General features: G+C 45.8%; 3 protein-coding genes across 7 annotated transcripts in view; 1 reads left to right on the top strand and 2 right to left on the bottom strand.

Moving 5' to 3' along the window:
• The first annotated feature begins 7,567 nt into the window (after positions 1-7,567).
• LOC144609696 (GRB10-interacting GYF protein 2-like) lies at positions 7,568-142,368 on the top strand. Its single transcript, XM_078428199.1, is given in 34 exon segments — positions 7,568-7,688; positions 12,735-12,812; positions 13,153-13,316; positions 37,078-37,215; positions 55,685-55,747; positions 56,925-57,054; positions 58,747-58,842; positions 65,333-65,444; positions 67,038-67,146; positions 70,724-70,764; positions 71,173-71,337; positions 76,739-76,956; positions 77,663-77,798; positions 81,641-81,835; positions 84,947-85,104; positions 87,159-87,324; positions 90,813-90,979; positions 94,287-94,384; positions 96,552-96,659; positions 101,932-102,032; positions 102,653-102,741; positions 105,042-105,176; positions 106,504-106,647; positions 111,362-111,562; positions 115,350-115,442; positions 117,757-117,918; positions 122,246-122,442; positions 123,914-124,071; positions 127,313-127,395; positions 127,397-127,444; positions 127,447-127,482; positions 134,115-134,174; positions 136,425-136,563; positions 138,170-142,368. Coding segments are annotated over 30 exon segments (3,654 nt in total). The 5' UTR covers positions 7,568-7,688; positions 12,735-12,812; positions 13,153-13,316; positions 37,078-37,215; positions 55,685-55,706; the 3' UTR covers positions 138,238-142,368.
• A 27,466-nt stretch (positions 142,369-169,834) lies between these two features.
• On the bottom strand, positions 169,835-177,802 carry pop7 (POP7 homolog, ribonuclease P/MRP subunit). 5 transcript variants are annotated; one of them, XM_078427804.1, is made up of 3 exons: positions 177,531-177,802; positions 172,333-172,752; positions 169,835-170,842 (listed from the first exon to the last, which is right to left on the bottom strand). In XM_078427804.1, the coding sequence occupies exons 2-3, from the start codon at positions 172,745-172,747 to the stop codon at positions 170,757-170,759; spliced, it is 501 nt and encodes a 166-aa protein (XP_078283930.1). In that variant the 5' UTR covers positions 172,748-172,752; positions 177,531-177,802; the 3' UTR covers positions 169,835-170,756. The 5 variants fall into 5 exon arrangements, 4 of the variants coding, with proteins under 4 accessions (XP_078283930.1, XP_078283933.1, XP_078283931.1 ...); XM_078427807.1 differs by having other exon boundaries at positions 177,543-177,802; XM_078427805.1 differs by having other exon boundaries at positions 169,836-170,842; positions 172,333-172,749.
• A 15,113-nt stretch (positions 177,803-192,915) lies between these two features.
• The window catches only part of epoa (erythropoietin a), a 65,073-nt gene continuing 44,647 nt past the window's right edge, over positions 192,916-213,341 (bottom strand). Inside the window, exons 4-5 of the mRNA XM_078427803.1 lie at positions 209,049-209,210; positions 192,916-193,664 (exon numbers count right to left, since the gene is read on the bottom strand). Of these exons, the coding sequence (XP_078283929.1) occupies positions 193,515-193,664; positions 209,049-209,210 (312 nt within the window). The 3' untranslated portion in view covers positions 192,916-193,514. The remainder of the gene's footprint in view (positions 193,665-209,048; positions 209,211-213,341) is intronic.

Genomic DNA, 213,341 nt, shown 5'->3' with positions numbered 1-213,341 from the left:
TCTCTCTCATCCTCCCCCCCCTTCTCTACCCCTGTCCCTTCACCCTCTCTCTCCTTCCATTACCCTCTCCCCTTCACTCTCCTCTCTCCCTCCCTTCATCTCTCCCTCTCTATCTCCTTCTCTCCCCCTCCCTCTCCCTTCATTACTGTCTCTTTCCTTCCCTCTCCCTCTCTCTCCCTCCATCCCTCTCCCTCCTCTCTTTCTCTTTCCTTCTCTCCCTCTCCCCCCTATCCCTTCACTCTCCTCTCTCCCCTCCCTCTCTCCCTCTCCCCTTCCATCCCTCTCTCCCTCTCTATAATCTCTCCCTCATCTCTCTCTCGCTCTCATTACTCTTTCTCTTTCTTCTTCTTCTCTCCTTTCTCCCCAATCTCTCCCTCATCTTTCCCCTCCCTCCCTCCCTCCATCCCTCTCTCCCTTCATTACTCTTTCCTTTTCCTCTCTCTCCCTTCATTCCTCTCCTCTCTCCCCCTCTCTATAATCTCTCCCCTATCTCTCCATCTTTTCCCTCATCTCTCCCCTCCCCTCTCTCTCCCTCTCCTTTCATCCCTCTCCCCTCATTCCTCTCCCCCTCCCTCCCTCCCTCTCCCTTCATTACTCTCTTTATCTTTCCTTCTCCCCTCCCTTCATTCCTCTCCATCATCTCTAACTCTCTCTCTAACTCCCCCTTCTCCCTCCTTTCATTACTCTCTTTCTCTTCTTCACTCTCTCCTCTCTCCCCCTCTCTCTCTCCCTTCACCCCCTCTCCCTTCTTTCATTACTCTTTCTCTTCACTTCACTCTCTCCCTTCCTTCACTCCCTCATCTCTCTCCTTTCATCCCTCTCTATAATCTCTCCTTCTCTCCCCCCCTCCCTCCTTTCATTACTCTCTTTCTCTTCCTCCACTCTCCTCCCTTCATCCCTCCCTCTCTATCTCCTTCTATCCCTTCACTCTCCTCCCTATCCCTTCCACTTCTCTCCCCTCTCCTCCCTCTCTCTCTCCTTTCATCCCTCTCTATAATCTCTCCCCCTCTCCCCCCACTCTTGCACTCCTTTCATTACTCTTTCTCTTCCTCTTCACTCTCTCATCTCTCCCTCCTTTCATTACTCTCTTTCTCTTCCTCTCCACCTTCCCTGCTTTCCCTTCACTCTCCTCACTCATTTCCCCCTCCTCTCTCCCTCTCCTTCATCCCTCTCCCTCCTCTTTCTCTTTCCTTTCTTTCTTTCTCTTCTCTTTCTCTTCCCCTTCACTCTCCTCTTCACTCCCTCCTTTCATTACTCTCTTTCTCTTCCTCTTCACTCTCCTCCCTTCATCCTCTCTATCTCCTTCTCTCTCCCTATCCATTCTCTCCCTCCTTCTCTCCCCCATCTCTCCCTCATCTATCCCTCCCCCTTCACTTTCCCCTTCACTCTCCCGCTCTCTCTCTCCCTCCTTCTTCTCTCCCCCATCTCTCCCTCAGCTTTCCCCCCATCTCTCCCTCAGCTTTCCCCCTCTCTTCCCCCATCTTCCTCTCTCCTCTCCCCCCCTCCCCTTCCTGGCTTTCCCTTCACTCTCCTCACTCATCTTTCCCCTCCTCTCTTTCTTTCCTTCTCTCTTTTCTTTCTCTTTCCTTCTCTTCTCTTTCTCTTCCCTTCACTCCCTCATCTCTCCCTCCTTTCATTACTCTCTTTCTCTTCACTCTCTCCCTCCTTTCATTACTCTTTCTCTTCACTCTCCTCTCTCTTTTCCCTCATCTCTCTCTCATCTTTTCCCTCATCTCCCTCCCTTCATTCTCACTCTCTCTCTCACTCTCTCCCTCCTTTCATTACTCTCTTTCTCTCCCTCTCATTTCATTACTCTCCTTCTCCTCTCTTTCGCTTCCCCTTCACTCTCCCTTCACTCCCCCCATCTCTCCCTCCTCTTTCCCCTTCACTCTCCCTCTCTCCCTTCATTACTCTCTTTATCTTTCTCTTCACTCTCCTCTCTCTCTCCCTCATCTCTCTCATCTTTTCCCTTCACTCTCCCTCTCCCTCCATTCTCTCCCTCCTTTCATTACTCTGTTTCTCTTCACTCTCCTCTCTCTCTCTCCCTCATCTCTCCCTCATCTTTTCCATCGTCTCTCCCTCATCTATTCCCTCATCTCTCCCTCCCTTCATTCTCACTCTCTCTCTCTCTCTCTCCTCCTTTCATTACTCCTCTCTTCCTCTCCACTCTCCCTCTTCACTCTCCCTTCATTCCCCCCATCTCTCCCTCATCTATCCCTCCCCTTTCCCCTTCACTCTCCCTCTCTCCCTCCTTTCATTACTCTCTTTCTCTTCACTCTCCCTTCTCTCCCTCCTTCTTCTCTCCCTTCACCCTCTCCCTCCCCTCCCCTGCTTTCCCTTCACTCTCCTCACTCATCTTTCCACTCATCTTTCCCCTCTCCCTCCTCTCTCCCTCTTTCCTTCTCTCTTTTCTTTCTTTCCTTCTCTTCTCTTTCTCTTCCCCTTCACTCTCCTCTTCACTCCCTCATCTTTTCCCTCATCTCTTCCCTCATCTCTCCCTCCCTTCATTCTCACACTCTCTCCCTTATTTCATTACTCGTTCTCTTCACTCTCCTCTTCACTCCCTCATCTCTCCCTCTCTCCCTCCCCCTCTCCCTTCATTACTCTCTTTATCTTTCTCTTCACTCTCCTCATCTCTCCCTCATCCCTCTCCCTCCTCTTTCCTTCTCTCTTTTCTTTCTCTTTCCTCTTCTCTTTCTCTTCCCCTCCACTCTCCTCTTCACCCTCATCTCTCCCTCCCTTCACTCTCACCTCTCTCTCCACTCTCCCTTCATTCCCCCATCTCTCCCTCTCTCCCTCCCTCTCTCTTTCCTTCTCCTCTTCCTCTCTCTCCCTATCTCTCCTCTCCCTCATCTCACTCCCCCTCTCCCCTCTCCCTCCTCTCTTTTCTTTCTTTCCTTCTCTTCTCTTTCTCTTCCCCTTCACTCTCCTCTCTCCCTCCCTCATCTATCCCTCATCTATTCCCTCATCTTTCCCCTCATCTCTTCCCCCTTCACTCTCACCTCTCTCCCTATCCCTTCTCTCCCTCATCTCTCCCTCATCTATTCCCTCATCTCTCCCTCCCTTCATTCTCACTCTCCCTTCACTCTCTTCCCTCCTTTCATTACTCCTCTCTTCTTCTCCACTCTCCCTCTTCACTCCCCCCATCTCTCCCTCATCTATCCCTCCTCTTCCCCCCCTCTCCTTCATCCCTCTCCCTCCCTCTTTCCTTCTCCTCTTCCTCTCTTCCTCTCTTCCTATCTCCCTATCTCTCCTCTCCCTCTCTCATCTCACTCCCCTCTCCTCTCCCTCTCCTTCATCCCTCTCCCTCCTCTTTCCTTCTCTCTTTTCTTTCTCTTTCCTTCTCTTCTTTCTCTTCCCCTTCACTCTCCTCTTCACTCCCTTCACTCCCTCCTTTCATTACTCTCTTTCTCTTCCTCGCCACTCCCTCCTCCTTTCATTACTCTCTTTCTTTTCACTCTCCTCTCTCCCCCCCCTCATCTCTCCCTCATCTTTCCCCTCATCTCTCCCTCCCTCCCTTCACTCTCACTCTCTCTCACTCTCCCTCCTCTCTTTCTCTTTCCTTCTCTTCTCTCCCCCTTCACTCTCCTCTCTCTCACCCTCATCTCTCCCTCATCTCTTCCGCCCTTCATTCTCACTCTCTCTCTCTCTCTCCCTCCTTTCATTACTCCCTCTTCCTCTCCACTCTCCCTCTTCACTCTCCCTCCCCCCCCCCCCTCTCTCTTTCCTTCTCCTCTTCCTCCCTTCCTATCTCCCTATCTCTCCTCTCCTCTCCTCTCTCATCACACCCTCCCTCCCCTCCCTCTCCCCTCTCCTTCATCCCTCTCCCTCCTCTTTCCTTCTCTTTCTTCTCTTTCTCTTCCCCTTCACTCTCCTCTTCACTCCCTCATCTCTCCCCTCCTTTCATCGCCCTCTTTCTCTCACTCTCCCTTCTCTCCTCCTTCTTCTCTCCCTCATCTATCCCTCCTCTTTCCCCTTCACTCTCCCTCACCCTTCATTACTCTCTTATCTTTCTCTCCCTCCTCTCTAACTCTCTCTCCCCCTCTCTCATCTCACCCCCCTCATCCTTCTCCCCTCATCCCTCCCTCTCCCTCCCCCTCCCTCTCCTTCATCCCTCTCCCTCCACTCTTTCCTTCTCTTCTCTTTCCTTCTCTCTCTTTCTCTTCCCCTTCACTCTCCTCTCTCTCCCCCTCATCTCTCCCTCATCTATTCCTCATCTCTTCCCCTTCACTCTCACTCTCCCCTCTCTCCCTATCCATTCTCTCCCTCATCTCTCCCTCTCCCCCTCCCCCTCATCCCTCTCCCCATCCTCTCTTCGCTTTCCTTCTCTCTTTTCTTTCTCTTTCCTTCTCTTCCCCTTCACTCTCCTCTTCACTCCCCTCCTTTCATTACTCTCTTTATCTTTCTCTCCCCCTCATCTTTCCCTCCTCTTTCCGCTTACTCTCCCTCTCTCCCTTCATTACTCTCTTATCTTTATCTTCCTCTCCCTCCTCTCTCTAACCTCTCTCCCCCTCATCTCACTCCCCTCCTTCTCCCCTCATCCCTCCCTCTCCCTCATCCCTCTCCCCTCCTCTCTTTCTCTTCCCTTCTCTCTTTTCTTTCTCTTTCCTTCTCTTCTCTTTCCCTTCCCATTCACTCTCCTCTTCACTCCCCCATCTCTCCCTCCTCTTTCCCCTTCACTCTCCCTCTCTCCCTCTATTACCTCTTTATCTTTATCTTCCTCTCCCCTCCTCTCTCTAACTCTCTCTCCCCCCTCTCATCTCACTCCCCTCCTTCTCCCATCATCCCTCCCTCTCCCCCCCTCTCCTTCATCCCTCTCCCTCTTCTCTTTCTCTTTCCTTCTCTTTTCTTTCTCTTTCCTTCTCTTCTCTTTCTCTTCCCCTTCACTCTCCTCTTCACTCCCCATCTCTCCCTCCTCTTTCCCCATCACTCTCCCTCTCCTTCATCCCTCTCCCTCCTCTCTTTCTCTTCCCTTCTCTCTTTTCTTTCTTTCTCTTTTCTCTTTCTCTTCCCTTCACTCTCCTCTTCACTCCCTCATCTCTCCCCTCCTTTCATTACTCTTTCTCTTCCTCGCCACTCTCCCTCCTTTCATTACTCTTTCTTTTCACTCTCCTCTCTCTCCCCGCCTCATCTCTCCCTCCCTTCTCTCACACTCTCTCTCACTCTCCCTCTCCTCCCTCCCTCTCCCTCTCCTTCTCCCTCCCTCTCCCTCCCCCCCTCCCTCTCCCTCCTCTCTTTCCTTCTCTTCCCCTTCACTCTCCTCTCTCTTCCCCTCATCTATCCCTCATCTATTCCATCATCTTTCCCCTCATCTCTTCCCCCTTCACTCTCACCTCTCCACTCTCCCTTCACTCCCCCCATCTCTCCCTCTCCCTCCTCTTTCCCCCATCTCTCCTCCATCTCTCCCTCATCTCTCCCTCATCTATCCCTCCTCTTCCCCTTCACTGTCCTCTTCACTCCCTCATCTTTCCCCTCATCTCTCCATCCCTTCACTCTCTCCCTCCTTTCATTACTCTCTCTCTTCACCCTCCTCTCTCTCTCATGTTTTCCCTCATCTATCCCTCCTCTTTCCCCTTCACTCTCCCTCTCTCCCTCCCTCTCTCTTTCCTTCTCCTCTTCCTCTCTTCCTATCCCCCTATCTCTCCTCTCCCTCTCATCTCACTCTCCCTCCCTCCTCTCTTTCTCTTTCCTTCTCTCTTTTCTTTCTCACTCCTCTTCACTCCCTCATATCTCTCTCTCTCTCTCTCTCCCTCCTCTCTCTCTCTTTCCTTCTCTCTTTTCTCTTCCCCTTCACCCTCCTCTTCACTCCCTCATATCTCTCTCTCTCTCTCTCTCTCCCTCCTCTCTTTCTCTTTCCTTCTCTCTTTTCTCTTTCTCTTCCCCTTCACTCTCTTCTTCACTCCCTCATATCTCTCTCTCTCTCCCTCCTCTCTCTTTCTCTTTCCTTCTCTCTTTTCTTTCTCTTCCCCTTCACTCTCTTCTTCACTCCCTCATATCTCTCTCTCTCTCTCTCTCTCTCTCCCTCCTCTCTCTCTTTCCTTCTCTCTTTTCTCTTTCTCTTCCCCTTCACTCTCCTCTTCACTCCCTCATATCTCTCTCTCTCTCTCTCTCTCCCTCCTCTCTCTCTCTCTTTCCTTCTCTCTTTTTTCTTTCTCTTCCCCTTCACTCTCCTCTTCACTCCCTCATATCTCTCGCTCTCTCTCTCTCTCCTCTCTCTCTTTCCTTCTCTCTTTTCTCTTTCTCTTCCCCTTCACTCTCCTCTTCACTCCCTCATATCTCTCTCTCTCTCTCTCTCTCTCTCCCTCCTCTCTTTCTCTTTCCTTCTCTCTTTTCTTTCTCACTCCTCTTCACTCCCTCATATATCTCTCTCTCTCTCTCCCTCCTCTCTCTCTCTCTCTTTCCTTCTCTCTTTTCTTTCTCTTCCCCTTCACTCTCCTCTTCACTCCCTCATATCTCTCTCTCTCCCTCCTCTCTCTCTCTTTCCTTCTCTCTTTTCTTTCTCACTCCTCTTCACTCCCTCATATCTCTCTCTCTCTCTCTCTCCCTCCTCTCTCTCTCTCTTTCCTTCTCTCTTTTCTTTCTCTTCCCCTTCACTCTCCTCTTCACTCCCTCATATCTCTCTCTCTCTCTCTCTCTCCCTCCTCTCTTTCTCTTTCCTTCTCTCTTTTCTCTTTCTCTTCCCCTTCACTCTCTTCTTCACTCCCTCATATCTCTCTCTCTCTCTCCCTCCTCTCTCTTTCTCTTTCCTTCTCTCTTTTCTCTTTCTCTTCCCCTTCACTCTCCTCTTCACTCCCTCATATCTCTCTCTCTCTCTCTCTCCCTCCTCTCTTTCTCTTTCCTTCTCTCTTTTCTTTCTCACTCCTCTTCACTCCCTCATATCTCTCTCTCTCTCCCTCCTCTCTCTCTCTCCCCCTCCTCTCTCTCTCTCTTTCCTTCTCTCTTTTCTTTCTCTTCCCCTTCACTCCCCTCTTCACTCCCTCATATCTCTCTCTCTCTCTCTCTCTCTCCCTCCTCTCTCCCTCCTCTCTCTCTCTTTCCTCTTTCTCTTCCCCTTCACTCTCCTCTTCACTCCCTCATATCTCTCTCTCTCTCTCTCCCTCCTCTTTCTTTCCTTCTCTCTTTTCTTTCTCACTCCTCTTCACTCCCTCATATCTCTCTCTCTCTCTCTCTCTCTCTCTCTCTCTCTCTCTCTCTCTCTCTCTCCCTCTCTCTTTCCTTCTCTCTTTTCTCTTTCTCTTCCCCTTCACTCTCCTCTTCACCCCCTCATATCTATCTCTCTCTCTCCCTCCTCTCTTTCTCTTTCCTTCTCTCTTTTCTTTCTCACATCCTCTTCACTCTCCTCTTCACTCCCTCATATCTCTCTCTCTCTCTCTCTCTCCCCCTCACCCTTCATTACTCTCTCACCTTCCCGCCCGGCACGTGGCCGCTGTGGGCCGCCACCATCCGGGTGTGTGCGCGTGTGCGCGTGCGGGCGCGGGAGCGGGAGGGAGGGCGGGCTGGCGGACGGCGGCGGTCGGCCGGGCGGCGGGTCACGTGAGCGGGTAGCGCGGCGGCCATCTTAGAATCGGAGAGAATCCGCAGAGAAGCGGCGACGGTGAGAGGGACGGACGGACGGAGAGAGAGAGGCCTGGGCCCCGCACCCGGACCAGCTCCAGCTCCAGCTCCCGTTCCACTCTGCTTTGTCCCAGGTAAACACCACCCTCCCCACACCTCTCCCTGTCAACCGTGTACTCGCTTCTCCCCCCCCTCCCCTCCCCTCCCCCTCTCTCACCTCAACACCCCCCCCCTCCTTTGCCCGCTAGGCCCCGGCTCACCCCCCCCCTCCTCCCTCCCACGACTGCCCCTCTTGTCCTCCACCACAGCCAGCCGGCGGCCTGGCGTAGACACCACCAACAACAACTGGTTGACAACCTCCTAGAGGGGGGGGGGGGGGGGGAAGGAGGAATGAGAGAGGGGGTGACAAACAAACAAACAAACAAACATACAAACAAACAAACCAGGGAAGGCCCCAGGCCTTCAAAACCAACCCCTTCCCTGATCAATCCCTTTTAACGTTATATTTTGATTAAAATTTTTTTTTTTAAACACAAACAAGATCTGGACGGCGGGGGAAGGAAAACAGACGTGGCAGCGCAGTGGTTTGGGAGTGAGAACCCCCTTGGAGTGTTAAATGCCAGGCTTTTATATTTAATATATTTCATTCATAATCCACACAAACAATCTCCCCCCACCCCCTCCCCTCCTTTATTTGACAAAAACAACACCCCCCTCTCCCACCTGTGAATAAGATGGCAGTGTGTGTTACTTCGAAAGTTTTGAATGGACGTTTAAATGCCAAGCCCCCCCCCCCCTGTGTTTGTGAAAGGATGATTTTCACTCATAATTCATAAACAAAACCCCCCTCATCCGAAAAAAAACACTCCCCGCTCCTGCATGTAAATAGGTAGCAGTGTGTTACTTCGAAAGTTTTGAATGGACGTTTAAATGCCAAGGATTCCCCCCTGTGTTTGTGAAAGGATGATTTTCATTCATAATTCATAAACAAACCCCTCTCATCCGAAAAAAACCCACTCACCTCTCCTGCATGTAAATAGGTAGCAGTGTGTGTTACTTCGAAAGTTTTGAATGGACGTTTAAATGCCAAGGATCCCCCGTGTTTGTGAAAGGATGATTTTCATTCATAATTCATAAACAAACCCCTCTCATCCGAAAAAAAACACTCCCCCCTCCTGCATGTAAATAGGTGGCAGTTTGTGTTACTTTGTGTTAGTTTTGAATGGACGTTTAAATAACAAGGATCCATGTGCTTTCGAAAGGATAATTTGCACTATTATGTAAACACAAGTGGAATTTGAATTTTGCTGCCTTCAGACACTTTTTCTGCTGTGACCTTTGTCCCTTGCATTTGACATGGTGCCCATCATCAGTTTAAAGTGTGAGTTTTAACAACAGTGATGCGATCTTCACATCTAGGTGACAGCCCTTGATCTGGGTGACCTTTGTTGATATCCTTGGGAGGGGGAGGAAATAAAGTGGAAATTATCTTAAAGGTTTCTGTGATTTCGATTTTGTGCACATGGAAGGTGGCGATGGAATGTTTTGAAGAATTGAGACTGTCCATAGTAGGGCTTGTCACAGACTTTGCAGCTCAAAATGATCAAAAATGTCTTCCTTGTATCCGGTTGTTATTGTCATGTGGGTCATGGTGGATTTAAAATTTAAAAACAGCATTAGCTTAACTTTAATGTCCTTTATACAGGTAATAGTAGTCAATAAACTAGTCTGAAAAAGGGTTCTGACCCGAAACACGCCGTATTCTTTCTCTCCAGAGATGCTACCTAACTCACTGAATTACTCCAACATTTTATGTCTATTTACTGTTTACAATAGTTGATTAAAATTGAGAGTTGTGCTTTGCAGTTAATATTGTTTTGGTCATTGGGCATGAGCAAGTAAATTTGGGAAATGTTATGTTATTGAGTGAATTTAGTTTTTTTGTGGGTGTGCAATGATTTTGTGATTTCAAAAGTGACATGGCAGAATGGCTATCTGAGCTAAATGGTATATTTGCATAAATGATGGTCTACCAAGATTTATTTTGCAAATACATTTGCAACGTTGTCTTGTAGTTTCGAAATTGTGGCACTCACTCGCTTTAACCAGAAGAATTAGTTGCTATTCATGTGTATCAGTTGTCTAAATTGAAATATAAACACAATGCTGGAAATATTCTGCAGATCTCGTTCTGATTAAAGATCACGAAACACTAACTTGGAAGTTAGTAATGTGAAATAGTAACTTTGTTTATTGCTTCAAAAATGCTGCCTGTCCTAAGAAGAATTTTTTGCAATTTCAGAATTTTATTTTAAGATTTCCAGCTGTTACAATTTTAAAATGTCCATGATTTGTTTACTGATGCCCGCTCTCTCTGAAATTAGAAGCCAGAATATCACACTTAAGTTAATGCCTGATTTTGTACATGCATGTATGTACAACGTCACCTATTCATTTTCTCCAGAGATGCTGTCTGGCCCGTTGAGTTACTCCAGCATTTTGTGTGTATCTTGTATGTCCACCAAGTTGGTTTAGAGAAGCAGTTAATCTACCTAGTCCATGCCTACAATGATATCGATGGAGAATTGTAGAAACCACAATCTCCTACCTTACTATGTTCCTTTTGTCTTTTTTTCAAGTGTTTCGGATCCCTCCACTTTCTGGCATTCCCTCCCTCTCTCCTGCTTCCCGGCATTCCCTTCTGCTCTCTCCGTTCCTCTTACATATCGTACCATTCCCGCCCTCTCCATTCTCCTTCCCTATCGCATTACTATATTTTCTCTTTCTCTGCCTGTTTTTACTTTTACATTTTCTTTTACTTTTACATTTTCTGACTATCATTGTATTTCAGTTTTCAATTTATTCAGTTTTCAATTCAACGCCGCAGCGAGACTCCTGACGGGTACCCGTAAAAGGGACCACATCACCCCGATTCTGGCCCCTCTCCACTGGCTCCCAGTACGGTACAGAATCAATTTCAAGCTCCTCCTATTCATATACAAAGCCCTAAATGGGCTTGCCCCCCCCCCCCTTCTAACCCACCACTCTATCTCCAGGTCCCTCAGGTCGGCCGATTTGGGGCTACTGACTATCCCGCGGTCTAGTCTTAAGCTCAGGGGTGACTGCGCTTTTGCGGTTGCAGCTCCTAGACTGTGGAACAGCATCCCTCTCCCCATCAGAACTGCCCCCTCCATCGACTCCTTTAAGTCCAGGCTCAAAACCTATTTCTACTCCCTAGCGTTTGAGGCCCTCTGAGGGGGTGCTGTGAACAGTTTACGTATGTGCTGTTATGTTTGTGTGCCATTGTATGTTCGTTTCTTAGTACCTGAACTGATGGACAGCAATTTGGTCAACGTGGGTTGTTTTTAAATGTGCTATACAAATAAAATTGACTTGACTTAGAACAGATTGATTGACAGATTCTTGATTAGTAAGTGTGTTAGGGGTTATGGGGAGAAGGCAGGAGAATGGGGTTGAGAGGGAACGATAGATCAGCCACGATTGAATGGTGGAGTAGACTTGATGGGGCGAACGGCCTAATTCTGCTCCTTGAACATGAACAATTAAGACAAATTAAACTTGTAGAATCCTAACGTTTGGATGCATGATGTATCATGCAGTTACAAAACATGTCTCTATGGTCCCATGTGACTGCTAGGCATGAGTTGTTACAGATTTGAAGCATCAAACTCCTTTGCAGGTGTCACTGAGAAACGATTTTATAAGAATCTTGGTTGTCTTTATTGGAGTCAAGGCGTTTAGCAGCGTTGGTAATACCATCATTTGTATAACACCTTTCTCAAATACTTTACCTTTGGAGATTGGTATTTATACAGCACAACAACTTTCAGTTGCTAAGCAGGGAGATATCAGGGTAGATGATGAAAAGCTTGCGTATAATGCTAGAGTTTAAAGAGCAATTTCCCTTCGTCAAGCCTTTAGCACCCACAAGTTTTTGTGGGATTGAGTTCGGAGGACTGTAATCTGACGAAAGGTATCTTGAAAAGTGATGTGGTTGGAGGATTTCTGATAAAGTTGAGCCTAAAGAGGGCAGATGGGAATTTGGAAATAGGGATGAGAATTGTAAAAAGGTTTTCCTGTTATGCATTTACGTCTACTTCAGCAAGTAAAGGGCTGTGATGGGTGAGCATGATTTGGTGTATTTTAAGACACACAGCATAGTTTTGCAGTTGTTGGCAAGCCCTGATATCAGTGTTGTTGAACTCCTATTGACTTGGAGTAATTGAATCAATCAGGTCCACGAGCATGGATTCTATCAGCAACTTTCCCTCCTGTTGTGTAGCAAAGAACTGCAGATGTTGGTTATTACTAAAGATATCCACAAAGTGCTTGACTAAGTGGGTCAGGCAGCTTTTTTGGAGAAAAAGGATGGGTGATGTTTTGGGTCGGAACCCTCCTTCGGACCAAAAATAGTGTGGCTGGGGAAGAGGTGATAACAAAAGGATACAGGGATGTGAACATTGGAACTAGTAGGATAATTAGGGTGGCAGAGAGGGAATGCATGGTTACTTGAAATGAGAGAAATCAATGTTCATACCGCTGATTTCCCTCCTGTTGTCGGAGTCCTACTGATGTAGTTATTTTAAAAAATCTGGTGCCATTGCCAATTCCTCGTGGGGTACAGTTGTACATGTGCTTGCAATTGTGCAATATTTTTGCCTGAGTTTTCTATCTTGTTAGCATGGGCTGTATTATAGTGTAAAGCCCCATAGTAGTTGGCTTATCCGTTCAAGTTAGAATGGCCATGAGTCTGATTGCTGATCAGTACTACATTAATCAATTTCAGATCAACCTCAATTTTTGTTGGTCGTCCTGGTTGCCATGGAGTGACAACACCCTAACTACCAGCTTGACTTTGATAGTCTGCTCTGATTTAATTTAAATTCACCAATTAGATTTTTAATCGAAGGATGGGGAGATGTCTGTGTTGTCTGTTCTCTGAGGTGGTTTGGTGCTTTCAGGAGAGGAAAAATCTTCTAGATGGGATCTTGTTATGATCATGCCCAATGCATAGTAGGAGTGTCGCAGAACTGTATGCAAAAAATAATTTCACAGTACTTGGGTGTACGTGACAAAGTGCCATTGAATGATTGTCTTAATTGCAAATATTTTGGTTTATCAATAGGAATAATTCTAACTTTTACTGTTTTTTTTAATAGATTTATTTCTTTTAGGTGGTGGTGAGACATCAAGTCATCAGAATAATACTCTGCAAACCTATTCCTGGCTTTAATGCAGTAAGTCTTACATTTTAAATTTGGTGTGTATTGCAGTGGCAAAAGTTTAAGTTCGGTATGATCAGTGGGATTTTAGTAATGAGCAATGGGAGTTTCTGAAATATTCATGTTCTGTCCATTTAAATTGAAAGCATTCAGTGCATTTATTGTCTTTACAAGTTTGGGTTGTCGTAGCAGCAAATGCTTTATCACACTGCACGAGACAGCTTAAGGGTTTTAATTCCTCATATTACCAATACACTATGTGGTCTCAATGCATTATGTTCATGTATTTTAACGTGTGGAAGTATAGCTTTGTGTTCAAGCACATCTCACACATTCTGTACCTTTCCTTTTGAAGGTTTCATTGACACTTGGAATACTGTATGAACACAAACCAAAAGAGGTGCTGAGTTGACATCCACAGCCTTCTGATGCACTAGTCTCTATGGCTGCCAGCGCTAGACTTCGTGTCAGACGCTGTCCCCACCAATATCTGAATTGAAAAGCTAACTACAGAAACACGTAAGTAAATATCATGGCTGAATTTTGCGGGAAAATCAGTGCAGGCACAGACCAAGTTCCACATTTGTAGTGCGGGTGTCAGGGGTTATGTGGAGAAGGCAGGAGAATGGGGTTGAGAGGGAAAGATGGATCAGCCATGATTGAATGGTGGAGTAGACTTAATGAGCCGAATGGCCTAATTCTGCTCCTATAACTTGTGAACTTATGAATTTATTTTGTGTTTTATTGTCAAATAGCCTACTGTGTTATTTCTGGATTTGAGACCTCCTTTACCATTTGTTAAAATTGCTGCTGTGGATTGAGAGACCTTTTGTTCCGCATTTCTTTATGAAATTATAAGTGGCTGAGTTGTGCGGGCAGCGTACATGCCAGGTTAATCTTTTAGCCGAGTGGTGATTGGACAAGTGTGTAAAAGAGAATGATGTGCTGCCATCTACAAATAAAGAAATGAAACGGCCTTCTCTCAGATAGACAGGACTTTTTTTTAATCCTTTGTAGTCTAATTTTAAAATTTTATCCCACCTTAAAACCAAACTCTGAAGATGCACGGTAGCGCAGCGGTAGAGTTGCTGCTTTACAGCGAATGCAGCGCCGGAGACGCAGGTTCGATCCTGACTACGGGTGCTGCACTGTAAGGAGTTTGTACGTTCTCCCCGTGACCTGCGTGGGTTTACTCCGAGATCTTCGGTTTCCTCCCACACTCCAAAGACGTACAGGTATGTAGGTTAATTGGCTGGGTAAATGTAAAAATTGTCCCTAGTGGGTGTAGGATAGTGTTAATGTACGGGGATTACTGGGCGGCACGGACTTGGAGGGCCGAAAAGGCCTGTTTCCGGCTGTATGTATATGATGATGATGATATGATGATGCGAACACAAGTAACAATAGACAATAGGTGCAGGAGGAGGCCATTCGGCCCTTCGAGCCAGCACCGCTGATCATTCAACAATGCATCCTACTAGCCCTGTGGATCTACAGTTTGCATCTGAGCTGCCTGTGTGACCGCGCTGTGAGTACAGAGAGTAATTTTGGGTGCCACATCGCAGAGGATATGTTAGCCTTTCAGTGCAGCGAGTATTTACCAGAATGATACTTGGATTAAAATACAAAGACCAATCACGTAAACCCAGGAATTTAGAAGATTAAGATGTAAATTCCCGATTTATCAAGGAAAATTGTTTCCCCAGGTTGGGAGATTAGGACGAGACGCGGAGTTGAGAAATTAAGAGCCAGGCCTTTTTGTCGTAAAATTAGAGAATGTTCTATTTGCAGAGGGTGATGTAAACTTCATGACACATCTGCTAATAGCATTTGTCATAGAATCATAGAATTATACACCATGGAAAAAGGCTCTTTATCCTAACACATCCATGCCATCCAAAGTGCCTTCCTGAGCTAGTCCCATTTGCTAACACTTGTTCCATCTCCCTCTAAATCTATCCAATCTATGTATCTGTCCAAATGTCTTTTAAATATTATAATTGTACTCCCCTCTGCCACTTCCTCTGGCATCTCATTCCATCTACTTCTCTGTGGAAAAACCACCTGTCCCTCAAGTCTTTAAATCTCTCTCCTCACCTTAAACCTATTCCCTCTCAGCTGTGATCATCCATATCATCTATGCCCCTCATAATTTTTAAACTTTTATAACTTCTCCTCTCAGTCTCCTGTGGAAAGTTTTCAGCATGTCCAGTCTTTTATAACTCAAGTTCTCCAGTCCTGGCAACATTCTTTTGTATCTTCTCTGCACCCTTGGTGCCCCCAGCTCTGTTCTAAATACCCTGGCAGATGAAGGAAGGTATACCATATACCTTCACCACCTGTGTCATTATATTATGTACTATGTAACAAACTCCCCAGGACCCTGCAGTTCACTGTGTATATCCTGCCCTTGTTTAAATTCCCAAAATGCGTTGCTTGTTAAGTGCCATCTGCTGTTCCTTTACCCCCTTCCCAGTTGATCGGAATCCTGTCGTAACCTTAGACAGCCTTCTTTCCTGTCCATCACACCACCATTTTGGGGATCACCCTTAAACTTGCTAATGATACCACTGATATTCTCATCCAAATCATTAATATAGATGACAAAGAATGGGGACCCAGCACTGATCCGTACAGTATACCATTGGTCAAAGGATTTTATTCTGCAAAACATTGGAGTCCTCTAACCAGTACCACCCTCTGACCCCTTCCACCAAGGCATTTTTTTATCCTATGGGCTAGCTCGCCCTGGATCCCATGTGATCTAATCTCTCGAACAGCGTACTATGCGGGATCTTATCCAAAGCCATGCTAAAATCCAGGCAAACAACGTCTACTGCCCTGCCTTCGTCAGTCCTCTTAATCACCTCTTCAAAAAGCCCAGTCAAATTCATGAGAACTGATTTCCCAGGCATGAAGCCATGTTGATTATCCTTAAAAGACACACAGTCCTGGAGTAACTTAGTGGGTCAGGCAGCATCTCTGGAGAACATGGATAGGTGACGTTTGGAGTCGGGACTCCTTAATCACCCCCTGCCATTCCAAATACAGATAGGTCACATCTCTCAGAATGCCTTCCAAAAACCTTTCCACCACTAATGTTAGGCTAAATAAGTACTGGAGTAATTAGCTGGTCAGGCAGCATCCCCGGAGAACAAGGCTAGGTGATGTTTCATGTCGGAACCCTTCTTCAGACTCATTTCTAAGAGTCTGAAGAAGTGTCCAGACCCAAAACTTCACCAATTCATGTTCTCCAGAGATGTTGCCTGACGCGCTTAGTTACTCCAGCACTTTGTGCCTTTATTTTGTAAACCAGCATCTGTAGTTCCTTGTTTCTACTAGTGTTACGCTCACTAGTTTGTCTGAATCTATGTTGGGTCAGTCATAAATTTGAAATCTGAAAAATTGATAATAAACCACACTCTCAATGAGAGGTCGAGAGAAAACATAAGTATGTGAGGTTAATCCAAACATTAGCTGCGATCTCATTGGCATAGGCAGACTCATTAACTTGGATTGCCAGAAGGAAAAAAAGATTCAGGATGTCATAAAACTTCTTTACGCTTTAGACTTTAGAGATACAGCACATAAACAGGCCCTTCGGCCCACCGAGTCTGCGCTGACCAGCGATCACCCTTTACACGAGCACTATCTTACACACCCCACGGACAATTTTTCAACTTACCGAAGCCAATTAACCTACAAACCTGTATGTCTTTGAAGTGTGGGAGGAAAGCGGGGCACCCAGAGGAAACCCATACGGTCACAGCGAGAATGTACAAACTCTGTATAGACAGCACCCATAATCAGGATCGAACCCGGGTCTCTGGCACTGCAAGGCAGCAACTCTACTGTTGTGCCACTGTGCTGCCCTTTTGAAGAAATGCAACACCCCTCTGAGCCTTGGAAACCTCTGGTCGATGACTGCTAAAAAATAGAGAAGGGGATTTGGGATTGTACCATGAACCATGAAGGTGTGAAATGGTGGCAGTCAGAAGCTCTTGAGTAAGCAGCAGAAAGAGCACAACATTACACAAACTACCTACACTCCTGTCCCTGAAAGAGTCTGTGGTTCCATCTCTAGCCTTTATCGGCACTTCAAAACCAGAGTGGAAGTAACCTTGCTGTCATAGGACTGTCTAAAGAGTGGCAGAGCGGATGGGAGAATCTAAAGAGCCAACTTCGATTTGTATTTTCCAAAGCTAGATCCAAGATGTGCCAAAGGGATGTAAAAGTTGCCTAGAATTCAGCCCCAATTGTTATTAGTTGCTTTTGTTTTCTTTGCCTATTAAACTGGTATTGAGTAAATACATGATGAGGTTCTGACTTTTGGAGTATCATTCAGAAAATTGACGATAAATGGGCACCATGTACCAGAGAGTGGTTGATGTGGCACTATTCACTGGCTTATTAGCAAACGTGCTTTTCTTGAAGGCGCTGTGTGAAATGAGGCAACTGGGAGGTACTGTGGAAATCAGGGCAGAAAATTATGGTATTTTCCATAGTTTTGCATGAAATTCTCTTGCCCAGAGTAGGTGAATTGAGGACATAGGTTTAAGGTGAAGGGGAAAAGATTTTGTCAGAATCTGAGGGGAAACATTTTCACGCAAAAGGGTGGTAGGTGTATGGAACAAGCTGCCAGAAGAAGTAGTTGAGGCTGGGACCATCCCAATGTTTAAGAAACTGTTAGAGAGGTTGATGGATAGGACAAGTTTGGAGGGATATGGACCAAATGCAGGCAGGTGGGACTAGTGTAACTGGGACATGTTGGCCCGTGTGGGTGAGTTGGGCCGAAGGGCCTGTTTCCACACTGTATCACTTTATGACTATGACTAATTGATCCCTTTCTTAATCCTGGTTTCTGTAGAATATTAGATTATTTTCAGGTTATAAAGCTCAGCCACTGAAAATGTTAGGTGGTTATCATGAATTTTGGCTTGAATAAATACTGCAAATGAGATTTTTTAATTTACCGAAGAAGAATCTCGACCTGAAAGGTCACCTATTCCTTGTCTCCAGAGATGCTGCCTGGCCCTCCGTGTTACTCCAGCCTTTTGTGTCTTTCTTATTTACAACTTGTTATTGCTCAGTCGTGTTTTGGGTTATTATTTTCAGTGATTGAAATCCGATATATTTTCAAAATCGAACCAATTCAAAGATGTGTGTTGGAGTAACTCAGTGGGTCATGCAACAGCTCTGGAGAACATGGATAGGTGACATTTCGGGTTGGGACCCTTTATCAGGGCGGCACAGTGGCACAGCGGTAGAGTTGCTGCCTTACAGCGAATGCAGCGCCGGAGACTCAGGTTCGATCCTGACTACGGGCGCCGTCTGTACGGAGTTTGTACGTTCTCCCCGTGACCTGCGTGGGTTTTGTCCGAGATCTTCGGTTTCTTCCCACACTCCAAAGACGTACAGGTATGTAGGTTAATTGGCTGGGCAAATGTTTTTTAAAAAAATGTCCCCAGTGGGTGTAGGATAGTGTTAATGTGCGGGGATCGCTGGGCGGCGCGGACCCGGTGGGCCGAAGGGCCTGTTTCAGCGCTGTATCTAAAAATCTAAATCAGGCACTTAGTCTTTTTTTTTGTAAACCTGCACCTGCAGTTCCTTGCCTAAAAGATGAATCTGCATGCATCAAAATAAGGCAGACGAACCAATGGGGCACTGTCACAATCTGAGGTCTTTTTTAAGCTGATTTGTTCTCGTGTGCAGAGTTCACAGCCTATCCTATCAATTTCTTATACTGCGCTTGAGCCTCTTCTCATGTTTCCTCATCATCAACATATCTCCTTTCCCTGCGATTTAAATGTACCCATTCTGCACAATTGCTTCTGTCATGGTGGTACACTCTGGATAAAGAAACTTCTGAGTCTGCTTTTCAATTTTCCTGGGACTCAATGCTGTTGACCATTGATATATATTTTTCTCTCTCAAAGCGAAAGCGCTCTCTGAATGTCCATAATAAGCTCTCCAAGATCAAATCGCAGCCCCAGGGTGACCAGAAATTTGTCTTTTTCTCGAGTCATTTTAGGAGGCCAAGCAGTAATCAATGCCATGGGCGGCACAGTGGCACAGCGGTAGAGTTGCTGCCTTACAGCGAATGCAGCGCCGGAGACTCTGGTTCGATCCTGACTACGGGCGCCGTCTGTACGGAGTTTGTACGTTTTCCCCGTGACCTGCGGGGGTTTTCTCCGAGATCTTCGGTTTCCTCCCACACTCCAAAGACGTAGGTTAATTGGCTGGGTAAATGTAAAAATTGTCCCTGGTGTGTGTAGGATAGTGTTAATGTGCGGGGATCGCTGGGCGACGCGGACTCGGTGGGCCGAAGGGCCTGTTTCCGCGCTGTATCTCTAAATCTAAAAAATAAATAATTAAAAATCTAAAAAATTATGGCGAGGACACTTCCGTTTTTATGGGAAAGATATCTGGTAACTGCAAGAACTATGTTCCTGGGGGAAAAAGATTGGAGAGATGTAATCGCACTGTAGGTAGACCTGCTCAGTGCTACGTGGAAAGGAGTTGACTCTGTGCTTCCGGGACCCACAATTACAGGAAAATCAAATAGCAGGCAGATTTTAAACAAGTGCCTAGCTATTATCAATTTTTGGAAGTGTCACCTGAGAATGAATTGATTCACCAAATGCTGGAGTAACTCAGCAGGTCAGGCAGCATCTCAGGAGAGAAGGAATGGGTGACGTTTTGGGTCGAGACCCTCCTTCAGACTCGTGTAAGAAAATAACTGCAGATGCTGGTACAAATCGAAGGTATTTATTCACAAAATGCTGGAGTAATTCAGCGGGTCAGGCAGCATCTCAGGAGAGGAGGAATGGGTGATGTTTCGGGTCGAGACCCTTCTTCAGAATGAATTTCAGAGAATGAAGCTAGGCAATGTATGCAGCAAAATGTGACTTGGCCAAAATAGTTACACCAAAAACAATTTAGTCAGTCCCCTAAAGACTTCATCTGTTTTTAGTGTGCTTTTGGTCTTGGAATTCTCTTGGTCTCCTCTCTCTTAAACTGGTTAGAGAAAGCTCATTCCTTTTAGACCAGTGGTTTTAGACCAGTGGGTCATGTTGTTGACACACCTGTGCTACACGTTGTAGCTAAATGTTGGACTGTGGAGACTCAAGATTCTCAGACCGCAGTCAACACTTCTATCCTCATAAAATGTAAGGAAGGCAAAAAGTTACAGATGCTGGAAATCTAAACTTAGAAAATATGGGAATGTTCAGCAGGTCGGTCAGTGCCCTTGGAAGGCAGGGGTTAGATTTTTGGATTTGTGACATTTTGTCAGAGCCTAAACTTGGAATAACTTGAGTTATGGAGAGAAACTAGAAAAAAATGAAACGCATGCTAATTGTTAATTACATAAATCAAATTGGGCTTATTTTTGCCACCCGGACTCTTCAGGTTAGAAACGATTAGTGCAGGCGTAGCAACAGTACATAAATAATTGACTTGGAAAATTGGAGGGTGGTTTTACAACCAATTTCTCAGCTAAATAGTATTAGAAATATACTATTTCTAAGCATCTATCTATATACTAAATCCTTGTTTGTTATCTTGTTTGTGACTGAACTTCAGCCAAAACGGTACACGATAGCGTGACAATTTTAGGCCCACCTTACTCACCATTATCACTTTAGTGATAATGCAAGTAGTTTTATTGAAAGCGGTGTTATATTTTTAAAGTTATTCACATTTTAAAGTTTAAAAGGAGGGGAGGGGAGGAGGAAGGGGGAAGGAGGGAGAGAGGAGGGGGGTGGGGGTTGAGGGGAGGACAGGGTGCTGCACCAATGCAGGTGAGGTTTGGGCCCAACGGGTCCACTTTGTCTAATATTTTCTAAACTTAGATTTCCAGCATCTGCACCTTTTTGCCTTCCTTACATTTCCCTGCACCTATTGTCTATTTTATGAGATAGAAGTGTTAGCTATAGTCTGAGAATGTTTGGTTATGAGAGTGCAACTTCCTGTTTTGTATCATCAGCTACAATTGTAAGAAAATAACTGCAGATGCTGGTACAAATCGAAGGTATTTATTTCACAAAATGCTGAAGTAACTCAGCAGGTTAGGCAGCATCTCAGGAAAGAAGGAATGGGTGACGTTTCGGGTCAAGACCCTTCTACAATTGTAGATGCTCTGGAACTTAAGCACTGAGACCTTTAATAAACTTATGGCCATTGATGTGATAAATTTATGTTGGTTGCTTGTGTTTGAAGACCTTGTATTTAGATAGAGCTCTGCTGCAAAGTGCCACTTTTTTTTCCTTCCAAGTCTTCGAACTGGAGCTTCGTTTCAGTTTATAGACACAATATGCTGGAGTAACTCAGCGGGACAGGCAGCATCTCTGGATAGAAGTAGTTTAGTTTAGAACTACAGTGTGGAAACAGATCCTTTGGCCCACCAAGTCCGTGCCGACCAGTAATCAAGAATCAAGAGTGTTTTATTGTCATATGTCACAGATAGAACAATTAAATTCATACATGCAGCAGCCCAACGGAATATGTAAATACTGTAAACAATATATAATAATATAGCATAATCACCCATGCACTAGTTCTATCCTACACTCTAGGGACAATTTACAGAAGCCAATTAACCTACAAACCTGCATGTCTTCGGAAGTATGAGCACCCGGAAAAAACCCACGCTGCCACAGGGAGAACGTACAAACTTTGTACAAACAGCATTGATGGTCAGGATTGAACCAGGGTCTCTAGCACTGTAAGGCAGCAACTCTACTGCTGTGCCTGTCTTCCTGGCTTTGACAGACTTTTACGAACTGAAGCTCAGTTCCTATTCTCTCTCGATATTAATTTTCACGCTATCGTACTGCACACCTGCGCTCGGTCCGCATTAACCCAACTGATCTCCCGGTGGCCCAGCACTTTAACTCCCCCTCCCATTCCCAGTCTGACCTCTCTGTCATGGGCCTCCTCCAGTGCCATAGTGAGGCCCGCCGGAAATTGGAGGAGCAGCACTTTATATTTCGCCTGGGCAGTTTGCGGCCCGGTGGTATGAACGTCGACTTCTCCAACTTCAGATAGCTCCTCTGTCCCTCCCTTCCCCTCCTCCTTCCCAGATCTCCCTCTATCTTCCTGTCTCCACCTATATCCTTCCTTTGTCCCATCCCCGACATCAGTCTGAAGAAGGGTCTCGACCCGAAACGTCACCCATTCCTTCTCTCCCGAGATGCTGCCTGACCTGCTGAGTTACTCCAGCATTTTGTGAATAAATCGATTTGTACCAGCATCTGCAGTTATTTTCTTGTACTGCACAGTTGATCTGGGATCTTGCGTAGGTTCATTTGTGTAGTGTGAAGTTGTGATTTTAAGAGATGTAATAGTGGTCTGTTAAGGAATTTATTTTCTCGAAGAGATTACAGCACAGTCCATTTGGTTGCCACGATATCTTCATGGAAATGTTTTGTGGGTGTAATTTTTAAAAGTGATTTGGAGATGAGAACTTTAACCAGCTAATGTGGAGTTGGAATCTGATGTGAATAAAAAGACTTGCAACTATAGAAGGCCTTTTGAAGCCTCCATATCTTAAAACATCAGGAATACGAGCAAGCAAAAGGTATTCTGCCTTCTCAGCTTCCTGCACCATTCATTGTGACATAAACTTGATATTCTACCTGATCTTCAGCTTTACATAGTAACCACTTAAAATTTGTAAACATTGACTGGGGCAGAGAGAACTTCCTTCCTTCAAAGTAGTGAATATTGACACAGGATCAGACACAAAGTGCTGGAGTAACTCAGTGGGATCAGGTAGCATCTCTGGAGACTATAGATAGCTGATATTTTGGGCCGGGACCGTTCTTCAGACTCTCTTGTTTCTACATTGACACAGGGTCAATGGCTTCCTGAGAACAGAAGCACTAATGTTTCATCCAAAAGTGTCAATCTAGATTTTTGTGCTTGAGTTTCTCAGGTGAGACTCAAACAACCAACAACTTCCAAATTGGAGGGACTAAAGATCCCTGTACATTAAGCCGTGGGTGACACAGATGTCCAGATGCACTCTTGAAGTTCAGTCGTTGATGTTACATAGCAGTTAATTTGTATAACAAACAGTAATTTGGATTATAACCAGTTAACGACCTGTGGTCAAAACGGTGTAGAGATGATGGGGGATGTTTATCTGTAGTATACTGATCAACTTGTAACCTCTTTGAGTAAAATTTGGGAGTTGTCACAGTCAGTGTTATTTGTGTGGAGTTCGTCCAGATTGTTAATTGTTTTCTGGGACTCTTTAGTGTAACTATCATGCAGATATATACTTTAGTTGAAGTAAAATGTGTATTCACTTGTGATATTTTATGTTTCCTTTTTATTTGTGCTATTTTTATTTTATATTTATTCTTTGTTAGCCCTGTATGGAAGCTGCAGCTGAAATTTGATCCATGGTACTTTCAAGCTGATGCTGCTAGTGCTAACTGGCTTGGTAAATCTGACTTGGCTCTGCTGACTGGGGCTTTGAATGGTTTGGACATCTGGACTGTGTTCTGTTTATGGGCATGAAAAATTGTGTGGGGGGGGGGGGTGGCGGTTTTCCTCTCATTTCTCGTACCTTGATTTACCAAGATGATGCTTCCCTCCCTCAGTTGTTTCCAAAATGACTACGGTTTCCACATTTGCATTTTTTTAATTGGTTCATTCGATAGAAAATTGTCGGGTAGGCCAGGATTTTTTGCTCGTCCTTAAGTAGTTAGTTGCTGGTGGGCCACCTATCTTCATGACTGGCTGTTGCCATTTGAGTCCTTGGACTTTGATCCAATGAGGAGGATTGGCAGTATTTCCAAGTCGGGGTGGGTGCTTTTTACCGAAAAGAGACAAAAAGTGCTGGAATAACTCAGTGGGTCAGGCAGCATCTCTGGAGATAAAGAATGGGTGACGTTTCTGGTCTGAATCCTTCTTCAGACTGGATGGTTTATGGTTTGTATTTGACGATGCATTTTCTGGATGCTGTGCAGCTGCCTCGTTCTGCCTTAAATGAAAAAAGGAATGCTTGATGTGCTGGGTGGAGTAACAATCATAGGGATTGCTTTCAGTAGGATTGAGTTGAGTTCATCCACACAATTGGAGAGCTCAACTAAAGTTTAATTTGGAAATCCACTCCTGATTTGTTACAGTGTAGGAAGGGACTGCAGATCCTGGTTAAAACTGAAAATAGACATCAAATGCTGGAGTAACTAGCGGGTCAGACAGCATCTCTGGAGAAAAAGAATAGGTGACATTTTGGATCTGAACCCTTAAGACTGAAAATAGTGGTGGGGGAGGGGGAATAAACTGGAGACGAGAATAGGCCAGAACAAATCGGGGCCGGCAATAGATGACAACGGGAAGGGTGGAGCCCTGAAGGGCCCATGTTTGGCCGGGAAAGGTGTGATAACAAGAGGGGTACAAGGATGTGGATAGTGGAACTGGTAGGACGACAAGGGAGGGGAGGGAAATCAATGTTCGTACTGCTGGGTTCAATAGACAATAGGTGCTGGAGGAGGCCATTCGGCCCTTCGAGCCAGCACCGCCATTCAATGTGATCATATCATATATCATATCATATATATACAGCCGGAAACAGGCCTTTTTGGCCCACCAAGTCTGTGCCGCCCAGCGATCCCCGCACATTAACACTATCCTACACCCACTAGGGACAATTTTTACCTTTACCCAGCCAATTAACCTACATACCTGTACGTCTTTGGAGTGTGGGAGGAAACCGAAGATCTCGGAGAAAACCCATGGCTGATCTTTCTCAATCAGTACCCCGTTCCTGCCTTCTCCCCATACCCCCTGACTCCGCTATCCTTAAGAGCTCTATCTAGCTCTCTCTTGAATGCATTCAGAGAATTGGCCTCCACTGCCTTCTGAGGCAGAGAATTCCTTGCAATGGTGCAGATGTTTTGGGGAATCATGAGGTGAGTTGCTCACGATAGAATCCAAAAACGCAATTTGAACACTGGCTTCTACAAGCAGCGGGATAAAATCGGATGATTTGTTTTGTTGATATTGATCAGTAAGTACACTCCGTAAAAACAAAAGTACTTTGCCCGAAATGCCATGCTTTAGATAAACTATGTGAAGTCTATGCCCTCTTTTATGGCTCTGCATAGAATAGTCCATGGCACTATTTGATTTTTTGATTAACAGCATTTGAGATACAGCATGGAAACAGGCCCTTCAGCCCACCGAGTCCGCGCCGTCCAGCGATCCCCGCACATTAATACTATCCTACACACACTAGGGACAATTTTTATATTTACCCAGTCAATTAACCTACATACCTGTACGTCTTTGGAGTGTGGGAGGAAACTGAAGATCTCGGAGAAAACCCACACAGGTCACGGGGAGAACGTACAAACTCCGTACAGACGGCGCCCGTAGTCAGGATCGAACCTGAGTCTCCGGCGCTGCATTCGCTGTAATGGCAGCAACTCTACCGCTACGCCACTGTGCCGCCCTTGCTGGGGAAGATGTGCAGGGGAAATATTTTCACATACTTCACATTCTAACCTCAGCCAGCATATCAGATTATTTACTTGATCGTTGACTTAATTGCATTTCTTGGACCTTGGAGTGTTTGAATTGGCTAAACCACTTTCCTGACTGTCTTTGCAGCCAATTGCCAGATTCTAATGAAGTACAGTCTGGACCTAACTCTCAAAGAATCCAGAAATACTACTAAAGAGATGGTGACTAGGTAGTGGTCAGAAAGGTTAGGTTAGAGATACAGTGTGGAAAAAGGCACTTTGGCCCACCAAGTCCACACCGGCAAACAATCACCTGTACACTAGTTCTATCTGACACACTAGGGACAATTTACAGAAGCCAATTAATCTACAAACCTGCAAATCTTTGGAGTGCGGAAGAAACTGAAGCATCTGGCGAAAATCCATGCGCTCACAGGGAAAACATACAAACTCCGTACAGACAGCATCAGTAGGTAGGAAATTGAACCCGGGTCTCTGGCGCAGTAAGGCAGCAACTCTACTGCTGTGCCACCGTGCTGCCCGTTTACTAGAACCAAGTAAACTTCAAAAGCTTGAACAAAGCTGGAAGCAAGGTAGGCTAGTAAATGTAAGCCATATATTTCTCTGCACCTGCAGTGAAGACAACCAGGGTCTGAAAGATGAAAAAAAAATGGTTACCCTACTTTACGGGCTATGTCTGCTTAGTATGGTCAACAACATGTTTGCAATGATCCTGATGAAAATGCTGAATTCTTGTTGAGAAAAGTTAGCCTGAGTGCCAGTGTGAATTCAGAGCAGGTCTGACAAGTTCTTCATTTTTCACTTGTTACAAGAAAATGGATAGATAATTGGTTGGCAGACAGGAAACAAAGAGTGGGTATAAACAGGTCCCTGTAAGAATGGCAGGCAGTGACGAGTGGAGTACTGCAAGGCTCGGTGCTGGGCCCGCAACCATTTACAATATATATTAATGATTTAGATGATGGAATTAAAAGTAACACTAGCAAATTTGCAGATGACACATAGCTGGGTGGCAGTGTGAACTGCAAAGAGGATGCTTGGAGGTTGCAGGGTGACTTGGACAGGTTGAGTGAGTGGGCAGATGCAGTAAAATGTAGACAAATGTGAGGTTATCCACTTTGGCGGCAAGAATAAGGAGGCAGATTATTATTTCAATGGTATCAGATTAGGAAAAAGGGAAGTGCAACAAGACCTGGGTGTCCTTGTACACCAGTCACTGAAAGTAAACATGTAGGTACAGCAGATAGCGAAGAAAGCTAATGGCATGTTGGCCTTCATAACGTGAGGATTTGAGTATAGGAGTAAAGAGGTCCCTCTGCAGTTGTACAGGGCCCTGTTGAGACCACATCTGGAGTATTGTGTGCAGTTTTGGTCTCCTAATTTGAGGAAGGACATCCTTGCTATTGAGGGAGTGCAGCGTAGGTTCACGAGGTTAATCCCCGGGATGGCGAGACTGTCATATGAGGAAAGAATGAAAAGACTGAGCTTATATTCACTGGAATTTAGAAGGATTGGAGGGGGACTGGACAAGCTAGATGCAGGAAAAATGTTCCCAATGTTGGGAGAGTCCAGAACCAGGGGCCACAGTCTAAGAACAAAGTGGAGGCCATTTAAAACTGAGGTGAGAAAAAACGTTTTCACCCAGTGAGTGGTGAATTTGTGGAATTCTCTGCCACAGAAGGCAGTGAAGGCCAATTCACTGGATGAATTAAAAAGAGAGTTAGATAGAGCTTTTGGGGCTAGCGGAATCAAGGGGTATGGGGAGAAGGCAGGCATGGGTTACTGATTGGATGATCAGCCATGATCACAATGAATCGCGGTGCTGGCTCGAAGGGGCAAATGGCCGCCTCCTGCACCTATTTTCCATGTTTCTATGTTTCTAAAACAAATCTGAGTTATGGACAGCTCACTGTGTCGCATTTGTTGGCTGGAAAAGGTGATTGACGTGAACAGGAATGTCATCTAAAAGATCTCGTTGAATATTTCTGTTCAATAAAAGATATTCTCCCTACTCCAGGAGTTCTGCATGAGATGAATGAAAATGAAATATTTCTACTAGTATGAAGCAAGTATGCATTTTGGTGCCGATTATCTTTGGCATCTTTAATCTGTGATTTTCAAAGGTATCATTGCATACTAATTGAATGAATTTGGGCAGCACTTGTTCAGCAGGAGGCAGTTTCAGAGTAAACTGTCATTTGGCTTTCAACTTGGGATCCATTTACAGATGCCACATTTGTCTAACTTGCTTGATAAATTGCACATTTTTATAACCAAGTTTTCTGGATGCACTAATTTGGCATCGACATTTAGGCCAATCCTCCTGCCATCGGGAAGATGGTATTGGAGCCTGAAAACTGTTAATGTACAGGTTCAGGAGCAGCTTCTTCCCACCACCATCAGGCTCCCAAATTAGACCGAACTACATAGACTTGGGCATTGTTTGTGCCTTTGCAATATTATTGTTTTTTAAAATATAAATGTAACTATTTTATTTGTTTATTATGGTGTTTACAGAGTACAGGACCACCGATTTTCCGGCAACTGGTGGTCCTACAAGTTGCCGAACTCATGATAACATTATTTCAGAATTCAATTTGAGCCTTTTTTGAGATTTGCAAAGATGCAAGATCCTGTGCAAGAAAAAACACTTTCCATTTTAAATGGATAACTTATTCTGCCTCTTTTTCTCTCGTGATTTTGTTGAAACAAGATTCTATCTAATTTTCTAATTTTTTGGTCATTTTGCATTTGGTCAAGAACGAGATGCTGAATTTTCTTGGTCCACTGATGGGAGTAAAAATTGCATGACTTTGGTTAGGCTGTGTTTGGCATATTGCCCTATTACAAGAAAGATGTGGAGGCTTTGGAAAGAGTACAGAAGAGGTTTACCAGAATGCTGCCTGGTTTAGGGGGTATTAGGGCGAGAATAAGCTTGGATTATTTTCTCTGGAACGTCAGAGGTTGCGGTGAGACCTGATAAAGTTATGCAAAATTATAATAGATAGTAGGGTAGACAGCCAGAACTTTTTTCTCAGGATGAAAAAATCAAATACTATTGGGTATAGCTTTAAGGTGAGAGAGGCAAATTTTAAAGGACATGTGTCGAGGAACTTTTTTTTACGTGGAGGGAGTTGGGTGAATGAAACCTGCTGAGGGTGGTGGTTGTGGCAGATAGGATAGTGGCATTCAGACATTTGGATAGGCATATGGATATGCCAGGAGTGGAGGGATCCAGGTTATGGGCAGGTAGATAAGAGATAGTTTTGGCGTCATGTTCGGCACAGACATTGTGGGCCAAAAGGCCTGTTATTGTGCTGTACTGTTCTATGTTTTAAAGAGAAAAAAACTGACCACACAGACGAACAAACTCGGGACTTCAGACCACCAGAATTTGATTCATTGGTCGTATAGAGAAGCGGCTCGTTGGGGCCGCTAGTAGTACTTAATAGCACCAGAGGCCAGAGTTCCATCTCAACCTCTGGGAGGAGATGATGAGAATGAGCGGAGAAAAAAATATTGGTTTCATTTTAATGGGTGTCTTAGGGCTGGTATGAATTTGCTGTTGGATGTGCAAGCAGATAAGTTGGTCTTGGCATCATGTCTGGCACAGACATTGTGGGCTGAAGGGCCTATTATTGCACTGCACTGTGTTCTACGTTCTAACGTTGTCAAATGTTGAGTTCCAAGAGTGCTTCGTGTAACATTTTTGCCCTGAACCTTGCGAAAGAGATAAGCTTAAAAACCTAAGTAAAATGCATGCCTTTCAAGCATATGCTTTTAATGTCAATATTGTTTTGAAGATAACAGAGTGGGTTTGTTGCCAGATGGTTAACCATTAGTTATCTGACTATGTGTCTGGTAAAACATGTACTCGGAATGAAAAGTAATCTGGCATTTTGGTGCCTTTTCTTCCCCAAATAATTTGCATACTTTGATCAAAATATTTTGAATTGTTTTCATGACTCGTGGAACAGTTTTATAAGTGGTAGCAAGTTAGCCATAAGTTTATGAGTGGTTGTTCTATGGAAAAGTACAAGAGAGTTTTGGAAATACTTTTGCTCGTGGTTCAGTGAAACCTAGGAGACCTTGCTCCTGAACACTGGACGTTAATGCAGGCAGACCATTTTCTAGGATCGTAATATCGTCTTCATGCTGGGTTTTCCCATATGAAGTTCAGCACAGTTTAGTAAGGAAAACAAAATGTTAGCTTTTCTTCCAAGACGATTCTTGAATAGTAGAGGTGTCAGAGGTTATGGGGGAGAAGGGTTAGGAAATAGATCAGCCATGATTGAATGGCGGAGTGGACTTGATGGGCCGAATGGCTTAATTCGGCCTTTCTACAAAGGAAGGATAAACGTGATAGAGGGGATACTGCTAGATACACCAGATTCCTCCCTCTCTCCTGACTCTCAGACTGAAGAAGGATCTCGACCCGAAATGTCACCCACTCTTTTTCTCCAGAGATGCTGCCTAACCTGCTGAGTTACTCCAGCATTTTGTGTCCATCTTTAGTGTAAACCAGCATCTGCAGCTTTTCCTACACCTTCATTTTGTTATGGGTTTGTGTTGCAATTAAACCCATTCTGTGCTTAAGCACTAGTTGTTCCATGACGATTGGGGTCTCTTAAATGTCCTAAATTGTGGTGCTCAGGAAAGTCAATACTGGATTAGCTTGAGTTATCAGGGAAGATTCTGTTGCGAACTGCACATATTGTAATGTTCAGAACAGTGAACACTTGGAAGTGGTGGCTTTGGAGTAATTAAGGGATTTCTGTGACAGCAAAAATAGTATGCAGATTTTGATGTGCAGCAACAATACAAAGACAATTATAATATATTCATTGTTTAATTACCATGTATACTATGTGAATGTTGAACTGCACGGATAGATTAAAGTTGACCTGCAGACATTGAGTTTAGAATGGGAAGTGATCTCACTGAGATATTATTGTAAGAGGAGTTGTGATACTACTGGCTGCTTCATAAGGTTGGCTATAGGCCATTGATACACAGGAATGGCTATGGTTCAGTGGTGGAGCAGACATGGATAGGGAGGGGGTGGGGGAGGGATGTTGCTGCTTAATGCCATAAGGCTTACTTAAAATTATGTTTTTACTGCTAAATTAGGGGCAAGAGGAGGTTTATCTCAAATCTATCCACCAGTAAAGGAATCATGGGTTGGGAGAGATTCTTACTCAAGATTAATGGTTATCAAATCGGGAAATAACAGTACATGTGTATTTTTATCATCTGTCCAGCAGCAATTGTGGTTGGTTAGGCCAGCGGTGAAACTGGATGCCCTCTACTGGAGTCCATTTTAGACAGGTGGCAGCAAGCTATTTTCTTGCAGCTTTTTATTAACCACTTAACAACTCCTTTTTGCTTTGCAATTCCACAAGTGTGGATTGCATTGCATTTCTACATCTGAGTGACAGTCTCCATGGGTGAGAGTTATTAGATACCTCGGTTGGATCCTCAGTTGGCATACCATTGGGTAGCTGTGAGCTGACTGATAATTTTTTACATTTAGCTTTCTTATCTGCAAGAACTATTTGTTCACCTAATGCAGTTTACTTACCACTGTTTCCCAGATATTTTTACCTGTCTTGCTGTTTCTGTTAGAGAATTACAATTGCAGCTTTTAAAAGAAAATCAGTTTGGTTCCAAACTATTCACTACTGGGAATTAATTGACATTGGTTCTGATAAAGTGTCAATTTTGAGCGCCCATATCTAGCTTTCTTTGAGGTGAAGTTCTTTAAGATTTTGTTCCATCATTGGTATTGGCCGAAGTAAACTTCTTTGGCCTAATGGTGTTGTCAGGATCCCTTTGAAGTAATGGCAGAGTCAGTTTTCCAGTATGATTTCTGCTGTTTTACCCCAAAGAACACTCTAAAACAGAGTGTTGCAATTTTGACAATCCTTTTGTATTTTCAATTTTTGAAGTTCCCAGAGAATATGCTACTTCAAATTTTAAAATTGTTATTATTTCCTTGTTCTATTGACTTATCTTATCCAAAATGTTTACATTGGGTGCAGCTGAATTAGTCATCTCTCATAGAGAGTCACAGAGTGATACAGCGGGGAGGTAGGTCCTTCGGTCCAACTCTTTTCCCCTCTCCCATCAGACAAGAGATACAGAAGTGTGAAAACGCGTACCTCCAGGTTAGATACAGTTTATTCCCAGCTGTTTTCAGGCAACAGAAGCATCCTATCACCAACTAGAGAGCGGTCTTGATCTGCATCATTGGAGACCGTCATACTATCTTTAATCAGACTTTACTGGACGTTATCTTGCACTAAACGTTATTCCCCTTATTCTGCATCTGTAAACTGTGGATGGCTTGATTATAATCATGTATAGTCTTTCCGCTGACTGGATAGCACGCAACTAAAATGCTTTTCAGTGTACTTCAGTACATGTGACAATAAACTAAATTAGACTAATTAAATTATTGGGGGTACCCAGTGCTGAGTAAGTTACTACTCGGATTCCTTTGGAAGCTTTCAGTGTGCCCTTTAAAGCTGCAAGCATTCTTCATACTGAAGCTTTATACATCTGTGTGACCGTGACGTGTTTGAGAGATCATCTTTGAACAGAACGTGCATTTGATAATATTGACAAACATGAAAATTCAATTTTCTGAAGAAAGCATCACCCTCACGATTTGGGAGAAGTTGAGAATTTTCTTTCTCCCTGTGCTTGATGAGGTTCCTTAAAATTACTTGTGTGTCATAATCGGCAAGACTAAGGACCAAGAGCTGGAAATTGAATTTACGAGAAAACCACCACCTTGCAGGCTCCCCTCCCAAACTCTCGATCATTCTGACATGGAAATTTATCGTTGCTGGAACTCTAGGAACACCTTGTGGGTATATCTTTCCTAGTGGAGTTTGAGTGATTCAAGAAGGCTCCTTGCCCCTTGGAGACACCTCACCTTGGGGCAGCCCGGTGGCATTGCGGTAGAATTACTGCCTCACAGCGCTGGAGACCTGGGTTCGATCCTGACTGTGGGTGCCGTTTGTACGTTTTCCCATGACCGCGTGGGTTTCCCCGGGTGCTCTGGCTTCCTACCACATTCCAAAAATGTACAGGTTTATAGGTTAATTGGCTTCAGTAAAAATTATAAGTTGTCCTAGTCGTAGGATAGTGTTAGTGTACGGGGATCACTGGTCGGCGTGGATTCGGTGGTCCGAAGGACCTGTTTCAGCACTGTATCTAAACTAAACTTAAGGAATGGTAACAAATGATGGTTTTGCCAGCGCCGCTCAATGACAAGTTTTAAAAAAAATGGCCAGGATTATTTTTGTTTTGGCATCAGACCTGCGGTGAATGGGCTCCTCTGGATAATTCACTTTCAAAAATCACTGATTTACAGGAGAGTGGATTTTGGGAGAAAAGTTGACCAAAGGGATGCAAGTAGAATGCCTGTGTGCTTGAAGACAGAACTTTCCATAGTGCTTGAGATTCAGACTTATGAAGCAATAGGATGTTGAAGGGTCATTGGTATTTGAAAGTTTGAAAAGGCTTTTGTGTAAAAGAACAGACGTTTTGGACTGGAAAGCTTATTCTTAGAGTTGCAAGTGGCATGCACGTGATCGGTTGCAAATTAGGCTTTTTTTGTTGTAAACCAGCATCTGGAGTTCCTTGTGTCTGCAAATCAGCATTCCGTTTGAGGTAGAAGGTGTTGAAGTCTAATGATCAATAATTTTAATAGCAGCCTGTTGTTGATACCTTGAACGTTTTGCAGGGGCAGGAGCAAAGCAGCCTGCTTTGGAATTGGGAATAAACGACTATTGACTATTGACATAGGAGCAGAATTAGGCCATTCAGTCCATTGAGTCAGCTCTGACATTTGATCATGGCTGATCTATTTTTCCCTCTCCTGCCTTCTCTTCCTAACCTTAGACACCTTTACTACACAAGAACTATCAATCTCCTCTTCAAAAATGACTTGGCCTGCACAGGCGTCTGGCAATGAATTCCACATATTCACCACCCTCTGGCCAAAGAAATTCCTCCTCATCTCCATTCTAAAGGTTTGTCCTTTTATTCTCAGGCTGTGCCCTCTAGTCCTAAACTCTCCTACTACTGGAAACATCTCCTCCACATCTACTCAATCTAGGCCTTTTATTATTCTGTAGGTTTAATGAGCTTCAGCTTTGGTTGCAATGCTTTCATATTCTGGTGTTATGCTGGCACAATGCCACAACTAAAGTGTAGCAACCCCCAGGGCTGTATAGGGTTCCTGAAATGTGTTGTGTGATGTGTACATCTTTTTGTTAATCCTCATCAATAAAGGGATTGAGGCAACTCCCTTGTTACAAGCTTTCGAGTAACTGAAATTTGTGTTGCAGATTTCACACATCTCCCTAAAATTTTGAGGTACTGAATAAAATTCACTCTTGCACAATTTGTGTGGAGGAAGAAAGATAACTAAATACAATTTTATTTTCAAATTTTATTACAATAAAATTTCTTGATGCATGCATGGATGATTCGACATTGTATAACGGAAAATAACAACGCACCATTTTCTAAGAACGCAATCTTCCCCCATATCGTAGTCAGAGTAATCTTTTCAAAGATTTAATCTCAAGAAGTGTTTATTACCAGTTAAAATATTGTAGGTGGGCAGCTCCTCAACCATCTTGTTCTTGTTGCAAAATCCCAATGGATTTGGTGTTTCAAATCCTTTAGGATTCCAATGAGTGAATGGAGACTGCCTCCAACCCACAGCCATCCACGTTGGTTCAAATAGTGTAAGAAAATAACTGCAGATGCTGGTACAAATCGAAGGTATTTATTCACAAAATGCTGGAGTAACTCAGCAGGTCAGGCAGCATCTCAGGAGAGAAGGAATGGGCGACGTTTCGGGTCGAGACCCTTCTTCAGACTGAAGAAAGGTCTCGACCCGAAACATCGCCCATTCCTTCTCTCCTGGGATGCTGTCTGACCTGCTGAGTTACTCCAGCATTTTGTGAATAAATATCTCCACGTTGGTTCAAAACCGTTTACTAGATTGGCGGTCAATGGGAGCCAAGTGACACTTGAGACTGACTTCAATCTTCACCTGGTATTTATTCACGAAATGCTGGAGTAACTCAGCAGGTCAGGCAGCATCTCAGGAGAGAAGGAATGGGTGACGTTTCTCTTTTAGATTTAGAGATACAGCGCGGAAACAGGCCCTTCGGCCCACCGAGTCCACGCCGCCCAGCGATCCTCGCACATTAACTATCCTACGCACACTAGGGACAATTTTTACATTTACCCAGTCAATTAACCTACATACCTGTACGTCTTTGGAGTGTGGGAGGAAATCGAAGATCTCGGAGAAAACCCACGCAGGTCACGGGGAGAACGTACAAACTCCGTACAGACGGCGCCCATAGTCAGGATCGAACCTGAGTCTCCGGCGCTGCATTCGCTGTGAGGCAGCAACTCTACCGCTGCACCACCGGTTCTTCACCTGTGTGTGTTTGTTACAAACCTCTGGTTCCAAAAGTGAATTTAGAACGTTGACTTGACCTCTCGCCATTCATTCCGTTTCAATGCAAATATAATGACAGTTATAATGGGATTCTGTTGATCTAGCCGAAGCTAATGGTAATCAACTTGACACAAGCCCTTTCCCCTGTGCATTTTGGCGCAGCCAGAGCGAGGATGTAGTGCGTTTCTGTCTGCTCAGATGTGCAAGTACAACATTTACATTTTTTTTCTTCTTCCTCTTGGTCCGAACTGTTTTGATTCTTTACCACTTGTTGCCATGTTGGTGTGGGAAACTCCTTGCATGTTAGAAGGTGGTTTCACTTGGAGAGAAATGTTTTTAAGTGCGAGTGAGATGCCTCAGATTCTCTTTCCTCTTTCTTTCCCAATACGACCTCAACAAATTACCTCAAGGCAGTAATTTTATTTTCTGGTTTGCTCCTCTCTGCCTCCTTTTGCTGCTCACATTAAGGTGAACAAACTCAGCCGAGAAGGTATTTTAGATGAAGGAACTTTAGCTGCTATGAACTGGTCCTGCTGAGCCGGATGATCACAACGCACAGTGATCCGGCACAGATCTACTTGCACTTTATTCTGTCTTAAAACTGTTACAATTTGTTTGTTGGGTTGTTGTTGTTTAAATTAATACTGACTAGCTAATTAAATTATTGCATCGTATGGGAGGCGCATTCCCAATCTCGTTGTACCCCTGTACAATGACAATAAAGATTTATTGTATTGTATTGTATTGTGCCTGCATGGCCAAGGATCTGCTACCTACTGGTTAAACACTGGATGAGGAGGTGACGTGGGAGGTGGTGGCATGTGCTATTTTTAAACTTCCTCTCTGGCTGATGCTTCTAGCTTGACAGGATGGCTAATGGTGGTATAATATGGGTGAACTGTGGGTGTGTCTGAATGACCAAAACATCAGTCTTCTGTGAAAAGGAGTTGCTGACTCTTGTTTCATTTCCACACAGTCAGTAATCTGTCTACGATGGAAAGTTGTATGTACCGTACTAAGTTATTAGCCAGTTGTGTCCTTTGCTTGTGCTCTTATTAAATGAGGCAAACAAAAGTCTGTGGCTTTCTGCCAGGCTTGAATAAATTCACACAGCAACAGATTGCAGAATATTTGCTGATGTCATCTCACGTTCTAATGCTTGCTATTTTAGTGAGGGCTTTTGGGGTTTTTCTAACCTTTAATCCTGTGATGCGGAATTGCATAATTTTGCCCTGGATTTGCCACTGCTACGTGTAAAATCCTGACTGGTGCTTGACTCTTACTTTTGACAAATTGAAACCCCTTGGATTGTTGTTTAGTGGAACCTGTGGTACTAGGAAGTAGTCCATGCATAATCTTGGATCCTTCCAATTCTGTGCAGATCAGGCAGCATCTCTGAAGAAAAAGGTTGGGTGATGCGTTGCTTCTTCAGTCTGAAGAAGGGTCCTAACCTGAAACACCACCCATCCTTTTTCTCCCGAGATGCTGCCTGACCCACTGAGTTACTCCAGTACTTTCTTTGGTATGTACCAACCATCATCTGCTGTTCCTTTCAATACATTTGAAGAATTTAGTTTGCTGAAAGATAAGATACTATTTGTACTTATTGCATTGATTATAAAGTGCTTTTAAAGTGCAGCCACTTAAACTATTGGACTGAAATGACAGTCATGGCAAAATATATCTCAGATATAGTTCTGATTTTGCATCGGGCATTTATATAATATTCAGTGTGGGTTGATTTTAATTCCTGAATTTTTGTTCACTCCTGGACTCTTGAACTGTTGCTTCATTGAACGTCTTTAATTGGCAATTCTGTATAACATGACTCTAAGCTAGTCCATTGCTTCCTCTTCAAACACTTTATGCCATGCTGACGAAGGGTCTCGACCCGAAATATCACCCATTCCCTCTCTCCAGAGATGCTGCCTGTCCCGCTGAGTTACTCCAGCTTTTTGTGTCTATCTTATGCTGCTAATAGACAGGCTCAGTACGTTTTCACTTGCATTGGATTTAAATGATTTTTTTCTACCTGTCACATTCTTCTGACAAAATTGATTTCCCACTTCCTCTGCAATGGATTCTCCAGTGGTACTGTACAACCCATCGTTTGAGTGTTGACATTTACAGATATTGATGCCTACAGTTCCATCCTTGGAGCATTTTGCTTGAGGCAGGGGATGGTTCTCATTGATTTTTATTTGCCAGTGTTCGGTCCAAAAATAAATGTTCAGTGATGCAAGGTGAGATGGGTCATGTTTCTAATTGAGAACTTTGTCTATTTTTTCAGTGAAGCAAACAAGAGTTTTTTTTGAACCACTCAAGTGATAATCATCAGACCAATTCATCTGTTGTTGACTACTCAGAACGGCACATCTTGGGAGTCTCCAACGGAGGTTGTAGGTTGGGGGCCTGACCTCGGGTCAAGGTACGTGACACTTTACCATTACATTGTGTTATGGACTTTGTGTAGATGTACCAGCCTTGTCCAGCTCATTCGTACAGAAAGCCGTTTCATAAGTGATTATTTTTCTTATTTCCCTAACCTTTTCCTATTCTTCTGCAAATACTTGTTGAGCTTTTTGTAGTTAATGTTGATGTGTAAGTTTGATATAGAATGTGTATTTTGTATAGTTAGCATCTAAACATGGGGCACAGTAACATGGTAGTTATGTTACTGAACTGGAAACCAAAAACCTGGATCTCTGATGTAGAAATGTGTTTAAAACTCAACATAAATGTGGAACATAAATTTGGTGACTTAATCTAAAATGAAAAGTTCTTGTAGTGGTGACCATAAAAATAAATACATCGGTGATTAACATCCTACTAGATAACACTAATTATCTTTACTTCTATGAGTCTTGTCATGCTTTAAGTTATATTTTGTATGATATCACATTGTGCTACACTTTTATTTTACTCGTCATATCCTTAATACATATCTGGTTTCAGAATTCCCCAGTAACGGATCTCCTGTGTCATCTTCATTGTCTGGTTAATTTAACTTGTTTATGGAAATTTACTATGTTTCGTCCAGAACTTGCTATGTGTTGACCAGATAACTTTCTGCTGTTTGTTCCGAAACATTGGACTTACATTTACTGCTTTGTCTAAAAAAGAGTGATTTCACCTGAATAAGTTAAAACCACCTGACTTTAAAATGTAAATATTCAGCAAATCTAAAATGGAAATACTCAGCACATCAGGCTATGTTTTGTAATGGAGTTATGTTTTGGATTGATGGCCACTTTGTTAAACGTTTGTGGACGCTGTTGTCAAGTGTGAACCGAAGAGATCACATTTAATTTCATGTGGCCTCCCTTGGTAAAAGTGGCAGTTTTGTTCTTTAGACAATAATGGGGAGGTTACTGAAAACTCCACCCACGCCCCACCCAGACTGCTTTCTTTTGCTTGACAACTTCCAAAGTAACTTTCATGTGGTTTTCTAGTTCCTGATCGAAATTGCATTATTAACATTATTAGCTAATTGACCCGCATAATACAAATAGTTTCTTAATTTATCAATCAAGTTAAATCCTGTTCACCTTATGAAAACATGTTTTATGACAAAGCTGGTTATATTTCCAGCATCCTCTTTTAATTTTAGTTTTCCAGTATTGATGGTTCTTTGCATTTGGTGCCTTGTCATGTATGACAAAGAATCCTTTTGTTTTTCTCATCTATCTGTCCTGTCGGCTCCAGCTGCAACCCAACCCCTCGCCTCTTTCTACTGGCTATTTTCCCTTTGCGAGCAATCATGATGCAATGTCAACTGTCGTTTTGCCTCCTCAGATGCTGACTAACCAGCTGAATCGTTTTCTTGTACCTGTCCAATTATTTTTAAATGTTTTTTATCGTACCAGCTTCTATAGCTTACTCTAGCAGCTTGTTCCATATATCCTCCAACTGTTGTGAGAAAAGTTTGCTTCTTGGGTCCCCTTTAAATCTTTCAACTCTCACCATAAGTCTCTCACCTCTAATTTTAGACACCCCTACATGGGGGGATAAAGTCTGTGACCATCCCTCTTATCTATGCCCCTCATGACTTTATATATCAGGGGGAAGGGAAAGTACCAGTCTCTGTTTATTATTCGAGCCCTCCAGTCTTGGTAACATCTTTGTGAATCCTTTCTATTCCCTTTCCAGCTTCATGACAATCACGGCTGATCTATTTTTCTCACCCAACTGATCTATTTTTCTCCTGCCTTCTTCTGGAAGAATTGATGGAAATGTGGAAAGAATAGATTCGGCGAAAATAGCTTACAGCTTTGGTATAGCTAGGAAACCAGAGCTGTACCGTAATTTTCTGTGTGGTATCAACCTTCCCATCTACTAACCAGAGAGTGATCCTGATCTTCCATCTACCCCTCTGGAGACCTTCAAACTATCTTTTATGGGACTTTACTGGACTTTATCTTGCACTCAATGTTATAATAATAATAATAATAATAATGCATTACATTTATATAGCGCTTTTCATATACTCAAAGACGCTTTACAGGGATTTAGAGAACATAGGGAAGTGAATAAATAGATAAATAAGTAAACGAACAGAGAAAGGAGACAGAAGGTGAGGTGACCTTCAGTGGTTGAAGGCAGTACTGAACAGGTGAGACTTCAGTGATGTTTTGAATGTGGTGAGTGTGGAGGAGTCTCTGACGGTTTGGGGTAGTGAGTTCCATAGGGTGGGAGCAGCGATGGAGAAAGCCCTGTCCCCCCAGGATCTGAGTTTGGTCCGGATGTGGGGGGATAGGAGATTGGCAGCAGCAGAGCGGAGGGTGCAGGTGGGAGTGTGCCTGTGGAGGAGGTCGGTCAGGTAGGATGGGGCCAGGTTATGGAGGGCTTTGTAGGTCATGAGGAGGATTTTGTACTGGATTCTCTGGGGGATGTTATACCCATTATCCTGTATCTGTACACTGCGGGCGGCTTGATTGTAATCATGTATAGTCTTCACTGACTGGATATCACGTAACAAAAAGCTGTTTCACTGTACTCAGTACACCTGACAATAATAAAACTAAATTACAGTTCCAACATGATACCCCAATTCCTGTACTCAATGCTCAGACTGATGAAGGCAAGTTGCCAAATACCACCTTTACCATTCTGTCTACCTCTGTCACACATACAGGGAATTATGTAATGGACTCCTAATGCATTAGTTCTACAATACTCTCTAGGGCCCTGCCATTTACTGTGTAAGTCCTACCCTGGTTTAGACAATAGACAATAGGTGCAGGAGTAGGCCCTTCAGCCCTTCGAGCCAGAACCACCATTCAATGTGATCATGGCTGATCATTCTCAATCAGTCTCCGTTCCTGGCTCTCTCTTGAATTCATTCAGAGAATTGGCCTCCACTGACTTCTGAGGCAGTGAATTCCACAGATTTACAACTCTCTGACTGAAAAAGTTTTTCCTCATCTCCGCTCTAAATGGCCTACCCCTTATTCTTAAACTGTGGCCCCTGGTTCTGGACTCCCCCAACATTGGGAACATGTTTCCTGCCTCTAACGTGTCCAACCCCTTAATAATCTTATATGTTTCGATAAGATCCGCTCTCATCCGTCTAAATTCCAGTGTATACAAGCCTAACCGCTCCAGTCTTTCAACATATGACAGTCCCGCCATTCCGGGAATTAACCTAGTAAACCTATCAATAGCAAGAGTGTCCTTCCTCAAATTTGGAGACCAAAACTGCACACAGCACTCCAGGTGCGGTCTCACTAGGGCCCTGTACAACTGCAGAAGGACCTCTTTGCTCCTATACTCAACTCCTCTTGTTATGAAGGCCAACATTCCATTGGCTTTCTTCACTACCTGCTGTACCTGAATGCTTCCTTTCAGTGACTGATGCACTAGGACACCCAGATCTCGTTGTACGTCCCCTTTTCCTAACTTGACATAATTCAGATAATAATCTGCCTTCTTATTCTTACCACCAAAGTGGATAACCTCACAAGGTGTTTAGCTTATCAAAATGCAACACATTGCATTGAACTAAATTCCATCTGCTATCCTTGGTCCACTTCCCCAGTTCATCCAGATCCTCTTGCAATTTTTTTTTCACTGCCCACTACACCACAAATTCTGGTGTCATCTGTAAAGTTACTAACCATGTTAAAATTATCATCCAAGTAATTGATATTGTTGACAAACAACGGTTGACCCCAGTGATCAAGTCTCCACAAGTTTGTTGAATAGTAAAATCAAATGTTCACCACTCTCTGGGTGAAGAAGTTTCCTCTTCTGTTTTTCCTGAATAGGTTAACTGCTTGCTCTGAGACTGACTTGATTCTGGATGCCCAGCTATGGGAAACATCAATTCCGCATGTGTTAGAATTTTGTACATTTCAATGATATATTTCATGGGCCTAATCTATCGTACAACAAACCTGCCGATTTGCTGCACTCCCTGTGGAGAGAAAGATATGATTGTGCGTTTGTCAGACTTGCTACTCTGGACAGAGTCAGAAGTTAATCAACTGTCAAAGCCAGTGCTGGAAATGTTTGTTGTTCCAGACAAATACTGAACGAAATCTTGGCACAATTGGTAACACTTTACTCACGGAGAGGTCAACGTTTTAATTTAATTCTCAATTGTGAGCACCTAGCCTGTGTAGTAGCTCTACAGCACTGAAGGAGTGCTTTCTTAACCTCATCTTTTAGAGCCTGAAGCTTTTTGGGTTGGCATGAAAAATTCTATATTGCTACTGTAAACATTCCTGGGCAACACTCCATCGATCAAAGTGTCTGAAAGTCGGCTTCTTGTTAATCTTTTTGCTGCATTTTGGGAGCGTTTGTCCAAATAACACTCATTTCGGAGAAATGTATTTGAAAAAAAATAGTTATTCCAAAGAGAATTCTGATACAAAATATATATTTTAAAGTTGGCTTAAAATGCACTAAAACAAATCATTTTTGTGACATGAGGTTCTTTGTTCCATGTGGACTGGTATTTTACATATTTGTGCTTTATATAGGTCACAATGTTTCCTTCCATTCTCAACTAAAACTGTGAAATTCATATTGAGGAAACATGAGGTGTAAATACTTCATTAAAATTTTGTTGCTTTGCATTCAAAAATCATTGTTCAGTTGAGTGTTAAAGATCCTCTGGGGGAACGCACTCTGTTTTACATGCCCTCAAATGCACTAAAACAAATCATTGTTGTGACACAAGGTTCTTTGTTCCATGTGGACTGGTATTTTAAATATTTGTGGTGTGTATATGTCACAATTTGTCCTTCCATTCCCAACTAAAACAGTGAAATTCATATTGAGGACACATGAGGTGAAAATACTTCATTAAAATTTTGTTGCTTTGCATTCAAAAATCATTGTTCAGTTGAGTGTTAAAGATCCTCTGGGGGAATGCACTCTGTTTCACATGCCTAATTTGTGTTTGGAATCGAGGGATCTTTTAAAACAAATCCTCAGAGGTCTTCTTGCTGCAAATTAGTTTTAAAGAAAGCATTCCTACTAGATTTGTTGGATAGGTTCAGAATTTTCCCATGTTCTGGTGATGCCTGTGACATTTGCACCTTTTACTTCTTTGTTCATGGGATGTGGATCTTTGTTACTTTAGTTTAATTTAGAGATGCAGCACGGAAACTGGCCCGTCGGCCAACCGAGTCTGCACCGACCAGCGATCCCCGTATACTAACACTATCCTACACTCACGAGGGACAATTTACAATTATACCAAACCTATTAACCTACAAACCAGTACGTCTTTGGAGTGTGGGAGGAAACCGAAGATCTCCGAGAAAACCCACGGGGAGAACGTACAAACTCCATACAGACAGCGCTGTAAGGCAGCAGCTCTACCGCTGTGCCACTGTGCTGCCCCACTTATTATTCATCCCTAACCTATTTTTCATCCCTAAATACTCACTGAATGGAGCCTTTTCAGAGAGTTGTTTAGAATCAGCCACATTCAATGTTGCAAGTAGACCTGATTCAAGTGAGACAGGCAGGTTTCCTTTTCTGCGGAAAGTTCCTATATGACGACCGGCAGAATTGTCAGTTTGCAGAAGAGTATACTGCTCTGGACCCAGATTTTGGGAGAGATGTCTAAAGGTGTGCAATTGGATTTTTTTATTGAAGGTGACGTTGTTTATATTTTGGCATTACCATGAGAGTAAATATCAAATTGCAGCAAATATATTTTATGCCTAGTTAACTATGGAGCTGGAGCATCTGTGCACTGGGGCAATAACATTGCCAATTGTACTCTCCTGAAAACTTGGATCATAAATCAAAAGCCGATTTTAAAATACCTGTGAAGTCTGTTATTCCTTTAAAAGAAATGTTAGGTTGTACCACTTTTTGGGGCGATTTTTGCAATATATCCCATTTCTACCATTGAAGAAACTAGAAACATGTCTAACATTTATTTTAATTAAAATGGATGCAAATGAAAATCTGGTGTTCCTATTACAGTATTGTAAACATTGATGGGTACCTTAGTTTGACTATTGCTGTATCAAATAAATATTCCATTCACTTTTTTTTTTAAAAGCACCAGCCAAATTTCCTCACTCCAACCTTGAGTTTTTTCATGGATACAGAAATAGTCAAACCAAGAAATGTCAAACCAAATCTTGTCTGGAATGAGAAAGGAAGAAAGCATAATCATAATTTAGACAATAGATAATAGGTGCAGGAGGACCTATAGACAATAGGTGCAGGAGGAGGCCATTCGGCCCTTCGAGCCAGCACCACCATTCAATGTGATCATGGCTGATCATTCTCAATCAGTACCCCGTTCCTGCCTTCTCCCCATACCCCCACTTAACGTAATTTATTAGCCAAGTATATTTTGCAACATGCGAGAAATTTGATTTGCCATACAGTCAGACCAAAAAAGCAACAAGAGACACAACTACATAAAAAATGGACATAAACATCCACCACGGTGGCTCCTCCCCATTCCCCACTGTGATGGAAAGCAATGAAGTCTTACCTTCTTTCCTCCCGCGGACGGGGGAGTCGAACCATCCACAGTCGGGGCTTTTGAAGCTTCTGCGTCGGGACGATTGAACCTCCCGCGTCAGGGCGATCAAAGCTCCCTTGATCGGGGCAGTCGAAGCTCCTGCGGCTTGGAGCTCCCGAAGCCAGTCCTAACCAGGAAACGCGAGCTCCACGATGTTAAAGTCCGCAGGCTTAATCCCTGGCAAAGGGATCGCAAGCTCCACAATGGTAAGTCCACCGGTTCCGCGGTTGGAGCTCCGGAGATTTATAGATTTAGAGATACAGCGCAGAAATAGGCCCATCGGCCCACCGGGTCCGCGCCGCCCAGCGATCCCCGCACACACTAACACTATCCTACACTCACTAGGGACAATTTTTTACATTTGCCCAGCCAATTAACCTACATACCTGTACATCTTTGGAGTGTGGGAGGAAACCGAAGATCTCGGAGAAAACCCACGCAGGTCACGGGGAGAACGTACAAACTCCGTACAGACGGCGCCCGTAGTCAGGATCGAACCTGAGTCTCTGGCGCTGCATTCGCTGTAAGGCAGCAACTCTACCGCTGCGCCACCGTGCCGCACAGCAAGAGGCTCACCCAGCAAGAGACCCAGCAAGAGGCTCCACGATGTTAGGTCGCACTGCAGTTGGAGATATGACACGGAAAAAGTCGCATGTCCGTCGAGGAAAGAGATTTTTTTAAAGTTTCCCCCACCACCCCCCACATAAAACTAGAGATAAACTAAATCATACATTTTACAACAAACTAAAAACACAAAGAAGGAAAAAGACGAGACAGACTGTTGGCGAGACAGCCATCGTACGGTGCCCCCTGGTGGTATGGTTTGTATGTACAGAATTGTATTCTAAACCCACCTGCAACATATATTTTAGACTTGGGGAGCTCTAGTGGGATAACGCAGCATTGGGCTGGAATTTTACATGTATAAAATAATTGAATGCCAGTTTCAAATACTTTATTGCTTCGACAAAAAATATTTGCGTTGATATTTCAAGCCTGGAGCTGTCTCCCTGAAATATTTTGTGCTGAGGGTTTTTTGGAATCTTCAATGTTGAACTTAATAAACTAAAAGTTAATTAATTAGAATGTTGGTAGCAAATGGTGTTGTGGTACCTACCTGCCATGGTGTGAGTGAATGGAAGAGAAAGCTATAAGGGCTACAACATTTCTGTTCCTTAATCCTCGCCGCCAGTTCCTCCCCAAATCCTTTTTTCTTTATTTCTAACAATCAAGTCTAGATCCAAATAAAAGGCAGAAGTAAGCTTTCATATGTAGGTAGGAACTGCAGGTGCTAGTTTACACAAAAGAAAGACACAAAGTGCCCGAGTAACTCAGCGGGTCAGGCAGCATTTCTGGCGAAAAGGAATATGTGACTCTAAGAAAGGTTTTGACCCGAAACGTCACCTATACCTTTTCACCAGAGATGCTGACCCGCTGAGTTACTCCAATATTTTGTGTCAAAACTTTCCTAAACCTGTTCGAAATATGATATTACTTGATATTTTCAAGGAAGTGTCCCTTTGGTTGGCTTGAACTACAATATAGTACACAAACCTAATTTTGATATGGTTTTGGTTTATCCGGTTTGTTTGGACGTGTTTATTTTCACTAGTACCCTCAGCTTTTCTGGGACTTCAGTTAAAAGGGAAAAGCGAGTGCTCTGGATTGTATATGGGTGAAGTAGGTTGACTGAAAGAGATTTAGGTTGGCACAACAGCTTATTCGAGGTCCATAGATAACATTAGATGTTGAGTGAGCTCCAGGTTAGAGGAAGAAGCAGGTTCCTGAACAGCTTCTTCCCAGCAACCATCAGGCTCTTAAACACTATACACTAACCTCAGCAACTATAATTTATTCACAAAATGCTGGAGTAACTCAGTAGGTCAGGCAGCATCTCAGGAGTGAAGGAATGGGTGACCTTTCGGGTCGAGGCCCTTCTTCAGTCTGAAGAAGGGTCTCGACCCGAAACGTCACCCATTCCTTCTCTCCTGAGATGCTGCCTGACCTGCTGAGTTACTCCAGCATTTTGTGAATAAATACCTTCGATTTGTACCAGCATCTGAAGTTATTTTCTTATATATTCAGCAACTATAATCTTCTGTAGACTGTCTTTGATTGGACTATTATGGTTACCATGTATTGTGTTAATTAATTTATTGTATTATGATTACATATTTATCTCATTGTATTTATGGCCCTGTTAAGCTGCAGCAAGAAAGAATTTCATTGTTCTGTTGCCAGTACATAGGACAATTAAACATTCTGTACTCTCTTCAGACTTCAAAGTAAAAGCAAGGGTGGGGCAGCTAAGGCAGACGGGGTGAGGGTGCATTGCAAATCTATTAGATCAGTGCCAATGTACAAATAACTTGTGTCAAGAAGTGGCAATCGTAAGTACTTGAAGATCCTGTAACGTACAGTCTGAAGGATGATGCAGGGGTGCCAGTACACTGTAGGTGAATTAGAATGACATTGATCATTCATCAAGGGAATAGTATCTCTGAGTGCGATAAAGTGGCGGCACGGTGGCACAGCGGTAGAGTTGCTGCCTTACAACGAATGCAGCGCCGGAGACTCGGGTTCGATCCTGTACGGGTGCTGTACTGTACGGAGTTTGTACGTTCTCCCCGTGACCTGCGTGGGTTTTCTCCGAGATCTTCGGTTTCCTCCCACACTCCAAAGACGTGCAGGTTTGTAGGTTCATTGGCTGGGCAAATGTAAAAATTGTCCCTAGTGGGTGTAGGATTGTTTTAATGTGTGGGGATCGCTGGGCGGCGCGGACCCGGTGGGCCGAAGGGCCTGTTTCTGCGCTGTATCTCTAAATCTAAAAAAGTATTTTAATGTTTTCCTGTGCATCATAGAGCATAGCATATTTGTTCTTTCAAAATAAACACAAACTCCGTTGGTGTCCCTGCCCAACAGCAATTTAGATAATGCAATTTACTTTCTTGCCTTCCATGTTTGTGTAGGTGGAGGGTGAAAATCAAGGAAGGCAATTAATTCTAAATGATTATTTGACAGCTTTTCCCATTTTTAATTGACCTTCAAATCATGTCTGCTCCACTGAATCTCTCACTCGCATGGCAGAGAGTATTTTTTTAATCTCTAACCTTGTGATGTTTGTACCTGTGTCCTCTAGTCACTGTCCAAGTTAAATAGGTTGTTGATCTTGATCACCACTCTATATTTTTCCTCCTTTTAACTGCTGCTAGTAACCCTCTGCTGGGTTACTGACGTTTGTACAGTTTTTAACGGTCAGAATGACGCAGCACAAGGTGCAGTTAGAAAGCTGTGTTTGCGTGTGCATTTATGGTTGGTATTTAAATGGAAAAGGGCCAGCTTCTGGGAGGGATAGTTGAGAATTTGTACAAGTTTCTTGTGATAGCAAATTGATTAATTTAAGTTATCTCTTTTCCCCATTCTATTGTAGAAATACATTTGCTAACAGTAAACCTTTTCATTAAAAAACTTTAGTTCACATGTATAAGTTTATAAATGTGATTTATAACACTCGTGCAGCAGTTGAAATGTACTTGGTACTGATTCCACCAAGTCATGCCCTTCCTCCTCTTTAAACCAGGCTACCCCTGATTCCCACCCAGACACTACTTCTCATGTCACCTCCCCCTAAACACGCGTCATCCCCCTGCAGTACCTCGCCTAAATCTCTGTCCACTCCCCTGACCCTTCTTACCCCAACCCTCACCCTTGTTGTGTTACCCCCCCCAATCTCTCCCTTAAAATACCATAATCTGAAGAAGGGTTCTGACCCGAAACGTCAATCACCCATCGTTTGTTTCTCCAGAGATGCTGCCTGACCCGCTGTTTTACTCCAGTACTTAGTGTCTATCTTCAAAATATACTGAAGGATATTTTAAACGTTTATTGTATCAGAAGGCAAAAAAGTAATTAAGAATGCAGGCGGCACGGTGGCGCAGCGATAGAGTTGCTGCCTTACAGTGAATGCAGCGCCGGAGACTCGGGTTCGATCCCGACTACGGGCGCCGTCTGTACGGAGTTTGTACGTTCTCCCCGTGACCTGCGTGGGTTTGCTCCGAGATCTTCGGTTTCCTCCCACACTCCAAAGACGTGCAGGTATGTAGGTTAATTGACTGGGTAAATGTGTGTGTAGGATAGTGTTAATGTGCGGGGATCGCTGGGCGGCGCGGACTCGGTGCGCCGAAGGGCCTGTTTCCGTGCTGTATCTCTAAATCTAAAAAAGGTCAAGGTGGATAAAAGTGCACTTGTCTGCAGAACTTGGTATGAGTTGGCTTCATATATTTATGTTCGGGAAGAAATGGTCCCTTGCTCCTCATCTTCCCACAGCCCAGGTTATGAAAGTACGAATTATGTATTGTAGTTAAAATGTGCACTTTGATTAGGTGCCATGATCTCCAGCTGGTCAGCTATGTTAATTCAATGGTGCTTGCTGGTTTCTGGAGGCTGTTTTAAACGTTCTCCCTGGAGAACTTGTCAAATCTTGCAAAAGATGTGTTTTGCAGTTATAGACAATAGACAATAGACAATAGGTGCAGGAGTAGGCCATTCAGCCCTTCGAGCCAGCACCGCCATTCAATGCGATCATGGCTGATCACTCTCAATCAGTACCCCGTTCCTGCCTTCTCCCCATACCCCCTCACTCCGCTATCCTTAAGAGCTCTATCCAGCTCTCTCTTGAAAGCATCCAACGAACTGGCCTCCACTGCCTTCTGAGGCAGAGAATTCCACACCTTCACCACCCTCTGACTGAAAAAGTTCTTCCTCATCTCCGTTCTAAATGGCCTACCCCTTATTCTCAAACTGTGGCCCCTTGTTCTGGACTCCCCCAACATTGGGAACATGTTATCTGCCTCTAATGTGTCCAATCCCCTAATTATCTTATATGTTTCAATAAGATCCCCCCTCATCCTTCTAAATTCCAGTGTATACAAGCCCAATCGCTCCAGCCTTTCAACATACGACAGTCCCGCCATTCCGGGAATTAACCTAGTGAACCTACGCTGCACGCCCTCCATAGCAAGAATATCCTTCCTCAAATTTGGAGACCAAAACTGCACACAGTACTCCAGGTGCGGTCTCACCAGGGCCCGGTACAACTGTAGAAGGACCTCTTTGCTCCTATACTCAACTCCTCTTGTTACGAAGGCCAACATTCCATTGGCTTTCTTCACTGCCTGCTGAACCTGCATGCTTCCTTTCATTGACTGATGCACTAGGACACCCAGATCTCGTTGAACTCCCCCTCCTCCTAACTTGACACCATTCAGATAATAATCTGCCTTTCTATTCTTACTTCCAAAGTGAATAACCTCACACTTATCTACATTAAACTGCATCTGCCATGTATCCGCCCACTCACACAACCTGTCCAAGTCACCCTGCAGCCTTATTGCATCTTCCTCACAATTCACACTACCCCCCAACTTAGTATCATCTGCAAATTTGCTAATGGTACTTTTAATCCCTTCGTCTAAGTCATTAATGTATATCGTGAATAGCTGGGGTCCCAGCACCGAACCTTGCGGTACCCCACTGGTCACTGCCTGCCATTCCGAAAGGGACCCATTTATCCCCACTCTTTGCTTTCTGTCTGTCAACCAATTTTCTATCCCATTGCCGCCTAGCATCTTATGTCTTCTGAGGCTCGCTTTAAGTCGCCCATCAAGAAAGCAGGAAATTATCAAATGCTTCATTTGCAATCCCAAGTACCGCAGGCGGTTTGTTTAGAAATACTTTCAAAAAGGAAGTATTAAATTAGACTGATGCAGTGGGACTCTAAGTAGGACTGCAGACTGTACAGAGTGCACTGATCTCAGCCGAGATGTAGCCCTGAGTGCAGCAGTGGTTGTATTAGAATCTAGATACTATCTATTGATTGCAGCTATTGTCCTGTCGTGTGAAAGTTGACCGGGGTCACAGTAGACATGTCTTGGAGTTGCAGAGCACCGAAACAGACTTTTTGGTCTGCCATGTTTTGCACTACCCCTCCAGATTCCAACATACGGCATTCAGCCTAGGTAAATTCATGATGAGACCATTTGGAAAATTACTGGAAGGATTGAATTCCTTTGCCCCAAATGTGCAAATGCTTAAAGACAGCTTATTGGAGTCATTCGGTGTGGAAACGGCCCTTCGGCCCAACTTGCCCACGCCGACCAACATGCCCCATCTAAACTAGCCCCACCTGCCTGCTTTTGGCCCATATCCCTCTAAACCTACTCTATCCATGTACCTGTCTAAATGTTTCTTAAATGTTGCTATAGTACCTGCCTCAACTACCTCCTCTAGCAGCTTGTTCCATACACCTACTACCCTTTCTGTTTAACAAAAAGGTTACCCCTCAGGTTTCCTTTAAATCTTTCCCTCCTCACCTTAAACATATGTCCTCTGGTTCTCGATTTCCCCTACGCTGGGCAAAAGACTGTGGTTATCCAATCTATTCCTCTCAAGATTTTTACACCTGTATTAGATCATCCCTCATCCTCCTGCGCTCCAAGGAATAAAACCCTAGCCTGCTCAACCTCTCCCCATAGCTCAGTCCCTTGAGTCCTGGCAACATCCTCGTAAATCTTCTCTGAACCCGTTCAAGCTTGGCAACATCTTTCCTACAATTTGGTGCCCAAAACAGAACACATTACTCTAAATGTGGCTTCACCAATGTATAGTATAACTGCAACATGATCTCCCAACTTCTATAAGAAAATAACTGCAGATGCTGGTACAAATCGAAGGTATTTATTCACAAAATGCTGGAGTAACTCAGCAGGTCAGGCAGCATCTCAGGAGAGAAGGAATGGGCGACGTTTCGGGTCGAGACCCTTCTTCAGACTTCTATACTCAATACTCTGACGGATGAACTCCAAGGTGCCTAAAGTCTTCTATCTACCTGTGGCACCACTTTCAAGGAGCTATGCACCTGCACTCCTAATTTGCTCTGCTCCACAACACTCTCCAGAGCCCTTGCGTTTTGGTAAGACTAACATGGGCAGGACCTATGTTAGGTCCTGCCCATGTTAGTCTTACCAAAATGTAACACCTCACATTTCTTCGTATTAAATTCCATCAACCATTCCTCAGTCCAACCAATCAAGATCCTGCTGTAATATTTGACCACTATCTACAACACCACCCACTTTAGTGGCATCTGCAAATTTGCTAAACATCGTCAAGTGCAAATCTGCTAATCATCGAAATGAAGTAACCATTTGTAAATAATCCAAAATGAATGACTAAAGAAAATCACAATGTGGCTGCAGATTTTGATGCATATTGCATAATTCCCTGGCTAATTCACTTACCAGTTGTCAAGTTAGCACTAGTGGGATGCATTAATCTGCTGGAATTTGGCTGGTGTGAGTGATGTGGAGAATGATGGCACTGAATGGTAGTTAATAAAGAATGCAGAAATAGAGCAAATAAGTGCTAGCACTTTTTCATAGCAACATAATCAAGCTAATTCCACACCGCCAGGCTGTTGTAACGGGCAAGTCTGCTATAATTGCCTCCTCCTGGCTGCAGTTAGAAAATTGCTACTGTTGAATTCAAATTTATTTTAATGTGCGTTGATGCAATTATGGTAGCATTATGATACTTGTAACAACTGAAACAAACTAATGTTTAAAACAGCAATGTGGCTGAAGGTTCAGGGTTCCCCTTTTGTAAATGTGATTTTAAAAAGTCCCATGTCAGGAATTGGAGAAGCAAATGATTCCAGCATCAGGACCAATACCTGTTCTAAAACATCACCAAAAGTCTTGTAATTGTTTACCGCCACTGTTTTGCCCCAAACAAATTTGTTTTTGCATTTTCCTACAAAGCACTGACTTGCTGTTCAGAATTGATTCACTGCACATTAGCGCAGGGTGTGAAATGTGCAATATAAATACAGTTCCCTTGGGATTTAAATTTGGTCTATGTAAGTCCCATTAGAGTTACCTGGTGAAGTAGAAGTACATTTTGTGGCTGCAACTGATATTCTGCAGGGAAAACATTAGTACACCTCATTTGTACTTCAGTTTCATCATCAGGTTTTGACTGTTCCTGGCATCTGAGATCTACTGCTTTTGACAGCCAGCGTAGTCGTTCTTTGCATACAAGCTTCCGACTGATTTTATTTGACCACACGACATTGCAGCAATTCCTCAGCGTATTTGTAGAGGTATTACTTGAGCCCAAGTTGTTGATGCTGTATTTGTTAAGTAAATGAATTGTTACTTCAAGTGTAGTGCCCAGAATTGAGGCCTCAAGGACTTGGTCTGAGAAGTTGCATCACTAAATATCACTGGTAAATGGAGGTCTCCAATGTAGCTTGTTTAAATTTAAGATCTCAGGGTATGTTATGGAGGGCAGGACATTTACCTGATTGGCGTTCCTGTGTGACATTCCTCTCAAAATCCATCACTATCCACACTGCACATACCCATTGACTAATCATTTGGGCGGCATGGAGAAGTAGCGGTAGAGTTGCTGCCGTACAGCATTAGAGACCCGGGTTAGATCCTGACTATGGGTGCTGTCTGTACGCAATTTATATTTTCTCCCTGTGACCTGAGTAGGAGATCTCCGGTTTCCTCCCACACTCCAAAGATGTACAGGTTTGCAGGTTAATTGCCTCGGTATAATTGTAAATTGTCCCTTAGTGTGTGTAGGATAGTGCTAGTGTACGGGAATTGCTGGTTGGCACGGACTCGGTGGGCCAAAGGGCCTGTTTTCTCGCTGTATCTAAAAACGAAACTGAAAATATGAATATAATTGCTGTTTCTCTCAAATTTATGTAAATAAGTTGTGTTTGGCTACATCAATAATACATGGGCAAACTAAATTAGGCTGGTTATATTTTAAGTGGTTGTACTTGATATTTCACTGTGCTGCATATTGGCTGTATCTCACAGGGTTTCTGGTGCATCAGTACAAATTGTCTTCCCTGAGAAGTTGCATGTAGTTGTACTTCAGTAGTTCAGATTTCTGTTTTTTTTATGTATTAATTTTAAGCAACGGGCCACATCATTGTTGCTGAAGCTCCAAGTAAATAAGGCCCATTCTTAGTCACGTTTGTGACCAAAAATGTGAAAAATTGTGGAATACATCTCTTCGAATTCTGAAAGCATTACAGGTATATTGTTTTGTACTGTATATATGACTTGTATGTCGAGGTTTATTAAAGTGAAATTTTTATATGTCATGCTGACAATGTATAGGGTCAGAAGTCAAACGCGACTGGTCACGTGTGTGACCTCACATGGCCACACACGTGACCTCACACGGTCACACACGTGACCAGGCCTATTTGGCCTCTAACCCTAAACAAGCATTGTCAGCAAAACATAAAAATTTCACTTGATAAACTTCGGCATATATAAGTCACATATACAGTACAAAACAATATACCTATAATGCTTTCAGAATTAGAAGAGATGTATTCCACAATTTTTCGCATTTTTGGCCACACACGTGACTAAGAATGGCCCATTAGTTGATGCATTAATACCATGATCACATTGAATGGTGGTGCTGGCTCGAAGAGCTGAATGGCCTATTCCTGCACCTATTGTTTATTGTCTATTATCATTATGCATGAGGGGTGCCACAGTGGTGGAGTTGCTGCCTTATAGCGTCAGAGAATCGGGTTCGATCCTGACCACGGGTGCTGTCTGTACTGAGTTTATGGGTCGAAGGGCTTGTTTTGGCGCTGTCTCTAAAGTCATTCAAATATTAGTTCTGACAGATTTGCAGAAGTATTTTGATTGAAAATAAATTAACTTGTTTGCAATTAAAGCGAGAAGTGCATGGGCATTCAAGAGTCGCATTCGAACTGAAAGTATTTATTAAGCTTCTAATAGTGTCACAAGGTAGTAAACATAAAGCAGCTCTTGCACGGCTCTGATTCCACAGGGTAGGTTCTGCCTCTTTTTAGTTCAAGCCGCCAATTGGTGGTTCAAGCCTGATCCCATAGCGTAGTTTTCATTGAGCAGTTTGACTGTGGGATGTGTTGCAACACAGGAAAGTGAGCCATGGAATCGGTGTAATATTGAATAGTCAGGTTGAAGTAGAAATGTACCGGACCAGTTGCAAGATAGACACGAGTTAAGATGACATGAGGGTCAAAATGTTTTCACGGGCATTAGAATTCCCAAACCTGGAGGTGATGCAGACACTGGCAAATATCATCAGCGAAGGGTGAGAAGTTGGCCACCTACATTGTAGCTTGAAAACTCTGGAGGTGAGCACAAGCTCACGTTAAAAACACAACAGTTGGTTCAGCTGCAGAGTTGCATGTATTTTCCAATGATGTAATTAATTAGTCAACTTGTACATCTGCCTTGCTTGAAGCTCTTCCTTCGTATGATTGCAGATCAAGTTGCACTCCTGACACAAACCTGCAGGCTCATGTGGCAGTGAAAGTACTATGTAGTCGTAAGTGTGTCAGCATGCAAATCAAATGTTAAACTGTGCCCTGATTTATCTTAAGTATAATAGAGATTCCTGTTCAGAAAGAAGAGATGTTCCCTTTGGTACTTTGTCAAGTGTTGTTCCTGAATCAGTACAATTAAAGCAGATCAGTGGTCGCTTTTGAGAGTTTACTGTGGGGAAAAATAGCTGCTACGTTTTCATACCATGGTGACTGGTTCGTTCAGTTGACCGTTTACTCATCTGGTGTATGGGGTTTTTCGCGGCAGTAATCCCAATATGTGCAAGCTGGTTGTATTGCAGAGTATGGTTTCAGAGAGCATTTCAAGGTAGATAGCTCTGGTAATTAATCATAGCCTATGTTAAAATACTTTGCCATCAAATGTCCTCGTGCAGGCTACGTTGGAAACCCATATGATGAATAGGAGCCAAAGTTTCCCACCCTCTTTCAATAAGCATTATGTTCATAAGTGATGGGAGCAGAATTAGGCCATTCGCCCCAACAAGCCTACACCGCCATTCAATCATGGCTGATCTATCTCTCCCTCCTAACCCCATTCGCCTGCCTTCTCCCCACCTCTGGCACCTGTACTAATCAAGAATCCTCTTGGAAGAAAAGCTAACATTTTGTCAATCTATCTGCCTTAAAAATATCTATTGACTTGGCCTCCACGGCCTTCTATGGCATTATCCAAGTATTTCTGCTTAATTTTGAATAACCATGTATGATCTGTGTATATTATTGCAGTCACCAGGTGCATAAAAATAGTATAAGAATCTAGATAGCAAAATGAATTGTTACTCACAATCTCAATGTTTTTTTCAAAAGAAACGATTCACACTGTTGGTGACCTTTGGGGTGTTTCACAATGTAGCTGTTTTCTCATTGTTGTATTCTTGTTGTATTCCTTGAGATTTTCCTTAGCAATGTTCCCAGTCCATCATCATCCCTTTTCAGAGGACAATTATTACAGGTTGAGATTTGTTTTGTGTAGATGGTGGCTGGCATCTGGAGTGTAAATTTTCGACCTTTCGACCCCACAATTTCCACCTCTGACGAGGATCCTGCTTAGAGCCAATATGGTAATGCTGCTAGAAACAAGGAACTACAGATGCTGGCTTACTGAGAAGGGCCCTGACCCGAAACGTCACCTACCCATGTTCTTCAGTGATGCTGTCAGTGATTCAGTGACGACGTTGAATTACTTCAGCATTTTGTCTTTCCATGACAGTGGTGTGAGCGGGTGTTTTAATTCACGACTCAAAGTACCATCTGTGGCATTTTCCCATGTAGATCCTGTGGGTATATCTGAAATGATGTTGCCCCGGGCGACACTTGAGAATTTTGTCGATGCTGCTTTTTAGAGTAGTTTTCAAACCGGGTATTTAAGCGATACCAGTATCCTGCTAAAAGTAAGAAATGCACTATCCTCATAAATAAAATTTGCCTAATTTCTTAATCGAAATATATTTTTTGTTTTTAATCTTCCAGAGCTGTTGTCAAAGACAAGGAGATGGCAGCAGAGACTCAGACACTCAACTTTGGACCAGAATGGTAAGATTTTTTGTTTTAGATTTAGAGATACAGCGCAGAAACAGGCCTTTTGGCCCACCGGGTCTGCGCCGCCCAGCGATCCCCGCACATTAACACTATCCTACACCCACTAGGGACAATTTTTACATTTGCCCAGCCAATGAACCTACACACCTGTACGTCTTTGGCGTGTGGGAGGAAACCGAAGATCTCGGAGAAAACCCACGCAGGTCACGGGGAGAACGTACAAACTCCGTACAGTACAGCACCCGTAGTTAGGATCGAACCTGAGTCTCCAGCGCTGCATTCGCTGTAAGGCAGCAACTCCACCGCTGCGCCACCGTGCCGCTGAAAGATGATCTTTTCAGTAATACAGTTAAGAATGCAAATAGGGCTAAAAGCTAATTCAGAATATGTAAACATTTGTGTGTCAGACATGTTTTGCTTTGGGTCTCTTGTGCACATTAGTTATGGATTTTGGCTTCATTTGGTGAAGAATAATGAATTTCATTGAATAAAACTTAATTGTAAAAGAATAGTACTGAATACGCTACACTTCCCCCATGTAAATGGGGTGTCTTACTGGATTAAATTGTCATCTAGTTTTCTTTTGTGCAACCTAACCGGGGCTTAAAATGCTTGCCCTCACTTTTTCTTAACTATTTAATAAACACACTGGTACAGCAGACTTCTTTAAGTCGGCATTCATATTCTTGTGCCAGAGCTACCCAAAAATGAGCTATGGAGTGCGAAATGTGAACTGACCAGTAAGACCAGCCACAATTGACTATTGGGAAGTAGTTTCTAAACTTGGTATTCTAGTCACTTTGGAGCTATTTTTTCCTCCAACCTTTGAATATGTATTACGTTTTAAAAATTGTTTACATGTTAAATTGCCCCCACCCCCCTCCCCCCCCAATCATTCTGTGGAATAAATCTAGCAGCCCTAAGATAAGTCTTCCCAGCTCCCTTACTGACTGAAGCATTCGTATTTGCGTTACTTTTCATTTCTGTGCTTTGAGCCGAAGATGTGCTAGTAAGGTGAAGTGAAACTTAGTGGATGGAAAATGAGTTTTGCATCTCCGCTATTGTTTCCGCTATTCCGCTAATGCATCTCCGCTATTGTTTCTATGCTCTGGGTTTCAAGGGAGTGCTGTTACATAGAAATCCTTTTGTATTTCTTTCCTTCCTGCTGTAGGCTTCGTGCGTTGTCCAGCGGTGGAAGTATCTCGTCCCCACCTCCTTCACCTGCATTGCCAAAATACAAATTAGCAGATTATCGATACGGAAGAGAAGAAATGCTAGCACTTTATATGAAAGATAATAAGGTATGTGCAATATTAGAGTCGGACAACATTGAAACAGTAACGCTACAGTCTGCACTCTGCTTATCTCATTTTCTATTGCCAGTTGTACTCGTGTATGGTTTAATTGTACTTGAATGGTATGATTTGCTTGATAGCATGCAAACAGTTTTTTCACTATCTCGGTATACCAACATGAGGCTAAGAATACTAAAACTAAAATGAATGGCGTGAATTATAGTTGAAAATGACACTTGGGTGATGTTTGCAATCTCCTTAATGCGATGACACTATTGCAGAAGGAAATCCGATGCATGGCGTGAAGATCCGAGGATGTAATCTGTTTAATGCAAATGTCCTTGAAATGGTATTGCAGCAAGTTCTGACCTTGAGGTGACAGAAAGAGTAAAGATTATTAAATGTGTTGTGTTTTATCAAAGTATTTAGAATATTGTGTTCAGCTCTGGGCACCATGTTATAGGAAAGACTTTGTAAAGTTGGAAAGGGTACAGAGAAGATTTTTTTTAGATTTAGAGATACAGCTCGGAAACAGGCCCTTCGGCCCACCAGGTCTGCGCCGCCCAGCGATCCCCGCACATTAACACTATCCTACACATACTAGGGACAATTTTGTTTTTAATATTTGCCCAGCCAATTAACCTACATACCTGTACGTCTTTGGAGTGTGGGAGGAAACCGAAGATCTCAGAGAAAACCCACGCAGGTCACGGGGAAAACGTACAAACTCCGTACAGACGGCACCCGTAGTCAGGATCGAACCCGAGTCTCCGGCGCTGCATTCGCTGTAAGGCAGCAACTCTACCGCTGCGCCACCGTGCCGCCCGATTTACGAGGATGTTGCCAGGACTAGAACGTCTGAGCTATAGGGAGAGGTTGAGTAGGCCGGGACTCTATCCCTTGGAGCTCAGAAGGATGAGGGGTGATCTTATTGGGTGTCAGGAGTTATGGGGAGAAGGCAGGAGAATGGGGTTAGGATGGAGAGATAGATCAGCAATGATTGAATGGTGGAATGGCCTAATTCTGCTCCTATCACTTATGACCTTAAAGGTGTATAAAATCATGGGAAGAATAGATCGCGTAGATGCACGAGTCTGTTGCCCAGAGTAGGTGAGTGAAGGATTAGAGGACATAGGTTTAAGGTGAAAGGGAAAAGATTTAATAGGAATCTGAGGGGTAACTTTTTCACACAGAGGGTGGTGGATGTGTGGAACAAGCTGCCGGAGGAGGAAGTTGAGGCAGGGACTATCGCAATGTTTAAGAAACAGTTGGACAGGTACATGGATAGGACAGGTTTGGAGGGATATGGACCAAACGCAGGCAGGTGGGACTAGTGTAGCTGGGACATGTTGGCTGGTATTGGCAAGTTGGGCCGAAGGGACCATTTTAACGCTGTATCACTCTATGACTCCATAATTTTAATTTAAAATTTACAGTAAATCCAAATTTACTTTGCCGTTCTTAGTTTTCCCTCTTGCTGATTCTCCTTCCTTCATCACAATTTGTCTCACAGCTGCACAACAAATTAACAAGCCATCTTTTGGCATACTCCTTTCGCCTCCCCGAAGGCCCGTGGCATGAGGTCACACTGCAATCTGTAATACACAAAACACGTGGATCAGGATCTCCAAAGCAAATGAAGCCAGAAGTTACACTAGTGCACATACTAATAACCACTTCCTCATTTTACTTTGCCAGGTTCCTGAAGAGTTGGTGGATAAAGAATTCCTGGCTATTTTACAGAATGAACCACTTCTGCCCTTGGCACTTGTACCTCTTACAGAGGAAGAGCAGGTGGGTGGAAATGTTTGTTTATAGGCTGCAGGTATTACTTGACAAGGTGCTTGAGTACAATTATTTTTTTCCCCGAGTGATGGATCTAATTGTGTGCCAGCTAGACTTGCTGAAGGCCCCCCGGTGTACTTAAACTGGGGCGATGTAGAGAAAATATCAGCTACTGAGACTGAAATGGCTTGTTTAGTTTTTGCAGTTATTTCACCCTCCGCCACTCCCCGTTTATTGGGAAAGTAGACCCTTTGGTAATTAATTGCAGTAATATCTAGATCTCCATGCAATTAAAAACTTGTTTTCTCTATTGTCATTGCCTAGATTTGTGACATTTGTTGGTTTAATTGAGTAGATTGTGCACTCAGGCTAGACATTTCCAGGCCATGGCTGTGATTGCTGTGGGCAAATGCATATGAAATTTCTTACCTACTTTCAATGCCCTTTGGGAGGGATTTAAATTGCCTAATGTTAATTATTTTTGAATTTCTGCTCAAATTCAAAGTGCCTGCAGGGTGCAATATATAAAACATACTGTGGGTAAGAAGATAAGATCAAGCTAAAACTAAGACTTCATTGGGTAGACACAAAATGCTAGAGTATCAGCAGACCAGGTAGTATCCCTGAAGAAAAAGAATAGGTGACGTTTCGGGTCGGAACCCTTCCTCAGATTGAAAGTAGAAGTGGGGTGGGGGGGGGGGGGGGCAGAATAAACTGGAGACGAGTAAAGTCCAGAACAAATCAGGGGCTAGCAACAGATGACATCAGGAAGGGTGGAGCCCATAAGGGCACATTGTTGGCTGGGGAAGGTGTGATAAGTCAAAGGAGCAGAATTAGGCCATTCGGCCCATCAAGTCTTCTCTGCCATCAAGGGATATGGGGAGAAAGCAGGAACGGGGTACTGAGTTTGGATGATCAGCCATGATCATATTGAATGGCGGAGCTGGCTCAAAAGACCGAATGGCCTACTCCACCCATTTTCTATCTATCTATGTAATCATGGCTGATAACGAGGGATACAAGATGCAAACAGTGGAACTAATAGGACAACTAGAGTGGGAGAAGAGGGGGATAAAGTACAGTAGTTACTTGAAATTAGAAAAATCAATGTTCATTTGAAATTTGAAAGGTTTCGTTAATCTTTTCAGATGGTGCAGCAATACTATTCTCTAATTGATGAACAGGAGGGTGGAGATGGGATAGGCTTGAGAATACACAGATTCTAACCTACCCATAGCGTCCTTTTTAATACAAATACAGATTTAATTAGACATTCCCGATCATTGCTGACCTTGGAATGTACAAATTGACTGGTGCATTCGCCCTCGAGGCACAAATAGTGAATTCATGGGACATCCTGAAGAGTGGAAATGGATGGTAATGTTTAAAGGAGAAATCAATAATTGATATAAATATCCTGTATGGTCATAATTCAAGCTGGATGAAATATAAGCTGAAATAAAGTCTCTCAATTGAGGGAATGCCATGTTAGAGGCAGGAAACATGTTCCCGAGGTTGGGGGAGTCCAGAATCAGGGGCAACAGTTTAAGAATAAGGGGAAGGCCATTTAGAATGGAGATGAGGAAAAACTTTTTCAGTCGGAGAGTTGTAAATCTGTGGAATTCTCTGCCTCAGAAGGCAGTGGAGGCCAATTCTCTGAATGCAGTCAAGAGAGAGCTAGATAGAGCTCTTAAGGATAGCGGAGTCAGGGGCTATGGGGAGAGGGCAGGAACGGGGTACTGATTGAGAATGGCGTTGAATGGTGGTGCTGGCTTGAAGGGCTGAATGGCCTCCTCCTACACCTATAGTCTATTGTCTAATTATAACTAAGTAGACCAAGTGGACCCGTTGGGCCCAAACCTCTCCTGCATTGGTGCAGCACCCTCTCCTCCCCCCTCTCCTCCCCTCCCCCTCCCCTCCCCCTCCCCTCCCCTCCCCCTGCCCTACCCTCCCCCTGCCCTATCCTCCCCCCTGCCCTACCCTCCCCCCTGCCCTACCCTCCCCCCTGCCCTACCCTCCCCCCTGCCCTACCCTCCCCCCTGCCCTACCCTCCCCCCTGCCCTACCCTCCCCCTGCCCTACCCTCCCCCTGCCCTACCCTCCCCCCTGCCCTACCCTCCCCCCTGCCCTACCCTCCCCCCTGCCCTACCCTCCCCCCTGCCCTACCCTCCCCCCTGCCCTACCCTCCCCCCTGCCCTACCCTCCCCCCTGCCCTACCCTCCCCCCTGCCCTACCCTCCCCCTGCCCTACCCTCCCCCTGCCCTACCCTCCCCCTGCCCTACCCTCCCCCTGCCCAACCCTCCCCCCTGCCCAACCCTCCCCCCTGCCCAACCCTCCCCCCTGCCCAACCCTCCCCCTGCCCTACCCTCCCCACTGCCCTACCCTCCGCCCTGCCCTACCCTCCGCCCTGCCCTACCCTCCGCCCTGCCCTACCCTCCGCCCTGCCCTACCCTCCGCCCTGCCTACCCTCCGCCCTGCCCTACCCTCCGCCCTGCCCTACCCTCCGCCCTGCCCTACCCTCCGCCCTGCCCTACCCTCCGCCCCCCACCCTACCCACCCCCCTACCCTAACTCCCCCAACCTCCCCCTAACCTTTCCCCTCCCCTACCCTCCCCTCCCCCTACCCTCCCCTACCCTACCCTCCCCTACCCTACCCTCCCTTACCCTACCCTCCCCTACCCTACCCTACCCTCCCCCTACCCTCCCCTCCCCCTACCCTACCCTACCCTCCCCCTACCCTACCCTCCGCCTACCTACCCTCCCCCTACCCTCCCCTACCCTATCCTCCCCTACCCTATCCTCCCCTACCCTACCCTCCCCCTACCCTACCTTCCCCCCTACCCTACCCTCCCCTCTACCCTCCCCTACCCTCCCCTCTACCCTACCCCTACCCTACCCTACCCCTACCCTACCCTACCCCTACCCTACCCTCCCCCCTACCCTACCCTACCCCTCCCTCCCCCCTACCCTACCTTACCCTCCCCCCTGCCCTCCCCTCCCCCCTACCGTCCTCTCCCCCTACTCAACCCTCCCCCCTACCCAACCCTCCCCCCTACCCCCCTACCATACACTCCCACCCTACCCCCCACCCTCCCCTTCCCCCTAACCTCCCCCCTCCCCTATACCCTCCCCTATACCCTCCCCCTCCCCTACCCTTCCCCCTACCTTCCTCCCCTACCCTCCCCCTACCCTTCGCTCCCCCTACCCTTCCCTCCCCCTACCCTCCCCTCCCCCTCCCCTCCCCTCCCCCCTACCCTCCACTCCCCCTACCCTCCACTCCCCCTACCCTCCCCCCTACCCCTACCCTCTCCTCCCCCCTACCCTCCCCTCCCCCCTCCCCTCCCCTCCCTCCTACCCTCCACTCCCCCTACCCTACCCTCCCCTCCACCCTCCCCTCCCCTCCCCCCAACCCTCCCCTCTGTTTTGGCTGTAGTTCAGGAACAAACAGACAAACAAGAATTATAGTAAATAGATATTTCAAGGATTGCATGTCATTTCCCTTTTAATTTTATTTTTATCCTTGCAGCTGCTGATGCATGCTGAAGAGTAAGGTTTTTTTTTTAAGAGCCTGCGGTGCTGTTTTATTTAAATGATAATTTGTAAGTCTAGATTGTGTGTCGTCAGATTATTTACCTGCAGGGAATTAGGTGGGTGAAGTGCTGGGGTTTTGAGGAAAGGAGAATTGCAATATTGGATTCTGTGTTTTCCACTTTCAGTGGCTTACATGCATACCTTGGGAGGAAATGGCTGGATCGCAGTTAGAAAAACAAAGATCTTGCATTTATAGGAAAGTCTTGCATGTCACTGTTAGGAAAAAAAAGGCACAAAGTGCTGGAGTAACTCAGCAGGTCAGGCAGCATCTCTGGAGAACGTGAATAGGTGACGTTTTGGGTCTGACCCTTCAAGGATCCCAACCCAAGACATCACCTCTCCATGTTTCCCAGAGATGCTGTCTGTCACGCTGAGTTACTCCAGCACTTTGTGTCTCTTTTTTTTGGAAAACCAGCATCAGCAGTTCCTGCTTCATTTTTAGAGAATCTTGGGGTCAATTAAATACTTTCTAAGGGGGTAGAAAGGATGGTCACATTGGCTTTCATCAGTCAGAGTATTGAGTCTAGAAATTGGGAGGTCATGTTGCAGTTATAAGATGTTGGTGAGGCCACATTTGGAGTACTGTGTCAGTTCTGGGCACCACATTATAGGAAAGATGTTGTCAAGCTGGAAAGGGTACAGAGAAGATTTACAAGGATGTTGCCAGGATTCTACGGTCTGAGCTATAGGGAGAGGTTGAGCAGGCCAGGACTCTATTCCTTGGACCTCAGGAGGATGAGGGGTGATCTTATAGAGGTGTATAAAATCATGAGTGGAATACACAGACTTGCTTGCCCAGAATCGAGGACCAGAGGGCATAGGTTTAAGGTGAAGGAGAAAAGATTTAATAGGAATTTGAGGGGTAACATTTTCACACAAAGGGTGGTGGGTGTATGGAACGAGCTACCAAAGGAGGTAGTTGAGGCTGAGAATATCCCAACGTTTAACCAATTAGACGGGTACATGGATAGGATAGGTTTAGAGGAATATGGCCCAAACCAGGCATTAGGGACTAGTATAGTCGGTGTGGGCAAGTTGGGCCGAGGGGCCTGTTTCCACTCTATATGACTAAGTGCAGCAACTGTTTCAATACACTAATCAATTTGTGTTGGCCTCTAATGCGATACTGATCATACCGCTCATTCATACTGAATGAGGTATATGCATTGTTCGGGGCACTGGTTAAACCCACGACCTGCTGAGTTTCTCCAACTGATTGTTGTTCGGTTTAAATTCTCTGCTGTTCTTTGGAATACAGACAGGAACTTTGTCATCTTCAGATGTGAGGTGTGTGTGTTGATATCTGACAGTGCAAATGCGAGCCACATTGTTAATCATCCCCTCACACCGTGATTATTATTGACCGTTTAGCTCAACAGAAACCAAAATCCTTTGTAATTTTAATGGGGAAGTCACATACTGTTTGCTTTCTTTAATTAAGATCTAATACCATTACTGTAGATGCAAATTTAATGAGCTGTGTCAATTATGAGGTGCTATCTTGTTAAATGAAGCCCAGAATGTTCTTGATTCCACTGTGCATTGCTTGCTTTGCCATTTCTTCATTGCAGCTGTTCTTGGAACTTAAAAATTGCTGATTTAGAGTTGGTTTACAATATGCAGAGCAATTAGTCTATGGTGGAGATCAGTGTGGATTCAGTACCGCTTAAATGAGTTAAATGTGGAATTCACTTGCAAGATAGTCATTAAGACGAACATAACAGGGAAATGCTTTTTCTGTTTTCTCATGGATCTGAGAGTCACTGTCAGCATTGGTATTTAAGGCACATCTGTGATAATCTAGTGATAAGCCCCATTTTTCAGCTATTGCTGTGCTGGTTTTGGTATTTGCACCCAACAATGTGCTTGTTTCATCGTGCAGATGGAGCGCGCTAGGATGTAAGCCAGTGATGGAGGATCAGACCATTTAGAGTGCCAGTGAGGTGGACTGTTTTTGTCCCTTGCCTTTGAAGCTTGTTGTAGAGTTGCAACGAGCTAGTTGCATAAGTTCTAGGAGCAGAATTAGGTCTAAATAGGCCATTAAATCTACTCCGCCATTCAATCATGGCTGATCTATCTTTCCCTCTCAACCCCATTCTCCTGCCTTCTCCCCATAACCCCTGACACCCTTACTAATCAAGAATCTGTCAATCTCTGTCGTTAAAATGTACATTGACGGCCACCACAGCCACCTGTGTCAATTAATTCCACAGATTCACCACCCTCTAGTAAAAGAAATTCCTCCTCGTCTCCTTTCTAAAGGTACGTCCTTTTATTCTGAGGTTATGGCCTCTGGTCCTAGACTCTCCCATTATATCCTCTCCACATTCACTCTATCCAGGCCTTTCACTAATCAGTAAGTTTCAATGTCTCCCCCCCCCCCCTCCCATCCTTCTAAACACCAGCGAGTACAGGCCCAGTGCCTTCAAACGCTCATCACATGTCAACCCAATCATTCCTGGGATCATTCTGGCTGTGGTGAAACTCTTCAGTCATAACCAAAAAGATTCGGGAGGTTGGCTGTGAACAGCCCAGACTCTGACCTGCTCCAAAGCCACAGCATTCATATTGTTGCTGCCGTTAAGTTTCCATTCATTGGTGGTCAGGATATTCATTGAAGGGGATTCAGCAATAGTGATGCTATCGAATGCCTGTCAAATGTGTTGATTTTTCTTTCTATGGTGATCACTGTCTGGTATTTGGGAGTTGAATGTTATTTGTCATGTGGCAGCCCATTTTCAGTATTGGCTAGATCATGGGGTAAATGGAAAATATTTGGACAAAATGTCTTTGCACTCTTAAGTGAAGAATGTCCCACCGTGATACTTGCAAGATAGAGCTTATCATTCGAAGTACTTATAACATTTTGTTTTAACTGAGACTTTTTTAAAATTTTTAATTTCTGTGCAGAGGAACTTTTCAATGTCTGTGAACAGCTCGGCAGTGATGCGGTTGATGGGGCGGGGAGGAACCGCCCCTCCGGCAGGGGTAGTCAGAGGCCGAGGGGGTGCCAGGGGCCGAGGTAAGTCACTAAATACACAGTTTCTACAAACTATAAACTCTTGAAGAATGAAGCAAATTAGAAAACTTAGTACCTAAGTTCAGGAATGGTCCACAACACCCATCATTCAATAGGTGTATCCGTACAATGCCTGTTGTGACAAAAAAAAGGTATGATATCTAAATGCGAGAGATTGTAGAATCTGAGATGGAGAAGTTTGGGTGCCCAGCGCATAATTTGCCAAAGGCTTGTTAACAGATTCTACAAGCGATTGGGGAAAAGCCGGTAATGTTATTGCTCGAGGAATTGAATACAAAAATAGGTTGAGTATCCTTAGTCATATTGGACATGGATGAAACTACATCTAGTGTGCGCTGTACAACATTGGTCTTGTTATTTAAGAAAGATATAAATGCACGGGAAGCAGTTCAGTGTGGTTTTATTGGGCTGATGTCTCAATTGAGCAGGTGGTCTTATGAGGAAATGTTGGTCAGATTAGGCTTGTTTCTACTAGAATCAAAAAGCGCAATGCAGGATGCTGAAGGGTTTGACAGGGTACATGTGAGGAGGATGTTTTCTCTTGGGGAAGACTAAAAGTAGAGCTCACTGCTTAAAAATAAATAATTTAAGGTAAGGCAAAATATTTGCTGAGAATTGAGTCTTTGGAACTTATTTCGAAGGGCAGTGAAAGCAATATTTTTAAGGCAAAAATAAAGAATTCAGGATGAAAGGCCAACAGTAGAGTTGAGCTTGCAATCAAAACAGCCATGATCTTAATGGCAGTGCAGGCTTAAAGTGTTGAAAGACCTACTTCTAAATCGTCTATTTATATACATATCTGTGTTTTCCCAAAGCAATTTTTAGTTTTCCACAAGCTGTAATTACTGGAAGGACCAATTAGCTTTAAATCAGAGATTCAGATTGTTAGCCAAAGATACAGTGTAAAATAATGGTATATCCAGTTTCAAATTATTCAGTTGTTTTGTTTTAATTGGCTTTAATAATTGCTTTTAAATAATAATAAACTAAACTTCAAACTATTATTAACTTAAATAATAATAAACGAAACTAACATGGGGGTCGGAAATTTGTTTGGTTTATCATTTGCTCGATTGAGAAGCAGAATGTCTTTTTGTTGCTCTGCTGGAGCAAGAGTCGTGTAGAGGCATAACATGACACCATGTGGTCACGGTGGCGCAGCGGTAGAGTGGTTGCCTTGCAGCGAATGCAGCGCCGGGGACCCAGGTTCGATCCCGACTACAGGTGCTATCCGTACGGAGTTTCTACGTTCTCCCCGTGACCTGCGTGGGTTTTCTCCGAGATCTTCGATTTCCTCCCACACTCCAAAGACGTACAGGTTTGTAGGTTAATTGGCTTGGTAAATGTAAAAATTGTCCCTAGTGGGTTAATGTTCGGGGATCGCTGGTCGGCACGGACTCGGTGGGCCGAAAGGGCCTGTTTCCACGCTGTATCTCTAAACTAAAACTAAATCAAAAGACCTGTTGGAGACTCCTACTCAAGATAGTAAAGTATCTTTATTCATTTGTGAATGAATGTGGACACATGGTGCTCGATGTCTCAGCATTTCCCACCTTGCATATGCTCCTTATACAGGCCGAGGAAGAGGAGAGAGCGGTTATTACCAAAAAAGTTTTGAGGATGGAGAAGGGGGGTTTGGCCGTGGAGCACGTGAAATGCTGAGAAGCCAGAGCTGGGAGGAGAGGTGAGTTTCCAGGCTACTATGTCCAGTTTGAGGATCCGTGCTTTTATCACTAGTCACTGGGTGAGATCCTATTCTGTATATCCTTCGCTGGCTTGAAGAAGATAAGGAAAATTGTGTTTGGTCTTTAACATATGCACTTGAGTGAAAACCTCCCCCTTTTCAGTTTTTGGTATCTGCGCGTTGCTGGTAGATCAGCATTTATTGCCTCTCCCTCCATGCCTTTGATCATGTGGTGGGTCACTGGGCTTGTATACACTGGAATTTAGAAGGATGAGAGGGGATCTTATCGAAACAAATAAGATTATTAAGGGGTTGGACACGTTAGAGGCAGGAAACATGTTCCCAATGTTGGGGGAGTCCAGAACCAGGGGCCACAGTTTAAGAATAAGGGGTAGGCCATTTAGAACAGAGATGAGGAAAAACTTTTTCAGTCAGAGAGTTGTGAATCTGTGGAATTCTCTGCCTCAGAAGGCAGTGGAGGCCAATTCTCTGAATGCATTCAAGAGAGAGCTAGATAGAGCTCTTAAGGATAGCGGAGTCAGGGGGTATGGGGAGAAGGCAGGAACGGGGTACTGATTGAGAATGATCAGCCATGATCACATTGAATGGCGGTGCTGGCTCGAAGGGCCGAATGGCCTCCTCCTGCACCTATTGTCTATTGTCACTGTCCTGACCTGCGGTTGCCCTCCTGACTAATCAGAATCTTTCCTGCATCCCCAGCTTGTCACAGGAGGGAAGTACAAGGAAATGCCTTTAGAATAAAGACGAGGAGGAATTTCTTTAGCCTGAGGGTGGTGAATCTGTAGAATTCATTGCCACAGATGGCGGTAGGGGTCAAGTCATTGGGTATTTTTATAGCGGAGATTAATAGGTTCTTGATTAGTTGAGTGGACACGGAGAGGATGTTTCCTCTTGAGGAATTCTAGAACTAGAGAGCACATCAGAATGTGGCACGGTGGCGCAGCGGTAGAGTTGCTGCCTTACAGTGAATGCAGCGCCGGAGACTCGGGTTTGATCCTGACTACGGGCGCCGTCTGTACGGAGTTTGTACGTTCTCCCCGTGACCTGCGTGGGTTTTCTCCAAGATCTTCGGTTTCCTCCCACACTCCAAAGACGTACAGGTATGTAGGTTAATTGGCTGGGCAAATGTAAAAATTGTCCCCAGTGGGTGTTGGATAGTGTTAATGTGCGGGGATCGCTGGGTGGCGCGGACTCGTTGGGCCGAAGGGCCTGTTTCCGCGCTGTATCTCTCAATCTAAATTTTTTTTTTTTTTAAATAACAGGACAAAACTTTAGAATGGAGATGAGGAGGAATTTATTTAGCCACAGGGTGGTGAATAGGTGGTATTCATTGCCACAGGTGCCTGTGGAGGCCGTCATTGGGTATTTTTATAGTGGAGATTAATGGGTTCTTGATTAGTTGAGTGGGCATGGGGAGAGGATGTTTTCAACAGTGGAGAAATCTAGGGCTAGACAGCACAGCCTCAGAATAACAGGACAAAACTTTAGAATGGAGATGAGGAGGAATTTATTTAGCCACAGGGTGGTGAATATGTGGTATTCATTGCCACAGGTGCCTGTGGAGGCCGGCAATGTGCACTTTTAAAGCAGAGATTAATAGATTCTTGATGATTAGTAAGGGCGTCAGAGGCCACGGGGTGAATGGAGTTCAGAGGGAAAGCATAGACCAGCCATGATGGAATGACGGAGCAGCCTCAATGGGCGGTTCGGCCTAATTCTGCTCCTATGCCCTATCAATTTATGCAAGTGGTGTGAAATGAGAAATAGTGACCAAATGAAGGGGATGCATCCTTGAACTTTGGAATATAAATGTGTGATGGTATACTCTCCTGTTCTTAATAGTTTCTATCTTAAATGTGTTCATGCCGCGACAATGATTTTAACAAGGCTGCATCCATGGTTACCATAAGATGATTGTGGGTCTTTCATGTGCAGCCTTGATGGTGTTGATTTCCTAGTGGTGTTAGGTTTTCAGACCAGCTGTGAAGATGGAATGAAAGATATTCCTGCCATGATTAGGAGGGGGTCATTAATTGCACACGATGGGGAAGTCATAATTATGAATAGAGGTTGGCAATGTATTGTATTGGTGTATTGTATTGGCGATGTAACCAAAGTAACCTTGGTGCTATGCTTCAGTCGTCTTATACATCTGTGCATTCTACCTATTGCGTCTGGTAGTGCAGAAATCAAGCCTGTCTTTGGGTGTGCGCCACATCACACTTCTGGCTTCAACTTTATAGCTGAAGATTTGAACAGTTTAGAAGTAAACTGCAGTGGTGCCTTGCTACTATACCTGTGGTGTTGACATGGCTACAGCATTTCACCTTATGGTCCATAGTGGTTCCGTAGATGTGGATGCCAGTGGCTTGACACAAATGGTTTCATTGAAGGCCACCATGAACTGCTGGCTGTTTTGTCCAGGATAATCTTAATGTGGTGTGAAGTTGTCAGCCTGAACCTGAATCGTATGCAAGTCCCATGTTACAGAACATGCGAAGATTGCAGATGAGCGAAGAGTGTTGCTCGAATTGTCCGTTTGACCTACTGAGGATGCTATATTTGAATGAAGTACTGAAATGCTCCCTGGGAAAAAAAACCACTCCTTCCTTATCCTGCGTAGTTTCTTTGACTTTTGGAGGTAGCACGATTAATCGAAGGACTGCATAGTAGCAGGACGAAGATTTTCAGATGAAATTTTTGGTTGTTCAATATAACATAATAGATCATAGAAGGAACAGGCTCAGTAGCGAGGTGGTAGAGTTGCTATCTTGCAGTGCCAGAGATCCGGGTTTGATTTTGACTACTGGTGATGTCTGTATGGAGTTATATAATACAAGATAATAACTGCAGATGCTGGTACAAATCAAAGGTATTTATTCACAAAATGCTGGAGTAACTCAGCAGGTCAGGCAGCATCTCAGGAGATACATACTCCCTTCAACTGCGTGGGTTTTCTCCGGGTGCTCCAGTTTTCTCCCACATTCTAAAGACGTGCAGGCTAGTAAGTTAATTGGCTTCTGCAAATTGTCCCAAATGTGATGGGGAGAAGAAGTGTACGGATGATCGTTGGTCGATGTGGACTCAGTGAGCCAACGGGCTTTTTCCACGCTGTATCTCTGAGCAAAAATGCACTAAATACATCTCTAGTCAAGGGATGAAAAGTTAAAACAATTTAAATGAGAGCAAAGGTATAGGGTGCAACGCAATAAAACTAGCATTACATGGTATAAATAAAACTCTAGAAGTCAGTTATTTGGGTTCAGTATATCATGTTCATTGTTTGGAGTCCTATTTCAAGGATGGTTGCATTGCTGTGGGCACGGTGCAGAAATTCTCTGGCAAGATACGAGGGCTAGGCGGGTTTATTTCGAGGAGAGCCTAAAAACTGGAGATGATCCTTTCTTGAAGCTTGGTAGCCAATCAAAAAAAACTTTTTATTTTATGCATTCACAGAAGGTGAATACCTTTGCTAACTTTCATAGTTAATCCCCAAAATGGCCTCCACTTTCTCCTGTTTTTAGTACGTTTTCTAACCTGTGGCTCCTTCTTGCAGGGGCGACAGAAGATTTGAGAAGCCTGGCCGTAGAGAAGGAGGTATGATTCGAAGTTTTAGGAAAGATTATGGACAAATTTTTAAATGCTGTTGCAGTAATACATCGGTGATTAGACGCTAATGCTAACTTTTGCTCATCTGTTTTCAGTTTTCTAATGGCTGTTGTAGTAATACAGTGGTGATTAGAAGTTAATGCTAACTTTTGCTCATTTGTTTTCAGTTTTCTAATGGCTGTTGTAATACAGTGGTGATTAGAAGTTAATGCTAACTTTTGCTCATTTGTTTTTCGGGAAAACATAGTATGAGCGTAATGTACATACTCGATTTGAGTGAGCTAATAAGGCAACTAATTCCCTTGGACAGAATGCAAAACCTGACGATATTTCTCTTGTTCTCCACCTTCTCTCTCTTCTGTTCTTCCTTCCTTTTCTCCTCTTTTCCTTAAGTAGTGTTTGAGGAGGTGGCTCTAACATCGCGCAAGCAGGATTTTGCTCGTTCCGACAGTGAGAACTGGCGAGCCATCCGCGAGGAGCAGAACGGCGAGGATGAGGATGGAGGCTGGAGAACAGCTGGCGTAAGAAGAGAAGGTGACCGGTGGCGACCCCCAAGCCCAGGTAACTCAGCAAAAATTTTATGTCAACTTATGCAATGAGCTAAAAAAACATAATTGGCCCATTGAAGGGGCATTAAAGGTGGTGGGGTGCGGGAGGCTCGGTTTTGTAATGGTCATAACTTTGAGTGAAAATAAAGTGCTGGAAATTGTGAAAGTCTGAAATAAAAATGGATAGGACAGGTTTGGAGGGATATGGACCAAACGCAGGCGGGTGGGACTCGTGTAGCTAGACATGTTGGCCGGTGTGGGCAAGTTGGGCCGAAAGGCCTGTTTCCACACTGGATCACTCTATGACTAAAAGAAAAATGCTCAATGCACCTGGAAGAAGGGGGAGGAGAACATTTAATATTTCAAGACAAAGCTTTGCGTTATTTTCTAGTTCTAATGCACAGAAAGAAAGGTGGCGGAGAACAAGGCAGAGGCAGGAGAGATTAATGGGAAGCAGGATGATGCAAGATGCGAGGTTACCTTAAGAGATGAAAGCTGAACAATGGCAAGTTCTTCATCTGGAATTGTTGAAAGCAAATGGCCACATCTTGGTGACTTGTCTTTCTCTGACCCACCCCCTGCACTGTTGTCTACCGTGTCCAGATGTAGACCACTTTGTAAATCTTTTCGTCTAGTGGTATATGAGCAGGGTCAGGTCCTTGGAAAGCACTTGAATGTTTAAAAACAAGTAGAATTGAACAGTTGTAACATTTTTTAAACGGTTAATTAACATTAAAAAGTGTTGAATTATTTTGTTGCGACATATTTAAAACATTTTGGTTTATTATTTTTTATTTGAGTAATTTATCTTCCATTGCAGATGGATGAACAATTTTCTTTTCTCAGAATTGTGAGTCTTAAGAATTTCTTAAGCTGAAAGCTGTAGAGGCTGAATCCTTGGTTGAATTCTAAATTGTGTTCATTTTTTAATTAGGAAGGGAATCGAAGGTTATGGGCCTATTGCAAGGAAGTTGAATCAGCTATGTTCCTACTGAATAGGCTTCAGGTGCCAAATGTCTTATTTCAGTCCCTATTTCTTATTTTCTTGCCCTTTGGCATTTTAAAGCTTTGCCTGTAATCAGTTGGATCTCCATCCTGGTCCTGAACTGACTTGGACTCTCACATTTCACGGCAGATATGCAAAGGTTTATGGCTTGGATTTCAGTTTGTGCATGTGGGTAGTATTGATCGGGTGTGCCAGCAATTTAAAAATAAAACCAGCCCAACAAGTCTGGAAGAATGCAATGTGACCAGTTAAGGAATGAAAAAGAGTAAAGGCAATCAGCTATTAAACTTTGGGAAAATTCATGCTCACAGGCTGAGAGGTGAGTGGTTGGGGATAGGTTAGAAAAATGAGGAATGGAAGTGGTATTAGCATGTCTAGCTAGGAATTTCAGTAAAGTAAGCGTAGTTAGTACAAAGGCCACTGGATAATTTAAAGTTGATGCAAACGAATAATAAGGAAATACGCAAAGAATCTTGCAGAATGCAGAAGTGTTAAATTTAAAAATACTTGGAATGCTAAGACAAATGAGAAAAGTATACACTTAAAGGTAAAAGGCAAGAATTTAAAATAACTTGAGATACAGCATGGCAACAGGCCCTTCAGCCCACCGAGTCCCTGCCGACCACCTGTTCACACAGGTTCAGTTATCCCACTTTTGCATCTAAACACTAGAGGCAATTTACAGAGGCCGATTAGCCTGTAAACCCGCATGTGATTGGGACGTGGGAGGATACCCACGTGGTCACAGAGAAACTCCACGTGCAAACTCCACACTCTCAGCAGCCGAGGTCAGGATGGAACCCGGGTCCCTCGAGCTGTGAGACAGCAGCTCTACCAGCTGTGTCACTGTGTCTCCCTCTCCGCCTTCTACAAAGGAGATGAGATGAGTGAAGGTGTGGAAATAGCTAATAGCGAAATTAAATTACTCGTACACTTACGAACATGGCCTGTGACAGAGCAAATCCAGGAAGACTCAGCATATAAAACTGGCAATTATTAGTGTAGGAGGCTTGGTGATTAAATGAGGCGGAATTGAATGGCAGCGTGGGTGGAATTGGATTTATCTGCAGGTTGGGGAGACGCAGTGAGTGTTCTTGGCCTTGGAGGTGGTGGATGCGGTGAGGGGAATGCATGTTGCATTCGAATGGCAAGTGAGCTTTTATGGAAACGATTCCACAAAGTTGTGTTATTGGCTCATGAAATACTTGAATTGAGGGGCAAGTTGTCCAGCATGGATTCATAAAACTAATACCAGATTATGGAGGAACTTTAGATAGTTCCTCTGTCCCTCTCTTCCCCTCCCCCTTCCCAGATCTCCCACTGTCTTCCTGTCTCCACCTATATCTTTCCTTTGTCCCGCCCCCCTGACATTACTCTGAAGAAGGGTCTCGACCCGAAACGTCGCCCATTCCTTCTCTCCTGAGATGCTGCCTGACCTGCTGAGTTACTCCAGCATTTTGTGAATAAATACCTTCGATTTGTACCAGCATCTGCAGTTATTTTCTTACACATGGAGGATGTTAATATTCTTAACGAGTAACAAGTAGAATGGATAAGGGAGAGCCAGTGGATGTGGTGTGTCTGGACTTTCAAAAGGCCTTTGACAAGGTCCCACACAAGAGATTAGTGTGCAAAATTAGAGTACGTGGTATTGGGGGTAGGGTATTGACGTGGATAGAGAACTGATTGGCAGACAAGAAGCAAAGAGTAGGAATTAACGGGCCCTTTACAGAATGGCATGCAGTGACTAGTGGGGTGCTGCAAGGCTCAGTGCTGGGGGCCCAGTTATTTACAATATATATAACGATTTACACAAGGGAATTAAAAGTAACATTACTAAATTTGCAGATGACACAAAGCTGGGTGGCAGTGTGAACTGCGCGGAGGATGCTATGAGGCTGGAGGGTGACTTGGATAGGTTGGGTGAGTAGGCAGATGTTGTATAATGTGGATAAATGTTATGTTATCCAATTTGGTGGCAAGAACAGGAAGGCAGATCATTATCTCAATGGTATTATTCACAAAATGCTGGAGTAACTCAGCAGGTCGGGCAGCATCTCGGGAGAGAAGGAATGGGTGACGTTTCGGGTCGAGACCCTTCTTCAGACTGAAGATTTTTAGCAACGTTTAGCAACATTATCTCAATGGTGTCAGATTAGGAAAAGGGGAGGTGCAACGAGACTTGGGTGTCCTTGTACATCAGTCATTGAAAGTAAGCATGCAGGTAGAGCAGGCAGTGGAGAAAGCTAATGGCATGTTGGCCTTATTTGCGAGAGGATTTGAGTTTAGGAGCAAGGAGGTCCTACTGCAGTTGTACAAGGCCCTGGTGAGACCACACCTGGGGCATTGTGTGCCAATTTGGTCATTTGAGGAAGGACATTATTGCTATTGAGGGAGTGCAGTGTAGGTTCACCAGGTTAATTCCCAGGATGGCGAGACTGACATGAAAGAACAGGTCGACTGGGTTTGTACTCACTGGAATTTAGAAGGATGAGAGGGGATATTCTAGAAACATAGAAAATTCTTAAGGGTTTGGACAAGCTAGATGCAGGAAAAATGTTCCCCATGTAGGGAGAGACCAAAACCAGGTTTAAGAATACAAGGGGTAGGCCATTTAGGCCTGAGATGAGGAAAAACTTTTTCACCCAGAGAGTTGTGAATCTATGAAATTCGCTGCCACAGAAGGAGGTGGAGGCCAATTCACTGCATGTTTCCAGGAGAGGGTCAGATTTAACTCTTGGGGCTAAAGGAATCAAGGGGTACGGGGTGGAAAAGCAAGAACGGGGTGCTGATTTTGTGTGATCAGCCATGATCATATTGAATGGTGGTGCTGCTCGAAGAGCCGAATGGCCTACTCCTTCACCTATTTTCTATGTTTCTTAAAGACATTCATGGAATGTATACTTGGTTGACTGATTATTTTTGATAAGATGCCTCATAGAAACATATGGAGGAGAAAATCACGACGTACTTTTCTATCAACATGCAGAAATAAAACATGATTAATTGATGGGAAGCAGGGTCCCTTAAGATACATATATGAGTTAAAAGTAGGTTAAAGTCCTTTTTGCCATTTATTTATGGCTCTAGGTGAAATTAGTTCAGGTAGCTTCTTTCCAGTATTTGATAGACTTGGACCAGTACCAGCATAACTTAACCCGTTTGGTCTGAAATCATGTCTTGAGATTATGTGCAGGTATAAAATGTGGGCAAAATTCTCCATAATAATGTGCTTGCTGGTTGACTTGAACATTACACTGGAACACAAATAAAAACGCAGGTAGGCTTGTGATCCCTTTAGCCTGATCTGTCATTCAGCAAGCTCAAGGTCCATCCTATGCCTGAAGCACATTTCACTGAGTCCTGATTCTGAAATCACTTGGTGTCTCGGCGTCAACTAATATGCTCAGCATCTGAACATCCATTGACCTTGCACTGGAGAAGAGGCAGCTATAGCCCCCATCTAGCTCACTCTGTTCTTGCCTTGATGGTGGTGACAGGAGGTTTAGTCTGTCTCTGTATTTGTCTGATTTTGAGCACTGCATTTATTTCCATGCTTTCACTTGATAAGCTGCTCTTGCCACGGACATGGAATTTTCTCCCTGATCCCCTCTGCTATTTATTTTAAGATTCTCCTCAAAATCCAACTCGTTGATCAAGTTTTAGTCATTTCAAATTTCTTTAGGTGACTGTCAGAATGATCCCATGAGCCTTGGAATTTTTCACCATGTTGATGGTCTGATAATAAATGTAAAGTGTCTTGTACGTGCTGTTCCTACTCTGGGAATCTTTTATCAGGCAGTACAGAAAGTAGTTATTTGGCATCATACCTGCTGTTTCTGTCATTCGAGTACTTGAAGCTGACACACCGTAACTAAATTTGGTGAGACCTTGGCCCTTGTGGCTAAAGGGATCAGGGGGTATGGAGAGAAGGCAGGTACGGGATACTGAGTTGGATGATCAGCCATGATCATATTGAATGGCGGTGCAGGCTCGAAGGGCCGAATGGCCTACTCCTGCACCTATTTTCTATGTTTCTATGAGACACTCCATGTTACTCCAGTCAAACGTAGTTAAAAAAAAAAAAAGCAATATTGCCATTCTGAGCAATTTGTATCTTTGTTTGATTGACACTAAATTCTGAGTAACTCGGGGTCAGGCAGCATCCCTGGAAAAAATGGACAAAGGTGAAAAAAGGTGGTGTTTTGGGTTGGAGCCCTTCGACAGATTATTGTGTCTAGTTTGCTGGGCTTACATGGTGGAGGCAGTTAAAGAGGCACACGAGTCCAGTTTAGTTTTTGTCAGCTCTAGCAGGGACAAGAATTTAATCTTCCTCGTGGTTCTGGTTGTGAAGTGTTTGCTGTCTCCTGTGTGATTTGATAGTTGTAACTCCCGTCTGTTATTGCAGATGGTCCTCGCTCCGCAGGCTGGAGGGACCATGTGGATCAACAGCGCCGGCGGCGGTTTGACTTTGACTTTCGAGATGAGGATCGTTCGTACAGGAGGGGCAGGACGGGCAGTGGCAGCTATGAAGACGAGAAGGATAATTTGCCCGAATGGTGCCTGGAAGATGCAGAAGAGGATTTGGGAACGTTTGATTCATCTGGGGCTTTTATGTCATTGAAGGTGAGGAGTGATTGTTCTGAAATAAGATGGGCTACAGAATAGAAGTAAGATGGGCTACAGAATAGAAGTAAGATGGGCTACAGAATAGAAGTAAGATGGGCTACAGAATAGAAGTAAGATGGGCTACAGAATAGAAGTAAGATGGGCTACAGAATAGAAGTAAGATGGGCTACAGAATAGAAGAGTAACGCTGATGTAGTTTTGCGTTGAACCATTGAAACTGCAGAAAATAAAATTCACATAAAAGTTCACAAAATAAAGACAAGTGCTGTGGTAATTAGTGGGTCAAGCAGTATCTCTAGAGAACATGGATAGGTGATCTTTCGGGTCAGAACCCTTCTGAAGAAGGGTCCCAACCCGAAAGGTCACCCTGAGTAAGTTAAAGGTAATGCTGAGTTAGTTCAACGCTTTGTCCTTTTAATCATTTTGTGTATGTGATGTAGTAATAGATATTTCTAAACACAATCTTGATTTTCCAATAATGACTGAACCTACCTATCTGGAGATGCATGGACATGTGGTCTATGCAATCAATGTAACGAAATACTTAGACACGCAATGCTTGAGTAACTCAGCGGGACAGGCAGCGTCACTGGAGAGAAGGAATGGGTGACGTTTCGGGTCTTCAGAAACTTACTCATGATCGTTCTTCTCTTCAGTCCTGGCTTTTTTTTTTACCCTAACATTCATTAAATGGTTTAAGCAGAAAGGTTCCAAGGAGCCGATTCCCGAAGAGCAGGAGCTGGAGTTCAGAGGAGTGGATGAGCTGGACGAGCGGCCTGAAAACGAATACGATATGGAATTTTATAAGGAATCTGATAGGACGGAAAATGGTGAAGCAGGTAACTTTTTTTTTAAACCTCATTTAATCTCCATGCCATTCATGTGTTCGAGCACTGCCAACATGTTCGGTGGGGATGCGTTAGTTTTGCATTTATCATACAAACATTAACAAATCTTATTTGGGGATAAAAATCTTAGGGGGGGATCTTATAGAAACATGTAAAATTCTTAAGGGGTTGGAGAGGCTAGATGCGGGAAGATTGTTCCCGATGTTGGGGAAGTCCAGAACCAGGGGTCACAGCGTAAGGATAAGGGGGAAGTCTTTTAGGACCGTGATGAGAAAACATTTCTTCACACAGAGAGTGGTGAGTCTGTGGAATTCTCTGCCATAGAAGGTAGTTGAGGCCAGTTCATTGGCTATTATTTAAGAGGGAGTTAGATGTGGCCCTTGTGGCTAAAGGGATCAGGGGGTATGGAGAGAAGGCAGGTACAGGATACCGAGCTGGATGATCGAATGGCCTACTCGGGCACCTATTTTCTATGTTTCTAAATGATTTGAAAATGTTTAAAAATTGAGTTATTGGAAATATAAAATTATTTAGATTTTTTTTTTTAGAGAAACAGGCCCTTCGGCCCACCGGGTCCGCGCCACCCAGCGATCCCTGCACACTAACACTATCCTACACCCACTAAGGACACTTTTTACATTTGCCCAGCCAATTAACCTACACACCTGTACGTCTTTGGAGTTATGATCTAAAATGCCAGAGATACTGGGGGCAGACCGCGTCTGTGGACCGGTGCTTTAACCACCTGTTTCCACAATTATGGCTCGAATGTTTCCAATGTTTTCCGCTTCTATTTTTCAATGTTCTGACTCTTAAGATGGTGAATCTCCTCCTGGTGCATGAGTACACAGAAATGCATCCTTGGGAGATGGGGGGGTGGGGAGGAGAATTGCAAATGTGTAGTGTCACGTCACCCAGTCATAGTCATACAGCATGGAAACGGGACCTGTGGCCCAACTTGCCGATGCCGAGCAAAGTGCCCCATCCACACTCGTCTCACCTGCCTGTGTTTGGCCCTGCTCCTCCAAACCTTTCCTACCCATGTCCTTGTCCAAATGCCTTTTAAATGTTATAAACATTTGAGGGTGGATCTCATGCCCCCAAGTGAAAGTAAGATAGGGAATAGAAAATGGGACTCCAATCGGAAAATAGATATGCTAGTGCTGGTTACCAGAGATTTCTTGACACGCGTGAACAATTTGTAATATACTCAATGATAATTAGCTGGATTTTCACGATATAAATAGCTCTGAGGCTATATGTTGGCAGTACAAGGTTTCCTCCTGCACCTGATTGCTGATCATGCCTTTAAGTGCATCCCCATTCCTTGGATATTTTTAATTCTGTTACTGACCACCCCATTTATAGTATAAGAAAATAACTGCAGATGCTGGTACAAATCAAAGGTATTTATTCACAAAATGCTGGAGTAACTCAGCAGGTCAGACAGCATCTCAGGAGAGAAGGAATGGGTGACGTTTCGGGTCGAGACCCTTCTTCAGACTGATGTCAGGGGGGCGGGACAAAGGAAGGATATAGGTGGAGTCAGGAAGATAGAGGGAGATCTGGGAAGGGGGAGGGGAAGAGAGGGACAGAGGAACTGTCTAAAGTTGGAGAAGTCGATGTTCATACCGCTGGGCTGCAAGCTGCCCAAGCGAAATATGAGGTGCTGTTCCTCCAATTTCCGGTGGGCCTCACTATGGCACTGGAGGAGGCCCATGACAGAAAGGTCAGAATGGGAGGGGGAGTTGAAGTGCTCGGCCACCGGGCGATCAGTTTGGCCAACGCGGACCGAGCGCAGGTGTTGAGCGAAGCGATCGCCGAGCCTGCGCTTGGTTTCGCCGATGTAAATAAGTTGACGTCTAGAGCAGCGGATGCAATAGATGAGGTGCAGGAGGTGCAGGTGAACCTCTGCCTCACCTGGAAAGACTATTTGGGTCCTTGGGTGGAGTTGAGGGGGGAGGTAAAGGGACAGGTGTTGCATCTCGTGCGGTTGCAGGGGAAAGTGCCCGGGGATGGGGTGGTTTGGGTAGGAAGGGACGAGTGGACCAGGGAGTTACGGAGGGAACGGTCTCTGCGGAACGCAGAAAGGGGAGGGGATGGGAAGATGTGGCCAGTGGTGGGGTCCCGTTGTAGGTGACGGAAATGTTGGCGGATGATTTGTTGGATCCGCTGGCTGGTGGGGTGGAAGGTGAGAACGAGGGGGATTCTGTCCTTGTTGCGAGTGGGGGGGGAGGGGGAGCAGGAGCGGAGCTGCGGGATGTGGAAGATTTATAGTCTGCAGTTCCAGGAGGACAGTAAAAAAAAGTGTGGATTTGTAGGTTCCTTACCCAAAAGTCTAAATCATCAGTCTGAAGATGGTTCCTGACTCTAAACGTATTTTATCCACGTTCCCCTGAGATGCTGCCTGACTTGCTGAGTTAGTCCAGCACTTGTCTCATCAGTCAAGTAGAGAACATACAAACTCCATACAGACAGCACCCCCCCCCCCGGGTCAGTGTCGAACCTGGGTCACTGACGCTGTGATGCAGCAACTCACCGTGCCGCCTTAACAATCACGAGCTGCCCGTGGTCACTTATAAATTAAATGTTTGAAAGTACCATTAGCAAATTTGCAGATGATACAAAGCTGGGTGGTAGTGTGAGCTGTGAGGAAGATGCTATGAGGTTGCAGGGTGACTTGGACAGGTTGTGTGAGTGGGCGGACGCATGGCAGATGCAGTTTAATGTGGATAAGTGTGAGGTTATCCACTTTGGTGGTAAGAATAAGAAAGCAGATTATTATCTGAATGGTGTCAAGTTAAGAAAAGGGGACGTACAACGAGATCTGGGTGTCCTAGTGCATCAGTCACTGAAAGGAAGCATGCAGGTACAGCAGGCAGTGAAGAAAGCCAATGGAATGTTGGCCTTCATAACAAGAGGAGTTGAGTATAGGAGCAAAGAGGTCCTTCTGCAGTTGTACAGGGCCCTAGTGAGATCGCACCTGGAGCACTGTGTGCAGATTTGGTCTCCAAATTTGAGGAAGGATATTCTTGCTATTGAGGGCGTGCAGAGTAGGTTTACTAGGTTAATTCCCGGAATGGCGGGACTGTCGTATGTTGAAAGACTGGAGCGACTAGGCTTGTATACACTGGAATTTAGAAGGATGAGGAGATCTTATCGAAACATATAAGATTATTAAGGGATTTATTCACAAAATGCTGGAGTAACTCAGCAGGTCAGGCAGCATCTCAGGAGAGAAGGAATGGGTGACGTTTCGGGTCGAGACCCTTCTTCAGTCTGAAGAAGGGTCTCGACCCGAAATGTCACCCATTCCTTCTCTCCCGAGATGCTGCCTGACCTGCTGAGTTACTCCAGCATTTTGTGAATAAATCGATTTGTACCAGCATCTGCAGTTATTTTCTTATACAGATTATTAAGGGGTTGGTCACGTCAGAGGCAGGAAACATGTTCCCAATGTTGGGGAAGTCCAGAACCAGGGGCCACAGTTTAAGAATAAGGGGTAGGCCATTTAGAACTGAGATGAGGAAAAATGTTTTCAGTCAGAGTTGTGAATCTGTGGAATCCTCTGCCTCAGAAGGCAGTGGAGGCCAATTCTCTGAATACATTCAAGGGAGAGTTAGATGGAGCTCTTAAGGATAGCGGAGTCAGGGGGTATGGGGAGAAGGCAGGAACGGGGTACTGATTGAGAATGATCAGCCATGATCACATTGAATGGCGGTGCTGGTTCGAAGGGCTGAATGGCCTACTCCTGCACCAAAAAAAAAGGAGGTAGTAGTTTTGAGTTGTTTCTTTAGTGTTTTGCACCTGAATAACCTTGCTGTCCGACATAGATAGAACAGATCTGCTAACCGAAGCATACAACGGCAAGACCTCCCCATCGTGTTCGTCATCCTCTCCGTCGGAGTCCCAGCCACAGGAGGTGTTCCTTCCGGTACCTGAAGAATGTGAGGCTGTGCTACATCGAGCTGAGGCAGAGCTGACAGATCTCGTGTCGGATGCCCAAGGACACAACAAACCTGTAGATGGTACGGTAATCTCATAATTGTCTCCTCTTAATCATTCATATGAACTATTGTGGAAATCTGAGGAACTATGCAATTATAATCAGAACCCATCCCTGTGAGTCTCAGTATTTACAATGCCGTATTTTAAACCGTTAACCTCTGTCCTGATTTTAATAAATACAACAATTGAAATAATTTTAAAAACTGCTAACCAATTCAAAGGGAAAAAATCTATTAAATGCTTCAACCCGGTAAATACTGTAAATAAAAATGCTAACAAATTCAAAGGGGAAAAACTACAAAATGCTTCATCCCAGAACATTGTAAAAAGAAATGAGTGCACCCACGCATTTAAAATGGGAACCGATGTTAAACTTTACCTCGCCCCTAAGGCTAGAGTATTGACTCTTCTACTTGGATATTCCAAATGCCTCTAATATTCCAGGGAGTGTTTATATAAAGCAATGCCTTTCAGTCCTATGAAGCAACTCGATTCACCTGCCCAGATTTGGATCTTTGGGGTTCATCCTTGGAGTTGGAGAGGTGTGGCTAGACAGCTGTATTTTCATTGAGCTTTGATCCCTGGACAATAGACAATAGACAATAGGTGCAGGAGTAGGCCATTCGGCCCTTCGAGCCAGCACCGCCATTCAATGTGATCATGGCTGATCATTCTCAATCAGTACCCCATTCATGCCCTCTACCCGTACCCCCTGACTCCGCTATCCTTAAGAGCTCTAGCTCTCTCTTGAATGCATTCAGAGAATTGGCCTCCAATGCCTTCTGAGGCAGAGAATTCCACAGATTCACAACTCTCTGACTGAAAAAGTTTTTCCTCGTCTCCGTTCTAAATGGCCTACCCCTTATTCTTAAACTGTGTGGCCCCTGGTTCTGGACTCCCCCAACATTGGGAACATGTTTCCTGCCTCTAACGAGTCCAACCCTACCACTGCAGTGTGGGAAAGCCAACTGCTCTGTTTCTTACATTGCTATAATTAATAATTGGTGGAATACAAGGTGCTTTGAAACATTGAGAGATCACGGACATCGTCCTTTTTAAGCATAAGACTGCTCCTCCCTGGCATGGACAGAAGGCACTTTCCTAGGCTATAAAATAAGGCAGGGCTCCCAGAACCATTTAATTCAGAAGCTGAATTTGGCAATTTTGCAAGCATTTTGGGTCTATCGTAGATTTTTAACCGGCATTTGCAGTTTTTTTCCCCCTACATTGCAATAGTAACAGTGCTTCTCAAAGATTGAATGGCCTATTTAATCTTTGAGAAGCACATTTGCTATTGCAACGTAGGAAAAAAAACTGCAGATGCTGGTTAAAAATCTAAGGTAGACACAAAATGCCAGAGTAACACAACGGGTCAGGCAGCATCTCTGGAGAGAAGGAATGGGTGACTGAAGAAGGGTCTCGACCCGAAACATCACCCATTCCTTCTCTCCAGAGATGCTGCCTGACCCGCTGAGTTACTCCAGCATTTGGTGTCTGCCTACTAATGCAATGTACTTGGGTTCTGGAGTGATGCTCTAATCCAGAATGTTCTGACTAAGAAACAAGACCTCATAGCGGATCTGCAGCCTGCAGAGTTTTAATGGTTTTGTTTTAAATTTCTCAACAACAACAAAAAAAACATTTTAATTTTAGAATGTCTAAATAATTATTTAAAATAGATTTTCTTGCATGCTGCATTGGATGATTACTAGAGAGGATTTGCTTATGTGGAAGCAGTAAGAAATATTTTAGAATCATATTGATTTAAGAGACATTTTAAGCAACGTTTAAGAAACATTTAAATAGGTACATGGTAGAACAAGTTTAGAGGGATTTTGACCAAACAATAGACAATAGGTGCAGGAGGAGGCCATTCGGCCCTTCGAGCCAGCACCGCCATTCAATGTGATCATGGCTGATCATTCTCAATCTGTACCCCGTTCCTGCCTTCTCCCCATACCCCCTGACTCCGCTATCCTTAAGAGCTCTATCTAATTCTCTCTTGAATGCATTCAGAGAATTGGCCTCCACTGCCTTCTGAGGCAGAGAATTCCACAGATTCACAACTCTCTGACTGAAAAAGTTTTTCCTTATCTCAGTTCTAAATGGCCTACCCCTTATTCTTAAACTGTGGCCCCTGGTTCTGGACTCCCCCAACATTGGGAACATGTTTCCTGTCTCTAACGTGTCCAACCCCTTAATAATCTTATACGTTTCGATAAGATCTCCTCTCATCCTTCTAAATTCCAGTGTAATCATGCCTAGCCGCTCCAGTCTTTCAACATATGACAGTCCCGCCATTCCGGGAATTAACCTAGTAAACCTACGCTGCACGCCCTCAATAGCAAGAATATCCTTCCTCGCAGGCAAGTGGGGCGAGTGTAGTTAGGACATGTTGGCCGGTGTGGGCAAGTTTGGCCAAAGGGCCTGTTACCACGCTGTAAGACTCAATGACTATTCTGTAGTGCAGGAGAAACCCACTGGATCATTATTTTTGTGCCGACATTTTCCTTGGAACGGACTAGATAGTCCCTTGCTCCGTACTTCATAGAAAGATGCTTGCACATGCGATTGCTGACATTGGCCTTGCTGGTTAGCCCACTACTTTTGTTTTAGATTGGGAGAGAGAGAACAAACCACAAATCGTAAGTAAAAGAAGGGCGTAAGGTAATGTGCAACCGGACTAGTTCAGTAGCTAAAAGCATTCGGGTGTGGACTGTTTGTTAAGTCTAGTCTAATGAAGTATCCAAGCCAGAAATGTAAGAAAATAACTGCAGATGCTGGTACAAATCGAAGGTATTTATTCACAAAATGCTGGAGTAACTCAGCAGGTCAGGCAGAAATGTGCTGAGTTTCTCTCAGATATTGTGTTGTTCCAAGATTTGTTTAAACTTTGGTCTCTGATTCACTTTTCCTTCAATTGGGATACTGCCCCCTATTTGGGGAAACGGAGACTGAAATGCTGATTGTTAAGAGTGAATTGTGTGGTAAATCAGCCCAGTGCCACTCTTGTGGTGTGTTACTGAGGCAATGCTTGATGTTCTTGGTGTAATGGGCTGTATTTGGAGAGTTTATTAGGTTAGGGTGATTGTTGCAACTCTTGACTCTTAATTCCTTTTACTTCCATGCAGAAGCTGTGAATTTGGGCCAGCCTGCTCAGCTGAGTCCAGCCACTGTCTCGACCTTATCATCCACTTCACCTTCCTCCTCTCCTCCATATCCTGGTACTGTTGCTGAATTCATCCCAGCAGATAACGACGACGATGAAGGAATGAAACGCTTTGAGCAGGTAGCAATGACCGACCGCACGCACTTGTACCCTGTGGGGAAAATTCCTTGTATAAACGTTTCAAACAAATTTTGCTGCACTTTGGGAAGTCAAATTTAAAGGGAAAATGGAAGGTTAATGACACAGAGGGTTTTTGGGGCCAAGTCCATAGCTCCCTGAAAATGGTTTTGCAGGTTGACAGGGTGGTAAAGAAAGCGTATGGAATGATTGCCTTCATTGGTTTGGACATTGAGTATAAGAGTCGGGTAAACGCAGGGGGGAAAGATTTAATGGGAATCTGAGGGGTAACTTTGTTACACAAAGGATAGTCGGTGTGTGGAACAAGCTGCCGGAGGAGGTAGTTGAGGCAGGTACTTTTGAAACATTTAGACAAATGCATGGATAGGGTAGGTTTAGAGGGATTTGGGCCTAAAGCAGGTAGGTGGGACTAGTTTAGATGGGGCATGTTAGTCAGCAAGGGCAAGTTGGGTCGAAGAGCCTGTTTCTACACTGTATGACTCCATGATTCTCTAAGTCCTGAAAATCATGATGCTGCTCTATAAGACTTTGGCTAGGCTGCACTTGGAATATTGCGTGCAGTTCTGGTCACCCTATTACAGAAATGATGTGGGGCTGCTGCAGAAGAGATTTATCAGAATGCTGCCTGATTAGGGGCTATTAGCTGGAAGGAGACTTTGGGCAAACTTGGATTGTTTTTTTTCTGGAATGCGGGAGGTTGAGGGGAGATCTGATATAAATGTATCAAATTGTGAGAAGATAGATAGGTAGACTATCAGAACCCTTTTCCAAGGGTGGAAATGTCAAAGACTGGAGGGCCGCCAGGGGTAGTGGTGGAGACAGATACAATAGTGGCATAGTGGAAGCTTTTCGACAGGCATCTGTGCACACAGGCAATGGTGGAATATGGATCGTCTGTAAGCAGATGAGATTAGTTTACATCATGTTTGGCACGGACATTGTGGGCCGAAGGACCTGTTCCACTGCTATACTGTTCGCTGTTCTAAAACGATGAAAATCCATGAGCCCCTAACTCCAGTTATGCAAAGCAGTTTCCACACCATGAGAGCTTGAAATGTGGCCATTTTGCTTCAAAGTTGTGCCGTTCTGTGGTTTATTGCTACCTGCTGTCGACATCATTTTAGACATTGCTGGAAGATTTCTTAACTGGTTTCTACTCATTCTTAAGCTTGTTTTTGGAAGTGTGCACGCCTGCATATCTTGAATATTGTGTCTGAATTTTTAATTAAATGCCCAGCCCACAAGTAACAGCACCCTATTCTTAAAATCATTTAAATTTGTGGCACAGAAAGTCGTGAATGGCTCAGATTCAATGCCAACCCATGAAAAGCTGTCCAACTTAATCCCCCTTTCCAGCTCTTGGTTTATAGTCGTGCAGGTAGTGCCATGCCAAAATTGGCGCTGATTTTGGCATAATTCGGGCAACACAGTGGTGCAGCTGGTAGAGCTGCCGCCTCACAGCGCCAGAGACCCAGGTGTGATTCTGACCTCTGGTGCTGTCTGTGTTATTTGCACTTTTTCCTTCAGGCTTGGGTTTCTACCAAGTGGGTTTTAGGTTAATTTGCCTCTGTAAATTGCCCCTTGTGTGTAATGCGTGGATGCGAAACTGCGGTAACATCGATCTAGTGTGAGACAATAGGTGCAGGAGTAGGCCATTCGGCCCTTCGAGCCAGCACCGCCATTCAATGTGATCATGGCAGATCATTCTCAATCAGTACCCCGTTCCTGCCCTCTCCCCATACCCCCTGACTCCGCTATCCTTAAGAGCTCTATCTAGCTCCCTCTTGAATGCATTCAGAGAATTGGCCTCCACTGCCTTCTGAGGCAGAGAATTCCACAGATTCACAACTCTCTGACTGAAAAAGTTTTTTCTCATCTCCATTCTAAATGGCCTTACCCCTTAAACTTAAACTGTGGCCCCTGGTTCTGGACTCCCCCAACATTGGGTGGTTGGTGGTTGACGTGGACTCCGTGGGCCCAGCTGTGTCTGTCAATGATTTGTATTATTTTTCTCCGTTGCTCTCCCTCTTCTGCAGGAAGCTGAGAAAATGGTGGCATCTCTGCACGACAACTCGCTGGACGATGAGCGGTTTGTAGAGATGATGCAAGACCAGAGGAGTCGAGCTGCTGCTGCTGCCTTGCCACTCTCGCACGAGGCAGCTATGAAGTGGTTCTACAAAGATCCACAAGCAGAGATTCAGGGTAAGCTGCGTCCGCAGTCAGGAATCTGGTTGCATAAGTTAGAATTGGAGTGACTTAAATGGAAGCAAAGATTTAACCAGGTCTGCAAAGTCACAAGGAGCAATTATAGAAATAAAGGCAGTCTTTTCTGGAATTTGGAAACGAGGAACTGCAGATGCTGGTTTACAAAAGAAGACGTGAGGTACTTGAGTAACTCAGCGGGTCAGGTAGCACCCCGAGAGAACATGCTCACCTGTGTTAGAATTGGATGGACTTAATTGGAAGCAACGATTTAACCAGGTCTGCAAAGTCACAAGGAGCAACTATAGAAATAAAGGCAGTCGTTTCTGGAATTTGGAAACGTGGGGAACTGCAGATGCTGTTTTCCCAAAATGACACAAAGTGCTGAAGTAACTCGGTGGACCAGACGATCCCCGGAGAACAAGTAATGTCCCGACCCGAAACGTCGCCTGTCCATGTTCTCCGGGGATGTTGCCTGACCCGCTGAGTTACTCCAGCACTTTGCGTCTTTTGCTGGAATTTAGGTGGGTGGGCGACACGGTGGCGCAGCGGTAGAGTTGCTGCCTTAAAGCAAATGTAGTGCCGGAGTGCTGTCTGTACGGAGTTTGTACGTTCTCCCCGTGACCTGCGCGGGTTTTCTCCGAGATCTTTGGTTTCCTCCCACACTCCAAAGACGTACAGGTTTGTACGTTAATTGGCTTGGTAGAAATGTAAAAATTGTCCGTAGCGGGTATAGGATAGTGTGAATGTACGGGAATCGCTGGTCTGGAAGGACCTGTTTCTGTGCTGTATGTCTAAACTAAACCAAATCATTTGGTTTTATATACGGTGAATATGACACAACTATTTTCACGAGTTGACATGATCTAAAAAATTAGCAGTGCTTTTAGTTAGTCAGTTGTAAATTGTGGTGGTGATTTTGAATTATTTTCCACAAATATCATTTTGATAGAAAATCAATCAATTTTAAATGTTAATGCTGATTTTTGTTTACCAAAGCTATTAAGGGAGATGGCTGAAAATGGGTAAAGGGAGTTTGATTGCAGATCAGCCATGATGTGCCAAGTTTGATGGACTTGATGGTTTGTCTCCTGGTCTTGACACCTTCCTATGATTTTAGATTTAGAGATACAGCGCAGAAACAGGCCCACCGGGTCCACGCCGCCCAGCGATCCCCGCACACTAACACTATCCTACACCCACTAGGGACAATTTTTACATTTGCCCAGCCAACTAACCTACATACCTGTACGTCTTTGGAGTGTGGGAGGAAACCAAAGATCTCGGAGAAAACCCACGCAGGTCACAGGGAGAACGTACAAACTCCGTACAGACGGTGCCCGTAGTCAGGATCGAACCTGAGTCTCCGGCGCTGCATTCGCTGTAAGGCAGCAACTCTACCGCTGCACCACCGTGCCGCCATGACTACCTATGATTTTTAGGTAGTTGGCTGTCTCTGATTCTTACACATGACATGCAGAGCAGATCGTCTCCAATGCAATTTCAAGGCTTTGCTGAATGAGATGATATTGCCCAAAACAGTTCTAACTTTATTACATTGGCGTCTGGGTGCTGACAAAAGCGAATGGTTGAATAACTCGAGTCTTCCATTTGGGACCGAAAATGAAATGAAAATCTGCAATATTCACTCCATCCCATTCCTAAACTCTGGAGATAGACACAAAAAAGCTGAAGTCACTCAGCAGGTCAGACAGCATCTCTGGAGAAAAGGAATCGGTGACGTTTTAACTCGAGACCCTTCAGAAATATCTCAGCCCGAAAACGTCACCTATTCCTTTTGTCCAGAGATGATGTCTGACCCGCTGAGTTACTCCAGCTTTTTGTATCTATCTTTGGTTTAAACCAGCATCTGCAGTTCCTTCCTACCTAAACTCTGGATGCTGAGTGTTAAGTGGAAATACTCTGTTTTATTTCGGACAATGCTGGGTGGTTGCTAACTTTTTTCTACCCATTCATCAGCTTGTTTTTGAAAACATGCCTGCACATCTTGAATGTTGTGTCTGAATTTTTAATTAAATGCCCAGCTTACAAAATAACAGGACCCCATTCTTAAAACTATTTCAATTCATGGCACAAAGTAGTCAATGGCTCAGATTCCATGCCAACTCGTGAAAAGCTAGGAAAACAACAGCAGATGCTGGTCTAAATACTGGAGTAACTCAGCGGGTCAGGCAGCATCTCGGAATGGGTGACGTTTCGGGTCGAAACCCTTCTTCAGACTAATGTCAGGGAAGGGGGCGGGACAAAGATAGAATGTAGTTGGAGACAGGAAGACGAGTGGGAGAACTGGGAAGGAGGAGGGGATAGAGAGGGAAAGCAGGGAATATCTGAAGTTGGAGAAGTCAATGTTCATACCGCTGGGGTGTAAACTACCCAGGCGAAATATGAGGTGCTGTTCCTCCCATTTGCGCAGGGCCTCACTCTGACAATGGAGGAGGCCCAGGACAGAAAGGTCAGATTGGGAATAGGAGGGGGAGTTGAAGTGCTGAGCCACAGGGAGATCAGGTAAGTTAAAACAGACTGAACGGAGGTGTTCAGCGAAACAATCGCCGAGCCTGTGCTTGGTCTCGCTGATGTCGAGAAGTTGATACCTGGAACGGTATCCAACTTAATTCCACTATCCAGCTCTTGATTTATAGTTGTGTAGGTCATGCCAATCCAAAATTGGCACAGGTCATGGCATAATTAGGGCAACACAGTGGCGCAGATGGTAGAGCTGCTGCCTCACGGTGCCAGAGACCTGGGTTTGATTCTGACCTCGGGTGCTGCCTGTGTGTAGTTTGCACTTTCTCCCTTTGACTGGTTAGATGCAGGGCCGTCTTAACGCATGGGCCTGATGGGCACTTGCCCGGGGCCCCACGAGCATAGGGGCCCCATGCTGATCTGTGTATGTTAAGTGACTTGCAATAAATAAATACTACTTTAAAAATGTAGGTTCAATAAGTGCTTTTTTCGCAACATTTTCGGTCCCTAAGTGCTTCTCACAGCGATCTGTTTCGCAACAATTAGCTCCCTAAGTGCTTTGCTTTTCCATCCCTAAGTGCTTCTCACAGCGATCTGTAAGTGCAATGTAGCACCCTAAGTCCATCGCTAAGTGCTTTTCGGTAAGTGCTTTTCGCCGGCGGGGGGGGGGGGGGCTGGTAGGGAAAGGGGGGTGGGGGAGAGTAACGGTAGGGGCCCCAGTACACTGCTTTGCCCGGGGGCCCATAATGCTGTAAAAACGGCCCTGGTTAGATGAGGACATTTTTGTTAGCAGGTACACCTGGAATAGGCATGCATATGAGACACAGGATAACCATGAGGTCTGTATATGATTTAATTGGCTCGGGTCTAGTGATGGGAGGGAGGTATGGAAGGAGAATAAGGGTTGCTTGTGTGTTTTTGTTTTTTTTAAACTTTTTTTTGCTGATTGTTTGCATTTTACCACAGACTCAGAACTGAAAACTATTTATTGATTGCTTTTCAAGGCCCATTCACGACGCAAGAAATGGCTGACTGGTTCCAAGCTGGATACTTTCCCATGTCCCTGCTGGTCAAACGGGGCTGTGATGAGGGTTTCCAGCCTCTGGGCGATGTGATAAAAATGTGGGGAAGAGTGCCTTTTGCTCCTGGACCCTCCCCACCACCATTGCTGGTAAGCAACATTGTCATTATCTTCTGGGTTTAGTCATTCTTGGATGGGACTGTTTTGCAGGTCAGACTATTCAGGTGCTTTGTTGTAGATCCTTTTTCGTTTTGCTGTGCTTGTTGCTTTTCTTGCATGATGCATCCCATCCCACATCTGAACATACAGTCGGGATATAGCCTTCAGATGTAGTCTGGATACACGAGGCACATCAGTTAACAAGTCTGTAAGAAAATAAATGCAGATGCTGGTACAAATCGACGGTATTTATTCACAAAATGCTGGCGTAACTCAGCAGGTCAAGCAGCATCTCAGGAGAGAAGGAATCAGTTAACAAGTCTTGTGCCTTCTGCGTGCTAAGCTGCTCTTTATCTTTAACTATGGAAAAGTGGATACACATGAAATGTTTTTTGGCTTGGTTAGTGCCAGTGAGTCCTGAACAACAAGCCTTTTTATGCATTTTGTAGTTATCGTGCAATGTTTATTTCCAGTAAAGCAGGAGCATGGGTTAGCCCAACAGCACACCTGTGCTAAGATTGTGCTAAGGGAGCACAAGATGGTGCTGAGGAGAACTTGCTGTTAATCTGATCATGCTTTTCTTTGAAGTGCTGGAGTAACTCAGCGGGACAGGCAGCATTTCCGGATGAAAGGAATGGGTGACGTTTCGGATCGAGACTCCAGCATTTTGTGCCTATCTTTGGTGTAAACCAGCATCTGCAGTTCCTTCCAAAACATGCTTTTGTTTGGATGGGTTGGGGATGAAGATTGCTCTTTCGTCACCATATTTCATGTTATCAAAAAAACATAATTTATCTTTTACATCCCATCCAGACTTCAGAGGTGACGTGATAAATGTTTAAAAGAGGTTCCTACTTATTCCTGCTTATTTTCTGCCCACTTCCCCTGCTGGGTGTATCCAAAGTTCAGCTCAGCCAGAGGTTCCTTGACCTCTGCATTGATTCTTGTGGAGGCACTTGTATAGTGAGCTGTCTTCCCATGTGTGAATAAGTGGTCGGCACGTTCCGTAGAAGATTGCCTAGTTCTTTCTCCATATCTATAGTGTACTATAGCACCCGATTACCACATAATAATAGTCGCATACAAAATGTGTAGGAAGGAACTGCAGATGCTGGTTTATACCAAAGATAAAAATGCTGGTGTAATTCAGAATTCAGAATCAGAATTACCTTTATTTGTCATCCAAAAAACAAGTCTTTTAGACGAGATTTCGTCACCCACAGTCCAACAATAAGAGCAGCAAAATAAGCAATTACACAACCACAACCAACACACAAAAAAAAAAAAAGAAACATCCATCACAGTGAGTCTCCTCCAGTCGCCTCCTCACTGTGATGGAAGGCCAGAATGTCTTTTCTCTTCCCCTGCCGTCTTCTCCCGCGGTCAGGCTGTTGCAGTTGCCACGTTCCAGGCCGCGCCGGACGGTGAAAGGTCCGCGGCGGGCAGACCCAAGCCCCGCGATCCGGGGCGGGCGGGTCAGGCAGCATCTCTGGAGAAAAGGAATAGATGACCCAAAATGTCCTCTGTTCCTTTTCTGCAATGACGCCTGTCCCACTGCGTTACACCAGCATTTTGTGTCTATCTTAATTATAATTGCAACTTGATTAATGTATTTTTCCACCATTAGGAATTTAGTTAAGGATAAATTGTTTTAGAATCCACATCTTTAGGTTTTTAGTTTAGGGATAGGGTGTGGAACCAAGCCCTTTGGCCCACCAAGACTGTGCCGACCACTGATCATCACCTGTACATGTTCCCAATGTTGGGGGAGTCCAGAACAAGGGGCCACAGTTTAAGAATAAGGGGTAGGCCATTTAGAACTGAGATGAGGAAAAACTTTCAGTCAGAGAGTTGGGAATCTGTGGAATTCTCTGCCTCAGAAGGCAGTGGAGGCCAATTCTCTGAATGCATTCAAGAGGGAGCTAGATAGAGCTCTTAAGGATAGCGGAGTCAGGGGGTACGGGGAGAAGGCAGGAACGGGGTACTGATTGTGGATGATCAGCCGTGATCACATTGAATGGCGGTGCTGGCTCGAAGGGCCGAATGGCCTCCTCCTGCACCTATTGTCTATTGTACGTTTGTTTTATCCTAAAACCAGGGACAATTTACAGAAGCCAATTCATCTACAAACCGGCACATCTACCCTTTCTTAACAGTCTGTCCCTTATTCTATAAATAACCAAGAGGATGGACATGTAGAATTGTGATCTACACTCAACCCTATTGCAAATGTTACCGTGTCAGCATATTGACGGTAAATTAAAATGTCAGCATTTAAACATGTCGTGTTTCCTCAGGCTAAAATTTAAAATGCCAGGCTTGTCTAATTTTTATTAAAAGATTGATTTTATTCTAATTTTATTCAAAGAATGCGCAAGGAACTGACTCCATAACTGTTGACTGGAATTGCTATTGAGGGGGTGCAGTGTAGGTTTACTAGGTTAATTCCCGGAATGGCGGGACTGTCGTACGTTGAAAGACTGGAGCAGCTAGGCTTGTATACACGGGAATTTAGGAGAATGAGAGGGGATCTTATCGAAACATATAAGATTATTAAGGGGTTGGACACGTTAGAGGCAGGAAACATGTTCCCAATGTTGGGGGAGTCCAGAACCAGGGGCCACAGTTTAAGAATATGGGGTAGGCCATTTAGAACGGAAATGAGGAAAAACTTTTTCAGAGAGTTGTAAATCTGTGGAATTCACTGCCTCAGGAGGCAGTGGAGGCCAAGTCTCTGAATGCATTCAAGAGAGAGCTAGATAGAGCTCTTAAGGATAGCGGAGTCAGGGGGTATGGGGAGAAGGCAGGAACGGGGTACTGATTGAGAATGATCAGCCATGATCACATTGAATGGTGGTGCTGGCTCGAAGGGCCGAATGGCCTCCTCCTGCACCTATTGTCTATTGAATGAGCAGCATATGTCAGTGGGCTTATACCTAGTTAACTTTTAAACTGGTCGCCAAAGGAATTCCAGTCTCGTTCTATTCCACATTAGGTTTCACATTTGCTTGTACAGTGGCTTTCCAATTGCACTCCGGGTGGAATGCCGATTAATTTATAAATTGTTTTTTTTAAGTATAAGTCAGAAATTGTTTGCCACATTTTCATTTGATTTTTCTCCCTATCTGCATTTCGCAGGTGTCTCACCAGATTAACCAGTACAAATATTTGCCCGTGGTTAAAACCTAACGTAAATGTGACCTTGCAGTCTATTTGCAAAATTGGTTTTACAGAGTACGTGTTTATTTGAGAATAGGAGAGGTCGGATTTTCAAATGCAGTTTGTTTGGACTCGACAGGGCGATATGGACCAAGGGAGACTGAAAAAACAGCGAGAGTTGGCAGCTGCTCTGTATCATCAGCTTCAGTACCAGCAGTTTCTACAGCTCATAAACAGGTAAGGAACAAGAACACTCGCACTCTCTGAGCCAGAGGGAACCTGGAGACCTGTAGTGTTTATTACCTACCCCTCTCTTTGCCCCTCCCAGGCAAAAAAATATTGCCTAAACATGTTCCTTCCAATTGCAATCATCTAACTGAGGCAGCTGCTGTCTGAACGTTGTTAGGTGCACAGATGCCTGAGCTGTATAGACCAGATGTTTCTGGGTGAATTGGTCTCCGCAATGTTAAGCGGTTGGACACATTAGAGGGAGGAAACATGTTCCCAATGTTGGGGGAACCAGGGGCCACACAGTTTAAGAATATGGGGTAGGCCATTTAGAACGGAGATGATGAAAAACTTTTTCACTCAGAGAGTTGTGAATCTGTGGAATTCTCTGCCTCAGAAGGCAGTGGAGGCCAATTCTCTGAATGCATTAAAGAGAGAGCTTGATAGAGCTCTTAAGGATAGCAGAGTCAGGGGGTATGGGGAGAAGGCAGGAACGGGATACTGATTGTGAATGATCTGCTATGATCACATTGAATGGTGGTGCTGGCTCGAAGGGCCAAATGGCCTCCTCCTGCACCTATTGTCTATGTTGGGTTTAATTTAAAGATAAGGTGTGGAAACCGACCCTTTGGCCCACTGACTCCGCACCAACCTGCAATCTGCTTGCACTGTCAATGTCACTACACACGAGGGACATTTTACAATTTTTACCGAAGCCAATTAACCTACCAAACAATAGTGTCTTTGGAGTGCAGGAGGAAACCAGAGCTCCCATAGAAACTCCACGCAGTCACAGGGAGAACCTTCAAATTCTGCAGACAGCACCTGTAGTCAGGATTGAACCGGGGTCTTTGGCGCTGTACGGCAGTAAATCCACAGCTGCACCACTGCTGCCCTTCAGACAGAGTCCACCCATCAGACATTATAGTCAATCTCCCTGGTGTACTGTGTGCTTCCCTTGTGTTCCTCCAGCCACTCACTGGTGATATCCCACATAGGACACACTGGATTGATTGTTTTTATTACTTCGCCTTGTTTTGGCTGTCTATTAGGTCCGGCATAAATATTTTCAGATTTCCTCTGCTTGTTTGACTTATCAACCATCCTTTGAAACAGCATCCTATTCTAGGTTATTGTGCACCTCGAATTGTAATAAATTGTGCTCGTTGGCATTTGGGGCTAATTCTCCTTGTGGATAGAGTAGAGAAACTGTTACTCATTAACCAAAAGAGTCATTGCGTGGAAACAGGCCCGTTGGCACAACTTGCCCAAATCGACCAACTATACTAATCCCACCTGGTTGCATTTGGCCCATATCCCTCCAAACCTGTCCTATCCATGTACCTGTCTAATTGTTTCTTAAACATTGCATTAGTCCCTGCCTCAACTACCTCCTCTGGCAGCTCGTTCCAAACACCCACCACCCAGTGTGTGAAAATATTACCCCTCAGATTCCTATTAAATCTTTGCACCTTCACTTTAAACCCATGTCCTCTGGTTCTCGATTCCCCTACTCTGGGCAAGAGGTTCAGTGCGTCTACTGAACTATTCCCACCATGATTTTATACACCTCTATAATATCACTCCTTTTCCTCCTGCGCTCCAAGGAATAGAGTCTCAGCCTGCTCAACCTCTACCTATAGCTCAGGCCCTCGAGTCCTGGCAACATCTGCGTAAATCTTCTCTGTACCCTTTCCAACTTGACACATGCTTGCGGCACGGTGGCGCAGCGGTAGAGTTGCTGCCTTACAGCGAATGCAGCGCCGGAGACTCAGGTTCGATCCTGACTACGGGTGCTGTACTGTACGGAGTTTGTACGTTCTCCCCGTGACCTGCGTGGGTTTTCTCCGAGATCTTCGGTTTCCTCTCACACTCCAAAGACGTGCAGGTTTGTAGGTTAATTGGCTGGGCAAATGTAAAAATTATCCCTAGTGGGTGTAGGATAGTGTTAATGTGCGGGGATCGCTGGGCGGCGAGGACCCGGTGGGCCAAAGGGCCTGTTTCTGTGCTGTATCTCTAAAAAAAAATCTAAACATGTACCCTATCCAAAGTCATATAATTTTTGGTGATCTTAAAAAATGGCAGCAGGCTGCAAGGATTGGAAGAATTGCTTCTTGTGCAGAAAAAATAAATGACAATAGGAGATAAAATTGCAATGTGTCCCTTGTCCTTCCAGTCGGCAACAGCTCTTACAGTGTGCACTGCAGCAGAAAGCAAACATGACGCCCCAACAGCAGCAGCAACTTGTGCTGTTTCTTCAGCAGATCCAGACCCTCAAATCCAGGTAATGAAGTTAACTATTAATGTCCTACATTGAGAAATAAATACGATAGAACTGTCTTTATTTTAATTGCAATGTTGTTAATAAAGTGCATTAATTGTAGCGAAAACAGTAGGCTGTCAGGAATTTGTACTTCAACCAGAGTTGTTCAAAACATTACTTATGCGCTACCCTTAATTCATCAAGGGTAATATGAGCAATTAAGTTGAATGGTTAGCAACCAGGAGATCCAATAATTGTAAGAAAATAACTGCAGATGCTGGTACAAATCGAAGGTATTCACAAAATGCTGGAGTAACTCAGCAGCTCAGGCAGCATCTCAGGAGAGAAGGAATGGGCGACGTTTCGGGTGAGACCCTTCTTCAGACTGTCACCTATCCATGTTCCCCAGAAATGCTACCTAGCCTACTGAATAACTCCACCACTTTATGTCTTCTGTTGTTGATGGCTATTGAAAAGTCATTTAAACTTGTTTTAACTGTTTAAAAACTTGAGCTACTACTTTACTCCTTGGAATTTGGAAAGTTGGGGGTGATCATCAAAGGGAGTCTGAGGTATCTGGGGAAGAAACTCCAAAATGGTTTGAGAAGCTAGGAGTGGAATATGGCCTACATTTGGACCCTGTGCTTCAGAAGTGAAGTTAGGAAACGCTTCTCAACACAGAGGGTAGCACTCTCTTTGATAACTGGTATTTTATGGTAGAAATATTTGTTATTTTTGCTGCTTGACTTGCTGAATACTTCCAGCATTTTCAACCAACGAAGTAAAAAAATATGGGAAAGTGTTGGGTGTATGGAATTGGCTAACAGGCCTTGAACTGTAGTCTGGATCGAACCCGGGTCTGGCGCTGCAAGGCAGCAACTCTACCGCTGCGCCACCGTGCTGCCTTCTTCTGTCTGTTGCATCAATGTACAAAAGAGAACGAGTGGATGTGTAAGTCAACTGACTGTTTCTGCTGGGACAGACGCATAAAGATCAGACTTTGATTTTTCCCGGCCTGTGCCATTAACAACAATTTCTATAAAGTCACCCTGCTCAAATTCCATTTTCCCAATTCTTGAAAAGCGTCTGTCGATAAACAAGAATATTCAAGTAAAAAGCAAACACTGAAATTCGCAAATAAGAACAAATTTAAACGGTCTTTTCTTCAGATCCCAACATTGTGGAGATCGTTTAGAATGATTCATTCATTTGGCGTGTGCGGTAACTGCATCTGTAAACAATTTAATTCGTCATTGTTAAAGTACTTGAAGGTTGATTAATGATAGCTTAGGTTGAAACCAAGAGCAAATGACCATCTGAATATTACTTTGATGTACTGCTCAGACTATTTTAATATTTGGCATCCTTATTTTCATTTAAAGAAAGAGTCCATTAGGCTAATCCAGGCTCTGCCAGCTCACAAAACAATCAAATTCTCCTCTGGGTTTCTCTGTAGTAATAAATTCCCACATTTCCAGACCACCACTACCCTCTTCATCCCCCCCCCCCAATCTACCACTGACACGCACAGTGTATAGTTTGCATTGACCAATTAACTTGCCAACTTACGCGTTGGAGCTAAACCAGATCATCCAGGACAAAGTCACAGGGAGAACGTGCAAACTCCACAACGTGGCACTGCACATCCGGATTAAACCCGGATCGTTGGAACTGTGAGGCAGCAGCTCCACCAGAAGGATAATTTAGAGAAACAGCGCGGAGACGATTCCTTCGACCCACTGAGACCGCAACGACCAGCGATCCCCGTACACCACCACTATCCTACACAATTAGGGACAATTCACGTTTATACCAAGCGAATTAGCCTACAAACCTGGACGTCTTTGGAGCGTGGGAGGAAACCGGGTCTTCCCGGGAAACCCCAGGCAGGTTACAGGGAGAACATGCAAACTCCGTACAGACAGCACCTGCAGTCAGGATCGAACCCGGGTCTCTGCCGCTGTTAAGACAGCAACTCTACTGCTGTGCCAGATGTGGAATTGGCACCACCTGGTAGGTCAATAGACAATAGGTGCAGGAGGAGGCCATTCGGCCCTTCGAGCCAGCACCGCCATTCAATGTGATCATGGCAGATCATTCTCAATCAGTACCCCGTTCCTGCCTTCTCCCCATACCCCCTGACTCCGCTATCCTTAAGAGCTCTATCTAGCTCTCTCTTGAATGCATTCAGAGAATTGGCCTCCACTGCCTTCTGAGGCAGAGAATTCCACAGATTCACAACTCTCTGACTGAAAAAGTTTTTCCTCATCTCCGTTCTAAATGGCCTACCCCTTATTCTTAAACTGTGGCCCCTGGTTCTGGACTCCCCCAACATTGGGAGCATGTTTCCTGCCTCTAACGACCCTTAATAATCTTATATGTTTCGATAAGATCCCCTCTCATCCTTCAAAATTCCAGGGTATACAAGCCTAGTCGCTCCAGTCTTTCAACATATGACAGTCCCGCCATTCAGGGAATTAACCTAGTAAACCAAAGCTGCACGCCCTCAATAGCAAGAACATCCTTCCTCAAATTTGGAGACCAAAACTGCACACAGTACTCCAGGTGCGAAATCACTAGGGCCCTGCACAACTGCAGAAGGACCTCTTTGCTCCTAAACTCAACTCCTCTTGTTATGAAGGCCAACACTCCATTGGCTTTCTTCACTGCAAGTCTACAATTCCTACTACAAAGAGAGCAGTTGTAAAGGGAAGGATGGGAGGCCAAATAGTTAAATGTCAGCTGCATTTTTGGAAGATTTTTTTTTAATGCTCAGTTTGGTTAATGTTGCACCAGCAATGGGGGAGAATATTTATATTGATGATACAGACATTTAAACATTCATATTAATTTATTTGTAATATTTTAAATATTGTGCATGCCCAGGCCTAGTAGAAGAGAATTAGTGGGAAGTTTGCATTTTATTGTCGTGTGTGCTGAGGTATATATATAACATATAACATATAACAACTACAGCATGGAAACAGGCCTGTCCGGCCCTACCAGTCCACGCCGACCATTCTCCCTGACCTAGTCTCATCTACCTGCACTCAGACCATAACCCTCTAATCCCCTCTTATCCATATACCTATCCAATTTACTCTTAAATAATAAAATCGAGCCAGCCTCCACCACTTCCACCGGAAGCCCATTCCATACAGCCACAACCCTCTGAGTAAAGAAGTTCCCCCTCATGTTACCCCTAAACCTTTGTCCCTCAATTCTGAAGCTATGTCCCCTTGTTGGAATCTTCCCCACTCTCAAAGGGAAAAGCCTACCCACGTCAACTCTGTCCGTCCCTCTCAAAATTTTAAAAACCTCTATCAAGTCCCCCCTCAACCTTCTACGCTCCAAAGAATAAAGACCCAACCTGTTCAACCTCTCTCTGTAGCCTAAGTGCTGAAACCCAGGCAACATTCTAGTAAATCTCCTCTGTACCCTCTCCATTTTGTCGACATCCTTCCTATAATTTGGCGACCAGAACTGCACACCATACTCCAGATTCGGCCTCACCAATGCCCTGTACAATTTCAACATTACATCCCAACTTCTATACTCGATGCTCTGATTTATAAAGGCAAGCATACCAAACGCCTTCTTCACCACCCTATCCACATGAGATTCCACCTTCAGGGAACAATGCACAGTTATTCCCAGATCCCTCTGTTCCACTGCATTCCTCAATTCCCTACCATTTACCCTGTACGTCCTATTTTGATTTGTCCTACCAAAATGCAGCACCTCACACTTATCAGCATTAAACTCCATCTGCCATCTTTCAGCCCACCCTTCCAAAAGGCCCAAGTCTCTCTGTAGACTTTGAAAATCTACCTCACTATCAACTACTCCACCTATCTTAGTATCATCTGCATATTTACTAATCCAATTTGCCACACCATCATCCAGATCATTAATGTAAATGACAAACAACAGTGGGCCCAACACAGATCCTTGGGGCACTCCACTAGACACTGGCCTCCAACCTGACATACAATTGTCAACCGTTACCCTCTGGTATCTCCCATTCAGCCATTGTTGAATCCATCTTGCAACCTCACTATTAATACCCAACGATTTAACCTTCTTAATCAACCTTCCATGTGGAACCTTGTCAAATGCCTTACTGAAGTCCATATAGACAACATCCACAGCCTTGCCCTTATCAATTTCCCTGGTAACCTCTTCAAAAAATTCAAGAAGATTAGTCAAACATGACCTTCCAGGCACAAATCCATGTTGACTGTTTCTAATCAGGCCTTGATTATCCAAATAATTATATATATTGTCCCTAAGTATCTTTTCCATTAATTTTCCCACCACAGACGTCAAACTAATAGGTCTATAATTGCTAGGTTTACTTTTAGAACCTTTTTTAAACAAAGGCACAACATGCGCAATGCGCCAATCTTCCGGCACCATCCCTGTTTCTAATGACGTTTGAAATATTTCCGTCATAGCCCCTGCTATTTCTGCACTAACTTCCCTCAATGTCCTAAGGAATATCCTATCAGGACCTGGAGACTTATCCACTTTTATATTCTTCAAAAGTGTCCGTACCTCCTCTTCTTTAATCCTCCTAATTTCCATCACTACTCTACTTGTTTCGCTTACCTCACATAATTCAATATCCTTCTCCTCGGTAAATACCGAAGAAAAGAAATTGTTTAATATCTCCCCCATTTCTTCCGGCTCAGCACATAGCTGTCCACTCTGACTCTCTAATGGACCAATTTTATCCCTCACTATCCTTTTGCTATTGACATATCTGTAGAACCCCTTGGGGGGTTCAGTGGAAAGCTTTTCTTTGTGTGCTAATCAGTCAGTGGAAAGGCAATACATGATTACTATCAGCCATCCACAGAGTACAAATCCATCAGAGTAGAGATTTAAAAGAGTGCAGCGATTGTAATGCGCGATTGCAGATCCACTTCTGTGACTAGCACACAGAGGTTGGGCGCCATCTTGGATCACAGGGATCTATTGTGCAAGTGTTTTAGTCTGCCAAACAGGTTGCCCATTTGCTGATTTGGGTGTCCACCTGAGGGGAATATGATCCCAGATTTTGGTTAATAAAGAAAATTATCGTCTTCAGTTTCTGAAATCATTCGCCCAGATTATTTAGTTTTCAGCTTCAGAACTGTTTTGCAATAAACATTTTTCTACTTGGTTACTGCTTGTTAAGTTTTTTTTATATAGCGATTTTCCCCCCTCCCTCCTCCACCACCCCCTTCCACCCGCCAAGAAAGAAAGTAGAAATCACTGAAGGTCTTCCCCACAACTTTTGTCCCACCAGGTGTGCAGAACAAAATTTGATTCCTCCTATCAACAGATCTGTGTCAGTTCCCGAAACTGGGTCCCTCTGGGACCTTCCATCCTCTGCTTCACAGCCCTCAGGTGAGGACTCGCTCTTGATGCTTAGTGCTTCAGGTAGCAATTGCTCCAGATTGCTGCAACCTCAACTGAAGAGAAGCAACGTAATAAGTGACATGATAGACTGGTGTGGATGTGTGTCAATATAAGTATTATATGTATATTGGATACATGTTGACAGGTTATTGCGGTGATGCTTTGTAAAGTTTAGGCTTTCCCTCGCGCTCTCACTGTGTCTGGCATACAGTCTGTGCATAGGCAACCCCTCCTCCCCCCCCCCCCCCCACCCCCCACCCCCAAGAAAAGGGCTAATGATACAGTGCGTGTCTTTTATTTTTATTTTTGTGTTCAGTTGTAAATTCTATCATCCAAAATGGCTTTGCATTATGGTTTCATTTAGAGGTCGTCGCCATTTATCGAGTGGTCGACCACCGCTGTAAAATGGTCCACAAGTCCCACCGTGTTCACTGCAGTGGCCCCGTTTCACAATGCGTGCCAGTGATGGAACCAGAGAAACGCATTGCCACTGCACGGCAGCCCCCAAAAAAGCTTTTTCCAATGAGTTTTGTATGTGCGTGTGTAACCTTGAACTGAATTCAATTGAAGACTTTCTTCCTCCACATCATGTGCATTTTCTGTTGTAGGCTGTGATGCGAGTAGTTTGTGGGATTCAGCATCTCATGGTCCGCTACTGGAACAAATTCAAAAACTCGAGCGAGAGAAAGCTTCAAAAGTAAGACCTTTGTCTTTTATTGATCACTTTTCATAATGTTTCACAGCAGCATAGCACAATATACTGACGGTACATTTTCCAAGTGGGATTATCATTTCCCGAGGGATTTCGTCGAAGAGGCCCACTGTCTTATTAAGTTCCTCAAACTCTGCTGCTTGTTCCTTTTTGAATAATTTAATCGGATTCCAAAGTTTTAAATGACGATTTTGTTCAGATTGAGCGAAAAGAACGCTGATCTTTCACTGATTTGGAGACACAAGATCCTGACTAATGGAGGAATCCATCAGTCTGTTTTCTGTTCCCTCCGATCTTTCGCTAGTGATTTTTAAATCTGTCGCCTCAGGTTGTTGACCCACTTGCAGTAGAAGCAGCACGGCTGAGGCTTGCTGGAGAGTAAATTGAGGAGTTATCCAACTTCGAAGGGAACTTCTCACATCCTGTTCCCCCCCCCACAGCTCTAATGTTGTGTCTGGAACAGCCGTGTAAGAGACCATGGAAACCAATCAGCCATGATCACATTGAATGGCGGTGCAGGCTCGAAGGGCCGAATGGCCTCCTCCTGCACCTATTGTCTATTGAGTCTCTGCCTGTTGTCATTACAATTCCATTAGTCCCATTCTCCCACTTCCCTGCAACCTTTTCTCTCTCATATCTGTCAGCTTTATCTCAATTATCCAGCCTTCGCTCCCATCTACCTACACCAAGGGCAATTTCCAGTAGCCAGTTGACCAGCCGGTATGTCTTTGGGATGTAGACACAAAATGCTGGACTAACTCAGCGGGACTGGCTGACCAGAACCCCTCCTCTGCATCTCAAAGATCAGTCTGAAGAGGAGTCACGGCCGGAAACGTCACGCATTCCTTCTCTCCGGAGATGTCTGGAGAGAAGGAATGCGTGACGTTTCGGGTCATGACCCTTCTTCAGACTGATCTCTGAGATGCAGAGGAGGGGTTCTGGGGAACCGACCAGTTAGGAGGGGGAAGCCCACACGGTCGCAGGAAGAACATGCATCTCTCTGCAGCGTTCAAGGTCAGGATTGAACCTGGCTTTCTGAAGCTGAGGCAGCAGCACTGCTGCACATTCATGCATGTTTTTGAACACTGAATTTTAGTTTAGAGATACATCATGGCAACAGGCCCTTCAGCCCACTGATTCCATGCCAACCACTGATCATCTATTCACATTCCTTCTCTCCTGAGATGCTGCCTGTCCTGCTGAGTTACTCCAGCATTTTGTGAATAAATCCATTCACATTAGTTCTGTACTATCCCACTAGGCACTAGGGGGGCAATTTAGAGGCCAATTAACCTAAAAACCGGCACATCATTGGGACGTGGGAGGAAACTGGAGCACCCAGAGGAAACCCACGTGGTTACATGGCGAACAAGCAAACTCCACATAGATAGCACCCAAAGTCAGGATCAAATTGGGGTCTCTGGCACTGTGAGGCTGCAGCTATACCAACTGCACCACTGTGCTGTCCTTCATTTTATAGTAACTCGCTTTACTCTATCTCCCTTTCCCTCTAATCAGGCATCATTCAAGGACTTGTCAAAGATCATTGGCACTCTGGTTGTATTATGTTGTGCTGTGGTCTTTACATTCCAAGAGCATGAAACTTGAAATTTAAATCTAATTGTGGTCCCATCTTGGGCAAGCAGACCATGAGGAGCAAAACCTCCCTGCCTACACTAGAAGGATGAGAGGGGATCTTATCGAAACGTTTAAGATTATTAAGGGGTTGGTCACGTTAGAGGCAGGAAGCATGTTCCCAATGTTGGGGGAGTCCAGAACAAGGGGCCACAGTTTAAGAATAAGGGGTAGGCCATTTAGAACTGAGATGAGGAAAAACATTTTCAGTCAGAGAGTTGTGAATCTGTGGAATTCTCTCCCTCAGAAGGCAGTGGAGGCCAATTCTCTGAATGCATTCAAGAGAGAGCTAGATAGAGCTCTTAATGATAGCGGAGTCAGGGGGTATGGGGAGAAGGCAGGAACGGGGTACTGATTGAGAATGATCAGCCATGATCACATTGAATGGCAGTGCTGTCTCGAAGGGCCCCCTCCTGCACCTATTGTCTATTGTCTACCCCACTTTCTCAAGTGCAGGCAGCTGGTTTTTTTTAAATGCAAGTGTGGTGAAAATGCAGTCCTAAAGCTGCATTTGGTGTGTTGTGGCTTCCACTCCCACATCTCTGTGAACCCTTCAAGACAAAGCAGGATGTGTGCTCAGGGAATTGTGTAACGAGCAAAGATGTCCGCCGTGCGGCCTCTGGTGATTGCTTGTTTGTTTGTTCGTTCAGTTAAAGCAGGAGCGAAGAGACGTGGAGCTTAGGAACAAAAGGGAAGAGGATGACAGGAAGCGGCAGGATGAAATCCGGTGGCAAGAAGAGGAGCGCAAGCGTAGAGATGAGGATGAGCTCACCAGGAGGAAACAGGTGAAGTGTCCGTGTAGTTCGTTGTCACCTACTCTGGGTCCCATGAACTTTGCTCACGTTTTTTCACAGTTGTTACGTATAGAGACACAGCGTGGAAACATGCCCACCGAGTCCACACCGGGCATTATAAGAAAATAACTGCAGATGCTGGTACAAATCGAAGGAATTTATTCACAAAATGCTGGAGTAACTCAGGAGGTCATGCAGCATCTCGGGAGAGAAGGAGTGGGTGACGTTTCGGGTCGAGACCCTTCTTCAGACCGGGCATTGATCACCCGGGCAGTAGTTCTATGCTACACACTAGGGGCGATTTACAGAAGCCAATTAACCTAAAAACCCGCACGTCTTTGGGGTGTAGAAACATAGAAAATATGTGCATGAGGAGGCCATTTGGGCCTTCGTGGAAACATAGCAGGAGGTTGAATGACTGCTCCCCCCCCATCATTAGTCCCCTACACCAGCCCTTTTCCTTTTTTTCTCTATCCAATCCTCTATTCCTTGATATCCAGGGTTCTCTTTCCTTGTACATGTACTGTAAAAAGCTCTGGTTCCGTGCTAACCAGTCAACGGAAAGACAATACATGATTCCAATCGAGACGTCTACAGATAAAAGGAATAACGTGAACAACGTTTAGTGCAAGATGAAGCCAGTAATCAGCAAGCTTATTTACATCGGCGAAACCAAGCGCAGGCTCGGCGATCGCTTCGCTGAACACCTGCGCTCGGTCCGCATTAACCAAACTGATCTCCCGGTGGCCGAGCACTTCAACTCCCCCTCCCATTCCCAGTCTGACCTTTCTGTCATGGGCCTCCTCCAGTGCCATAGTGAGGCCCACCGGACATTTGAGGAACAGCACCTCATATTTCGCCTGGGCAGTTTGCAGCCCAGTGGTATGAACATCGACTTCTCTAACTTTAGATAGTTCCTCTGTCCCTCCCTTCCCCTCCTCCTTCCCAGATCTCCCTCTATCTTCCTGTCTCCACCTATATCCTTCCTTTGTCCCGCCCCCCTGACATCAGTCTGAAGAAGGCTCTCGACCCGAAACATCACCCATTCCTTCTCTCCCGAGATGCTGCCTGACCTGCTGAGTTACTCCAGCATTTTGTGAATATAAAGATAGTCCGAGGGTCTCCAATGAGATAGTAGTTGTGGTAGGATGGTTCAGATGATCGATTGGGCCTCGTGTAGACCAGGGCTTTACTGTGCGGCATGTTAATGCACTGCAGCCCTCTGCTAACACCTGGCTGCTGGGTTTCTCGTGTGAAGGTGAAGTTTCCGTGCTGCTCTCACTCCAGCATGAATTAAGATGTCCCTTTTTGCTTCCAGGAAGAGGTGGTCCGATTTCAAAGGGAGCAGCAGGAGGAGGCTGCCCGGCGCCAAAGAGAGGAAGAGGATCGGAGGCAAGAGGAGGTCTTGAGGCGACGTGATGAGGAGGAAAGGCGACAGATGGAGGACCTCCTCCGAAAACAGGTAACTTAATGGTTCATTTTACTCTGCCTTTTACTCTGCATGCGACGCTTGTATCTAAAATAAATTGCATATTGGGTATCACAAACAGTTTGACAGCTGTCAAAGGAATATTTCGTTGCACCTCTTCACGTCTTGTCTGGAGCGTCCTCTATTTTCATGCCCTTTGCGCTCATCCATCTCCTCATCCTCTTGAGTTTCCGACGCCAACTGCAAAATATGTTCCCTTTGTGAAAGCCGATGAAAAGTATTCACTTAGAACCTCATCCGTACATTCTGACTGAGGGGAAAAAAAAGGCCCAACGCAAATTGGAGGGAAAAAGCGAGACCAAGCGCAGGCTTGGCGATCATTTCGCTGAACGCCTCCGCTCAGTCTGTCTTAACTCCCCCTCCCATTCCCAATCTGACCTTTCTGTCCTGGGCCTCCTCCATTGCCAGAGTAAGGCCCAGCGCAAACTTGAGGAATTTCTTACACATATTCCTACACATATTGCCCTATACACATATTTCCTACACATATTGCTCCAGTTGTTCCGAATGGTCCCCACTTTGTACTGGTTATTTTGCTCTTAATATACTTGTAGGCCATTTTTTCCTGACTCCACTCTGCCAGTGATTTCTCACAATCCCTTTCACATACTTGCTGGAATTTAGAAGATTGAGGGGGGAATCTTATAGAAACTTACAAAATTCTTAAGGGGTTGGACAGGCTAGATGCAGGAAGATTGTTCCCAATGTTGGGGAAGTCCAGAACAAGGGGTCACAGTTTAAGGATAAGGGAGAAGTCTTTTAGGACTGAGATGAGAAAGTTTTTTTTCACACAGAGTGGTGAATCTGTGGAATTCACTGCCACAGAGGGTAATTGAGGCCAGTTCATTGGCTATATTTAAGAGGGAGTTATATGTGGCCCTTGTGGCTAAAGGGATCAGGGGGTATGGAGAGAAGGCAGGTACAGGATACTGTGTTGGATGATCAGCCATGATCATATTGAATGGCGGTGCGTACAGGCTCGAAGGGCCGAATGGCCTACTCCTGCACCTATTTTCTATGTTTCTATGTTTACCTAACTTCTTTATTATTATTATTAAAATTTATTAAGCAGACTCATGGTCCATTAGAATACACATACAGTACACAGTATATACATATAAAATTAAATTAAATTAGAAAAGGCAACAATACCAATGTTTCCACATAGGTGACAGGTATCTCACGGCACTGAAACCAGGATTTACCAGCAGCACAATGATGGAATTCTGAGAACCATTCAATCGGCATATAAATTTAAACATGAGATTCCTCAACAGGGCATGAAACGTATTGACTCCTGCACTACAAAACAGTTCACTTGCACTGCACCACCTTGGCTTTCTAAGCAATATGCGCATGCAGTCATTATAGGCAACCTTAAGTTTATGGATGCTTGACTTATTAAACTTTATCCACAAAGGAGCAGTGTAAAGAGGAGTACAGTACGCTCTAAACAGGTTTATCTTGACATTTCCTGAGCACCAGTGGAATTTCCTAACCAACATGTTAGCTTGTGCATACAACATGCGGCGCTGTCTATACATGTCCTCATCATCAGACATTTGATCTGTGATGACATGTCCCAGATACTTAGCTTTACAGCAGACAGATAGAACCTGCCCTGACAGGTAAAATGATGGGAAGACTAGATATTTGTCCCCTTTTACTTTACAAATCATGACAACGCTCTTTTTAGCATTGTATTTCACATCAAATTGGACACCATACTCAGAGCATATATTCAACATCTGCTGAAACCCAGCACTGCTAGGAGAAAAAAACGCCAGATCATCGGCATACATAAGGTGGTTTACCAGGGTGTTACCAATCATACATCCAGTTTTACAGCCTCTAAGCTGTTCAGATAAATCATTCATGTACACATTAAAGAGGGCTGGTGAGAGTAGCCCCCCCTGACGAACCCCATTACCAACACCAAATGTTACAGAGATGTTACACCTCCCCACATTTTTTTAAATTCATGACAGGCCACTTCCATCATTAGTTCCCTACACCTGTCATTTTCCTTTTCTTCTCTATCCAATCCTCTATTCCTTGACATTGAGGGTTCTCTTTCCTTGTTAACCCTGGCTTTTAATCTTAGAGGAACATGTTGGCCATGCACTCTTGTCGTTTATTTTGAATGCTTCCCACTGTGCGGATATAAATGATCCGAACCTACGTTTGCCAAGTCCTCCCTTGACTGCATTGATCCTGGGGTCAAAGTCCACAGGTCCCTGCAAGTGGATGTTAATGAAATTGGCCTAAATCAAATTAAGATGATCATTATTGGTCCACCCTTATCCTTTTCCCGATTCACTTCAAAATATATGGAGTTGTGGTCGATGTCTCCATTGTACTCTCCCACTCACACGGACTGCCTCCACTGATTAAACAATAGGTGCAGGAGTAGGCCATTCGGCCCTTCGAGCCAGCACCACCATTCAATGTGATCATGGCTGATCATTCTCAAATCAGTACCCCGTTCCTGCCTTCTCCCCGTACCCCCTGACTCTGCTATCCTTAAGAGCTCTATCTAGCTCTCTCTTGAATGCATTCAGAGAATTGGCCTCCACTGCCTTCTGAGGCAGAGAATTCCACAGATTTACAACTTGATTAGCAACATTCCCCAATGTAAGGTCCAGTAATGCCCCTTCCCTTGTTTGTCAGTATGCCTTGCTGCATAGTGTCTCCTGGCAAGCTCTCCCAAAAAATCCTCAAAAACCTCAAATTCCTTCCTCTTTAGTGCTAATGCAGTCCCAGAGAATATTTGGGGAAACTGAAATCCCACAGTACAATAAACTTATTTTTGTTGCATCTGTCTGGTACCTGCCCACATCTCGAGTCATATAGCATGGAAACAGACCTTTGGTTCAACTTGCCCATGCCAACCAAGATGTTAGTCCCACGCTAGTCCCACCAGCCCATCTATCTATATACTAAAACTCTTGTTTGTTTGTTCCTGAACTACAGCCAAAAGAGTACACGATAGCGCGACAATTTTAGGCCCACCTTACTCACCGTTGTTCCTTTGGTGCTAATGGAAGATGTTTCATTGAAATCGGTGTTATATTTTTTAAGTTATTCACATTTTAAAGTTTAAATCTATCTCCTAGGGAGGAAGGGGGAAGGGGTGGAGGAAGGAGGATAAGGGTGGTTGAGGGGGATGGAGTGGGGGGGTGGTTGGAGTGGGGGGAGTGTAAGGGAGGGAGGGGGGGGAGGAGAGGGTGCTGCACCAATGCAGGAGCGGTTTGGGCCCAATGGATCCACTTGGTCTAATATTCCCATAAACCTTTCCTCGCCACATACCTGCCCAAATGACGCAGACCTATTTTGTATCTAAATCTGTTCCTGTTTCACCTATTGACTGTGGGGAGGTCTGTAATACACCCCCAGCAAAATGCTAGCACTCTTTTTGTCTCAAATCTCTATCCTTGTGGATTAGTTTGAGGAGCCTCTGAGGATGTCTTCCATACTCGTACTGTTAATTGTTTACATTGTGTTTTTCTTGAGTGTTATGTAAGAGATTGGAGCTGCTCCCACACCTCACAAGTGCCACCCCACATGTCTAAATGATTTATGACTCAGTGCAGTTTGAGCTTCCATTTGCCCCTCGGAAAGGGTTAGTGGTGGGAGGCTGAGAGCTGTTTATCAGAAAAATTGTAGCTAATTTCACCACACTGGTAGAGATCTCAGAGTAAACATTTACTCCAGGCATTTATTTCACAAAATGCTGGAGTAACTCAGCGGGTCAGGCAGCATCTCAGGAGAGAAGGAATGGGTGACGTTTCGGGTCGAGACCCTTCTTCAGACTGATGTCAGGGGGGCGGGACAAAGGAAGGATATCTGAAGAAGGGTCTCGACCCGAAACGTCACCCATTCCTTCTCTTCCGAGATGCTGCCTGACCTGCTGAGTTACTCCAGCATTTTGTGAATAAATCGATTTGTACCAGCATCTGCAGTTATTTTCTTATACTAAAGGAAGGATATAGGTGGAGACAGGAAGATAGAGGGAGAACTGGGAAGGGGGAGGGGAAGAGAGGGACAGAGGAACTATCTAAAGTTGGAAAAGTCAATGTTCCTACCGCTGGGCTGCAAGCTGCCCAGGTGAAATATGAGGTGCTGTTCCTCCAATTTCCGGTGGGCCTCACTATGGCACTGGAGGAGGCCCATGACAGAAAGGTCAGAGTGGGAGGGGGAGTTGAAGTGCTCAGCCACCGGGAGATCAGGTCGGTTAAGGCGGACTGAGCGAAGGTGTTGAGCGAAACGATCGCCGAGCCTGCGTTTTGGAGCATCTTTACTCCAGGCATCAAGTCCCCTTTACAGATGCTCCCCGACGATCGATGCTTCGACTTGCGATGATGATGCAAACGGCAGAGAGCCGCTGCTCGCTCCTGGCCACATGGTCACTTGTATTCAATGCATTTCGACGTACGATATTTTCGGTTTGCGATGGTTTTTCTCGGAACGTAACCGCATCATAAGTTGAGGAGCACCTATAGTGTTTCTCACTAACCTGCTGGCAGCTGCAAAATTACAATTTGCAGCACAAAAACAGTCACTTCAGTCCAGTTGAACTGTGCAGTTCTTTCTGTTTAATTACAAGCTGCTTCGTGCCTGAATGCCACTGTGTTTTTATTCTCCTCGGCTGCATCCAAGTCATTCACCTTCCGCGACTTCATTGCAGGAGAAGGACCGGCGGTGGCTGGAGGAAGAGGAGAGCCGGCGCCAGCTGGAGGAGGAGGCCAGGCGCAGGCTTGCTGAGGAGGAGGACCGGAAACGCAAAGAGATGGACCTGCAACTTCAGCGGCAGCAGGAAATGTTGAGGCATCGGCAGCAGCAGGAGGCACTGAGGCGTTTGCAGCAGCAGCAGCTGGCTCACATTAAGGTATTGCTGTGGCGCGTCGAAAAAGGCCCGAAATAAAGGCGAGGAGCCGAGTTTGATTTTATTACGGTTGTCAGACCGGTCAAGTCTGCCAGAATGCAATCGCGCCCAAAACCTCGTCCTTTATAACTGTAGCAAAGGGCCGTCCATTCCCGTGCCGAGGGGTCGGTAGTGGTATGGCCCGACCCTTGGGAGCCGCCACACTGCTAACATTGAAACAGAAAAATAGGTGCAGGAGTAGGCCATTCGGCCCTTCGAGCCAGCAACGCCATTCAATATGATCAAAGCTGATCATCTAAAATCAGTACCCCGTTCCTGCTTTTTCCCCATATCCCCATGCATTCCAGAGAGAGCTAGATAGAGCTCTTAAGGATAGCGGAGTTGGGGGGTATGGGGAGAAGGCAGGAACGGGGTACTGATTGAGAATGATCAGCCATGATCACATTGAATGGTGGTGCTGGCTCGAAGGGCCGAATGGCCTCCTCCTGCACCTATTGTCTATTGTCCCTTGATTCATTTATCCCTAAGAACTAAGTCTAACTCTCTCTTGAAAATATCACGTCCTCGTCTTGGTTCCTGGCAGCAGCGTGTAACTGAGTGGGGGAAGAAAAAGACGCAAAGTGCTGTAGTAACTCAATGGGTCAAGGAGGATCTCTGGAGAACATAGACAGGCGACGTTTTCGTTGGGACCCTTCTTCAGGCCCAAAACGTCATCTATCCATGTTCTCCAGTGATGCTGCCCGACCCACTGAGTTACTTCAGCACTTTGTCTTTTTTTAAACCAACAACTGATGTTTCTTGTTTCTTTTGTGTAACTGAGTGCTTAGTTTGTCCAATTGAGATTAGTTTCCCTGTTAACTCTTGAATAAAAGAATGTACCTTTAGAAAGAAGAAGAGGTGGAATTTCTTTAGTCAGAGGGTGGTGAATCTGTGGAATTCATTGCCACAGACAGGAGAACAAGACGCTGGGTATTTTTGGCCAGTAAAGATTCTTGATCAGTAAGGATGTCAAGGGTTAAGGGGGGAAGACACACGAATGGGGTAGAGAGGAAAAGATAGAAAATGATTGAATGGCAGAGTCGACTCGATGGACCGAATGGCCTATTTCTGCTCACATGACAGGTAGTATAAGAAAATAACTGCAGATGCTGGTACAAATCGAAGGTATTTATTCACAAAATGCTGGAGTAACTCAGCAGGTCAGGCAGCATCACAGGAGAGAAGGAATGAATGGGCGACGTTTCGGGTCGAGACCCTTCTTCAGACTGATGGCATGTGAACTTGCGAGTATGTTAGCAGAGGTCCCTGGACTGGTGTGTCAAAATGTTGGTTTGACTTGAAAATACCGGTTTGAATCCTAACCACAGCAGCTTTTCAAATTTAGAGAGGCAATTTTGGAATAACTCATGCACCATCCCTAGAGAACTCTTTGACTCATGATAGCCAAGCAAACTGCTCAGCTTAAGATTACTGCAAGATGGACAATAAATGCTGGTCTAGTTAATGAAGCCCACATCCCACGACTAAATAAGAGTTTGTCGCGTCCCAATGCATACAGAACTTTATTGTCATTCGGTACCATAAAGATACCGAACGAAATTACAGCAGTCACAGAACACAACAAAAAAGAAAAGAACACAGGACACACGACCCCAACACAAACATCCATCACAGTGACTCCAAACACCCCCTCACTGTGATGGAAGGCAACAAAACTTCCACTCTCTTCCCCCCACGCCCACGGACAGGCAGCTCGACCCCTACCGAGGCGACCGACACGCACAGCCCCCGCAAGGGGATGGAAGGCCCCGCGGCCGAGCCGCACCGGGCACTGAAACGTCCCGCGGCCGAGCCGCGCCGGCGGTGTTAAGTCCAGAGGCCGAGCCGCGCCGGGTGATGGAATGCCCCGCGGCCGCGCCGGGTGCTGAACCGTTCCGCGGCCGAGCCGATGTAACGGAAATGGACCTTTGCCTTAATGTGCCCCATTGCTGAACTGTTATAAAAATATTGCTGAATACATGCCCCGAGCCTCCATTTGTCGATCTGCTTTTGAAGTTGTGGCTCTTTCTCTTCAATGGACAATAGACAATAGGTGCAGGAGTAGGCCATTCGTCCCTTCGAGCTAGCACCAACATTCAATGTGATCATGGCTGATCATTCTCAATCAGTACCCTGTTCCTGCCCTCTCCCCATACCCCCTGACTCCGCTATCCTTAAGAGCTCTATCTATCTCTCTCTTGACTGCATTCAGGGAATTGGCCTCCACTGCCTTCTGAGGCAGAGAATTCCACAGATTCACAACTCTCTGACTGAAAAAGTTTTTCCTCATCTCCGTTCTAAATGGCCGACCCCTTATTCTTAAACTGTGGCCCCTTGTTCTGGACTCCCCCAACATTGGGAACATGTTTCCTGCCTCTAACGTGTCCAACCCCTTAATAATCTTCAAGAAGGTGGGTGTTCCAATTCACTTAAAACAAGTGAAAGCCGTGCTGTTCAAGTCTTGTTACTAGCTTCTCTCTCCCTTTACCTTCCTCCACACACATCCCCTCCACTGCCACCCCTCCACCTGGCTGCTCTCCTTCCCGCTAACTCTCCTGAGAGTTGCAAAGCTCAGGGATACGAGTCAATAATTGGTGAGAGAGATGGATAAGGACTCAGGTGTTTGACTGGTAGAAGTGACTAGCGATGTCAGCTGGGAATCTTTACCGGAACCTCCACTCTTCACTGTGTATTAATGTTTTGATGACGTTCCAGCTGCTACGGTCAGGCAAACGCCTCCGCTGTCACGCTGTGAAAACAGAGAGGATGAGACGGAATTTCTTCCCACAGGCCATCAGGACTGTTAACTCGTATCACCAGGGACTAATTTAATTTACTGTATTAATTTATTTTTTGTGTTAACATTTTTTTTCTATTCTGTATTGTAGTTTTAGCACAATCCGTAGGCGTTGCCACTTTCATTTCACTGCACGTCTTGTGACAAACAAAGTTGACTTGACTTAAAGTAAATAGCATTGTATCTGAGACCAGGAAAAAGCTTGGACTTAGAGTTAATAGACTATAGGTGCAGGAGGAGGCAATTCAATGTGATCATGGCTGATCATCCACAATCAGTACCCCGTTCCTGCCTTCTCCCCATACCCCCTGACTCCGCTATCCTTAAGAGCTCTATCTATCTCTCTCTTGACTGCATTCAGAGAATTGGCCTCCACTGCCTTCTGAGGCAGAGAATTCCACAGATTCACAACTCTCTGACTGAAAAAGTTTTTCCTCATCTCCGTTCTAAATGGCCGACCCCTTATTCTTAAACTGTGGCCCCTGGTTCTGGACTCCGCCAACATTGGGAACATGTTTCCTGCCCCTAACGTGTCCAACCCCTTAATAATCTTCAAGAAGGTGAGTGTTCCAATTCACTTAAAACAAGTGAAAGCCGTGCTGTTCAAGTCTTGTTACTAGCTTCTCTTTCCCTTTACCTTCCTCCACACACATCCCCTCCACCTGGCTGCTCTCCTTCCCGCTAACTCTCCTGAGAGTTGCAAAGCTCAGGGATACGAGTCAATAATTGGTGAGAGAGATGGATAAGGACTCTGGTGTTTGACTGGCAGAAGTGACTAGCGATGTCAGCTGGGAATCTTTACTGGAACCTCCACTTTTCACTGTGTATTAATGTTTTGATGACGTTAAAGTAAATAGCATTGTATCTGAGACCAGGAAAAAGCTTGGGCTTGAGATGGATGGTTGTGTTTTCTGGAAGTTGCGGATCATTATTAAACTGTTTCTCCTTCACTAGATCCCTTCTTCCACGACATGGGGGCAGCAGTCCAACTCGGTACCACCTCTTCAGAAGCTGGAGGAGGAACGGGAACGACAGCGCAGGGAGGAGGTATGTTGGACAAGAGCATCGTGTTTTATAAAATGGTCAGTGGGCAAGAACAAGATTATTGCCTTGTCGGTACATTCCCACCTTGATATTTCGTCCAGGATGTTGTCTCTTGTGAGCTGAGAAATGTCGGCAGAAAATTCCATGACAATTCTTGTCATTCCTCGACGTATCTTCATGCTTTAACAAAAAAACTTTCTCATGTCGGTCCTAAAAGACTTCCCCCTTATCCTTAAACTGTGACCCCTTGTTCTGGACTTCCCCAACATCGGGAACAATCTTTCTGCATCTAGCCTGTCCAACCCCTTTGTCCAACTTCCGCCTCTATCACCGACTTCCTCCATGTATTTATAAAAATGTATTCATTGTTGGGAGAATTAAATTCAAAGGGCATATTTACATTTGCGGTCGGTGAGATCTATCTGGACTACTCTACTGCATGTGTTTTCTTATTTAAGGAGGGTGATTAATGTGTTTGCTCAGCACAACCTGGAATGGGTTGAGTGTCTTCTGAGGGAAAGGTTAAATATGCTAGGCATGTACCTGTTGTAGTTTGAATGAAAAGCGATGCGTTTGAAATACGAGGTCCTGAGGGGTCTTTTCGGGGTGGATATGAAAAGTTTCCTGTTCTGGGATAATTTAGAACGAGGGGTCACTCGATAAGAATATAGGGTCACCCATTTATGAATGGTGAAGAGACTTTATCATTTGAGGCTAGTTGAGTTTTTTGTAAGCTCTTCCTCGGGGGCCAACAAAGCCAAGTCATTGAACTTTTTCAGGCAGTGGTCGATATATTCTTGAGGTAAAATGTGATAAAAGGTTTACTTTGCGAATGTATGTTTAATGCTAATCAGATCTGCCATCGTAAACGGCAGAGCAGATAGAAACATAGAAACATAGAAAATAGGTGCAGGAGTAGGCCATTCGGCCCTTCGAGCCTGCACCGCCATTCAATATGATCATGGCTGATCATCCAGCTCAGTAGCCTGTACCTGCCTTCTCTCCATACCCCCTGATCCCTTTAGCAAAAAGAGCCACATCTAACTCCCTCTTAAATATAGCCAATGAACTGGCCTCAACTACCTTCTGTGGCAGAGAATTCCACAGACTCACCACTCTCTGTGAGTGAGGGCCAAAGTGGCCGAATTCTCCTAATTTACTTGCTCGTCAGTTGTTGAACCTGTCACATTTAAAAGAAGGGTCTCGACCCGAAAAGTCACCCATTCCATCTCTCCTGAGATGCTGCCTGACCCGCTGAGTTACTCCAGCATTTTGTGTCTACATTTAAAAGCAAGAGACGCCTGACTGAGGCAGGGATCGTCCTTTTCCAAATACTTTACGTGCATTTGCTCTTACCTAGCCGAGGTGCAATTTTAAATGAATTCAAATCTGCATTTAGGCAATAGTGTATATTGCCTTCAGTAAAGTATCATATGATGCATTTCAAGAATCTATTCAGATGCAACATGATACTGAACCACGAAGGGTTGATTGGCGGAGGAGCCACAGGGAGAGGGGTTTCGAGAGAGCGCTGTAAAACCTGGAGCTACCCAGTGGTGTAATGGCAAAATCCAGATGGAATTAAAGGAAGGCAGAACAAAGTTGTGGGCTGAAGGAGACCATCGTGGAGAACGGATCAGTCTGTGGAGAGATTTGAGAACTCGGAAAACAGATTCCATTACAGATCAGAGGAGTTCTGAATCCCAGAGCCACTTTTATTAGCTTCTAGGGGCAGGCAGTCTGGTTTAGCCGTGGGCTCAATGGTATTGAGTAGGTCACAGCGGATTTCCTCTTGCATGGAAGACTTGCTCAATGGAATCACTGCACTCTGGGTATGGGGGATTCATGCTCACAGCTGCTGACAAAACAAAAAAGCAAAAGACTAACTTGGTTCTGCTCTAATCCATCTGGGAATTAGTGCATATTGACAATAGACAATAGGTGCAGGAGGAGGCCATTCGGCTCTTCGAGCCAGCACCGCCATTCAATGTGATCATGGCTGATCATTCTCAATCAGTACCCCGTTCCTGCCTTCTCCCCGTACCCCCTGACTCCGCTATACTTAAGAGCTCTATCCAGCTCTCCCTTGAATGCATTCAGAGAATTGGCCTCCACTGCCTTCTGAGGCAGAGAATTCCACAGATTCACAACTCTGACTGAAAAAGTTTTTCCTCATCTCAGTTCTAAATGGCTTACCCCTTATTCTTAAACTGTGGCCCCTTGTTCTTAAACTGACAGCCATCACGGGTGTACTCGTGTAAGAATGGGTGGCAAAGCATAGTTTTAATTGGGTAAAAGTGAATGTTGTTTGCCCCAGCAGTGTCGTCAGCAGCAGGAGATAATGAAGGCACTCCAGCAGCACCAGCAGAAGTCACCTGGCTGGAACAGCATCCCCAAGCAGTCTATGTCTGTAAAGTCACTACTGGAGGTGCAGCAGGAACTGCAGAAACAGCAGCAGCAAAGGGCGCAGGCACGGGCTGTGAGTATTCTTCCCAGTCAAACTTTAGAGACACGGGCCTTGCGGCCCTCTTGAGTCGGCGCTAACCAGCGAGCGATACGCTGGCACCATCCTACACGCTGCGGGCAATGTACAATTTTACCAAAGTCAATCAACCTACAAACTTGTTCGTCTTTGGAGGGTGGGAGGAAAAAGCTGAGCAACCGGAGACAATCCGCGCGGTCGCAGGGAGGACGTACCAACTCCTTATGACAGCCCCGTTAGTCAGGATCGAACCTGGGTCTCTGGCGCTGAGGCAGCAACTCTACTGCGCCACCATGCCGCCCAAACCACATGGAAACAGGCCCTTCGGCCCAACTCATCAAGACGCCCCATTTATGCTAAACTCATTTAGAAACAGAAACAGAAAAAATGGGTGCAGGAGGAGGCCATTCGGCTCTTGGAGCCAGCACTGCCATTCAATATGATCATGGCTGATCATCCAAAATCAGTACCTGCTTTCTCCCCATATCCCTTGATTCCGTTAGCCCTAAGAGCTATATCTAAATCTCTCTTGAAAACATCCAGTGAATTGACCTCCACTGCCTTTTGTGGCAGAGAAATCCACAGATTCACAACTCCCTGGGTGAATAAGTTTTTCCTCATCTCAGACCTAAATAGGCGACCCCTTATTCTTAAACTGTGACCCCTGCCTTTGGCTGTAACTCTCAAAACCTTTCTTATCCATGTACCTGCTTCTCGTGACTAAAAATAACTCTGAAATAATTTGTTGTAAACCACTTCATTTTAAGTAATTCATGCTCCAGAATTGATTGGAACACTTATTTGGTGATAATATTAGATAAACGAATGAAAATTGAGTGCAGTATGTATCAAAAATTCTTATGCTGGCTGCAAACGATCTGGTGTTTCCAATGCAGATTAGTTGTATTTCATTCATCTGCCAGCAAGTAAACATAAATTTGAAACAACTTGTAAACCACTATTTCATGTAATTCACACCCCTGAATTGATTAGAAACTTTTATTTGTTTGTAAAACATTAGCACGAAGAGTTAGTGCAAGACGTATCATCAAGTTTCCTACTTGCTGCCATTAAATTTAATTTAATTTAAATTTTTTTAAAAATTCATTTTTTCCAATGCAGTGGCTATGTGTAATTTATCTGCCATTAACTAAAAATAAATTAAAAATATCTTTTTGTAAACCATTTCATGTAATTTATGCTCCATTTGGCTTGCCCAAATTTAATTCCACATGACTCCTGCCATATTGACTCTTGCAGTAGGACAGAACCAAGATATTTCAGTAGATAGATTTGTATATCAGTAGTGGCAAGGTGGCGCAACGCTAGAGTTGCTGCCTTACAGCGCCAGAGACCTGGGTTAGATCCTGATTACGGGTGTTGTTTGTATGTTCTCCCCGTGACCTGCGTGGGTTTTCTCCGGGATTTCCATTTTCCTCCCACACTCCAAAGACATACAGGTTGTAGGTTCATTGGCTTGGTATAATTGCAAATTGTCCCTTGTGTGAGTGTGTGGGATAGTGTTAATGTGCAGGGATCGCTGGTAGGCGCGGGCCGAAGGGCATGTTTTCGTGCTGGGAAAGGGGGGATCTTATTGAAACATATAAGATAATTAGGGGATTGGACACATTAGAGGCAGGAAACATGTTCCCAATGTTGGGGGAGTCCAGAACAAGGGGCCACAGTTTAAGAATAAGGGGTAGGCCATTTAGAACGGAGATGAGGAAGAACTTTTTCAGTCAGAGAGTGGTGAAGGTGTGGAATTCTCTGCCTCAGAAGGCAGTGGAGGCCAGTTCGTTGGATGCTTTCAAGAGAGAGCTGGATAGAGCTCTTAAGGATAGCGGAGTGAGGGGGTATGGGGAGAAGGCAGGAACGGGGTACTGATTGAGAGTGATCAGCCATGATCGCATTGAATGGCGGTGCTGGCTCGAAGGGCTGAATGGCCTACTCCTGCACCTATTGTCTATTGTCTATCTCTAAACTAAACTAATCTAAACTTTCCCTTCACACCCACACAAACGATCAGCAGTGGTTTCGGTTTCTAAAGATGTTGAAATGATTTTCCGGCAGAAGTAATTTTTCTTTGGAAACTGCATCTAGCCAAAACCCCTAAAAACATGAAGTCATAAAAAAGGGTTTGTCATAACCTCCCCATGAATCGCTCCCATCCCAGTTATGTCAACTTGACCCAAGTGGCTGAAATTAATTATGGCTGCCATAATGCAGGCAGCTCTTAATCTTTTGTGGGATGTGTACATTATTGGCAATGCTGGTTGGTATACATTGTTGATTGGTGGCGCAGCGGTAGAGTTGCCGCCTTACAGCGAATGCATCGCCGGAGACTCGGGTTCGATCCTGACCACGGGCTCTGTACGGAGTTTGTACGTTCTCCCCGTGACCTGCGTGGGTTTTCTCCGAGATCTTCGGTTTCCTCCCACACTCCAAAGACGTACAGGTATGTAGGTTAATTGGCTGGGCAAATGCAAAAATTGTCCCTAGTGCGTGTAGGATAGTGTTAGTGTGCGGGGATCGCTGGGCGGCGCGGACCCGGTGGGCCGAAGGGCCTGTTTCCGCACTGTATCTCCAAATCTAAAAAATCTAAAAACTGCGCAGGCAGATGATTGCTGTGAAGAACATTAGTGAACCAGATGGGATTTTGCAACAATTCATTCCCATCCCAGAAGGTAGAATTTCATTTTTGTTTCAATTCCTCAGCTGCCACGTTGAGGTTTGAACTATCTGCAACAACTGTTCACCCAATAACCAGTCCAGTATACAATAGACAATAGACAATAGGTGCAGGAGTAGGCCATTCAGCCCTTCGAGCCAGCACCGCCATTCAATGCGATCATGGCTGATCACTATCAATCAGTACCCCGTTCCTGCCTTCTCCCCATACTCCCTCACTCCGCTATCCTTAAGAGCTCTATCCAGCTCTCTCTTGAAAGCATCCAACGAACTGGCCTCCACTGCCTTCTGAGGCAGAGAATTCCACACCTTCACCACCCTCTGACTGAAAAAGTTCTTCCTCATCTCCGTTCTAAATGGCCTACCCCTTATTCTCAAACTGTGGCCCCTTGTTCTGGACTCCCCCAACATTGGGAACATGTTATCTGCCTCTAATGTGTCCAATCCCCTAATTATCTTATATGTTTCAATAAGATCCCCCCTCATCCTTCTAAATTCCAGTGTATACAAGCCCAATCGCTCCAGCCTTTCAACACTTAATACACTTGCATCCCAGTTGTAAGCGAATCTTAACGACTAACGGATATGCATGGACAGCAAGGACTATGCAGAACAAGCACACCACCCCAAATCCTTTTCTTCTTCCTTGTTGCATTCTTGCTGCATGAGAGGAGCAGTGGTGCAGCTGGCAGAGCCACTGCCTCCCAGTGCCAGTATGATTCTGACCTCGGGTGCTGTCTCTGGAGTTTGCATGCTTTCCCTGTGGCCGCTTTGGGTTTCCTCCCACATCCCAAAGGCGCACAGTTTTGTAGGTTAATTGGCTGCTGTAAATTGCCCCGAGTGTGTGGGGAGTGGATGGGGAAAGTGGGACAATGTAGAGCTGGTGTGAACGAGCAGTCGATGGTTGGTGCGGGCCAGGTGGACCGAAGAGCCTCTCTCCACGCTGTGTCTTGTTTTAAAATAAAAACGGAGTAACTTACCCCCCACTCTGCCTCATGGTTGAAATTCTACGTCTGGTCGTCTCAGAATTTCACGCCTACGGAGATGAAATTGCTGTTGCCTACAGGGTTGAGCCAAGGCATTGACCAGATGGTCTCACGATCTTATGAATAACTAGACCAAGTGGACCCGTTAGGCCCAAACCTCTCCCTCTCCCCTGCCCCCGCTGCCTCCTGCCCCCTTCCCCCCCCACTCCCCTCTTCCCCACCACACTCCCCCTTCCCCCCACCCTCTCTTCCCCCTCCCCTCTCCCCCCTCCTCTCTCCCCCCTCCCCTCCCTTTCCCTCTCCCCCCACTCCATCCCCCTCAACCCCCCTTACCCTCCCTCCTCTCCCCCTCCCCCCTCCTTCTCTCCCCCTCCCTCCCTAGGAGATAGATTTAAACTTAAAAATGTGAATAACTTAAAAAATATAACACCGATTTCAATGAAACGTCCATTAGCACCAAAGGGACGACGGTGAGTAAGGTGGGCCTAAAATTGTTGCTCTATCGTGTAGCGTTTTGGCTGTAGTTCAGGAACAAACAAACGAGAGTTTTAGTATATAGATGTAGATAGATGGCTAAGTTATGTTACCTTGTTTTTATATGTCTCTGAAAACTTGCTCTGTTTTTTTCTTCCCTGTCCGCCTGCGGTTAGCATTCCAGTATACCTATCAGCAACTCTTCAGTGTGGGGATTGCCTGGTCAGTGGGGGTCTGATATGAACAACATGTGGAGCGTGCACGAAACGAAGAACTCCAACGTGAGCCTGTGGGGAGATGATGCTGTGAAGAGCACAGGCCCAGTGATCAGGAATGCAGGGTTGAAGTACAGCAGGAGCAGTCCTTCTTTAAGGTTTGTGCCTCTGATCTCCCAGACTCTGCTCGGTTTTCATGTCTGTCTTACGTGCGAGTTGTGATTGTGGTTTAGGTCGGAGGGCGAATAAGAAACTTGAAACGTGTGTTTGCCTGTGAAGCAAACCATTGAAATCTGAAATAAAGACAAGCAATAAAAAGACATAAAATGTTGGAAACACACACTGGTTAAGGCAGCCTGACCTGCTGAGTTACTCCAGCACTTTGTGTTTTTTTTAAATAAACCTCCGTCTTTTGGCACAGCAGCGCAGCGATAGAGTTGCTGCCTTACAGCGCAAGAGACCCGGGTTCGATCCTGATCTCGGGTGCTGGCTGTACAGAGTTTCGGTGTTCTCCCTGAGACTTGCATAGGTTTTCTCCGGGTGCTCCACACTTCAAAGACTGGACTGGGCCTCATCCACTGTCAGAGGCCCAAAGCAAATCGGAGGAACAGCCCCTCATATTTCGCTTGGGCATCTCACAACCCAGTGGTATGAATATCGATTTCTCTAACTTCAATTAACCCTGGTGGGGAGTGCGCGGGGAAGTGATTGTGGTGGAATCCAAACGCAACTTCTCAGAACCATCGCAAAGTGATGGGGCCAGGTAGGGTTGCCAACTATCCCGTATTAGCCAGGACATCCCATACATTAGGCTAAATTGATTTGTCCCATACGGGACCGCCCTTGTCCCACATTAGGCCCAGGGGGCGCTGTCGGCCCGGACACTGTAGGCTCGGGGACCGCTGTAGGTGGAGTGGGAGCACGTGGCTGCTGACTGGGTGAGGTCACGTGGGCCGCGGGGCGGTGACGTCACCTTTTGTCCCTGATTTGGGAGTGAGAAAGTTGGCAACCCCAGGGCCAGGTGACATCATATCATAGAACAGTACAGCACAAGGACAGGCTCTTCGGCCCACTATGTTTGTGCCAAACCTGTTGCCAGGAACCTCTCATCTCCCTGTGCATATTCCATATCCCTCCATTCCCTGCCTATCCTATGGATATCCAAAAGCCTCATATCTGCCTCAAGCACCAACCCTGGCAGCACCTTCCAAGCACTCACCACCCTCTGTTTAAAAAAAAAAGTTGCCCTGAATATCTCCTTGAAACTTTGCCCCTCTCAATTGAAAGCGGTGTCCTCTAGTATTTTATTTTTCCATCCGGGAAACAAGTTTCTATCTATCTATGCCTCTCATAATTTTACATCCTCCCGTATTTTTCTACGATCTGCAGTGTTTTGCTTTTCATTGACGAGCCAGGTAGAGAAGCCATTCCTTGATGCATGGATTACTTTAGGTGCTTCCTGTAAATTGATTTCCCAAAGTAGATTAAGGTGCGAAGAATATTTTTCAAAATTTCAATGGTATGTAACTCAGTTCTCATTGAAAAGTTTACTCGAGAACAGCTTTTATGTTTGTTAATCCACACTATATTCTCAACTTCAAATACTTTTTTGTTTAATCTTTTGTGCAGCGACTCATATGGAATTCCCACCAGACCGAGCAAGAAGAAAACTGAAGATGAGGAGAAGTTACTGAAGCTGTTCCAGGGAATGAACAAAACTCAAGATGGCTTCACACAGTGGTGTGAACAAATGCTGCACGTCCTTAATACAGCCAACAACCTAGATGGTGTGTGTCCATTGGTTGTTTCTTCAGCCTAATCGCGTTTGTGGTGCTTTAGAGCTAAGCCAAGAATTTTGTACATTTTAAGACTTCATTCTTTTGTACATTTTAACACTTCATTCTTTTAAGTTCTTGAGTGTGGGTCCAGGCTGTCTAATCTCTTACTAGACAACCTTCCGCTCCTGGAGATCAGAGTTGCTGCATTCCCTCTAAGGCATTTCTGTCCTTCCTTGGGTTGGGTGACCCGACCTGTACTACATTATTTCAATAGATAATAGACCATAGGTGCAGGAATAGGCCATTCGGCCCTTCGAGCCAGCACCACCATTCAATCTGATCATGGCTGATCATTCTCAATCAGTACCCCCTTCCTGCCTTCTCCCCATACCCCCTGACTCCGCTATCCTTAAGAGCTCTATCTAGCTCTCTCTTGAATGCATTCAGAGAATTGGCCTCCACTGCCTTCTGAGGCAGAGAATTCCACAGATTCATAACTCTCTAACTGAAAAAGTTTTGCCTCATCTCTGTTCTAAATGGCCTACCCCTTATTCTTAAACTGTGTGTGGCCGCTGGTTCTGGACTCCCCCAACATTGGGAACATGTTTCCTGCCTCTAATGTGTCCAACCCCTTAATAATCTTATACGTTTCGATAAGATCCCCTCTCATCCTTCTGAATTCCAGTGTATACAAGCCTAGTCGCTCCAGTCTTTCAACATACGACAGTCCTGCCATTCCGTGAATTAACCTAGTAAACCTACGCTGCACGCCCCCATTTCAGGTGTGATCTCAACAGAGCCCTCTCCATTCTTGTGTTCAAATCCTGCTGCAATATAAGCCACTGTCTTCCTACTTAACTGCTTCACTTTCATAAATTCAAGGAGCAGAATTAGGCCATTCGGCTCATGAAGGCTACTCAGTCATTCAATCATGGCTGAACTATCTTTCTCCCTCAAACCCATTCTCCTGCCTTCGCCCCATAGCCCCTGACACCCGTACTAATCAAGAATCTGTCAATCTCTGCCGTAAAAATATCTACAGCCGTCTGTGGCAATGAATTCCACAGATTCACCACCCTCTGTCTAAAAAAATAGTTCTCATCTCCTAAATGTACCTCCTTTTATTCTGAGACTATGACCTCTGGTCCTAGACTCTCCCACTAGTGGAAATATTCTCTCCACATTGACTCTATCCAGGCCTTTCACTACTTGGTAAGTTTCATTGAGGTTCTCCCTCATCTTTCTAAACTCTAGTGGAAACAGGCCCAGTGCCGTCAAACGCCCAACCACAAATCACATGTTAACCCATTCATTCCTGTGATCATTTTTGTAAGCCTCCTCTGGACCCCCTCCAACATCTGCACATCCTTCCTCGGATATGGGGCCCCAAACATTTGTTAAATGATGTACAGGACTACAAAATATTCTGGTTCATACCACAACCTCTTTGTTCCATATTATGTCAATATTCTTGCCCTTTAACTTAACCAATCCATCTTATGAGGCCCCGCCGCTTACTGTGGTAGTTAAAAATACCATTCAGGTTTGTATCATCAGCAAACTTGGATGTATTGTGTTTGATCTCCTTCTCCAAGTCATTTGATATTGATGTGAACCGCTAGAGTCCCAGCAGTCCCATCAACGCTCAACAAGCCTTAACCTTCCAATTTAAACATAGCCTATTTTTTCCCCCCTGCAGTTGAATTTCCATCTGTTAATATTGGTATTGCACCTAAAATCCCATGTTCTTAATTTTTATTTTTATTTACGACTGCTTATGTTGCACCTTATTTAAGACCTTCTGAAAAACCAAATACTACACACCCACTGGTTTCCCCTTCTCTGACTTTCTGATTGCAGCATAGTGAAACTTTGTCAAATATGATTTCCTTTTCGTACGTACTTGTGCACAATTACAACTTCCTGCAGTGCTGGATTCTGGCAGCACTCCTGCTACTGATATCAGAGTAATAGCCTAATTATATCTCTGAGTTGTTCACTAGTTTTATCTTGTAACCAACTAGAGGTTCTGTCTTGTGCCACGCCGAGTGACCCTGTGTGGCACGAGATGGCATTCCAGCTAATTAATGGGCATGTAACCATAGGTGTGGGGCACAGTGGCGCAGTGGTAGAGTTGCTGCCTTTGCAGCGTCAGAGACCCGGGTTCGATCCTGATTATGAGTTAGTACGTTCTCCCTGTGACCGGGTGGGTTTTCTCCGGGTGCTCCCACACTCCAAAGATGTACAGGTTTGTAGAGTAATTGGCTTCTGTAAAATTGTAAATTGTTCCTAGTGTGTAGGATGGTGTTGGTGTGCAGGGTGACTGCTGGTTGCTGTGTACTCGGTTGGCCAAGGGGCCTATTTCCACGCTGTAGCTCGAAAGTTTAAATCAAAGGATTTTTGATTTTTTTAGATTTAGAGATACAGCGAGGAAACAGGCCCACCGGGTCCGCGCCGCCCAGCGATCCCCGCACATTAACACTATCCTACACACACTGGGGACAATTATTTTTCTCACATTTGCCCAGCCAATTAACCTACATACCTGTACGCCTTTGGAGCGTGGGAGGAAACCGAAGATCTCGGAGAAAACCCACGCAGGTCACGGGGAGAACGTACAAACTGCGTACAGACGGCGCCCGTAGTCAGGATCGAACCCGGGTCTCTGGCGCTGCATTCGCTGTAAGGCGGCAACTCTACCGCTGCGTCAATCCTGCACTCACGGATTGACGATACATTCAGATTTTTTCCTCCCTCAGTTTGAGCTGGTTTTCCTTGTCTTGGTGAATGTTTGTGACTCCCTTCCCCCCCGGCCATCCTGTAAAGCATCGCATTGAAAAGATCAAGATGCACCCTTGTGTTTGAGAGACTGTCAGTCCCTGTATAAACACAAAATCCCAAGCCTTGCAAAACGTTTCAGGTACACTAAGCAACGGTTCATGTATCTCTGCTCCAAATGTCAGCAACCTCTGCTGGATGCTGGGTTTTCTGCTCCTCACCATCTGTTCTGAGTGAGGTGAGCGGAGCTTATGCAATTTTTGTTGCCTTTGGAGAAATTTTTTTCTGCCACTGTCTCATTCCCACGCAGAGGCGGACTCTGAAAGGTTCGTTCTCTCGGGTCGTAGCTTTGCGTCCCAGAGGGGGGAAAGCTTGGTTTTGTGTTTATTTGCTCGGGTCGAACCAGAATCGCTATAACGATGCAAATTGTATTTGGACCCCTGGCTTTTCATAGACGTCTTTCTCGTTGTAGTTCCTACGTTTGTGTCCTTCCTTAAAGAAGTGGACTCGCCATATGAGGTGCACGATTACATTCGTGCGTACTTGGGTGACACCCCCCGAGGCCAAAGAGTTTGCCAAGCAGTTCTTGGAAACGTCGTGCCAAACAGAAAGGCCAACCAGCAAAGACAGCAGCAGCAACAGGTAGAATATGGTTGACTAAAAAAAAAAAAATCAATGTTTAGGCAATAAAAAATATCAGGTCTGCACCCTAGTGCAAGCTAGTAGTACTGCTGCCTGACAATTCCAATGGCCTGGTCTCAACTTGGGTTGCTTGCACCCCAGCAGTATGAACATTGACTTCTCTAACTTTCTCTCTCTCTCTAACTTTCTCTCTCTCTCTAACTTTCTCTCTCTCTCTCTCTCTCTCTCTAACTTTTTCCTCTCTCTCTCTCTCTCTAACTTTATTCTCTCTCTCTCTCTCTCTCTCTCTCTCTCTCTCTCTCTTCTCTCTCTCTCTCTCTCTCTCTCTCTCTCTCTCTCTCTCTCCCTCTTCTCCTCCTCTCCCTCTCTCTCTCTCTCTCCTCTCTCCTCTCTCTCTCTCTCTCTCTCATCTCTCTCTTTTCCCCCTCTCTCTCTCTCTCTCTTCCCCCTCTCTCTCTTCCCCCTTCCTCTCTCTCTCTCTTTCTCTCCCCCTCTTTCTCTCCCCCCTCTTTCTCTCCCCCTCTTTCTCTCCCCCTCTTTCTCTCCCCCTCTCTCCCCTCTCTCTCTCCCCTCTCTCCCCCTTTCTCTCCCCTCCCCTCTCTCCCCTCTTTCTCTCCCCTCTTTCTCTCCCCTCTTCTCTCCCTCTCTCCCCTCTTTCTCTCCCCTCTCTCCCCTCTCTCCCTCCCCTCTCTCCCTCCCCTCTCTCCCCTCTCTCCCCTCTTTCTCTCCCCTCTTTCTCTCCCCTCTTTCTCTCCCCTCTTTCTCTCCCCTCTTTCTCTCCCCTCTTTCTCTCCCCTCTTTCTCTCCCCTCTCTTCTCTTTCTCTCCCCGACGACATTTTATCTCTGTACCGCCCACCTCCCCTCACTTCAGTCTGAAGAAGGGCCTCGAGACCTGAACGTCACCCATTCCTTCTCTCCAGGGATGCTGCCTGTCCCGCTGAGTTACTCCAGCATTTTGTGTCTATCTTCGATTTAAACCAGCATCTGCAGTTCTTTCCTAACATCCAGTGCTGTTTGTGTGGAGTTTGCATGTTCTCCCTGTGATCATGTCTTCTCCAGTTTGTCTGGTTTCCTCCCACATCCCAAAAATATACAGGATGTCAGTTAATTGGCCACCTTAAATTGTCCCCTGGTGTGTTGATAAGTGGTTGATTCTGTGTGAATGTGGGGGGAATAAAATTTATTGCGTTGAATTCGCATTAAGAGTACAAGACATTGGTGAGGCCACATTTGGAGTATTGTGTTCAGTTTTGGTTACCCTGTTATTGGAAAGACGTTCTTAAGCCGGAAAGGGTTGCAGAAAAGATTTACGAGGATGTTGTCAGGACTCGAGGACCTTAGCTAGCGGGTGAGGTTAGCAGGGTAGGATATTATTCCTTGGACCACAGGAAGATGAGGGATGATCTTTCGAGGTGTTCAAGATCATGAGACGAATAGGTCGGGATATTGCGAACCAGTGGACATATTTAGATTTAGATTTAGTTTTAGAGATACAGCGCGGGGGGGGGGAAACAGGCCCCCAGCGATCCCCGCACATTAGTACTATCCTACACACACTAGGGACATTTAAAAAAAAATTACATTTGCCCAGCCAATTAGCCTACATACCTGTACGTCTTTGGAGTGTGGGAGGAAACCGAAGATCTCGGAGAAAACCCACGCAGGTCACGGGAAGAACGTACAAACTCCGTACAGACGGCGCCCGTAGTCAGGATCGAACCTGAGTCTCCGGCGCTGCATTCGCTGTAAGGCAGCAACTCTACCACCGTGCCGCCCAACTTATAGGTTTAAGTTGAGTGGGGAAAGATATAATAGGAATCTGAGGGGCAACCTTTTTACACAAAGGGTGATGGGTATTTGGAAGGAGCTGCTGGAGGAGGTTGTTACTATCACAATGCTGAAGAAATATATAGACAGGTACATGGATAGGATGGGTTTAGAGGGATATGGGCCAAACGCAGGCAGGTGGGACTGGTGTAGATGGGCGTGTGGGCCGAAGGGCCTGTTTCCATGCTGTATGATTCGTGTTTTCTAAAAGGAACAAAGCAAAAGTTTAATGTCAGGATAAACCCGATGGTCTGAAGGGTCTCCATGCTGTTTGTCCGAGTCTGTGGCCCTACAGTCTCAAAGCTACAAGTATGTAAATTCACAGAGTTAACTTTATAGATCAATGCTCTCCTGGTCATATTGAAACAACTTTCCTGTTCCGTGCCTTGACTTTTGATGGTACACCCTTGACCCACCCTTGCTGAAGTGTAATTATTCGTTGAATCGTCATTCAGTGCACATTGCAAGAGGTATAGGCAGTTTTAATGGTTCCCAGCGAAACCTTGGCTTCAGTGGACATGGTCTGAATTATCAATAAGCCTGGATCGTTTGAAATTGTTAATCTCCCCTCGGCTCCATCTGTCACCTTTGGCAGTCGTGGTTGTGCTAAAAGTCTGTCGTACTTCAGAATTTCATACTTCTGTACTTCACGTATAAAATGCACTTGAACCACGTTGATTTAGTGACCATTAAACCGTTATTAGCATGGGTTGACAACATTAACAAGGTATTATACCAGTGCTTATCTGAAACGCATGTTAATGGTAAGAACAGCTGATAATTAGCTGTGAGGCTCTTGACGTTTGCATGCTGTTTGAATAGACAATAGGTGCAGGAGGAGGCCATTCGGCCCTTTGAGCCAGCACCACCATTCAATGTGATCATGGCTGATCATTCTCAATCAGTACCCCGTTCCTGCCTTCTCTCCATACCCCCTGACTCCGCTATCCTTAAGAGCTCTATCTAGCTCTCTCTTGAAAGCATTCAGAGAATTGGCCTCCACTGCCTTCTGAGGCAGAGAATTCCACAGATTTACAACTCTGACTGAAAACGTTTTTCCTCATTTCCGTTCTAAATGGCCTTCCCCTTATTCTTAAACTGTGGCCCCGGTTCTCGATTCCCCCAACATTGGGAACATGTTTCCTGCCTCTAACGTGTCCAATCCCTTAATAATCTTATATGTTTCAATCAGATCCCCTCTCATCCTTCTAAATTCCAGTGTATACAAGCCTAGTCGCTCCAGTCTTTCAACATACGACAGTCCCGCCATTCCGGGAATTAACCTAGTGAACCTATGCTGCACGCCCTCAATAGCAAGAATATCCTTCCTCAAATTTGGAGACCAAAACTGCACACAGTGCTCCAGGTGCGGTCTCACTAGGGCCCTGGACAACTGCAGAAGGACGTCTTTGCTCCTAAACTCAACTCCTCTTGTTATGAAGGCCAACATTCCATTGACTTTCTTCACTGCCTGCTGTACCTGCATGCTTCCTTTCAGTGACTGATGCACTAGGACACCCAGATCTTGTTGTACGTCCCCTTTTCCTAACTTGACACCATTCGTATAATAATCTGCCTTCCTACCACCAAAGGTTATAACCTCACACTTACCCACATTAAACTGCATCTGCCATGCATCCGCCCACTCACACAACCTGTCCAAGTCACCCTGCAACCTCATAGCATCCTCCTCACAGTTCACACTGCCACCCAGCTTTGTGTCATCTGCAAATTTGCTAATGTTACTTTTAATCCCTTCATCCAAGTCATTAATGTATATTGTAAATAGCTGCGGTCCCAGCACCGAGCCTTGCGGTACCCCACTAGTCACTGCCTGCCATTCTGAAAGGGACCCATTTGTCCCCACTCTTTGCTTTCTGTCTGTCAACCAATTTTCTATCCATGTCAGTACCCTACCCCCAATACCATGTGCTCTAATTTTGTCCACTAATCTATGTGGGACCTTGTCAAAGGCTTTCTGAATGTCAAGGTACACCACATCCACCGGCTCTCCCCTGTCCATTTTCCTAGTTACATCCTCGTTGCCGGAGCTGAGGCAAATTAAGCCCGATCCGTCCAAGCCCCAATAACGTGGCCCAGTAACCTTTGTAGATTCATGAGGCAAACGTCAAAAGATTGCCCAGGGTCCCTGAATGAGCGCAGCTGCAGCCATACTGAGCTTGACGTCAGCAAGCGTAAAACGGCCCGTTTAATTGACAACATTTCACAGCGACCTTTCTGTCCTCGGCCTGCTCCACTGTCAGAGTGAGGCCGCATGCAACTTGGAGGAACAGCGCCTCGTATTTTGCTTGGGCAGCTTACACCCCAGTGTTACGAATATTGAATTCTCTCATTTCAAGTAACCCTTGCATTCCCTCTCTCTCTGTCCCTCCCCCACCCTGGTCTTCCTACTGGTTTCACTGTCCTGCTAAGTTTCACTCTTCGCATCTACTCCTATTACCTTTTCCACAGCCGACAATGGACCGTTGTGAGCACCACCTTTCCCTGAAACGTCGCCCATTCCTTCTCTCCCGAGATGCTGCCTGACCTGCAGAGTTACTCCAGCATTTTGTGAATAAATACCTTCGATTTGTACCAGCATCTGCAGTTATTTTCTTATACCACCTTTCCTTGGTCATTGTTGCTGCCTTTGATTTGTTCTTTTCATACCTTCCATTCATTTGTTCCTTGTACCTTTGTAGTTTCCCTCTCCCCAGACTCTGTCTGAAGAAGGGTCTCCATCCGAAATGCCACCGATTCCTTTTCTCCAGAGATGCTGCCTGACCTGCTGAGTTACGTCAGGATTTTGTGTCTCTATCTTTCTTTCATTGACAACCTGGCTGCATGCCACTGACTCATGAGTTACATTGTATTCTACCCAACGATGGCACAGCAGTTTGCCAGGGCTGTTTCACAACCATCTCCCAGCTTGACACAGGCAGCGACTGCACTGAAATAGTGTGCCTTGGGTTCCTTTTAATTCTTTCCCCCTTCACTTTAAACCTAGGTCCTCTGGTCCTCGATTCCCCTATTCTGGGAGAGACTTTGTCTACCTGATCTATTCCCCTCATGATTTTTTACATCGCTATAAGATCATCCCTCATCCTCCTGCACTCCAAAGAATGGATTAACAGCGCGGAAACAGGTCCTTCGGTCCACCGGGCCCGCACCAACCAGCGATCCCCACACACCAACACTATCCTACACCCGCTAGGGACAATTTTTACATTTGCCACGCCAATTAACCTACAACGGTGTCCTCGCCTGCTCAACCTCTCCCTGTAGCTCAGCCCCTCGAGTCCTGGCAACATCCTCGTAAATCTTCTCTGCAGATTGACGACATCTTTCCAGCTTGACGACATCTTTTCTATAACAGGGTGCCCAGAACTGAGCACAATACTCTCAATGCGGCCTCACCAATGTCTTATACGACTGTAACATTGTGTTCGTTGAACACACCTGGCGGCACGGAGGCGCAGTGGTAGGGTTATAGACAATAGACAATAGACAATAGGTGCAGGAGTAGGCCATTCAGCCCTTCGAGCCAGCACCGCCATTCAATGCGATCATGGCTGATCACTCTCAATCAGTACCCCGTTCCTGCCTTCTCCCCATACCCCCTCACTCCGCTATCCTTAAGAGCTCTATCCAGCTCTTACAATTGCTGCCTTACAATGCCAGAGACCTGGGTTCGATCCTGATTGCGGATGTTGTCTGCACAGTGACCTGTGTGGGTTTTCCCTGGGTGCTCCGGTTTCCTTCCACTCTGTAAGACGCACAAGTTTGTAGGTTAATTGGCTTCGGTAAAATTGTAAATTTGTACAGGTTTGCAGGTTAATTGGCTTTGGTAAAATTGTACATTTGTCCCTAGTGTGTATAGGATAGTGTTGGTGTGCGGGGATCGCTGGTCGGCGCGGACTCGGTGGGCCGAAGGGCCTGTTTCCGCGCTGTATCTGTACACATAAAAGCATTGCACTGAAAACGCATTCAAGAGAGAGCTAGATAGAGCTCTTAAGGATTGCGGAGTCAGGGGGTACGGGGAGAAGGCAGGAACGGGGTACTGATTGAGAATGATCAGCCATGATCACATTGAATGGCGGTGCTGGCTTGAGGGGGCGAATGGCCTCCTCCTGCAGCTATTGTCTATAAGTGCTAAGACAGCAGGCTGACTGAGTTTATCTGCCTTTTTAGCGAGAGCCTTGACCGTTCTAAGCTGAAAGTTCCCAATGAATGAATGAATACTTTATTCTCACATGTGACAAGTTACAGGGATTTTTTTTGCTTTCATACCCAAGGTATGCAAGTAGTTGCCCCTAAAGGGCGCTTACTAAGTTACAAAGTACCCCTGCGTCAGATCCCCCTTTGTTCTTCCTACCCCCCTCCCTCCCCCCTTATGATCGCCCCCCCCATGCCGAGTTGGCCATTGCTCTTCCCCTCCCTCCAACCAAAATCCTCAGTTCAAAGAACTGAGCTTGACTAAGTCAGTGCAACTCTCCATAGATAATTAACCACTCACTGAAAGACTTTCGGGTAGCAATTTTATGACCATATGAGGCAATGAAATGTGCAGTTAGTAGATTTGTCATAAATAACCTTGTTCCTGACTGACCAGGGGTTGTGCACTGAAGACGAAAGCTGCAGTGGAACATGGGAAAATAACTCTTCCCCCGTCTCAGTATTTTACACGTTGCTAAAGGTGTAACACAAAGTCCATCTTCCCTCAGTATCTCACCGTGGTGTGATGCATCTTGTGTTTGGGTTCAGATCTTGTAGGTTTATCATGTTTTCCTTTTTCCCCTCCTAGTTAACAAAGGAGCTTTTAGGCCTTACCGGGAGCATCTCTCTGCAGCCTGACAGATTACAGGTTAGTATAGAATTTATCTGGTTTCTCTCGGTACAGTAAACCCTCCCCCCACTGCAATAACAGATCTCAGCGTAGTGGATTTTGGTTACAGCGGACTAAGATTCCCGTTGCACTGCCCCCACCCCTACCCCCGCCACTTCTACCAGTTACCCAGCAAGCTGATGCCACGTGGTGGAAGCTTCCAGTTGCGGGGCCAGAGAGAGCAAGCAGCATGAAGGCGTCGGGGGTACCAGGCCCGTCCCCGGTGTGGGCCCGGGGGCTCTACCACTGTGGCTCCCCCCGGCCTGTGAATTCTCGTTGGTTTAACTCCTCCCCACCAACGCCGCTTTTCTTCCCTCCCGGCCTTGAGTTAAACTTTCCTCCCCCCCCCCCCCACCCCCCCAAAAAACTCGGTTATGCCCGGTGGCGCAGTGGTAGAGTTGCTGCATTACAGCGAATGCAGCGCCAGAGATCCCAACTACGGGTGCCGTCTTTACGGAGTTTGCACGTTCTCCCCGTGACCTGCGTGGGTTTTCTCCACAAGATCTTCGGTTTCTTCCCACACTCCAAAGACGTGCAGGTATGTAGGTTAATTGGCTTGGTAAAGGTAAAAATTGTCCCTAGTGGGTGTAGGATAGTGTTAATGTGCGAGGATCGCTGGGCGGCGCGGACCCGGTGGGCCGAAAGGGCCTGTATCGCTAAACTGACCTAAAAATTCGGCAAAGATGTACACCATAACCCTCCCCCAAACACCCTGCCCTGGTACGTTATAGCGTGGGTTTACTGTACTGCGGTCACAGTGGGATTTGCTCCCGGTTCCTGGAAACAGATTGAATGGGAATTTTTACTCATCCCTCACAACATGTTGACGTGCTAGATTGCGGTGCTAGTGACCCTGAGATGACCTTACGGCATAAGGGGTGTTGTAAAGTCAAGCGGGTTCAGTCTGTCCCTCGTTTCTGTTTGGAGGCATGGTACAGGGGGAGGGAACCCGGAGCATTCTCCATTGGACAAGTAGGCAGTCTTGTTATTCTCCATCACCCTCCTTTACTTGCTTTTATCATTTTCATCCAACTTCAATTTAGTTTAATTTATTATCATGTGTACCGAACTACAGTGAAAAGCTTTTGTTGCGTGCTAATCAGTCAGCATAAAGTCTATACATACATGATTATAATGGAGCCTTCCACAGTGTACAGATACAGGATAAAGGGAATAAATAAGGTTTAGTACAAGATAAAGTCCGATTAAAGATAGTCCGAAGTTCTCTGATGGTAGCTCAGGACTCTGGTTGATAGGATGGTTCTGTTGGCTGATGACAGCTGGGAAGAAATAGTATCAGTGCAACTCAGAAACAAAATGCCCACTCTGTCACCCCATGTCCTTAAAACCATCTGAAGAAGGGTCTCGACCCGAAACGTCACCCATTCCTTCTCTCCCGAGATGCTGCCTGACCCGCTGAGTTACTCCAGCATTTTGTGTCTACCTACAAACCTACACCTTCGTTCCTACACAAACCTATCCATGTGGTGGTTACATTTGAAGTAACTGTTTTATTTTCTTGTATTTTGAGATTAGCTCTGGGATAGCTCTCAACAGCAGTTCGAAATGTATCTGAACCATCCATCCTACCAACACTGGAGAGCTGTCCTGAGCTACAATCTACCTCATTGAAGACCCTCTTTGATCTGACTTTTTCTTGCACTAAACGTTATTCACATTATTCCCTTTATCATGTACCTGCACACTGTGGACGGCTCCATTATAATCATGTGTTGTCTTTCCGCTGACTGGTTAGCACGCAATAAAGAGTTTTCACTGTACCTCGGTACAAGTGGCAATAAACCGAACTCAAACTAAACTCAACTAGTCTTCCTTCTCTGAGCCACGCACAGCCCAAGTACTCCAAAGTTGTATCCCTTCTGTCCAGCTGTTGAGTTAGATTGCCTGTTGTAAGAGATTCTGGTGGCGACAAGTAGACAGAAACAAAGAGCAGTTTTCAGTCAAGCCATTACCAGTGTGGGTCTTCTTTATTTTACAAAGGTACCATGCTCATAGTCACACACACATTCGCTAGACTCATAAGATAATGAATATATCACGTGACACCAAATCGGACCATTCTGGTACTGTACCTTTAACAAAAGCTGGTCACTGTACCTCGGTACGCGTGACAATGAACTAAACTCGACTCAACCGTAATATCTTACAACAGGTATCTGTTTTAAGCATTATGGTGAATTAACTGTGTGCTGGCTTCTCTCGTGCCAGGACTCCATCTGGGCAAACAGCTTACAGTCACTGTTCCAGGCCACTCACAACAGTGCACAGCAGTCATCTTACGAGTGCTCCCAAGCTGGGAAAAAGAAAAAGAAGCAAAAGATGGTGAGGGCTGATCCTAGTATCCTGGGTGAGTTTCACTCCCTGCTAATTGCCTTTATTTTAGAACGTAGAACTGTACAGCACAAGACCAGGGCCTTTAGCCCACGATGTCTGTGCCAGACATGATACCATGTCTTATCTACCTTGCGCATAACCCATATCCATGTCCCTACACAGAAGCCTCTTAAATGACACATATCTGCCACCACCCCCGACAGAGTGCCATCCTCTGTGTAAAAACAGAAGTTACCCTGCACATCTCAGTTTTCCCTGTTCTTTTTCAGTTCACTCTACCTTTTTTTATTTCCAATTCACTCATTTAGGCAGTTCTGGAGAACCTTGTTCCATAAAGCACACCTGTCCTCCCAAAGATTAAAGATTTGTGAATGTTTAAAGCTGGTTTGAGAGGTTAGGCTTTTATGGGGAATGGCATCTTGACGGGAAAATGCTTCACGATGCAGGTACTTTATTATCCCCCGAAATATCATGATAGAGTTTTATTACTTTGTTAAAACGGCACGGTGGCACAGCGGTAGAGTTGCTGCCTTGCAGCACCAGAGACCCGGGTTTGATCCTGACAATGTGTGCGGTCTGCATGGAGCTTGTACGTTCTCCCCGTGACTGCATGGGTTTTCCCCGGGTGCTCCGGTTTCCTTCCACACTCAAGACGTGCAGGTTTCTAGGTTAATCTGGCTTCTGTAAATTGTCCGTAGTGAGTAGGATAATGTTAGTGTACAGGGATCGCTGGTCAGCCCAGACTCGGTGTGCAGAGGGGCCAGTGTCCGCCTTGTAACACTAAACTAAATCCCATCCCATCTCTTTTTGTCTTCCCTTCTTCACCTTCCACTCTCACCACCCCTCACCCCTTCCTTGGTTCCCAAGATGTGCATGTTTCTACAGATGCTGGAATCTTTTGCCCATCTCTAGTTGTCCTGAGAAGGTTGTAGTAAGATGCCATCTCCAACCACTGCAGTCTGCGGTCCAATTATAATTAGTTTGTTGCAACAGATTTTATCAATTAGCTTTGAGAGTTGATCACACTGTTATAATGTTTGCATAGTTATTAACATTAATTTTAAATTTCCAAGCTGACAGCCTTGGATTTGTGCCTGTATTAATATTGAATGACACCATTGTAATTTACTGCACCTTTTCACCCATCTAAGTTGGCTCTTTGGAAGAGCAGTTGTATTCATGGCCACGATTTTATTCATAACACTTAAATTCTTGTTTGGCAAGGCCCTGATCACTGACTTTTGTGTTATTTATGCAATTGGTTTCAGAGCATTCTGACTCCCGTTAGCTCTTTGAAAAAAATCTCATCTTCCCTTTAGATCCTGGATGGTTGATTTGAATCTGCAACATCTATTTATTGACTCGCTCGTCAAAAGGAGTGGTTTACTCCAAGACTTTGTGATCTTGAAAGCCTTCATTTGATGTAGGAAAATACCCTTTTATCATACAGGCATCTGAATTGCATGCCCAATATCATAACTGCTGTTTCCTACTGTGCTTTTAAGTTTAAGCTAGAGGTAAAACGTAACTGTAGCATTGAGAACTTGGGACCAGACTCGTTTCGATTTGAAAAAAAAAAAATCCCTTTTAATTTGTGTACTTTCTTTTAAACGCAACAGGCTTCTCTGTGAATGCATCATCAGAACGACTCAATATGGGAGAAATAGAGACAATGGATGACTTTTAAACAAGGTTTTTTTTTTTAAAAAAAGTTCCTAAAAGCTGCCTTTGACTCCTAATTGACCGTACCTGGAACATGCTTCATGGTAGGCGTCCACAGTGATGAATCCAGGATCTCCACTCTGTGATGGCAAGAAGTGTGAAATTCACTTAAATTTTTTTTGTGTGAACCCTCTGGGTACTTCCGCTCTTCATTGGATGAAGCACCTTAATAACCATGCACTTTATCAGACATTGTACATAGACTGAAACTGGAGGTTTTCTTGAATATAAAGTTCCTTTTTTTTGGAAATATATCTGCAAAACACTGTTACTGTTTTTAAAAATTAAAAAAAAAAAAATGTTTTTTTTTTTTTTGAAAGGACGTGGAACCTGAAGAAATGCACTTAAAAGACTGAATCCAGAACTGGAACCTATCTATGGTGTGCTATAGTTTGGACAATGTGATTTGAGTGTTTAGGCCCCCCTTTTTAAAACAAAAAGAAAGGCAGAGAGAGAAAGGAAGAGAGAGAGAGAGAGAGAGAGAGAGAGAGAGAGGGAGAGAGAGAGAGAGAGAGAGAGAGAGAAGGAAGGGAGAGAGAGAGAGAGAGAAGGAAGGGAGAAAGAGGATCAGGAGGCCACTTGCTCAGTTTTGCTTTGGTAGCACGTAAAGCACCGAGCTACATTGGACTAATCCGAACAGCACTGCGCGAGCGAGAGTGGATTTTCAGCGTTTACGTGGTGCTTTATACAAGGAATGTATAAAAAAAAAAAAAGACAATAAATATGTACTTGGACAGAGTAGTTCAAGTGGACTGCTGCGCTGACAGCTTTTTGTTGGTTTTGTTTCTTAAAAAAAAAAGCTATTCCCCCCCCCCCCCCCACACCTTCCCTGGGTTAAGAAACTCTTAACCTGGGATTCCAAGCTCACCGACAGTAACGAGGAACCCGTGATGTCTTGGCAGTCGCACGGCCTGCAATGCACCCAGAAGCGGGTGGCGGCAGAAGAACCGGGGGAAAGAGAGAGAGCCCGGCCCTCCAGTTATGATTTGTTCTTCAAGATGGCGGAAAGACCCTTATGATCCCCCCCCCCCCACCTCCCCTCGCTTTATTCCACTGAGGTGACTCTTAACAGCACTGCAAGGGCTGTACACTAATTACCACTGTTCGTGTGGGACCATTTCAGTCTTGTGTGTATTTTTTTTTAAAGAAAAGAGGATAGTTGTACTCGGTATAAGTTTGTGTGTGTGTTTTTTTTCCCCTCCCAAATTTAAACTTCTGTTCCCATTTGGAATCGATCCAGAGTGGTAGGACTGAAGTGTACCTCTTTGAAAATTGGCTGCTTTATATTTGGACTCGTGGCGGAATGGCTCCCACTGACGATGCATGTTTTTGTTTTTTGTTTTCCTCGTTTTTCTCTTATCAAAACCACAACTTGTCTTAAAAAAAGCTTTAAGAAATGAGGTGACCCACAGGTTAGTATGCAGAGAGCCTGGGTGGAAAAAGTGTGCTCGCTTCACGAGGAAGATTGGAATGAAGGAGTGAAGTCTAGTTGGCTGGAGAGGGACAGAATAAAGTCAGTAAGTGTAGTTACGCTCTGCCTGAAGAGTCTATTTTAAAAATGGTAGTGAAACCCTTTGGAGGAGAAACGACAGTGATTCAGTTAAGAAAATGCATCACCCGGGGCCCAGACCCCTGCACTGCAGAATTATCCCAGGTTGTCAACTCTGGCGCCTCTCAGCCAAGGCGGCAGTTGGAATTCTTCAGATCACACCAGACCCTTAATCTGCTGACAATATCCGTTCTTGCTCCAGGGACTCCCGATTATACAGCATCCAAGTGGATCTGGAATCGGGTCTGGATAGGGCATTAGTCCGTACGCCGGACCACGCCTGTGTGTTTTCCAAGATTGCACACGACGTTTGAGTCAAGAACCTACCTTTGAGGAGGGGGCAGGAGGGGAAGTGGCGTTGTCCCAGTTGGGACATGGGACCTACGGAGTTTATTGTGCTTGCAGGACAGGGGAAGAGAACCTGGTTTAGGTGCAGTGGTTTGGAAGTGAATGCACATCATTAACTCATTGTGGTAACTATGGTTATAATGTAATTGTGTAAATGTAAAGACCATTTCAGTATTAACTAACCTCAAGTGTACTTTTCCAATTCAAAAGTGAGTGCATCTCCGAATTTGTTGGTGTGAAAAGGATGTTTGCAACTCTCCGGATGCAGTTTCTCAGTTTCCTCCCGTCCACAAATGCATTTGACCATCTGAGTTTTATTACACATGCACTCCAGAGCGCTGTTTAAAATAGGAATTGGGCGTGAAGGGAGTAACTGCAACTGTTTTGCCCGTGAACGTGTGTTTCTCTCGCCCTGCGGTAAAACAGCTCGCCCCCCCCCTGCTGATGTAATTTTGTGCTCATCCCAATCCACCTGCGATCCACCTTTGCATCTGGTTCATTTCTGCAGTGGATGCAAGAAGGCAGAATTAGTTTTTTTTGTTGTTCAAAAAGTGGCTGTATTTTCCCGCCCCCTGATTTGAAAGTGTGTAAAGTGCATCGTGCCTGATTTGAGATTGCTGCTTCTGTTCTGTTTTTTTTGGAAAAACTTTTAACTTGCTTTTTAAAAGCTTGTTAATCTTCATTCAAGCAACCCCACGTTCAATAAATTACCCCAAGCAAGTCAAACGAGGGTAGTTTCCTTTTGAACTTAAATTTGTTCAAACTGGCGGTGCATTAAGTCTAGGTTGCTGTCGTGAGGATGGAGTTTGTAAACAGTGTTTTTAAATGCTGTGTGTGTTTCCTTGGTCACTGGTGCTGGGGAAATATGCACACAAAATTGGGAGCATGATGTACTTGTGTGAGCATTAAGATGCGGCCAGTACAAGCAGTCCTTTTCCAGTGTACTGCTTTTGAATTTACCACATAAACATCTCTTCACTCCCAAAGCCTGTCGTCATTGGAAGAGTTGACCTGCTCGAGTCCTCGCACAGTTTGTCGACTTGCTCGCCCTCCGCCCATCGACTCTCTGGGTCAGGATTCAGATGAGTCCCTTAACAAGCAAGCCTGTGCTGCTTCCAAATTTTAGACAGAACGCACAATTATTTTTTTTCAAATGGGTCGGGCACGGAGAGAGCAAGAATCACCACATGACCTCTAATCTACCTGGAGATATTCTTTTTGCCCATTCCCTCGGCTAGCTTTCCGCGTTACTGTTTGTTTGAAGTTCTCCTAGGTAGACTGGTTGAGTTGTTGAAGGTGGTTTGCCCTGTGGAAGAGTTCGCTGCACCAGAGCCACCAGACTGGATTGCTTCTAGTTGTGATGTGTTATGTTCTGGATTAGTTCCTTCAAATCACTCCCACTGACCATGCAGAGATTTAATTTCTTCCCTATTGTCTATCCCGAGCTTAATCCATCTATCCATCTCCATCCCAGAGTTGAGAGAAAATATATGAATGTACCAGTGGTTGTCTCCCAAAATGTGCACGCTTGGTCTGGCTGTGGTGAGATTCCGTCGTGTAGCCTTTGAATGTTTTACTGTCTCGAGCGTGGTCTTGGTCTCATGCCAACCTGATGGCAGCCCAGATTAAAGGCCGTTGCAGGCGATGGAAAGTTGAGCATAGGACAAATGCATCGGCTGCCGCAAGGGGTGCATTCCAGAGCTTGGCGTCGACTCCAGGCCTTCGTGTGGTTTCACCTAAAACCCCCCTCCCCTTCCCCAGGCCACAGCACTCGGCATGCTCGCCCCAGGGATTAGCTTCACTGCAGGATTTCCTCACCCTGTGTGCCCGTTTTGTGTTCGGCTGCTATTGAAAGGAATGACGATTGTAAAGACTATAAAAGCCATGAGCTAGCTTGTTCAGCCCCGGCGTTATTGTCCCAGATATGAAGCACCACTTATTGCATAAGCTAAATTAATTCTGCACTCTTCTCGGTGTAGATGTGTATATTTTAAACCATGTCGGGTTTTTTTTTTTTGTTGTTGTTTTTTTGCGCAATGCCACATTTGCTTTCTGGAACACGTCCAGGAATGTAGGCAAATGAAGGAGATGTTATTTTGGGCTTGGGAGGAAAGGGAGGGACATTGCGGAGTTAATGCAAGTTGGATGACTTATTTGCACAACTGTTTCATTTGATTTTACAACCAATATCTGTTTGTGTGTGTGTGTGGGGGGGGGGGGAGGGGGGAGGGATTGGGTGGGGTTCGGGACGAGTGTAATGTACTTTAAAAAAAAAAATGTTGTGCATATTCTCCGGAGCTTTGTAGATACTTTGCTTAATTGTATAAATAACTTGTACTTTTCGTTGGTTGGAAGCCTGACTACACAGTAAAGTTTAAGCCTCCCTCTGCTAAACATAAGACATTATTTTCCAGGTTGGGGAAGCTCTGTGAATGCTGCCTTTTCACAAGTCTTTCGAGCTTTGCATTCTTTCTGTGGATGTAATAAAGGGGGGTGGGGGGGGGGGGGTGGGGGAGGGGGGGGGGGAAGAGGTAAAATAAGACAGACAAATGTAAATAGTTTGAGATGTAAACAAAAAAAACAACAGAATAAATTCGTACTGGGTTTCTGAAACTGAAATGACTTTTTTTTGTGGTTGTACATCTGGTATCATTTCACATTTAGCTGCTTTTTCAAGATGACAACGCAGAATATTGCGCACTTGACTCAATTTACTTTCAATTGTTTCCGCTGCCTGCGATCAACTTCCATGCCCCAGTGGTTATGGAGGTCAAAACATCCTCAGAATGCAGCCCACTCTGGAAAATCCAGTTGTTCAATGTCACCAAGTGATACCTCTGTTTAGTTTAGAGATACAGCACGGAACAGGCCCTTCGACCCACTGAGTCCACACCGACCCGCGATCCCCACACACTGACACTTCCCCCCCCTCCCCACACACACACACACACACAAGAGACAATTTTACATTCATACCAAGCCAATTAACCTTCAGACCTGTGTGTCTTTGGAGTGTGGGAGGAAACCGAAGACCTCGGAGAAAACCCACGCAGGTCACGGGGAGAACGTACAAACTCCGTACAGACAAGCACCGTAGTCAGGATCGAACCCGGGTCTCCAGCGCTGTAAAGCAGCAGCTCTACTGCTACGCCATCATGCCGCCCCCAAGGGATGAAACGAGACTGTCCTGGAAATCCTTGAACTGTCAGGTCAGACATTAGGGAGAAACAAGGAACCATAGATGCTGATTTACCAAGGAAAGACAAAATTCAGGGAGTCAGGCAGCATCCCTGGAGAACATGGACTGGTGACGTTTCGGGTCGGAACCCATCTTCAGACATTTGCCGATGTGTGCTCTTGGATGGACATGGGTAAGTAACCCTGTGTAGGAAAATAACTGCAGATGCTGGTACAAATCGAAGGTATCACAAAATGCTGGAGTAACTCAGCGGGTCAGGCAGCATCTCATGAGAGAAGGAATGGGTGACGTTTTGGGTCGAGACCCTGCTTCAGACTGATGGGTAAAACGGTGAGACACTTCAAAGCAGGCCAGGTGAAGTTTCCCTCAACGGAAAAATGTTAGCTAGTTGTTATTTAAAACAAAAATTGTTTTAGAGATACAGCGCAGAAACAGGCCCACCGGGTCCGCGCCGCCCAGCGATCCCCGCACACAAACACTATCCTGCACCCACTAGGGACAATTTTTACATTTGCCCAGCCAATTAACCTACATACCTGTACGTCTTTGGAGTCTTATTACATTAAGTTAGCTGCCACATTTCCTGCATTGCAACAGTGACCACTCTACATTTAATTGCTCGATTGGTCACAAAATGCTGGAGTAACTCAGCAGGTCAGGCAGCATCTCGGGAGAGAAGGAATGGGTCACGTTTCGGGTCGAGACCCTTCTTCAGACTGATGTCAGGGGGGCGGGACAAAGGAAGGATATAGGTGGAGACAGGAAGATAGAGGGAGATCTGGGAAGGGGGAGGGAACGAGGGGGACAGATGAACTATCTAAAGTTGGACATCTTGATTTCAGGAAAGGGTCACAGTAATGTGGGTCTTGTTGAAAGCAACCATTTTTCTTGGTAACAGAGGGAGAATGTCCAGGTTACCTGTGACAGAAATGTGAATGATGGATTCCCCTTTTAAACATGTTTGGTTTTTGGTCCCCCTACTTTAGTTTAAAGCTACAACGTGGAAACAGGTCCTTCGGCCCAACGAGTCCATGCCGTCCAGCGATCACTAGTTCTATCCTACGCGCTAGGGACAATTTACAGAAGCCAAACGTGCGTGTCTTTGGAGTGTGGGAAGAGACCAGAGCACCCGGAGAAAACCCACACGTACACGGGGAGAAATTACAAACTCCCTACGGACAGCGCCTGTAGTCAGGATCGAATCCGGGTCTCTGGCGCCATAAGGCATCAACATTATCACTGCACTACCGTACCATCGCCATGGCAGCAGATTTTTCAAAATGTAATTACTTTCAATGTCTACGTTTCTTGATCACTTGGGTTTGAAAAATGTTAACGAAAAAACAAATGGCAACAAAACAAAATATAATATATTTTGATTTCTACTTAATTGGGTTGAAAAATGTTACCAATTCTACATTCAGCCACAGCGTTGCTCGCAATTGCTGTCGGTTTATAATTTTACAACCACACACCGATGCACAAAACCTTTGTTCAGTTTATTGTCACGTGTACCGAGGTACAGTGAAAAGCTCTTTGTTGCGCGCTAACCAGTCAGCAGAAAGACAATACATGATTACAGTTGATCCGTTTACAGTGTATAGATACATGATAAGGGAATAACGTTGAATGTAAGGTAAAGCCAGCAAAGTCCCATCAAGGATAGTCTGAGGGTCTTCAAAGAGGTAGATAGTAGTTCGATTGTAGTTTATGACTGCTCTGGTTGTGGTAGGACGATTCAGTTACCTGATAACAGCTGGGAAGAAACTCCACAAATCTAGTATAAGAAAATAACTGCAGATGCTGGTACAAATCGAAGGTATTTATTCACAAAATGCTGGAGTAACTCAGCGGGTCAGGCAGCATCTCGGGAGAGAAGGAATGGGCGACGTTTCGGGTCGAGACCCTTCTTCAGACTGATGTCAGGGGGGCGGGACAAAGGAAAGATATAGGTGGAGACGGGAAGGGTGGCAACGACACCAGCCTGACCGCGGGAGAAGACGGCAGGGGAAGGGAAAAGACATTCTGGCCTTCCATCACAGTGAGAAGGGGACTGGAGGAGACTCACTGTGATGGATGTTTCTTTTTTTTGTGTATTGGTTGGGGTTGTGTAATTTGCTTTGGACTGTTATTGTTGGACTGTGGGTGACTAAATTTCGTCCAAAAAACTTGTTTTTTGGATGACAAATAAAGATATCTTGAAGATAGAGGGAGGTCTGGGAAGGGGGAGGGGAAGAGAGGGACAGAGGAACTATCTAAAGTTGGAGAAGTCGATGTTCATACCACTGGGCTGCAAGCTGCCCAGGCGAAATATGAGGTGCTGTTCCTCCAATTTCTGGTGGGCCTCACTATGGCAGTGGAGGAGGCCCATGACAGAAAGGTCAGACTGGGAGTGGGAGGGGGAGTTGAAGTGCTCAGCCACCGGGAGATCAGGTTGGTTAAGGCGGACCGAGCGCAGGTGTTGAGCGAAGCGATCACCGAGCCTGCGTTTGGTTTTGCCGATGTAAATAAGTTGACATCTGGAGCAGCGGATGCAATAGATGAGGTTGGAGGAGGTGCAGGTGAACCTCTGTCTCACCTGGAAAGACTTTGGGTCCTTGGATGGAGTTGAGGGAGGAGGTAAAGGGACAGGTGTTGCATCTCGTGCGGTTGCTGGGGAAAGTGCCCGGGGATGGGGTGGTTTGGGTGGGAAGGGACGAGTGGACCAGGGAGTTACGGAGGGAACGGTCTCTGCGGAACGCAGTGGTGTGCGTTTTGCCTGATGGGAGAGGGGAGAAGAGGGTGTGGCCGGGGTGCGATTATGCTGCTGGCCTTGCCGGGGCAGCGCGAGGTATAAATGGAGTCATTGGAAGGGAGGTTGGTTTGCGCGACGGTCTGGGCTGCGTCCACAATTCGCTGCAATTTCTTGCAGTCTTGGATCGACCTGCTCCCAAACCGTGCTGTGATGCAACCCAATAAAATGATTTCTACGGTACATCTGTAGAAGTTGGTGAGAGTTGTAAGGGACATGCCAAACTTCCCAAGCCTTCTCAGGAAGTAGAGGCATGCATTGTCATGAAGTGCAATGTTTTTACAGGTCAACTTGAGCTTTGTCCCCAGCAATAGATTTTTTTCCAACAAAAGGATTTCTCCGCTGATTAGACGTTGTTGGAGTAGGCAGAAATCTTGAGCAAAACACAATGAGTTGGAGGCCACCAAAGATAGACACAAAATGCTGGAGTAACACAGCGAGACAGACCGTCTCTGGAGAAAAGGAATAGGTGACGCTTTGGGTTGAGAGAACCTTCTTCAGATATAGTGAGTGTTAGGTGTCCTTACATGGGACACTGGAAGGAAGAACTGTTCCCCCATGCTCTCCTGTCTTTCTGAACGCCAGGAGCTGCTCAGCAGGCCATTCAGCATCTGTGGAGGGAATGGGCAGGCATGTTTTGGAAGCTGGAAAATAGAAATTTTGCAGAATACTTAGTATATAAACTTGAAGCTTCCTTCAGATTGCTGAGTTTGTAAGGAAAGTATTCTGACCTGCTGAGGGATGAAGTTAAATGAGGTAACTGGAGTCTTCGGTCTGGTAACAGAGTTACAAGTTGATGGTCTGCTATAATCGGTTCTGAATCAGGTTTTGGTCCAAATCTTACTCTGGTGACTTAAATGCACAGTCCAGGCTGAGGAATTCTTACACCATTAGCAATACCATCTAACAGATGAGATACTGATTTGTGGTTGATGTTCTGATGGACATTATGAAGAGTTTTGTCCCATTTTTATTTCCTAGTTAGGGGTGCCAACTATCTACAGTGTCCGGGCCTACAGCGCACCCCCTGGCCTTATACGGGACAAGGGACAAACCAATTTAGCCCAATATACGGGATATCCCAGCTAATAAGGAACAGTTGACAACCCTATTTCTAGTTGACACTGAAGATCACAAAGTACCCAATATAAATCCAAGTCTGACTGCCTTAGAGTGTAGGTTATCACATCGGCTATCGCTTCGCTCAACACCTGCGCTTGGTCCGCGTTGGCCAAACTGGTCTCCCGGTGGCTGAGCACTTCAACTCCCATTCCCAGTCTGACCTTTCTGCCATGGGCCTCCTCCAGTGCCATAGTGAGGTCCACCGGAAATTGGAGGAACAGCATCTCATATTTCACTTGGACAGTTTGCAACCCAGCGGTATGAACATTGACTTCTCCAACTTTAGATAGTTCCTCTGTCCCTCTCTTCCCCTCCCCTTCCCAGATCTCCCTCTATCTTCCTGTCTCCACCTATATCCTTCCTTTGTCCCGCCCCCCTGACATCAGTCTGAAGAAGGGTCTCGACCCAAAATGTCACCCATTCCTTCTCTCCTGAGATGCTGCCTGACCCGCTGAGTTACTCCAGCATTTTGTGAATAAATACCTTCGATTTGTACCAGCATCTGCAGTTATTTTCTTATACTTCTTAGAGTTGATCATTAACCTTCATTGGAAGCATCCATAAATAGTGCATTTAGAAAGTATTCAGACCCCTTCTCTTTTTCCACATTTTGCTGTTACAGCATTATTTTAAAATGGATTAAAAAAAAATTATCACCAATCTACACACAATACCCCATAATAAAAAAAGTGAAAACAGGTGTGTAGAAATTTTTGCAAAGTAATTAAAAAGAAATAACTGAAATATCACATTTCCATAAGTATTCTGACTCAAAATTGAACTTATGTTCATCCTGTTTCCATTTAGTATCCTTGAGATGTTCCTGCAACTTGATTGGAGTCCACCAGTGGTAAATTAAATTGATTGGACATGATTTGAAAAGACATACACCAGTCTATAGAAGGTCCCACAGTTGACAGTGCATGTCAGAGCACAAACCAAGCCATGAAGACGAAGGAATTGGCCGTAGACCTCCGAGACAGGATTGTGTCAAGACATAGATCTGGGGAAGGGTATAAAACAATTTCTGCAGCATTGCAGGTCCCGAAGAGCACAGTGGCCTACGTCATTCTTAAATGGAAGAACTTTGGAACCACCAGAACTCTTCATAGAGCCTGGCCAAACTGAGCAATGGGGGGGGAGAAGGGCCTTGGTCAGGGAGGTGATCAAGAACCCGATGATCACTGACAGCTCCAGAGTTCCTCTGTGAAGATGGGATAAACTTCAAGAAGGACAACTATATCTCCAGCACTCCATCAATCAGGCCTTTATGGTAGAGTGGCCAGACAGAAGCCACTCCTCAGTCAAAGGCACATGACAGCCCGCTTGGAGTTTGCCAAAAGGCACCTAAAGGACTCTCAGACCATGAGAAGCAAGATTCTCTGGTCTGATGATACCAAGATTGAACTCTTTGGCCTGAATGCCAAGCGGCACTGCTCATCACCTGGCCAATACCATACCTACGGTGAAGCATAGTGGTGGCAGCATCATGCTGTGGGGATGTTTTTCAGTGGCAGGAACTGGGAGACTAGTCAGGATCGAGGGAAAGATGAACGGAGCAAAGTACAGAGAGATCCTTGATGAAAACCTGCTCCAGAGTGTTCTGGACCTCAGACTGGGGCGGAGGTTCACCTTCCAACAGGACAATGACCCTAAGCACACAGCCAAGACAACGCAGGAGGGGCTTCCGGACAGGTTTGTGAATGTCCTTGAGTGGCCCAGCCAGAGCCCGGACTTGAACCCGATCGAACATCTCTGGAGGGACCTGAAAATAGCTGTGCATCGACGCTCCCCATCCAACCTGACAGAGCTTGAGAGGGTCTGCAGAGAAGAATGGGAGACATTACCCAAATACTGGTGTGCCAAGCTTGTAGAGTCATACCCAAGAAGACTTGAGGCTGTAATCGCTGCCAAAGGTGCCTCAACAAAGTACTGAGTAAAGGGTCTGAATACAATACAATACAATACAATATATCTTTATTGTCATTGTACCGGGTACAACGAGATTGGGAATGCGCCTCCCATACGATGCAATAATTTAAGTAATTTAGACAACAGCAACCCAACGAAACAATTGTAACAGTTTTAGACAGGGTAAAGTGCAAGTTGATCTATGCGTTGTGACCATCCGGCTAAGCAGGACCGGTTCATAGCAGCTATGGCCCTGGGGATGAAGCTGTTCCTGAGTCTGGAGGTGCGGGCGTAGAAGGCCTTGTATCGTCTGCCCGATGGAAGGAGTTCGAACAGACTGTTGCAGGGGTGTGAAGAGTCTTTGTGGATGCTGGTGGCTTTTCTGAGGCATCGTGTGTTGTAGATGCCCTCCAAGTCTGATAGCTGTGTTCCGATGGTCCTCTGAGCTCTATGGACTACCCGCTGTAGAGCTTTCCTTTCTGCCTCCGTGCAGCTGAGGTACCACACAGGGATGCCATGCGTTACTAATGTAAATGTGATATTTCAGTTATTTCTTTTTAATTACTTTGCAAACACCTGTTTTTGCTTTTTTATTATGGGGTATTGTGTGTAGATTGATGATAACAAAAATGAATTTAATCTATTTTAAAATAAGGCTGTAACGTATCAAAATGTGGAAAAAGTGAAGGGGTTTGAATACTTTCTGAATGCACTGTAGTAGTCACGTGAAGTTAAAACACATGATAGGAGCATTATTAGGTCCTTCAAGCCTGCTTTGCCATCCATTTGGATTGTGACTGATGAATTATCTCTGTTCCATTGACTCGTTCTCACCCCGTACTTAGACAAAAAGCGCAGGAGTATGCCATTCGGCCCTTCGAGCCAGCACCACCATTCAATGTGATCATGGCTGATCATTCTCAATCAGTACCCCGTTCCTGCCCTCTCCCCGTACCCCCTGACTCCGCTATCCTTAAGAGCTCTAGCAAGCTCTCTCTTGAATGCATTCAGAGAATTGGCCTCCACTGCCTTCTGAGGCAGAGAATTCCACAGATTTACAACTCTCTGACTGAAAAAGTTTTTCCTCATCTCCGTTCAAAATGGCCTACCCCTTACTCTTAAACTGTGGCCCCTTCATTAATTTGAAACCAGAAATATATCTATCTCTTTAAATATATTCGGTGACTTGCTCCCTCTGGCCCCCTACTGTTGAATTTGAAGGTTCACCTTTCTCTGGATCACACTTCACCTTCCCTGAATTTCTTCACCTTCCCTGAATCCCTTTCCCCTCTCTAGTACACCAGCCAGGAGAAACATCCTCCTCTTGCAACACCAGAGACCCGTCAGATCTCGGGTGCTATCTGTGTGGAGTTTGTGTGTTCTCCTTGTGATCGAGTGGGTTTTCTCCGGGTGCTCTGGTTTCCTCCCATGTCCCAAAGGCATGCGGCTTTTATAGGTTAATTGAACTCTGTAAATTGTCCCTCCATGCTTCGGGAGTGGATGAGAAAGTGGGATATGGTAGAACTAATGTCAACTGGTGATCGATCTGTCCGATCCTGTCAATTTTATTGACTTCAATTAGATTCCCATTGTTCATCTTGGCACTATTGTGTAATTTTCCAAGGCCCTATACAATAGTGCTAGAACATCCTTTGTCCTAGGCTCTCACTAGGGTCTCTTCTACATCCCGCAGCTCCGCTCTTGCTCCCCCTCCCCCCACTCGTAACAAGGACAGAATCCCCCTCGTTCTCACCTTCCACCCCACCAGCCAGCGGATCCAACAAATCATCCGCCAACATTTCCGTCACCTACAACGGGACCCCACCACTGGCCATATCTTCCCATCCCCTCCCCTCTCTGCGTTCCGCAGAGACCGTTCCCTCCGTAACTCCCTGGTCCACTCGTCCCTTCCTACCCAAACCACCCCATCCCCGGGCACTTTCCCCTGCAACCGCACGAGATGCAACACCTGTCCCTTTACCTCCCCCCTCAACTCCATCCAAGGACCCAAACAGTCTTTCCAGGTGAGACAGAGGTTCACCTGCACCTCCTCCAACCTCATCTATTGCATCCGCTGTTCCAGATGTCAACTTATTTACATCGGCGAAACCAAACGCAGGCTCGGCGATCGCTTCGCTCCACACCTGCGCTCGGACCGCGTTGGCCAAACTGATCTCCCGGTGGCTGAGCACTCCAACTCCCCCTCCCATTCCCAGTCTGACCTTTCTTTTTTTCTTTTTTTTTTTTGAAAAGCATATGTTGAAAAGACAAATTTGTTACAAAGTTCTTACATAGCTTCAATTTTAAAAATGTTAAAGAGAGAAAATAAAAATAAAGAAGAATGAAAAGAAAAAAAAAGAGTTATAACTATAAAAATTAAAGGGGGTAGATCCGGGAGACAATAACCACAGTTGTACATCCAACCCTAAACTCAAGTTTCAACTTTTAATTTAAAATTTTTATTTTAGTCCTGTGTCAAGCCCATTTACTTTTCTAAAAATTCAATAAATGGAGACCATATTTTTAAAAATAAATCAGGTTTGTCAATTAAGGCAAATCTTATTTTTTCCAAATGCAAGGTCTCTGTCATTTCCGTAATCCACATTTTAGTTGTGGGGGTTATTGTTTTTTTCCAAAATTTAAGTATTAATTTTTTCGCAGTTATTAAACTAATCAAGAAAATGTACCTGACTTGTAAAGTTTGTAATATGTTCTGATAATCCTAATATTATTAATTTTGGATCGACATCCAATTGCTTGTCAATAACTTTAGAAACTATTTTTAAAATATCCAACCAGAAATTTTGCATTTTTATGCAAGTTACGAAAGTATGAGTTAAATTAGCTTCTTGAAATTGACATTTATCACAAATAGGAGAGATACTAGGAAAAATCCTATTTAATTTCGTCTTCGAATAATGTAGTCTATGTATTATTTTAAATTGTATTAAGGAATGTCTAGTATTTAATGAACATTGGTGTATATGTTGTAAACTTTCATCCCATATATCTTGCATTATGAGTTGGTTCAATTCGTCCTCCCATGCTCGTCTATATGATTCTGATGACGGAATGTCAGTATCTAGGAGAGTATTATAAATAAAGGATATTAATTTATTTGAATTATAATGTCGATTCAGGCATACATCAAGAGTTTCTGGACCTCTAAATTTATATTCTTGCATGTGTAATTTTACATAATCTCTAATATCTAAATATCTAAAATAATTATTAACATGTAATCCGTACTTCTGCTGTAAATCCTGAAAAGAAAGAAAGGTTCCCTTATGATAAAGATCTCCCACCCTTTTAATTCCATAACTTTTCCATTGAGCAAATCCTCTATCTAAGAGAGACGGTTTAAAAGAAGGGTTATTCGCAATAGGGAGGAAAGAGGATAATTTACTCAGTTTTAAAGTAAGTTTTAATTGTTTCCAGGTACGGATAACACTATGTATAATCGGATTACCTCCATATGTTTTTTTATTTAAATTTATTGGAGCTAAGAGGATCGCACCAATATCAAATGGTAAACAATCCTCTTTCTCCATCTTTAACCAATCCGGTTGTTGATCAGTGTCATCCAACCAGCAGGTTATATTTTTAATATTAACCGCCCAATAATAAAATAAGAAGTTAGGTAAGGCAATTCCTCCATTAGTTTTAGACTTACATAGATGTCTTTTATTTATTCTATGAGTCTTGTAGTCCCAAATAAAATTAGTAATAATTGAATCGATTTAAAAGAAAAACTTTTTTGGAAGATAGATCGGAATTGCTTGAAATAAGTATAGTTTTTCTCCTGCACTTTTTTAACCTTTTATATATTGATTTTTTTTTTAGATTCAATTTTTATTATTATGTTATTACTCAGAATTTATATACTTTTGGGAGATATTTCCGGGAGACATTCCACGTAGTACAAAAGATCATCCACCCTTCATTCAAGAAAAATGTTGTAGTCCGGGTGCCAGGCCATTTGCTTTATTATAGATTATCTATCGGTTAAGATGCAAGATACTACTATGAAAACAGGGGGTAAAGGTATTACATTTTGTAGTTGGAATGTCAAGGGTATTAACAAACCAATTAAAAGAGGTAAAGTACTTTCACATTTAAAATCTATTGATGCTGATATAATGTTCCCCCAGGAAACCCATCTCAAAAACGTAGCACATAACAGACTGAAAGGCAAATGGATTGATAAATTATTTCACTCATCATTTCCCTTTAAATCAAGAGGTGTTGCCATTTTAATTCGTAAGGGTATACCATTTATACATACCTCCTCTATAGTTGACAGTGAAGGTAGTAGATATGTTATATTAGTGGGAGAACTATACTCCACAAAATTGATATTGGTGAATGTCTACGCACCAAATTTTGATAATCCGTTATTTAAAAAATATATATTTAATACCATTCCAGAATTTGGACAATATAACTTGATAATTGGAGGAGATTTAAATTGTACACTAGATCCTTACTTGGATAGATCGTCAACTCAAAGGAAAACAAAATCCAAGTCGTGTGAATTATTAAACTCTTATATAAATAGTGCAAATATAAAAGATGTTTGGAGAATTGAAAACCCCTCAGGCCGAGAGTATTCATTTTATTCACCAGTGCATAAAACTTACTCAAGAATTGACTATTTCTTGGTGGACTCCAAACTTATTCCTTATACGTATAATTCAAAATATCATAATATTATTATATCCGATCATGCCCCTTTAACATTTAGGGTAAAACTCCAAGGAGTAACGGGGAAACAGACCAATTGGAGATTTAATCCTCAAATTTTAAATGATGCAGCATGTTATGACTATCTTAAATCGCAAATTGAAACCTTTTTTTACGCAAATGACCTCCCTGAAACACCTGCGTCCCTGCTTTGGGAAACATTTAAAGCGTTTGTGAGAGGATGTATTATTGCCTTTCAAGCGTCTCAAAACAAGAAGAAGCGGGTTGTACAACATGAGCTAGAAAGACAGATAAAACAGTTAGACATAACATCGCTCCCTCTATTGAAATACATAATAAAATCGCTGCTCTCAAATATAAGTTAAATTATATACTCTCAGCTCACATTTTAAGGCTTTTTCAATATACTAAACAAATACATTTTGAATTTGGAGATAAACCACAGAAATTGCTAGCACGTCAACTCCGTAAATTAGAAGATGAATCTACAATTGATAAAATTAGATCCGATAACGGAGATTTGCTTAAACTACCCAAGGACATTAATCAGAGATTTTTGCAATTTTATCAGACATTATATTCATCAAAAATAACAGATAGCTCTGCGCAGATGCAAAACTTTTTGCAGGAATGTAATCTCCCTGGTTTGAATGAGAGTGACAGAAACTTATTGGGCGCAGAAATAACTATGAAAGACGTTGAAGAGACCATTAAATCCATGAAAAATGGGAAGACCCCTGGCCCTGACGGCTTAAATAATGAATTTTATTAAAAATTTAGTGATTTGATCTCTTCACATTTGCAAACTGTATATAGTTACGCCTTTAAACAACAGAGATTACCACAAACTCTGACTGAATCAACAATAATACTTATTCCTAAAAAAGATAAGGATTCTGAAGACCCTGGTTCGTACAGATCGATAGCTCTTTTAAATACTGATCAGAAGATATTAGCGAAAATCTTAGCTCATAGATTAAGTCTAGTTATAGATAAATTGATACACCCCGACCAATCAGGCTTTATAGCTAAACGATATTCATTTTTCAATTTGAGACGCTTGTTCAATATAATATATTCAAATAGAATATTAAACGAAGATTTAGCAATCATTTCGTTAGATGCTGAAAAAGCATTTGATCAAGTAGAATGGCCCTATCTTTTCTCAGTAATGGAAACATTTCAATTAGGTGAAAATTTTTGTTCATGGGTGAAACTTTTATATACATCCCCAACAGCTAGAATATTAACTAATCAAATGCTGTCATCCAAATTTCATTTATTTAGGGGTTGTAGACAAGGATGTCCACTATCTCCGCTTCTATTTGCCCTCGTTATAGAACCACTTGCTGAGAGTATTAGATCAAATCCAGACATTCACGGTTATAACACTAAACATACAACCAATAAAATTTCTTTAAATGCGGATGATGTATTAATATACATTACAAATCCTGAAATTAGCATTCCGAATTTATTAACTCTCATAACTCAATTTGGTTCATTTTCAGGTTATAGAATTAACTGGTACAAAAGTGAAATTATGCCAACAATGGAGCAAAATCCGGCCATACTTCAACAATTTCCTTTTAAAATTGCCTATGAAAAGTTTAAATATCTTGGAATTTACGTGACTAGGAAATATACTTCTTTATTTAAATTAAATTTTCCTCCTTTACTTACTAAATTACACAGAAATATCCAATTTTGGAAAACACACCCTATATCATTAGTTGGTCGTAGTAATGCTATAAAGATGATCTTCCTGTCATGGGCCTCCTCCAGTGCCATAGTGAGGCCCACCGGAAATTGGAGGAACAGCACCTCATATTTCGCTTGGGCAGCTTGCAGCCCAGCGGTATGAACGTTGCCCTCTCCAACTTTAGATAGTTCCTCTGTCCCTCTCTTCCCCTCCTCCTTCCCAGTTCTCCCTCTATCTTCCTGTCTCCACCTATATCCTTCCTTTGTCCCGCCCCCCTGACATCAGTCTGAAGAAGGATGTCGACCCGAAACGTCGCCCATTCCTTCTCTCCTGAGATGCTGCCTGACCCGCTGAGTTACTCCAGCATTTTGTGAATAAATACCTTCGATTTGTACCAGCATCTGCAGTTATTTTCTTATCCTTTGTCCTAGACCTGAATCCTCTTGGTAAAAGAGCCAGCTGAGACAACCTTTACATTTATAGACACACATGGAACTGCAGATACTGGTTTATCAAAGGAAAAGCAGCAGCTGGTAAAACTGCTGCCTCAGCACCAGAGACCAAGGTTCCACCCTAACCTCTATTGCTGTCTGTGTGAAATTTGTACGTTCTCCTTGTGACCGCGTGGGCTTTCTCCGGGTGCTCTGGTTTCCTCCCACCTTCCTAAGGCATGTGGGCGTATAGGTTAATTTGATTCTGTAAACCGTCCCTTGGTGTAGGCAGTTCATGAGGCAGCACATACTGTGGATTTTGAAGGGATTTAAACCAGTGGGTGGATTTTTGAAACCATTTGACAAGGCGTTGCATCAAAGGTTATTGCAGGAAATAGAAGCTCTTGGTGTAGGAAGTAAGAGGTGGCCACACTTGGAATATAATGCGCAGTTTTGATCACCGTTACTGGAAGGACATCATTAAGTTGGATTTTTAGATTTAGATTTAGAACACAGCTACCAGACTTGGAGGGCATCTACAACACACGATGCCTCAGAAAAGCCACCAGCATCCACAAAGACTCTTCACACCCCTGCAACAGTCTGTTCGAACTCCTTCCATCGGGCAGACGATACAAGGCCTTCTACGCCCGCACCTCCAGACTCAGGAACAGCTTCATCCCCAGGGCCATAGCTGCTATGAACCGGTCCTGCTGAGCCGGATGGCCACAACGCATAGATCAACTTGCACTTTACCCTGTCTAAAAACTGTTACAATTGTTTCGTTTCGTTGGGTTGCTGTTAATTACTTAAATTATTGCATCGTATGGGAGGCGCATTCCCAATCTCGTTGTACCCCTGGGTACAATGACAATAAAGATATATTGTATTGTATTGTAGAGCGCGGAAACAGGCCCTTCGGCCCACCGGGTCCGCGCCGCCCAGCAATCCCCGTACATTAACACTATCCTACACACACTAGGGACAATTTCTTTTAAACATTTGCCCAGCCAATTAACCTACATACCTGTACGTCTTTGGAGTGTGGGAGGAAACCGAAGATCTCGGAGAAATCCCACGCAGGTCACGGGGCGAACGTACAAACTCCGTACAGACGGCGTCCGTAGTCAGGATCGAACCTGAGTCTCCGGCGCTGCATTCACTGTAAGGCAGCAACTCTACCGCTGCGCCACTGTGCCGCACGGAAAAAGAGAGCAGAGAAGATTTACGAGAAGTTGCTGGAACTGGGGGAACCTGAGTTATAGGGAGAGGTTGGATAGGCTAGGGCTTGCTTCATTGCAACGTGGAAGACTTGAGTGGGGACCTTATTGAGGTTTAACAAGCTGTGAAGGATAAAGATAAGATTAATTCACAGTCTTCAATAGACAATAGGTGCAGGAGGAGGCCATTCGGCCCTTCGAGTCAGCACCGCCATGCAATGTGATCATGGCTGATCATTCTCAATCAGTACCCTGTTCCTGCCCTCTCCCCGTACCCCCTGACTCCGCTATCTTTTAAGAGCTCTATCCAGCTCTCTCTTGAATGCATTCAGAGAATTGGCCTCCACTGCCTTCTAAGGCAGAGAATTCCACAGATTCACAACTCTCTGACTGAAAAAGTTTTTCCTCATCTCAGTTCTAAATGGCCTACCCCTTATTCTTAAACTGTGTGGCCCCTTGTTCTGGACTCCCCCAACATTTGGGAACATGTTTTCTGCCTCTAACGTGTCTAACACCTTAATAATCTTATACGTTTCAATAAGATCTCCTCTCATCCTTCTAAATTCCAGTGTATACAAGCCTAGTCGCTCCAGTCTTTCAACATATTGATAGTCCCGCCATTCCGGGAATTAACCTAGTAAACCTATGCTGCACGCCCTCAATAGCAAGAATATCCTTCCTCAAATTTGGAGACCAAAACCGCACACAGTACTCCAGGTGCGGTCTCACTAGGGCCCCGTACAACTGCAGAAGGACCTCTTTGCTCCTACACTCAACTCCTCCTGTTATGAAGGCCAACAGCTATTTACAATATAGCTTTTTGCCAGGCAAGAGGAACTGAAAACCAGAGGGCAGAGGTTTATGGTGAGTGGAGAAAATATTTTAAAGGAACACAAGGCAACTTTTTCCACATGGAAGCAACAAATTGCAGGAGAAAGTGCTTGAGGCAGGTGCAATGACATTGCAAAGACATTTGGTCAGGTACATGGTTCAGAAACACAAGACACTGCAAATGCTGGAATCTTAAAACACTAGGAAGGAACATGGGTGAGGGAGGGAATGGATGGAATGGGAAGAAATCTGACCTGAAATGTCTGTCCATTCTATCCCCTGATGCTGCCGGACCTGCTGAGTTCATCCAGCATTTGTACATGGATAAGATTATGCGCACCTGGGTCAGTATGGACAAGTTACATAGAAATACAGAAAATAGGTGCAGGAGTAGGCCATTCGGCCCTTCGAGCCAGCATCGCCACTCGTGATCATGGCTGATCATCCACAGTCAGTAACCCGTGCCTGCCTTCTCCCCATATCCCTTGATTCCGCTAGCCCCTAGAGCTTTATCTAACTCTCTTTTAAATTCATCCACTGAATCGGCCTCCACTGCACTCTGTGGCAGAGAATTCCACAAATTCACAACTCTCTGGGTGAAAAAGTTACTTCTCACCTCAGTTTTAAATGGCCTGCCCTTTATTCTTTTACTGTGTGGCCCCTGGTTCTGGACTCCCCCAACATTGGGAACATGTTTCCTGCATCTAGCTTGTCCAGTCCTTTTATAATTTTATACGACTCTTTCAGATCCCCTCTCATCCTTCTAAACTCCAGTGAATACAAGCCCAGTCTTTACAATCTTTCCTCATACGACAGTCCCGCCATCCCAGGGATTAAAACCTGGTGAACCTACGCTGCACTGCCTCAATAGCAAGGACGTCCTTCCCCAAATCAGGAGACCAAAACTGCACATAGTACTCCAGATGTGGTCTCACCAGGGCCCTATACAACTGCAGAAGGACCTCTTTGCTGGGCTGAAGGGCCTGTTTCAGTGCTGTGTTACTTTGACTTGTATGTCTCTGATTGATGTAAGGGGCTCGATTATTTTGACAATCTATATGCGGTGAATAATCGGCCACCCTGTGGACTTGGCTGATCGAGCAAATGTTCCAGGCCACTCATATTACCCAAACGTGCTTTTATTTCACTTTTTTGAAAAACTTGATACTCTGTGTAATAGATTTTCCAGTGGACCCAATGTGTTTGAAGAATCTGCAGGGAAACAGAAGCTGGTGAGTTTCAGGTTGTGTTTCAGCTTGCTTGATGAAGTATGCTGAATTATACGGACAACGAGGGTTTAATTCACTGGTGACTGAGCCTGTTCAGTTCTGTTTAGTTTATTGTCACGTGCACCGAGGTTCAGTGATAAGCTTTTGTTGCATGCTGACCAGCCAGCGGAAAGATAACACAGTCAAGTCAAGTCAAGTCAATTTTATTTGTATAGCACATTTAAAAACAACCCACGTTGACCAAAGTGCTGTACGTCTGATTAGGTACTAAGGAAAAAATGAAACATACAGTAGCACACAAACATAACAGCACATACATAAACAGTTCACAGCGCCTCCTCAATGAGCCTCAAACGCTAGGGAGTAGAAATAGGTTTTGAGCCTGGACTTAAAGGAGTGGATGGAGGGGGCAGTTCTGATGGGGAGAGGGATGCTGTTCCACAGTCTAGGAGCTGCAACCGCAAAAGCGCGGTCACCCCTGAGCTTAAGCCTAGACCGCGGGATAGTGAGTAGCCCCAAGTCGGCCGACCTGAGGGACCTGGAGTTAGAGAGGTGGGTTAGAAGATTTTTGATGTAGGGGGGGGAATGTCTATTTAGGGCTTTATATGTGAATAGGAGGAGCTTGAAGTTGATTCTGTACCGTACAGGGAGCCATTGGAGAGAGGCCAGAATCGGCGTGATGTGGTCCCTTTTACGGGTACCCGTCAGGAGTCTCGCTGCGGCGTTTTGGACCAATTGCAGGCGGGACAGGGAAGATTGGCTGATCCCAGTGTATAGGGAGTTGCAGTCGTCTAGGCGGGAGGAAATGAAAGCGTGAATGATTTTTTCAGTGTCGTCGAATTGGAGGAAAGGTTTGATTTTAGCTATGGTACGAAGTTGGAAGAAGCTGGCTTTTACCACAGCGTTGACTTGCTTGTCAAATTTTAATGCAGAGTCAAATATCACGCCGAGGTTTTTGACACAGGATAACAATCGAGACATTCACAGGTACAGATACATGATAAGGGATTAACGTTTAGTGCAAGGTAAAGCCTGATCAAAGATACGGCGGCACAGTGGCGCAGTGGTAGAGTTGCTGCCTTACAGCGAATGCAGCGCCGGAAACTCGGGTGCGATCCTGACTACGGGCGCCGTCTGTACGGAGTTTGTACGTTCTCCCCGTGACCTGCGGGGGTTTTCTCCGAGATCTTCGGTTTCCTCCCACACTCCAAAGACGTACATGTTTGTAGGTTAATTGGCTGGGCAAATGTAAAAATTGTCCCTAGTGTGTGTGGGATAGTGTTAGTGTGCGGGGATCGCTGGGCGGTGCGGACTCGGTGGGCCGAAGGGCCTGTTTCCGCACTGTATCTCTAAATCTAAATCTAAAAATATACTCCAATAGTAGTTCAGGACTGCTTGCTGGTTGCAGTAGGATGATCCAGTTGCCTGATAACAGCTGGGAAGAAACCGTCCCTAAAATCTGGAGATGTGCATTTTCACACTTCTATACCTTTTGCCTGATGGGAGAGCCATTAGGATTTCTGAACATTTGGATACCGGGTTTACGATAGGAATTCACTGCCTCTGAAGGCAGTGGAGGCCAATTCTCTGAATGCATTCAAGAGAGAGCTGGATAGAGCTCTTAAGGATAGCGGAGTCAGGGGGTACGGGGAGAAGGCAGGAACGGGGTACTGATTGAGAATGGTCAGCCATGATCACATTGAATGGCAGTGCTGGCTCGAAGGGTCGAATGGCCTCCTCCTGCACCTATTGCCTATTGATACAATACGAGAGAACTTTATTTTCTCAGGAGCGAAATTGATCAGCCAGCGGTCATAAAAACACAGAAAACACAACATACATGAAACATGAATGGTGACGTGTGGAAAGGATTGGGGGGTGCAGAGATTGGGAAGGGGGGGGGGGGTCAGTCCCAATCTACCCCACGACAGAAGGGGGAGGGAGTTGTACGGTTTGATAGCCACAGCGAAGAAGGATCTCCTGTGGCGTTGTGTGCTGCTTGTTGGTGGGACAAGTCTGTTGCTGAAGGAGCTCCTCAGGTTGACCAGTGTATCAGGGAGGAGGGGGTGAGCTGTATTGTCCCAGCATGCTCAGCAGTTTGGGAAGCGCCCTCCCCTCCAAGACCAACCCCCGTGAATCCAACTCCAACTCCCCCCCCCCACCCCAGGACAGAGCCAGCCTTCCCGATGAGTTTGTTGATCCTGTTTGGCGTCCACAACCTCCGCCCTACTGCCCCCCAGCACATATCAGCGAAGAAGATGGTACTGGCTACCACCACCATTGGTAATTTAAATGATTTGGATCAAGTAATGATATAGTTGCTAAATTTTCCGATCACGTAGCAAGGAAAGTAATTTGATTAGTGGTGACAGGAAACAGTTCAATGAGTAAGCTGCCTTACAGCACCAGAGACCCGGGTTGGATCTCGACCACAGGTGATGTTTGCACGTTCTCCCCGTGACCAGTGTGGGTTTTGTCCGAGATCTTCGGTTTCTACCCACGCTGTAAAGACAATAGGTGCAGGAGGAGGCCATTCGGCCCTTCGAGCCTGCACCACCATTCAATGTGATCATGGCTGATCATTCTCAATCAGTACCCCGTTCCTGCCTTCTCCCCATACCCCCTGACTCCGCTATCCTTAAGAGCTCTCTCTTGAATGCATTCAGAGAATTGGCCTCCACTGCCTTTTGAGGCAGTGAATTCCACAGATTCACAACTCTCTGACTGAAAAAGTTTTTCCTCATCTCCGTTCTAAATGGCCTTACCCCTTATTCTTAAACTGTGTGGCCCCTTGTTCTGGACTCCCCCAACATTGGGAACATGTTTCCTGCCTCTAACGTGTCCAACCCCTTAATAATCTTATATGTTTCGATAAGATCCTTAATAATCTTATATGTTTCGATAAGATCCTTAATAATCTTATATGTTTCGATAAGATCCTTAATAATCTTATATGTTTCGATAAGATCCTTAATAATCTTATATGTTTCGATAAGATCCTTAATAATCTTATATGTTTCGATAAGATCCTTAATAATCTTATATGTTTCGATAAGATCCTTAATAATCTTATATGTTTCGATAAGATCCTTAATAATCTTATATGTTTCGATAAGATCCTTAATAATCTTATATGTTTCGATAAGATCCTTAATAATCTTATATGTTTCGATAAGACATGCAGGTTTGTAGGTTAATTGGCTTGGTATAAGTGTAAATTGTCCCTAGTGTGTGTAGGATAGTATTAGTGTGCGGGGATCGCTGGTCGGTGTCGAAGGGCCTGTTTCCATGCTGTACCTCTAATATTAAATATATAAAACTAAAACCCAAGACTATGCTTCATTGCCCTGACATTGATCTTTTATTATCAGGGCCTCTCGCTCTCCATTTCCTGACCTCTCTAACCCTCAGAATTCAGTACCATGCAACTACATATTTTTATCCACTGTTAGATCAGCCCACTTATTTTGGTGCAATAGACAATAGGAGGCCATTCGGCCCTTCGAGCCAGCACCGCCATTCAATGTGATCATGGCTGATCATTCTCAATCAGTACCCCGTTCCTGCCTTCTCCCCATACCCCCTGACTCCGCTATCCTTAAGAGCTCTATCTAGCTCTCTCTTGAATGCATTCAGAGAATTGGCCTCCACTGCCTTCTGAGGCAGAGAATTCCACAGATTCACAACTCTCTGGCTGAAAAAGTTTTTCCTCATCTCCGTTCTAAATGGCCTACCCTTTATTCTTAAACTGTGTGGCCCCTTGTTCTGGACTCCCCCAACATTGGGAACATGTTTCCTGCCTCTAACGTGTCCAACCCCTTAATAATCTTATATGTTTCGATAAGATCTCCTCTCATTTTTCAAAACTCTTTAGATTCTGGAGTAGTTCCTGAGGACTGGAGGGTAGCTAATGTAACCCCACTTTTTAAAAAGGGAGGGAGAGAGAAAACGGGGAATTATAGACCAGTTAGTCTAACATCGGTAGTGGGGAAAATGCTAGAGTCAGTTATTAAAGATGTGATAGCATCACATTTGGAAAGTGGTGAAATCATCCGACAAAGTCAGCATGGATTTATGAAAGGCAAATCATGTCTGACGAATCTTATAGAATTTTTCGAGGATGTAACTAGTAGAGTGGATAAGGAAGGGAGAACCAGTCGATGTGTTATATCTGGACTTTCAGAAGGCCTTCGATAAGGTCCCACATAGGAGATTGGTGTACAAACTTAAAGCACAAGGTATTGAGGGTTCAGTGTTGAGGTGGATAGAAAATTGGTTGGCGGACAGGAAGCAAAGAGTAGGATTAAACGGGTCCTTTTCGGAATGGCAGGCAGTGACTAGTGGGGTACCGCAAGGCTCAGTGCTGGGACCCCAGTTATTTACAGTGTATATTAATGATTTGGACGAGGGAATTGAATGCAACATCTCTAAGTTTGCGGATGACACGAAGCTGGGTGGCAGTGTTAGCTGTGAGGAGGATGCAGAGTGACTTGGATAGATTAGGCGAGTGGGCAAATGCATGGCAGATGCAATATAATGTGGATAAATGTGAGGTTATCCACTTTGGCGGCAAGAACAGGAAAGCAGACTATTACCTGAATGGTGACCGATTGGGAGAAGGGGAGATGCAACGTGACCTGGGTGTCATGGTGCACCAGTCATTGAAAGCAAGCGTGCAGGTGCAGCAGGCAGTGAAGAAAGCGAATGGTATGTTGGCATTCATAGCAAGAGGATTTAAGTTTAGGAGCAGGGAGGTTCTGCTGTAGTTGTACAGGGCCTTGGTGAGACCGCACCTGGAGTATTGTGTGCAGTTTTGGTCTCCTAACCTGAGGAAAGACGTTCTTGCCTTAGAGGGAGTACAGAGAAGGTTCACCAGATTGATCCCTGGGATGGCGGGACTTTCATATGAGGAAAGACTGGATAGACTGGGCTTGTACTCGCTGGAATTTAGAAGACTGAGGGGGGATCTTATAGAAACATATAAAATTCTTAAGGGGTTGGAGAGGCTAGATGCGGGAAGATCGTTCCCGATGTTGGGGGAGTCCAGAACCAGGGGTCACAGCTTAAGGATAAGGGGGAAGTCTTTTAGGACCGAGATGAGAAAACATTTCTTCACACAGAGTGGTGAGTCTGTGGAATTCTCTGCCACAGAAGGTAGTTGAGGCCAGTTCATTGGCTATATTTAAGAGGGAGTTAGATGTGGCCCTTTTTGCTAAAGGGATCAGGGAGTATGGAGAGAAGGCAGGTACAGGCTACTGAGCTGAATGACCAGCCATGATCATATTGAATGGCGGTGCAGGCTCGAAGTGCCGAATGGCCTACTCCTGCACCTATTTTCTATGTTTCATCCTTCTAAATTCCAGTGTATACAAGCCTAGTCGCTCTAGTCTTTCAACATATGACAGTGCCTTTAATTTTATTTCATGCACGCAATAGGAATGCAAGAGGCTGCAGTCCTTAACATGCACAGGCCTCCCCACCGTCAGAAGTATGTACGCGAGGCACTGCCCCGAGATGGCGGCATCATCTTCTTCTTGCGTTTGAGGCAGCAGAAGTTATGAAGCTGCTTCTGTTTCTGCTGTCTCTGTTTGTTGTTGTCGTTCGCCTGACTGAGGTCAGTTGTCAGGGCTCACCACAGGGGAGGTCGACAACGATGGCGGCATCGATCATCAAGGATCCCCTGGCTGGACCGTGCCCTCTGCTCGATGCTTCCACCTGGCATGAGGTACAGAAACCTGATCTCCGCCATGCAATCTGATGAAGGGGCTTAGTTTAGTTTAGAGATACAGCGCGGAAACAGGCCCCCTCGGCCCACCGAGTCCGTGTCGACCAGCGATCCCCGCACACTAACACTATCCTACGCCCAATTTACAATTATACCAAGCCAATTAACCTACAAACCTGTACGTCTTTGAAGTGTGTGGGAGGAAACGCACGCGGGTCACGGGAAGAACATATAAACTCCGTTCAGACAAGCAGCCGTAGTCAGGATCGAACCCGGGTCTCTGGCGCTGCGAGGCAGCAACTCTACTGCTGCTGCCCCCTGATGCCAATGTTTGGCTGTATAGCAGATGATATACTCCACGTCTGCAAATGCCAGGCATGGACTAACTCCAACAAGGTGCAGTTTAATATGGATAAGTGTGAGGTTATCCACTTTGGTGTTAAGAACAGGAAGGCAGATTATTATCTGAATGGTTTTATTCACAAAATGCTGGAGTAACTCAGCAGGTCAGGCAGCATCTCGGGAGAGAAGGAATGGGTGACGTTTCGGGTCGAGACCCTTCTTCAGACTGATGTCGGGGGTGGGACAAAGGAAGGATATAGGTGGAGACAGGAAGATAGAGGGAGATCTGGGAAGGAGGAGGGGAAGGGAGGGACAGAGGAGCTATCTGAAGTTGGAGAAGTCGACGTTCATATCACCGGGCCGCAAACTGCCCAGGCGAAATATGAGGTGCTGCTCCTCCAATTTCCGACGGGCCTCACTATGGCACTGGAGGAGGCCCATGACAGAGAGGTCAGACTGGGAATGGGAGGGGGAGTTAAAGTGCTGGGCCACCGGGAGATCAGTTGCGTTAATGCGGACCGAGCGCAGGTGTTCAGCGAAGCGATCGCCGAGCCTGCGCTTGGTTTCGCCGATATAGATAAGTTGACATCTAGAGCAGCGGATGCAATAGATGAGGTTGGAGGAGGTGCAGGTGAACCTCTGTCTCACCTGGAAAGAATGTTTGGGTCCTTTGATGGAGTTGAGGGGGGAGGTAAAGGGACAGGTGTTGTATCTCGTGCGGTTGCAAGGGAAAGTGCCCGGGGTTAGGGTGGTATGAACGTCGACTTCTCCAACTTCAGATAGCTCCTCTGTCCCTCCCTTCCCCTCCTCCTTCCCAGATCTCCCTCTATCTTCCTGTCTCCACCTATATCCTTCCTTTGTCCCACCCCCGACATCAGTCTGAAGAAGGGTCTCGACCCGAAACGTCACCCATTCCTTCTCTCCCGAGATGCTGCCTGACCTGCTGAGTTACTCCAGCATTTTGTGAATAAATCGATTTGTACCAGCATCTGCAGTTATTTTCTTATATTATCTGAATGGTGTCAAGTTAGGAAAAGGGGACGTACAACGAGATCTGGGTGTCCTAGTGCATCAGTCACTGAAAGGAAGCATGCAGGTACAGCAGGCAGTGAAGAAAGCCAATGGAATGTTGGCCTTCATAACAAGAGGAATTGAGTATAGGAGCAAAGAGGTCCTTCTGCAGTTGTACAGGGCCCTAGTTAGACCGCACCTGGAGCACTGTGTGCATTTTTGGTCTCCAAATTTGAGGAAGGATATTCTTGCTATTGAGGGCGTGCAGCGTAGGTTTACTAGGTTAATTCCCGGAATGGCGGGACTGTCGTATGTTGAAAGACTGGAGCAACTAGGCTTGTATACACTGGAATTTAGAAGGATGAGAGGGGATCTTTTCGAAACATATAAGATTATTAAGGGGTTGGACACGTTAGAGGCAGGAAACATGTTCCCAATGTTGGGAGAGTCCAGAACAAGGGGCCACACAGTTTAAGAATAAGGGGTAGGCCATTTAGAACGGAGATGAGGAAAAACTTTTTCGATCAGAGTTGTGAATCTGTGGAATTCTCTGCCTCAGAAGGCAGTGGAGGCCAATTCTCTGAATGCATTCAAGAGAGAGCTAGATAGAGCTCTTAAGGATAGCAGAGTCAGGGGGTACGGGGAGAAGGCAGGAACGGGGTACTGATTGAGAATGATCAGCCATGATCACATTGAATGGTGGTGCTGGCTCGAAGGGCCGAATGACTTCCTCCTGCACCTATTGACTATTGCCTACCTTTGTCATTCAATGCCATTCTGGTGTAGAGTCTAGACACTTGACTGGATCTGTGCTACAAATACTGTGCCCAAACAGCTCAGAGCCTGGTTACCGTGTGAGTCATCCCCTGACCTATGAAGGCTTCCAAGGCTCAAGTCAACGATGTGACGGAATAAATGATACGTGACCATCATGCTAGGCAATGGCCATCTCCAACAAGAGTGTGTCTACCTATCTAGCCATTCTATAGGCTTTCGTTAAAATACTCTAACCCCCTCCCCCCACTCAATTGCATACTATTCTAACTTAGAAAGTCCTCCTTCTCCCCCCCCCCTCCATTTCCAGGTCTAAACCCAGGAACACCAACCAACAGCACCACAAATGCCTTCATCAGGAGGACAGCAGTTAAAAGTGGTATTTATTCACAAAATGCTGGAGTAACTCAGCAGGTCAGGCAGCATCTCAGGAGAGAAGGAATGGGTGACGTTTCGGGTCGAGACCCTTCTTCAGACTGATGTCAGGGGGGGCGGGACAAAGGAAGGATCTAGGTGGAGACAGGAAGATAGAGGGAGAACTGGGAAGGGGGAGGGGAAGGGAGGGACAGAGGAACTATCTAAAGTTGGAGAAGTCAATGTTCATACCGCTGGGCTGCAAGCTACCCAGGCGAAATATGAGGTGCTGTTCCTCCAATTTCCGGTGGGCCTCACTATGGCACTGGAGGAGGCCCATGACAGAAAGGTCAGACTGGGAGTGGGAGGGGGAGTTGAAGTGCTCAGCCACCGGGAGATCGGTTTGACCAACGCGGACCTAGCACAGGTGTTGAGCGAAGCGATCGCCGAGCCTGCATTTGGTTTTGCCGATGTAAATAAGTTGACATCTGGAGCAGCGGATGCAATAGATGAGGTTGGAGGAGGTGCAGGTGAACCTCTGTCTCACCTGGAAAGACTGTTTGGGTCCTTGGATGGAGTTGAGGAGGGAGGTAAAGGGACAGGTGTTGCATCTATATTAGTTAAAAGTGGTAGCTCACGACCCCTTCAAGGCCAATTGTGGGCGGGGAACAAATATTAGTGACCCTAGGTTTAGTTTTAGAGATGCAGCATGGAAAATGATCCTTCTGCCCCCACCCGAGTCTACACTGACCATTGACCACCCACTCAAACTAGTTCTCTGTAATCTCCCTTTCATACCCCCACTCTTCACAGTAGGGGGGCAATCTACATTAACCTGGAAACCCACGCGACGGCTGTGAGAACGTGCAAACTCCACGCAGACAGCAACCCAAGTTCACGATTGAGCCTGGGTGTCCGGTGCTGCTCGACCGGTTTCAAAACGAAGAAATAAAGCACGAGTAAGACATTCTTAAGTAACAGGAAATTCATGTTATGTTCTATTCAAGGGCCGGGGTAGTGAAAACAGACAATAGACAATAGGTGCAGGAGTAGGCCATTCGACCCTTCGAGCCAGCACCGCCATCCAATGTGATCATGGCTGATCATTCTCAATCAGTACCCCGTTCCTGCCTTCTCCCCATACCCCCTGAATCCGCTATCCTTAAGAGCTCTATCTAGCTCTCTCTTGAATGCATTCAGAGAATTGGCCTCCACTGCCTTCTGAGGCAGAGAATTCCACAGATTCACAACTCTCTGACTGAAAAAGTTTTTCCTCATCTCAGTTCCAAATGGCCTACCCCTTATTCTTAAACTGTGGCCCCTTGTTCTGGACTCCCCCAACATTGGGAACATGTTTCCTGCCTCTAACGTGTCCAACCCCTTAATAATCTTATACGTTTCGATAAGATCCCCTCTCATCCGTCTAAATTCCAGTGTATACAAGCCTAGTCGCTCCAGTCTTTCAACATATGACAGTCCCGCCATTCCGGGAATTAACCTGGTGAACCTACGCTGCACGCCCTCAAGGGATGAAATCCAAAGGCTGGCAGCATGGTGTTCAGTGAACAATCTTGTCCTGAACTCCTCCAAAACAAAGGAACTTATAATTGACTTCAGGAAAACCAGTGTAGAACACGACCCACTCTACATCAATGGGGTCTGTGTGGAAAGGGTACCCGCTTTCAGGTTCCTGGGTACGCACATCGCAGAGGATCTTACCTGGTCTACCAACACCATCACCACAGTAAAGAAGGCACAGCAGAGACTCCACTTCCTGAGGATCCTCAGGAAAACCAACCTGCAGGAGAAGCTCATGATGTCCTTCTATCGCTGCTCCATCGAGAGTGTGCTGGCATACTGTATAACCACATGGTATGCCAGCTGCTCAGAAAAGGACAGGAAGGCCCTTCAGAGGGTCATCACAACGGCCCAGAAGATCATCGGCTGCTCACTGCCCTCCCTGGAGCACCTGTTCAGCCTACGCTGCCTCAGTAGAGCAGGAAAAATAATAAAAGATCCATCCCACCCCGGCCACCGTCTGTTTGTTCATCTGCCCTCTGGTCGACGTTTCAGGTCGATCAAATCCCGAACAAACAGACTTAAGAACAGTTTTTACCCCAGGGCCATACGAGAACTGAACACTACCTTCTGCACTAGGCAACACCGTTAAAAAATCTTTGTACTTAATATAATTGTATTTATTTGTTTTTGCATTTATTGCATATATGTTTTACGCACCGTCAGGATTGGCTATTTTTTAATTTCGTTGTACTCGTTGCAATGACAATAAATGAATATTATTATATTATAATAGCTGTGAGAGTCTCAATGTAATACCTTAGCAAACTCATGTCATGGTTCAAATAGTTTAGAATAATCCAGAGTCTCACAGCAAGAATATGATGTAGTAGTTTTATCAACTCCAATGATAAAAGGTCACACTACAATCACAGACTGTGTTTCAGAGCAATAATAGCACTCAAAGTCACTATTTTAGAGCATCTTTTACAACCTCTGAACGTCTTGAATTGCTTTACAGGCAAACAGTACATATAAAAATGTAAATTTGGACTTGTGCACATAAAGCCCCTTACAAACAGCAAGATAAATGATTGGATCTGGTGTCGATTAAGGGATAAATCCCCTGTTCCTTGTCAACTAGGATATTTTACTGAGGCAGACAGGACCATTGGCTTCACACCAGCAATGAGGTGTGTGGTAAGGATGCTGGTTTTGCACAAAATGCTGGAGTAACTCAGCGGGTCAGGCAGCGTCTCTGGAGTGAAGGACTGGGTGATGTTTCGGGTCGAGACCCTTCTTCAGTCTGGGTCTTGACTTGGTCTGAAGAAGGGTCTCGAGCCGAAACATCACCCATTCATTCACTGCGGAGATGCTGCCTGTCCCGCTGAGTTACTCCACCAATTTGTGTCCATTGTGTTCCCTTGGAGCCGGCATCTTGTTTCCATGAAGGCAAATTTCAACTCGTCACCTTCAGTCGGAAACGAGGAACTGCATACTCTGATTTACAGAAAAAGACACAAATTGGTGGAGTAAGTCAGCGGCTCAGACCGTATCTCTGCAGAACATGGACAGGTGACGTTTCAGGTCGGGACCCTTCTTCAGACTAACAGATCATGTGAGGAAACGAGGCAAGCAGAACAGCCAATTACACCATGGATGCAAAGGTGTGTGGGGGGTGGGGGGTGATTTAAACAGCTTCTGTTTCAATGTCCCACGTGATTTAAGACAGAAGCACATTACTTGCATCAGCTCGCTTAGGGTAAGCAACACAGCATTGTACTTTAGGACCAGTAGATAAATCTGATGCTGAAACACAACATAAACAAGCGAGACTCAGTTCCATCTGACCCAGCAGTGTGTAGATCGTGAATGAATGGATGGGAGCACACACACAGACACACACTGGGCTGGCCCTTAATGAATGGATAAGGACACATACTGTGCAGGAAGGAACTGCAGGTGCTGGTTTACACCGAAGATAGACACAAAATGCCGGAGTAACTCAGCGGGACGGGCAGCATCTCTGGAGAAAAGGAACGGGTGAAGTTTCGGGTCCAGACCCTTCTTAAGACTGAGAATCAGGGGAAGAGGAAAACTAGTGATATTGGAAGAGTAAGGTGTGAAAATGACAGATCAAAGCAGACGATGTTACAAGGCAATAGAGAATGGTTCATTGTTGGCTGGGGGGAGGGTGATGAGACATGCAAACCGTGAAATGAATCGGGAAGGCAATGATTCTAGTCGGAGTACTAGGGTGGGGGAGGGATGGTGAGGGAAAGCAAGGGTTACTTGAACATACTAGGCTGGGCCTGAATGAATGGATAAGGACACAGATTGGGACTGGGTTGGCTCACACAGGACTACCCCTGAATGAATGGATGGGGACAAAGACTGGACTGGCCTTGAATGAATGGATGGGGATATGGACTGGCCTGAACGAATAGGTGAGAACACACACTATCTGGCCTTGAAGGAAGACACACACAATCTGGCCTTGAATGAAGACACACACAATCTGGTCTTGAAGGAAGACACACACTATCTGGCCTTGAAGGAAGACACACACAATCTGGTCTTGAAGGAAGACACACACTATCTGGCCCTGAAGGAAGACACACACTATCTAGGGCGTGCAGCGTAGGTTTACTAGGTTAATTCCCGGAATGGCGGGACTGTCATATGTTGAAAGACTGGAGCGGCTAGGCTTGTACACACTGGAATTTAGAAGGATGAGAGGGGATCTTATCGAAACGTATAAGATTATTAAGGGGTTGGACACGTTAGAGGCAGGAAACATGTTCCCGATGTTGGGGAGTCCAGAACAAGGGGCCACAGTTTAAGAATAAGGGGTAGGCCATTTACAACTGAGATGAGGAAAAACCTTTTCAGTCAGAGAGTTGTGAATCTGTGGGATTCTCTGCCTCAGAAGGCAGTGGAGGCCAATTCTGAATGCATTCAAGATAGAGCTCTTAAGGATAGCGGAGTCAGGGGGTATGGGGAGAAGGCAGGAACGGGGTACTGATTGGGAATGATCAGCCATGATCACATTGAATGGCGGTGCTGGCTCGAAGGGCCGAATGGCCTCCTCCTGCACCTATTGTCTATTGGTCTTGAAGGAAGACACACACTATCTGGTCTTGAATGAAGACACACACTAGCCAGCCCTGAATGAATGGATGGGTCAGTGTGTTGGATGCGATAGACACAAAATGCTGGGGCGTGCCCACTGGACCGGCCCTGAATGAATGGGTCGGGCCGATGAGGGACGCCTCAGTTGCACGGCTCGACCAGCTCGCCCTTGGGCAGCGCCAGGAAGACCCTGATGTGGATGGCAGAGTTGTTCCTGGTGCGGGTGACGGCCTCGGCCTCGTCCAGCTCGGGCTCCAGCTCATCGACCAGCTCGACGGTGGAGGTGTTGGCGGCGACCTGCAGGGCGCCGAAGCTGGCGGCCTGCAGCTGCAGGGCGATGTTGATGGCCCGGTTGATGGCCAGCCCCAGGCCGTGGATGCAGATCTCGCCGTAGCCGCCGCCCTCCAGCATCTTCTGGCAGCGCCCCAGCTGCGCCTTGAAGTCGGTCTTCATGTTGACGTAGATGTCATTCTTGCGGCGGGGCAGTTTGTGGGGCAGCCGCTTGCGGAGGGTGTACTCCACCGGGTCCATGTCGCCCGCGCTCTCTGCCGCCGCAGTCGGCCCCATCGATCGGTCAGCCATGGCTGCTGGGGGGGGGGGGGAGACAGAGCAAGGACAGCCCAAGGACAGACATGTCAGTGTGTGGAGCAACATCAGGCCCATAGAGCTCTTAAGGATAGCGGAGTCAGGGGGTATGGGGAGAAGGCAGGAACGGGGTACTTAACATAGAAAATAGGTGCAGGAGTAGGCCATTCGGCCCTTCGAGCCTGCACCGCCATTCAATATGATCATGGCTGATCATCCAACTCAGTATCCCGTACCTGCCTTCTCTCCATACCCCCTGATCCCTTTAGCCACAAGGGCCACATCTAACTCCCTCTTAAATATAGCCAATGAACTGGCCTCAATTACCCTCTGTTGCAGAGAATTCCACAGACTCACCACTCTCTGTGTGAAGAAATGGTTTCTCATCTCGGTCCTAAAAGACTTCCCCCTTATCCTTAAGCTGCGACCCCTGGTTCTGGACTTCCCCAACATCGGGAACAATCTTCCCGCATCTAGCCTCTCCAACCCCTTAAGAATTTTGTAAGTTTCTATAAGATCCCCCCTCAATCTTCTAAATTCCAGCGAGTACATACTGATTGAGAATGATCAGCTGTGATCACATTGAATGGCGGTGCGTACAGGCTCGTAGGGCCGAATGGCCTCCTCCTGCACCTATTGTCTATTGTCATACGGTCACAGATGCGACGTACAAAATTCTTATGGGGTTGGACAGGCTAGATGCGGGAAGATTGTTCCCGATGTTGGGGAAGTCCAGAACAAAGGGCCACAGTTTAAGGATAAGGGGGAAGTCTTTTAGGACCGAGATGAGAACGTTTTTTTTCACACAGAGAGTGGTGAATCTGTGGAATTCTCTGCCACAGAAGGTAGTTGAGGCCAGTTCATTGGCTATATTTAAGAGGGAGTTAGATGTGGCCCTTGTGGCTAAAGGGATCAGGGGGTATGGAGAGAAGGCAGGTACGGGTTACTGAGTTGGATGATCAGCCATGATCATATTGAATGGCGGTGCGTACAGGCTCGAAGGGCCGAATGGCCTCCTCCTGCACCTATTTTCTATGTTTCTATGTTTCAACGGTGTGGAGGGAGAGAAGGAGGGTGGGGAGATGCCAGGGAGCTGGTTTCAGGCCCAGACTTGAGACTTTAGAGATACACTGGAGTTTAGAAGGATGAGAGGGGATCTTATAGAAACGCATACAATTATAAAAGGACTGGACAAGCTAGATGCAGGAAAAATGTTCCCAATGTTGGGCGAGTCCAGAACCAGGGGCCAAACACACACACAGTCAAAGAATAAAGGGGAGGCCATTTAAAACTGAGGCGAGAAAAAACTTTTTCACCCAGAGAGTTGTGAATTTGTGGGATTCTCTGCCACAGAGGGCAGTGGAGGCCAAATCACTGGATGGATTTAAGAGAGAGTTAGATAGAGCTCTAGGGGCTAGTGGAATCAAGGGATATGGGGAGAAGGCAGGCACGGGTTACTGATTGTGAATGATCAGCCATGATCACAATGAATGGCGGTGCGTACAGGCTCGAAGGGCCAAATGGCCTCCTCCTCCACCAAGTCCACGGAAACCAGCTATCCCTGCACACTAGTACTAGTACTAAGCTACACACTGGGGACAATTTACAATGTTACTGATTTAAATTTTTAGATTTAGAGATACAGCGCGGAAACAGGCCCTTCGGCCCACCGAGTCCGCGCCGCCCAGCGATCCCCGCACATTAACACTATCCTACACACACTAGGGACAATTTTTACATTTACCCAGTCAATTAACCTACATACCTGTACGTCTTTGGAGTGTGGGAGGAAACCGAAGATCTCGGAGAAAACCCACGCAGGTCACGGGGAGAACGTACAAACTCCGTACAGACAGCGCCCGTAGTCAGGATCGAACCTGAGTCTCCGGCACTGCATTCGCTGTAAGGCGGCAACTCTACCGCTGCGCCACCGTGCCACCCTGCCGAGGGTGATGGTGCCACTTGGATGTACAGCAGCAAGGCCTGGAGACAAGGAACCTAGAGCTTCTTCCCCACTGTTATCAAACCATGGAATGATTCTCCCATGAACTACAGGCTTAGTCCTGATCTTCCAACCTATCTCATTGTGGCCACTGCACTTTTCTCTGGAACTGTAGCACTATAATGGTGTAGCACTATATTCTGCACTCTGGTATTTTTAAGCCTACCTTGGTCTTGATGGTACTCCGGTATATTATGGCTTGAGGTAATTGGATAGCATGCAAAGTTTTTCACTGTCCCTCATTGCACGATAATTATAACCCATCTTAATTTATCAACCTGAACCGATTTTGTCTCAGGTTTGCAGCAGCTGCCGGATTTTACCTCGGTTTGGCAGCAGCTGCCTGATTTTGTTTCAGGTCTGCAGCAGCTGCCTGATTTTGTTTCAGGTCTGCAGCAGCTGCCGGATTTTGTTTCAGGTCTGCAGCAGCTGCCGGATTTTATCTCAGGTTTGCAGCAGCTGCGGGATTTTGTCTCAGGTTTGCAGCAACTGCGGGATTTTATCTCATGTGTTCAGCAGCTGCCGGATTTTACTTCAGATCTGGATTAGCTGCGAGATTTTGTTTCAGGTCTGGATCATCTGCAGGATTTTGTGTCAGGTTTACATCAGCTGTGGGATTTTACCTCAGGTCTAGATCAGCTGCGGGATTTTACCTCGGGTTTGCAGCAGCTGCCGGATTTTACTTCGGGTTTGCAACAGCTGCCGGATTTTGTTTCAGGTTTGCAGCAGCGGCCGAATTTTACCTCAGGTTGGCAGCAACCGCCGGATTTCACCTCAGGTTTACATCAGCTGCGGGATTTTACCTCGGGTTTACATCAGCTGTGGGATTTTACCTCAGGTTTGCATCAGCTGCAGGATTTTGTCTCGGGTTTGCAGCAGCTGCGGGATTTTACCTCAGGTCACAGCAGCTGGGATTTTGTTTCAGGTCTGCAGCAGCTGCCGGATTTTACCTCAGGTTTGCAGCAGCTGCAGGATTTTACATCAGGTCTGGATCTGCTGCCGGATTTTACCTCAGGTCTGGATCAGCTGCAGGATTTAGTCTCAGGTTTGCGGCAGCTGCAGGATTTTACCGCGGGTTGGCATCAACTGCGGGATTTTGTTTCAGGTTTACAGCAGCAGCCGGATTCTACCTCAGGTCTGGATCAGCTGCGGGATTTTACCTCAGGTCTGGATCAGCTGCGGGATTTTACCTCAGGTTTGCAGCAGCTCCCGGATTTTATCTCGGGTTTACATCAACTGCGGGATTTTGTTTCAGGTTTACAGCAGCTGCCGGATTCTACCTCAGGTCTGGATCAGCTGCGGGATTTTACCTCAGATCCGGATCAGCTGCGAGATTTTGTCTCAGATTTACAGCAGCTGCCGGATTTTACCTCGGGTTTACATCAGCTGCCGGATTTTATCTCGGGTTTACATCAGCTGCCAGATTTTACCTCAGGTTTGCAGCAGCTGCAGGATTTTGTTTCAGGTTTGCATCAGCTGCGGGATTTTATCTCGAGTTTGCAGCAGCTGCAGGATTCTACCTCAGGTCTGGATCAGCGGCGGGATTTTATTTCAGGTCTGCAGCAGTTGCCGGATTTTACCTCAGGTTTACATCAGCTGCCGGATTCTACCTCAGGTCTGGATCAGCTGCGTGATTTCATTTCAGGTTTGCCGCAGCTGCGGGATTTTACCTCGGGTTTGCAGCAGCTGCGGGATTTTACCTCAGGTCTGGATCAGCTGCAGGATTTCGTCTCGGGTTTGCAGCAGCTGCGGGATTTTACCTCGGGTTTACATCAGCTGCAGGATTTTACCTCGGGTTTGCAGCAGCTGCCGGATTCTACCTCAGGTCTGGATCAGCTGCGGGATTTTACCTCAGATCCGGATCAGTTACGAGATTTTGTCAGGTTTACAGCAGCTGCCGGATTTTACCTCGGGTTTACATCAGCTGCCGGATTTTACCTCAGGTTTGCAGCAGCTGCGGGATTTTGTTTCAGGTTTACATCAGCTGCGGGATTTTACCTCGGGTTTGCAGCAGCTGCGGGATTTTACCTCAGGTCTGGATCAGCTGCGGGATTTTGTCTCAGGTCTGGATCAGCTGCAGGATTTTGTCTCGGGTTTGCAGCAGCTGCCGGATTTTACCTCGGGTTTGCATCAGCTGCATGATTTTGTTTCAGGTTTACATCAGCTGCGGGATTTTACCTCAGGTCTTGATCAGATGCGTGATTTTACCTCAGGTCTGGATCAGCAGCAGGATTTCGTCTCAGGTTTGCGGCAGCTGCAGGACTTTATCTCGGGTTTACATCAGCTGCCGGATTTTACCTCGGGTTTACATCAGCTGCCGGATTTTGTCTCAGGTCTGAATCAGCTGCGGGGTTTTACCTCACGTTTGCAGCAGCTGCGGGATTTTACCTCGGGTTTGCGGCAGCTGCGGGATTTTACCTCAGGTTTACATCAGCTGCGGGATTTTACCTCAGGTTTACATCAGCTGCGGAATTTTACCTCAGGTCTGGATCAGCTGCGTGATTTTACCTCAGGTCTGCAGCAGCTGCAGGATTTTGTTTCAGGTTTACATCAGCTGCCGGATTTTACCTCAGGTTTGCAGCAGCTGTCGGATTTTACCTCGGGTTTACATCAGCTGCAGGAGTTTACCTCGGGTTTGCAGCAGCTGCGGGATTTTATTTCAGGTTTACATCAGCTGCGGGATTTTACCTCGGGTTTGCATCAGCTGCGGGATTTTATCGCGGGTTTGCATCAGCTGCGGGATTTTATCTCGGGTTTGCATCAGCTGCGGGATTTTACCTCGGGTTTTACCTCAGGATCCCGACGTCTGCAGGATTGTAGTTTCTTTCGCAGCGGCTCACGTGACCGGCGCCGTCCCGTTCACCGCGCGTCGGGTCTGTGGCGGCGCTGGAAGGTGGTCTGGTCTTCTCCCCCCCACCCCACCACACACACACCGGGAGAGCAGCGACGCCCGTCCCGCGGAGGTTGAGCCGCGTATTCCGCTCCGTCACCCGGCTGCGATCGCCGCCTCTCGCCCGTCCCCTCAAGGCCGCCGCACACCGCCCGTACCGCGCGTGCGCCAAGACCTCATCAAAATGGCGGCGGGCCAAGAGCGGACCATCAGTGACACCTGCGCCGACAGCGCCCCCCACCGCTGGGAGGCTTGCAAGTGGCTTTCAGGTGACATTGCATTGTTTGAATACATTTCAAGTCAAGTTTACTGTAAGAAAATAACTGCAGATGACCTGCTGAGTTACTCCAGCATTTTGTGAATAAATACCTTCGATTTGTACCAGCAAATAAACTTGTCTGGTCCACTCGTCCCTTCCCACCCAAACCACCCCATCCCCGGGCACTTTCCCCTGCAACCGCACGAGATGCAACACCTGTCCCTTTACCTCCCCCCTCAACTCCATCCAAGGACCCAAACAGTCTTTCCAGGTGAGACAGAGGTTCACCTGCACCTCCTCCAACCTTATCTATTGCATCCGCTGCTCTAGATGTCAACTTATTTACATCGGCGATACCAAACGCAGGCTCGGCGATCGCTTCGCTCAACACCAGCGCTCAGTCCGCCTTAACCAACCTGATCTCCCGGTGGCTGAGCACTTCAACTCCCCTCCCACTCCCAGTCTGACCTTTCTGTCATGGGCCTCCTCCAGTGCCATAGTGAGGCCCAGCGCAAATTGGAGGAACAGCACCTCATATTTCGCCTGGGCAGCTTGCAGCCCAGTGGTATGAACATCGATTTCTCCAACTTTAGATAGTTCCTCTGTCCCTCCCATCCCCTCCTCCTTCCCAGATCTCCCTCTATCTTCCCGTCTGCACCTATATCCTTCCTTTGTCCCGCCCCCTCCCCTGACATCAGTCTGAAGATGGGTCTCGACCCGAAACGTCACCCATTCCTTCTCTCCTGAGATGCTGCCTGACCTGCTGAGTTACTCCAGCATTTTGTGAATAAATACCTTCGATTTGTACCATAAGTATAATACAATAACTGCAGATGCTGGTACAAATCGAAGGTATTTATTTCACAAAATGCTGGAGTAACTCAGTAGGTCAGGCAGCATCTCAGGAGAGAAGGAATAGGAACAAACAAGAGAGAAATAAACAAGTTTATTTGTCACACACACATACAAGATGTGCAGTGAAATGAAAGTTCACCCACAGTCCAGCAATAGAGCAATAAAAATAAACAATAACACACACAATCACAACCAACACAAAACAAAAACAAAAGAAACATCCATCACAGTGAGTCTCCTCCAGTCACCTCCTCACTGTGATGGAAGGCCAGAATGTCTTTTCTCTTCCTCTGCCGTCTTCTCCCGCGGTCAGGCTGTTGAAGTTGCCACGTTCCAGGCCGCGCCGGACGGTGAAAGGTCCGCAGCGGGCCGACCCAAGCCCCGCGATCCGGGGCGGGCGAAGACAATAGACAATAGGTGCAGGAGGAGGCCATTCGGCCCTTCGCACCAGCACCGCCATTCAATGTAATCATGGCTGATCATTCTTAATCAGTACCCTGTTCCTGCCTTCTCCCCATACCCCCTGACTCCGCTATCCTTAAGAGCTCTATCCAGCTCTCTCTTGGAAGCATCCAGAGAATTGGCCTCCACTGCCTTCTGAGGCAGAGAATTCCACAGATTCACAACTCTCTGACTGAAAAAGTTTTTCCTCATCTCAGTTCTAAATGGCCGACCCCTTATTCTTAAACTGTGTGTGGCCCCTGGTTCTGGACTCCCCCAACATTGGGGAAGGGGAGGGGAGGGGGAGAGAGGGAGGAGGGAGGATAAGGGTGGTTGAGGGGAATGGAGTGGGAGGGGAAAGGGGGGAGGGGAAGGGGGAGAGGAGGGGGAAGGGGGAGGGGGGGTGAGAAGGGGCGGGGGAGGGGAAAGAGGGGTGGTTGAGGGGAATGGAGTGGAAGGGGAAAGAGGGGGAAGGGAAGGAGGGGGAGTGGGGAGGGGGGGGAGAGAGGGGAGTGGGGGAGAGAGGGGAGGGGAAGGAGGGGGGGAGGAGAGAGGGGAAGGGGAGTGGAGGGGGGAGGGGAAGGGGGAGTGAGTGGGAGGGGGAAGGGAGGGGAGGGAGGGAGGGGAAGGAGGGGGGGTTGAGGGGAATGGAGTGGGAGGGGAAAGGGGGGAGGGGAAGGATGGGGAGAGGGGATGGGGGAGTGGAGGGGGGAGGGGGAGGGGAGAGAGAGTTTTGGCCCCAACGGGTCCACTTGGTCTAGTATCCCTCTAAATCTGTCCTATCCATGTCTAAATGTTTCTCAAATGTTGCTGCGTTGGTACCTACCTGGAGTAACTCAGCAGGTCAGGCACCATCTCTGGAGAATATGAATGGGTGAGCTTTTGGGTCAAGACCCTCCTTCGGACTCTTGGTCTGGAACTGGGCCTGGAGTCCAGGTGAGTTGAAGGCCTCAGGATGCTGGCAGCCGGGGGGAGAGGCGAGGATCGGCCGGGGCAACGGTCGTGGGCGGTGGCGTGGTGGTGGCTGGCACGGCCTGGAACCGGCCGAGGAAGGTGTGTGGGCCGGCGGTGGATGCAGTAGGTCTGGCCTGGAAGCAGCAGGGCAGGAACAAGCCAGGGGTGGCTTTGGTGGTGAAGATCGTCAGGTCCGCCCGTTATAACCGAAATCCGTTATGAAAAGTTCCGTATAAACGAGGATTTACCGTATATTGTTTTTTTACTAATTTATTTAACTTTTTGTTGTATATTCTGGTATCTACTGCGTACTATGTTCACATACTTAGAAACATAGACAATAGGTGCAGGAGGAGGCCATTCGGCCCTTCGAGCCAGCACCGCCATTCATTGTGTAAGAAAATAACTGCAGATGCTGGTACAAACCGAAGGTATTTATTCACAAAATGCTGGAGTAACTCAGCGGGTCAGGCAGCATCTCAGTTCATAAACTGCTGGAGTAACTCAGCAGGTCAGGCAGCATCTCAGTTCACTAAATGCTGGAGTATTCATTCAGCCATTCATTGTGATCATGGCTGATCATCCACAATCAGTAACCCGTGCCTGCCTTCTCCCCATATCCCTTGATTCCACCAGCCCCAGGAGCTCTATCTAACGTTGTGCTGTTGCAAGTAAGAATTTAATCGTTCCGTTTCGCGACATCTATATACTAAAACTCTCGTTTGTAATCTTGTTTGTGACTGAACTTCAGCCAAAATGGTGCACGATAGCGCGACAACTTTAGGCCCACCTTACTCACCATTGTCACTTTAGTGATAATGCAAGTAGTCTTATTGAAATTGGTGTTATATTTTTTCAGTTATTCACATTTGAAAGTTTAAAAGGAGGGGAGGGGGAGAGGAGGAGGGAGGAGGGAGGGGGAAGGGGGAGTGGGGGAGAAGGTAGAGGGGAGGGGGCGGTTGAGGAGAGAGGGGAGGGGTGGGGGAGGACAGGGTGCTGCACCAATGCAGGAGAGCTTTGGGCCCAACGGGTCCACTTTGTCTAGTATGACTATAAAGAATTATTAAGGGGTTGGACACGTTAGAGGCAGGAAACATGTTCCCAATGTTGGGGGAGTCCAGAACAAGGGGCCACACAGTTTAAGAATAAGGGGTAGGCCATTTGGAACTGAGATGAAGATAAACATTTTCAGTCAGAGAGTTGTGAATCTGTGGAATTCTCTGCCTCAGAAGGCAGTGGAGGCCAATTCTCTGAATGCATTCAAGAGAGAGCTAGATAGAGCTCTTAAGGATAGCGGAGTCAGGGGGTATGGGGAGAGGGCAGGAACGGGGTACTGATTGAGAATGATCAGCCATGATCACATTGAATGGCGGTGCGTACAGGCTCGAAGGGACGAATGGCCTCCTCCTGCACCTATTGTCTATTGTCTATTGTCTATTGTCTATTGTCATCCCCACTCTTTGACCTTCAGTACCACTGCTGTCCAGTAGAGGGTGCTGTAGAAACAACATCAGTTCAACTCCTGAACATCATCAGTGCTTATTTAGAGAGGGGAATAAAAGACACAAAAGCTTCTTCAGACTGATTGTGGTGGGGGAGGAGGGAGGCGAAAGCTGGAGGGTCCCGACCCAAAACGTCACCTATCCACGTTCCCCAGAGATGCTGCCTGACCCACTGAGTTACTCCAGCACTCTGTGAAACGTCACCTATCCATGTTCTCCACAGATGCTGCCTGACCCACTGAGTTACTCCAGCACTCTGTGAAACGTCACCTATCCATGTTCTCCACAATTTACATGAATGATGCATAAAAATTAGAGAGATCAAGCTAATGCCTCTGTTATAGACAATAGGCAATAGGTGCAGGAGGAGGCCATTCGGCCCTTCGAGCCAGCACCGCCATTCAATGTGATCATGGCTGATCATTCTCAATCAGTACCCCGTTCCTGCCTTCTCCCCATACCCCCTGACTCCGCTATCATTAAGAGCTCTATCTAGCTCTCTCTTGAATGCATTCAGAGAATTGGCCTCCACTGCCTTCTGAGGCAGTGAATTCCACACATTTACAACTCTCTGACTGAAAAAGTTTTTCTTCATCTCCGTTCTAAATGGCCTACCCCTTATTCTTAAACTGTGGCCCCTGGTTCTGGACTCCCCCAACATTGGGAACATGTTTCCTGCCTCTAACGTGTCCAACCCCTTAATAATCTTAAATGTTTCGATAAGATCCCCTCTCATCCTTCTAAATTCCAGTGTATACAAGCCTAGCCGCTCCAGTCTTTCAACATATGACAGTCCCGCCATTCCGGGAATTAACCACGTGAACTTACGCTGCACGCCCTCAATAGCAAGAATATCCTTCCTCAAATTTGGAGACCAAAACTGCACACAGTACTCCAGCTGCGGTCTCACTAGGGCCCTGTACAACTGCAGAAGGACCTCTTTGCTCCTATACTCAACTCCTCTTGTTATGAAGGCCAACATTCCATTGGCTTTCTTCACCGCCTGCTGTACCTGCATGCTTCCTTTCAGTGACTGATGCACTAGGACACCCAGATCTCGTTGTACGTCCCCTTTTCCTAACTTGATGCTGCCTGACCCGCTGGGTTACTCCAGCATTGCATCATTTTTGTTCCTTCCATGGTATAGTATGGCCCACAATCCTGACGTCAGAATGCTGAATCTATCAGGACGATGCCTGGTTGGTGATCGGTTCACCCCCACGCCTCTCCCTCTATTAATTCCACTTCCCCCAACCCCGTCATTCAGTTCCTGTCCCTTCTTCCAACCTCATATCTCCCACTCCTCCCTACAGCGCCCCTCGTTTCTTTCCTTCTCCGTTCCCTTCTACTCAATACTCTTCAGGACAGCGGTAGAGTTGCTGCCTCACAGCGCCGGGTTTGATCCCGACCACGGGCGCCGTCTGTACGGAGTTTGTACGTTCTCCCCGTGACCTGCATGGGATTTTTCCCAGGTGATCCGGTTTCCTCCCACTCTCCAAAGACGTACAGATTTGTAGGTTAATTGGCTTCTGTAAATTGCCCCTAGTGTGTGGGATAGTGCTCGTGTACGGTGTGATCGCTGGTCGGCACGGACATGGTCGGCCGAAGGGCCTGTTTTTAACGCCGTTTTTGGCCGAAGGGCCTGTTTTTAACGCTAGAGGTAAAGATCCTTCCCTCTGTTTCCACATTTTACTCCCCACATTCCTCCCTTATCGGACTTATCGAATAGTGAAAGGCCTGGATAGAATGGATGATGAGAGGGTGTTTCTACTAGTTGGAGAGTCTCGAACCAGAGGCCACAGCTGAATAAAAGGACGTACCTTTAGAAAGATGAGGGGGAATTTTGTTAGTCAGAGGGCGGTGAATCTGTGGGATTCAGTGGAGGCCAAGTCAGTGGATAGTTTTAAGGCTGAGATGGATGGATCTATTATAAAAGACGAAATTGCGCAGCATTTGGATCGCAGTAACAGGATCGTTCCGAGTCAGCATGGATTTACGAAGGGGAAATCGTGCTTGACTAATCTACTGGAATTTTTTGAGGATGTAACTAGGAAAATTGACAGGGGAGATCCGGTGGATGTGGTGTACCTTGACTTTCAGAAAGCCTTCGACAAGGTCCCACATAGGAGATTGGTGGGCAAAATTAGAGCACATGGTATTGGAGGTAGGGTACTGACATGGATAGAAAGTTGGTTGACAGACAGAAAGCAAAGAGTGGGGATAAATGGGTCCCTTTCAGAATGGCAGGCAGTGACTAGTGGGGTACCGCAAGGCTCGGTGTTGGGACCGCAGCTATTTACAATATCTTGGATGAAGGGATTAAAAGTACCATTAGCAAATTTCAATGACTTGGATGAAGGGATTAAAAGTACCATTAGCAAATTTGCCGATGATACAAAGCTAGGTGGCAGTGTGAACTGTGAAGAAGATGCTATGAAGTTGCAGGGTGACTTAGACAGGTTGTGTGAGTGGGCGGATGCATGGCAGATGCAGTTTAATGTAGATAAGTGTGAGGTTATCCACTTTGGTGGTAAGAATAGGAAGGCAGATTATTATTTGAATGGTTTCAAGTTAGGAAAAGGGGACGTACAACGTGATCTGGGTGTCCTAATGCATCAGTCACTGAAGGGATGCATGCAGGTACAGCAGGCAGTGAAGAAAGCCACTGGAATGTTGGCCTTCATAACAAGAGGAGTTGAGTATAGGAGCAAAGAGGTCCTTCTGCAGTTGTACAGGGCCCCAGTGAGACCGCACCTGGAGTACTGTGTGCAGTTTTGCTCTCCAAATTTGAGGAAGGATATTCTTGCTATTCAGGGCGTGCAGCGTAGGTTTACTAGGTTAATTCCCGGAATGGCGGGACTGTCATATGTTGAAAGACTGGAGCAACTAGGTTTGTATACACTGGAATTTAGAAGGATGAGAAGGGATCTTATCGAAACGTATAAGATTATTAAGGGGTTGGACATGTTAGAGGCAGGAAACATGTTCCCAATGTTGGGGGAGTCCAGAACCAGGGGCCACAGTTTAAGAATAAGGGGTAGGCCATTTAGAACGGAGATGAGGAAAAACTTTTTTAGTCAGAGAGTTGTGAATCTGTGGAATTCTCTGCCTCTGAGGGCAGTGGAGGCCAATTCTCTGAATACTTTCAAGAGAGAGCTAGATAGAGCTCTTAAGGATTGCGGAGTCAGGGGGTACGGGGAGAAAGCAGGAACGGGGTACTGATTGAGAATGATCAGCCATGATCATATTGAATGGCGGTGCTGGCTCGAAGGGCCGAATGGCCTCCTCCTGCACCTATTGTCTATTGTCTATTAATTCTTGATTAGTGCGGGTGTCAAGGGTTATGGGGAGAAGGCAGGAGAATGGGGTTGGGAGGGAGAGATAGATCAGCCATGGCGGTGCTGGCTCGAAGGGCTGAATGGCCTACTCCCGTCTAGTCAAGTCAAGTTTATTTGTCACATACACATACACGATATGCAGTGAAATGAAAGTGGCAATGCCTGCGGATTGTGCAAAAAAAAAGAATTACAGTTACAGCATATAAATTAAAGTTTGCCTATGATTGAATGGTGGTGTAGGCTAGATGGGCCGAATGCCTAATTTTGCTCCTAGACCTAAAAGATCTAAACCTTTTTGCCTTCTCACCTGCAGCATCGGTTACTATCTCCACCCATCTCACCCTGACTCATCTGCTAACCTACCCCATCTCACCTGTATCCACCTATCACTTGCCACACCCCTTCCCCTCACCCCTCTCTAACATCCATCTACAGAGTGGTCCCGACCTAGAAACAAAGAAACATAGAAAATAGGTGCAGGAGTAGGCCATTCGGCCCTTCGGCCCTTCGAGCCTGCACCGCCATTCAATATGATCATGGCTGATCATCCAGCTCAGTAGCCTGTACCTGCCTTCTCTCCATACCCCCTGATCCCTTTAGCCACAAGGGCCACATCTAACTCCCTCTTAAATATAGCCAATGAACTGGCCTCAACTACCCTCTGTGGCAGAGAATTCCACAGACTCACCACTCTCTGTGTGAAGAAATGTTTTCTCATCTCGGTCCTAAAAGACTTCCCCCTTATCCGTAAGCTCTGATCCCTGGTTCTGGACTTCCCCAACATCGGGAACAATCTAGCCTCTCCAACCCCTTAAGAATTTTATATGTTTCAATAAGATCCCCCCCTCAGTCTTCTAAATTCCAGCGAGTACAAGCCGAGTCTATCCTGTCTTTCTTCATATGAAAGTCCTGCCATCCCAGGGATCAATCTGGTGAACCTTCTCCGTACTCCCTGAAATGTTGTCTGTCCACTTCCCTCCACAGACGCTGCCTGACCCGCTGAGTTCCTCCGGCAGTCTGGTTTTTTGTTCTCTCGCTCGCAGTTCCAGCATCGGGCGCCTCTCGTGTTTTCCCGGTTCGTCTCCTTTGTGGTGCTATCTCTGGGACGACCGCACAGACTTCTCGTCGGCGCCACCGAATGACCCAACTCTCTTCCAGGGTCTGAGGCAATCGAACGCAAACCCAAGGCCGCCGCTTGCATTTGAAGTGGATTACAGAAAAGACAGACGCGGTCTGCAAACAGTAACACTTCCCATAAAGAGCACAGGTCGTATTTACCTAACCATTGAACGAAGGGCACAGGATCAAAACTATTCCAACTCTCTGTTTCGGGCGGGTTTGGCTTGCATTTGAAAGGGTTACGAGAAGGTGTTGCATTGGCATTTGAGGCTAATTTGAACCGATTTCCCAAGACCCACATCTTTCGTTTAGTTTAATTTCGTTTAGTTTAGGAGACACAAGAAACTAAAGATGCAGGGATTTGTAAGATGCAGGGAGTTAAGTATAGGAGAAAAGAGTTGTACAGGGCCCCAGTGAGACCGCACCTGGAGTACTGTGTGCAGTTTTGGTCTCCAAATTTGTGGAAGGATATTCTCGTTATTGAGGGCGTGCAGCGTAGGTTTACTAGGTTGATTCCTGGAATGGCGGGACTGTCATAGGTTGAAAGACTGGAGCGACTAGGCTTGTACACACTGGAATTTAGAAGGATGAGAGGGGATCTTATCGAAACGTATAAGATTATTAAGGGGTTGGACACGTTAGAGGCAGGAAACAATAGACAATAGACAATAGGTGCAGGAGTAGGCCAATCAGCCCTTCGAGCCAGCACCGCCATTCAATGCGATCATGGCTGATCACTCTCAATTAGTACCCCGTTCCTGCCTTCTCCCCATACCCCCTCACTCCACTATCCTTAAGAGCTCTATCCAGCTCTCTCTTGAAAGCATCCAACGAACTGGCCTCCACTGCCTTCTGAGGCAGAGAATTCCACACCTTCACCACTATCTGACTGAAAAAGTTCTTCCTCATCTCCGTTCTAAATGGCCTACCCCTTATTCTTAAACTGTGGCCCCATGTTCCCAATGTTGGGGGAGTCCAGAACAAGGGGCCACACACAGTTTAAGAATAAGGGGTAGGCCATTTAGAACGGAGATGAGGAAAAACTTTTTCAGTCAGAGAGTTGTGAATCTGTGGAATTCTCTGCCTCAGAAGGCAGTGGAGGCCAATTCTCTGAATGCATTCAAGAGAGAGCTGGATAGAGCTCTTAAGGATAGCGGAGTCAGGGGGTATGGGGAGAAGGCAGGAACGGGGTACTGATTGAGAATGATCGGCCGTGATCACATTGAATGGCGGTGCTGGCTCGAAGGGCCGAATGGCCTCCTCCTGCACCTATTGTCTATTGTAACTTGAGAACAATAATCTGCTGCTCTACAACAATTCCCATTGCCAAAGAGGCTCTGTCGAAACCAAAGACATTGTCTAACAAGGGTTCCATCGTCTAGTTTATTTTAGTTCAGTTTAGTTCTAAACTAAACTAAACATGTGGGTCTTGGCAAATGGGTTTGAATCGACCTTGAATGTCAATGCAATACCATCCCGGAGCCCTTTCAAATGCAAGGCAGATCCTCCCTAAACATCCAGCGGGGAAATGTCCAAAATATACACAGTGCCAACACAAGGAGTGAGACAGAGGTTCACCTGCACCTCCTCCAACCTCATCTATTGCATCCGCTGCTCCAGATGTCAACTTATTTACATCGGCGAAACCAAGCGCAGGCTCGGCGATCGCTTCGCTCAACACCTGCGCTCGGTCCGCATTAACCAAACTGATCTCCCAGTGGCCGAGCACTTCAACTCCCCCTCCCATTCCAAGTCTGACGTTTCTGTCATGGGCCTCCTCCAGTGCCATCGTGAGGCCCACCGGAAATTGGAGGAACAGCACCTCATATTTCGCCTGGGCAGTTTGCAGCCCAGTGGTATGAACATCGACTTCTCCAACTTTAGATAGTTCCTCTGTCCCTCCCTTCCCCTCCTCCTTCCCAGATCTCCCTCTATCTTCCTGTCTCCACCTATATCCTTCCTTTGTCCCGCCCCCCTGACATCAGTCTGAAGAAGGGTCTCGACCCGAAACGTCACCCATTCCTTCTCTCCTGAGATGCTGCCTGACCTGCTGAGTTACTCCAGCATTTTGTGAATAAATCGATTTGTACCAGCATCTGCAGTTATTTTCTTATACAAGCAGTGAGCCGAGGTCCACATCTTTAGTTTTAGTTTAGAACTAAAATTAAAACTAAAACTAGTTTTAAACTAAACTAAACTAGGGGGGGTGGGTGTATGGAACGAGCTGCCAGAGTCAGTCTGAACAAGGGTCTCGACCCGAAACGTCGCCCATTCCTTCTCTCCTGACATGCTGCCTGACCTGCTGAGTTACTCCAGCATTTTTGTGAATACATACCTTCCATTTGTACCAGCATCTGCAGTTATTTTCTCACGCTACCCGTTGCTCCACACTGCGATTTCTCCTCAAGGCATGTCCACTTTGAAGACGTTCTCCTCCTCTCTTCGACGAGGGTTTAGCATCATGCTCTCTCGCTGCTACCCCCTCTGTGATTTCTCCTGCTCTACGACCACATTTTGGACACAGACTCGCTACCACAGCCACGTCTGCTTTCTTGGAAATTGCCTGCAGTCTGGGGAAGGGTCTCGACCCGAAACGTCGCCCATTCCTTCTCTCCCGAGATGCTGCCTGACCCGCTGAGTTACTCCAGCATTTTGTGAATTAATACCTTCGATTTGTACCAGCATCTGCAGTTATTTTCTTACACTGAGCTGCCAGAGGAGGTAGTTGAGGCCGGTACCATTGCAACGTTTAAGAAACATTTGGACAGGTACATGGATGGGACAAGTTTGGAGGGATATGGACCAAATGCAGGCAGGTGGGACTAGTGTAGCTGAGACATGTTGGCAGGTGTGGTCAAGTTGGGTCGAAGGGCCTGTTTCCACATTGTATCACTCTGACTCTATCTACTAGTTCCCCTCTCCCCTGACTCTCATTCTGAAGAAGGGTCTCGACCCGAAACGTCACCCATTCCTTCTCTCCAGGGATGCTGCCTGACCCGCCGAGATACTCCAGCATTTTGGGCCTATCTTCGATGTTAAACTAAACCAAAGATGTGACGATCGGCTCACTGCCTGCGTGGGTGGGTGAGTAAACTTCAGACATTTACCCATTGGAAGTGTAAACCATCCCTCCTGAAAGCACGCAACAGGAATTGGCCAGCACGGTGGCCCAGCGGTAGAGTTGCTGCCTCACAGCGCCAGAGACCCGGGTTCGATCCTGACCACGGGCGGTGTCTGTACGGAGTTTGCACGTTCTCCCTGTAACCGCTTGGGATTTCTCCGGGTGCTCCGGTTTCGTCCCACACTCCAAAGACGTGCGCGTTTGTGGGTTGATTGGCTTGGGTAAGAATTGTAAATTGTCCCCAATGTATAGGATGCGGGGATCGCTGGGCGGCGTGGACCCGGTGGGCCGAAGGGCCTGTTTCAATAGACAATAGGATAGGATATTCCCTAGGACATTGAGGGAAGTTAGTGCAGAAATAGCAGGGGCTATGACGGAAATATTTCAAACGTCATTAGAAACAGGGATGGTGCCGGAAGATTGGCGCATTGCGCATGTTGTGCCTTTGTTTAAAAAAGGTTCTAAAAGTAAACCTAGCAATTATAGACCTATTAGTTTGACGTCTGTGGTGGGAAAATTAATGGAAAAGATACTTAGGGACAATATATATAATTATTTGGATAATCAAGGCCTGATTAGAAACAGTCAACATGGATTTGTGCCTGGAAGGTCATGTTTGACTAATCTTCTTGAATTTTTTGAAGAGGTTACCAGGGAAATTGATAAGGGCAAGGCTGTGGATGTTGTCTATATGGACTTCAGTAAGGCATTTGACAAGGTTCCACATGGAAGGTTGATTAAGAAGGTTAAATCGTTGGGTATTAATAGTGAGGTTGCAAGATGGATTCAACAATGGCTGAATGGGAGATACCAGAGGGTAACGGTTGACAATTGTATGTCAGGTTGGAGGCCAGTGTCTAGTGGAGTGCCCCAAGGATCTGTGTTGGGTCCACTGTTGTTTGTCATTTACATTAATGATCTGGATGATGGTGTGGCAAATTGGATTAGTAAATATGCAGATGATACTAAGATAGGTGGAGTAGTTGATAGTGAGGTAGATTTTCAAAGTCTACAGAGAGACTTGGGCCTTTTGGAAGGGTGGGCTGAAAGATGGCAGATGGAGTTTAATGCTGATAAGTGTGAGGTGCTGCATTTTGGTAGGACAAATCAAAATAGGACGTACAGGGTAAATGGTAGGGAATTGAGGAATGCAGTGGAACAGAGGGATCTGGGAATAACTGTGCATTGTTCCCTGAAGGTGGAATCTCATGTGGATAGGGTGGTGAAGAAGGCGTTTGGTATGCTTGCCTTTATAAATCAGAGCATCGAGTATAGAAGTTGGGATGTAATGTTGAAATTGTACAGGGCATTGGTGAGGCCAAATCTGGAGTATGGTGTGCAGTTCTGGTCGCCAAATTATAGGAAGGATATCGACAAAATGGAGAGGGTACAGAGGAGATTTACTAGAATGTTGCCTGGGTTTCAGCACTTAGGCTACAGAGAGAGGTTGAACAGGTTGGGTCTTTATTCTTTGGAGCGTAGAAGGTTGAGGGGGGACTTGATAGAGGTTTTTAAAATTTTGAGAGGGACGGACAGAGTTGACGTGGGTAGGCTTTTCCCTTTGAGAGTGGGGAAGATTCCAACAAGGGGACATAGCTTCAGAATTGAGGGACAAAGGTTTAGGGGTAACATGAGGGGGAACTTCTTTACTCAGAGGGTTGTGGCTGTATGGAATGGGCTTCCGGTGGAAGTGGTGGAGGCTGGCTCGATTTTATTATTTAAGAGTAAATTGGATAGGTATATGGATAGGAGGGGATTGGAGGGTTATGGTCTGAGTGCAGGTAGATGAGACTAGGTCAGGGAGAATGGTCGGCGTGGACTGGTAGGGCCGGACAGGCCTGTTTCCATGCTGTAGTTGTTATATGTTATATGTTATATGTTATAATAGATAATCGGTGCAGGAGGAGGCCATTCGGCCCTTCGAGCCAGCACCGCCATTCATGGCTGATTATTCTCAATCAGTACCCCGTTCCTGCCCTCTCCCCATACCCCCTGACTCCGCTATCCTTAAGAGCTCTATCCAGCTCTCTCTTGAATGCATTCAGAGAATTGGCCTCCACTGCCTTCTGAGGCAGAGAATTCCACAGATTCACAACTCTCTGACTGAAAATGTTCTTCCTCATCTCAGTTCTAAATGGGCTACAGCTATGAGATACAGCGCGGAAACAGGCCCTTCGGCCCACCGAGTCCGCGCCGCCCAGCGATCCCCGCACACTAACACTATCCTACACACACTAGGGACAATTTTTTTAATTTTTACATTTGCCCGGCCAATTAACCTACAAACCTGTACGTCTTTGGAGTGTGGGAGGAAACCAAAGATTTTGGAGAAAACCCACGCAGGTCACGGGGAGAACGTACAAACTCCGTACAGATGGCACCCGTAGTCAGGATCGAACCTGAGTCTCCGGCGCTGCATTCGCTGTGAGGCAGCAACTCTACCGCTGCGCCACCGTGCCGCCTGGGTTGTCACCTTTCACCCCAGCAGCTCTGACATGCAACTCATCATCCTCTGACATTTCCGCTGCCTCTAACGGGACCCCATCACTAGCCACATCTTCCCATCCCCACCCCTTTGTGGTCTCCGCAGAGACTCTTCCCTCCATAACTCTCCCTTCCCTCCCAAACCAACCGCTCCCCAGGTACTTTCCCCTGCAACCACAGGAGGTGCAACACCTGTCCCCATACCTCCATCCTCGACTCCATCCAGGGAGTCCTGGATAGTCCTTTCAGGTGAGGCAGAGGTTCACCTGCACCTCCTCCAACCCCATCTACCGTATCCATTATTCCAGGTGTGGGCTCCTATATATGTTGGTGAGACCAAGCGCAGACTGGGCAATCGTTTCGCCGAACACTTGTGCTCAGTCCGCCTCGGCCTATGCAATCTCCCCGTTGCCAAACTCCCCTTCTCATTCCCACACTGACCTTTCTGTCCTGGGCCTCCTCCATTGTCAGCCTGAGGCCTAGTGCAAATTGGAGGAACAGCACCTCAAATTTCGTTTGGGCAGCTCACATGTTGAATTCTCTAATTTCTCAGGTAACCCACGCAGGTCACAATAGACAATAGACAATAGGTGCAGGAGGAGGCCATTCGGCCCTTCGAGCCAGCACCGCCATTCAATGTGATCACGGCTGATCATTCCCAATCAGTACCCCGTTCCTGCCCTCTCCCCATACCCCCTGACTCCGCTATCCTTAAGAGCTCTATCCAGCTCTCTCTTGAATGCATTCAGAGAATTGGCCTCCACTGCCTTCTGAGGCAGAGAATTCCACAGATTCACAACTCTGACTGAAAAAGTTTTTCCTCATCTCAGTTCTAAATGGCCTACCCCTTATTCTTAAACTGTGTGTGGCCCTTGTTCTGGACTCCCCCCAACATTGGGAACATGTTTCCTGCACTCTAACGTGTCCAACCCCTTAATAATCTTATACGTTTCGATAAGATCTCTCATCCTTCTCAATTCCAGTGTATTCCAGTCACAGAGAGAACGTAAAAACTCTGCGTTGGCAGCACCCGTAGTCAGGATCGAACCCGGGTCTTCGGCACTGTAAGGCAGCAACTCTACCGCTGCGCCACCGTGCCGCCCTTAAAAGCAGTTCGAGCACATCTTACAGAGTGTAAGAATGAGAAATTGAATTGTTTGAAAATCAGGAACCGGGGTAGGACGTTTAAATATGCTTAAATATATAGAATAGTTTAATGTTCTGTGGTAGTATTGAACTCACCATCCTCACAAAACATTTCGACTGAAGTCGTCCACTTTGTGTTTACTTCTACCGGGTTACCAGTGAACTTTAATCCGCAAGTCAAGCAATAAAAATGGCCTCAGGTCTAATAGGGTGACAGAGCTAAAAATATATAGACATTAAAATCTCACGGCCCATATTCACAAATACTCTACAGAACAAAATGTTGCCCTCGATAGCGGGCCACGCCGTCAATAAACGAGACACTTTCAGTCTGAGAGGATTGTCACATTCAAATGGGTTATTGGCTCCAGCTTTATCTCTCAATCTCTCTCTCTCTTTCTCTTGCCTTTGAGTTCAAAGCATTGCGAGTCCTGAGCACTTGGGTTAACAGTGTCTTTGGTCAAGTCCATCGAGAGCTGGTTGGTTAACGTTTCTGTCCGCCGTTATATCCCAAAGGAAACAGCCCATTCGTTTTGTCTTCTCCCTCTCTCAGCTATTCCCTGTTGTTGCTATACATTTTTGTGCTTTTATTATGCGAAGGTTACAGTGTATAGTTAGCACGTGAAGCTCCTTCCGAGTGTGCAGGAGACGGGTCAGCTCGTGGCCAGGTTACAGGCTTCCGTGTCGAGGAAAAACAACCGGACTTTCCCTTGCAAGAAGTTTAGGTACACGTGGAAGATGGTTCTCACTGTTCTGCTGTTAAAGGTGGTCTGTGCAGTCGGCTGCTCCCCATTGAGGACAACCTGAATGGAAACAAGAGCATCACACAAGGTGTCATAGACAATAGACAATAGACAATAGACAATGGACAATAGGTGCAGGAGGAGGCCATTCGGCCCCTTCGAGCCAGCACCACCATTCAATGTGATCATGGCTGATCATTCTCAATCAGTACCCCGTTCCTGCCTTCTCCCCATACCCCCTGACTCCGCTATCCTTAAGAGCTCTATCCAGCTCTCTCTTGAACGCATTCAGAGAATTGGCCTCCACTGCCCTCTGAGGCAGAGAATTCCACAGATTCACAACTCTCTGACTGAAAAAGTTTTTCCTCATCTCAGTTCTAAATGGCCTACCGCTTATTCTTAAACTGTGTGTGGCCCCTGGTTCTGGACTCCCCCAACATTGGGAACATGTTTCCTGCCTCTAACGTGTCCAACCCCTCAATAATCTTATACGTTTGGATAAGATCCCCTCTCATCCTTCTAAATTCCAGTGTGTACAAGTCATGAAAGCAACAATTTGAAGCACACAAGAAATTGCAGCTGTACACAAGTGAGAGGAACAGAATTAGGCCATTCGGCCCATAGAAACATAGAAAATGGGTGCAGCAGGAGGCCATTTGGCCCTTCGAGCCTGTACGCACCGCCATTCATTGTGATCATGGCTGATCATCCACAATCAGTAACCCGTGCCTGCCTTCTCCCCATATCCCTTGATTCCACTAGCCCCAAAAGAGCTCTATCTAACTCTCTTTTAAATTCATCCAATGAATTGGCCTCCACTGCCTTCTGTGGCGGAGAATTCCACAAGTTTGATTCTACTCTGCCATTCAATCGTGGCTGATCTATCTTTCCCTCTCAACCCCATTCTCCTGCCCTTCTCCCCATAACCCCTGACCCCCTTATTAATCAAGAATCAGTCGATCCCTGCCTAGAAAATATCCATTGACTTATACTCCACAGCCATCTGTGGCAAAGGGGGTGAGTGAAATGGAGCCCTATTGAATGGGCATGGAGTGTTGGAAATGGAGCCCTGGTGACTGGGAAGAGAACACCTCAAACATTATGAGGTGAACCATCGGGATCTTAAAATGGCGGATAGCTTGAAATAGTCACAAAGCAGATTATCGGAGTTTAAATGCTTTTCTTCCAATGCACAGAGGAGAAGACTGATAACACACACACACTATCATCCTCTACACAAACACGCCATTACCACGTTGTGACAGGCAACTGTTTTCACATATCACCTCCATTGTGAATGTTTACACGGAGAGCTTTAGTGGAAATGGAAGTTGGGCAGGAAATGGAAAGATTTTAATATACATGGAATGAAACAGTGAGCCGTTCCCTGGTCCCAAAAACGTCAACGAGAAGTGACCTTCATTGCCATGGACGGCTGTGGAGGCCAATGGGTATTTTTACAGCAGAGATGGACAAATTCTTGATTAGTGCGGGTGTCATGGGATACGGGGAGAAGGCAGGAGAATGGGGTTGAGAGGGTAAGATAGATCAGCCATGATGGAATAGCGGAGTAGACATGATGGGCCGAATGGCCTAACTCTACTCCTAGAACGTATGTACTTGTAAACTTATTCCTTTACCACTCTGTTTAATCCCTCGCATCTCCGCTGCTGTGATGTCGAAACCACTGACCGATTCTAACCGTATTCTTAATTAAGCCCCTTTGCTGTGGTTTTTGGCTTCATTCACTCTTGATTTCCTCAACAATCAGTGATGAGCCTCTAAAATCCTCCTCCGAGATTAACAGTCGATGTAGAAACATAGAAACATAGAAAATAGGTGCAAGAGTAGGCCATTCGGCCCTTCGAGCCTGCACCGCCATTACCATATAACAATATAACAACTACAGCACGGAAACAGGCCCGTTCGGCCCTACCAGTCCACGCCGACCACTCTCTCTGACCAAGTCTCATCTACCTGCTCTCAGACCATAACCCTCTAATCCCCTCTTATCCATATACCTACCCAATTTACTCTTAAATAATAAAATCGAGCTTGCCTCCACCACTTCCACCGGAAGCTCATTCCACACAGCCACCACCCTCTGAGTAAAGAAGTTACCCCTCATGTTACCCCTAAACTTTTGTCCCTCAATTCTGAAGTTATGTCCCCTTGTTGGAATCTTCCCCACTCTCACAGGGAAAAGCCTACCCACGTCAACTCTGTCCGTCCCTCTTAAAATTTTAAAAACCTCTATTAAGTCCCCCCTCAACCTTCTACGCTCCAAAGAATAAATACCCAACCTGTTCAACCTCTCTCTCTAGCTTAAGTGCTGAAACCCAGGCAACATTCTAGTAAATCTCCTCTGTACCCTCTCCATTTTGTCGACATCCTTCCTATAATTTGGCGACCAGAACTGCACACCATACTCCAGATTCGGCCTCACCAATGCCCTGTACAATTTTAACATTACATCCCAACTTCTATATTCGATGTTCAATATGATCATGGCTGATCATCCAACTCAGTATCCCGTACCTGCCTTCTCTCCATACTCCCTGATCCCTTTAGCCACAAGGGCCACATCTAACTCCCTCTTAAATATAACCAATGAACTGGCCTCAACTACCTTCTCTGGAGTACTGTGTGCAGTTTTGGTCTCCATATTTGAGGAAGGATATTCTTGCTATTGAGGGCGTGCAGCGTAGGTTTACTAGGTTAATTCCCGGAATGGCGGGACTGTCCTATGTTGAAAGACTGGAGCGACTAGGTTTGTATACACTGGAATTTAGAAGGATGAGAGGGGATCTTATCGAAACGTATAAGATTATTAAGGGGTTAGACATGTTAGAGGCAGGAAACATGTTCCCAATGTTGGGGGAGTCCAGAACCAGGGGCCACAGTTTAAGAATAAGGGGTAGGCCATTTAGAACAGAGATGAGGAAAAACTTTTTTAGTCAGAGAGTTGTGAATCTGTGGAATTCTCTGCCTCAGAGGGCAGTGGAGGCCAATTCTCTGAATACATTCAAGAGAGAGCTAGATAGAACTCTTACGGATAGCGGAGTCAGGGGGTATGGGGAGAAGGCAGAAACGGGGTACTGATTGAGAATGATCAGCCATGATCACATTGAATGGCGGTGCGTACAGGCTCGAAGGGCCGAATGGCCTCCTCCTGCACCTATTGTCTATTGTCTATTGTCTATTGTGGAAGAGAATTCCACAGATTCACCACTCTCTGTGTGAGAAAAAACGTTCTCATCTCGGTCCTAAAAGACTTCCCCCTTATCCTTAAACTGTGACCCCTTGTTCTGGACTTCCCCAACATCGGGAACAATCTTCCTGCATCCAGCCTGCCCAACCCCTTAAGAATTTTGTAAGTTTCTATAAGATCCCCCCCTCAATCTTCTAAATTCCAGCGAGTACAAGTCGAGTCTATCCAGTCTTTCTTCATATTAAAGTCCTGCCACCCCAGGAATCAATCTGGTGAACCTTCTCTGTACTCCCTCTGTGGCAAGAATGTCTTTCCTCAGATTAGGAGATCAAAACTGTGCTTTAGTTTTGAAAAGGCTTGCGGCGGTGGTCATTGTTAATTAAGATGAAGCTGCTTTCAAAGATTTCGACGATTCACCGTTCCTTATCTGGGGGATGTGTTTTATTGGAAGAGATGAGGGTTTTGAGCCTTATCTAAGTGCAGTAATTAACGCCAAGAATGGACACAGTTATGGGAAGTGTCACTGGCCACACAGGCAGCGGGGCCAAAACAACTGATTGTGTTGGACCTCTGTCAGCTCCATGTTGTTGCTCTGTTGTTTTATTTTTGCTGTCTACAATTCTCCATCATGTCCAATTCTCCACACTGATGCAATTATAAATAAAGCACACCAACTTCCTGAGAAGATTATGGCGGCACGGTAGAGTTGCTGCCTCACAGCGAACGCAGCGCCGGAGACTCAGGTTCGATCCCGACTACGGGCGCCGTCTGTTCGGAGTTTATACGTTCTCCCCGTGACCTGCGCGGGTTTTCTCCGAGATCTTCGGTTTCCTCCCGCACTCCAAAGACGTACAGGTATGTAGGTTAATTGGCTAGGCAAATGTAAAAATTGTCCCTAGTGGGTGTGGGATAGTGTTAGTGTGCGGGGATCGCTGGGCGGCACGGACCCGGTGGGCCGAAGGGCCTGTTTCCGCGCTGTATCTCTAAATCTAAAAAATCTAAAATTAAGGAGATTTAGTCTGTCAAAGAGGATTGTCTTGAACTTCTACAGGTGGACAGTAGAGAGCATATTGACCAGTTGTGTCACGGCCTGGTTCGGCAACTTGAACGCCCAGGAACGGAAAAGACTGCAAAGAGTTGTGAACACTGCCCATTCCATGTGTGGCCCTGACCTCCCCACCATCAAAGGGATTTATCGGAGTTGCTGCCTCAAAATGGCCGCCAGCATCATCAGAGACCCACACCACCCTGGCCACACACTCATTTCACCCCTGCCATCGGGAAGAAGGTACAGGAGCCTGAAAACTGTAAGGTTCAGCTTGTTCCCTATAGCCATCAGGCTATTAAACACTACAACCTCAAATAAGGTCTGAAGAAGGGTCTCGACCCGAAACGTCACCCATTCCTTCTCAGGGCGGCACGGTGGCGCAGCGGTAGAGTTGCCGCCTTACAACGAATGCAGCGCCGGAGACTCAGGTTCGATCCTGACTACGGGCGCCGTCTGTACGGAGTTTGTACGTTCTCCCCGTGACCTGCGTGGGTTTTCTCCGAGATCTTCGGTTTCCTCCCGCACTCCAAAGACGTACTGGTATGTAGGTTAATTGGCTGGGCAAATGTAAAAATTGTCCCTAGTGGGTGTGGGATAGTGTTAGTGTGCGGGGATCGCTGGGCGGCGCGGACCCGGTGGGCCGAAGGGCCTGTTTCTGCGCTGTATCTCGAAATCTAAATCGAACATCTAAATCCTGAGATGCTGCCTGACCTGCTGAGTTACTCCAGCATTTTGTGAATAACAAACTCAAATAAGCTCTGAACTACAATAGACTATTTTTATTATTATTTACAGTGCGCTATGTTTACATATTCTGTTGTGCTGCAGCCTAGTAAGAATGTAATTGTTCTATCTGGGACACGTGACAATAAAACACTCTTGACTCTTGGCGCCATCTCAATGTCCCTATCCAATATCTGCGTGCACCTCCTCCCAACTTCCAAACCGGAAAACTTCCAAACCGAAAACCTCCAGGTGCTCCAGGTTCCTCCCACATCCTGAAGGCGTGTGGGTTTGTAGGCTAATTTGCTTATACGTTCATAAGTTTGAGGAGCAGAATTAGGTCATTTGGCCGGTCAAGTCTCCTCCGCCATTCAATCATGGCTGACCCATCTTTCACTCTTAACCCCATTCCCCTGCGTTCTCCCCAATATCCCTGTCACCCTTACTAATAGAAACATAGAAAATAGGTGCAGGAGTAGGCCATTCGGCCCTTCGAGCCTGCACCGCCATTCAATATGATCATGGCTGATCATCCAACTCAGTATCCCGTACCTGCCTTCTCTCCATAACCCCTGACCCCTTTAGCCACAAGGGCCACATCTAACTCCCTCTTAAATATAGCCAATGAACTGGCCTCAACTACCTTCTGTGGCAGAGAATTCCACAGATTCACCTCTCTCTGTGTGGAAAAAAACTTTCTCATCTCGGTCCTAAAAGACTTCCCCCTTATCCTTAAACTGTGTGGCCCCTTGTTCTGGACTTCCCCAACATCGGGAACAATCTTCCTGCATCTAGCCTGTCCAACCCCTTAAGAATTTTGTAAGTTTCTATAACATCCCCCCTCAATCTTCTAAATTCCAGCGAGTACAAGCCGAGTCTATCCAGTCTTTCTTCATATGAAAGTCCTGCCATCCCAGGGATCAATCTGGTGAACCTTCTCTGTACTCCCTCTATGGCAAGAATGTCTTTCCTCAGATTAGGAGACCAAAACTGTACACAATATCAATGACACTCAATTACGCTCAATGTAATCAATGACACTCTTACGAATCACTTCTATACATTGTCACTAGTGTGCAGGATAGAACTAGTGGGAATGGGTGATTGTTTGCACTCTGCACTGATGCAGAGAGGAGAGCTCTTCAGCGGGTAGTCCATAGAGCTCAGAGGACCAACGGAACACAGCTACCAGCCTTGGAGGGCATCTACAACACACGATGCCTCGGAAAAGCCACCAGCATCCACAAAGACTCTTCACACCCCTGCAACAGTCTGTTCAAACTTCCACCATCGGGCAGACGATACAAGGCCTTCTACGCCCGCACCTCCAGACTCAGGAACAGCTTCATCCCCAGGGCCATAGCTGCCATGAACCGGTCCTGCTGAGCCGGATGGTCACATCGCACAGTGAACCGGCACAGATCTACTTGCACTTTATACCGTTCTAAAACTGTTTCTAATTTGTTTCACTGGGTTGTTTAAATTAATACTGATTTTTTTTTAGATTTTAGATTCTACAGCGCGGAAACAGGGCCTTCGGCCCACCGGGTCCACACCGCCCAGCGATCCCCGCACATTAACACTATCCTACACCCACTAGGGACAATTTTTACATTTACCCAGTCAATTAACCTACAAACCTGCACGTCTTTGGTGTGTGGGAGGAAACCGAAGATCTCGGAGAAAACCCACGCAGGTCACGGGGAGAACGTACAAACTCCGTACAGACGGCGCCCGTAGTCAGGATCGAACCGGAGTCTCCGGCGCTGCATTCGCTGTAAGGCGGCAACTCTACCGCTGCGCCACCGTGCCACACCAGAGAATTGCTAATTAATTAAATTAGCTAATAATTAGAATAGCTAATTAATTTATTGCATGGTCTGGGAGGCGCATTCCCAATCTCGTTGAGCCCCTTGTACAATAACAATAAAGAGTTTTTTAAAATTCAGCATTTAATTGCTCAACAATAGTAGACTTTGAGAAAGTATAAGAAAATAACTGCAGATGCTGGTACAAATGGAAGGTATTTATTCACAAAATGCTGGAGTAACTCAGCGGGTCAGGCAGCATCTCAGGAGAGAAGGAACGGGTGACGTTTTGGGTCGAGACCCTTCCTCAGACTTTGAAGAAGGTGGTGCCCTGGGCTGCAGTCATTGAGGTGTGAATATATCCCAATGCTGTTTGGGAGAGAGCTCTAGGATTTCGTCTCGGTGACAATGACGGAACGCTCATATATTTACAAGTGAGGTGAGGAAGCTCGAAAGGGTTCAGAGAAGATTTATCAGGATGTTGCCAGGACTTGAGACCTCTCAGCTGCAGGGAGAGGTTGAGCAGGCTGGGACTCTATTTCTTACAGCGCAGGAGCATGAGCGGTGATCTTAGAGAGGTGCACAAAATCATTGGAGGAATAGAACCGGTTACTGCACGGTCTTTTGCCCAGAGAACCTGAGGACATAGGTTTAAGATGAGGGGGGAAAGATTTAATAGGAACCTGAGGGGTAACGTTTTTTACTCAAAAGATGGTGGGTGTGTGGAATGAGCTGCCGGAGGAGGTAGTTGAGGCTGGGACTATCCCAATGTTTAAGAAACATTTAAGCAGGTGCATGGATTGGGCAGGTTTAGAGGGATAAGGGCCAAACGCAAGCAGGTGTGACTGACATTTTGGTTAGTGTGGGCAAGTTGGGCCAAAGGGCCTGTTTCGAGTTTAGACTTTGTTTTTAGATTTAGAGATACAGCGCGGAAACAGGCCCTTCGGCCCACCGAGTCCGCGCCGCCCAGCGATCCCCGCACACTAAACACACTAGGGACAATTTTTACATTTACCCAGTCAATTAACCTACAAACCTGCACGTCTTTGGAGTGTGGGAGGAAACCGAAGATCTCGGAGAAAACCCGCGCAGGTCACGGGGAGAACGTACAAACTCCGTACAGACGGCGCCCGTAGTCGGGACCGAACCCGAGTCTCCGGCGCTGCATTCGCTGTAAGGCAGCAACTCTACCGCCGCGCCACCGTGCCGCCCGAGCGTTTCCACGCTCTCTGACTCTATTAGGGTGATGTGTGGCTTGGAGGACAACTTCCAGGCGGTTCTATCCCCATACTTTTGCTCCCCTTGTTCGTGTGGTTTGGTTTAGAGATACAGTGTGGAAACAGTGTGGAAACTGGCCCTTCATCCCACTCAGTCAGTGCCAACCAACGATTGCCCATACACGAGTCCTATGTTAGGGCACATGGTATTGGGGGTAGGGTACTGACATGGATAGAAAATTGGTTGACAGACAGAAAGCAAAGAGTGGGGATAAATGGGGCCCTTTCGGAATGGCAGGTGGGGTACCGCAAGGTTCGGTGCTGGGACCCCAGCTATTTACGATATACATTAATGACTTAGACGAAGGGATTAAAAGTACCATTAGCAAATTTGCAGATGATACTAAGCTGGGGGGTAGTGTGAATTGTGAGGAAGATGCAATAAGGCTGCAGGGAGACTTGGACAGGTTGTGTGAGTGGGCGGATACATGGCAGATGCAGTTTAATGTAGATAAGTGTGAGGTTATTCACTTTGGAAGTAAGAATAGAAAGGCAGATTATTATCTGAATGGTGTCAAGTTAGGAGGAGGGGGAGTTCAACGAGATCTGGGTGTCCTAGTGCATCAGTCAATGAAAGGAAGCATGCAGGTACAGCAGGCAGTGAAGAAAGCCAATGGAATGTTGGCCTTCGTAACAAGAGGAGTTGAGTATAGGAGCAAAGAGGTCCTTCTACAGTTGTACCGGGCCCTGGTGAGACCGCACCTGGAGTACTGTGTGCAGTTTTGATCTCCAAATTTGAGGAAGGATATTCTTGCTATGGAGGGCGTGCAGCGTAGGTTCACTAGGTTAATTCCCGGAATGGCGGGACTGTCGTATGTTGAAAGGCTGGAGCGATTGGGCTTGTATACACTGGAATTTAGAAGGATGAGGGGGGATCTTATTGAAACATATAAGATAATTAGGGGATTGGACACATTAGAGGCAGGAAACATGTTCCCAATGTTGGGGGAGTCCAGAACAAGGGGCCACAGTTTAAGAATAAGGGGTAGGCCATTTAGAACGGAGATGAGGAAGAACTTTTTCAGTCAGAGAGTGGTGAAGGAGTGGAATTCTCTGCCTCAGAAGGCAGTGGAGGCCAGTTCGTTGGATGCTTTCAAGAGAGAGCTGGATAGAGCTCTTAAGGATAGCGGAGTGAGGGGGTATGGGGAGAAGGCAGGAACGGGGTACTGATTGAGAGTGATCAGCCATGATCGCATTGAATGGCGGTGCTGGCTCGAAGGGCTGAATGGCCTACTCCTGCACCTATTGTCTATTGTCTATTGTTATCCCAGTTTCGCATCCCACACACAAGCGGCAATTTACAGAAGCCAATTAACCCGCAAACCTGCGTGTCTACGGGATGTGGGAAGAAAAGATGCTCTCTCCCCTTGTGTCACCGTGCCACCCTAAGCTGGAAGAAGTCAAGGTTTTAGAAGATGATGGAATTCTCTGCCACAGAAGGTAGTTGAGGCCAGTTCAGTGGCTATATTTAAGAGGGAGTTAGATGTGGCCCTTGTGGCTAAAGGGATCAGGGGGTGTGGAGAGAAGGCAGGTACGGGATACTGAGTTGGATGATCAGCCATGATCATATTGAATGGCGGTGCGTACAGGCTCGAAGGGCCGAATGGCCTACTCCTGCACCTATTTTCTATGTTTCTATGGTGGGGTTGCAAGGATTTACCAACCAGTACGGCTTCTTCCTGAATCTATTTGTGGTTTCTATAATATCTTCAGAACAGAAAGGCAGTATATATATATATTTTTTTGAAACGCACATCTAACAAATGAAAAACTGAAAAACTAGGTGATCAATTTATAGTTTAGCTGGCGGAGGTGCTGTCAGAGACCCAGGCTCGAGTCTGACCTCGTGTGCTCTCTGTGTGGAGTTTGTACGTTCTCCCCATGACCGCGTGGTTTCCCTCCCACATCCCCAAAGACGTGCGGGTTTGTAGGTTAGTTGGCTGTCTGTAAATTGCCCCCTCGTGTGCAGGCAGTGGATGAGAAAGTGGGATAACATTGGTCGGGGTGGACTCGATGGGCCGAAGGGCCTGTTTCCATGCTGTATCTCTAATCAATCACCCATTCACACTAGTTCTAAGTTATCCCACCTGTTAACAAACAAATGCACCATTGTACTGCAAACCTAGATTATCAACTTGTTTTAACGCGGGTACACGAAATTGTTGCGCAACATTCAACTGACTGAACCCGGTTGAAAATCAAGGTATTAGTTGGGCTATTAATAAAAAGTGACAAGGTGTTGATTTAAACAAGGTGTAAAAGACAATAGACAATACGTGCAGGAGTAGGCCATTCAGCCCTTCGAGCCAGCACCGTCATTCAATGTGATCATGGCTGATCATTCTCAATCAGCACCCCGTTCCTGCCCTCTCCCCATACCCCCTGACTCCGCTATCCTTAAGAGCTCTATCTAGCTCTCTCTTGAATGCATTCAGAGAATTGGCCTCCACTGCCTTCTGAGGCAGAGAATTCCACAGATTCACAACTCTCTGACTGAAAAAGTTTTTCCTCATCTCCGTTCTAAATGGCCCACCCCTTATTCTTAAACTGTGGCCCCTTGTTCTGGACTCCCCCAACATTGGGAACATGTTTTCTGCCTCTAACGTGTCCAACCCCTTAATAATCTTATATGTTTCCCCTCTCGTCCTTCTAAATTCCAGTGTATACAAGCCTAGTCGCTCCAGTCTTTCAACATACGACAGTCCCGCCATTCCGGGAATTAACCTACTAAACCTACGCTGCACGCCCTCAATAGCAAGAATATCCTTCCTCAAATTTGGAGACCAAAACTGCACACAGTACTCCAGGTGCGGTCTCACTAGGGCCCTGTACAACTGCAGAAGGACCTTTTTGCTCCTATACTCAACTCCTCTTGTTATGAAGGCCAACATTCCATCGGCTTTCTTCATTGCCTGCTGTACCTGCATGCTTCCATTCAGTGACTGATGCACTAGGACACCCAGATCTCGTTGTGCGTCCCCTTTTCCTAACTTGACACCATTCAGATAATAATGAGCCTTCCTATTCCTACCACCAAAGTGGATAACCTCACACTTACCCACATTAAACTGCAAAAGATAAATATATTGCAAAGTACATCGAATAATATCAGTCATGATCTCAATCCTTCTCTCCCGAGATGCTGCCTGACCTGCTGAGTTACTCCAGCATTTTGTGAATAAATCAATTTGTACCAGCATCTGCAGTTATTTTCTTATAATATTGAGGCTTGATATCTGTCCTGACTGCATTTGAACTCAACAATCTTATTCCAGCAAGTCTAACTGTGACACAGAGATTGCTCTCGATCCAATAAATTGCTGTTGCATCTCAAGGTCGATATCCCGTGACCCCAGGCTTGCGACTGGACAGATTACGTGACAGATGGCAGGAAGGAGCCTTGTTATGTTTTTAATCCCGTTATCTTTCCCAGTGTCAATATTTGAAGATTGTTGCTGGTTTAAACTGCTTGATTATAAAGCTTGTATTCGAAAGGGAGAAGGCAGGGACACTGAAACGGGCTGCTGTGTTGTGTAGCAGTCAGGCAAGGCGAGGGAAAGACAACTCAAGGAGATCATCCTGAAAACCAACTCGACATTCTGCATTCTTATTTTACCAGATCATCCTGGAAACAGGCCCTTCGGCCCACCGGGTTTGCACTGACCAGCGATCACCCATTCACTGGTATTTATTCACCAAATGGTGGAGTAACTCAGCATCTCATAGAAACATAGAAAATAGGTGCAGGAGTAGGCCATTCGGCCCTTCGAGCCTGCACCGCCATTCAATATGATCATGGCTGATCATCCAGCTCAGTATCCCGTACCTGCCTTCTTTCCATACCCCCCGATCCCTTTAGCAAAAAGGGCCACATCTAACTCCCTCTTAAATATAGCCAATGAACTGGCCTCAACTACCTTCTGTGGCAGAGAATTCCACAGACTCACCACTCTGTGTGAAGAAATGTTTTCTCATCTCGGTCCTAAAAGACTTCCCCCTTATCCTTAAGCTGTGACCCCTGGTTCTGGACTCCCCCAACATCGGGAACAATCTTCCCGCATCTAGCCTCTCCAACCCCTTAAGAATTTTATATGTTTCTATAAGATCCCCCCTCAGTCTTCTAAATTCCAGCGAGTACAAGCCCAGTCTATCCAGTCTTTCCTCATATGAAAGTCCCGCCATCCCAGGGATCAATCTGGTGAACCTTCTCTGTACTCCCTCTAAGGCAAGAACGTCTTTCCTCAGGTTAGGAGACCAAAACTGTACACAATACTCCAGGTGCGGTCTCACCAATGCCCTGTACAACTGCAGCAGAACCTCCCTGCTCCTAAACTCAAATCCTCTTGCTATCAGGAGAGAAGGAATGGGTGACGTTTCATATCATATCATATCATATATATACAGCCAGAAACAGGCCTTTTCGGCCCACCAAGTCCGTGCCGCCCAGCGATCCCCGCACATTAACACTATCCTACACCCACTAGGGACAATTTTTACATTTACCCAGCCAATTAACCTACATACCTGTACGTCTTCGGGTCGAGACCCTTCTTCAGACTGATGTCAGGGGGGGCGGGACAAAGGAAGGATACAGGTGGAGACAGGAAGATCGAGGGAGATCTGGGAAGGGGGAGGGGAAGAGAGGGACAGAGGAACTATCTAAAGTTGGAGAAGTCAATGTTCATACCGCTGGGCTGCAAGCTGCCCAGGCGAAATATGAGGTGCTGTTCCTCCAATTTCCGGTGGGCTTCACTATGGCACTGGAGGAGGCCCATGACAGAAAGGTCAGACTGGGAGTGGGAGGGGGAGTTGAAGTGCTCAGCCACCGGGAGATCAGATTGGTTAAGGCGGACCGAGCGCAGGTGTTGAGCGAAGCGATCGCCGAGCCTGCGTTTGGTTTCGCCGATGTAAATAAGTTGACATCTAGAGCAGCGGATGCAATAGATGAGGTTCGAGGAGATGCAGGTGAACCTCTGTCTCACCTGGAAAGACTGTTTGGGTCCTTGGATGGAGTTGAGGGGGGAGGTAAAGGGACAGGCGTTGCATCTCGTGCGGTTGCAGGGGAAAGTGCCCGGGGATGGGGTGGTTTGGGTGGGAAGGGACGAGTGGACCAGGGAGTTACGGAGGGAACGGTCTCTGCGGAACGCAGAGAGGGGAGGGGATGGGAAGATGTGGCCAGTGGTGGGGTCCCGTTGTAGGTGACGGAAATGTTGGCGGATGATTTGTTGGATCCGCTGGCTGGTGGGGTGGAAGGTGAGAACGAGGGGGATTCTGTCCTTGTTACGAGTGGGGGGAGGGGGAGCAAGAGCGGAGTTCACTAGTTATACACTAGTGAGCGTCATAGAATTATACAGCGTGGAAACATGCCCTTTAGCCCAACTTGCCCAAGCCGACTTACACGAGTCCAACCTGCCCTCGTTTGGCCCGTACCCCTCTAAACCTATCCTATCCATGTACCTGTCTAACAGCGGATGGTAACGGTGGCGCAGCGGTAGAGTTGCTGCCTTACAGCGAATGCAGCGCCGGAGACTCAGGTTCGATCCTGACTACGGGCGCCGTCTGTACGGAGTTTGTACGTTCTCCCCGTGACCTGCATGGGTTTTCTCCGAGATCTTCGGTTTCCTCCCACACTCCAAAGACGTACAGGTTTGTAGGTTAATTGGCTGGGCAAATGTAAAAATTGTCCCCAGTGGGTGTAGGATAGTGTTAGTGTGCGGGGATCGCTGGGCGGCGCAGACCCGGTGGGCCGTAGGGCCTGTTTCTGCGCTGTATCTCTAAATCTATATTTAACAGCTTCTTAAACATTGCAATAGTACAATAGACAATAGACAATAGGTGCAGGAGGAGGCCATTCGGCCCTTCGAGCCAATGTGATCATGGCTGATCATTCCCTATCAGTACCCCGTTCCTGCCTTCTCCCCGTACCCCCTGACTCCGCTATCCTTAAGAGCTCTATCTAGCTCTCTCTTGAATGCATCCAGAGAATTGGCCTCCACTGCCCTCTGAGGCAGAGAATTCCACAGATTCACAACTCTCTGACTGAAAAAGTACTTGCACGCTAGGGACAATTTTCAGACGGCAAGCAACCTACAAACCTGCACGTCTTTGGAACGTGGGAGGAAACCGGAGCACCCGGAGGAAACCCACGAGGTCACAGGGAGACCGTACGGACTGCGCACGTAGTCAGGATTGAACCCTGGTACTGTCAGGCAGCAACTCTACCGTTGGCTCCACTGCCCGAATGAGATCCTGCCATCCCTGTATTGAACAGCCCACTGGCATTTGGGTGACTGGGCGTGACCCAGATGGGCAGCTGATGCCTACTGGGCTGTGCCATGAAGTGGTCTCCTCCCCTGGAGGATGGAAGCTGGAAGGAGGGTCTGTGCAAAAGCCTATTAGCTCTTCCGAATGGAAGCTTACCTTTCGAGATACAGCGCGGAAACAGGTATAAATGTAAACCGTCCCTAGTGGGTGTAGGACAGTGTTAGTGTGCGGGGATCGCTGGTCGGCGCGGACCCGGTGGGCCGAAGGGCCTGTTTCCGCGCTGTATCTCTAAACTAAACCAAAACTGACACCATCCTACACACGCACTACGGACAATTTACAATTACACCCAGCCCATTAACCGGCAAACCCGCACGTCTTTGGAGTGTGGGAGGAAACCGGAGATCCCGGAGAAAACCCACGCGGGTCACGGGGAGAACGTACAAACTCCGTACAGACGGCGCCCGTATTCGGGATCGAACCCGGGTCTCTGGTGCTGTAAGGCAGCAACCCTGTCACTACACCACCATGCTGCCTACTCAAGAGTTCTCATGTAAAATCAGCTTCAGTGAAACAATCTTGGGCTACTTCACAGTAAAGCTTGGAGCCTCTCCACAAAGGAAACCTTAATTCCCTTTCACTTGAACGTGGCAAATGCTTTCCTCAGTTGGACTGAAAAAGATTAGAACATGATAGGTATTACATCTATATTAAGGGGTTGGACAGGCTAGATGCAGGAAGATTGTTCCCGATGTTGGGGAAGTCCAGAACAAGGGGCCACACAGTTTAAGGATAAGGGGGAAGTCTTTTAGGACCGAGATGAGAAAGTTTTTTTTCACACAGAGAGTGGTGAATCTGTGGAATTCTCTGCCACAGAGGGTAGTTGAGGCCAGTTCATTGGCTATATTTAAGAGGGAGTTAGATGTGGCCCTTGTGGCTAAAGGGATCAGGGGGTATGGAGAGAAGGCAGGTACGGGATACTGAGTTGGATGATCAGCCATGATCATATTGAATGGCGGTGCGTACAGGCTCGAAGGGCTGAATGGCCTACTCCTGCACCTGTTTCTATGTTTCTATTCAGTAGCATCTTGCTAACGTGTCCGCAGTACTCACAGGTGCAAAGCTCTTCACCATCTGCGTGATGCTGCGAATGTTGCTGTAACTCCTCTCTATTTGATACAGCATGTTGCTGTTGACTGTCATGTTCTGGGCCTTCTGGACCGCGGTGGCCAACAGCCTAAGGCCTCCCTGGACCTCCTCGGCCTTCGTCCTCAGCTGTGGAGAAACAATAAAGGTCAGGGGAGATGTGTGGGAAGTCAAGTCAAGTCAAGTCTATTAGTCACGTACACATACACGATGTGCAGTGAAATGAAAGTGGCAATGCCTGCGGATTGTGCACAAAAAAGAATTACAGTTACAGCATATAAATAAAGTTAATACAGAGAAGACAAAAATTTAGTCCCTGGAGTTATAATAGTTAACAGTCCTGATGGCCTGTGGGAAGAAACTCCGTCTCATCCTCTCCGTTTTCACAGCGTGACAGCGGAGGCGTTTGCCTGACCGTAGCAGCTGGAACAGTCCGTTACTGGGGTGGCAGGGGTCCCCCATAATGTTGCTAGCTCTGGATCTACACCTCCTGATGTATAGGTCCTGCAGGGGGGCGAGTGTAGTTCCCATGGTGCGTTCTGCCGAACGCACTACTCTCTGCAGGGCCTTCCTGTCCTGGGCAGAGCTGTTCCCAAACCAGACTGTGATGTTGCCGGACAAGATTCTCTCTACAGCCCCAGAGTAGAAGCACTGAAGGATCCTCAGAGAGACTCTGAATTTCCTCAGCTGTCTGAGGTGGTAAAGGCACTGCCTTGCCTTACCCACCAGTGCGGCAATGTGCGTTGCCAATGTCAGATCCTCTGTGATGTGGATTCCCAGGTATTTAAAGCTGCTCACCCTATCCACAGTAGACCCATTTATCTCCAGTGGCGTATACGTCCTCGGATGTTGGGCCCTTCTAAAGTCCACAATCAGCTCCTTAGTGTTTGTGACATTCAAGAGGAGGCTGTTGTCCTGACACCATAGTACCAGATCAGCCACCTCCTCCCGGTAGGGTAGGCCTTCTCATCGTTGTTGGAGATCCGGCCCACCACCACAGTGTCATCAGCAAACTTGATGATGGAGTTGGAGCTGAACCTGGCCTCACAGTCATGTGTGTACAGGGAGTACAGTAGGGGGCTAAGGAAATGAGCTACAGCCTTACAGCGCCAGAGACCCGGGTTCCATCCCGACTAGGGGGGCTGTCTGTACGGAGTTTGCACGTTCTCCCCGTGACCCGCGTGGGTTTTCTCCGGGCGCTCCGGTTTCCTCCCACACACTCCAAAGACGTGCGGGTTTGTCGGTTAATTGGCTTGGTATAATTGTAAATTGTCCATAGTGTGTGTAGGATGGTGTTAGTTTGGTTTAGTTTAGAGATACAGTGCAGAAACAGTCCCTTCGACCCACCGAGTCCATACCGGCCAGCATTCATTTCCTCCCGCCTAGACTACTGCAACTCCCTGTACACTGGGATCAGCCAATCATCCCTGTCCCACCTGCAATTGGTCCAAAACGACGCAGCGAGACTCCTGACGGGTGCCCGTAAAAGGGACCACATCACCCCGATTCTGGCCTCTCTCCACTGGCTCCCAGTACAGTACAGAATCAACTTCAAGCTCCTCCTATTCACATACAAAGCCCTAAACGGGCTTGCCCCCCCATATCAAACATCTTCTAACCCACCACTCTATCTCCAGGTCCCTCAGGTCGGCCGACTTGGGGCTACTGACTATCCCGCGGTCTAGGCTTAAGCTCAGGGGTGACCGTGCTTTTGTGGTTGCAGCTCCGAGACTGTGGAACAGCATCCCTCTCCCCATCAGAACTGCCCCCTCCATCCACTCCTTTAAGTCCAGACTCAAAACCTATTTCTACTCCCTAGCGTTTGAGGCCCTCTGAGGGGGCGCTGTGAACTGTTTATGTATGTGCTGTTATGTTTGTGTGCCGCTGTATGTTCGTTTCTTAGTACCTGAACTGACGTACAGCACTTTGGTCAACGTGGGTTGTTTTTAAATGTGCTAGACAAGTAAGATTGACTTGACTTGACTTGTGTGTGTAGGACAGTGTTAGTTTGTGGGCATTGCTGGTCAGCGCGGACTCAGTGGGCCAAAGGGTGCTGTATCTCTAAATAAAACTAAACTATAACTGCAGACGGTACTCAGGACAAATGAATTGGAGATATGCAAAAAGCCATGATAATCAAGGAAAGGTGGAGCCCACAATGGTCCATTGTTGGCTGTGGGATAGGCTATGCAGACAGCAGAACACAACAGGAAGACAGTAAAACTAGTACATTGATGAGGGTGGGGGAGGGACAGAGAGAGAGAGAGGGTTACTTTAAATGAGAGAAATCAGAGGTGGGTTAGTTTTTTCCAGTGGAACAAACTTCGTTCATTGATACAGGAAGTAGGGAGGGAAGAATGCTCTGAAATCAGAGACAATAGACAATAGGTGCAGGAGGAGGCCATTCGGCCCTTCGAGCCAGCACCGCCATTCAATGTGATCATTGCTGATCATTCTCAATCGGTACCCCGTTCCTGCCTTCTCCCCATACCCCCTGACTCCGCTATCCTTAAGATCTCTATCTAGCTCTCTCTTGAATGCATCCAGAGAATTGGCCTCCACTGCCTTCTGAGGCAGAGAATTCCACAGATTCACAACTCTCTGACTGAAAAAGTTTTTCCTCATCTCCGTTCTAAATGGCCAACCCCTTATTCTTAAACTGTGTGTGGCCCCTTGTTCTGGACTCCCCCAACATTGGGAACATGTTTCCTGCCTCTAACGTGTCCAACCCCTTAATAATCTTATACGTTTCGATAAGATCCCCTCTCATCCTTCTAAATTCCAGTGTATACAAGCCCAGTCGCTCCAGTCTTTCAACATACGACAGTCCCGCCATTCCGGGAATTAACCTAGTGCCTGACCCATTGAAATATCAATAGTGTTCATATTCATAGTTTCTTTTCCGTTCTCATCCAAAATATGTTATGGGAGGGAACTGCAGATGCTGGTTTACACCGAACGTAGACACAAAGTGCTGGAGTAACTCAGCGGGACAGGCAGCATCTCTGGAGAGAAGGTGACGTGTGGGGTCGAGACCCTTCTTCCTATATAGTTATATTGGCTGAGTGAATGTCCCTCCTGATAATTTGTGGCGCAGCGGTAGAGTTGCTGCCTTACAGCGAATGCAGCGCCGGAGACCCGGGTTCCATCCCGACTACGGGTGCTGTCTGTACGGAGTTTGCACGTTCTCCCCGTGACCTGCGTGGGTTTTCTCCGAGACCTTCGATTTCCTCCCACATTCCAAAGACGTACAGGTATGTAGGTAAACTCCTCCTGCACCTATTGTCTATTGTCTATTGTACTATTGCAATGTTTAAGAAGCTGTTAGATTTAGATTTAGATTTAGAGATACAGTGCGGAAACAGGCCCTTCGGCCCACCGAGTCCGCGCCGCCCAGCGATCCCCGCACACTAACGCTATCCTACACACACTAGGGACAATTTCTACATTTGCCCAGCCAATTAACCTACATACCCGCACGTCTTTGGAGTGTGGGAGGAAACCAAAGATCTCGGAGAAAACCCACGCAGGTCACGGGGAGAACGTACAAACTCCGCACAGACGGCGCCCGTAGTCATGATCGAACCCGAGTCTCCGGCGCTGCATTCGCTGTAAGACGGCAACTCTACCGCTGCGCCACCGTGCCGCTCGGCTTGGTAAATGTAAAAAATGTCCCTAGTGTGTGTGTAGGATAGTGTTAGTGTGCGGGTATCGCCGGTCGGCGCGGACCCGGTGGGCCGTAGGGGCCTGTTTCCGCGCTGTATCTCTAAACAAAACTAAGCTAAAATCAATACCCTCTCGTGTCAAAATCCTCTTCCTGAGATTTTGCTTGTTTTCCTGAGTCATTCTACTTCTTTTATCTTGCCCTGTGATATTTAAGTCTTTTATTGTAACGGAGAATGTGCTTAGATGAGCCCTTTCCAATTCCTTTGCTAATCTTGAGAAATTTAATGAGGTCAATTTGATTTTTGTTGACAAAAAACATGAGGAGAAACACTGTAGTTTTTCCTCATAACCCTATTGCTTGGAATATCTGCAGTCCAGGCACTTGTCTTCATGGCCTTTCATGGGCAATAGAATCTTCCAAATAGTTCGGTCTTCACCCCCTGCATTCCAGCACTTCATCAAGTTGTAACAAATCTCAACAGCGGCTGTTATAAAAATCAACTGTTTCTGTAGCCCAACATTTTAATTATCTTTGACAACAGCAGCGGTTTTATTTATTCGACATATCAGTATCTGGTTCAGCCCAACCTTTCT

Source organism: Rhinoraja longicauda, chromosome 34 (assembly GCF_053455715.1).
Source record: "Rhinoraja longicauda isolate Sanriku21f chromosome 34, sRhiLon1.1, whole genome shotgun sequence".
Classification (NCBI taxonomy): domain Eukaryota; kingdom Metazoa; phylum Chordata; class Chondrichthyes; order Rajiformes; family Arhynchobatidae; genus Rhinoraja; species Rhinoraja longicauda.
The sequence above is the reverse complement of the archived record's forward strand: the minus strand, read 5'-3'. Positions and strand labels throughout refer to the sequence as shown.

What these genes read in the sequence shown, in the direction of transcription:
- pop7 (XM_078427804.1), bottom strand. Translation starts at nt 172,747, where the DNA reads ATGGCTGACCGATCGATGGGGCCGACTGCGGCGGCAGAGAGCGCGGGC. An exon ending in CTTCCTGGCGCTGCCCAAGG is followed by an intron (nt 170,843 to 172,332) that starts GCGAGCTGGTCG and finishes GTTGTGTTTCAG; the next exon opens with CATCAGATTTATCTACTGGT.